Consider the following 288,358-nt stretch of genomic DNA (forward strand, 5'->3'; position numbering starts at 1 on the left):
ATCTGGGATGCAAAACAGAATGAGGCACTCTGTGCTTTGGAAACACAGGCCCCTCAGAAAGTTAGATGTATATCTCAGGAAGACTTTTAATGAACCCAGATTCTTACATTTTCCCATACATAGAAAAGTACTAAAATCATTATCTGTGTCTTGTGACTAACAGTAACCTTTTACTGAGATGTATGTTTCACTACACATATTTCTTAGCCCCAAACCATATATGTACTGGCTTCTCCCCTACCTCCGCAGAGCAGTTCCCTCGACCTACTTGAGAGGCTGTTTCCTAGACTACAGTCCTCATTAAATTCCCTGAGTAAAACTGAAAGTCACAACTCTTACAATGTGCATTTTTCTTTTAGTTGACTAGATGATTCTTGAGCTGAGAACACAATGATAGGAAAAAGTCGATCCAAACTGGCGGCAAGATATCCATGCAAAATGAATGTCAAGCACAAAAACCCTGCAATGGGGAAGTGTTTGCCATGCTAAAGGAACAGAAAGAGAGCCCAATATGGTAGCAACATGGTAACCAAGCAGGAAGCATAATTAGATGAAGATCCAATCAGGTGAGCTCTTGGAGACCATGGCAAGGAGTTTAGACTTCATTTGAGGGCAATGGAAATCTAATGGAGGTTGTTAAACCAATGAAAGATACTATGTTTTTAACAGTGCTCTCTCGCTCTCTGTTTCTCTCTCCCTCTTTCTGGCTGTTGTGTGTGCAAAGTAGATTATATGGAAAACAAGAATGGAAACCGAGAAACCAGTTAGGAGGTGAGAGGCTATCGTCTGTCACCTAGGCTGTTGGTCTCCATAAGAAATGAGAGTAACTAGGACAAGGGTGGTGTAGTGGAGATGAAGAGAACTGGACACATTAATGATCCATTTCAGAGGTAGAAATGACAGAACCAGGTGATGGATTGAGGAATGAAGGAATGGGAAGAATCAAAGATAACTGAGCAAGTGATTTCAGGACAGGGTCCTTTCCTGAGATGGGAGAGACGGGTAGGAGCTGGGGTGGAGTCATAAAGGACAGGGAGAGCCTTGAGCCATGGTAAGGAATCTTTCAAGCACAAGGATGACATTTTATTTACTTTTAAGAAAGAGCACTCTGATGGCTGTGTGGCAAGGGAGAGGGTAAGGAGGGATTCACATCAAAATTAACCTTCCTTCAACCTAAATGTCCATTGACAGATGAATAGATAAAGAAGATATGATACATGTATACAATGGAACATTACTCAGCCATAAAAAAGAATGAAATAATGCCATTTACAGCAACATGGATGGACCTATTATATTAAGTGAAGTCAGAGAAAGACAAATATCATATGATACTGCTTATAGGTAGAATCTAAAAAAAATAATACAAATGAACTCATATACAAAACAGAAATATGCCCACAGACATAGAAAACAAATTTATGGTTACCAAAGGGAAAAGGGTGGGGAGGAATAAATTAGGAGTTTGGGATTAACATATGCACACTACTATATATAAAATAGATAACCAACAAGGACCTATCATATAGCACAGGGAACTATACTCAGTATTTTTTAATAACTTGTAAGGGAGAAGAATCTGAAAAGGAATACATATATGCATGTATAACTGAATCACTTTGCTAAACACCTGAAACTACTGCAACACTGTAAATCAACCATACTTCAATAAAAAAATAAACAAATTAATTTTTTAAAAATTTTAAAACACTAAGCTTTCTTGATTGTGAAATATGAACTGTGAAAACTAAAAAAAAGAAAACTGATAATCATTCAGTCATCAAAATATTTACTGACTTCTGCTGTATGTCAGATACAGCAGTATGTCTCAATAATGTAAAAAATGGTGACCAAAGCAGATAAAAAAAGCCCAGTACTCACAGAATTTGCATGCCAGAACACTTGCCAAACACATGATCTAACTGAATACCCTAAACAATTCTATAGAATAACAATAATCTTCATTGACAGATGAGGAAACAGGACCAAAGAGGATCAAAATTTGCCCAAGGTCTCACAACAGAGGTGAAGTTAGGATTCAAAGCAAGGAATTCCAGGGCCTTAATCCTTCCATTGCACCATACTGCCTACCACACCTTATAAAATCACAGGAAACTGAACACAGGCATGTATATCAAAGTTGCATCAAATTAGTGTTTTCATTTTCTTTGGATAAATATCCAGGAGAGAAATGGTAGATCATATGACAGTTCTATTTTTCATTTTTTGAGGAATTTCCATACCATTTTCCATTTTCCATAGTGGCTGCACCAATTTACATCCCCACCAACAGTACACAAGGGTTCCCTTTTCTCCACATCCTCATCAACACCTGTTATTTGTTCTCTTTTTGATAGCCATTCTGACAAGTATGAGGCGGTATCTAACTGTGGTTTTGATTTGCATTTCCCTGATGATTAGTGATGCTAAGCATTTTTCATGTGCCTTTTGGCCATCTGTATGTCTTCCTCGGAAAAATGCCTAAACAGGTCCTCTGTCCATGTTCTAAATGGATTGTTTTTTAGATATTGAGTTGTGTGAGTTATTAACATATTTTGGATATTAACCCCTTAGCAGATATATCATTTCAAATATCTTCTTCCATTCCATAGGCTGCCTTTCCATTTTGTTGATGGTTTCCTTTGCTGTGCAAAAATTTTTTAGTTTGATGTGGTCCCATTTGTTTATTTTTGCTTTTGTTTTCCCTGCTTGAGGAGACAGATCCAAAAAAATATTGCTAAAACCAGTGTCAAAGGGCACACTATGCTTTTTTTCTGGAATTTTTATAGTTTCAGGTCTTACATTTAAGTTTTTTTGTTTTTTTTTTTTTGTGGTACACGGGCCTCTCACTGCTGTGGCCCCTCCCGTTGCGGAGCACAGGCTCCGGACGCGCAGGCTCAGTGGCCATGGCTCACGGGCCCAGCCGCTCCGCGGCATGTGGGATCTTCCCAGACCCGGGCACGAGCCCATGTCCCCTGCATCGGCAGGCAGACTCTCAACCACTGCGCCACCAGGGAAGCCCACATTTAAGTTTTTAATCCATTGTGAGTTTTTCTTTGAATATAGTGTAAAAAAGTGGGCCAGTATCACTCTTCAGCATGTAGCTGTCCAATTTTCCCAACACCATTTATTGAATAGACTGTCTGTTCCCCATTGTGTATTCTTGGCTCCTCTGCCGTAAATTAATTAACCATATAAATGAGGGTTGGATCCTTTCTTTCTTTCCATTGATCTGTGTTAGTTTTTGTGCCAGTACCATACAATTTTGACTACTATAGCTTTGTAGTATAGTTTGAAATCAGAGAGCATACAACTTCCAACTTTTTCTTTCTTTCTTAATACTGCTTTGGCTATCCATGGTCTTTTGTGGTTCCATTTATGTGAAAAATGCCACTGGTATTTTGATAGGCATTGCACTGAATCTATAGTTTGCTTTGGGTAGTATGAACATTTTAACAATATAAATTCTTATCCATGAAAATGATATACCCTTCCATTTATTTGTATCATTTTCATTTTCTTTCATCAGTGTCTTATAGTTCTCAGCACACAAGTCTTTTGCCTCCTTGGTTAAATTTATTCCTCAGTATGTATTTTAATCTTTTTGATATAACTGTAAATAAAATTTTCTTAAATTCTCTTTCTGAGAGATCAGTATTAGTGTATAAAAATACCACAGATTTATGTATATTAATTTTGTATCCTGCAACTTTACTGAATTCATTTATTAATTCTAATAGTTTTTTGGTGGAATCATTAGGGTTTTCTATATATAATATCATGTCATCAGCAAGGAGTGACAGTTTTACTTCTTTTCCAGTCTGGATGCCTTTAATTTTATGTGTCCAATTTCTGTGGCTAGAACTTTCAATATTATGTTGAATAAAAGTGGTAAGAGTGGGCATCCTTGACTTGTTCCTGCTTAGAGGAAATGCTTTCAGCTTTTCACTGTTGAGTATAACGTTAGCTGTGGGATTGTCAAATATGACCTTTATTATGTGAAGTTAAGTTCTCTCTATACACACTTTGTTGAGAGTTTTTATCATAAATGGATGTTGAATTTTGTCAAATGGTTTTTCTGCATCTACTGAGATGATCATACAATTTTTATCCTTCATTTTGTTATTGTGATGTATCACATTGATTAATTTGTGGATGTTGAACCACCGTGCATCACTGGGATATAGACCCACTTAATTATGGTGTATGATCTTTTTAATGTATTGTTCAATTCAGTTCGCTAATATTCTGTTGAGGATTTTTGCATCTCTGTTCATCAGTGACAATGGCCTGTAATTTTCTTTTCTTGTAGTGTCTTTATCTGATTTTGGTATCTGGGTAACGCTGGCCTCCTAAAATGAGTTCGGAAGTATTCCTTCATCTCCAGTTTTTTTGGAATAGTTTGAAAAAAGTAGGTGCTAACTTTTCTTTAAGTGTTTGGTAGAATTCACCGTGAAGCAGTCTGGTTCAGGACTTTTGTTTTTGGGAGTTTTCTTATTACTGACTCAGTTTCATTACTCATAATCAGTCTGTTCATATTTTCTATTTCTTCCTGATTTGGTCTTGGAAGATTGTGTGTTTCTAGAAATTTATCTATTTCTTCTAGGTCATTCAATTTGTTGATATATATAGTTGTTCATATTAATCTCTTATGATCCTCTATTTCTGTGTGGTTGATTGTAACTCTCCTCTTTCTTTGACTTCTGATTTTATTTATTTGGCCCTCTCTCTTTTTTTTCTTGATGAATGTAACTAAAGGTTTATCAAGTTCCTTTATCTTTTCACTGAACCAGTTCTTAGTATCACTGACCTTTTCTATTGTTTTTTTGGTCTCTATTTCACTTATTTCTGCTCTGATCTTCTACTAATTTTGGGTTTTGTTCTTCTTTTTCTAGCTCCTTTAGGTATAAAGTTAGATTGTTTGAGATTTTTCTTGTTTCCTGATGTAGGCCTGTACTGCTATAAACATTCCTCTTAAAACTGCTTTTACTGAATCCCATAGATTTTGCAATGTTGTATTTCCATTTTCATTTGTCTCCAAGTATTTTTAACTTTCCTCTTTGATTTTTTCATTGACCCACTGGTTGTTTAGTAGCATGTTACTTAACCTCCAGGTGTTTGTGTTTTCTCCAGTTTTCATCTTGTAACTGGCTTCTAGTTGTGTACTACTATGGTCAGAAAAGATGCTTGATGTGATCTGGATCTTCTTAAATTTATTGACACTTGCCTTGTGGCCTAACATGTGATCTATCCTGGCGAATGCTCCTGTGTGAAAAGAATGTGTATTCTGTTCTTTTGGAGTAAAATGTTCTATATAGACTTATCTATTAAGTCCATCTGGTCTAATGTGTACTTAAACGTCAATGTTCCCTTACTGATTTTCCATCTGGATGATCTGTTCATTGACCTAAGTGGGGTGTTAAAGTCCCCTACTATTATTGTATGACTATCAATATCTCCCTCTATGTCTGTTAATATTTACGTATTTAGGTGCTCCTATATTGGCTGCATAGGTATTTACAAATGTTATATCATCTTCTTGGAATGATCCCTTGATCAATATGTAATGTCTTTAATTGCTCCATTACAGTCTTTGTTTTAAAGTCTATTCTGTTTGATATAAGCATTGCTACTCCAGATTTCTTTTCATTTTATTTGCATGGAGTATCTTTATGCATCTCCTTACTTTCAGTCTGTGTGTGTCTTTAGATCTGAAGTGAGTCTCTTGAGGGCAGTATATACTTGGATCTTGTTTTTTTTTTTAACCATTCAGCCACCCTTTGTCTTTTGATTGGAGCATTTAGCACATTCATATTTAAATTAATTATTGATAGAAATATACTTATTACCATTTTTTAAATTGTTTTATGGCTGCTTTTGTAAATTATTTTTGGTTTCTTTCTTATCTTGTTCTCTTCCCTTGTGATTTGATGAATTTATTTAGTGTTATGTTTGTATTGCTTTCTTTTCATTTTATGTGTATCTGTTACAGATTTTCAGTTTGTGGTTAGCACAATGTTCACACATAACAACTTATGCATATAACAGTCTATTTTAACAGGCTGAATGGATATAAAAACAAGACCCATATATATGCCTTCTACAAGAGACCCACTTAAGATCTAGGTACACATACAGACTGAAAGTGAGGGATGGAAAAAGCTATTCCATGCAAATGGAAATCAAAAGAAAGCTAGAGTAGCAATTCTCATATCAGACAAAATAAACTTGAAAATAAAGACTATTACAAGAGACAAAGAAAGACACTACAAAATGATCAAGGGATCAAACCAAGAAGAAGATATAACATTTGTAAATATTTATGCACCCAACATAGGAGCACCTCAATACATAAGGCAAATGCTAACAGCCATTGAAGGGGAAATCGACAGTTAACACACAATAGTAGGGGACTTTTTTTTTTTTGCGGTATGCGGGCCTCTCACTGTTGGCCTCTCCCATTGTTGAGCACAGGCTCCGGACGCGCAGGCTCAGCAGCCATGGCCCACGGGCCTAGCTGCTCCGCGGCATGTGGGATCTTCCCAGACCGGGGCACGAACCCGTGTCCCCTGCATCGGCAGGCAGATTCTCAACCACTGCGCCACCAGGGAAGCCCGTAGGGGACTTTTTAACACCCCACTTTTACCAATGGACAGATATCCAAAATTAAAATAAATAAGGAAACACAAGCTTTAAATGACACATTAAACAAGATGGACTTAATTGATATTTATAGGACATTCCAACCAAAAACAACAGAATACACTTTCTTCTCAAGTGCTCATGGAACATTCTCCAGGATAGATCATACCTTGGGTCACAAATCAAGCCTTGGTAAATTTAAGAAAACTGAAATTGTATCAAGTATCTTTTCCAACCTCAATGCTATGAGACTAGATATCACTTACAGGAAAAAAATCTGTAAAAAAATACAAACACATGGAGGCTAAATAATACACCACTAAATAACCAAGAGATCATTGACGAAATCAAAGAGGAAATCAAAAAATACCTAGAAACAAATGACAATGAAAACATGACAAACCAAAACCTATGGGATGCAGCAAAAGCAGTTCTAAGAGGGAAGTTTATAGCAATACAATCCTACCTCAAGAAACAAGAAACATCTCAAATACACAACCTAACCTTACACCTAACACAATTAGAGAAAGAAGAACAAACAAAAATCAAAGTTAGCAGAAGGAAAGAAATCATAAATATCAGATCAGAAATAAATGAAAAAGAAATGAAGGAAACGATAGCAGAGATCAATAAAACTAAAAGCTGGTACTTTAAGATAAACAAAATTGATAAACCATTAGCCAGACTCATCAAGAAAAAAAGGGAGAAGACTCAAATCAAGAGAATTAGAGATGAAAAAGGAGAAGTAACAACTGACACTGCAGAAATACAAAGGATCATGAGAGATTACTACAAGCAACTCTATGCCAATAAAATGGACAACCTGGAAGAAAAGGACAAATTCTTAGAAAAGCACAACCTTCTGAGACTGAACCAGGAAGAAATATAAAGTGTATCAACAGACCAATCACAAGCACTGAAAGTGAAACTGATTAAAAATCTTCTAACAAACAAAAGCCCAGGACCAGATGGATTCACAGGTGAATTCTATCAAACATTTAGAGAAGAGCTAACAGCTATCCTTCTCAAATTCTTCCAAAATATAGCAGAGGGAAGAACACTCCCAAAGTGTTCTGTTCTCCCAGCCCACCATCACCCTGATACCAAAACCAGACAAAGCTGTCATAAAAACAGAAAACTACAGGTCAATACCACTGATGAACAGAGATGCAAAAATCCTCAGCAAAATACTAGCAACCAGAATCCAACAGCACATTAAAAGGATCATACACCATGATCAAGTGGGATTTATCCCAGGAATGCAAGGATTCTTCAATATATGCAAATCAATCAATGTGATACACCATATTAACAAATTGAAGGAGAAAAACCATATGATCATCTCAATAGATGCAGAAAAAGCTTTCAACAAAATTCAACACCCATTTATGACTAAAACCCTCCAGAAAGTAGGCATAGAGGGAAATTACCTCAACAGAATAAAGGCCATACATGACAAACCCACAGCCAACATGGTTCTTAATGGTGAAAAACTGAAACCATTTCCACTAAGATCAGGAATGAGACAAGGTTGCTCCCTCTCACCACTATTAATCAACACAGTTTTGGAACTTTTAGCCACAGCAATCAGAGACGAAAAAGAAATCCAAATCAGAAAAGAAAAAGTAAAACTGTCACTGTTTGCAGATGACATGACACTATACATAGAGAATCCTAAAGATGCTACCAGAACACTACTAGGGCTAATCAATGAATTAGGTAAAGTACCAGGATACAAAATTTAATGCACAGAAATGGCTTGCATTCCTATGCACTAATGACAAAAAATCTGAAAGCGAAATTAAGGAAATACTCCCATTTACCATGGCAACAAAAAGAATAAAATACCTAGGAATAAACCTACCTAAGGAGACAAAAGACCTGTATGCAGAAAAGTATAAGACACTGATGAAAGAAATTAAAGATGATACAAACAGATGAAGAGATATACCATGTTCCTGGATTGGAAGAATCAACATTGTGAAAATGACTATACTACCCAAAGCAATCGATAGATACAACGCAATCCCTATCAAACTACCACTGGCATTTTTCACAGAACTAGAACAAAAAAATTCACAATTTGTATGGAAACACAAAGACCCCGAATAGCCAAAGCAATCTTGAGAAAGAAAAATGGAGCTGGAGGAATCAGGCTCCCTGACTTCAGACTATATTACAAAGCAACAGTAATCAAGACAGTTTGGTACTGGCACAAAAACAGAAATACAGATCAATGGAACAGGACAGAAAGCCCAGAGATAAACCCACGCACATATAGTCACCTTATCTTTGATAAAGGAGGCAAGAATATACAATGGAGAAAAGACAGCCTCTTCAATAAATGGTGCTGGGAAAACTGGACAGCTACATGTAAAAGAATGCAATTAGAACTCTAACACCATACACAAAAATAAACTCAAAATGGATTAAAGACCTAAATGTAAGGCCAGACACTATAAAACTCTTGGAGGAAAACATAGGCAGAACACTCTATGACATACATTACAGCAAGATCCTTTTTGACCCACCTCCTAGAGAAATGGAAATAAAAACAAAAATAAACAAACAAACGGGACCTAATGAAACTTAAAAGCTTTTGCACAGCAAAGGAAACCATAAACCTTTCTCCCTCAGAATGGGAGAAAATATTTGCAAATGAAGCAACTGACAAAGGATTAATCTCCAAAATTTACAAGCAGCTCATGCAGCTCAATATCAAGAAAACAAACAACCTAATCCAAAAACGGGTGGAAGACCTACATAAGGTCTTAAAAAACAAAAAAAAAGTCTTAAAAAAAAAAGTCTATTTTAAGTTGATGGTTACTTAAGTTTAGAGCACCCTAAAAGCACATTTTATTACTTTCCCCAACAAGCACTTTACACTTTTAACATAATTTTTTACGTTTTTATTTTGTTTATTGCTTGACTAAGTATTTAGATATATTTTACTTCTTTTGTCATTAAACCTTCATAGTAGCTTTTACAGGTGGTTGATACACTACCTTTACTACACGTTTGCCTTTACCAGTGGAATTTTTTTTCATAATATTCTTGTGTCTAGTTATGGCCTTTTATGTTTAAAGAACTCCATTTAACAGTTCTTGTAAGGCTGCTTTAGTAGTGATGAATTTCTTTAGGTTTTGCTTGTCTGGGATAGTTTTTATCTCTCCTTAAATTCTGATTTATAACCTTGCTGAGTAAAGCATTCATGGTTGTAAGTTTTTTCCTTTAGCACTCTGAATGTATCATGCCAGTCCCTTTTGGCCTGTAAAGTTTCTGCTAAAAAAATTCAGTTCAGAAGAGGGCTCCCTTGTATGTAACTACTGTTTTCCTCTTGCTGCTTTTACATTTCTCTCTTTAACTTTTGACATTTTAATTATAATGTGTCTTAGTGTGGACCTCTTTGGGTTCATCTTGTTTCAGTCTGTGCTTCCTGGACTTGGATGTGTTTCCTTTACCATGTTAAAATTTTTTTCAGCCATTATTTCTTCAAATAGGTGTACTAGAACTTTCTCTCTTTCTCCTATTGGGACCCCTTAAAATGTAAATATTGGTATGCTTCGTGTTATCCCAGAGGTTCCTTAAACTATCCTCATTTTTAAAAATTCTTTTTATGTTCTGATTGGGTGATTTCCACTACCCTGTCTTCCAGGTGCTGATCCATTCTTCTGTATCCTCTAATGTGCTGTTGATTCCCTCTAACATCTTTATTGGAGTATAATTGCTTTACAATGGTGTGTTAGTTTCTGCTTTATAACAAAGTGAATCAGCTATACATATACATATATCCCCATATCTCCTTCCTCTTGCATCTCCCTCCCACCCTCCCTATCCCCCACCTCTAGGTGGTCACAAAGCACCGAGCTGATCTTGATCTCCCTGTGCTATGCGGCTGCTTCCCACTAGCTATCTATTTTGCATTTGGTAGTATATATAAGTCCATGCCACTCTCTCACTTTGTCCCATCTTACCCTTCCCCCTTCCCATGTCCTCACGTCCATTCTCTAGTAGGTCTGCATCTTTATTCCCATCTTGCCCCTAGGTTCTTCATGACCATTTTTTTTTTTTTTTAGATTCCATATATATGTTAGCATATGGTAGTTTTTTCTCTTTCTGACTCACTTCACTCTGTAGGACAGACTCTAGGTCCATCCACCTCACTACAAATAACTCAATTTCGTTTCTTTTTATGACTGAGTAATATTCCATTGTATATATGTGCCACATCTTTTTTATCCATTCATCTGTTGCTGGACACTTAGGTTGCTTCCATCTCCGGGCTATTATAAATAGAGCTGCAATGAACATTGTGGTACATGACTCTTTCTGAATTATGGTTTTCTCAGGGTATATGTTCAGTAGTGGGATTGCTGGGTTGTATGGTAGTTCTATTTTTAGTTTTTTCAGGAACCTCCATACTGTTCTCCATAGTGGCTGTATCAATTTACATTCCCACCAACACTGCAAGAGGGTTCCCTTTTCTCCACACCCTCTCCAGCATTCATTGTTTGTAGATTTTTTGATGATGGCCATTCTGACTGGTATGAGGTGATACCTCATGGTAGTTTTGATTTGCATCTCTCTAATGATTAGTGATGTTGAGCATTCCCCTCTAGGGTATTTTAAATTTCAGTTATTGCATTCTTCAGTTCTGCCTAGTTCTTTTTTATATTTTCTATTTTTTTGTTCAAGTTATCACTGTATTCATCTATTCTTCTCCTTAGTTCAGTAAGCATCTTTATGACTATTATGTTCAACACTTTACTTGGTAAATTGTTCATCTCCATTTCATTCTATTCTTTTTCTGAAGTTGTGTCTTGTTCTTTTGTTTGGAAGCTTTTTCATTGTCTCCTAATTTTTCCTAACTCTCTGTGTTTGTTTCTATGTATAAGTTATATCAGCTAATCTCCCAGTCTTGAAAGAGTGGCTTTATTTAGAAGGTGTCCTGTGATGCCCAGTGATGCCATCCTCCTTGGTCACCAGAGCAAGGTGCCCCAGGATTATCTCCCATGTGAGCTCTGTGTGCCCTCCTTTGGTGGTTGGGCCGTGCTTGCTGCAGGCCCACTGATGGGTGGGACTGGCCCCAGCATGACCAGCTGTGAGGCCCAGCTGTGACTGTTGCAGGTATACTGGTATGCAGAACTGCCCCCCCCCCCAGAGTGGGAGCTGCTTTGGAGGGGCACTGGGCCAGCCAAGGCCACCTGCTGGGTGGGGTGGGTTAGGAGCTACTTTGGAAAATCTAGCCAGGGTGGGTGGCTGGGCAGGACTGGCCTTCGGGGAATACTGGGGCAGGCACATGGTGTTGACTAGGCTGATTGAGAGTGATAGGTAGGTGGAAGGAGAGTTAAAAAATAAATTGCACCCGCCAGCCCTTCCATTCCCAAAGAAAGCTCCACCAGATCCCTGCCCCTCCAGCACATACCCTAACACTAGTCAATGAATCTTCTTGTCTTATGACTTAGCTGCTTTTCAAGCTGCTTCCTCTGCACTGGGACTCAAGAGTCAGCGAGTTTGTGTGTGAGCCCTTCTAGAGCAGAGTCTCCACATCCCATGGCCCTCTGGCTCTCCCATACATAGCCCTGCTGGTTTTCAAAGCCACACTTTATGGGGCTCTTCTACTCAGTGCAGGTCCCTCAGGCTGGGAAGCCCAACATGGGGCGCGGACCTCTCACTCCTCAGGGTGGACCTCTGTGGTTGTGACAGCCCTCCCACTTGTGGGTCACCACACTGGGGGTGTGGGTTCTGACTAGACTGCACCTCTGCCCCTCCTACCTGTCTCACTGTGGCCTATTCTTTATATCCTTGGTTGTAGAAAATGTGTTCTGCTAGTCTGTAGGCCATTCTCCGAGACAGTTATTCTATACGTAGTTGTAGCTTTTGTGTGTCTATGGGAGGAGGTGAGCTCAGGATCTTCCTACTCCACCATCTGGATCTAGACTCTCTATAATCTCCCTATTTTAAAACCTGCGAATTAGCAAACTTAATTCCATCTGCTTCCCCTTTGCCATGTAATACAATGTATTTCAGGTTCTGTGAGTTAGGCTACGGATCTCTGGAAGGCCATTATTCTGCCCACTATATCCCTCTTTGTCTTTAGTACCAGATACCTTAAATAAGTGTGGATTCTTTTTATAGCTATCATATAGTGCCTAATATCTTGTTTCTCCTATGAACTGTCATTGTTAAGAAGTTCATACTCAAATATAAAACCCAGATGTACTAATTAGTTCATTTCAAATGTCTGGTAATTTTACTGCTCTGGTTCCTTTTAGGCTGTATTGATTCTATAAATAATTAAACTTTATATTGTTTTTCATTTACAGGAAACACCTTTTGTTATATCTGCTCAAATTCTAATGACTCTATAACCCCCATCACCCACAGACCCACGGCCACCACTTTTACACTACAAGCACAGTTGACTGAAACTGGACTGGGTGTCTACAATATGGAATAATCACAGTCTCTTCCTTGGGAATTTAGGGAGCATATCTGTCTTTCTCTGTGGTTCATAATGCACCATGTGTGCTTAGAAGTTGTACATGGCATTTTTCCACTCACCACATGGATTGCTTAACAGAGAAAGCTGGTCATCAGGAAAAATAAATAAACAAACTACGGCTGATGAGCAGAAAGAAGTAGACAGTAAGAAAACAATGCATGGGGCCTCAGTAGCCTTAAACATCTGATTCCAGTTCTCCCCAACACCTTGTTATATTCTTTGCCTTGGTGTCCATGACGCACTCTTTCATTAATAAATTTTTATTTCTTAAACTATTTCAGGTTGTTTTCTGTTATTTACAACTAAAATTACCATCTCCTACCACTATGAAAGTATAGAAAACTTGTTTGCCCACGTAGAATACAAAGCAATAGTGCTATCTCCAGAAGCTTACTCTCTCTGCAAGCCACACAATGCAGGATGCAGGGTGTGTATAATATGTCCTCACGTGATGCCAGGTCACATTATTAACAGCAAAAGCAACAAAAACGTACGCATTTACCTCACAGACACAGTTGAAAAGCAGCCTCTCTGTACATCTTTCTCTCCTACCCTCTGGGCTGCAAGTCTCCACTCTCAACTAAATCTGTAGAATGGAGTTGAAAGGGAGCCTGTGACACATCACCTGTCTTTAACTTCTGGAATCTTCGTTGTGGCCAGTGCTGTCACAGAAGCACTATCTTCCAGCACCAGCATTTCTTTATGCACGTTTTTGTACTACATAAGCACGTGTCTCTCTCCATTGAAAACCCGAACTCATTTAAAGTCAAGTACCAGCTTTTACTCAAATTTGAAAACCTCCCATGACAACTTTGTACTTTTAAAGCAACAAATAGAAAATTTACTTTGGAGGAAAACCTTATAGGAAAGGAGTGGTACCATAATTTCTTAAACTGTTAAGAAATGTAAAATGAAGGACAAAAAGGAGAGAAATAAAGGCCTCAATAAACATCAAGGTTGCATGATACCAACTTTACCTGAAACCTTTCAAAGCCTCCTTGTGGGAGTTTCCAAGACAAATATATTGTGTGTTCTTCCTGCCCCAGAATCAGCAAATCTGATGGTGGGTCTGGATCTAGGGCAAGGAAATAAGACACGGAAATGAAAGCTTTGAAAAAAAAAATTTTCTATCATCATGTTATCTGTACTGGACTGATAAACTTGAGTGTCACACTATGGAAGACAGACATGATACGCAGGTTTTTCTAGTCAGTTTAGCACTATGTGATCTTGCGCAGGCTGTTTACCTTGAGTCTCAAGTCTCCTCATCTCCACAAAGCAACAGGAAAACAAATTTTCTAGAAAGCCTTTTTCCACAATAAAATTATATAAAGTATGGATTTTCATATTTATTTTTGTCATAGCAGAATTCAGTATGAAGTTATTACAAGTGAGATTTTTAACTTAGAATTTTATGCACTGCCTAAGTTAAGAGATATATCTAGCCCCCTTCCTTAAGTTTCCAAACTCCTTTTCCCTTTAAACATTTTATCTGAGAAGGTTCTAGAAACTTATTTTTTCAATTCAGTAGCATGTCTCTATTTCTAATTTATAGAAATTTCAAATGAAATGTAGCATTTCTTTCCTTAACTGGAAGAAATGCCACATTAAAAGTTTATTGGAATAATCTCACATCTAATATTCAAATTCTGTGTGAGATTTTTTTTGTACTTACTTACTTATTGATTTAAGTCTATTAGAATTCAATCCAGTGGTAGATTTAAACCTGCGTCACTGATTCACAATCCTTTTTATTCTATTTTTCTTTGATGTATATTCCCTTTCAACTGGAATTAACTTACTATTTCCCCAGAGTCCCTAATATTTTAGCTTTTTTTTTTACATTTATTAATATTCCATCTACTTCCAAATGGATTTGAGGTAGCTTGCAAAAAAAGAGAGGTACAAAAAAGACCAAAAATTATTAATATACAATAGAAGACAAAAGTCAAATTGTAAAGTGGGAAGGGTTGTGGGGGGGAAGTTGCCAGGTTTGTTTGGGAAAACACAGCCAAAGCAACAACCTCTTAAAATACAGAATGTATGGACTTCTCTGGTGGCGCAGTGGTTAAGAATCTGCCTGCCAATGCAGGGGACACGGGTTCGAGCCCTGGCCCGGGAAGATCTCACGTGCCACAGAGCAACTAAGTCCGCATGCCACAACTACTGAAGCCTGCACACCTAGAGCCCGTGCTCCACAACAAGAGAAGCCACCACAATGAGAAGCCCACGCGCTGCAACGAAGAGTAGCCCCCATTCACCACAACTAGAGAAAGCCCGTGCACAGCAACGAAGACCCAATGCAACCAAAAATAAAATAAATTTTTTTAAAAAAATACAGAATGCACTGTTAAATCTAGGGTAGAAATGAAGAGCTTGAGGTCCAAATAGAATAATGATTTGCACAAAGCCACAGAGCTAAGAATGGGTAGTGTCAGTCCTACCTATAGCATAGTAGTGGCCTTTCCACTAAAGCAGAGTGGTTATAAGGACAGAATTTGATGTCAGGGAAATATGGGTTGAAATCTGTCATCCTATATAAGCTACTGAAATTCTCTAAGCCTCAGTTTCCTCATTCGTATAAAAACATGCATCTCATCATTATTAGAATGAATATCATGATTGAGAATTCAGTGACATAAAGCACAGAAAATGCCAGCAAAGTGCCTGACAAAGAACAAGCACTCAACGTGATGATGACGACAACGGTGATGATGCCAATGGTGATGATGATGCTGACAATGATAATAACACAACCAAATCTAAGCAGCAATCTAAGACGCTTTCACTGATATAAAACAGGAACTACCATTTTTCCAAAAAGGTTTTTCTCATCTATTGCGGATGGTTCTTAGGATGGTCTTTGTGAGAGGCAGCAGAGTGTCGTATCAGTTTGAGAGTTAGATACCTGGGTTAAATCTCACCGTCAGTAATGAGTTATTAACGCCTATGAGCCTTAACTTACATTTTAGATAACTCCAGGAGATTCAACACAGTAACTTAAGCACATAGTACCATTGCTGCTATATAATAAGTGCTCAAATTTTTTAGTTTATTTTCCAGGAATTGATTTGACTGTTGCTGCATTTTCCAGTGCTTTCCCATCCTCCACACTGCAAATCCTGAGAGGAAGCCTCCTCTCACACTGATAAGGCATGGGTACTTAAGCACACATTCGACTGTGACCCACAAGTGACAGGGCTCTTTGGAACATCTGTATATGTTCAGGGCAGGCATACGTGTAAGTGATGCTAATAAGGTCAGAAGAGGCAAACTGAACCCAAGAAATGCAACTGAAAAGACAGTGCTGGACTTCCATGGTGGCGCAGTGGTTAAGAATCCACCCACCAACGCAGGGAACACGGGTTCGAGCCTTGGTCCGGGAAGATCCCACATGCCGCGGAGCAGCTAAGCCCGTGCCCCATGACTACTGAGCCTGCGCTCTAGAGCCCTCAGGCCACAACTACTGAAGCCCCTGTGCTCCACAACAAGAGAAGCCACCGCAATGAGAAGCCCGCGCACCGCAACAAAGAGTAGCCCCCGCTCTCAGTAACTAGAGAAAACCCACATGTTAACAGATATAGTCAAAATATTAGAAAAATATTGAGTATTTCAAGATGACAGTACCTTAGGGTTTCAGAGTACTTTGCTCTTTTCACAAAGAGCTTTGCATTTGATTTTAGTAACAAGATTTTATACCTAGGCAGGAATAATTATTCTCACCGTTTAAGTAAGAACCTCATAGTTTTGCCCAAGGTCACATAGTCTTGCCCAAGGTCACAATAAATGATAGAGAAAGGAATATAATGCAGGCATTCTCCATGTAAATGAAGTACTCCTTCTCTTCAAGCCATAATGTCATAAACCACTTCTATATTGATTGTTAACTAGATATTGGCTTTAAACACAACTATTTTCCCTTAACCCATGAAAAGTTAATTAAATATAAAATGAACTTACAAGTGCTAACCATGAGGACAGTAGGATGGCTTCTCTTTAGTCCCTTGGTAGCTATAATGCTAATTAAAAAGTCAGTCCCTGGAGAAAGGCTGTTAAATGAGAATGTCCTACGCATTAAAGAAAAATCAAACATTAAGATATTTAGCTCAGAAACATTTGGAAAACTCCATCTTCTCACACTATTTGCAGAAAGAATTTTATATATAAGCTTTGGTTTTTTATTGTCTATTATGGAAACAATTTGCTACGCTTACACACAAGCAGTTACTGAGAAAGCATAGCTTCTTACGTGGAGAAATTTAAGTCAAAAAGTGTGTATGTCATACATACAAGCATGATGAAATCATGAATTAATTCATTACTATCTATTAGCATAAATAATTTGGTACTGTAGATCAGATTTAGTTATTCCTATCACACTATAGTCCAAAAAGTTCTCTTGAAAAGTTTTCTAATTTCTATTTATACTAAACCACTAACATAGCTTTCTAACAACACATATAAAATGTTCATCTTGTGTTCCATGTAACTTGATATAATTTCTTTTCAATATTTTCATACCTTTTTGTGGAAGGCAGGATTTCTTCTTTCATTAAGCTTTCACTGGATATTGAAATAATGTATCCATCCAGAAGACTTCTAGCTGAAGGCCAGCTAACGGTTACTGCATTTGAATTCCTACTGTGATTCAGAAATTCAACCGCACTTGGGGCTATATCATTTAAAACATACACATAAAATAACATTTTTTATCGTACAAAGCACCTATTTTATAACCACCCTGAAATACTCTCGGGATTTGTTTGACTCTTTGCAAACTCTGAGGGTAACCAAGACATTCCTTTTATTCCTCCTGGTAGATATGAGAAGTTAAAAGAGTGGGGCGGAAAAAACAAACAAACAAGAATCATTGTAAACTTTGAAACAGAGCCGATATGTACCCCAGCAGTGTTGTACTCAATATTTCCCCTGCTTCTATAATGTAGGAAGAGGCGATATCTTGGTCTTGTGTAATCACCAACCTCAGAAATAGTTAATGATTTTTAGGACTCATTCTAATTAAATACCAAACAGTGACAAGGTTAATCAGCAGGGAAAGTTAACTGCAATCTAAATATGAAACGCTTCCTTTATTTTCTGAAAAAAAATGTTAAAATAGTGTATAATATATATTTTGTTGCCCCTTTAAAATTCTCCCATGTATAAGAAACGAACAAAATTGCCACGATATTCTCTCTCAATTCCATTCTATGTTATTACAGTAAAAGAATACCAGACATGACCAGTTTCTAAATACATCAATCAATGTTCCCATACCATCCATGTCAAGAATATCTAAAATAGTTATATTAGTAGAACAGTTGACAATTTTACTTCACCTACATTTGAAAACGTACACATTTTGCATACACCCTTCCCAATCATCCTTTATTTCATATGACTACCATGGAATAAATCACCATCTGCCACTGGGAGTAAGTTGCTAATGCTGGGGAAATGGCACTTCACTGTCTGTTTAACTGAACAATGGAAAAATTAAATCACAAATGGAGACTCTGGCCAGAACCCAGACAGTTAGCAACTCTATTGTCTGGAAACAGACACACAAAAGAGACTGTGCTAATTCATACAACGGGAAATAGAAAAAGAGATAAGAGGAAATACTGCCTGCCCATTAAGAAAATTTGAGAAGAATGAACTATTTATTAAATCTTCCCTATAAGAACCAAATGAATATTTGAACATTGAAACTTATATGTCAATGGTACCTCAATCAATAAATAAATGAATTTTTTAAAAAGAAAGAAAATAACACATAAAACCAAAGCATTTTTATGGAATCCTTCTGATTATCTTAATAAAATATTTTAGAAAACTGGAAATTAAAAAAAATATTTGAACACTGAATAATAACTAAAGTGCTTACATAGGCTGTACCTGTCTGTATTTCTTTTATGTAGGGAGAACTGTCTTTAAAACCTTCTTTTTCAGTGCGAATTGAAAAGGTGTACACTGTGGCAGGATCCAGGTTAGAGAATGTTGCTGCTTCTTGAAATACTTTCTGGACCTATTGATCCAAAAGAATAACTTACCAAGTGTTCATTTAAGAAATGCTCCACCATCAAACACAAGCAAAAAAAATGTTGGGGGTTATTTAGTTTCACTACTACCTAATATAAGAATGCAGCAATACTGGCTTCAGAATAAAAGTTATTCCTCTGAGAACACCTTTTAACGTACCATGAAAGCAGCAGCACAGTTTATGCATGTGATTTCATAATGCTGAAAATTCCCATCAGCTCGATTCCAGAGAATTTCAATGGAAGAGTTTGTAACTTTGCCCTCATGGATATTTGATGGTGCTTCCAGACCTACCCAAAATACACGAAACACTTAAAATTCCTCCTGCATGTTTTCTAACCGGGTTTTTTTTATTATTATTATTTACCCCTTTAAAGGGAATAAAAAGCACAGTGTAAAAAAGGACAATAGTTTAATAATTAATTACCTATCCTAATTAAAAATAGCTGTTTACACATGACAGCTTATAAAATATGATAATCTATTGCAATACTCAGAATCACTGTAAATACCATTACATGCAGCTAACTTTGATGTTGCAGTAAAAACTACATAACAGCAAATTCACAGGAGTAAATGTACAATATTCAAAGGAGGAAAAAAGAATTAAAGCTTTCTGAAACTATTAGCATAAGCTGAAAAGACAACAGAGAGAGAAATATGAAGTATACACAAAGAAGAATCCCTTTGTATCAAATACTGGATGAAGTTAAAAACAAATTTTATCTGATGAGTTTTAGTGTTTAGTTTTCCCAGTTTAAAGATCTCATCTAGCATAAAGGAAAACAATTATTTTAGAAAACCTGAAAAATGTCAGCTTTAGACAATTATCTCATATATTGGTATTTCTGCTGATTGATATAATGACATTGATATAGATGATCAAGTATAAATTATTTTCAAAGAAAAGAACTGTCAAATAGAATGCTGCCCACAATGATTCATAATATAAGAGAGACAGAGAATACAGATACAAAAAGTTACAAAAATTACAAGCAGAAGTAAAATAAACATATACTGAGCTGATTATGAACATGTTAAAATGCTATTGGAATAACGTGATTTGTGACATCAATTCGAGATTATTTTGTGGAAAAAATTGAGTTTAAAGAGTAAGGGAAGGATTACAATTTGGGGGAAGAAGACTCGTAGTGGTATAATTACATATGTGAAGATTTATAGTCAGGAAGAGCAAATCATTAAGAATCTGGACATTTATTTATATTTATATTCAGAAATATGTTTTTAGGACACCACATGATTTTTATATGGCATTTATTACTCTTTGCCATTTATTTCTACATCAAGTAGATGGATATCTTAGAAAATTTCAAGTATCCCAAAATTTCGAAATTAATATCTGTAGAATTTTTGAGTGACTTAAAGATAAATCAAAATCAACATGAATCTGAAAACGTAAGTATTGGTATGAACAAATATTAAACATATTAATTCAAAATATTCAAAGAGGTAAAGAAAATACAAGCTAGTTCTTTCTAGACAAATGGCAGCATGGGATGAGCAAACACACACTTAGATTATATGCTTTGAGAGACACTATCAGGGCCCCTACACTCAAAAAATATGATCTAGATTTCATAATCTGCCTAAATATTACTCACATTCCTCACTCGGATTAAGTCATTGAAAATTCTGATTAATATGCAAGTATTTTTTTTCTGTTAATACGTAAGAAAAAAATTCATGGCTTACTAATTTTAACAAGGTTAGCTCTATCTGCATACTTGGGCAATTAAAGATCAGGCTCAGTAATGAGGTTTTTGCAAATGTTTTAAAGGATCTTTGAAAACAACTGTGTTAAAGTGAATGTAGACTACTAATTTGAAATGACACACAAAATCAAAATCAAGAAGCAACTTTGGTGCTCTCTTCGGCAGCACATATACTAATATTGGAACAACACTGAGAAGATTACCATGGCCCCTGCACAAGGATAACACGCAAATTAATGAAGCATTCCATATTTTTAAGAAAATGGTACTAGGAACATACATGTCGATAATTACCTTAAATGTAAATGGATTAAATGCTCCAACCAAAAGACATAGACTGGCTGAATGGATACAAAAACAAGACCCATATATATGCTGTCTATAAGGGACCCACTTCAGACCTAGGGACACACACAGACTGAAAGTGAGGGGATGGAAAAAGATATTCCATGCAAATGGAAATCAAAAGAAAGCTAGAGTAGCCATTCTCATATCACACAAATAGACTTTAAAACAAAGACTACTACAAGAGACAAAGAAGGACACTATACAATGATCAAGGGATCAATCCAAGAAGATGTAACAATTGTAAATATTTCTGCACCCAACATAGGAGCACTTCAATACATAAGACAAATACTAACAGCCATAAAAGAGGAAATCGACAGTAACACAATCATAGTAGGGGATGTTAACACCCCACTTTCACCAATGGACAGATCATCTAAAATGAAAATAAATAAGGAAACACAAGCTTTAAATGAGACATTAAACAAGATGGACTTAATTGATATTTATAGAACATTCCATCCAAAAACAACAGAATACACTTTGTTCTCAAGTGCTTATGGAACATCATCCAAAATAGATCATACATCGGATAACAAATCAAGCCTTAGTAAATTTAAAAAAACTGAAATCATATCAAGTATCTTTTCCCACCACAATGCTATGAGACTAGATACCAAGAAAAAAATCTGTAAAAAATATAAACACATGGAGGCTAAACAATACACTACTTAATAACCAAGAGATCACTGAAGAAATCAAAGAGGAAATCAAAAAAAACCTAGAGGGCTTCCCTGGTGGTGTAGTGGTTGAGAATCTGCCTGCCAATGCAGGGGACACGGGTTCGAGCCCTGGTCTGGGAAGATCCCACATGCCGCGGAGCAACTATGCCCGTGAGCCACAACTACTGAGCCTGTGCGTCTGGAGCCTGTGCTCCGCAACAAGAGAGACCACAACAGTGAGAGGCCCGCGCACCGCGATGAAGTGTAGCCCCCGCTCGCCGCAACTAGAGAAAGCCCACGCCCAAAATCGAAGACCCAACACAGCCAAAAATAAATAAATAAAATTAAAAAAAAAAAAAGTACCTAGAAAGAAATGACAATGAAAACACGATGATGCAAAACCTATGAGATGCAGCCAAAGCAGTTCGAAGAGGGAAGTTTATAGCAATACAATCCTACATTGGGAAACAAGAAACATCTCAAATGAAAAACCTAACCTTAAACCTAAAGCAATCAGAGAAAGAAGAACAAAAAAACCCCAAAGTTAGCAGAAGGAAAGAAATCATAAAGATCAGATCAGAAATAAATGAAAAAGAAATGAAGGGGCTTCCCTGGTGGCACAGTGGTTGAGAGTTCGCCTGCCGATGCAGGGGACACGGGTTCGTGCCCCAGTCCAGGAAGATCCCACATGCCGCGGAGCGGCTGGGCCCATGAGCCATGGCCGCTGATCCTGCGTGTCTGGAGCCTGTGCTCTGCAACGGGAGTGGCCACAACAGTGAGAGGCACGCGTACCGCAAAAAAAAAAAAAAAAAAAAAGAAATGAAGGAAATAACAGCAAAGATCAATAAAACTAAAAGCTGGTTATTTGAGAAGATAAACAAATTGATAAACCATTAGCCAAACTTATAAAGAAAAAAAGAGAGAACACTAAGATCAATAGAATTAGAAATGAAAAAGGAGAAGTAACAACTGACACTGCAGAAATACAAAGGATCATGAGAGATTACTACAAGCAACTCTATGCCAATAAAATGGACAACCTGGAAGAAATGGACAAATTCTTCGAAAAGCATAACCTCTTGAGACTGAACCAGGAAGAAATGGAAAACATAAAGAGACCAATCACAAGCACTGAAATTGAAACTGATTAAAAATCTTCCAACAAACAAAAGCCCAGGACCAGATGGATTCACAGGTGAATTCTATCAAACATTTAGAGAAGAGCTAACAGCTATCCTTCTCAAATTCTTCCAAAATATAGCAGAGGGAAGAACACTCCCAAACTCATTCTATGAGGCCACCATCACCCTGATACCAAAACCAGACAAAGGTGTCATGAAAAAAGAAAACTACAGGCCAATATCTCTGATGAACATAGATGCAAAAATCCTCAACAAAATACTAGCAAACAGAATCCAACAGCACATTAAAAGGATCATACACCATGATCAAGTGGGGTTTATCCCAGTAATGCAAGGATACTTCAATATATGCAAATCAATCAATGTGATACACCAAATTAACAAACTGAAGAATAAAAACCATATGATCATCTCAATAGATGCAGAAAAAGCTTTTGAAAAAATTCAACACCCATTTATGACAAAAACCCTCCAAAAAGTAGGCGTAGAGGGAACTTACCTCAACATAATAAAGGGCATATATGACAAACCCACATCCAACATCGTCCTCAATGGTGAAAAACTGAAACCATATCCACTAAGATCAGGAACAAGACAAGGTTGCCCACTCTCACCATTATTAGGCAACACAGTTTTGGAAGTTTTAGCCACAGCAATCAGAGACGAAAAAGATATAAAAGAAATTCAAATTAGAAAAGAAGAAGTAAAACTGTCACTGTTTGCAGGTGACATGATGCTATACATAGAGAATCCTAAAGATGCTACCAGAAAACTACTAGAGCTAATCAATTAATTTGGTAAAGTAGCAGGATACAAAATTAATGCACAGAAATCTCTTGCATTCCTAAACAATAATCATGAAAAATCAGAAAGAGAAATTAAAGAAACACTCCCTTTTACCATGGCAAAAAAAAAAGAATAAAGTACCTAGGAATAAACCTACCTAAGGAGACAAAAGACCTGCAGAAAACTATAACACACTGATGAAAGAAATTAAAGATGATACAAACAGATGGAGAGATATACCATGTTCTTGGATTGGAAGAATAAACATTGTGAAAATGACTATATTACTCAAAGCAATCTACAGATTCAATACAATCCCTATCAAACTACCACTGGCATTTTTCACAGAACTAGAACAAACATTTCACAATTTGTATAGAAACACAAAAGACCCCGAAGAGTCAAAGCAATCTTGAGAAAGAAAAACGGAGCTGGAGGAATCAGGCTCCCTGACTTCGGACTATACTACAAAGCTACAGTAATCAAGACAGTATGGTACTGGCACAAAAACAGAAATACAGATCAATGGAACAAGACAGAAAGCCCAGAAATAAACTCACACACATATGCTCACCTTTTTTTTGGTAAAGGAGGCAAGAATATACAATGGAGAAAAGACAGCCTCTTCAATAAGTGGTGCTGGGAAAACTGGACCGCTACATGTAAAAGAATGCAATTAAAACTCTCTCTAACACTACACACAAAAATAAACTCAAAATGGATTAAGGACCTAAATGTAAGGCCAGACACTATCAAACTCTTAGAGGAAAACATAGGTAGAACACTCTATGACATACATTACAGCAAGATCCTTTTTGACCCACCTCCTAGAGAAATGGAAATAAAAACAAAAATAAACAAATGGGACCTAATGAAACTTCAAAGCTTTTGCACAGCAAAGGAAACCATAAACAAGACGAAAAGACAACCCTCAGAATGGGAGAAAATATTTACAAATGAAGCAACTGACAAAGGATTAATCTCCAAAATTTACAAGCAGCTCACGCAGCTCAATATCAAAAAAAACAAACAACCCAATCCAAAAATGGGCAGAAGACTAAATAGACATTTCTCCAAAGAAGATATACAGATTGCCAACGAACACATGAAAGAATGCTCAACATCATTAATCATTAGAGAAATGCAAATCAAAACTACAATGAGATATCATCTCACACCCGTCAGAATGGCCATCATCAAAAAGTCTACAAATAATAGATGCTGAAGATGATGTAGAGAAAAGGGAACCCTCCTGCACTGTTGGTGGGAATGTAAATTGGTACAGCCACTATGGAGAACAGTACGGAGGTTCCTTAAAAAACTAAAAATACAACTACCATACGACCCAGCAATCCCAGTACTGGGCATATACCCTGAGAAAACCATAATTCAAAAACAGTCATGTACCACAATATTCATTGCAGCTCTATTTACAATAGCCAGGACATGGAAGCAACCTAAGTGTCCATCGACAGATGAGTGGATAAAGAAGATGTGGCACATATTTACAATGGAATATTAGCCATAAAAAGAAACGAAACTGAGTTATTTGTAGTGAGGTGGATGGACCTAGAGTCTGTCCTACAGAATGATGTGAGTCAGAAAGAGAAGAACAAATACCATATGCTAACACATATATATGGAATCTAAAAATATATATACATATATTGTCATGAAGAACCTAGGGGCAGGACAGGAATAAAGATGCAGACCTACTAGAGAATGGACCTGAGGACATGGGAAGGGGGAAGGGTAAGCTAGGACAAAGTGAGAGAGTGGCATGGACTTATATACACTTCCAAATGTAAAACCGATAGCTAGTGGGAAGCAGCAGCGTAGCACGGGGAGATCAGCTCAGTGCTTTGTGACCACCTAGAGGGGTGGGATAGGGACGGTGGTAGGGAGGGAGATGCAAGAGGGAAGAGATATGGGGATATATGTACAGCTGATTCATTTTGTTATAAAGCAGAAACTAACACACCATTGTAAAGTAATCATACTCCAATAAAGATGTTAAAAAATAAATAAATTAAAATTTTTAAAATTTTGAAAAAAAGAAGCATCTTAGACAAGTCCTAAAATACTTACATGTTTTTACTGCTGGCACATAATACATATTACTTAATTTAGTCCCACTGATCGTAGAAACAAAGAAATTATATTCTGTGCCTGGGGTTAAATTGTCAACAGTTATTTTATTGTCCTGTTTCAAAAACCTGGTTACATTTGGCCCTCTGTCACTTGCAATATGTATGCCATCAAACACTCCAATATCAGGCATCTGAACATATAAGATTACAGAGGTACTATGACTTTCATAAGGGATAACAATTTGAACTGGTTTCGGCTCTGAAAGATAAAGAGAGATATTTATAATTAGTATTTTCTTAAAACTTTCATATTTCTCTATATTATGTCTAGCATGTTGTAGAATTTGTGAAAAAATTAAATGCCTATATATGAAACTTGTGTTTACTAGGTCACCACTGGACAGAGGAATAAGGTGTACATTCTGAAAGACTGTATGTACCTATATATTGAAAGGACCTAATTAACTTTCATTTTTTGATTCTCATTAACAGTCTGAAAAAAACATAAAAATCTGAGATTTTCCCATTTTTTTCCTTTTTATCTATTTATTAAGAAAATACTTTTGAAAACCTATATACTAGGAGGAGTGCTCAAATAAAGTAAATAAGGCCAGATTCCTGCTTTCAAAGAGTTTCCAATCTCAGAAAAGACATGCATAGATCACTAACTATAGAGTCCCAAATGGTTAGAGTGACATGAACAAAAGGCTGTTGAGAATAGAGGAAGAAATCAACAATTCTAGCAGAGATAATTGGGGAAGGCTTTCCAGAGTCGATGATGATGTTTTATCTGAGTCTTATAGGATAGTACAAGTCTACCGGAAAGAGTGTGCGTGGTGGGAAGAGGTAGTCAGGAGGGAATCCCAGACCAAGAGAAAAGCATTAGCAAGGCCTGGAAACCAAAATGGGCATCATCGTGTATTCAGGGAATACCAAGTTCTTCTCACTCTTTACTAGCAGGGCAAGTTACTAGTCACTAGTCCTTGGCAACTAGTTTCCAACTTCTAGTCTTTGGTAAGTTACTTAGTCACTCTGTGCCTTGGCTTTTTCATCCCTATAATGAGAAGGACATCTATTTTGCAGGGTTCCTGTGACAATTAACTGAGAGACTGCATTTATGCATAAAGTGCTCAGAGCAGTTCCAGGCACAGGGCAGGCACTCAGGGTGGTTCAAGCACAGGGTGTGTGTGAGGAACAGGGACCGGGCATGAACGGGCCACCTCTGAGGCTGGCCGCTGTGAGAGGTTTTGCATGCCATGCTCTCGAGATCAGACTTTATCCTGTCTGCACAGTGACTGTGAGCAGACGTTTCATTTCATTTTTAGGAACATGGTTCTGGCAACAGTTTGGTGGAAGGATTCATTTACATTTCATACTCTCCCTAACCTCTATTAAAGAGCTTTATTGTACCACAACCCTCTATTCTGCTATTTAGAGCAGATTTGAAATTTTAGGTGACTTCTAGTCACATTATTTTTCCTCAGGTCAATTTTAATTTCAATTCTATTTTTAGATTATTGGGACACCATCTAGTATATCCTTAAGTCTGTCTTCTTCCAAATAGATATCTTCTATCTTCTTCTAAAATATACATTCTGAAAAAGTTTTTTTTCCTTCCAGAAAATGACACGGCCTTTCCTTTTTTTTTTTTTTGGTGACATCTGGTTTGATGCAATGGAACTTGTTCTAAGTCACTGTTAGAACAGCGACAATGTGATCTGACAATGTGATTCTGTCAATTTACCCAGAGCCAGTACTGTCTAAAAAGATTTAAACACACATCTATAATTAGAAATATAGAACACAAAATCTGTGCAATCTCTCCCCCAATTCATTCAGCTGTAATATATAACTTTCGTTTTATGTTCTTGGTGGTTATGAGGAAACATTCAATATACTAACCATAGCACATTCTATATGGTATATTACTGGGTTTCAAGGCACTTTCACCCTGTTTTTCTTTTTCCAGTTCTGATTACTTTTCTTTTTCTGTCATCACTAACATTTTTGGTGGGTTTCCTCTTTAAATTCCTTACAGCTTTCTTCGGCTACAAAGCTCTCACAGTAAGCATGGTTTTGCAAGACATTCCCCAAGTATCCAATCCATCTGAATCTGTGGGCAATGATCTATGAAAGCTTCTAAATGTACTTTGAGCAACAATTAAAGACCTGCAGATTGGAAATGAGTAACGGTGCCCTCGTGGAGAAAATTCACTTGCATGCTCTTGGGTGCTGAAAACATTTTCTAGGGAGAGACAAGCCTTTAAATAGGCATAGTTTACTCTAGGTTCTAAAAGTATACAGAGTCAGCAACATTCCCTCCAGGGGGTAAATATAAGGTTTTACATCAACTCCACTTGTCCAAGGAGATATAGTCAACAGTATTAACACATGACATGTTAAAGCAGAGGGACACCAAGGCTGGACAGGTGTAGAACAGGATAAAGTTATTCCTTCTCTTCAAAACTATACCCTGAACTTCTGAAAACTCAACTGGGAGAAGATTTTGCCATTTCTGGTGGATTCCAGTGGGTCTCCACCTCTGTGACCATGACCTCCATCATTACCTATTTTCCTGCAAAAGCTTTTTCAGAAGAAGTGGCAGCCCTGAGGGCTGTATGAGTTTTTTTCAATATGAGATAAACTGAACTAGGCCAAATTCAAAGGTTTTTATTATAGGTAAGTTAGAATGAGGCCTCAGAGATGCCCAGTCTATCTTAAAATTTATTCTTCTAAAAACGAGAGGAAAAAAAGAAAACTCAAACACCAGCTCTCCTACAGATTTCCTTCCCTCAATAAAACTTGGATGTAGCTAACTCCTTAGACAAAGAAAGACCACATAAATAGCTAAAACAGCTTTACTAAGAAATAAAAATTATAACAACCTCAAAGACTCTCAGAGTGCTTGCTTGGTATCTGAGCCCTTACATTATATTAACTTCATAAAGTAGATAAGATTATTATAATTCCCATTTTAGGGAGAAGAAAACTGAGGACCAAAAAGGTTGAATGACTTTCCAAAAGACATAAACTGATCATCGTGGAGCTGGAACTGTAACCCAGGTAATCTGGTTCCAAGGTCTGTTGTCATAAGCACCGATTTCTCTCAAAGTGCACACTTTATAGTTCAGGCGCACAGTAATAACTGGTGATCAAGTTTTGTTTGGTTGCTTTCAGGATAACTGAGAAAGAGACAAAGAGAGAAGGTTCAAAGGGGAAAGGAAAATACAAATAGGATTATAAGAAATAATGGAATACTTGAAGGAACTAGAGAAAATTCACCAGAAGGAAAGAAAATATAGACACCACAAGCACCTAATGGGTGTTTCCAAACATATGATGGACTTTTACGTGAATCAGGGAGTAGATTTGCTTTGTGATACTCTGGAGAACAGACATGGCTCCAAACTAGAGGAAAATTACAGGGATGCATTACAAAATGATCAGAGGAATTACGTATCTTATGAGAAAATCTCTGTTCTAACTTCAAACCCTAAAATTCTATTATTCTTCCTAGGATTTATAAATATTAATCCATGTTTCAGCATCCATTTGGATAGTGACTTTATAAATAAGTACTTGAATTAACCAGAGTCGAGAACTATGCATACACCTGAAGATAGACAGCCTAATAAGATTTCAAAAGAGCTCACTGTATAGAAAGGATGGCAAAATTTGGTTTTAGATGGTAGATGGGCTGAAATATGCTAAGCTCCCTACAGTCAAAGAAGAATAAGACTTTAGAGATGAAAACCAATTTAAAAATATACTCAGTGGGGACTCCCCTCGTGGCACAGTGGTTAAGAATCTGCCTGCCAATGCAGGGGACATGGGTTCAATCCCTGGTCTGGGAAGATCCCACATGCCAGAGCAGCTAAGCCTGTGCGCCTCAACTACTGAGCCTGTGCTCCAGAGCCTGCGAGCCACAACTACTGAGCCCACGCACTGTAACTACTGAAGCCCGTGCGCCACAGCTACTGAGCCTGTGTGCTGAAACTACTGAAGCCCACGCGCCTAGAGCCCATGCTCCACAACAAAAGAAACCACCGCAGTAAGAAGCCCGGGCACCACAACAAAGACTAGCCCCCGCTTGCCACAACTAGAGAAAGCCCACATGCAGCAACAAAGACCCAGTATATATACATATATACATATATATATATATATACCCAGTATATATATATATATACACAAGTATATATATATATACACACAACGAATATATATACAACGAAGACCCAGTATATATATATATATATATACACACAAGTATATATATATATATACACACAAGTATATATATATATATACACACAAGTATATATATATATACACAAGTATATATATATACACAAGTATATATATATATACAAGTATATATATATACACAAGTATATATATACAAGTATATATATATACACAAGTATATATATATATATATACACACACACACACACACACACACACACTCAGTGATTTAAATCTTGTGGAGCAAAAACCTAGGCCCTGAGACAATATGGGGAAAATCTAACCTCATACTGGTAATAACTGGTAATGATTGGTGGCTCTAAGACTACAGTTCATTTTCCACTTATGCATTTTAATTTTAGTACTTCTGTTCTGACTATAAATTTGCATTGGGTCGTTTAATAGACATGAATTTTTTTTTTTTTTTTTTTTAGCAATATCTCTTTCTTAGTTGTCTCCTTTTTCACAACGGTTTCCTATTATATTTATCTTTAGGTAGGTTTTCACAAAAATTTAAGCTTGAAAGTTATGGAACTAAATTTAGATTTAGTCTTTGGAAGTTAAAACAGGAGGATCTGATGCTGGTTGAGTGCAGACCCTGCTAAGACACAATTTTTTGAACCAATTCACTTTTTCCATCAGGCTGCCCTTTTTGTTAGCCAAAAGGCCTGTGAGCGCCAATGAGCTTTCCTTCCTCACAGTCACCACTATCCACCCAAATTAGTCAACTAAAAACCCCAGTTTCTCCCTTACTTATCACAAGCACTCCAGTGTGAAAGCTCAGACTTCTTACTTCCATAATATAAAATATGTCTTCTATTTTCCATCTGCACTTCCCCATCGTGTCCACCATAATCTTTTGCCTATATTCTACAACACCCTCTTACCCAGTTTCCCTACTTCCACTCCCACTCCTATAGAAATCATTCTTTGCACATATCAGGAGAGACATTTTTGTAACATAGGCCGCCTTCTCACTCTCCTGCATAAACCCCTCAATGGCTTCCCATTGCCCTCAGAACAAACTCAAAAGCATGGCCTACAAGCTCTATGTGCTCTGACCACTGACTACCTCCCCAATACCATTTCCTACTACCCTTCTCCCTCTTCCTTAGACAACACTTATCCTGGCCTTTTTCTTCTCAGACACACCAAGCTTTCTCCTGTTTTACAGCCTTCATGCCAGCTGTTCATGCCTAAAGTACCCTTCCTCCACCTTGTTCTGCTCCGGCGCCTTCTCACGGTTTAAGCCTCCATTCAAATGAAACTCCTTCTGTTACAGCCCATCTCCAGTAGAACCCTCCATCCCACTTCAATTACTCTTGTAAAACAAGGAATGTCACTTGCCATACTGTTACACCAGGATTAAGTCATCAGCCACTGCAGTCGCTGACCTACGATACACCCTGAAAGGAATTCAGGATAAAGAATGGGAGGAAGCACTCTGTGCTTTGGGAAAACAGGCCCTTAAGCAGTTAGATATATTTCAGGAAAAATTTTTATGAACCCATATTCTTACATCGTCCCATGCTCAGAAAAGCACTAAAATCATTAACTGAGATATCTGTTCCTCATGACTAGCAGTAACCTTCTACCAAGACGTATGCTTAATTGCATGTACCTCTTAGCCAAAAATCACATATGCTATACTGGCCTCTCCCCCTACCTCTTTGGAGCAGTTCCTCAAAGCTCTCTGAGAGGCTGTCTCCCAGGCTACAGTCCTCAGTAAGATCCCCAAATGAAACTGAAACTCACTGTTCTTATGCTTTATGTTTTTATTTCAGTGGACACTCTCTGACATCACTTTTCTCTTTTCCTTCTTAACACTGACCATAATTTATAAATATCTATAAACATTATTTCATGTATTTACTTTTCATTTTTTCCTTTTCTTTTTTCCTCCTTATTAATTTTTCAATAATTACTTATTGAGTATATTAATTTTATTTGAGAAAAAAATGGAAAATTTTTGTTAGTCCTAAACCTTTTATACACTGTCAATATTTCCGTCCAATGTGCTGCAGCATGCCTTTGTGGATGCAATAAAAATTATAAAGACGTCCAGCTGTATGTCAGGCACTGTTCTAAGTCCTTACATTTATTAGATCAGTTATTGTCAGGACAACCTATGAAACACACACTATTATTTTCTCCCGCTTTACAAATGTGGAAACTGAGTCATAAACAGGTTGAATACATTGCCCAGGGTTACTCAAATAGCTGAACCCAGATTCAATCCTAGGTAGTGTGGCTTTAGGATCAGGTTCTTAATCATAAACAATGCTGCCTTTATACAAGCACAGGACATTTTCAGGATACAAGAGATGCTCCAGATCCTGAAGCACACTAACAATCTATTTATTGTAAAAAGATAAAACCTGCTACCAGAGGGCTCTTTCAGAAACTATTTTACAATACCCCCAAATCAGCAAGTATCTGTTAAGAATGAAAAGTACTTGATTCTCACTTAGAGTTTGTTGAATAGTGACCAGCTCGCTCAAGTTCCCATTCATTACTGTTGCCATTCCAATGTCATATGTCATTCCAGGGATTAAGTGATCAACCTTGACTCTATTAGCATCCTTTACAAAAAGCTTCCTGACTTCTCTTCTATCTGATATGGATGTGATTTGAATGTAGACCTCGTGGCCGTCTGGTGGGGATCCCCACTGAAGAATTATACTGTCTTCTCCCACATCTTCAAGTTTAGCATAAACTTCCTGAGGTGGATTAATACCTTCGAGAAATAGATAAATGGATACATACATTTTAGTTTATTGTCAGCGTTATTCATGCTGAGTAAAAATATCTCAGTTCAATACTAATTCATGTTTAAAATGTAACAAATCCTCAGGTCACCATGTCTTGAAAAGGACTAAATTTTAGAGAAAAAAATGTCTTTGTGATTACTATACAAGTATTGGAGAATTTTCTTGATACTGTTTTGTAATAACCAAAGAAAATACTTTGGCTTATCTCCTTACACAATTTATTTGAATATCAGGCTTGGGGATTTTCAATACTATACAATTCTCTGGAAATTGTAATGTCTTCCTTTTAGTCTCATTGTCTTGTGTTACACGCCTCCCCTAAATTTTTGATAGTTCTCAGGTACAATGATCAATCATTAGTTCATGTCTATAAGGATAATTATGCAATTTTAAACTGTTCAACAGTTTACTTTAAATAATCTTTAAAGAATTCTCTATGATATTCAAAATTACTTTGTTTTCAGAAACTATAAAGTGATTTTTAATCTGTTTTGAAGTTCACCTCCTTAGAAACACAATTAAACACCACATTTTAATTTCTTAGGAAAATATTCTGGGTCAGACCCATCGTCTATTCATTCCATACCTTCAATTCACAAAATTGGAGCCAGCCTGACTTTAGGTGTTGAAATTGATTATGTACGTAAAATTATCAGAAAATGCCAGAATAGTCCAATTAGAAAACTGTTCACAAGATTCCATGGTGAAACAGCTTCAGATATTTTTTTCTTACATACCTACAAAACTTATGAGTCTGTTATAGTCCTATAATTACTCAAAGAATTTTCTATCCATGCCTGTGCATTTTTATGGGAGAAAAGTCCATTATTTTTTCCACATTCTCAAAGGCTCCATTAACCCAGAAGAGTTAGATTTTATTGAATAAAAATATATTCTCTATATCAAGGCCCTTCATGTTGTGTGCCTAGCTTACATTTTCTAAATTCTCACTACATTTCCCCTGTCCTCTAGCCATGCCAATCTACTCCCCATTTCCTACTGGTTCAGTTGTCAGTCTCATCAAAAAGCCTTCTCTGGTGGCGCAGTGGTTGAGAGTCCGCCTGCCGAGGCAGGGGACACGGGTTCGTGTCCCAGTCCGAGAGGATCCCACGTGCAGTGGAGCGGCTGGGCCCGTGAGCCATGGCCGCTGAGCCTGCGCGTCCGGAGCCTGTGCTCCACAAGGGGAGAGGCCACAACAGTGAGTCCCGCGTACCGCAAAAAAAAAAAAAAAAAAAAAAAAAAGCCTTCTCTGACTTTCCCAGTTATGGTTAGATAGATGCCTCTTCTTTGGTCTTCACCATCTGTGCACATGCTGTTTGCCCTACTCACAACATCCCTCTGCCTCCCCATTGCCACCTGGTTCACTCTTACTCTTCCTTCGTGACTCAGTGCATCACTCCTCCAGGAAGATTTTCATGGCCATCCCTGTACCCCAAGTCTGGGTTAATTGACCCCTCTCTATGCTCCCACAGTACCAAGAGCATAAGCCATATAATAGCAATTATAATACAGCATCATCCTTTTTTAAAAATTTGTCTCACTCCATTAATATGTAAGCTCTCTGAAGGTAGATACTAGTCTTATTCACCTTTGCATTTCTAGTACCCATTGCAATTCCTGACACTGAAACATAATCTACTGAGTGAATAACAAATGAAAAAAATGCATATTGCTTCAACCTCAGGAAAGTAAAAGAGCACTGGATTACTAAATCCTAGACATGCACAGCTGTGTCAGCTTAGAGTCAACACACATAGCAAATGACATAATTAAACGTGCAGACTCACATGTACCTTTCTCCTGTCCCTATTAAACAAATAGGGACATACCATGGAAGCTTTTTTTTTTAAAGCTTTATTGTGACTTAATTCAGGTACCCAAAACACCATTTCAAAGAATATAATTAAGTCATTTTTAATATACTGACAAGGTTTTGAAAGCATCACTATTATCGAATTCCAGAACATTTTCATCACCCCCAAAATAAACCCTATACCCATGAGCTGTCACCCACCACTCCCTTCTTTCTCTTCTCCCATTCTTGGCAACCACCGATCTAATTACTGTCGCTATGGATGTGCCTATAGATTTCATATAAATTGAATCATACTACATGTGGTCTTACGTAACCAATTTCCTTAATATCGTTTCAAGGTTCATCTATGTTGTAGCATGTATCAGTACTTCACTCTTTTTAACTGCTGAATAATGCTCCACTGTAGAGATACACCATGTTGTGTTTATCTATTCATCAACTGATAGACATTAGGGTTGTTTCCATGTTTTGCTTATAGGCTATGAACATCCATATAAAGTTTCCTTTGTGAACAACTGTTTCCAATTCTCTTGGATATATAACTAGGAGAGGAATATCTGAGTCACATAATAACACTATGTTTAAATTTTTGAGAAACTGCCAAACTGCTTCACAAAATAACTGTACCATTGTACATTCCCACCATTAGTACAGGAAGATGTCAATTGCTCTACATCTACCATGGAAGATTTTAATGTGACTTCAAAATTAATGAGTCTGTGAGAAATCCTCCTAGTCTGCCTGTCAGTTAAAAATGAAAGCATCTCCCTAAAGTGTAAGGGAGTCAATCAAGCATTTACCAATTGACAGATGCTTTGGGCTCAGGGAAGAGAAAACATCTGCTCTCGTATCCAATTGGAAAAATACTTTTGATTAGGATTTGCAACAGTGAACGCATGTATCTTAAGCATTTGCATTCAGTAATCATGAAATAATATATTTTATTACTTACTTTACAATTTATTATTGTTATTCAAAGAAGCCCAAGTATTCCCAGCAAATATGAGAAGGTTAATTAATCTACGTCTGTGCACGTGCACGTTTTCCTTTCCTCCTCCCTCAGTTCTAGTGCATTTAAATTTTAGCTCGTGCAATTTCAAAGAACTTTGCATATAGACATGTAAAATACACATGCACAGACAATACACGTGTTATACACACACAGGGATATGCCAAAATGTGCTTAGTTATGTACTTTCATAAATAGTGTTTTCGCTTTTCAAAAAAGATTGACACATACTTAATGGGGTAAACAGAATGCTTAATTAAAAGATAGAGTACTTTAATGATTATATTCTAGACAATGATTCAAAAACTGCCGTGTGGTGAGTGGAGATTAGAAATGCATTTGCCAAAAGTCCTGGGATGACACTTCCCCCTAGAGGTCAACTCTCAACACTGCATGAGGAAAGAAAGAAGGACCAGGTAAAACTGATTAAATGTGCAGATCTACTTGCTGGATCTAGTGCTGTTAAAGAGAACTGGGTGAACTAATCTTCATCTCTTAGGATAATTTATTTTCCAGCAAAGGCTATGATACGAAACATGTCTTCCAGGAACTCTGGGAGGAACAACACAGATGTTTACGGGGTTCATATAAATCTAAATGAATTTAGTCTTTAAAATCCATGCTTAGCATTGTGTTTCAACATCCAAACAAATGTTCAACCCGACTATTTGTACCCATGAAAGGATCGACACTATTAAATTTTGGCAAAATAGTATTTTTAAATATGCAGTTTGTATCTTTGATCAAAAGGCAAAACGTGCCCACACTTACCTGTAATGGCTGAAACAGGTTTCTCAAAGCAGCTTAAAGTTCCTCTTTCTGCCACACTGAATAGATAGATCAGATAATGATGGAAAGATCTTAGATTTCCAATTGTTGTTGATGTGTTGGATTTTTCAACAAACACCTCTTCTGATTTATTGTTTACAACATCCAAAATAGCCACAAAATAATGGTGAAAAGATACAGGATCTGGACCATCCCAGTGTAAAAATATTTCTGTTGGGGTCACATGAGTAACTGTGACATTTTGGGCTGATAACGGACCTAGTAGATGGATGAAAAGAAACCAGAAAAATACATTATACTAGTGATCTTGAGCCTCGGAGTTTTTTGTTTTGTTTTTACTATAAAATGGGAATTATAGGAGTAATTATGAAGATTGAATGAGATAAGGAGGGTAAACCACTTGTGTTTGACACACACTACTGTTCAATCAATTTTATTACAAGCACCATCACAATGGTATTTCTGGCATTCAGTGATCATACATTATATATGTCTTTTACTTCTGTCTTGTCAGACCAGAGGGCAGGGACTTCATATTATTTATTCTTCATTCCCAACATCACCAGAACTCAGGCATTCATCCTCTTACAGAAATGTTTCCCAACTCCAAATTGTTTCATCCAGTGCCAGGGATTTTCCTAGTTAATCCCTCCAGATTAATTTTCTTAAAACAGCACCTTGCACGTATCAGTCTCAAACCTGTATCTGTTCCCTACCCTCCCAACTCACAGATATGCACGCACATTCTTTTTGATTCTTTCTTTAGAAGCAATAACTGGAGAGTTAAAACGAGACCATCTGGGTTCCTGGACTCCTGTGTGGCTTAACAAAGCATGTTAGTCTAGTCAGTTTACTTAACCTTTCTGAAGCTCAGTTTTTTCATTTCTATATAGCTACTCCAAAGGTTGAGATAAAGACTGTGAAATAATGCATTAAAACTGTTTGTAAAAGGCAAAAGGGGAAAGAATGCATTAAAAGTGTTTGTAAAAGGTAAAACAAGTCTTAGAAACTATAGTCTTCATGGATTTCCTTTGTTTCTAAGGTCAAGCCCAACCATCTAAGACAGAGACCCCTGGCAGCCCAAACCTGACACCACCTACCAGTCAAACTGATTTCACCCTGAGGATCTCCAGTCAATCCACACTGTTCTTTTCCTACAAATTCCTACCTCCACACTTTTGCTTAAAACGTGCTTTTCTTCCTTCAAGTGTGAATCTAAGCCTCTCCTTTCCACGAGTCTTCCCCGTCACCCACCTTCTGAATTCTAGAAAGCATTTATCAAATGTACCACTGGATGGGAATTTAGGTAATTTTTCTATACAGTTTTATTTGCATTTAATTTATTAATATTTATTAATTTATTAATATTTATTAATTAATTAATATTTAATTTTCTATACAGTTCTATTTGCATTTAATTTTATTCCTTACTAATTCTCTCCATTGTAAGTCCCTTTAAGTCTGGGATGCATGTCTGTTTATCTCCTGCTATTGGCACATATCGAAAATTCAGCTTCCCCCAAATTTACTGATTATCTACTATGAACTGGACACCAGTCTAGCTGGTATATAAAACAAATAAGATACAGTTCCTGTCCTCCTGGGTGTTTAATTTAATAGGAAAGCCAAACACGTAAACAGATTCATTGTAACCTACAATGGTTAAAGGGAGAGATTTCCCAGAATGTTATGAGAAAACAGCAGACCCTCAGGAATTATGTGCTAATGATGATATTAAATATTTGAAAAATTATACTTTCAGATGTCTTGTAACTTACATGTTTCAACAATGAATACTGGACTTAAAGTAGTCTTTGCCTCCCATTCACTTATTGCAGAGAATAAAAATCTGTAAACACGGCCAGGAGACAGTTGGGTAATTGCTTTTTCTGTAGTATTTGGGGGCACGCTTTCAAAATGTTGTTCTTCTGTATAATCTAAATAATATTTAATGATAATTTTATACCCCAGTTTCAGCCACTTATTCAAATTATTCCAACCACTCAAATCATTCCAACTAAATACAACCTCAGTTGTTCCAACATCCTTTACATAAAATAAAAGGTTTTCCTGTGGAGAAGGTGCTGAAAAATATAAAGGAAAATTATTTTTATTAGAAATTATAATTCTGTCTTTAAAGTAGTAAAAGAGTAAGATGCATGAATATAAGAATACTAATAAAATAATTACATTCATATTCACAAACATATGGCAAGGGAACATAACAGAAAAATCTTGTAAAGAAATAGTTTGATCCAGTTGCATTTTGCTGTAAAATGTAGCAATCTGTTTCATTCTTGGGTAGTAGTGGAAAAGAAAAAATTTCATTTTTCTTAAGACCAAAAGATGATCCATCTGTCCATGTGAGATGACCTTCTTTCTGTAATAAAATGTACAAATTAAGCCAATTTAAAGGAAAAGTATCATGTCTTCAAATATGTGTATAAGATTTTTATTAGACACATCTATATTATAAAATTTTCTAAGACTGTTAAATCATCAACCAGTTTCACATTTTTGTGTGGATTTCCTTCATGACAAAGATTCTGAGCTGGAGACAGTTCATTTTCATTCACTCATTAGCCATGTCTTCAGGAGAATTGCTAAATTTCACATTAAACCTCTATTTTCTCAGCTGTAAAATGGGTATACTACATCTAAGTTGTTGTGAGGATCACAGGCAGTGCAGCATGCAAAGGGCTCAACACAATGCCAGGCACAGATCCATTATTCCTTAGATGTTAGTGATTTTGTTTCAAGTCAACAAATAAGTCTTAAGCATCAGAAGAGGCTGTTGTTACCTTTTTGCTAAGGATGCCACTGGTGAATATCATCAACCTCAACTCTCACAGGTAATGAATCTATCTTTAGATAGTCACGTGGCTACTCTCCTTGAGTAGGAAAAAGAGAAGCCTCAACAAAGATATATGTGGATTCTAATCAGTATTTCTGTCACTTACTATCTACTCCCAGATAACTGCTAGCCTCTTAGAAATGAAATGTTTTCACCTATGCAATGGGACTAATCATGACTACTCTGCAGGGTTTAGAGAAGACCTCTCTCAACAGGTTTAGAAAATATGTATGTAAAATGCCAGGCACATAACAGCACCTCACAAACAAATATAATTCTTATAATGAGCTTGGTAAAACAGAGACTATGTCCGTATTGTGATTTTCCTTATCTATAAAATGAGAATAATGATACTGCCTATCTCATTAGGTTGTTGTGAGAACTCAGTGAGTTTACCCATGTAACCCTCCCAAAGTAGAATAAAGAAACTATTAACCTTTCATTCGTTAAGTTCCTACTGAGTGGCAAGGTCCCAACTGGAAGCTGGGAATGCAATGATGAATAAGACAGTCTTTATCCTTGACATCCAAAAACAAATTCACACTTACTCAGCATGGGTTTACTTAAAGGGGTGAGTACTTTCTTAATCTACCACAAGGATTAAGACCTAGCAGCTAACTCTGATGTCAACCTCAAGAGACCAGCTTCATGCAGAGGTCGTAGAGTACAGTGGTTAAGATCAGACTCTGATGCCTGTCCACATGTGCCCCAATTTCCTCTTACGTCATACAAGTAAATCACATAGAATTGCACTTAGCACTTAGGAGACACTATAGGACTCAGTTATTACTACAAAGGAAGTTTTCTTTTTTAATAGTTACTTTGATGGTTCACTTGCTTCCCAAATTATTTTTAAGTATATTGAAGCAGAGTCCGTATCTTAGACACCTTAGAAAAATTCATAGCAACCACGAGGATGCCTTGAGAGCCTCACTTTAGCTATCATGACCATGTGACCTAACTTTATAACAGAAACCAGGAACCGTAACTATTGGAAGAGAACATTGTAATTTAAACAGTTTATAACCACCATAACTAACAGCAGGAAACAACTATATATACACTAACTGGCCTACTTGGAAAGACACTGGCACTCTGGGAGGGGGACTTCTGAGATGAACTGTGGTTTGAGGAATCTTTATTAGAATTTCATTCACTTCCTATTAAAAGATAAAGGAAGTTCATTAAGAGGATGATGAAAATGCAATTAAAGATTGCCAATAGTTTCTCCCAAGCTTATGCAAAGTTCCAAAGAAAAATTGGTTTCAAACTGAGTGAATTTGCCTTGGGTCACTAGAGATCAGCATATCTCATGGAGAATAGAATTTATTTTTGAATGGCAGGAAATAAAAGTAAACGGATCATCAAGAAGAAAACACAGACTAGACAGATAATTGTGTTAGGTCTCAAGTTTTCCTACAAAACGTGAACCAAAATGAGATTTCATTAGCTCTTCCATGGTATTAGGAATTTTTGGAGAAAAATGTCACACATTCCTTATTTCACTGGTATTGACTAAAATCTTCAGATCTTTCTGTATCTCTCTTAGTGAAACTGAACTTCATAAACCTGGATGTCTACAGTGAAAGAAATAAAATGAAGACCGCCATGTTTTGGGGTTCATATTATGGTATTGTTCACAGAGGTGAGAAATAGAGGAAGTGGAGCAGGTTTGATGGGAAGGAGGTAACAAGTCAGTTTTAGCAATGTTGAAGTGTCTGTGGAAAATTCCAAAAGGGATAAGTAGAGGAAAATTAGATGGGTGTCTGGTAGTCATAAGAGGAAAGTGGACTAGATAAACATTTGAGACTAACTGGTTTAGGTGGTAAACTAAGTGAAGAAATAGATAAGATCAATCAAACGAATTTAAGAGGGGTCTGGGAAAGACCAAAATGAAAGAGAAATTAGGTAAAGAAATAAATGCCTACAAAAGAGATTGAAGGAGGTGGGGAAGGAATGAACAGACACGGTACAGAGGACTCTTAGGGCAGTGAAAATATTCTGTACCATACCAAAATGATGGATATGTATTATTTTATATTTGTCCAAACCCACAGAATGAACACCACCAAGCGTGCAGCATCATGTAAACCTTAGACTTTGGGCTATAATGACGCACCAGTGTAGGTCCCGGGGTTCTAACAAGTTACTACTCTGGTGGGGGAGGTCACTAATGGGGGGCTGTGCATGCCTGGGGGCAGGCGGTATATGGGAAACCTCTGTACCTTCCCCTCAATTTTTCTGTGAACCGATGACTACTCTAAAAAAGAGAGAGATTGGAAAAATAAAAAGAGAAATAGTGTCTGGCTTATAAGAAGTACTCAAAAATGGGACTTCCCTGTTGGTCCAGGGGGTGTGGGTTTGATCCCTGGTCGGGGAGCTAAGACTCCACATGCCTCGTGGCCAAAAAACCAAAACATAAAACAGAAGCAATGTTGTGACAAATTCAATAAAGACTTTAAAAAATGGTCCACATCAAAACAGTTTTATCACAACATACATATTTCTTTATATCTACTGACCTTCAAATCGTTAAGACCAGTCCATATTATTATTTGATTCTTTGACCTGAGATGTGAAAACATAAATTTTTTTTCCTCTTCATTTTTTATATCCACAAGGTGTGCAGAAATTAAAGATAACTTACAATGTTGCTGGGCTATATTCCATGGCTTATTATCTTTGCTAATTCTATAACAGTTATTTTTTAATGCTACCCATCCTTGCGAACATGAACCTACCAAAAGAAAAATGCTTTGTTAAAGATGGATTCAGCAATGTAGCATTTCACAATTACATTTCTTAACATCTACATAAGTTAACTGTGAAAACCTCATAGTATTAACTGTGCACTTTCCCTATGTTTCTCCCAAACCAATAAAAGTGCTAAAGCTGTCATTATTCAAGTAGTAAATGAATTACCACCAACTGAAACAGTTTTAAGTAGCTGTAGGAATTAATTATGCAGAATTATCATCCAATTATAACTTAACACAAAACAACAGATGTTTTTCTTTCTAAATTACTTTGTTACCTTTCCTTTCCCTTACTCTTGTACTGGTAGAGAACTTTTAAAGTATATTTCAGGCTTCTTTTTAATTTAGAGAACTAGACAACATGCTTGCTTAGAATTCTGCTCTCTGTCACTTGACTTCAAATGGGTTCACCTTCCAGAAAAAACTGAATGGCCAGCCACTTAGCCTTTTTCTCCAAGATTACACATCACAGAAAGACAGGAAAATATCAGCCTGTTCAGAGTAGAAACTGTACTTCAGCTCATGCTTATGCTTCATCAGTGCCCAACCCAACATGTTAGGAAGATGTAAGAAGGATCTTTTGAACTGCTGTCTTTTTTTTCATAGGGGAAAAAAAAGAATGGGGAGAGGGAATGCTTAAATACCTTATTGTCTTTTTACTACCAAAATATTATAAAAAATATTGCAGTTCATTGATTATTCCTATAGAAGGTATTAAAATGGGATTCTTAGCCCATCACAGAAAGTGCACTGCCCCCACTAGCCATCTATGACTCTGTCTTCTTCTCATATCTTTTCCTACCATACGAGGGAAGGAACAGGAAATAGGAAAACACCAGAATATTGAACACATTCACCTCCCCCTTGCAGTATTCCAAATTTGGGTCAGGTCTGATCAGGGATGAGTAATGGAGAAACTTTAAATAGGATGAAGGATTTATATATATATATTTTTTTTCCTTCAGTAAAGAGAGATTTATTTGACTCAGTTTCTTAAAACAAGTTTCTTTTTGGAGATACAGTCCATTGACATACCATAAACCAACGACTCTGGACTAGAATATCTCTAAATTCCACAGCATACAATTTGATGCTATGTTTCTAAAAAATAACTTGAGACCAAAGGAGTTAGCTCTCTAAGTCTGCTGAGCTACACTTTTCACCTCTTATTATATATGAGGGTCCATTGCATTCTGGGTATGCTGATGAAAGATCTTTATTTTTATACTAGATTTTAATGATCTTTTAATATCTGAAAATGAGAAAGTTCATTGATATACTGAAGTCACCTAAAAAGCCATGGAATCTATATGAACCATTGACAGAGTTAAAGAAAAGAGAACCCACTTGGTTCAGTTTAAAAGAAGAGGTGGAAGAAAAAGTTGGTTCTTACCTTTAGCCTGCTAAATCAAGCTTGTTCAGTAAATCATTCAAATATCAGAATAATATAGTTAGAAAAAGAGGACTATATTAATTCATTTACAAGCAGTTTACAGTGGTTAATACTTGGCTGAATCGTATTTTAAAAGTTGCCAAGTTATCTACAAAATATATAATATATAAGTTAATAAGAAATATCTACATACCTGTTTCAATTTGAACATCCAGTCTCTGAAATATATTTATAAAATCCAAATGCAATTGTTTAAATTCAAATGTAAAAACATATAAGGTGGCAGGTTTCAAATCATCCCACTCATAAAACATGACATTATTTTGCATAATTTGTGAAGAATTATTAAGTGATATTGACACTAAAGTGTCATTGGAAGATAGAACACTCCAGTTAAAAGAAACACTCGTACTTGTTGCTATTGTTTTAATATTTCTAGTTGATATTCCACCTAAAAGATCAGGGAGAATAATTAGTATGGTTTCAAATAAAACTGAATGAAACACAAAGGATATTGAATTACAAAAGATTCACCATGATGGGAAAATACTATCTTACTATAAAACCTTTTCTAGACTATATGGGAGTTTCTCGCACTCTGCTTAGAATGAATGAATTAGATTACAATCCATGTTATAGGATTTTTAAGAATAATCTGGATTACATGTAATACCTCCACTATACCTATCTATTCATATTAGCACACATTAAATGTCAAAACTGAAAATCATATTCTTACCTTAGTTTACAATTTCCTTTAAATTTTGAAATTTAAATTATAATCAAAAAACAAAATACTATTGGGATGTGATTTTTAATTACCATTGCATATCTATTAATCACTGTAAAATTCAAATGATCTGGTAATAAAAAATTTTCCCTTTTATAATTAGGTAAGATAGCTGAACAACACATACATATTACTTACGGGTTTGAAATGACTTTTCACTTAAAATTTGTCCATATTTTATGGACTGGATACTGATGTGACAGTCTTCACTTTCTTCTAGTGTTATTATTGATTTTGGAAGCCTTTGTGGGTCTGCGGGAATCCTTTTCACATTCTGTAAATAATGAGATTCATCTGCTTAAGAAATGTTTATTAACTCAAGGTAAGATGCATTATAATTAGAGGTTTGACTTCTCTACTCTTCATAAGAAGCAGTTTTTCCAATATGAAATGCAAACATACATAAACTATTTATTTTTACATAAAATATTAAGTTTTAAATAGTTGCTCTCTGTGTAGTACATAAATTCTAAAAAGGAAAATACATAACCATTCTGATGATGAAACAATCAAATATTATTTTGATCAACTAGTTATTGAAGATATTTCATAAAATGCTAGCATTTTATATATTAGTAAAATTAAAGTAAGATATTGCAATGACTATTAAATTCCTGTTTATGATGTGGCATTCAGTTACAACAAGTTTACACTATGCTCACTTTTATCAGAGCCAAAAAATAAAACATGCCTTACTTTTTGAGCAAAATTATTAACAAGTTGGTATTTTAAAAAATAAAATTCAGGATTTCCTCCCTTAGGAAATTCATCCCATTCAACAAAAATTGTTGTTGTTTGTTTATTCTTTGGTATAAAATGGAAACTTTTTGAGATCTGAAATGGGAAAGAAAAGTAACAGTAAATAAAAATGCCTTCTTTGTTATTTTTTATAAGCAAATTTACAAAAAATGAAACCTAAAATATACCAAATTATGATTGAAAAATATTTCAGTAACATCAATTTCTACACATAAATTAAATAACATCCATTGGATACTGTATTTATAAGCATAGTTCAGGAAATAACTTAAGAAAAGCAAGTAAACATAAAAAAGAATGAAATAATGCCATTTGCAGCAACATGGATGGACCTAAATATTATCATACTAAGTGAAGTATCAAGTATCATATGATATCGCTTATATGTGGAATCCAAAAAAACGATACAAATGAACTTATTTACAAAACAGAAATAGAGTCACAGATGTAGAAAACAAATTTATGGTTACTAGGGAGGAAAGGTGGGGAAGGAATAAATTGGGAGATTGGAACTGACTTGTACACACTCCCACATATAAAATAGATAACTAATAAGGACCTACTGTATAGCACAGGGAACTCTACTCAATGCTGTGTAATGACCTATATGGGAAAAGAATCTAAAGAAGAGTGGATACATGTATGTGTACAACCAATTTACTTTGCTGTACAGCAGAAACTAACACAACACTGTAAATCAACTATACTCCAATATAAATTTTTAAAAAAAGAAAGGCAAGTAAACTAAGAGCAGGCAAATTTTAGATGCGTATCTCTCAAACGAGGAATCACCAGGATCCTGGGGTCAGGGAGAAGGAAGAAACAAAGTCACAGCACACCCGCTTAGCATGTCAAACTGTGTACCCTGATGATAATGGATTCTTTTTTTTTTTTGCAGCTCTATTTATTTTTTAACATCTTTATTGGAGTATAATTGCTTTACAATGGTGTGTTAGTTTCTGCTTTATAACAAAATGAACCAGTTATACATATACATATGTTCCCACATCTCTTCCCTCTTGCGTCTCCCTCCCTCCCACCCTCCCTATCCCACCTCTCTAGGTGGTCACAAAGCACCAAGCTGATCTCCCTGTGCTATGCGGCTGCTTTCCACTACCTATTTTACGTTTGGTAGTGTATATATGTCCATGCCACTCTCTCACTTTGTCACAGCTTACCCTTCCCCGCCCCATATCCTCAAGTCCATTCTCTAGTAGGTCTGTGTCTTTATTCCCGTCTTACCCCTAGGTTCTTCATGACTTTTTTTTCTTTTCCTTAGATTTCATATATATGTTAGCATACAGTATTTGTTTTTCTCTTTCTGACTTACTTCCTCTGTATGACAGACTCAAGGTCCATCCACCTCACTACAAATAACTCAATTTCGTTTCTTTTTATGGCTGAGTAATATTCCATTGTATATATGTGCCACATCTTCTTTATCCATTCATCTGTTGATGGACACTTAGGTTGCTTCCATGTCCTGGCTATTGTAAATAGAGCTGCAATGAACATTTTGGTACATGACTGTTTTTGAATTATGGTTTTCTCAGGGTATATGCAGGATAGAAAGCCCAAAGATAAACCCACGCACATATGGTCACCTTATCTTTGATAAAGGAGGCAAGAATATACAGTGGAGAAAAGACCACCTCTTCAATAAGTGGTGCTGGGAAAACTGGACAGGTACATGTAAAAGTATGCAATTAGAACACTCCCTAACACCATACCCAAAAATATGCTCAAAATGTATTAAAGACCTAAATGTAAGGCCAAACACTATCACACTCTTAGAGGAAAACATAGGCAGAACACTCTATGACATAAATCACAGCAAGATCCTTTCTGACCCACCTCCTAGAGAAATGGAAATTAAAAAAAAAAAAAAATGGGACCTAATGAAACTTAAAAGCTTTTGCACAGCAAAGGAAACCATAAACAAGACCAGAAGACAACCCTCAGAATGGGAGAAAATATTTGCAAATGAAGCAACTAACAAAGGATTAATCTCCAAAATTTACAAAAAGCTCAATAACAAAAAAAACAACCCAATTCAAAAATGGGCAGAAGACCTAAATAGACATTTCTCCAAAGAAGATACACAGATTGCCAACAAACACATGAAAGAATGCTCAACATCATTAATCATTAGAGAAATGCAAATCAAAACTACAATGAGATATCATCTCACACCCGTCAGAATGGCCATCATCAAAAAATCTAGAAACAATAAATGCTGGAGAGGGTGTGGAGAAAAGGGAATGCTCTCGCACTGTTGGTGGGAATGTAAATTGATACAGCCACTATGGAGAACAGTATGGAGGTTCCTTAAAAAACTACAAATAGAACTACCATACAATAATGGATTCTTGGCAAAGCACTTAGAATGAAAATAAGTTTGAGTGCAAAATGTTTGACTCTGAATTATTTTAAAACCTTGGTTCGTTTGTAGGTAAAGAAAATGTTAGCAACTGAGGCAAAATAGCCAGACCACATTATCAGAGACCCTTTACGTTCCCTAGATGACAAAAAAATAATTCAACTCCCAAGAGGATGATACATTCATCAAAATTCCTACCAAAAACAACTTGAAAATGCCTCACTATACCTTGACTTCTACCAAATTCTGATCTCTCTCCCTCTGCACGGATCATCCCCCAAAACAATTTACAAGCAGTGAAAACAGCTGCCACCAATATGCATATATTTGTGCAGCACCTACCAAAGAAAACTTTTCTTAGGTACTAAATCTCATATTTAGTGTTACTTGTCTTCAACATACGCTTTCTATTCCAAAATGGATAGACTCAATGCAATAGCATCTTGCCCATTAATTCCAAAAAGAGTACATTCAAAAACGTCTTACCTTAAAAACATATTGTATCCAGAGCAGTAGAATAATTGATTTCTCCATCTGGAAAATAAAGTATATTCAGCTCAATTAAACATGTATATTTTTAGTTTCAAAATTAAACTATTGGAAATTCTTTAGGTTGTGTGTGTATATATATCACTTTAATGTCAGGTCTTTTCAATTTAGACTGCCCATCGAACCGAATGTTAAGGCATTAATAAGTAGGTGCTTCATAATATTATCCACCCAATAAAACTGGAAACATCAGTACTTTTCAACTAATAACAAATAGCAAAACAATTTGCTTCTAGAAGCTGCTATAATTAAATATAAAGGAGATGTTAGCAATAAAATGAATTATCAGGCAATTACACAAAATTACATTGCATTGTGTGAAACTACTTAAGCTTAATGGATGAAAATCTAAAACACCTACACACTGCTACTTTGTTGGCAGTAATTCCTCACATTTTTAAATTATACCATCATTATGAAAAATATTTCAAATACAGTGGATGCAATTGAAACTTAAATGGAAAAAACATTCAACATTCGTTCCAACTGAATTTATTTTTAAAATGCATTGATCCAAAAAGCTTGTATAATTTTTCCCAGGAACCTTGAGTCCCTGGGGACTTAGGAACTGTCACGTTCAACTTAAGGTATAAAGGAAAAAATAAAACACCTCTGTATTTTTTTTTAAATACATATTTCTGAACCTGAAAAATATCATTTTAATAGTAAACAGGTCCCCAGGATCAATTTTAAAGCTCTCTAAAGCCCAATCTAAAGCAGGTTTCTTCCTACAAAATCTTCTGTGGGTCTCCTTAAGCAGGTGTTCACCTCGGATAAAATGCAACCCAGTTAAAAAGAAACACCTAATCATTCAATCCACAGACTCCTCCACAAAACTGCAAAGCTTTAACCCTGTTCTTTATTCTCAGCAACCTGTTATAAGCGTTCCAACCGCGGGGTTGGGGTATTAATTTTTTCCCCCAAATCTAAGCTGTCAGGTAGAATTTCGAAGGTTTGGGTGCTGCATAATAAGACGCCGCTGCTTGTTGAAGTCCAAATCCCCGTTCAAATATAGCTCAGTCAGGGTTTGCTCCCAAAGTGTAAAAAGAGAGCAACTGGCCCCGGCCGCGCGGTTCTAGAAATAGTTCCAAACTTTTGACCAATGGAGAAAAGAACAGCGTTTAAAGAAAAGGGCGGCGGTTTTAAGAATGGTTAGACTGGTGGGGAAAGGAAAAAGACCAGGGACCTGGAAGCCGACTGGTGCTCAGTGGAGGAAGCCTGTTGGGTGCCGGGTGCCCCGCGCAGCCCGCCCTGACACTGCCAGACCTTGACCCCAGCCGCGCAGCCAGCACTTTGCAAGTTTCGTGCGCCGCGTGTTGCGCCGTGGTGACGGGGTCGGGGGTTGCGGGGGAAAGGAGCTCGCCATCGCCCCCACCTCGCGGCTGCTCCGCGCTTCTCCTCCAGGCCCCGCTCAGCAAGCCTCAGCTCCGCTCCAGCTCTTCCTGCCGCTGTTCTGGTGGATTTCGCTCCCGCCAGCAACGCCCTCTCTCTCCGCGGGGTTAATTAAGTGAAGGTCTCCATGGAAACGGCAAGCTGCGGGAAGGGAGAGGCGTGGGAGGCAAGTCCCCACACACTGATGTGGAGAACTACAGTACATGCAAGAAGGGAGGAAAGGGTAGGGCGGTGAAGGAGGACTCAAATTGGCCTCAGGAAAAACAGAAGTCGACCGCCGTGGCTGCGAAGAATCCTGGCTGAGCCCAGTTTTAAGTTCATCCAATGTGGCTGTGTATGAAGCCGCTTTCTTTCATTGGTAACAGTTGTGTGGTCTGCTCACTTGTTTTTTGTAGTGTTTAACAGAATTGACTGAACCTTACTTCCATCCTGAGATTTCAGTTAGCTTCCCTGACATCACCCTCACATGGTTCTTCTGTCTTCTTAAGTCCACATCATCCTTGACATTTGCAACTTAAAAACTGACTTGACCCATGGTGCCTTTTTTACCACTAGGGTCTTTGGACTCTATGTTTGTTACAGGCCAGGGTTCTTGGACTCCTTCATCAATAGAATTTGATGAGAGGCCAGATAAGAAATTCAGGCAAGGCTTTATTGTTTCAGCAGGAAGGAGCGAAATCAAGTAACAGGTGTCCTTGCTCGCTCCCTTGGGGGGTGGGGTGCGTGAGCTGATTCCTCATATAGGGTGAGGGTCTAGGGGTCAGGATGCAGGGATGACTTGGGTGGTCTGCCCACCCCCTTGGTGCTGTGTGCGGGCTGCATGCCCATTACCCTGCTTTTGCTCCTGACTCCTCAGAAGGGGCAGTTGGGTTTTTGGTCTTTGTGTATGTTGTTCTTAATTTTCCCCAACTGCGCATGCGGAAAGTTATTTTTAGTCCCTTATAGTTTCTTTGTATTTTGTTGCGGAAGGAGACCTTTGTCCAGGTGCAAGCACTACAGCAAAGGGTCCCAGATCCCAGGTTTCAGGCCCCAGGCTGTCTCATGATCAACAGAAATTGGTAGGAGGCCAGACGAAGAATTCAGGTAAGGCTTTATTGGGCTTTATTGGGACTCCTGCTACAGCTGGAGGGAGTGAGTACAAGAAACAGGTGCACTTGCCCATCCCTGCAGGAAGGGGGCTGTTTCCTTAAATGGCGGTGAGGGAGGATTGGTGGGTCTGGCACAGGGGTAGCTTAGGTGGTCTGCCCACCCTCCGGGTGGTTCTGTGTGCAGGGCTCATGCACAGTTCCCTGCTTTTGCTCTTGGCACCTCAGAAATGGCAGTTGATTTGTGGCCTTTTTGTATCTTATTGTTAATATTAGCCCCATCTGTGCATTCAAGCAATTATTTTTAGTCCCTTACAGTTTCCATGTATTTTGTTGCTCTTGAAGACATTGGTCTAGGTGCATGTGCAAGCACTCCCAGGTCCCATCCAACCCTTCATGAGTCGGGGTTATTTCATTCACTTTTATGTTTTTCAGTCATATTCAGACTCCCAGTCATATGCCATCTTGGATCTCATTTCTTTCCAGGGCTTCAGAGCAGTATCTACAGGTCTGCATTGGCCATTTCCACATGGATGTCCCCCACAGGCAACTCAAAAGCATCCTTCCAAAACCAAATTCATGATCTTCCCTCTCCCAGACTTTCCTGAGCAGAGGGTCAGCCAACCAAACAAAAAAATCACCAACTCTACATCCTCAGATCTTTTCCCTCACTACTCAAAGCCAAGTTGTCCTCAAAAATCCCTTTGGTTCTCCTTCTAAAATATTTTTTAGGTTGATTACTTGCTCTCTATTCCCACAGTCATGGGCTTAACTGAAAACCGAATTACCTTTCTCTCTGGAAAGTATGTGCCATGTTTAAGAGTTGGAAACTCAGTTCAGATCCTATGGCTCCATTTACTAGCTGATCATCTCTCTGAAAAGTTGACTGTGGCCAAAAGTAAGCTTAAACAGTGCTTAGTAAAGTGTAAACACTGAATAGAGTGACAATTAATATTGGTTCACTGTATTAATGCAAATAAACTCATACTTGGACTGTCTCTTCATCTGATATCCCCAGTCTCTCCTATACACCGTTAGCTAATGTGATCTTTCTGAAATATACACATGAGCATACTTAAAAACTTACTTTGGGACTTCCCTGGTGGCCCAGTGGGTAAGACTCCGTGCTCCCAGTGCAGGGGGCCTGGGTTTGATCCCTGGTACTAGATGCAAGCTGCAACTAAGAGGCTGCATACTGCAACTAAGAGTCCGGCATGCCGCAACTAAGACCCAGAGCAGCCTAAGTAAGTAAATAAGAATGGTTTGAAAAACAAAACAAAACAAAGCTTACTTTTTAGGTGCTTACTTAAAAGTCTCTTCTGACTCTTGGTTGCTTACGATGTACCTCTGGCCAAATTCACTTTTCCAACTTCACCTCTCTCCTCTTCCTTCGCACCCTAATTTATACCTTCAGTGAAGTAACAGGCCATAAACCTTTGCACTTCTGTTTTCCTATAGAACTTTGTTTACATTGTAACACAAAAATTTACTTTTTATTTATATATATTCTCAGCCAGATTAGGAACTTCATGATGTCACAGACCATGTCTCAATTCAAGCAGTTATACATGTGAACTATATTTATGTTGTTTTAATTCCTGAGGGCCCTACATATCTTTAGTCTTTAAAAGTGGAAAGTGTCAAGGCATTATATCACAAACGATTTCATTGCCAATGAATTACTTTTAGTCTGTGAGAAATATGATCAAATTAAAAATCTATCAAGGATGTTAACTAAACTTATTGTGGTAATCACCTCACAATATATACATATATCAAATCATTTTGCTGTACACCTTAAACTTATACAGTGTTATAAAACTTGGGATAGAAAAATCAGGAAACTGGTCTGAAAAATAAATAAAATTAAAATCCATCAAGTGAATTAAATAAAAAAGAAAGTGTATATATTTCAACATGGCTTTTTTGTCATACATTTGCTGTGCAAACAATTGCATTTTAAATAAGCAGCTGTCAAAAACACTATCACCTTCTGTAGTTTACATCAGTCTCTCCCCTAGGTCGATAAACTTGGTAGCAAGTTAATCAAGGAGCTTTCCTAAAAAGCTCTCCTTCCTGAAGGGTTATCCCATCAAATAACAAGTATGGCCTTGTTCCTGCCTTACCCTTTTTTTGACCTAGGAACTTAGTTATAGAGAAATGAAGTGAAAGATTCAAGAAAATCATGGATCTTTTCTTTTGAGAAAACGGAAAGTGTAGATTTAGTACAATTTCAGGGCATTTATTCTCAAGGAAAATAATTTATTTTTCAGATGGAGAAACACAAACGAAAGTCATTTAAGCGATAATGGAGATCACTAACATCTTACAAGGTGAATTCCCTATTAGGAAATGTGTTGTTTGGGGTCTTATTTATGTATCTGTTATGAAAGGTAACCGCTGTCTTCACCAGAAGTTGGGTGGACATAGCTGCATTAACCACATCCCTGGTGGAAACATGGCAAATATACAAGTAAACACAATACCCACCCCTTCCTCACATTTAAATTCCAGTCATTTATTCAGTCAGAAATATTGAGTGCATATTATGTGCAAGCACAGTGCTAAGCACTGAGGGCTAGCAACAGGTGCAATTAGTCCTCCCCTGCATGGAGCTTCACTTCTAGTGAAGGAGCTGCTGAGTGTTGTATACTCTGACTCTGTGCATAAACTTACTCCTCTTGGCTCCTGCTGTTACTACCTCAATCTGGGCCCTCTTTCCCTGTCATCTAATCTTTCGGGTTCCTGAATCTAATTCCAACATGTGAGGTGTGTGTGTGTGTGTTAAGGGGGGCACACCTCTGTAACACCAGGCAAAGCTTGGGACACCACCTGGGTGTCCTACAGTTCGGTTCAATCTGACACTATCTACTCAGAGATAGCGTCAGATTCCACAGGTTAAGGGTTCAGTCCTACAAGACTGACCCCTGACCCCAGATGCCAGTTGCAAGCCCAGGTTGTTAACCGTGCTTCTGACCAACCAGCTGCAGATTGGAGGTTGCCACAAACCCTTCCTTGGGTTCGATTTATTTGCTAGAACGACTCACAGAACTCAGGAAACCTGTTTATTAGATTACCAGTTTATTATAAGAGGATATAATTTAGGAACAGCTGGATTGAAGAGATGAATAAGGTAAGGTATGTGGGAATGGGTGTGGAGTTAACATACACTCTTGGAGCAAGCCATTCTCCCCAAATCTCCAAGTGTTCACCAACCCAGAAGCTCTTCAAACCCTGTCCTTTTTGGGTTTTATGGAGGCTTCATTACATGGGCATGACTGATTAAATCATTGGCCACTGGTGATTGATTCAACCTCCAGCCTCCACCCCACTCCAGAGGCTGAGGGCCAGCTTGAAAGATCAAACCATCTAATCACATGATTGGTTCTCCTGGCAACCAGTTCCCATCCTTAGGCCCCCAAAATTACCTTAACATAACAAGAGACGCTTTTATGGCTCTCACCACTTAGGAAATTCCAAAGGTTTTAGGAGCTCTGTGCCAGAAATGAGGACTAAGACCAAATATATATTTCCTAATATAAATCACAATATCACATCTAGATATTTGACCTCCCTTCATCTCTTTTTATTAGATTGATCTAAAACAGGCCTCTCTAGCTCTAGTTTTTCCGCTACTTCAATCCATTTTCAACTGTCCTCAGATTAATCTTCCTAAAGTAGTCAGTTCTGATAATGTTAATTTCCTACTCACAGTGTCTTCGGTGGCTCCTCAGCCTTCCTAATTCCTTACTCTGCCCGTTGAAGTCTTCCAGAAACGTTTTCAGTTCACTTCATACATTTTTGGTTTTGTCCTTAAAAGTTCCCTTCTATTTTACCTTTTTCATGAAGCTTTGCCTGGGTCCTCCTCACAAGAGTCATATCCCCCTCCTCTGTGCTTCTGTGGTACTTAATGCCTCTAATGGATGCTTCACTGAATTCTATTTTTTATATAGATATCTGTGTACATCTTAGTACCTCTACCAGACTATAATCTGCCCGAAGGTAAAATTTATGTCCCATTGATCATATTACCTGTGGAGCCAATCATGATACCTTATATAGTAGGCACTCTACAAATATTTTTTGAATAAATACTTGTTGACGGAATATTATAAAACTCTCTTTTCTAGGTGGCACTTGGGACTTACCACAATGTAACGGTTAAAAATGTTTTTGGAGGGCTTCCCTGGTGGCGCAGTGGTTGAGAGTTCGCCTGCCGATGCAGGGGACACGGGTTCGTGCCCCGGTCTGGGAAGATCCCACATGCTGCGGAGCGGCTGGGCCCGTGAGCCATGGCCGCTGAGCCTGCGCGTCCAGAGCCTGTGCTCTGCAACGGGAGAGGCCACAACAGTGAGAGGCCCGCGTACCGCAAAAAAAAAAAAAAAAAAAAATGTTTTTGGAAATATTGAATAGAAATTTTAACATGAATCATGCCACTCTGGAAAAACCCATGCGTGATTTATAATATTACTGTAAACTTCTGCCTTTGCCATGAACTCTTAAGAGTCTTTTTCAGAGTCCTTTGCAATATTCATGAGAAACTTTCTTAATGTTGTTAAAAACAAGACAACAGGCCCCAAATGGAGTCACTTATGCTAAGCCTTACATCACCAAACTGAGACTTAATTACAGTTTCAGCTCTCCCAGATTGACCGGAATCTTACACCAGTCAATCAGGAATCTCCTGATTAGCACTAGTTAGGTAATCTGCCTGATAGACTCCTGCCATTCCCTAAAGGAAAGTGACCTTGTCATAACCAACTGCTCTTTTTCATCTAGTATAACTTCCTTGTTCCTGATCCCTTCTGCCTGTAAAAATCTTTCATTTTATACAGCTCCTTGGAGCTCCTTTCTGTCTGCTAGATTGGATGCTGCCCCTTTCATGCATCCTTGAATAAGCCAATTAGATCTGTAAAATTTGCTCAGTTGTATTTTGTTTTTTAAACTATGTGTTAACCTTTAGAGTGGCCAAGATCTGTCACATTCCAGAGTGTAGAAGAGTGTACTGTTTTAAGATTTAAATGGAACCATACTTAAAAATTAAAGACCAACATAAAAACATTCTTCCTTAAATCTTCTGAATTGGAAAACTAGTGGCACTATTTTTTGTCTTTCCTTGTCTCATGTTTCCTGTTCTTACAGATCTTTTTAAATTTCCTCTTTCAAAGAAGATATTTTACTCAAACTTTTCTCACAAAAATAACACTTTTACAAGCTGATATGTAATCAAAGTGAGCCATATTTCTATCACTATTTAATGGGAAGCTATTGTTGCTATAGAATTCCTAAGCTTTATTTTGCTGGCGTGAGTTAAAAGAGAAAGCAAATAAAAGATGGATCAGCAGCATTTTTTCATCTGTATTTGATTTCTTAAATGTGGTGCCAAAAAGATTGGCTTTTTGGTTCTATAAGTAGGATTGGCCTTTTCTACAATGTAAAACTTCCTTAAAATGGGTGGTAGTCTCTTTTAGCATATTCATTTATACAATATGAAAAGCAGTTATTTTGATCTTTTATGAAAATATTTAATTATCCAAAATAATCCAAATTAATTTACTTTGAGTGAAAATGTTATGTTTAATCAAGTGTTATTGGCTGTGCATCAGAATCCAAGATTAGAAATTGGTTTTATCTATATCCATTGGTGTCATGTTGAGAATCAGGACTATACAAAAAGGATCTTCATCTCCAGAATAGGGGTGGTTGTGAAGTAATTCAGAGGTCTGGTCCATTAAGTTTATGGCTTTCCTGCTAGATTTGTTAACAAGTATGCCAGGATGGGTGGGAATTTTTTTCTAAATGAGATTATCAACACATTTAACATGTAATGAATTCAGTTCAGTAAACTTTTACTGGGAAACTTTGATGCAGAAAGTATCTTAGGTAGAGGGAAAGAAAAGGAGAGGCAGAAGTGAAATCCTGACTTACTGCAAGGGCTTTATATCCAGAGGGGAAGGTCCATTATCCTTACACCTTGAAAAATTAGAGAAAAAGATTAAAGACCAACATAAAATTATCCTTCCTTAAATCTGCTAAGCTGGATAAATTAGTGGTACTGTTTTTGTCTCCCTTCATAGGAGAGTAGAGGATGACGGAGCTCTGTGAGCTCATACGGATGGCCAGTGATACTGGCTGGTCCAAGCATAATACTCTAACCCTTACTGTAGGCAGAATTCTAGGATGACACCCAATATTCTCACCCCAGGTAGTCACACCCTGTACCATCCCCCTCCTCTGAGGGTTGGTGGGACCTGTAAAAATAACAGTCACTTCCATGACTGTGTTACATTATATAAGACCTCACTGTAGCAGAACAAAAGAGGGATTCTCCTGCCGGCCTTTAAGAAGTAAGCAGCCGGGCTTCCCTGGTGGCGCAGTGGTTGAGCGTCCGCCTGCCGATGCAGGGACACGGGTTCGTGCCCCGGTCCAGGAAGATCCCACATGCCGTGGAGCAGCTGGGCCCGTGAGCCATGGCCGCTGAGCCTGCGCGTCTGGAGCCTGTGCTCCACAACGGGAGAGGCCACAACAGTGAGAGGCCCGCGTACCACAAAAAAAAACCCAAAACAAAACAAAGAAGTAAGCAGCCATGGTGTGAGAAGGCCAAGTGGTTAGAATACAAGCATAACCTCCAGTAGCTAAGGGTGTGCCCCAGCCCACAGCCAGCACGAAAACAGGCCTCAGTTTTCTGCGATCACAAGGAACTTAATTTCTGCCAACAACCTGAATGAGCCTGGAAGAAGAGGACCCAGAACCTCAGATGATGGATCACAGTCCCACCTAACAACTTAATTTCAGCCTGGTGAGATCCTGAGCGCCCAGCTAAACTCTGACCAGACTCCTGACCCACAGAAACTGTCAGATAATAAACATTTTTCTTCAAGCCACAAAATTTGTGGTAATTTGTTTCATGGCAATAGAAAGCTAATACACACCCAACAGTCAATGTGATTGATCAGGTGATAAGCAAGCCTGACCAATCATTGCACAGGATTTCCCAACAAGAGCTCAGAGACAGATGCCCCTTCCTCTTTGTTGACAAACATAATAAAGATGATTCCACCAAAGCTGCGTGGCCGTGGCTGTATGCAAGGTTGCAGTTATCAAAGCTGCACATGCGACAACTTGGGATGCAGTGGGAAAGATGAAGCTAGCAGAGTAAGGGAAGCAGAGGTTGATGCATTCAAGTCCCAGCATTTCATTCTCTCTTGCCCATCTCAAAGTCCGGTTGTCTCAAATTCTCAAATTCTTTGAAGGAATCCATCGGACTGGCACTCATGCTACAGCTCCTCTCCCAGAGTAGTAAGTAACATCACTGGGATTTGAACCCAGACACTCTAGCGCCAGAGTCTGTTCTCCTAACCATTAATTACATAAAGAGCTATAGAATCTCCTTGCTCATTGACTAAATAATTTTGTCTTATTTGATATAATTTAGAGCTCAGGCTAGATCAAGGAAATGAATATAACTTAAAAAGTACAGGTATTTAGGTACTACTTTTAGCAAAAGGTCTAATATATTTATAACCTATGTACTTTATTTCTGAAGTTAAATCATTTTCTAAATGTTGATTTTATTGCACTGTTCTCATCACTGAATAATTCTCATATATTTGGTATTTATTATCCTAATATTATGGTCAGTTTATTTCCTTAAGACTTCTTTGCAAAATTTTATAGACATTTTATTTAAAGTTGATATTTGATCTCAGAGTTTGTACTATTCTAAAATAAAATCAGTGATAAGATTTGGGTGCTAAAAGTATACTATATGTATTACAAAATATATAATTTTTATCCAGGAAAGAAAAGGGCACAAAAAATAAGTGTTCCACAGATGACAAGAAAATGTAGTGCTTTATTTCAACTATGTGTGCCACATAAACACGTAGTATATGCATGTTATTTTAGCCAAAATCAAGCTGCCGAAGATGGTCATTTTTTGACAATGATAGATATAAGCAGTGTTCCTTTTCAATATCTTCTAATTCTTGGGGTTTTTTTTGTTGTTGTTTGTTTGTTTGTTGCGGTACGCGGGCCTCTCACTGTTGTGGCCTCTCCCATTGCGGAGCACAGGCTCCGGACACGCAGGCTCAGTGGCCATGGCTCACGGGCCCAGCCGCTCCGCGGCATGTGGGATCTTCCCAGACCGGGGCACGAACCCGTGTCCCCTGCATCGGCAGGCGGACTCTCAACCACTGCGCCACCAGGGAAACCCAATATCTCTAATTCTTAAGTGAAGAGAAACAATTACCACTGTAGTAAATTTTAAAAGGCTGGTGAGCGTTTCTCTTTTAATACAAACAAACATCATTCTTAAAATATGGGCCACAAATTCCACATGAATCACAATATAGACTCCTTTACTTAAGCTAACGAGTTTTCTATTTTTCTCTTCTATTAAGTGTTAAAATGTTTGTTTGAGGTTGATACTATTCAAAATGGCTAATTCTAAAGAAAAAATGCAAAAATGAGTAGAATTGTTTATGCATTACTTAAATAATAAAATTTATACTTCGGGGTAATTTTGATTTTAGTTCCATCTACCACAATTGTTTCTCTAAGGACTTCACTTTCTCCTTAAAAAGAAAAAAGAAAAAAAATCTGTTTTTTCAAATCCCCAAAGAAACACTTGCTTTTTAAAGAGATGTATACATTTTGTATACATTTTTGGTACACAGGTGTATACAAAAGATGTATACATCTTTGTATACATGGAAAATGTACCATAATTTACCATAAATTTACCCATAATCCCATCAGCCCAAGATAGCAAGTGTTGAACATATTCATCTGTTTCTTCCCGATATTGTTTGTGCAATGCATATATATATTTTTTGGCAAGATTGAAATTATTTACTTTTATATTTTGCTTTTTTTCACAAAACATGTTGCTTCAGTAAAGAATCTTTGAAAATATAATTTTGAATTGTGCATAATAATCCAAGTTATGAATATCATATAATTTATATAACAATAACTGAACTGTAGAACTGTAGATTATTTAAGTTGTTTCCAAATTTGGGGCACCATAAAAAAAATGTTTAAATGGATCTTCAAGTTTATAATGGTGTATCACCAGCACTTTAGTGTAACCCTGGCTAATGTATCTCTAAACAGTGAAGAAACAGAAAAATATAAAAACAAAAAATTTCATAAACTAAAATTGCTTAACAGAACAAAACTGATTTTGGAAGAAATTCTGTTATTTATAATAGATCAAAGTCTACCAGGAAAAGGGAAAGGAAATAATTTACAGCTCTCCCATTTCCAATTCCTTAACTTGGAGTTTTGAGATCTGTAAATACCAGAAACTGGTCAGAAACTGTATTATTACAAAAGTGCATCTTTCAAAAGTACCTGAAGTTTCTTTCATTCCAACTGTCTCCCTGGTCTTTCTACATCTATTCAGACATAGTAGCTGCCAGGAAACAACAGGTTTTAACAGCATCCCACTATATTTTATGAGTGGCCATCACAACACAAACATTAGAGATGAAGAAAGATGGCTAACAACAAAAACAGTAGCTGTGAAAGAAGGAAATTGTAGTTTTTCATGAATTTTGACAATTTGGGTGATCAGAGGAGCATGAAAGGATGTAAGGAGGAGCAAACTATCACCTCAGATTTTTATACTCAGCTAATATATATCAAGTCCTTTTTACATGTTAAACACTATAGTAAGTGCTTTACAAGCATTAAGTCCATTAGCGTTACACTAATCCAATGAGAAATTTGAAAAATATGAAGTGCAAAATCGTTAAATTTAGAGTCACACAGCAAAAGAAGGTATCAGGAGTTGAATTTGTACCTACTTGGTCTGAGAGCCTGAAATCTTAGCTGTCATGATACACTGTGATTAAAAATTTAGAAAATATACACTCCATGTACTTTTCTAGAGAAAAATTACTTGGAGATTTAAATCAAGCAACCAAGAAATAAATCAAACATAAGAAGTAAATAATGGAGCCATTGACACTGATGGTAAGGATTATAGTTTACTCACATATAGAACTATTAATTTGGGTCACAAAACTAGAAGTTATTTATATGTGTCATATATAGCTTTTAATAGAAAATATAGACATAATTTAAGATAATTTTGACACAAAATAAATATGATTGAGAAAGCAGAAAACTTAAATTCCATACTCTTTAGTAAGTATAATTTATTTTTTTATCAATCTCAAGGTTTGCTAATCTCTGTATTTTCTGATAATAGATAATCTAATAATAGAACTTTTATGTTAGCTAGAACTTAAAGCTTTCTAGTTAGCAGTTGTTGAAGAAAAACTCTGAAAGTTAAGGGGTTTTTCCCCAGAGATGCAGTCTAGAGGCAAGATTTCAAGCACTATAGTCATTTTTAAGACTTTATTAGAAAGAAATGAAGGCTGGGAACAGACAGTTGCTGACCTTTGTGCAAATTAGGAAAAGGTGCCTACTCATGACAGGTGTATTAGGAAAAGGCACAATGTCTGATGGATGAATTAGAAAATGCCTCCCCTTTCTTACCTCAGGAGTTATTAGAAACAGGCTCCTCCCTCTGGGAAGATGCAGTCCCAAAGACGGGTGTTTGGCTTGGCAAGAGGCCAGTGCCTCTGTGCAAAGAAAAGGGAATTTCATCCTCTGGGTAGAAACAGTCTCTTGTCTCGGTTCACGACCTGGCTTGAGGAACCTGAGTCAGATTTCAGCACAGCCTCGCCCCTCAGATGAGCACTTTAATACTGGGACCAAAATGTACAATCATTCACAGCGACCCTGTCTGGGAATATTAGCACAAACATGAATCCTAATCCACTTGGGCTACATACAGGCCCTCTGATCAGAGTCATACTTATTCTGTATCTTGAAATCTTCTGAATCTATATATTGTAGCCACACATGTTCTCAATAGATTAATTTTAAGAAATTATTGAGATATCTGGATTTCAATAGTGTTATTTTCTGTGTAATGTGAACATTAATCTTGAAACATTGCATGGTAATTAATTTCATATAAAAAGCTCAGAAAGCTATATTTCCTGTGCTGTACAATATATCCTTGTAGCTTATTTATCTTATACAGAGTAGTTTGTACCTCTTAATCCCCTACCACTATCTTGCCCCTCCCCCTTCCCCCATTGGTAACCACTAGTTTGATCTCTATATCCATGAGTCTCTGTTTTGTTCATTTATTTTTTTAGATTCCACCTATAAGTGATAACATACAGTACTTGTCTTTCTCTGTCTGACTTATTTCAATAAGCAAAATACCCTCCAGGTCCATCTATGTTGTTGCAAATAGCAGAATTTCATTCTTTTTTATGGCTGAGTTATATTCCATTGTATGTATATACCACATTTTCTTTTTCTTTTTTTTTTTTTTTGCGGTACGCGGGCCTCTCACTGTTGTGGAGCACAGGCTCCGGACGCGCAGGCTCAGTGGCCATGGCTCACGGGCCCAGACGCTCTGCAGCATGTGGGATCTTCCCGGACCGGGGCACGAACCCGTGTCCCCTGCATTGGCAGGCGGACTCTCAACCACTGCGCCACCTGAGAAGCCCCGCATTTTCTTTATCTATTCATCTGTTGATGGAAACTTAGGTTGTTCCCATATCTTAGCTATTGTAAATAATACTGCTGTGAACATTGGGATGCATGTATCTTTTCAAATTCATGTTTTCATTTTCTTTGGCTATATAGCCAATAGTGGAATTGCTAAGTCATATGGTAGTTCTGTTTTTAGTTTTTTGAGGAATCTCCATATTGTTTTCCATAGTGATTGCACCAATTTACATTCCCACCAACAGTGTACTAGGGTTCCTTTTCTTCACATCTTTGCCAACATTTCTCATTTATAGACTTTTCGATGATAGCCATTCTGACATGTGTGAGGTAATATCTCATTGTGGTTTTGATTTGCATTTCCCTGATGATCAGTGATGTTGAGCATTTTTTCATGTGCTTGTTAGCCATCTGTATGTCTTCTTTGGAAAAAAGTGTCTATTTGGGTCTTCTGCCCATTTTTAAATTGGGTTGTTCATTTTTTTGATATTGAATAGTATGAGCTGTCTATATATTTTGGATATCAACCCCTTATAGGTCATAATATTTGCAAATATTTTCTCCCCTTCAATAGGTTGTGTTTTTATTTGTTGATGGTTTCCTTTGCTGTGCAAAAGCTTTTAAGTTTAATTAAGTCCTGTTTGTTTATTTTTGCTTTTGTTTCCTTTGCCTTAGGAGACAGATTCAAAAATATTGCTATGATTTATGTCAAAGGGTGTTCTGCCTATGTTTTCTTCTAGGACTTTTATGGTTTCTGATCTTACATTTAGGTCTTTAATCCATTTTGTTTACTTTTGTATATGCTGTGAGAAAATGTTCTAATTTTATTCTTTTACATATAGCTGTCCAGTTTTCCCAGTACCACTTACTGAAGAGACTGTCTTTTCTACATTGTATGTTATTGGCTCCTTTGTCATAGATTAATTGACCATAGGTGTGTGGGTTTATTTCTGGGCTCTCTATTCTGGTACATTGATTTATGTGTCTGCTTTTGTGCCAATACCATGCTATTTTGATTACTGTAACTTTGTAGTAGAGTCTGAAGTAAGGCAGCATGATAACTCCAGCTTTGCTCTTTTTTCTCAAGACTGCTTTCACTAAAAATTCTTAAAGAAATTAAAAATTATGTTCAATTTAATCCCAGATCAGGAGGGGCAGGGAGAAAAACAAAAATAAACAAAATGACAATAGAAATTATTTATGTGTATGTTTTGTATTATTTTTCTCCTACAAACAATACAAGAGAGTTTGTTTTTACTCTTCTCCCTTCCAAAATGACTCAATAAAGAGTGTTAGCTGTTTAAAAAATCTAAGCTAAAAATCACATCTTGTAGTTTTAATGCAACACACACACACACTAAATTTGACAGTTGTCATTTACTGAGGTGAAGAAGACTCTTCAAGGAACTGATTTAAGGAAAGTGAGGCAGGAGAGGGACAAAAACTAATACAAGTCAGATTGTTAGAGAGCAGGCCACTGCTTACACCAAACAGATATATCTGGAAAGGCCAAATGGAACCACTGCATCTTGGAATAGTCATTGAGGATGAGGGGTGACAGTGAGCAATTTACCTGCTGGCTCCTGGACCTGTCCATTGTTCAGAGTTTACTTCACAGGGTATTAATTCCTCCTTTTTTCCAGGCTGCATTACTCAGTTCTTCATGGTAATCAGGGGGCATGATGCTTCTTCCAGGCTCAGAAGTGGTAGGAGAAACCAGAGCCCCTAAGGCAGACATGGGGGAGGGATGCAGTCCTTCCTCCCCAGAAGACTGAGACAGTGGTCAGAGTAAGGCAAGGAGGTCAATGGCTTAGTCTGGGCCTGCTGCACATGTGCTGTGCTGTTCCTGCCTAGTTGCCTCAGGCTGCCTGGGAGGGGAAACTGTCATGAAGATGGGAGCAGGCGGCACCAGCTGCAGAAACATAAGCATGTGTTTGAGTGAATCTGGGCATGAGTACATCAGGAGCAGTGCACATATTGAGTCCAATTTATCATCTACTTATCACCTTTCAACTCATTTTCAATGGGCTGAATGGCCATGTCCCCTCAAAATTCATATGTTGAAGTCCTAACCTTCCATATGATGGTATTAGGAGGTGGACCCTTTGGGCAGTGAGTAGAACATGAGGGTGGAGCCCCCACGAATGGGATTAGTGCCTTTTTAGAAGAGACTCCAGAAAGTTCCTTTACCCCTTCTGTCATGGAAAGGATACAGCAAGAAGACTGCTGTCTTTGAGCCAGGAAGCAGACCCTCACAGACACCAAATCTGCTGGCACCTTGATCTTGAACTTCCCAGTCTCTAGAACTGTAAGAAATAAATGTCTGATGTTTTTAAGTTGCCCAGTTTGTGCTGTTTTGTTATAGCAGCCCAAACTGACTAATACACCACTTCATTATGGCTTTTGTTCATAATAAGAAACACCAGTGAACTCTTATTTCTATAAATCAAATGACTTTTCATCACCATTTGACAGAATAACTCCAATTCCTGGCTTCTATGACCCCCATTAAGGCTCCAGGCTTTACTCCAAACTCTATAACTATTCTTTCTCAGCCTCCTTTCCTGACTGTTCTTTTCTAAGATCCCTTATACTTATTTTATAACTAATTTAAGTGTGAGGAATATGTGATACAAACATAATTCAGAAATCAAAAAATATATTGTTCTACATTGAGAAGTTCATATCCCAGACTCCACATACCCTGATCTAACATCTCTTTACTCAGTTTACTATCCAGTTGTCCCAACACCATTTATGGAAAGTCCATTTGTACCCCTCTGCTGATTTGATGGCCACCTTGAACTACATTCCAAAGAATTTTGGGTTTTCCTTCTGGACTTTCCCCGCAGGTGTGTTTATTTATGCAATACCTACTTTCTCACTAGATTCTAAGTTGCATGAGGGTGAGCCCTGTGTCTATTTTGTATTGCCCATGTTCTCAAGAGCTTAGAACAGTGCCTGACACATAGCAAGTGCTCAATATAGATTTATTGTATTTGAGAATGTTTATGAATTTCTAGGAAAATGTTTCCCTTTTTCCCCACAAATAGGTTTAAAGACAATTCAATATTTTTAATATAATAAATATTTAACAGAGCATGAAAATAAAGAAATGAGTGGTAGACAATATACAATATTATGTACCTCATTTGAGGTAAATACAGTTTCTCTTAAGCAAAATGTTAGTATATTTTAACCAAATAGATTTGATTCAATCTATATGTTAACAGGAATCAAAGAATATTGAAATGTTAATGTCTAGACAGAACACTTATAAGTGTTATTAAGTGCAAATAAGATAAAATCAATTTTTATATACAGTAGATACTGGGGCTTTGCAGATGCAATGTTCATTTGATTCTTTCATCCATTTCTAAGTAACCCTGGGGGGTCCCAAAATATCTAATCTGTTGTAATTTTTCTGGGTAGCATGATTTTGAAATAGAAACAAATCACCTAGCTCAGCCTAGTCATCAGGCTCCCACATCCACTTTTCAATGCAGTTTTACTCTTTTCTCATTGATGTTCAACTTCATTTGATCCTCACAACAATCATACCAAGTGGGGCATTCTCTCCTTTTTACAGATGAGGAGAATCAGATAATTATATACTATAAGTGGCAAACAATTGGGGGGTTTGCAAAGATCTTAGAATATATTCCTTGCAAATGTCAATAATCTACTGTCTTTAAAAAGTGCGGCATTCCACTGTAGAACTACTAATACATTCAAATCATTTTATTTCATCCTTCATTGGCAAAACAGCAGCATGAACAGAAAAATAGCATGCAACTTCAATAGTTAGGCAAATACATCTCAAATATCAGACGTCTATGAGACAGTAAATAGCTAACTAAATGTTAAATAATAACAACATATTTGAAAACAGTTTTAATGGTACAAAAAATAAAAGCCCGAGATCTCCCTCCTCTATTTAGCAAATGATGCTACATTTCCCCGTTCCTTATTATTCAGGTAACTATTACATGTATGTATATACATATGTATGTGTGGCATTTTTTCCTTGTTTTTAAAGGAATTGAGTTTAAAATTCTTAATTCTAGGCAAAGCAAACTCCTTAAGAATAAAAGGTTCTGTGATACACACCTTACCATACTGTTCAAAAGGAAAGAACATATTGCTGGAATGTCAAAGATGTAGACTTAAATCAGCTGTTAACATGAATTCACTATATCATTACACTGGATGAATTTGTACAAGTCACATAGCTTCTCTGGTTATCTGATAAATTTGCAAAATAAGGGAAATTTGCAATAACATTCCTAATATCCACTCAGACTTCAAATAATCTAAAATCCTATTGTTCTATGATCAGTCTCTAAGCGTACCACTCTTTATGACTATCCAGATGCCACTATTAACTGATTACATTTACCAGAATAAATAGTAGCAATGAAGAGTATCTTATTTCGAATAGCTATGGCAGACTTTTCAAATTAAAAAGAAAAAACTATTGAGTGAAACTGAAAGAATCCTACAAAACAACCTTCTAATAGATGAGAATATAATTGCATGCTGCAATTATATACATAACAGCATTTCAGCTGAACACCTTAAAATCATTTGATTCTCTAAAATAGACTAAGTCAATAAATGAAGTTTTTCCTGGAAATTTTATTTATTTTGTAGCAAGTGTTAAATTGCCATATCCCATAGTCTGAAAAATACATTATTAAACAGTATAAATCTGCCCAGTGCCTTAAAAAGAGCGATAAAAATTAACTCCATTTGACCTTATGATGTTGCATAGAGTTCTTGGAATCCAAGAATTTAATTCCACTGGCATGTGCAGTCTATAGGTTCCTGGAGAGTGTGCAGGACTTCAGTGCCATTGCCTGAGCAATACAGTGGCACAGTAAAGTTGCGTACCCCATTTTCACGACAACACTTACAGAATCTTAGATGGCTCTCAATATTGATGTTAAATATGGTAGCTGATGGGCATCTTCCATCGCAAGATGCAACATTTATCTGTAAGAAGAGATGAGAAAATTGTTTAAAAAATTTTAAAACAGTGATATTGATTCCACTAAGGTAGCACATTGTTTGTCCAAGATGGCAATCTGACATAACTCAAAGTATGAAATGTGCACACATAACTAGACAGATCTGTGGAATACAGTAATCACAATCTAATGATTCTATTGTAACCTGTATTGTATCACAATTAAGTAGACTACAGAATCAGACAGGTCTTATTAAAGTGGGAAAAGTTAGAACTAAGACTATTTTTGCTGATTAAAATTACACACTTAAGACAATATGTGGTTAAATATATTTAGGTTTAAATTTCCATCTCTCTGTATTGCAATTAACATTCAGAACTGTTGATTATTTATGCCAAGAATAATTCATACTTCTTCACAAACAGAATATTTTAATATTAGAATGTAGGAATAATCTCCAAAAGTTAAATATTTTAAATGTTGGCATTTTGTTGGCTTACAAACTTACCAGTGCTGTGACACATATACTTCTGGAAAGACACATACGCTTTATGTAACAAATGATATTTTTCCACTTACAGAGGTTTGACTTATACAGTCCTGTTTCCTTATGATTGATCTAATAATCACTTTCTGGCATATTCTTTCATCTCGTTTGCCTGATAAAATACAGAATGTATTTATTCATCAAAAGTCCGTATCAAATTGTTTCTTAATTCAATTAAACATATGAATATATTTATAATTGAAAACTGATATATTTATATAAAACATATTTCTATAATAAGAGATAGTGAGAATTTTACTCTTACATAGTGTATGTTAATATTTATTTTCAACTTCTTTTCTCATATATTTTCTAGCTTTATATTTATCTCTTTATCTTATTGTCTCAGAATAATTATCATAATCATAAATCAAACATATTCCACACATGGAGTAATGCTAACATCAACCCGTGTCAGGTGTATATTTATTATTATATTTAATGTAATATTTAAGCATTATATTTTAATGTAATACATATTTACATGTACAGGTAAATATACATGTACATAATTAAGGCATACATACATACATATATATAAATCAATTTTAAAATATAAACTGATAGATTTAAAATCACATTATCTTAATGGATATTAATGTAAAATTCAAGAATGTAACTGAATTATTATCAACCATGTTGAAATGTATGGATGACTCATACTTGATTTTATGGCTCTGAAATGATGTCACAATTTCTAATGAAAACACTTTGTATTAATTAATCTATTAATATGCTTCTGTGTGCATGATGTATTATCACTTGATAATACACCCAATAATATATAGTTAATGCTGTATGACAGAGAATGTAATCCCTGAATCAGGATACAAAACAACCAAGGTTCTCATCTCACTCTGTTACTAATTTGCTCTGTCATTTTAGGAAAGAGACTAAATCATTCTGAGTTTCCTTGTTTGCAAAAGACTGGAATTAGAGCTCCAATCTTCAAATGAGTTTAGTCGCAAAATCTTTATTTAAAATAAATGCTTGAGGGCTTCCCTGGTGGCGCAGTGGTTGAGAGTCTGTCTGCCGATGCAGTGGACACGGGTTCGTGCCCCAGTCCGGGAAGATCCCACATGCCACGGAGCGGCTAGGCCCGTGAGCCATGGCCGCTGAGCCTGCGCGTCCGGAGCCTGTGCTCCGCAATGGGAGAGGCCACAACAGTGAGAGGCCCGTGTACCGCAAAATAAAAAAATAAAATAAAATAAAATAAATGCTTGTATGAAATCCCAACATGTGAAGTATATAAAAGTTAAGCCACTCTGGTTGAAGCAGAGATGGGTAGCAAAGACTGCCTGAAATTAAACTGTTCTTTTCAAGGTCATCTATGACTTTCAATTACTATTGTCAAAGATCACATCTCAGTTCTCATCCTACTTGACTTCTCAGCAGTGTTTGACTCAGTCCATCACTCTCTCCTCCTGGATACACTTTCTGCACTTGGCTTCCAGAGCGTACTCTTTGCTCTGCCTCCCATCTCTTTGTGGCTCCTTCTCAATCTCCTATGCTTGTTCTTTCTCCTTTCCCCGACCTCCCAAATACGGTGTGGACTGAGGCTCAGTGTTGGTGGCAGAGGGCAGGCTGTTTTGTTCCTTATGATGCTTTCACCCAGTGGTTACTTCATTAGCCCTTCTATTCTCATAAGTTTTAAAACAAAGAATAGTCAAGAAGGAAACCATCTTTGACATGACCTATAAGATCCTTATCTTCTTCTATCACTTTCATCCCTGTGCTGTGACTGTACTTTGCCATTTCCTCCACCTTGAACACTCTTCACTCTACCTGGCTGGCTCCCAAGGACATTCAGTCCCTATTCAAATGACACCTCATCACAGAGGCATTCTCTAATCACGCACTTAAATGAACAACCCAATTTCCCTCCCTCTCCATCACTTTTATTCTGCGCTATTGTTCTTTACACCATTCATCACTACCTGACATAATAGTGTATATTTACCTCTTATTGTTTCTTCCCCTTCTTGATAACGTACACTATGCATGCAGATATTGTTTCATCCTCTATCATGGTCCCAGTGCCCTTTTAAAAGGGTGTCTGGTACGTGAGAGGCACTCAGTAAAAATCTGTTTGTGTTAACTCATTCAATGAATGAAACTGGGACAGCATAAATGTATTGTTAGTTGGCTGGATTTGTTCGTGCCAAGAGCCATTTCCTATTTATTCCTCAGAGACTTTATTGTAACACATTTTGCTTAGCATAGCACCTGCAACAATACGCAATATCCACAGTCTCTCTGATAAAGCCTCGTCACCCAAAAGCGAAGACTACAGACGGGGGTTCTCTAATGCCAAAGCAGAAACTACTTCACAAGGCCTTATACATCAGATGAGAGAAAATGAGGGGGCTTGTTATTATTCTGTACTTCAAAGAGCTTGGCAAAATTGAAATATCCTGAGGCCAGGCACTGGAGAGGCCTAAATCTATTGAGTATTATTGATTAGCGTGATACACTTTTCTGAACCTTCATTTCCTCACCTGTAGGGAAACCATACCTACCTCCCCACCTACCTTCCAGAACTGTGGTGAAGATTCGTTGCAGTACTGTCTGCTATGGGTTTAATAGAGTGTTGATGCGTGACGGACAATCAAGAGTAGCAATACGGTCAAGTCAAACAGATCTTCCCCTGTCTGCCCTCAGATAACATAAATACACTCACTTCTCTAATAGTTAAAATGGGGTTACAGAATTCAAGGTGTTTACATTGCAATGTGATTCTATTCCTATATCTCATACCTGTGGAAGAGTCTAGAATCTAAAGAAGCAGAAGGAAAAAGACATGAGAGCATAAAAATATAAACTTCCTTAGATTCTGGAGCCTAAATTTCACTCATTGAGTTCTTGATACAATGACTATTTGATACACATTAGTTTACATTTGATTCAGAGAAAACAATGAAAAACTGCTCATTTCTAATGAGCAAAAATTTCCATTAGTATGTGTCTAAGAGCCCCAGTAATTAAAAAGCATTAAGTGGTACTCTATTACCCACTAAAATCCTGGCAATATAGCTGTTATGGGTTGAATTCTGTCTTCCAAATACTCCTATGTGCCTCAGAATGTGACCTTATTTGGAGAGAGGGTTTTTTTCGGAGGTAATCAAGTGAAAAAGAGGTCATTAGGGTGGGCCCTAATTCATATGACTGGTGTCCTTATGACTGGAAATTTGGAAACAGATCCACTTACAAGGAGAACATGAACATGAACATGAAGATGGCCGTCTAACAAGCCAAGAAGAGAGGCCTGGAGGAGACCCTTCCCTCACAGCCCTCAGAGGGTATCAACCCTGCTGACACCTTTGTTTTAGACTTCTAACCTCCAGAACTTTGAGACAATCAATTTCTGCTAAGTCACCCAGTTTCTGGTATTTTGTTAACAGCAGCCCCAGCAAATGAATACAAGAACAAATTGGACATCCGAATGTTTGTTGTGGGTGGGTATGAATGTGTTGGATTTTACTTTTCACACCTCATGTAAATAGACTCTGTCGTTCCAGCCCTGCACTGATGAGCAGATATCATCAGTCAGCCTCTGCCCTCTCCTAAAACTTATACTGATGATGTTCCAGAATATCACTAGTGGTTAAGAAGCAGGCTGTGAGATCAGGCCTGGAGGGAAATCCCACAAGAGGTATGACTTAGATGAGTTACCTAAACTCTCTAAACTGAAAATCAGGATAAATGCAGAACCCATCATTGGAATTTTGTGAGAAATAAATTGTCAGTAGAAAACAGGTGAGTTTCTGATTTATAAGCTGTTATTATGTTCAATAATATATATTTTACTTATGTTTCATCAAAATTTTAATTTATTTTATTTTTTTAAAGATAATTATTTTATTTTATTTTTAATTAATTAATTAATTAATTTTTCACTGCGTTGGGTCTTCGTTGCTGCGCGCTGGCTTTCTCTAGTTGCAGTGAGCGGGGGCTACTCTTCGTTGAGGTGCACGGGCTTCTCATTGCGGTGGCTTCTCTTGTTGTGGAGCACAGGCTCTAGGCGCGCGGGCTTCAGTAGTTGTGCCTCGTGGACTCTAGAGCGCAGGCTCTGTAGTTATGGCACACAGGCTTAGTTACTCCGCGGCATGTGGGATCTTCCCGGACGAGGGATCAAACCCGTGTCCCCTGCATTGGCAGGCAGATTCTTAACCACTGTGCCACCAGGTAAGTCCCTAATACATTTTAATATTGTTTTCAATATGACTAACACCTCTAAATAGACAAGACTATTCTTACATATTTATGGGACTTACCTGGTGGTAAGAAGTTCAGAAATCTCCCTTGAGAGGCATGATAATTTGTGTCTAAAAATCCAACCCTACACAGTGGCATTATTAACCTGAATTGTGTTGTAGACTTTTTTCCCAAAAGCTTCTCTAAACAATGTTAAAATTACTATTTATGCCAAGTTTCCTAAAACGTTTTTCTTTTTTTTTGTTTTAGTATTTTCATTGGATTTTAATAACTTTATTATATGTGAGATTGAACATTTTTTTCTATTATTAAAGTGAAATTTGCATTAAAATAAAACTAACCATTTTTAAATACACAATTTAGTAGCATTTAATACATGCAAAATGTTGTACATCCACCACCTTATCCAATATCAGAACATTTTCATCACCCCAGAAAGAAACCCCATACCCATGAAGCAGCACTCCTCCACTCCCCTCTAAAACGTTTTTCTTGACATAAATTCATGAACACAAAAAATAAAATCATAAACACATAAATAAAAATGGTTGCATGAACACCCCTCTATTCTATTTCAGTCCTTAAAATCATTAAAACGCACTATGAAATAAACCTTATAATTCAAATAAATATATTGCATGCATATAATTTTGTCAAAATAATTATGGGAAGTTTTATATATATGATTTAAATATAATTGACTAAATTGGTATTTCTCAAATATATTATACAGAACCATAGATATGTTCAAATAGGTTTGGAAAATATCACACTTTCTATATCCTTATTGACGTCTCATCATAACCTCCTTTGTGTAGTTCAGCCTGTTCAAAGCACATTTGACCATAGGGCACTTTCAAACTTAAAACCTACTGAAATCCTGTGCAATACCTTTTGAAAAATGCAACAATAAATTTCTAATATTTAAATTAAAATTCATCTCAATTAAAAACTTATGCTCCAGAAGATAAAGATTAAATTACAAAATAATCAACCGCATGACAAAAACATTTAAATAATAAACATTATAAAATTTGTTTCCCTCATTGCAACATAGGAACTGAATTTTATGTGAAAAAATAATAATCATGAGCAATTAAAACTAATCAAATTAATGTATGTAATTTGTCTTCACTTACAGATCTTGCAACAGCCTTCATTATAAAGCTTTACAATCCCTTCATTCTAGGAAGAAAAAAGGAATAATGTTAAAATTCAGTGTTTTGTCATTTCATCCTAAACTAGAAATAAAAAAACAACTTTCTCAATATTTTTACTAAATATCACAAAGACTTTATAGAAAGATGATTGAAATTTAACAATTTCTAATAAGAATTTTTGTTTGTAAAATTAGGAGCAGATATTTTGTTTAAAATTTGTTATTTCTTCATTAGTAATATGAAAAAGTGCAAAAGGATTAACTTACTTAAAAGAACCCATTTTAAATACCACAAAAGATTTTCTTACCAAATCAAAGTACTAATAAGGACTCTAAATAGAGGCCATTATATCTTTTAAACTCCTCAAAACAATCTGAACTACTTTTTGAGACTAGACTGAGTTCCTGAATATAACTGAATGTTAAAATGATGTCTCTTTTTCTTTAATATTTTATTATTCAAAAAAAATTCCCCACTTCAGGATGTCTCTTGACAAAGGCTAAATTAAGAAAATTTCATCTATTTTGGAATTCTTACAGTAAGTTGCTAATTGCTTTTAGTAACTTGCTAATTGTAATTCAAATAAAAGAATTTATTCTATAAAAATGAATCTGTGAAATAAGATGATGCCTAAGATTCCTTCAAGAGCTGAAATTCTATTACTTTAGTACATATTGTATCTCACTAGCCAACCAACTAGCTAACCATCATCACTAAAACGGCACATCATGAAAAAAAAGTGAATGTGCTATTTCTCCACACTTAAAGAAAAATATTGCCTCGCACAACAGAATAAAGCTTACTTTTCATTAGGGATTATTATCTCCTAAATAATTAAGGCTACAAAGAATCTTTTTTTAAAAATTGTGTGACTTTCGAAAATCTACTCTCCCAATAGGCTCTTCTACGAGAGAAAAGGGAATTGGAAGAGCAAAACTAAAGAATCAGCAGTGCTCTGGCATGTGCTGAGTTTCACAGTGGCCCATGCTCAGAGAAACTACGGCAAATTTCACTTAGGCTAGTATGCTTTAAACAGCAAATGACAGCATAAATCTGCTGTGTGTTTAAGAAAGAGAAATTTGACCAAGTTCTGATTGATTAGTTTATTAATCCATATGGAAAGAAGAGGCTAAGTTGGCTGATCAAAGGATTTTTCAATAATCCTTTGGTCTACATATTAAAAACCCAGACATAGCATCATGTCCATTCAGGGAGACTCAAAATTATTTGGAATGCCATATATAACTCAAAGTGTCAAACTGAGAAAATATAACAGAGCTTTTATGTATACATGAAAATAAAACATTTAGCAAAATAAATAAGCCATAATGTATGTATGTATGACCTTGGAAAACATATTAATGTGTATTTTCTAAATTATATTTAATGCCAAATTTTCTTAGCTATAACAAGGTACAAACCATTTTGCATTCAGTCTCATTAAAAGGGGGACAGACCATACTGTACTTCAGAATCATCGTCCCTTCGTCAGTCTTAACACATTCAAATGTGGTACAATTATAGTTCCAGGTACTCCCCTCCTAAAAATAAAAGAGAAAGTTACTGTTTGCTTATTAAAATCTGCTATATTTCTTAAGTAGAATGTTTCCTATCCTACTGAATCAAAAGTCAAGATTCAGAGAGCTTCTTGTAACATAAAATGTCCATCTGGCAATGTCCCCAAACTTATCTAAAATAATTAAAAATACATATATGTGGTATGTGTGTGTGGGGGTGTTTTGGTTTCATACTAGAACCAAGATGTAAATGTGAAACAAAGCAACAGAGAGGAAAGAAGCAAATAGGTATCCTTTTCTACTACAAAATTAATTATCTAACGTGGCCAAGTGTCAAGGGTCTTGCTCTAATATTCCCTTACTAATTATAAAACAACAAGTCATAATACTTAGTACACCTCCTCTCTTGAGGTTTGTTTATTTTTCCTTCTACTCCCTTATCACCAAAAAATTTAAAAATCTTTGGATGATAGTGATTATTCACCTGTGGTTCTAGTTTTCTATACCTTCTGGTTATTTTTAAACATATCCCTATTCTTTTAATAACTTTTTCAACATATTAAGTGTTTACTTCATTCTTTTTTAAAAAATTTATTTATTTATTTTTGGCTGCATTGGGTCTTTTTTACTGTGCATGGGCTTTCTCTAGTTGTGGCGAGCAGGGCTACTCTTTGTTGTGGTGCGCGGGCTTCTCATTGTGGTGGCTTGTCTTGTTGCGGAGCACAGGCTCTAGGTGCATGGGCTTCAGTAGTTGTGCCACTCAGGCTCAGTAGTTGTGGCACAAGAGCTTAGTTGCTCCGTGGTATGTGGGGTCTTCCTGGACCAGGGCTCGAACCCAAGTCCCCTGCATTGGCAGGCGGATTCCTAACCACTGTGCCACCAGGGGAGTCCCTAAGTGTTTATTTCATTCTTGATTTCAGAATTCCTCTTTAGAAATAAAATCAGCTGAAAATAACTATTATATAATTATTAGGCTGTAATTGTTGATATATTTTTTAATTTTATAACCTGCATTTAAAAATGCTAGTCAGACTCTGACTTGAAGATTCCTTGTGAACCAGCAAAGAATTCTGACAAACTTTATTTTCTGTAGATTCTATTTTAATGTATAAATATCATCAGGTCTTCTATGAATCTCAACTGGAAAAGATCTGCAAGTCCAGGTATAAAAGAAGATAAAACATTCAAATATGAATATTAATTCTAATATTCAATTCAAATAGTACTATCTAATTTATCTGAAATCAAAAATTACTTGTTCCATAAGAATTAGATTTCTAGATAACTAAAGCTTATCTTTGAAAGAGCCAAGAGTTAACAATCTTCATATATGTTTACCTATATTACATTACTTGTTGTGTTCTCAAAAAATATTCTAAACATAATTTAATCTTTCATTTAAATTTCAGGGCTATCACAGGATTACTGACATCTATAGAGTTTATGTTGCTCTTTCACTAAATCCCCACATGACAGTATATTTTCAAGTAGTCTCTGATTCCTTTTCTCTCACACCTATGTCTCCTCATTTTATAAGCTTCCTTTTTCAAGTCTCCCTCTTTAAAATGATATAATATGAAACAAATATTGCTATGATTAAACAAATAAACAATATCAACATTATTTAAATCAATACACTATTTTTCACATAATTATAAAACAATAGACTATGAAACAATAAGATAATTGTTCACTTTTCTTATTTAATAAAATGCACAGGATTGGAGAAATCTCTTTTTCTTTTGGGTCTATGAGTAATCCCTTGTACTTAAGAACAACATAAATAAGACCTCCATATAATTAAACTATTAATGGAAAAAATTTAAGGATAGCAATAATAAATTGGAACTACCTTCAGGTAATGTAAATTATAAACAGAATTTGTGAGCCTCCTAAATCTGATGACATCACTAACAACTGTACTAATCATGGTTCCATTCTTCTATTCTAAAAAAGGAAAGGAGTAGGTCAGTCTTCAAACCTCCATAGAGTTATTATGAGATAACAGAAGAATTCTGAATAATAATTTTATTGGTTTGGGCAGAAAGATGTGGTATAGCATTCATTACTCTTGGGATCTTCTTTTTAAAAATTTTTTCAAATATTCTTAATCTTTTGTCATATTTACCCACTGAAATCTTTGATACCTGAAATAATAAAGTGCTAACAACTTGAGTTTCAGATTTCTATCAAAATGTTTCATTTCAAATGAGTGAATAAAATAACATTGTTCTTTTCCTTTGTTCTAATTATTAGAAATCAACATTTCTCAAAGTCCATTCCTAACATCTGGGGAAAAAAGTAAGGATCTATGATAAAATAAGTTTGAGAAACCATTTTAACATGCTCCTTTACAACAGAAATCAGATACTTTAAAATGTAACTATGTCTTGTGTGTTGTAAGCATGCTGTATATGGGTGTGTTTGTTGTATGTGGAACACTATGTGTGTGTGTGAGTGATATTTTTCAAATTTATGGAACAGCTTCTTTAGAAAATAGCACAGACAGCTACCCATGGAGCACATTTTAGGAACGAAGAAATTCATACCTCATATATAACTGATGTTCCATTTTCCATTTGAAATTTGCAGGATACATTTTTGCAGGTACCACAACAATCATAATCACTTGGCGATGGAGTGTATACCTGGTGCTGTGCATAATAATAATAATTTGAATTAGCCAATAACAATACTGATATTTTTAATGAATTCATTCTGAAAGTGCTTCCCAATACAACCTATGCTGTCTCAGAGCACCTGTAAAGCATTTCTGAGGTTGAATTTGAAGCACTTCAAATAATAACTGACTTTATATAGCTGTATTAGAAGTGAAGTAGATGTTAACCTTTACATCTAGCAACCAAGATTCATCAAGTAGATTTAACAAGCTCAGGTCAAACAAGCTGTATAGGTAATAAGATTCCTGAAGCTCAAGGTTATACACAGGAAAAGGAAACTGCATTATATAGATAAGTTACAAATTAAAAGATTATTAAAGAACTATTCAAGTGTATATTTTTAACTTATGGAGTATTCACTCATTCAAATTCTACAGCTGCCATTTAAAGATTAATTAACTCTCACCAGAATGACTTACAAAGAATACTTACAACATCACATTCTTTTGAACAATTCAACATTGTAAAATTCAAAGTGTGGAAGCCTGTAAGGTTATCTTTCTCTTCTAGACACTCTACCATGTAACAAAAGTCCCCTTCCAAATACTTTATCATAGATTGGCCAGGATTCAATACTGATACTTCTTGAAACACACACACATCATCCTTTTCTAAGAAAACAAAAAAAGTCAACAAAAAGTAGTATATTAAGTTTTTTATTAACTGATCATTGGAACTTTTATTTAAGTTTATGTTTTTATTGTGATATGCAATTTTTTCAAAACCAGTAAAGATCTTTACCTTTATATATTGTTAACAGCTCAAGAGTTCACTTAATAATGAATGTAGCATTTATTCCTTAACACAGAGTAAGAAATTGATTCCTAAACTCAACTGCTATACACTGTTTGAACTGCCTCTAAAAACTATACTTTATAGCAGATTCCAGAATTTTAGCCCAAAGTGATCATCAAGCTACTTGCTGTTCCCTCTTCTGGAAACATAACATGACAATTTTGGGGAGTGGATATAAATGGAGGCAAAATCTAAATCAATAACAGTAGGTCTCTTCATGAAGGGATTGTGTAACATTTCATGTTTTTTGTTATTTTGAGAGAAATTTTTCAATTTTTTGTGTTGCAAAATAAAGTCATATAAATCATACTTTATGATGAAGGTAGGTGATATAATGTGCTATCACATCATTAAAAGTGGCTCATAGTAGGCTAGAATAGTGATGAAGAATGCAGCTCAGAAGCTCTTTGTGCCTTGTGAACATAGGATTTAACTCTTCCCTCATATAAAAATACAAAAGTTTTAAGCTATTAAACAAAAGTTTATTTTCTATTAACCTACTAATACTTAATATGAAGATTTGTTATTTCATAGAAAAATCAACCTTATGCTTTGCAGTGTTAACATCAACAATAATAAAACAGTGAGCAAAAATCTCTTTTAGATGTTGTCTACTTTTAAATTAAATTATATACACTAAAAAGAACCCTGGCATCAACTTTAAATTCTGTGAAGCCTCTGAAAATGAATCATTTTTATGTCCTGTTACCAAGTTTCTCAGAACATTTAGGAATATTACAAAAGAGGAAATTGAAAAATAAAAAGTATACTTTTTATACTTAAAAACTGGCTAATGGCTTAAAATGTGTAGTACATCTCAAAACTTATTTTTAATTTATTCACAGTAAACAACAGATATCAATAATATTCATTATCATTTAAAAGTTTCAAAAAACATAGTTACCACAGAGATACTGTACACATCCACAGTCACTCTGAAAGTTGAGGTCTATTGCATGAAATTCTCCCTATTAGAAAGATATTATTATATGACTTATCAATATGGCTTATTATATTACCATTGTAAAAAAAATGCACAATATAACATCTAATAAGTTTCCTACCCCACAGCCACATAGCAAGTTCATAAAAATATTTGACAGTGAACAAGCTTTGATTAACCCAGTGGTCATTTAATTAGTAGCCTATAGAAAATACAATAAAAATGTGATCATAGACCACTCAATCTCTCTAAACTTAAATTTCCTTATCTATTAAATGAGTGAAGGTGGATAAGATGATCTTTATGATTTGTCCTAACTTTAAAATTATATTGTTAGATTCTGAGCTTCTAGTGGGCAATTAGAGATAAAAGAATGCTTGCTAACCCTAGAAAATTCTCTTGATGAAAATGTTCTTGATCTGCTCTGTAGAGGTGGTCCAGAACTCTGATGTCTGCATCAGAGCAAGGCTTCTTTAGCATATAAAACAAGAGCAGAAGAGTGTAGTACAATGATTAGTAGCACAGGCACAGGAACAAGACTGCCCTTGTGCCAATCATGCTCTGCTACTTAATAGCTTTGTCATCTAGGGCAGATTACTTAGCCAGTCTGCTCCTCACCTTCCTCATCTGTAAAATGGGGATAATAATACCGTCTGCCTCAGAATTGTTGAAAGAAATAAATGGATCAACATATGTAAAGAGCTTAAAACAAGCTGATGTACAGAAAGTGCTATAACCTTTAGCTGTTAGTAATTTGCTGTTATGACCAATGCTTAAACTTTTCCCTACTAGGGAAATGGTATAGGTTCTTCTCAAGTGTAGGACTCAGGCTTAAAGTTTCAAGGATTGTATTTTAAACATCAACTTTTCCTGGGTGTGTTTAATTTTCATATGACATCAGTAATAAAAACTAATTTGATTCTTGACACAAAAAATAACTCAAATTCATAGTAATATATAAAAGGCACTTTTCTCCATAAGTTAATAATATCTCACTTTTTATAGTGCTTTACGAGATGTAAAGTAGTTTCATAGACATTAACGCCTTTGATGTTTTATGACTTTTAGTCATTATACAATTCTAATGGGATTGGAAATAAAATACTGGAATACAGAGTTAAAAATAATAATAAATCAAACTCCCCCACTGCATAAATTACTCCAAAAGATTAGATAGTGCTTTTTTAAAATATATCACCTTAGGGACTTCCCTGGTGGCGCAGTGGTTGGGAATCTGCCTGCCAATGCAGGGGACACGGGTTCGATCCCTGGCCCGGGAGGATCCCACATGCCGCGGAACAGCTAAGCCCGTGCGCCACAACTACTGAGCCTGTGCTCTAGAGCCCGCGAGCCACAACTGCTGGGGCCCGAGCGCCTAGAGCCTGTGCTCCGCAGCGAGAGGCCACCGCAATGAGAAGCCTGCATACCGCGGCGAGGAGTGGCCCCTGCTCTCTGCAACTAGAGAGGGCCCACACAGCAACAAAGACCCAATGCAGCCAAAAATAAATAAATAAATAATAAATTTAAAATATATATATATATATCATCTTAGACACTGAAACAAATATTTAGCAATTTCAGGAACAATGGGTCAGGTCAATACCTTTGTAGAACAAGGAATGTTAAAAATAAATTGCCTTGCATGAGCGTTTAGACACAACCCTTGGTCTAATTCCTGAAGATCTCAGTCTATCATTTACTCTCTCTAGACCTCAGTTTTCTTACTTATAAAATGAGCTAAATATATCTACTTTGTAAAGAGTCAATGAAATAATATACAAAACTTGTTATGTAAACTGTGAAGAACTTGAGAAAAATACAATATCAGAATTCCACTCTTTTCTGTAGGTTATATATATAGTGTATACACAAAATAATCCAAGAGAATTTTTATGAAAGTTACTTGTAAAGCTTAAACATTGTATGCAAATCACAGATGGTAACTCATCATTAGAGTAAATGTTAGATTAATGCTTTGTTTTTGTTTTTTTTTTGCGGTACGCGGGCCTCTCACTGTTGTGGCCTCTCCTGTTGCGGAGCACAGGCTCCGGACACGCAGGCCCAACGGCCATGGCTCACTGGCCCAACTGCTCTGCGGCATGTGGGATCCTCCCAGACCGGGGCACGAACCCGTGTCCCCTGCATCAGCAGGCGGACTCTCAACCACTGCGCCACCAGGGAAGCCCAATGCTTTTTTAAAATACAATTTAATTAATTTATTTGACATACAAAAAGCTGTACGTAATTGATGTATACAACTTGACATATTTGGAGATAAGTATACATCATGAAATATCACCATGCCATAGACCTATCCATTAACTCCAAAAGTTTCCTCCCACTCTCTTATTTATTATTATTATTATATTGTGAAGAACACTTAGCAAATTTTAAAGTCTACAATACAGTGCTGTTAACTATAGTCACTATGCTGTACAACAGTTCTCCCAGCACTTATTCATTTCGCATAACTGAAACTTTGCACCCTGCTTTTTAAATGAAACAGTGGCATCCTAAGAAGGGTTCTGTTACTTTAAAAACTGCCTCATTTATTCCCCTGAATATAGCCTTGGCCTGAAAAGTCTGAATGAGTTTTTAATGATATACATTGTTTGAGAAGGAAAAGAAAAAGAAAATCTTTGTGAAAGAAAACATGTCTTCTTTGATAAATAAGGCCAGGAATATATTATCTTTCTCAAGTCTTAGAGGCATACCATGGAGGTAAATATTTAAAGAAAAAAAAAAAAAGACTTGTAAAGCACCATAACCTCCATCTAATGGTTAAATAAGTGATACCAGAGTCATAATTATTATTTCTAAAAATTAAATTTTTGGAATTTCTGTAAGGTTTGCATGTTCATACATAACCCCTAACAAGGTACAGACAGTTACATGTCTATACCCCCTCCTCCTCTGAAACAGATGCATTGTTAGTGCACTTTCTTAAAGAATCATTGGAAAACCTTTCATTATTGAGGTAATATATTTTCAATACTGTGCTTATTTTAAGACCGGTGAACTTACGTAGATATAAGGCTGGTAGATTCAGTCACCAGTGGAAAAAAAAATAACATATTGATTGTACTTTCCTGTCTCAAGTATAATTTAAAATGTTGACTGCTCCCTAATATCAGAGAAGATTTAATCTACTTCAGTACAACCTAAAGAGAATAATTCCATTAACTCTGAAAAGAAATCAGAAATGAAAGCAATAAAGGAAGAATAAACTGATTTAAATTATATTAAAATTCAATAAAAATATGTGTTCTTACCACTTCACAAGTTGGCACAACAAGACTTTCACAGCTACATTCTAAAAGGCAAAAAACAACATATTTATATTGATCGTATATATTAATACATTCTAGTAAAACTTTAAAATATGAAAATTAGTTACCACAGTGCCATATTGGACAACATTGACCAGATACATTTTCTTTCACAAGTTTCATATCTTGTGCACAGTCGAGTAGTGGCGTAGGACAGAGATTTGGCTCACACACTAAATAGAAAAATAACATGAGTAAAGATTAACGTCACGTAGTTGCTGGTTTTCACTAGCTACCATTTAGTTCACTGCCATTACTGATGTGATACATGGACTTGGATCTCCCCAGAGCTGCCTCTCCCATCACCCAATTGCAGTGTGTTGGTAAGGACCGAACAAATACAAGCACATACAACAACAGTAGTAGAACTAGGACACACTCATCAGGTTAAGAGCCCTGAGAAATGGCAGGGGGGCAAGAAGAGAAAGGAGGTGAAGAGGGTATGGAATCACGTGTATATCTAGAAAGTCTAGGATGATGAGAAAAGTCATAGCTAATCTATTTTGGGGAGGTAACAATACTGTCCAAGAAGCACTCTTAGATGTATGAAAACATTACATGTATTTAATATGCTAGAACTCAACTAAGGTCTCATATAACAGTACAATTAACATGCATTGGCCTTCTTAAATATTGAACATATCTAGATATTTTTAATTAGTTAAAATATACTTACCACAGTAATACTGAGGACAACAGAATTGTGTAGTATTAAGATCCACAGTGAGAAATTCTCCGTCAGTACATAGTGGAATAGGTTCAGTGCAGGATTTGCAAACTAAAGGTGAAACAAAAAGGCAAAGTCGCAGCTGAGCTAAAAACAAACTAGTTATCAGTTCAGATTACTGTACACATATAAAATCAAAATAAAAATACATTATGTAAAACAAAATAGGAAGCAAGGAAAATAAGGATTTAATAAACGGATCTCCTTATTTGGTCATAAAAACAATAATACTATCTGAGTGTATTGCTTTATACTTTCCCAAGCACAGTGACACAGAAGAACCATCTTACCAGAAATATAAGATTTCAGGAGTAATTTGTTCTTACTAGGATCAAAATACCATTGATATACTTATTTTTCTTAATTCACTACTCTGGATCACTCCCATGAATGAACAATGTAGTAGGCACCTGTTCTTCTGAGCTCTTAGCATCCCTCTTCCAACTTTGATAACAACTCTCTTAATGCACTTGAGGAAATGCCTCACCTACGCAGCCTTGGAGTGACTCTTAATAAAGGTGCCTCACTCTTACCAGGCCCATGTGTAGGAAAAACCCACTTTAGATGAATGAGAATGTCTTTCTATAGCATTTGAGTCATAAATAGAGGCACATCGAGACGAGAAACGGATGTTGCTGACTCAATCATTAGTGACTGACACCTAGAGAAGCTGGTTTCCCTTCTTCCCAGGGCTTGGCTGAATGCTCCATCTTGATTCTACAAAATCTTGATTCCCCAATTCTCCCAATAATTGGTTGTGCTTAAGCTAGCCAGAATCAATCAGTTGTTGCCACTGCAGTCAAAGAACCTTAAATGATACAAAAAGAAGTGTTTTGATCTACAGAGGTTTATCTGAAACCTACATTAATCAACAGCCTTTGATATGATAATTCCTCAGTGAAATGGTAAAGAGAATTCTTTATTTTTCAAAGTCTAGTTCGTCAGAATATTTAGCTCAAATTCAGTTATTTCCCAGACACCTTTCATTTATTTCTACCATTCTCTTTTCGAGATCATCTGCTTACACAGGATATACAGGAGATGAAGTTTTAAAAAGGTGAGCTGCTTAGCAGAGTTGTTTATTTCGTTGGTTATTCAGGAAAGCCAGGGCTAAATTTTTCTCTAAAAAGAACTAGGTGTTAGCCTTATTTTTTGTTTTTGATTATATTACCTTGATCATGTTTTCAGTGATATACATAGTCTTTGTCGATAGGGAAAAGTAGTACTAATTGAAATAATTGTCAAGAATCATTTAAAATGTTGTACTTTCTTTTCTGCTATTCTTGTTCAGTTGAATTTTAAGAGTATATCAGCAGAATATTGGTTACCATTGAGTCCCATGAAATTCATATGAAATGAGAGATTTTCCCTAGACCCTCCCTCTTCTTCGAGGAAATGACCTCACAGAATGCTTACCACAGGCAGGAGGAAAGCAGCAAGTCTCTTCCTCTTGAACCTGAAGCATGAACTGGTCTTCTCTGCATTCTGGCACTGCAATTTCGGGGCATTTGAGTGGGTCACATTCTGCAGAAACAGTCCAGAGATATTTGGAAATGTGTATAGAGTGAGACAATAAATAAATGAAATAGTGTGGCTCAGTTCTCTTTGAGTTTAGTGATAATTAGCTCATTAAAACAATCTTAATCTTAGCGGAAATATATAGGAAATAGCAGGTTATTTATATATAAAATAAATACTTTTACATATAAAATATATGTAAATAAACATTTAAAATATATATATAACATTCTATTAATCATATATATGATTAATCATCTGTATGTATGTATGTATGTGTGTGTGTGTGTGTATATATATATATATATATATATATATATATATATCTCCTGCCATAAAATCTTAGCAGAAATATATAGGAAATGGCAAATTATTTACAGTTAAAATATACAAATATATACATTCAAAATACATATTTCCACTGAAATTAAGGTTTTTAAAATGAGTTAATTATATATATATAATAAATAGATTTAAAGTTCATATATATACATATTTATAAAGAAATTGCAGGTTTTTAAAAAGCTACCTTTAGCAAGACAGCTCTGCAAACAATCTTTTATAATAAATTTCCTTGTAGACACAAAAATGAGAATTTAATCCACTACTCTGAATAGTGAACCTCATTCTTACTTTTCCTAATTAATTACTCACCACATTGGTACTGTGGACAGCAAGAAAGAGGGCTATAGCCAACGATCAATTTTTGACTATCTGTACATGTTGGAATGGCAGTTTCACACAAAGTCATGTCACAGCCTGGAAATAAACAGAAGTATTAAATAATCTGTGAACACAACTAAAATCCTGTGTTTCTAACTCAAAGCAGGGAAATGATTCTCACTATGCATGTTTTTACACTACAATTAAACCATTCAGCTCATAGAATGGTCATATGTGAAAAGGCAGCAGAGTTAAGGTCACCTATTGTTGTCTTTGACCCCTGATTGTCATAAGTCAAAGATTCCCAGATCTTTTATCTTCACGTATTTCTGAATATTATTATTTGATAATAGCCAGAGTTTTGCATGTCTATTTGCAAAATCAACAAAACTATAATGAAGTAAAACTTGCTTTGAGAAAGTGTAGGTGACATTTATAGCAATACTTTCATTGCTACTTTAACCCCATACATTTTTTTTTGCGGTATGTGGGCCTCTCACTGTTGTGGCCTCTCCCGTTGCGGAGCACAGGCTCCGGACGCGCAGGCTCCGGACGCGCAGGCTCAGCGGCCATGGCTCACGGACCCAGCTGCTCCGCGGCATGTGGGATCTTCCCGGACCGGGGCACGAACCCGTGTGCCCTTCATTGGCAGGCGGACTCTCAACCACTGCGCCACCAGGGAAGCCCCAAACCCCATACATTTTTTTTAACACCAAGCATCATGCCTGCCCTGCTTTTTCACAAAGAATATCAACATATTTTGTGGCATTAACAGACTGTAAGGCTTCAGCCTGCATACATACCGCAAACTTCCTTTGAACAGCAGGTCCACTTATCAATGAAGCCCAGGACGACTTCAGCTTCTCGTTCACAAATTGGCGAGGGCTCTTCATCACAATCAGGTTCTATGGGAATAATGCTTCCATTCTCCAAACATTTGTACAGGGCACATTCGTCAATGCCCCCATTCCAAACTTCCCCAGCAGTTCGAGGCTGGTCTTCACTATCAGTGCACGCTTAAAAAGATGGTCAATGTTATATCACTTAGAACCTGGGCACGAAAATAAACCAAGCTGTGATGTTTTGATTTCAGACTGTGACTTGGCCCAGTGACACAGGTAACATGTCACATTATCTACCCTTTCTCAGCTTCTTCTTTTTGTTCACCAGCTACTAGCTTTCATTTTTCTTTAATGAAATTTTTATATTCCACAGAAAATATTTTTCCCTTCTACAACTATCTGTAAATTTGCATGTCCTCTTCTATAAATAAGATGATTTGTTAATTTTTTTAATTCATTTTAAGTCTTGTTAATACAATTTATTTCGCTTGAACAAACTTGGTAACATAAATTTTAATTGGTTTTAAAATATCAACTATTAAAACTGGTATTAGAAAACAAGGTAGTCTCTACCTCACATTAACATGTTTGTCATATCAAAATTCAAAACATTTCAGCTTTAAAATCTAAATGTAGAAAGTAGGTAGTCAAGCAAAATATTATTTAGTGACTCTATTACTTTTATTATGAATGTTTTACATAATGATAAATATGGCCCTCTAGTAGTTCTTTTAAGGAATAATAAAGATAAATGAAGTGACCACCATATTCCCAGCCTCCAGTGAATTTCTCTTACTTTATTTACTACCAAACCAATCTCACAGGTCCCTAAAAACAAATATAACCATGTATATTCTCAAATTCTTCCACAAATACCTTCTTCAGTGGCAAACACAAACTTTTTTCTGAAACAATATATGCATTTCACTTCTACTTGCCTTTCCCTTGGATTAGTAGCGTTACTTCTGACCATAACAATGAGCCCTATGATAGATAAAGTACTGCACTGCAGTTTTCTCAGTTGGGCCCTTTTTTATCCACAACCACCACGGAGACAATGTGTCAGGATAAAATGGTTTGAAAATGAAAGTAGAAATACTCAATGTTTTCTCCCAGATAACAACACTTTCTGAAATTTCTTGAGTGTTTATTTTTCTCTAGGCATTGTTACAAAACTCTTTCTATTATTTTATGTATCCCCACACTAACCTTGTGGGATAAGTCCTATTATTTTCCCCATTTTGCAGATGCATAACCTCAGGCTCATAGAGGTAAAGCTGAATCATTAATACGTGAAATAATTGAACTTTCAATTCAGTCCACACACTATTCTCTTCATTCTTAATTTGCCATATTCTTTTCCAGTTATTATAAGCATAAGTAGAGATTAAAACATACCACCACCAAAGTCCCTAATTCTGGTAACTTCAACTGAAATCATATTAAAATCAAATTACATACTCTCTTCCTTTCCAACACTTAAGGTGACCTTTAATCAGTCTTTCTCAGAACATCTCTCCAAGTTCTAAAAAAGTATTATTTATTTGCTGGGTCCCTAAGATGTCATTTTGTACTTCTCTGCTTACCACATTCTTCCTCTGGAATGCACTGAGTTGACTCTGGCCTGTGAAGAATGGTTTCATTTTTGCACACACAGTCTTCTCTTAAATCCAGACATGAAGAGTGTCCATAGAACCATCTGTTCAGACATGTTCTTGCTTCACAAGGTCGCACGCAGGGTTGATATTCCTTCCCCTCTGGGCAACTCAAAGCTATAAATAATAGAGGATTTGTGGAATTTGCTAATGATAAAAGTGACCTACTTGAATTCTAGTAAAAGGAAGAAATGTTAGTTTTCTTTCTGAAAATAAATTTTGCACATTTTCAGTCTCCTCAAAGTCCACTTTTCATGTATTACTTAACTATAAATTAGAAACAAAACAATCAATGAGTATTTTTGGCCATCTTCCAGGTGTCCAGCTAGTATTATGTTATAGCAGGAAAAATTCATCTGATTTATATCAAATAAATACGACCAAAACGCAGCCCAAATTTGGCTGGCATAAATATAGAGTCAACTATTATGAAGTTACTGCTCTGTGCAGTAGGAGGAGATACAACAGTCCACACAGAATAAGCACAGAAACATGTTTTAAATATGCAACTCAACCAAGTCATAGAAAAGGAAAATCCCGCGTATTTAGGCTTAATCCTTCACTGTCAAAAGAAACTACCATTGCTGAGCAGTTTCTAAATTATGTTTCAGAAAATTCTTGTTGATTTTCAGTGATCTTAAAAAGTCATACTGTTAAAAAATGAACATGCAGCTGGTGGAGGTGTAAATTGGTAACATCTTAGTAGAGAACGATTGTAATAGTAAAACTGAAGATGTCGTATGTTCCCAGTGAATCAAGTAACCCCACTCTTGAATAGTGAGTACCTCTGGGAGAGTAGGGAGAGGAAAGGGACAAGAGAGGGTACACCATGAGCTGCTTTATTTCTGAAGTGGAGTCATGTAACTGGTGTCTGTGATATATTATTCTTTATCTGTGCATTTTATTCTTTTGGGGGGGATGAAAACCTTTTATTTTGAGCATTTTAGTAACATTCATTTTGAAAACCTTTTACCATTGAATGGCTATAATTAAATTAACAATATTTTCTGTAAAATGTGCCCAAGATTGTTGAAAAGTTTAATAAAAAATTTGTATGAAGTTATAACTTGATGAGAAAGCTTGAGCCCTATGTATAAAAATGGGCAAAGGATAAATATAAAAGAAAAAGGAAATACAAACATGTATCTGGAAAAATATTGAACCTAGATATTAATCAAAGAAAGCCAGAAAGACTGGTTTCTAGGAAGTAGATATTATGTTAGGAAGAAGGAAAAGGGGGAAGAAAAATCTCCAACCTCTCCACATACAACATGTAAGGACAAGCATGGGAAAGAGAGGCAGGTTGAATGAGGACCAGCAAAGTGTGCTGTAGGACATAAGATTAAAATCCCCTTCAAACCTCTGTGATTTCTTCAATATTTCAATCTATTTTGCTAACTAACATTTGTGGACTAGGTTTCCTTTTGGGAGAATTGAGGCCTACTTTAAATCCATTCATTCATTTATTCGAATTGAAATATGGTTGACGTACAATATTACGTTAGTTTCAGGTATACTGCATAGTGATGTGACACTTGCATACATTATGAAATAATCACCACAATAAGTCTAGCAACCATCTGTCCACATACAAAGTTATTACGATGTCATTGACCATATTCCTTATGCTGTATATTAAATCGCCTAGGCTTATTCACTTTATAACTGGAGGTTTGTATCTCTTAATCCCTATCACCTATTTCACCCCTCCCCACTGGCAACCACCCATTTGTTCTCTATTATCTAAGAATCTATTTTTGTTTTGTTTTTTGTTTTGTTTTGCTTTTTAGATTCCATATTGAGATCATACAGTATTTGTCTTTCTTTGTCTGACATATTTCACTTAGCGTAATTCCTTCTAGAGCCACCCATGTTGTCGCAAATGGCCATATTTCATTTTTTATGGCTGTGTAGTATTTCATTGTGTATATACCACATCTTCTTTATCCATTCATCTATAGATGGGCACTTAGGTTGTTTCCATTTCATGGCTATTGTAAATAATGCTGCAATGAACATAGGGGTGCATATTTCTTTTTGAGTTAGTATTTCTGTTTTCTTCAGGTAAATACTCAAAACTGAAATTTCAGGACCATATGCTATTTCTAGTTTTTTGAGGAAACTCCATACTATTTTCAATAGTGGCTGTACCAGTTTACAAACCCACAAACAGTGCAGGAGGGTTGCCTTTTCTCCACACCCTAACCAACACTTGTTATTTTTGTCTTTTTGATGACAGCCTTTCTGACAGGTGTGAGGTGGTATGTCATTGTGGTTTTGATTTATATTCCTCTGATGGTTAGTGATATTGAGCACCTTTTCATGTGTCTGTTGGTCACCTGTATGCCTTCTTTGGAAAAAATGTCTATTTAGATATGCTACACGTTTTTTAATTGGGTTGTTTGTTTTCTGATGTTGAACTATATGAGTATTTTGGATATTTTGGTTATTAACCCCTTAGCAGACATGTATTTTGCAAACATCTTCTCCCATTCACTAAGATGCTTTTCCATTTTGTTGATAGTTTCCTTTGCTGTGCAAAAGCTTTTTAGTTTCATTTAGTCCCATTTGTTTATTTTTGCTTTTATTTCCCTTGCCTGAGGAGACATATTCAAAAAAATATTGCTAAGACTGATGATGTCAAAAAAGCATACTGCCTATATCTTTGTCTAATTTTATGGTTTCACAGCTTACATTTAAGTCTTTAGTTGTTTTGAGTTTATTTTTGTATATGGTTTGAGAAAGTAGTCCAGTTTGATTCTTTTGCATGCCACTGTCCAGTTTTACCAACACCATTTAGTGAAGAGGCTTTCTTTCCCCAAATACATCTTGCTTCCTGTCATAGGTTAATTGACCATATAAGTGTGGTTTTATTTCTGGGCTCTTTATTCTGTTCTGTTGATCTATGTGTCTGTTTTTGTGCCAGTAGCATACTATTCTGATTACTACAGCTTGTAGTATAGTTTGAAATCAGGGAAGGTGATATGTTCAGCTTTTTCTTTCTCAAGATTACTTTGGCTATTTGAGGTCTTTTGTGTTTCCATACAATTTTAGAATTATTTGTTCTAGTCCTGTAAAAAATTTCTTTGGTACTTTGATAGGGTTAGCATTGAATCTCTAGATTATTTTGGGTAAATGATAATTTTAACAATATTAATTCTTCCAATCCATGAGCATGGCATGTTTCCATTTGTTTTTGTCATCTTCAATTTCTCTTATCAATGTCTTATAGTTTTCCAAGTACAAGTCTTTTACTTCTTTGGTTAGATTTATTCCTAGGTATTTTGTTATTTTTGATACAGTTGTAAATGGGATTGTTAATTTCTCTTTCTAGTAGTTTGTTATTAGTGTACAGAAACACAACAGATTGATGTATATTAATTTTGTACCCTGAAACTTTACTGAATTCATTTATTAGTTCTAATAGATTTTGGTGGTGTCTTTAGGATTTCTATGTATAGTATTATGTCACCTGCAAACAGTGACAGTTTTACTTGTTCCTTTCCAATTTGGACACCTTTATCTCTTTTTCTTGTCTGACTGCTGTGCCTAGGACTTCTGATACTATGCTGAATAAAAGTGGTGAGAGTGGGTGTCCTTGTTTTTTTCCTGATCTTAGAGGAAATCTTTTAGCTTTTCACTATTGAGTATGATGTTGGCTGTAGTTTTCTCATATGTGGTCTTTATTATATTGAGGTATGCTCCCTCTGTACGCACTTTATTGAGAGATTTTTATCATAAGTGGATGCTGAATTTTGTCAGAAACTGTTTTTGCACCTATTGAGATGACTTCTATTCTTCAATTGGTAATGTGGTTTATCACACTGACCGACTGGCAGATACTGAACCATCATTGGCATCCCTGGGATAAATCGCACTTCATCATGACATATGATCCTTTTAATGTGTTGCTGAATTCAGTTTACTAATGTTTTGTTGAGGCCTTTTGTTATCTATGTTCCTCAGTGGTACTGGCCTGTAGTTTTCTTTTCTTTGGTGTCTTGCTCTGGTTTTTGTTATGAGGGCACACTCCTCTCTAGCCACCAGAGCTGCATGCTCTAGGAGTGCCCCCTATGTAGGCTGTGTGCACGCTTCTGTTGTGGCAGTGCCAACTAGTGTGGGTGCGCTGGTAGGCAGGGCTGGCCCCTGGCCTGGTTGGCTGCAATGCCGCAGTGACTAGGGGCCCCTGGAGGGTGGAGCAGGCTTTCTGCATGGCTGTCTGCACAGCCTGGAGGGCTTGCAGCTGGTGCTGACCCACTGGAGGGCAGAGAATCCCCTGGAACTAATAGGCTAGTGGGAGGATCCCAAAACAGTCTTTTGTCAGCGCCAGTGTTATTGCAGTAGAATAAGCTCCCAAAAATGGATGCTTCCAGCATCTCCATCCCCAGGGCGAGTCTCAGTTGCCTCCTGCCTCTCCAGTGCGCTCTCCAAGATCAGCAAGTGGTTCTGACACAGTGACCTTTCAAACTACTTCCTCTGCCCTGGGACTTGAAGCATGGGAGAATTTGTGCACGCCCTTTAAGAGCAGAGTCTGTTTCCTATAGCCCTCCAGTTCTCCCAAACATAAGCCCTACTGGTTTTCAAAGCCAGAAGTTCTGAGGACTCATCTTCCTGGTGCAGGACTTTTAGGCTGGGGAGGACAATGTGGGGCTTGGACCCCTCACTTCTTAGGAAGGACTTCTACAATTGTGATATACCTCCTGTTTATAGGTCACTGACCAAAGGGTGTGGGTCCTGACTATACCACATCTCTGCCCTTCCTACCCATCTTGGTGTTGTTCCTTCTTTATGACTTTTGCTGTGGAATATCTTTTCTGCTAGTGTTCAGGTCATTCTCATAGATGGTTTCCCTGTAAGTAACTGTAATTTTGGTACGTCTGTTGGAGGAGGCGAGTTCAAGGTCTTCCTACTCCACCTTCTTGACCCCACCCTTGCTTTAAATTTAGACCAGGATAAAAACAGAAGCTGCTTAAGTGGGAGACCTAACTATAGGTTACACTTACATTCGTTTTATTCTCACAAAATTATTTTGCGGACTTCCCTGGTGGCGCAGTGGTTAAGAATCTGCCTGCCAATGCAGGGGACACAGGTTCGATCCCTGGTCCGGGAAGATCCCACATGCCGTGGAGCAACTAAGCCCGTGTGCCACAACTACTGAGCCTGCGCTCTAGAGCCCATGAGCCACAACTACTGAGCCCACGTGCCACAACTACTGAAGCCCACATGCCTAGAGCCCATGCTCCGCAACAAGAGAAGCCACTGCAATGAGAAGCCCACGCACCGCCACGAAGAGTAGCCCCCGCTCGCCGCAACTAGAGAAAAGCACGTGCGCAGCAATGAAGTCCCAACACAGCCAAAAATAAATAAATAAATGAATTTTAAAAAATTATTTTGTGCTGAAAAGGAAAAGAAAGAAGTGAATGCAAAAAACTGGACTGTTATTTGAGTGTTGGAAAATATTGTTTGAAGTGTACTACTTACAGCAGTAATCAGGTGTTCTCCATGGAATGCAAATGTCAAACTTGTTACATAGAGCCACATATGCAGAAAGGGCATCACATTCATAGTTCCAAAAATAGGTATAATTGATCCACATCTTTTCACAAAAGTCTTGTGGTGAAACCTAGAGACACATTGTGCCTTGGGATAAGTTATGTTGTTTTATTTCTCTGAAGGCCCTAGCTAAACTATTTGGAGAATCAAAAGGTAGCAAGTTAATATTCATTATAGTTCCTCTTTGACCTTAGATTTTCAAAGCTTCGTAATATTAGATGTCACTTCTGAATTTATAATTTTTTAAACACACAGTTTTAGATAAGATTAATATTGTCTGTACTAATGTACATAAATCTATCTTATAAAGATGGAAAAGAAACAGAGTATGTGGATCTAGCAAAAACCTATTTCTGATATTACATTTTGGGTTACAATCATGTTTTCTATATACTGAATAAGACTTTGATCTATCACAGATAAAACTGGAAACTCCTTAAGCTTTCTGTAATGATACATGGCACTGCCCATTAAATGAGGTTATAAATGCTTCTCAAAAAATAGTGTACTAATATTGAACATTAGTCAAATAATTTATATAATTTGTCATGCCTCAACTTAATTAGAAACTCATTTTTTCTACAGATTATGTTTCATTTTGATCTAGAGATACCTGAAATCTAAATAATTTAACTTGTAACAACATTCACTCCAATTTTTCTCTGCTCATTTATTCAGCAAACATACTAAGCAACTACATTCAGATGTTAAATTTGGACACAGGTCAAAGTGTCAGATAAAAATACTTAATATTTTTCATATCCTATCATTTTTTCTTCAAGGTCCATATCTATAAAAACTAAGATATTACTTCCTTTTTAGTCTCCTCTGTTGAATCTCCTCAGTTTCCAACCATTTCACTTTTCATGGAATACTTGCTATGATCATCAAGAGCCCCCTACTTGTCAAATCCAGGGAACACCCTGATATTCTAAACCCTCGCCAACCTCTCAGAGGCGTATAATGCCATGCACGGCCCCTGTGTCTTAAAAGCCTCTCCCTTGACTTTGAGAGCACCACACTCTGGTGCCTTTCCATCTGTTCATTGCTGTCTCCTCTTCCTGATTCATTCTGAGTATTTGTCTAGACCCCTTCCTTGATCGCCCTGTCTACTCACTACAAACGCTCTTCCTGGGCTCACCCATTCCCACAGTTTCTACCGCCATCTTGGGCATTTACGTCTTCACCTTGGTTTCTTCATAAGTTAAATAGAGTTAATAATAAACCTACTACTACTTAAGATTGCTGTGAGCTAATATATGGAAAGTATAGAGAGCAGACTCTGGCACATCATACATGAGTTACTGTTATTTTTAAAAACTCCATATACTAATAACTCCCCAAACTTGACCTCTGGCTTCAACTGGTCTCCTCTGAGATCTAGAATAGCTTCAAATTTTTTCTGGGTATTTTTGCCTTGAAGTCCCACATGACTTAATTTTTCCAATATAAAAAAAATTGTAACCCTTCTCTACTGAACCCACAAAAGCTGATTCTCCTGTATCCTCCATTCACTTATGCATCCTTTCACAGTTTATTGAGCACCTAACTACTTATCAGGCACCGTACTATTCATGAGGAATATAAAGGTGACTAAAACAGACCTGTTCTCTGCCTTGTGGATCTCATAGTTAAAGCCTACGTGTTGAATCAAGAGGAGTCACCATGCTAAAATAGATCAGAGGAGGGAAGTATTCTAGCTTAGGACACTCCAAGCATAAAAGCCCATTTGCAATAGTGCAACAGTTGAAAGGAGACTGGAATGCCTGGAGCTTAGCCAGTAAGAAAAGTGTAGCACAAGAGGAAGCTGGAAAAGTAGGCAGGCCAAAGCATAGAGGAAATTATAAGCCCTGATAAATTTAGAGCGTATTCTAAGGGTAAGTGAAAGACACTGAAGGATTTTAGGTAGAGAAATAATCCAACTGTGTTTCCATTTTCAAAAGAACATCTGCCTGCTATGTGGAGATTTGCAAATGAGGATGAAGATTAGAAGCGGAAAAACGAAATGTCAAGCATTCCTTTCTTTTGCCATCAAATTCACTGGGAGGAACCTAAGGGAAAGCTGGAGCTATCATAGACTAAATGGTACCCTATGTTGCCTCACTATGCCTTGAATAGTCAAGTTGAAAAGTTTCCTGATGTAATCAACCTTCTAAGTTCCCAGTTAAAAATGCAATTTTTGAAAGTCCTTATGCTTTAAAAAGACAGATTACAATGACACTGAAATGAGTTAAAAAGTATTTGCTATTTTTTTCATTTTTATATGCATGCATTTTAAAATGTAAACATTTAAAACTTACTTTGTTGCAAATCTCTGAGCAAAACTGAAGCTCCAGAAAGATACACCATTTTTATCCCATGACTTCATATCCTTTGTCTTTTCCCTCAGAGAACTCATAGAGGGCAGGCTGAGAACTATGGCGTCTACGCTTGATGGTCGAACACAGAAATCCTAGAGTGAACTCCTTCTGCTTTGACAATTCACTCACTCTCCTTCCCAGACTTCGCCCCTCCGTAAGTCTTGCACTAAGCTATTTCAGTGTTTTCCTAACATGGCCTTTTCCAGCAACCCTGCTCTTGTCATACTGTTTTCTTGGCCTAGGTCTCCCTTCCTCCCTCTTCTCTCCTGGCAAACTCATCCTTCTAAATAATTAAGATGTCTGAAACCCTGGGAAGTCTTCTCCCGACTTGGGTGCCTATGCATCTCCATACTGTATATGTTGATTAATCTGTTCACAGACTTGCCTTCCTTCTAGACTCTTCGAGAGCAAGGAGAGGGTCTTACTCATCTTTGTATCATAGGAGTTTAACACAGTGCCTAGTAGGTACTTGATCTCACTAACTTTTCATTTAACGATACACGAAATGCTGTATTTGTCTGTCTTTTGTCTCTAACAACAGATCTTTTTTTAACGATGCAGATTATTTAAAATATCTACTAGCCACCTAAAGTCAGAAAGTTAGAGACTAATAAAGAACAATTAAATTGTTCTCCTAAGTTAGAGACTAATAAAGAACAATTAAATTGTTCTCCTAAGAGGCCAGGAATTGATTAAAGCCTCACTGTCTTGGTTTCGATACTGGGTTATCAAATGGCATTCATCTCTTTCTCCTAGAGGCATTTATTCATAGGACAAAATTTCACTTTTCTTGAAAGCTGTAGATATAGTTCAGAAAAAAAAAACATGGGGGGAAAAAGATAATTACCCTTCCTGTTCTATAAGTCAATAAACAGTAAATGATTTTGAATTCCAAAGCGTACTGAGAGGAGGTTTGGGGATAAACTATTCTCAGTAGAAGAACATCATGGCAAGAACAAGAATTTATTGGCTTTTCCTCTCAACATGTCTAACATGACAGTTCTGATTTATGGTTGCTTTCAACTTACTTCATTATGGCATGGGATGAAAACTCTTCTATTTAATAACTCGATGCAGTGACTGCAGTCGTGCTCAGTACAATTTCTAAAAGGTCTCCTCGTTGTTACTTCAAATGATTTCTCAATTTCCCAGCTCTCAATAAATAATTCTATGTCTTCTATATTCGTAATGATTGTGCCATTTTGCATCCTTAGATCATCATCTGGATCTTCATTGCAAGTTCCTAAAAAGATGTGTGACATTTAGAAGGAAAATTTTTTTCCCTTAAACCAAATATAGGCAGCAGAAGTAAATCATCTCAATAACTGATTTAAAATGAATAAATTATTTACTGAATCAGGCACCAAATTTATGTCCTTTGACTTTAACGTTGATTGATTTTTTTAAATTATGTGTCTGATTCTTTGATAAAATAGTGTAGAACTGTCTTAACCAGATAAGAAAGAAATTATAATCCTAGAAGTCAAGATATGTTGAAAGATCATAGAAGAAGAAAGAGGAGATTGATTCTGTCCCTACACTCTTCCACTATTACCACTATCTCATAATTTAAGAACTAGTTCTTAAATCTGACAGGGTATTCCCCAGAATAGTAGACATTTTGTGATTGCCTCCTAAGCATCTATTCCCCCAGGAAAACCCTGCCTGAAAACATTAAATTTTTCTCTTCAGGAACTATCTCTGCTCCATTACCTAGCACATGACGCCACTCCAGCAGACGGCCCTGGTGAGCATAAAGGTAAGCCTTACTCCCTTTCATTAACAACTGTTACAGGTAATCCAGGCATAAACCAGTCAGCTTGTGGCAGTCACTTAGACACACAGATTTGTTCAACATTAGAACAACCATTGTTAAGCTCAGGATTTGACCTGGGGAATTCTAGGACATAGACAATCTCTCTTCCTTGCAATGACATGGCCGATTGATGGCTGTGATGCTGTGACCTGCTATAGCCTCTAGCTTCCTTCAGGGAAGCCAAACTGAGGACAGAGCTTACTTTTAATCTAGTGAAGTGAAAAACCAAGGGAAGTACAGAGAAATGGGCCTAGGACCCTGATCATACCTTACCTGAATCCCACCCTACTTTAAGACATAATTTTTTCTTAATTCCCAAGGCTCCTAGCTATAAAAGATACGAGTTAAACATTTTTTTCAAATATCAAATCTTAATCCTCAAGCAGTTATAACAAGATCAATAAAGGTTTCTGCTGCCATAGTTGCCCCACACTTGTAAATATACAGGAGACTGAGTACAGTGCAAATAAATAAATTAAAAAAACTCAAGCTAAGTGAACTATACTGTAAAGCAGCTATGTTTAAAGTCTAAACTCTTCTGGGAAGAGGTATTGGTAGTAAAAATATGTTTTCATTGCAACTCTAGCCATCACTCCTGCAGACTTCACAGTGCTATGTAGAACAAGTTGTCAATATAGACCTCCCATTCTGGTGTCCATACTCAGTTTGGGTCACACTCTTGTCCACTACAACTCAATCAGCCAGCACCCTGATTTCCTTTTAACAAACCACCGCTCTCCCATTGTGGAGGGCAGGAAGTTTAGGGGGTGACCCTTGTTAGCAAAAAGGTGACCCTAGCCCCTTCTCTATAGTGACTAGTTAAGAATCCAGTTAGCAGACTGTCTCCATAAAAGCATGAGCTGACAGTAGAGGAAAAGAACCAAACAAACATGAAAATCAAGCAGAAGTTATAGCACACAGAAGTGATAAATCAGAAAAGAAAATATGCATTCCCCAAATCCCTGAGTTATTACTCAATAATATCTATTGGGTTATTATGTATACCCAATACCATGTATATACAATAACTATTTCCACAATGATAACCTAAGTCACCACAGAAGTCTGTGCTGTGTTTAGCATGCTCTAAACAGGCAAGGAAATTGTAAACCATTTTAGCCAAACTTTCCACTAAATCCTTTACGTTTTTGAAGAAGAAATTTGGGTATCTCATATAATTTGTTGAGAGCAAGGACCTGGTCTATTTGTTTTGAGTTGTCAGCACCAAGCATAATGCCAGACACTCAGAAGCTGATCCATTAACTTTTACTCAATTAATATTTAGTGAGTTTAAAATAGATGTATTTGTACTAAGCTAATATTTATTGACTGTATTAAGCAATGTGTTAAGTGTTTTACGTTAACTTTCACATTCAATTCTAACAACAATTTTGAAGGTAGATTTTACTATTCCCATTTTAAAGATAAGGAAACTGATGTTCACTTAAACATCTGTAAACGGGATAGCTCTGGCAGACACCAGAGCCAGAATTGTTCTTTTTATTTTGTTATGTACCTAGAGATATTTCTAATTTGTTTCCTTTGGCTTATCACTATGTATCTATGTAACATATTGTGATAAGGAAGTGTAAGATGTACCTTTACACTTAGGTTACACTTATGGAACCTAAGTGTAAAGGTACATCTAGGCTTTACACTTCATAAGAAAACTGGGACTAATATTCAGAACACTGTGTTCCCTGTATATAACTTTCAAGATGACTTAACTAAATTTTCTTTGATTTCAAACTTAAAAAAATAAGAAACAAAGTTATTTAAGTCTTTAATCATTCTATACCTCATTTTTATCACTTATAAATTAACACTAGTGCCTACTTATTGAGGCTACTGTTAGAATTAAATGAGTTAAAGTATGTAAAATAATGCCTGACACTTCATTAATGCGTAATAAAGATGAGCTAGTAGGAATACAAACAGTATTGTAGAAACAGTGGTAAGCATATATTTCCATAAAATACCCAAGTTGAACTGTTATTTCTTGCTTCTAAGTCCATTTATGGAAAGACATTGCTTCCTTCACTACTCACATGGGGAATTGAAAGTTAACATCACTTCTCCAACCCAAAAAATGGGGCAAGAGGGGTCAAGACGGTGTAATGTGAACAGAAAAAAAAAAGAAGAAATAGAGATTTGAAAAGCAGTGCTTACCACAAAGTCCTTCTGTGTAGGATGACAAGTTAAATTGAGAGCCAAAATGAATGTCTATGATCCCTGTAAGATGAGCCCACTTTATGATTAGTCCAGCTGGAGTAGTAATCACATACACTGAACCAGAATCCTCTATGGACAGATCTTCATTTGAAAAAGGCAAGGGTACAGCAATAGAATCCACTTCTACCTAAAATTACATAATGCATTTACACCTATTAGAACAATGTTTATGTTTTAATATACACTCATAAAAATTAGGAAAATTCAGATTATTCCATTTCTTCTGATTTAACGTAAACTATTTTTAAATGCTTAAAAATCTATTTGCTGCTGCCACAGTTTCTCACAACTCCCAAGTTCTTTTATTGTTCTTTTGCTGTCTTGCTATAGTCAATATCTGTTCTAACCTCATTGCCCTTTATTTTCTTCAAAACCTAACTTTCTTCTAAGTTATATATGCTTTTTTATGTTTCCCCCAATATATGTTGATTATACCATTATCTCCTAATATAAATTAAAGATAATAAAGTTTTTTTCAGGATGTTTTCTTTAATCTGGGTCCTCTATTTGATCTTCTAAATCAGTGTTTGTTTAATTATAATGTTCATAATAACCATCTGTGAAGCTTGGTAAAGATTAAGATTACCAGAAATTCTACTTCCAAGGTTTGGATTGGATCCTAGATCTTATATTTTTAACACGTTTTCTTGGTAATACTAATATAAGGAATCCAAGAATTTTTACTTTGAAAACAGTGCTTTAAATAACAATGATGACATGGAACCATGAGCTGTAACTAGCAGTAAATTTCTCAGAGTTCTATCTGACTAACCATCCAATTTCTCATCTTTATATCTTCTTCCTCTTGCCACCCTCAAGCTGAAACAGCCTTCTTTGCCTGGTTAATTTCTACTCATTCTTTAAGATTTATCTTAGGTGTCACCTCCTCCAAAAATATCCACTTGACCCTCCTATAAACTGCATTTTTCAATGACCTGTATCTCTGTTTCCATGATATCTTGGTCATCACTCTATCACTATAGCTCCTACTGCCTTTTAATTGGCAGATAATGACATTTATGCACCCCACACACAACTGCAAGTTACTTGAGATCAGGACCTGTGTCATTTTATCACATAAACTCACTAAATGATTTTTTAAGTTAACAAGTTTTCAACTGAATACATGACCAGCCATCAGTTCAGCTGAGGCCAAAAATAAGCCCTTCCAACCAAATGTTCACAACAACAGCACGGACCAGGTTTGAGTTTAATTTCCCACCCACTTCCTGTTAATATACCAACCTCATTAAAATCAAAGGTATATATAGAAATTCTCATGTCCAAAAAAGTAACACATTCATATATTTTAAGTTTGACTTAAAATTAAACTTTCTGATATCTTACCGCATTTTAGGCTTGCTTTAACACTGTTTCCAGTCTAGAATGTATGGCCTGTGCTAACAGAATTATTTCCAGAAAGCATATAACATCTCAGCCATTTTGAGCAAAATCTTTATAAATTATTTTTTTATGTTTTTGAGAGACCATGTAGACCTGAGTGAAGCATCCAGCTTATAACTCACTCCTATTTGGTAAATATAATTCCTTTGGATAAAGGTTTTTCCTGTAAAATCAAATGGCTCCTTTCCAACTTTTTAATGGTGCATTACTCTTCTTCAGTTCATTTCAACAAATTTAAATATTCCTTCATTTTTTTAAGCTATCAATTAATGGTGTCAACATTTCAAAACTACTCTTTCCCTCTGTTTTTCTCTCAGTAGTCTTCCTTCGGGTGTTCTTGGCTGCTACCCTTTGCAACCTTATGATCCTCTCTTTCACATCATTTCCACTTTGTCTAATCTGAAACACTAAACATTAACTCTGACACTAAGAAGCTTGGCCACTCATATGATCCAAGAGAGCTTTAGCATGTTTAACATGGCTGTTTCAGTTAACCTCAAAAGGGGAGAAACATTTGCAACAGTTGGCATGTTATGGCAGGAGACATATAATAGTATGAAACACATTTTCAACTGTCCATGAAAAGAATGATTAGACATCATAGCAATGAAATTCCACTGATGTGTTTAATTTCCCCTCTTTTTGGAAATAACTCTGCTTATGTAATTTCTCAATTTCATCCATTATGAGGATATGCTTTACTTTGTGTTCCTACCTTTCTTGCTGCCCGATTGACAAGTACTTTATGTACAGGTGTGGTCAAATTTAACTTCTTAAAACAAAGTGCAGAGATTCTTCCAGAGGAAGCCTTAATTTGAAAGAAAATTGAAACTTTATGTAGTTAAACATAATTTTAGCAATAAACATAAGTAATTCACTAGACATTTTGCAGATACTCACTAGCTTTTTAAATGAGTTTCCATTCTGAAAGAAAAAACATTTAAAAAAAATACATTACTTGATTTTTTAAAACCTTATTTGGATTAATACTATATGCCTCTAAATATATTCACATGAAACACGTTCTGTTTTAAGTACCAGAAGATAAATCTCAGTGAGTTGTTGAGTTCTTTCTTACTCTGGGAATACCTAATGTTGCAACATACTTCTGCTACTAGATTTATGAAGAAATGACAAAAGAATAGATTATGACTTACCTGATTCATGGAACATTTTTCAATATGAGCAACTATAACTTCTCCAGGAATTCTTACTAAGATATAAGAAGCCATACTATACAATGCTGCATTATTTCCATCAAATGTAATAATGCTGAGTTCTGACAACATGGAACACCGACCTAAAAAGTGGTAGAGAGTAGATTTAGTCTATTAACTAATTATTTGTATTACAGTAATAACTGCTCCTTTTAAAACATCTTTTAAATTAGTCTCCTTATGTTTGACAAAAAGCAACTCTAAAAGTTACTGGGAATCAAAATCATAAATCAAATGAAGAAAGTTCAACAATAACTTTGTCTTGATGAGGTGATTGCTTCAAAAAAAATAATAATCTCCCCCGATTAAAAATTCATTGCCATGTAAGGAACGCAGACTTACACGGACATTCCCACTCAGGGCAGCAAATATCTCTGTTCACTTGAACAGCTCTTCCCCGGAAACCACAGTCAGGCATTTCTATGTCCTTTGGGCAATTAAGAGACCAGTTGTACAACTTCCATTCCTTATCAAGGCATATATATTGGGTACAATTATAAACAGGATCAAATTCTTGAGGCTGTTAATAAAAAAGAAAATTAATGCATATTTTTCCATTTTCAACTAATGTTTTAATTTTTAAATTTCCCATTCACATTGCTTATAGTGTACATTTCCTAAATACAAAAGCTTTTGAAAGATGAACAATTAAAATTTCACTACAGCTTTTTGTTGAAGTATCCTCTCTGAAATATTCAGTATGAACTTCATTTAAACTTTACCTTAATATTGATTTGACTATCAGAATTGCCCAGATACCCAACTTCTGAGTAAACTGAAGTCTTGTCCTAAATTGTCTAGATTAGTGCTTTGCAAGCAGACTTATACAGTGGCAGTCAACCTTTCATATTATGTTGTATAAAGCTAGTATATGATTAAGACTTCTGTTGAGGTCAGTTTAAAAAAAATTACAACTTAATATTATCCATATATTCCATTAAAACTCAAATGTGATATCAGTTTGACAGCACCTGGATAGAATCATAAATTACTTTTTATATATAGCTCACAGACTTCTAGATAAATAAATAAAAAAATAAATAAGTGGTAGATTTTTTTATAAATTACATTCTATATAAATTATAGTAATAACTATAGCAATGATAAATAATATAACACTTATTACACTCCAGACATTGTTCTAATTAGTCTATTTTATTCCCACAAAAACACCCTCTGAGGTAGAAGCTAATATTTTTCCCTATTTCTCAGATAGAAAATCAGGTTTAAGGTCAAATTAACTTGCCCTGAGTTTCATAGCTAGTAGAGTCAGAACTTAAATTCAGGCATTGTTGCTCTGAAGACCAGTGCTCTTAACCACTACTCTATACTGCATCTCAGGGGATGGAGGAAGAAAAATTAACATCTATTTAGCACCTATTATATATCATGCACTAATAAAGTAGCTTTTTTCATTTAATTCTCCCTAAATTTTGTGGGGCAGTTTCTATCATTCCAGTGTTATACATGATAAAAAATAAGAATAAGAGAGGGTAAAGAGTTTTCTAAATAGTGAGACTATTAAGAGAGGACTTCTCAATTTAAAAGCCAAAAGTAGGCAAATAGTCAAGTTCAGTCTTGCAAAATTTTCTGTGTATAAGTTGTATCAATTCCCAGAAAATGAAAGGAGATAGAAGAAAACTGAAACGCCTAAACAACACCTAAACCACCTAAAGAATCTATACCTTCCACTCTACTGAAAGAATCTTTAACAAGGTCACCAATGAACTCCACATTGCTAAATTCAATGATCAATTCTCAGACCCCATCTAGTTGACCTGTTAACATATTTAGTATAGCTTATTACTCCATCTTCCTTAATATTTTCTTTTCTTGGCTTCTAGATCACCTACAATCTCCTCCGTTTTCTCCTAGTTCAGTGGTTAATATCCTTTGCATGTTTGTCATTGTTTCTCAATCTGTTGAAGTTGTAGTGGCCCTTCTCTCTTCCCTGTCTTCACTCAATCCCTTTGTGATCTCATCTAATCCCACAATTTTAAATACCCTTTATCCACTGAGAATTACAAAAATTTCATCTTAACTTGATCTCTACCCTAAACTCCACTTGTGTTCACCAGATCTGTGTACCCATAGCTTTTTGATGTCTAAGAGGAATCTTAATCTTTACATGGCAAAACTGAACTCCTGACTCTACCCACCCCAGACCTTCACTTCCCACAATTTCCCCATCCTGATTAACGCCCACTTTATCCTTCAGTTGTTCAAGGCAAAACTCTTAGAATCCTTAATGCCTCTTTTTCATTCACACCTCACATCTAATTCTTCAGTAATTTCTGTAGCCTCTACCTTCAGAATAGATCCAGAACCCAGACATTTCTCACCATCTCCAATGCTATCACCTGGTCCAGATCACCATCAATCTCTTGCCTAAATTCCTGCAATAGCCTCCTAACTGGTTCTATTGTCTCTTTACACCGTACTCTCAACACAGCAGCTAAAATGATCCTGAAACAGATCAGATGATATAATTCCTCTGCTCAGAAATCTCCCTTTTCTCTTCCTGTGTCATTTAGAATGAAAGCCACAGTCTTCACAATCATCCACAAGGCCTTACATAATCTAGTTTATTTCCTACTATTATTACATAATCTAATTTACTTCCTACTATTTTACTCCATACTATTTTACTCCTTGATATTCTTTTATTGTTTTAAGATGTTAGGTACATTCTCAGCTCAGGGCCTTGCACTTGGCTGGCCCCTCTGCCTGGAATGCTGTTGCCCTGGTTCTTTGCGTGGTTCACTCTTTCACTTCTTCAGATTTTCTGCTCTAAAGTAACAGTCACTTTCTCAGTGAGGTTCAGTGAGGATCATTTCATTGAAAATAGTTTTATTTTTCTCCTGAGCAGCAATCTCTAGCGTTTTACATAACCTGGTAATTTATTTTGCTTATTGGCTGTTTCAGAATCCAATAAAATGTAAACTCCATAAAAGCAGGAATTTTTGCCTGCTTTTATATTGCTTTACTTATGGTATCTGAACAGTTCCTAGCCAGAAATAGTGCTAAATAAAAATTGGTTGAATAAATCATTGGTTTATCAGAACAAGTAGCATATTTGGAGTAAGGAGATAATTTCTCAAGTTTCAGCCAAGACAATTACTAGCTCTGGGATTCAATGACCTTATCTTTTTTTGCTTACTGGTATATATTTGACATCTTGCACAGTGCCCGGCATATAGCAGCTGCTTAATAAATATTTTTGAATGCCCGAAGAGAAGCCCACAATATGCTCTTTATTATTATAAAGAATTATTATCATTAAAGAATTATTAAAGAAACATAATTATTATTAAGTTAATAAATTATCCAATTAATAAATCAATAAATAAAAGTATTAAGTTATCATATGTAATTATTATTACAACTATCACACAATTACTACTATTAAGGAATCATCCTTAAGACTTCATTTGCATTTTATTTGTTTTTCTTAGTGTGACCAGAGTCTAATTACTAAGAAATATCTGACAGTTAAGGAAATAAAATTGTTAAAATGTAATGCTTATTTAATTTAGCAAAGAAAGACTAGAGAGCATACCAAAAGAAGTTTAATAGCATCTGGATAGTGATACAGAAACATGAATAGACACAATAAGGAAATGACAAATAGCTGAAGAGATTACTCAGTCATACCTCACATTCCAAACCTGGCGTAGGTGTTAGCTTGTCAATCGCAGTGAAGTCTGATGGAGTAATCATTTCTGAAGGAAATGAAGAGGTCCCCTGCATTAGTGGAGTGGTATTGATCATATATAAAATTCATTTGTGATAGAGACCATGCTAAGAAATTTTATATAGATTATTTCATTTAATTCTAACAATAACCCTGTGAAGTAGATAATAATATTATTGTCATTTTACAGATAAGGAGACTAAGGTTGTAGAGAGGTAAGCTGGTAAGTGTCAGAGGCAGAATTCGAACTTGGCAATTTTGATTCCAGAGCACTGGCTTTTAAGCACCATCCTAGAAACATCTTCAGTGCCTTGTTGGTGTCAACACAATTGTTTGAACAGGTAGAAATATCAATAGTATCACTAAAGATTGCTCAGGAGTTACAAATTTTGTTGCATTTCTAACATGCGTAGTGAGGTTGATTCATTTCCCTGGTGAATCTCTAAAATGTTTCCCTTGCAAGCAGAATAGTTGCTGCTGTGGATCGTTGGAGACCCCAGTTGGGTGTGGCGAATGAGTTACCCATGGAAAGGGAAAACACAACTGGTAAACACATTTGTAAGAGTTCTTCCAAAGCTTTTTGTTAGTACTAAAGGTATCTCTAAAATATTCAAAATCTGAAGGACTGTAGAAGAGTGAAAATGAATGGCTGAAATTTTGTCTAGCTGTAACTGCAGTGTCCATTGTTGATACCATCTAAAAATGACTATATTAGTTTCCTATAACTGCTGTAAACAAATTATTACAAATTTAGTGTTTTGAAACATCACCAAATTATTATCTTGTGGTTCTGGAAGTCCGAAGTCCTAAAATCAAGATATCAGCAAGGGCTGTACTCCTTCTGGAGCCCCTATGGAAGAATCTGTTTCCTTGCCTTTTCCAACTATGGATTGCCTGAATACTTTGATTCATGGTCCCTTCTTCCAACTTCAAAGCCACAGAATAATATCTTCAAATCTCAATTTCTCTCTCTCTCTCTTTCTCTCCCTCCCTCCCCTTCTCCTTCCCTGCTGATTCTGACATCTGACATGTGACACCTTCTCTGACTCTGACCCTCCTCCTTCTCTTTTATAAGGACCCTTATGATTACATTGGGCTCACATGGATAATCCAGGATAACTTCCCCATCTCAAAATTGTTAACTTTATCGCATCTGCAAAGTCCCTTTAGCATGTAAGGTCCCATATTTATAAATTCTGGGCATTAAGACATGGACATCTTTGGAGGGCCATTATTCAGCCTACCACAATGACATTAGACAAAACTTTTATTTTTTTGTTAAATAAATTCCATAAATAACCTTAATTTTGTACTTATTTTATGGCTTCTAACTTACAAAATAAATGAAGTAGAATAAAAATTCCCATTGCTTGGTCCTATAAACAGTGTTCATGGTATATTAGATGTTGTATCTTCTAGAGAATATGAAATTTTTACAGACTTAAATATCTTCATTTCCATCATCATAAATGTTTGAGCAAAGTAATAGGAGACAAAGTTCCAGCCCAGAGCAAGCACAGAGTCATGAAAAATTCTGATAACTGGGGGTCTGAGTGGTCTCAGCAATAAATTAGTCCATTGTTTTCTAAAATCATCAATGGGTTATAAGCACTGTCTTGGGGTAGAATTATAATAATCAAGCTTGTCGTAATAACCATAGCTTTATAGTAAGTTTTAAATTGCAAAGTATGAGTCCTACAACTTTGTCCTTTTTCAAGATTATTTTGGCTATTCTAGGTTCCCTCCATTTCCATATGAATGTAGGGTCACTTTGTCAATTTCTGCAAAGAAGTAACTGGGATTTTGATAGGTATTGCATTAAATCTGTAAATAAAATTTGGGAGCATTGTCATTTTAGCAATATTAAGTCTCCCAGGAACATGAGATGGCTTTCCATTTATTTTGATCTTCCTAATTCCTTCAATAACATTTTGTAGTTTTCATTGTACAAGTCATATACTTCTTTTGCCAAATGTATTCCTACATATTTTATGCTACTGTAAATAGAATTGCTTTCTTCATTTCATTTTTAGATTGTTCATTGCTAGTACATAGAAACACAATGATTTTAGTCACTGGTCTTTTTCTTCTGTAAGCTTGTTGATGTATTACTATTTGCCCATTAATTAGTGCTAACAGGTTTTAGTGGATACTTTAGAATAATCTGTATACAGGATCATATCATCTACAAATAAAAATAATTTTACAGGGTAGTTTTCTTACTTCTGAGGGTCATGGAGTAAAATCTATCTCCCCAATATAGTGACCACGGTACTTTAAATTGTTTTAGATGTTTAAAATATACAATGACTATTGATTTGGGGGGATATTACAGAATGCAAAATAGACAGCAGTACTTAGAGGAATTAACAGTGTATGTCCCAGGTTTAGTACATGCAGTGTTATTCTAAACTTATTCACTCCGTAGATTATACAACACAGGGAAAGTACTACCAGCCCCTCTCAAAATATGCTTTAAACTATACTAAATTCACTGATGTCTAAAATTTTACAGCAGTAGAGTAATTCCTCATCTCTACAGTGCTAATAATAAGACCTCTCTCTTAGCTTTCTCATAAAGATTAAATACATGCAAAGTTCGTACTCCAATGCCTGACACATAGTAAGTACTCAGTAAATGGTAGCTATTAAGAATAGGAGTAATGAGTTGGGGAGGAACCAGACGGCAGAGTAGAAGTACGTGCTCTCACTCCCTCTTGCGAGAACACCAGAATCACAACTAACTGCCGGACAATCATCGATAGGAAGACACTGGAACTCACCAAAAAAGATACCCCACATCCAAAGACAAAGGAGAAGCCACAATGAGACAGTAGGAGGGGTGCAATCACAGTAAAATCAAATCCCATAACTGGTGGGTGGGTGACTCACAGACTGGAGAACACTTATACCACAGAAGTCCACCCACTGGAGTGAAGGTTCTGAGCCCCATGTCAGGCTTCCCAATCTGGGGGTCCAGCAACGGGAGGAGGAATTCCTAGAGAATCAGACTTTGAAGCCTAGTGGGAATTGATTGCAGGACTTCGACAGGACTGGGAAAAACAGAGACTCCACTCCTGGAGGGCACACACAAAGTAGTGTGCACATCGGGACCCAGGGGAAGGAGCTGGGACCCTGGGGTGACTGAACCACACCTACCTCCTAGTGTTGGAAGGTCTCCTGCAGAGGCGGGGGGTGGCTCTGGTTCAATGTGGGGACAAGGACACTGGCAGCAGAAGTTCTGGGAAGTACTCCTTGGCGTGAGCCCTCTCAGAGTCCCCCATTAGCCCCAACAAAGAGCCCAGGTAGGTTCCAGTGTTGGGTTGCCTCAGGCCAAACAACCAACAGGGAGGGAACCCAGCCCCACCCATCAGCAGACAAGCGGATTAAAGTTTTACTGAGCTCTGCCCACCACAGCAACAGTCAGCTCTACCCACCACCAGTCCCTCCCATCAAGCCTCTTAGATAGCCTCATCCACAAGAGGGCAGATAGCAGAAACAAGAATTACAATCCTGCAGCCTGGCATGATATACAGTGGCATGATATACTCTACCCGGAAAGGATCTCATTCAGATTCGATGGAGAAATCAAAAGCTTTACAGACAAGCAAAAGCTAAGAGAATTCAGCACCACCAAACCAGCTCTACAACAAATGCTAAAGGAATTTCTCTAAGTGGGAAACACAAGAGAAGAAAAGGACGTACAAAAACAAACCCCCCAAAATTAAGAAAATGGGATTAGGAACATACATATTGATAATTACCTTAAATGTGAATGGATTAAATGCTCCAACTAAAAGACACAGTCTTGCTGAATGGATACAAAAACAAGATCCATATATATATGCTGTCTACAAGAGACCCACTTCAGACCTAGGGACACATACAGACTGAAAGTGAGGGGATGGAAAAAGAAATGCCATGCAAATGGAAATCAAAAGAAAGCTGGAGTAGTTATACTCATATCAGATAAAATAGACTTTAAAATAAAGAATGTTACAAGAGATAAGGAAGGACACTACAAAATGATCAAGGGATCAATCCAAGGAGAAGATATAACAATTATAAATATATATGCACCCAACATAGGAGCACCTCAATACATAAGGCAACTGCTAACAGCTATAAAAGAGGAAATCGACAGTAACACAATACTAGTGGGGGACTTTAACACCTCACTTACACCAATGGACAGATCATCCAGAAAGAAAATTAACAAAGAAACACAAGCTTTAAATGACACAATAGGTCAGATAGATTTAATTCATATTTATAGGACATTCCATCCAAAAACAGCAGATTACACTTTCTTCTCAAGTGTGCATGGAACATCCTCCAGGACAGATCACATCTTGGGTCACAAATCAAGCCTCAGTAAATTTAAGAAAATTGAAATCATATCAAGCATCTTTTCTGACCACAACGCTATGAGATTAGAAATGAATTACAGGGAAAAAACCGTAAAAAACAAAAACACGTGGAGGCTAAACAATACGTTACTAAATAACCAAGAGATCATTGAAGAAATCAAAGAGGAAATCAAAAAATACCTAGAGACAAATGACAATGAAAACACGACGATCCAAAACCTATGGGATGCAACAAAAGCAGTTCTAAGAGGGAAGTTTATAGCTATAAAAGCCTACCTCAAGAAACAAGAAAAATCTCAAGTAAACAATCTAACCTTACACCTAAAGGAACTAGAGAAAGAAGAACAAAAAAACCCAAAGTTAGCAGAAGGAAAGAAATCATAAAGATCAGAGCAGAAATAAATGAAATAAAACAAAGAAAACAAGAGCAAAGATCAATAAAACTAAAAGCTGGTTCTTTGAGAAGGTAAACAAAATTGATAAACCATTAGCCAGACTCATCAAGAAAAACAGGGAGAGGACTCAAATCAATAAAATTAGAAACGAAAAAGGAGAAGTTAAAACAGACACCGCAGAAATACAAAGCATCCTAAGAGACTACTACAAGCAACTCTATGCCAATAAAATGGACAACCTGGAAGAAATGGACAAATTCTTAGAAAGGTATAACCTTCCCAGACTGAATCACGAAGAAATAGAAACTATGAACAGCCCAATCACAAGTAATGAAATTGAAACTGTGATTAAAAATCTTCCAACAAACAAAAGTCCAGGACCAGATGGCTTCACAGGTGAATTCTATCAAACATTTAGAGAAGAGCTAACACCCATCCTTCTCAAACTCTTCCAAAAAATTGCAGAGGAAGGAACACCCCCAAACTCATTCTATGAGGCCACCATCACCCTGATACCAAAACCAGACAAAGATACTACAAAAAAAGAAAATTACAGACCAATATCACTGATGAATATAGATGCAAAAATCCTCAACAAAATACTAGCAAACAGAATCCAACAGCACATTAAAAGGATCATACACCACGATCAAGTGGGATTTATCCCAGGGATGCAAGGATTCTTCAATATACACAAATCAATCAATGCGATGCACTATTTTAACAAATTGAAGAATAAAAACCATATGATCGGGCTTCCCTGGTGGCGCAGTGGTTGAGAGTCCACTGCCGTTGCAGGGGACATGGTTTCGTGCCCCAATCTGGGAAGATTCCACATGCTGCGGAGCGGCTAGGCCCGTGAGCCATGGCCGCTGAGCCTGTGCGTCCGAAGCCTGTGCTCCACAACGGGAGAGGCCACAACAGTGAGAGGCCCGTGTACCGCAAAAAAAAAAAACATATGATCATCTCAGTAGATGCAGAAAAAGCTTTTGACAAAATTCAATACCCATTTATGATAAAAACTCTCCAGAAAGTGGGCATAGAGGGAACCTACCTCAACATAATAAAGGCCATTTACGACAAACCCACAGCAAACATCATTCTCAATGGTGAAAACCTGAAAGCATTTCCTCTAAGATCAGGAACGAGACAAGGATGTCCACTCTCACCACTATTATTCAACATAGTTTTGGAAGTCCTAGCCATGGCAATCAGAGACAAAAAGAAATAAAAGGAATACAAATTGGAAAAGAAGAAGTAAAACTGTCACTGTTTGCAGATGACATGATACTATACATAGAGAATCCTAAAAATGCCACCAGAAAACTACTAGAGCTAATCAATGAATTTGGTAAAGTTGCAGGATACAAAATTAATGCACAGAAATCTCTTGCATTCCTATACACTAATGATGAAAAATCTGAAAGAGAAATTATGGAAACACTCCCATTTACCACTGCAACAAAAAGAATAAAATACCTAGGAATAAACCTACCTAGGGAGACAAAAGACCTGTATGCAGAAAACTATAAGACACTGATGAAAGATATTAAAGATGATACCAACAGATGGAGAGATATACTATGTTCTTGGATTGGAAGAATCAATATTGTGAAAATGACTATAGTACCCAAAGCAATCTACAGATTCAATGCAATCCCTATCAAATTACCAATGGCATTTTTTACAGAACTAGAACAAATCAGCTTAAAATTTGTATGGAGACACAAAAGACCCCAAATAGCCAAAGCAATCTTGAGGGAAAAAAACAGAGCTGGCGGAATCAGACTCCCTGACTTCAAACTCTACTACAAAGCTACAGTAATCAAGACAATATGGTACTGTCACAAAAACAGAAACATAGACAATGGAACAAGATAGAAATCCCAGAGATAAACCCACGCACCTATGGTCAACTAATCTATGACAAAGGAGGCAAGGATATACAATGGAGAAAAGACAGTCTCTTCAATAAGTGGTGTTGGGAACACTGGACAACTACATGTAAAAGAATGACATTAGAGTGGCTTCCCTGGTGGCGCAGTGGTTAAGAATCTGCCTGCTGGTGCAGGAGACACAGGTTTGAGCCCTGGTCCAGGAAGATCCCACATGCCATGGAGCAGCTGGGCCCGTGTGCCACGACTGCTGAGCCCATGTGCCACAACTACTGAAGCCCGTGAGCCTGGAGCCCGTGATCCACAACAAGAGAAGCCACCACAATAAGCATGCACACTGCAACTAAGAGTAGCCCACACTCTCCACAACTAGAGAAGGCCCGCACACACCAACGAAGACCCAACACAGCCAAAAATAAATAAAATAAATAAATTTTTTTTTTAAAAAAGGAATGAAATTAGAACACTCCCTAACACCATACACAGAAATAAACTCAAAATGGATTTGAGACCTAAGTGTAAGACCAGACACAATAAAACACTTAGAGGAAAACAAAGGAAGAACACTGAAATAAATCACAGCAAGATCTTTTTTGACCCACCTCCTAGAGTAATGGAAATAAAAATAAACAAATGGGACCTAATGAAACTTTAAAGCTTTGGCACAGCAAAGGAAACCATAAACAAGATGAAAAGACAACCCTCAGAATGGGAGAAAATATTTGCAATGAATCAATGGACAAAGAAGTAATCTCCAAAATATATAAACAGCTCATGCAGCTCAATATTAAAGAAACAAACAACCCAATCAAAAAATGGGCAGAAGATCTAAATAGACATTTCTCCAAAGAAGACATACAGATGGCCAAGAAGCACATGAAAAGCTGCTCAACATCACTAATTATTAGAGAAATGCAAATCAAAACTACAATGAGGTATCACCTCACACCAGTTAGAATGGGCATCATCAGAAAATCTACAAACAACAAATGCTGGAGATGGTGTGGAGAAAAGGGAACCCTCTTGCACTGTTGGTGGGAATGTAAACTGATACAGCCACTATGGAGAACAGTATGGAGGTTCCTGAAAAAACTAAAAATAGAATTACCATATGATCCAGCAATCCCACTACTGGGCATATACCCAGCGAAAACCATAATTCAAAAAGACACATGCAGGGCTTCCCTGGTGGCGCAGTGGTTGAGAGTCCGCCCGCCGATGCAGGGGACACGGGTTCATGCCCCGGTCCGGGAAGATCCCACATGCCACGGAGCGGCTGGGCCCGTGAGCCATGGCTGCTGAGCCTGCGCGTCCGGAGCCTGTGCTCCACAACGGGGGAGGCCACAACAGTGAGAGGCCCGTGTGCCACAAAAAAAAAAGATTGATGACTAATAAGAACCTGCTGTATAAAAAAACAAACAAACAAAAAGAAAAACAACTAATACTAAACTTTCGTTGGGTTATTTGTATGGAAATATGTTAATATAAATGTTTCAGACATTACATGAAATTTCTAAAAACCTTATATGTTCTGGTATAATGTTATGTCATAATTCTAGTTATTACTTTAAAATGTATATCTCAGAAATAACTAAATTTCCTTGTCAATTGCATTATTATGAACTTTCATCAAATCTTTAACCGTGGTAATTTTTAAGTCTTTTGTCATTTACAGACAGTTCTGGGTGTACTCTGATGCTTTTGCAAAAATGTTCCTATAAAAGGGTTTCATCTTCAAAGAATTCATGGAAAAGACTCTGACAAGTACAGGTTTCTGGTAACTGACTATACTGATGAACTGAATGAATAAGCATTTTCAGAACTCTAATGGAAAACTGATGAATTCATAAAAGTGCTAACAAAAGATCAAGATGAAAAAAAAATTAATTACATGGGACTGAGTGAACTGGTGAGGATGATTATAATCTTTGTGACTTTCTGTTTGAATAAAAAAAAAAAATCCCACAAGGACTCAGAGACAAAAACTATACAAATCAATTTTCACTGCAAAGTAAAGGAGCTGTTACAGTGGAGGATTACTGGACTGAATGTCAATATTATGACATAGTATGAGTGTGTTTCGTGTTTGGTAATTGCAATCATTATTGCTTTTGTTGTGGTCATGCATTTACAATGCTTGGTGTCAGTTTATTTATCTCTTGTAAAAATAAAATACAGTGTGTGTGTGTGAAAAAAATAAAAATAAAATAATAAATATCATAATTAAAAAAAAAAGAATAGTAGTAATAGCGATGATTGTAGCGAGACTATTATTTGGAAGATGTCACAGGACTTATTAAAATCCTCCAGTGATTCGCCATGGCCTTCAGAAAAAAACACAAACCCAACAACTTTCCTCATGGGCCGTTTGTGATCTGGCCTCTAAACATCTCTTCCAGACCATCTCTTGGCACAATTCCCCCACACCACACTCTCAAGGTGCGATGACCTGCTTGAAGCCCCTCTGTGTGACGGGTTCCCTCTCGGCTGCAGGCCTTTGCACGTGCACACACTTCCTCCTTCTAGCTATCCACCTCTGACCTTCTGTTAGCCAACTGAGACTACACGTCCAGAATAAGACCCCTCCTGCTTACCGCTTGGACTTACTCCTACCGTAATATCACAACAGCCTATGGACTATTCGCTGTTTTAGGGTTGGAGCTGTGACTTGTTCACCTTTCTCCCTTCCTCCCCCCTCCCCACCCCCAGTGTCAGGACAGTACCTGGCAGTGTTGACACTCAATGAAAGCTTGTCAAACATATTTAAAGAATAAATATCTGAATTTTTCTAAATTATAACCCCAGGAGATATAATACATTAGGTTTGTCAAGCCTCACTGTGAGTGGATTTATTCAATCCTTTCCTGAGGCAAGCTTCACAGTGAGGGAGCTAAGTGAGGGTTTGAGCCCAGAATGCCTCCTCCAGAGGCTGTGAGAGAACACAGGAATGAGAATAAAAGTGCTTAAAGGATGACTTCATTTGCCTTAAAGTCTCTTCAGCGTCAACTTAGTCACTGTGAAAATTTAATCAGGATTTAGCAAAAGCTAAATTCTAGGCAAAAAACGTGAGGGAAGTTCTTATTATCTATACTAACTGAAATGGGACAGAGGTGGACCAAATGTAGAAGCCATTCTGAAAATGTGGCTTGTTGATCCAGTGAACAGCTACTTAGTGAGACCAAAGTGACTGTTGGGTTCTCTCATGGATGGGATAGTACTAACACCAGTAGCTGTTTAGGAGTGCCAAGATTTAAATTACATGATGCTAAGTTTAGTGTCTAAAGTTGTAACGATACCTGTAAACATGGGTAGAGATGGCTTACCTGGAGAAATTAATGCTGGTTCTGTGGGAATCAGAGGTATGCCTACAAAGAAGCAAAGATACTCTTCTTTAATCTGTTTTGCTTAAAGTGAAGCCCACATAGTTCATATAAGGATGTTTAGCTTTAAGGAAAATATTTTGGGAGAGAGCTTGCAGAAGGAATGTGAGAACAAAGACTTACATGGTTTAGAAAGTAATTCAGAATCCAAAAACTTTGAAAAGGACAATGAATAAGAATCTCATGAAGGTTTATTGTCTGTCTAAAACTTCTGTTTATAGTCACTTGCCATCACATAAAAAATATTCAAGTATTTTACTTTTCAGAATAAGTGAAGTAAGGTTCACACTTACAGTCTTCTGGGTAAACACATTTGAGAGTGACTTCATCAAGGATCATAGTTTTAGGGCAGTAGGGCAAGCATCCTTCAACCCTTTAGATGAAAAAAAAATTAAAGTAAGAAAAAAATTTTAATATAAAAATATATTACATTTAATAGAGGAAACTAAGATACAGTTTTCCTAAAATTCTTCTATTCTCCTTGTCAAGCACTAAGCAGTGCTCTGCTTGCTGTTATTCCATCATACCTCATTGTACGAAATCACAAGCTAGTGGATGATAAAGAAGTATTCATGATTGAGGCAGAATCTGAACACAGAATTTTCAAAACATACACTTATGTTTGGGACACACTAAGGCCATGTTCTATAATTGTGATTTTACTCTATGTTCATCATATCGTTACTTTCCTATGCTCCCCAACATATAAGCAGAGAGACACACTCTTTGAATATCCATAAGGATGTTGGTAGAACAAAAAGAGAATGTTCAGGGGCTCTGCCTGCTTATTATTAAGCCCTGAAGTCATTGAAAAGTAGTTAGAAATCTCTGGGTGGCAGAGATGGAGGTGGGACATGGCTGCTCTTCTCTGAGAACAGGGAAGGGGGATGGCAGAGGCTGCAGTTCTCAAGAGCCTCAGGGCCTGTGCCCAAAATAGTGGCCGTGCTCTGGGAGGAGGTGATTGTATATGAGCCTAAGGAGACTGAATTTCAAGCCCCAAAACATCTGGTCTTATGTGTGGCACATGAAATCAGGAGGCCCACATTTCAAGAAGCATGGGCTTGGGAATCGGGGACCAAAAACAGGCAGGACCATCCTGAATGCTTATCCTCTAAGGGAATGAAGCCAAGATAATGACTGAGGAAAAGTCTTCCTTCTTGTTCAGTTGGGGCTCAGAGTCCAATTTATTCTGATGCAAAAGAAATATATCCTTCATGTACAACCAATTATTAGATTCATACCTACTAGAGAGAATTACTGTACATATAGTTTAAAAAAGGCTTGCTTATCTGCCTCTCAAATACACCAGCAGGCTATGATACTATTTTTAATATTTTAAAACATTTCCATTTGCCTTATCTATAAAGTAAAAGATTTGGACCAAAAATACAGCCCCTTTCCAATTCACTTGACACTAGGGGCACGTGTTGCCACCAGAGGGCACTCTTTCATGGAAGGAAATCCAAAACCAAGAAAAGCTAATTTCTCTTTTTAACAGAGACCTTTTGGCCATCTCTTGGATACTTCCTTCACAAATTTTTTTAAAAAACATTAACAGCTCAGCTTATAAGACCAATTATTTATTTCATAAAGTGAACTTAAATAATAAAATTTTAACCAGTATATGATATTCCTATCCTACTCTGAACTCTGTCAAGCAAAAAAGAAAAAGTTACTAGATTACTGAAAATACTAGGGCCGGTTGATTATCCTCACATTAAATAAACATCATTTTTTATGCAACTCAATTATTCTGCAGTTGCTTTATGCAAGTCAAAACCACAGCTATTGTTTTAAAATCATCTTCCAAAACCCAGTGACTTGTTCCTTTAAAATGTCACCATGGTTGCACACAGCAGGGTCCTCTTTATTTTGTCATACCACTGGTAATCTAGTCAACTTCTGACTGAAAAATATGCCTCAGATGTAGAACAGTTCTTATAATAGGTATATTATGTAATAGGGATAGCTCTGCTTACATATGGGCTCTGTGGTATGCTAGTTGGCATCTTTTCTCATAAAAGTTCTCATTTCCACTAGATATTTTTATTTTCAACACTTGCTATGTGCCAGAAACTGAAATCATCTAGAACAAGCAGGGTGGTTCTGCTGGGGACTTGAAGGAGGCGTGCAGGGCTATGTTGACACGCCAGCTCAGTACTTGAGTCTCCCCTCAGGACGGCAAGTACCAGGGGGAGCCATAATGAGGTGCCTCAGCCCAGGGAACCGGAAGAAGTAGAAAGAAGTAGTGGTGAAGACAGAGATGAGAAACAGTTTGGCAGGGGGGAAGTTTCATGCCGAGTCTCTTCTCTGCGTTCTAACTATACCAAAAAAGAAACTTCGGGGGAGCTACAGACCAAACAATGGAAGCACTGAGGATCTGGGTTCAACCACCCTGGAGACTGGGTATGCCACAAGAAATAAACTAGCCAAATGCCACTTCAAAATATAGCTCCATTTCCTCCCCAGTGCCAGGGCTGGCCTTGCCCCTCTCTTTTTCTTCCTTCCTCCCCCACGTGCTCTCCTTCCTATGGGGCCCCTGTTATTTCCCCTCCTCCCGATGGCTCCCAGAAGAGACAGGAAATAGGTTTGTGAATGTGGGAGGTCCAAGTGAATGGTGAAGACTTCTTTTCAGAAAGAACTGGTTGTTTTTATTTTTAAGAAAATAAACAGAAATATCATTTCCTTCTCTCTGTTCCCATAGCACCTGTTACCCAACAGGATGTAGTTGTTCAAACTCTGGCTCTGCTGCCTGCAAACTGTGTGGTCTGAGGCAAGTTGCTTAACTTCTCTGTGCCTCGGTTTGTTTTCTCTTCTGAAAATGGGAATAATGAGATTACCAATTGTACAGCACTTAGCACAGCATGTGTCATGCTGTAAATACTTCAATGTGCTAGTTGTTGTGGTGGTTATTCCTCTAGCCCTCTTTCCCCTGTATTGTCAATTATTTGCTATTGTTCCTGTCTTCTTCCTAAAGACTGTGAGCTCCTTGAAATAAGGGCTACAACTCATTTACTCATATGTCAGAACCTTTTCTAGTGCCAGTGTTTGTTGTAGAGCAGAAGCTCATAAATGACTAATAGAAAATGATTCTTTTAAAAATATTCCCTCCTACTACTGTTGCATTTCTCTGTTCTCCTTTACGACAAAATTCCTTAAAAAAAAAAAAAAAAAAGCTGTTACATTGCTTATCTCCATTTTGCCTCTTCCTATTCTCCAGATCACCAAATCCAACAAACAATTTTCAGTTTGAAATTTAAAATCCTCAGAACCAAATTCCTGGCTTTTCCTCCAAACTGCTCCTCCTAACATCTTCCTTATCTTAGTAAATGGCAACTCAGCCCTTCCGTTAAATTGAAATCATTCAAGTTGATATTTGACCAGTTTTGACCACAAAAATGGCGATTTCATATGATTCTGAAACATACAAAATGCTGAGACCTGAACTGGAGTCCTTAACTCCTCTTTCTCTCATAACTGACCTTGACTCTATCAGCATCCCTTATGGCCCTAAGTTCAAAATATATCCAGAATCTGTTCACTTCCCACATAACCTCCAGGGCTACCAACCTAGTCAAATCCCCTTCATGTCTGTATTACTGCCCTGTTCTGCCCTGGTTCTTCCCCTCACCAAAAGTCAGTGTAATAGCCAGTGTAAACATTTTAAAAGATCCTGTCACTCCTCTGCCCAAAATACACCAGGACGTTACTCAGAGAAAAAGAGTCCTCAGGGCTTCCCTGGTGGTGCAGTGGTGAGAGTCTGTCTGCCGATTCAGGGGACACGAGTTCATGCCCTGGTCTGGGAAGATCCTACATGCCGCTGAGCGGCTGGGCCCGTGAGCCATGGCCGCTGAGCCTGCGCGTCCGGAGCCTGTGCTCCGTGACGAGAGAGGCCACAACAGTGAGAGGCCCGCGTACCGCAAAAAAAAAAAAAGAGTCCTCACAACAGGCTACAAGGCCCTGTATGATTCACCCACCACTACGATTCTCTGCTCTCTTCTCCTACCTCTCAATTTTGTTCACTTTGCTCCAATTAACTGGCCTCCTTGCTCATCCTCAAGCACACCAAACACATTCCCATCTCAGGACCTTTACATGTTTCTCAGATTGAGAGGCTCTTTCCCCAGATATCCACATGGCTAGTTCCCTCACTTCCTTCACATCTCTTACTAGATGTCACCTTGTCAGCCTATTCTTCCCTGACCACCCTACATTAATGAGCAAACACACACACACCTGCCTTATGCTCCCTTACCTTCCTTTATTTTTCTCCAGAATACATAAGTCTATCCTACAATATATTGCATTATATATTTACATTTTTATTTTTTATTCTCTGCCTCAATGCAACAAAATGTTTAAGCTGCGGACAGGTAAATACTTTGTTCAATACTGTATCCCTAACAGCTAGAAGAACTGCTGGCATACAGCAGACCCTCAATAACTACTGCTTGAATAAAACAAAATAAATTCGTGAATGAGTATCTAGAACAAATTATTGTTAAGAATTTTTTTAATCTAAGAAAAAAAAATCACTGACAGCAGAATCTACTAATGCTAGAATCTGTTCATGAATGGTTAAACATGACTTACGGTGGAAGAAATTTACATGCTAGAGCTGCAGGGTCACTACACGTTTTAAAACAGGGAGTGGCACAAGGTTCATATCTCCATTCACACATCCTCCTGTAAGGCACTGCTGCCTGGATTTCTGGGGAAAAATGAAATTTAGATTGTGTACAAAAATGGACAGCTTGAAAAATAATGATTTATGATAGTAAACCTTTAGAGTTTGACCTTTCTTTGATTATAATGCTGTGGAAAAGACAGGGCTATGGGGAATAAAAAGCATTGTAACTGCTTGCTGATCAAAGCATTTCATACTCAGGTTGAATATCAAAATGTTAGTTTATCTTCCAAACATTTAAAAAAGCAAGAGGTGCAGGAGGCCAAGGAAAATTCTAAATCTTCTTCCTTTCTTTATGTTTAGTGGGTGTTCATTGATCTATGTATCATGATAATAGCATACACTTGTTTGGAATTTTATTTTTTGCAAAATAAATTTTTGTCCATAATTTTATTTTATCCTTGCAACAATCCTGTTGAGTGGGTATCACCTCCATTTTATAAATGAAGGAATTGAGGCTAAGAGGAGCCAAGTGACTTGCCAAATTCAAACAACTGGAAAAATGACAAGACCAAAGACATATTTATTGCCTGACATCAGACGTAAGGAAAACACTCCATCTTTGTTCTTCTCATAGAATTTAGCTCATTGCCTTGTACACGGTAAGTATTATCTAATGACAAAAATGAATGAATAGGTTTTAATAATACATGCTTGTAGTTAGAAAAACCTTCCTTGACTGAAGATCTTTCTCCTGCACACTCTGCTAATATTTTCCCCTTCCCACATCATAGACCAGTCCTTCTGCAGCAGTCCAGAACTATCTCTGAAGGAGAGAGCTCCATAAGGGAGAAAGTTCAGGAAGCAGGTTATGTTTCTTGGACTTCAGATATGGAATTCAATTCCAAGGTATGAGAAGGAAAATAAGGCTTTCTGGAAGGCATCTATGCATCTAAATATTAAAATACTCATTAGACCTGGGTTAGTAGGATCATGGGGCATGAGAGAGGGTTGGTTCCAAGACTAGAATAAACCCCTAGTGTATCCTAGGTTTGGGAAGCCCACAAAGATGAGTTTCTGAGATTTTGATGATGCCATTGGCTGCAGTTGTCCAAAGCTCAGGTAAGGCCACTGAGTCTGGTTCTAATGCAGCAGATTTGTGTATTGGAGAGGAAATAAAGGCATGCAAAATTCAACTTTTAAGTAAATTCAAGTAAAAATATCACACTCACTCTATAGAATGTTGTATAGCCATGTCAGTGACTCTTTTTCTCATGAGTCCAGGAGCCCCATTCAATAGGCAAAAATTTGAAGCTTAGTTTGAATTTTCTAAAATCCAAAGAGATTTATAGAAATGTATCCACAACAAAAAAAGGCAAATGATTAGCTCTCTTAGACTGACTTAGAATCTGAGTCTGTTAGAATGAAAAAAATTTGTTTGGGAGACTCAAGGCAGATATCGAGCTCTTAGGTTTTGAAAATAAAGCATGACTTTTAAACACTGGATAAGGCAGTGAGGATTCCTCTTTGAAATTTAGAAAATTCAATAGCTATAGAACAGCAAGGATCTCTAGAAATAAGACCAGGATTCTGCTGAACCAGAAAAATCTTCTAGAGGTCAGTGGAACCAGACTCCATAGTATTCAAAGAACAGAGATAAACACATTGTCTTTATCATTAAGAATCAAACTATATGAGAAGTTGCCTTCTAATGAAGGAAAAGGTAGATAGAAAACTAGACAACAAGGAGACATGGGTAAGTTCTGTTTCCAAAGCCCAGACAGCACTGAAAGTAATCATTGAGGCAATCATAAAAATAACATCATTTAAGGCTATTCTAAACAATTTACCACATTAACTTATGGGATACTATAACCCTATGAAGTAGGTATTATTATTTCTCCCATTTTACAGATGCATAAACTGAGAGGCAGAGAGGTTAAGAAACTTACTAAGGTCATAAAAGGTCATGCAACTAATTAAAAATGATTTTTAAATTAAAACCTAATAAATATTCTGTCATTATTTAAGTTACCTACTTAATCTGTATTTGAAGATCTCAGGAAACATACCTTCTATGCTGAAGCTACTTAAATGTTTAAATTCTTCAGAATCATCATATTTTGATGCTTTGGCACTAGAATCTGTCAATATGATGAAAAAGCCTTTCTTGCTGCATAACTCAAAAGCACTGTAACCAGGAATCCAGAGGTCCTGATGGTGAAAAAATGTGGCTCTCCGACGAAAGGCTGAATTCACCTCCCACAGTTTCAGAATAAGAGTGTCATCATCATGGACATAGAGAAAGTAGTTTGGCCTTTCAGCAGATTCCAAGGAAACAAGTGCCAATGCTGTAAAACAGAGCAGTGTTTGACAACTCCCTGGGTTCTCTGGAGAAGGCAGATCATCAGCACTGGCATCATAAAATTCATTTATAAAGCTGACAAAAACAGAACTGCACAATTGTCATACATAGTTAATGCCAATCTCAAAGATTTCAGAAATGATTTATAAGATCTCTAAAGGAAAAAATAGTATTTTAATGCAATGCATAAAGTGACAGCTCCAAAAATAATCAGTCTTTGATAAGTTCCAATTTTTAAATAATTGATCATGTCTTTGGGCGAAAAAAAGAAGTTATCAACTTAGGACCCCAGAATGTACAATTCCATACAAATAGTTGAACAGTTAATTGGACACACATTTGTACTTGCAAGCTTTAACATTTTCAAATGTACAAAATCTACAAATGGCTAAATTGGATGATAGAAAAGAAAACGAGAATAGAGAAACAGATCAATTTAAACATGGTGCTGCATTTCAATATCACTGGATTCTTAATAAGCAAATGTTCTTGCAAGTGATTTTACTGCATTAAGAAAAGACTATTTGCTCAACATTATTGTCTATTTCCCCAGAGATGATGAGAAAGCTAACGAACAACTACAAAGCATTTGAGAAGTGCCATGCTTTTTTGTTATGCACTTTAAAAGTTTCCCTTATATTTATAAAACCCATGGCATAAGTTTCTTCATTGAGATTTTAGATTTAATTCCTTAAACCTTAATTTCTTTAGGTCTTAATTCCTTAATTTAAATGTACTAGGATTTTTCTATTAAAAAAATTAATTTTTGTACATCATACAATGAAGAGCTCTCTCAAATCCAATAAACGATTCCAAAGGCATTTATTGTGGCCTAAAACTTACAAACCCCTCTGCTGAGCACTGGAAGATGCGAAGAAAAATAAAAGATATTTTTATAAGAGAAAAAATATATAACTAATATATAAATTAGAACTTTAGACTGTGATAGGTGTTTTCACAGATTAAAAAGAATTAAAGGAGCTCTTTTTACAAGAATGGAGCAATTTATTTTAACTGGAAAATCAGGAGATTTCTCTGAATTAAGTGAAACTTAAGTCGGATTCATTCATTCAATAAATATTTCCTAAGTTTATAGAACACAACATGCATGGTTCTAAGCAGGGTAAGAATAGTAACAATGTAGCCTGAACATCATGGATCAGAAGGGGACACTAACCACCAGGCAGAACAAGTGCCAAGTGGATACGACCAGTATAGATGTACAGGGGCAAACCAGTAAGTGTGGGGCCAGGTACCACGACAGACAAGGCCACGTAAGAAAAACAGACCATCTCAATGACTATCTAGACTTTGATTTATGGTCTTAACTTAACTTGCTTGATATTAAATCACAACTTTTTTTCTTTAACTTTAATCTGGCATTAAAATCTTTCACATGTTAATTATCAGAAGACTATTTTTCAAAAATTTCAAATTAAGTTCTGTGATTAATGCTATGAAAACTGAAGCTGTGCTTTATTTGGGACCAAAAACTCAACCAAACAATTGCAATTCTAATTGCATCTATATATGCCAACAGATAAACAAAGAAATGATTTTATATACAAAAGAGAGAGCTAGTTCATACACCAGTGTCTTATGTTATTTCAAATCCTTTAGAGCACCTAGAAAAATGTCATAAACATATTAGATTCCCCAATTAATATTTACTGCATGAATAAATGAAAAAAGGTCAATGGAAAACTAAATTCTTACTTTCAGTTGGAAATTATACTTACACGATGCCTTATCTTTGAAAAGGCCTGGAGTGATCATAAAAGTAAAAAATAAATTGCCATGAATACTACTTCTTGGCAGAGAGAAAATGTTTCTACTGGTCATATTGATCCCCAGAATAAGGCCAGTCTGCCCATAACTTGCCAGCATATATGGTCCTTCTCCAAGCCCTAGTTAAATGCAAATGAGAGAATTATAAGTTGGCATAGGATTTTTACATTTCAAGCTGCCATTTCAATGGAATAAATTCTAATACCAAAAACTACTCCAAAAATTATTGAGCATTTAAACATTCATCAGTAACAAAATAACAACTCTTTTCAAAAAGAATATATTATATTGATTTGGAATATATACATATTTAGAATATGCAGTTTAGAATATATATATACATGACTGCGTATGTGTACATGTATATGTACATGTATACCTAGTGGTGATGGATAAAAGGTTGACTTAAGCTTTCTAGACCTCAAATTTTCTCACCTATTTGAAGATGTTTGTCTAGGTAACCTTTCACTCTAATATTCCAAGACTCTAATCTACTCTCAATAAACTTAAGCTTAGTTCTATCAATGGTAAGGTATTTTGATAGTCTTCTAAAAATCATCTCTCCTTAATAGGTTGCATTACATTAACACAGAATTCACAGACATGATATACAATATTTTACTATTTTGGGGATTACTGAATTACCTCACATCAGTGAGGTATGTCTATAAAGAAGAAAATAAGATGATGCTGAACAGAGAAGCCAAATGTCATGTTACTTATGCTGTCCTTTCCATACACTTCAATGGTTTCATATAAAGTGAAAAATATATACTATAGTTAAAAAAAACTACTTAGTGTAGAACCAAACCTGAAACTCAGTCAAAGTAGTATTCCTACAAACTTCATCTTATAAAGAAAACTATATAAATTAATTTTAAAATTCACTAATATTAAAAATAAACTGATGCGTTAAGTTTTATGACAACGTCAGTTTACCTTCAATCCAATCTCTATGACGTTTAATGTTTTAAAATAAGTGAGGTACTATAAAACTTTGAGGTTTCTTCTGAATTATCTAAATTACATAATTATCAGCTGTGTACTTTTACAGATATATGTAGATATTTACGTGGTAGTTATGTAAAATGCTAATATAGGTGCAAGAGGTGGTTTCAGAAAAGAACAATCTGGTTGCTCTCAGTAAATTTCACTTTTCCTCTTTTCTCCAATTTTTATCTCAAGGACAGTTTTCCTTTCCCAGACTACTCTTAAGATGGATGGAAAAAAATTCAAAGAAACCCACAACCTGGGTTTTTCCCCTTTCAGGATGAAAACGAAGCCTAAGAGAAGGGGAGAAGATAATTGGATTAGAGGGTTACAAAGTCTCCCAAACAGGAAGGAGAGCAAGAACCAAAATTTCCATCATGAGGAACAGGAGAAGGTAGGGATTATAGGATGAATCTTCAAGTGCTGTCCCATCCACTGAGTCATCAGCTGAGACACTTCACCACTGAGCAGCTAGGGTCACCTCTAAGCCATGGGGAAGGAGCTTTAGGAGGGACTCAGACACCCTGAGTGCACATGGAGCTTTGAAAACCTCTGCCCCCCACACCAAGATGGAACTGAGCAGATGCAGGAAGAATTTCGCTATGAGCCTGGCAACAATGGACTCCTCACCACTGTTACAAATATATACCCTGCACAGTTTCTCTATGAGCCAAAGTCTACAACACCCAAGAAAACTATATCATTAGTCTCCACCACCTACTAGCTCATTTTCTAGGGAAGACAAGAGCAACATAAACTTCCAAGATGAAAATATACACCAATTTAGATTTGTGTGAATATGTAAATAATGTACAAATAGGTATATAAACATGTAAATCATGAGATTCAATTCAAAATGAAGACGACATATACAACTACAGCTTGTGGGCTTCAAGCACCCTCACAGATGTCCAAGAGAAGAACAGGAGAAAGGAGATAGACCACTAAACAAAATATTCTCTCCCCTACTGCACAAGTACCTTCCTACAGCAACCTGAAGAGACAACTGTCATCTGAGAAATCCATTTGTATAAAAATCGAAAGCTCCTGAATTGATTCCCAGTCGATGGATATCTTGTGTCTGAATTGTTTTCCTGCATTTTCACTAGCAATTGAGGGACAAAAGTCACTGACTTTATCATTAATTTTCTGCAGGGAGAATTATAATTTCACTGTCTACTAAAAGCAATCATTTCCTGTAGTTATTATTTAAGCACAGTATTAAGAATATCTGATCTAATAAAATCACTCTGAACTTAAAACTTGCACAACAATTTTTAGCAGGATCTTGAAGTCTTAACTCCCTACAGCAATAGAACATTTATATTTTTAGCAAATGCCATAAAAATGAAGATACTAGAAACAGTCATTGTGTGAAGGATTATTGAACTTATCTCAGTAGTAACCTCTGAATTTTCCTACTTTAAAAATTTTTTTCCTCCTACAGAATCACAATCATTTATCTCTGCATTTGCTTTGAATAATTTAAGTATTTTAATAACATAGTGTCCAGAGAAAAATGCCAGCTATGAATGTCCAAAGAAGACTAGGTAAGTTTACAATAGTTGTGAAATTATTTGAGATGAAACAAATGAAGAATGCTCATTTAAAACTTTTTTCTTTTTATTACTATCAACAACTTTCACAATTCTTTATTCCCGTTCAATTATCTACCTTGATCACATTACTTTCACAACTCTTCCTCTCCTTGGCAGGTTGACTCTGTTCCCTATTACTTTGATCATAGGAAACAGAATCTCTGTCTCTCGTGGGTCTCATGAAGGCCGAACGCCCCGTGTTCACCCTCTGAATACTACCAATACAGTATTACAAATGAAACTAGAAGAACTGGTTTGAAGAATCTTGTAACACATTAGGAAAAAAAACCATCAGTAGAAGTGCAGCAGACTTATTGACAAAAAGCAAAATGTACCAAGCAGTAAGAGGCAGAAATTCAATATTCATAGAAAATTCTGCTTCTGTTTCCAAGGGCCTGCTGAAGGAACGCCAGAAAGTACAAAGGCACAGATGGAGATTTTCACAGCAGAACTGTGTGAGGAAGGAATTCTTAAGCGAGGAAGTTATTGGAGCGTTTTCTCAACTTGCTGTCTGTGTACGTTGTGTACAGCATATGATAACGACGTGCGGTGATCATTCCTAGACTAGGATGTGCTAACCATAACTAGGCAGTGTAGCATGGAGATCAAGCTCATGGGTTCTGAACTTAGATTGTTTATAAATCCATTTACCACATTTTGGCTAAACGACTTTGACTAAGTTATTTAATTCACCTATGCCTCAATTTCCTCCTTTGTAAGTGTTAATAATGATAATAATAATGTTATGTCTTTCAGGCATATTTTGAAGCTTAAATTATATGATATAGGTATAGTTAACACAACAAAAGCCATTTTTATTATTAGGTACTTAATATTAGGCAATCAGTCTCATCTTAAGCATGGAATCCAAAGGACTGATGTGGAGTGGGTGTGGTGCGGGAAATATGTTTAGTTTAGATTTTCTTTAACAAACACAGAATTTTTTAAATGTGGGATTTTTTTCCTCTTCAAACTTCCAAAGATATAACAGAAACAACCAAAGACTAAAATGTCCATTTTCTTTTTAATTCATCATCTCTATTTTACTAAAATTTTCTGGCTTTCTTTGTACTTTTACAGCTGACAGATTTCTTCCTGGCTCAATAAGTCATGGAAAATACTTTGCATTGGTTGTTTGGTTTTTTTCTTTAATAGATCAGCTTTCCTATAACTGTTACTCTAACCTACTCATCATGGGTTTTTGTCCAGTTACCGTCAAAGTGGACACTTCCCTGGATCATTTTATTTGTCTGAATTAGGTTTAAGTGGCTACGCCTTCCTCATTAAATAGGTTTGACAAAAAGCAGGCTTCAATTCTGCTAATGTCTGGCATTTTCAATGAGGATATAATTCTCTGTCTCTTACATCTATGCCTTAGTTTTAGGCAGCACCTCCTCTTAGACTTCCCATTGCAAATCTGAATGCTTGGGAGACTAGATTTTCATTATTACTAAATCAGTAAGTTCTCATTCTGATAAGATATAAATAATTATTTTGCCTAAAATGATGGCTAAATAAATTCCTATATTATAGTTTGTTTCTTTGATTTCCACAACATAATAAAAGTTTGAATAATGTCCATATTTATTCATAATGGTAAAAGGTATACATTTGGTATATATCTTTCATCCTTTTAACCTAAAAAATTAGCTAGCTTTACTCATTCATTCATTCATGTTATTCAAAAACTACTGAGAGCCTCCTAGGTGCTGAGAACTTAGTTACAACACTTTTATTTTAAAGGGAATAAATTTTAGCACAAATACTTAGAAATTTAGATACATTTTAGAAGGCAATGGCTTTCATTGAGTCATACAGTTGGCACTTAAACAACATGGGTTTGAACTGTGCAAGTCCACTTATACGCAGATTTGTTTCAAGAGTAAATACTACAGTAGTACACAATCCATGGTTGGTTGAATCTGAAGATGCAGAATTGCAGATAACACAGGGTGACTATAAACCATACATGGATTTTCATTTTTTTTTTTTTTAGTTATAACAGCACCATTTAATAAGGCTTTATTTTGTTCCAGCAGTATAGGTGACATACAGTGTCTCATCTAAGCTCACAACAAACATAGAAATAAACAAAATAATTAAACTTAAATGACTTAACCAGGTTCACAATGTTCATACGTGACAGAGAGTGGACTCTAATCCAGATCTGACTTCAGCTGCAGTTAATGACAACCACACTATAGCTTTTGGTTCCCAGCAGAGGTAGTGCGTTATTAGAAGACCACTAAATCTCCATTCAGAAAGTCCTGGAAACTGTCCTGTGACTCAGCCCAGGGGACTCAGCTCTACCTCAGTTTCCTTCTTACGTCTCTAATCCTTCCTGGCTCACTTGCCATTCCCTAAATGTATACGTTCCCAACTTCCTACCTTCAGACTGTATCTTCTTCTCCTGAAAATCATCTTTTCCTCTCTACACAGCCATACATGGATTTTCAATTGCACAGAGGGTTGGCGCCCCTAGCCCCCTCCTTGTTCAAGGGTTAACTGTATGCCAAATTATGAACACTTCATACCTTGTTCCCAGCAAACTTGTTCAAGAATTTTGAATCTGAAGATATATTTAATAGAATACTATAGTGATATTCTTTAAATGTCACATACCTTCATTGTAATAGTCACAATCGAGTGCTAAAAGGAAAAAAGAAGAAATGTTAAACTAAATAAGGATCTCACCACTTATCTCAATATATGCAAGATATGGTTTATCAATGACAAAGTGAAAGAACTCAGAACGACATCATTATTTGCGAGTTTTCTCTGAGCAAAGAGGATTCTTTAAGAGTGCTCTGTAATAATTCATTAAATTTCCTAAGCTTATTTTATAGGTAGGCAAATATATCTGCCAATTTATAGATGTCCACTGAAAGTGTTAAAATCATAAGCTGTTCATCAGATGACTTACTATCTACACAAGTAAATGAAAAGTTTAGAGTCAAATCTGAACGCAAATTCAAAATGATGTTTTTAAAACTATGTCTCTTATCATTAGAACAGTGGAATTTCATAGCCATAAGAGAAATAGTCATAAACAGTATCTCTGAAAATGGTATGTAAATAATTTGTAGTTCAAATGTTACAGTCATAACAGTCTAACACAGAACAGAAAAACTTACTTCAAAGTTTCTTTTATAAATCCTTTAGCTATACTACAATTTATCTGCATTGTCAAAAGAATATAAAATTTACTCATCTTAAAGAAATTCTATTTCCATGAGTCCATGGTATCGCTTCTAAGATAAGACAATATGAATCTCTTCATAAGGTTCCCACCTAATGATGATGCCCTGAGAGGATACTCACAACAAATAGTAGATGATCTCCAGTGAACAGAAACCCCTTCCTGACAACACTTGTACGCATACGCTGCTACACTTGTGCATAAACATTCACAATCCCCACCAAGGTTACAGTTACACGTGTCTTCATGACAATTTTTGGCAAAAGAAGTAACATCAATCTGAAAATGAAGTGAAAGATAAATTAATTTCAAAAACTACTAACTATAACTGATTAAAATTCAACCTTCTAAAAGAAAACTAACTGGTAGATTTTCAAAATTTGCTATTATCAGCTTAACACTGCCACCTAGAGAGTTCTCAATATCTCAAACTTCTATTCATCCAAAGGAATTTATTAGGCAAATGTAAGATCAAAGAACTAGCAACACAGGTAACGGGACTAACAAATATAACTTCAACATCTGCAATACAACAGATTAATATCTGTAGAAGCTCACTGTTTCTTTATTGGCATATTCGCATGGCATTAAAAGAATGTTCTGCTTACAAATGTACTTTTGCTTAGTTTTTAATAATATCTTAAACTATTTTTACAACTTCTATTGGAACCTAAAATTATTATGTTGGAAAGACATTTTAAAAGTTAAATTTCTAAATAAATTACATTCAATCTTGGGATGTGCTTCTAAAACCATTTTAAATGTGTCACTAATAATACTTTTAAACTATACTTTGGGTTAAGGAGAAGAATGCCCATTTGGTAGTGTCATCTGAAGAAAAATAAGCATTTATGGCTTTGATCAGTCATTTATGGCTTTGATTATGGACGTAAAAATGTTTCATAAACTGAAATAGATCATTAACAAGCATTATATATGCTGTTAAATAAGATGGAGTCAGGAAGAATGTAAATCAACTAAATGTGTCAGTGCCACAGAAAAACAAACTCCCAAATTTGTCTTCCTAACAAGGGTTAGGTAGTATACCTGAAAAGCCAATGGGTAGCTAAATTATTTGTCCTGTTCATCTCAATATTATAAATACAGCAGTACTTGTTTAAATTGGAAAGTTTAGTAAAGCATTCATTTACCACATTGCGACAAGGAGCAAAAACATCACTGTACAAAATGGAGCATTCTTTCTTGGCATAAGGAAATTTGTTTTGATGTGCCTCACAGGGTTTAAATAATTCAGTTGGGGTTTCACACTGCGGAAAAAGAGAAAAGAATGTTTTTAAGGGGTGATTTCTGAAGCTGAAACCAGAGTAACCTAATCTGACTTCATCCACCACAATCATACCTAATATATTCACATTCTTCTGGACAGACTTTACCTAAAGCACCTGTGCTCGGCCAGCTCAGTGTTAATAGTATATATTATCTTTGAAAGCAACTAAATTTACTATTAAAATCATGAAAATATTAGAGAGTGAAGGTAAATCTTTTTTAAACTGTCAAGTGCAGCATTACATGACTAAAAAAATTGCCTAAGCAAATTATTCTCTTTCCTTTAATTTTCACGTCCTTCATTTCTGTCACAAGCCATCCTCTGAGGAGTTGCATACACTCAAGTGTCTACAGGCTCACCTCCCACATACTAAACAATTCGGTCTCTGCCTCTTCTAATCCACCTCCCTGAAACTGGCCTGGAGAAGGCCATCATTGATATCGTTACTAAAAATAAAGGCAACTTTTCCATCTTCACCTCACTTGCCCTTTCGCTGTCTTTGATTCTGTTTCATACTTTACCCTTCTTACATGTCTCTCATGTGTTTCCGGTGGCACCACTAGGGTTTCCTCCTAGTTCATTTGCTGCCACTCTTCATCCTCCTTCCACCTCCCTTCTCTGCAAGACTTGACCTTCAAATCTCTATTTTTTTCATTCTATACACTTCTCATGCCTTCAGCAACCTGAATATGATAGTAACTACCAAATCCATATTTCCAGCCCATATCTCTTTTCTGAGATCTCAAAAATTGGGACATTTCCACATAAATATCTGTCACTTCTCTCTCAACACATTCTAAAATGTACTTATCTTACACCATTGTCCTGTCCCCACTGTCCCCTACCACCCACCTTCCTCTGTGCCCTGTCTCCTGGAAGAGCACTAGTGTCTATGCAATAAGCCAGGAAGATGGGAGGCATTCCTGAATTCTCCAAATTCATCTTTCCTTATGCAGTCCTTTCAAAAGATGCTGATGTTTCAGATGTCTCTCAGACTTAGATAGTTTTCTAAATCTTCACTGATTTAACATTTCTTAGCTGGATTATAAGAGCCTAACTAATTTAGGGCCTTCGAGTCTAGATCCTAGCACACATATTTTGCAGCTTCATATTTTGCATTCCAGCCATTCCCTACTTCAAACCTTCCACCACAGCCATATTGAACTTCTTAAAATTCCTGTTAGGCACCATACTCACTCCAGTCTTCCTGACACGTTCTAAAGGGATGCTCCCTCCTTTGCTGCTGCACTCTTTCCCATCATCTTCACTTGTATAGCTCTTATGAGTCTTGTAGGAGTCAGCTCAATGGCACCTTCTTGGGGAACCTTCCTTTGACCATCACGAACTCCATGCTGTATACACCTCTATCCAAGCACCTGTCTCATATTTCCATTGTTAAGTTTTTCTACCTCGTCTGCTAGACTAGACTCTAAATTCCTAAGGGCAGTGGCTATGTTTTAATAATATTATGTGTTCATATATCCTGGAAAACATTAAGTGCTAAATAGAACTTACTGAATGAATTTTTTTTATTTTCAGCTTTGTCCATTAGGTATTAATGAGTCTAAAATTCTTTGATGAGTCCAAATATTTAAGTATTATTATAAATTAGATATTCCTTAATTCATTTTATATTTTAAAAAATAAAATCTTTATACTTTCCGATGTAGACCACTATGAAATATACTGCTTAAATTTTACTAAATTGGATGAATATTTAACCCCAATCCCCTTTTATTTTTATAAAAAGATTTAGATATATTAGTAAATTAGGCAAAATAGTAAGGCAACTAACCAAACAGTAACCAACCAGGAAATTGTAGTTGCAGACACTACTTTCAGTTAGAAAAAAAATAGGTTAAAAAAAAAAGTAGAAGAAAAGAGTAGAACAAATTTCCAGTTTGACTGTTTTCTGAGTTCAGCATTTCTCAGATTGTGTCCCATAGAAAACTATTTCCTTGATAACTAATACACAAAAATGTAAGTTCTGTGTCAGTAAGTTCGGGAATCCCTTCAAACACATCCCTCCCTTAGAGGAATATAATGCCTCAAGAAATCCTTCAAAAAAGAAATATGCCTGACTTAATTTATTCTAACTGCTCCCCAAGGTAAGTTGGCCACAAATCCACTCCCTACCCCTCCCCATCCCACATCCAGCCATGTCTGGAGAGCAAATGTTAAGAAATACTGCCTTCATTTATTCATTACCTTGAGTTGACAAAAGATACATCATTAGAAATACAAATAAAGAGAATTTTGCAGTGAAAGGAAAAGCATGAGATTAGAAGATGTGAATTCGAAAGTCACTCCTGCGGCTTTCTGGATATATAATATTAGACAAGTCATTTAACCTTCCTGAGTCTCAATTTCTTCATCTATAATATGGAGTCAACACCCTTTACATTATAAGACTGTCACAGGATTACATGAGAAATTAAATGTGAAAGTAGTTTGAGTTTGTCAACTATGAATTACTGCACAAATATTACATAAAATAGTATTACCTAAATAAATTTTTCTGCAAGGATAAAATGTTTTAGTGGATAAATACAACAAAAAATATTTGTTTAGTTCTAAAATACATATATTCCACTTACCTGTCCTAATGCCCAACTATCTCCAAATACCTGGGCATTTCTCACTTCTAAGTTATTGGATGTGGTCATATCATTTGAAGTACATTTGTCAAAGTTTCCACATAATCCTGATAATTTGCCCTAAAGTAAAAGAAAATTATCATGAAATATTCTATATTCATTTTAACATTTAAGAACTAATATTCACTGAAATTTTCAAGAGATTTAAAATAGACATTTTAAGAATTTCCACAATAATCATTTTAAAAATGTTTCAAGAAGGTGGAATTTCATGTCTATTTAATTATATTTAACAGTTATTTTAGATTCTCAAAAATGTTTTTCCATACCCCAAAGTTTATCTATTCACACTTACCATTGTATTAGTATTGATATAACTAATAATATAAGTAACTTGGAAAAGTATAATACAAACACTACAGTATTTGTACAAGTATAATACAAACATTACAGTATATGTCTGAGTGTGTATATACAAATATGTGTATATATATACATATTCTGTGTATATTTACATATTTACATTTTAATGATGAAAGATCCACTTCCTATTATGTTTAAGGTTTTCTAAGACTATAAATGTTGAAACCATAGAAATAATTTATCTTTCTTTAGGTCGTACTTTGAAAAGCCAAAACACTCAAAGCATAACTTTTAAAGAAAACGTTAACTCTATATTCATATACCATGCCACCATGAGACACAATAAATGAAATCCACATCTTACCTAATTTTTATAAAGTTTGTTATGGGTTATGCAGTGGTTACTGCAAGTGCCATATGGATTATCCACATCAACAATGTCCACTGCATTTTCTCAAATAATGTGAAAAACTTTTCTCTTGGGGAGGGAGGTGGATTAAGAGTACAGGGAAGAACGAGATTCCAAAATCAATGAAAATCCTCCTTAAGCTTTGAAATTAAACAAACTGACCTCTCCCCTCATGTACTGAAGAATGGAACGCAGCCCTTTGTTAATGGTAAAGTTGGCTGCCCATGCCTCCAGCAAAGCTGACAATAACCTTGGGATTGCAACTGCCAAGGCCACTGCTTACCATGGTGCCTCTGCTCTCAGAAGCCGCAATACCTATTCAAAGACAGTGGCCTCTTCTGCTACTGCTCACCCCAAAATTTAAGGCAGCAGTAAAAGTAAGGGAAGATGTAGAAGAATAAATGGTTAATTTGTTTTCAAAAAAGTAAGGAAGGGAGGATACATGGTAGACAATGGCAGAAAACATAGCTGAAGAAGTATGGCAATGACTAAACTACTTCATCTTCATCAAAGAAATGCAAGATGCCAGCAAACACCTAGGAATAGATTTGGGGGCTTTATTTTGCTTAGGGCTGAAAGAAAATGACTTCAATATACAATCATATCTTAAGTTTATAACATTTTAAAATATTTTAAAATATGTATATTTTCTAGTTTTATAAGAATTTGTTATTACTATCCCCATTTTTCCCTAACTTGCCACAGATTATATCCATGAGTTTCAATTTCAATTTCAGATAAAGTGGATTTTTAAAACTATATCAACGTTTCAAAAACAACCCTAACATATAAATTTTAAATGTTTAATAAAATTTTAAATATCTAAAATAATAAAAATATTTAATAATATCTAGTACAATATTTAACAGTAAACAATAGTTAAAACAATGTAAAATATAAATTGACAAAAATTGTAAACAACCCAGATTGAATCTTCAACCATTAATGGATAATACAAACTAATACATCCATACAACAGAGTACCACTTAGCAGTGTATAGGAACAAACAATTAATTCATTCAACAATATGGATGAATCTTGAATGTATTTTGCCAAGTCAAAGAAGCCAGACCCAAAAGGCTATAGATTGCATGATTTCATTTCTACTGTATCCAGAAAAGGCAGAACTATGCAGATGGAAAATAGATCAATGGTTGCCAAGGGTGAGGGGTTGGAAGTAGGAGTTGACAACAAAGAGGCAACATGTGAGAAATCTGGGAATTGATGGATCTGTTCTATCTAGAACTGTGGTGGTGGATACACAACTCCATGCATTTGTTAAAATCCATAGAACTGCAGACCACAAAAGTAAATTATTTTACATTTTTTTTAGAATTTTACTGTATGTAAACTTAAAAAAAATATCCAGAATATGGAGGAAAAGATGGAATGCAAACTGTAATAAATGAATCTAACTCTACTACAAACATATCAAATAACCATGCTGCAGGGAATGGGAAAAAAAGAACCTGACCTAAGTAACTTTGAAAAACTGGATACTGTAAAGTTGAAGTAAAAAAGAACTGTATACAGCACTTGGTAAAGTTGTTCTTCTCTGGGGTCTGAGTTAGTAATTCTGAAAATATAACTTATTTCTTAAAGGAAAACATCAATCATTTTATTTCTGTAAAACATCAAAAGGTAAATGTAATTTCATTTTTTGCATCTCATTTGGATTGACCTACCAAATAGGCTGACTTACCCTCCACTGTGGTCCAACTTTGATATGGATGGTTGTCTTTTTATCCCAAAGAATAGTGATGTCTTTCTCTGGAAAGTATACTACTATGTAGTACCCTGCCTTCCAAAGCTGGTATGTTGGCTTACTTTCCAGAAAAAAACCTGATCGTTTCTTAAAAAAAAAAAAAAAAAGAAAAGAAAAAGCATAATAAAGAAAAAAATGAATTTCTTGTTTTCTCACCAAAATGTAAACATTAATTATATCCATCAATAATTATCTACGTACTAGTGTTTCTGCTTAGCCCTGTCTTTCCTGAATTTTGTAGTGAAAGACAGAACAAGTGCCTAAAATAGGAAAATCATAAAATTGGTAACAAGATACACACTGGTAGATAGGCTCAACATGGATAAATGAGCAAAGGGAAAAAGGTATTTCAGTTATAGAGAAGAGCACAAACAAGGCGTGGACATAGAGTACATTAGGGGGATATACCTGCTGACCCAGAAATTCTATATTGATGGTGAATAAATATGATTGAGTACTAAAAATGTATGACTTTACCTGAATAATTGAAAAACAAAAGCACAAAGTGTGTGTGTGTGTGTGTGTGTGTGTGTGTGTGTGTGTGTCTATAGAGAGAAAGAGGTGTTAAGGAGGACAGGGAGATGAATTTCCATAAAAGGAACTTAGGAAGGCTCTTTGCAAGAGGTGGAACATATATACTGATATGTAAGAAGCCATGATAGGAAGATATAAAGGGCTGGAAAAGAGAATGAGGAAGAAATCATCCCAAGAGAAGGGAATCAGTTTGAACAAAGGCTTAGGGGCAGGAAGTTTAAGATTGTTCAGTGCTAAGGAGAGCACCAGAGAGCTACAGCATGGATTCCATGACAAGCATAGTCTGAGACCCTTTGCCATCAAGTTACCCATCACAATCAATGGCTGTTATTCCATGTGCAAAATGTCCTCAATAAAGGCTTTTGAATAGTAAAATGACAGACCATGTTTGTATATTAAAAGAAAATAATGTGTGTGCTAGAAAGTATAACAGGGAGAAACTAGAGACGAAACCCACTGGGAAAATTTAGAGTACCTTTAACCTAAAGTGAGAATATGCAATGTTCTTTATGGGCAAGGGCTATACCCTATAAAAGATTATGCTGAATCTGACATTGAAATTAAGTCACATAAAAACTTTAAAAATACATGGTTAAATCAAAGTAAATAAAACAAATTTAACCAGAAGCAAAATAAAAATTGTGAAGGAGATATGAATTCCTTTGATTATTTTTCTCCCCCAAGTAAGAACAAAAGCATAGCTTGGAAACACTGTACTATAGTGTACCATTTTATAAATATTTCATAGGGCAAATTAAATAAACTCAGTCACATCCATAAGGAGTTTTCAGTCTCCTAGATCAAGGTCATACTTATAAGCGCTCGGTATATTGTATAGGACAGTATGAATTGTTAATGGACTCTACCTAACTTCATTTCCTTCTACTTCCAAGCGCCAAGTTGGAGTTATAGGGCAATGCCCTCAGTACCTGTGAGGGTCTGCACTCAACCTGGAAGTACCCTGTGTCTAAGTGAGCAAGGCATTAAATGATAAAGAAAAAACACCATGGCAGGTAAAGAAAGACTAAAAAACAAAGGAAAAAAATGTTCCCTGTTTGATCAAGGGCTCTACATTTTCATTTTTCACTAGGTCCATAATATGTGTAGCCTGCCAGGCCCCCATATCACCCTCTGCCATAGAACCTATTTTTACCATTTTGATTACACTTTTCAGGACCTTTCTATTATCTGATTTGTCTTTGGCATTATTATCTGTCTTCCCCCCTACATGAACGTTAGCTCCCAGAAGGATGCACTTTGTCAAGTTCATGGCAGTATCTGCAGCTTCTAGATCAAGGATAACATATATTTTTAACGCCTTCCTGCACTGGCCTGTTCTTAGTTCTCAGCTTCCAGCCTGAACAGCAATAATCAAAGTAAGTAAGTGAAATGTTTGTAGCTTATAGCTCCTTTTCAATCCATGAAATACCTTCTTCATGTATTTTCCTATTAAACTTCCCTCAGACTGGTTGACATATCACTGGAACATAAAATAAATTTTTGGATACGATTATTGGACTTCCTTCTGGTTGGTTTTGTATTAGTTATCCTGATGTAAAAGCACATCCTCTCTATTTGCCTGTAGAGCTAAATCCTTCATTTTTATTAGACAAGGCAGTTTGTTACAAGAGAACAATGGTCAAAAGGAGATGGTGTACTCCTTACTTTTCAGATTAGGAAGTAAAGACGTTTCTCCTTATAAGGTTGAGGTATTATGAATTGGACCTCCACTTCAGGGGAGAATTACTGCACTTTAAATAAACTCTAGTGATGTTAGAAAAGTAAGTTATAAAAAGCAGAGAATTAAAACTTTTAAAATACAGCTTCAACTCATAAAATGTTTATATGCTACATATTTGATAAAATTAGAGTGGTACATTTATTGAAAAAAAATAACAGGTTTTTTTCCTTCCCCTGAATGAGCAATCCATCTGCCATAAAACAAATGGTACTTATTTTCAATTTTGATGCTCAAGAAAAAATATTAGCCAGAGATTTGTTAGGGTCAAACTATCTTCATGATTTTTCTTCATCTTACTTTATACTTCACAACATATATGAAGGAGATTCATCAGCACCTGCATTCAGGTGAAAATTGGAAGATGAACATTACACAGAACTGCAATTATCACTTCAAAAATGTGTCAAACAGTCTTTATAAAAGTATTTACTATTTTCAGTTTTTCTTTTTTTAACACATCCTTTCTCTTAGAGAGAACCTTCACCTATAAATGAATATCCAGCTGATGGCTACACCAAACTGCAGTAATTACTTCAAAAAGATGTTAGCACGACTTGTACAAATTCTGTTTTGCTCAAATCTTGATTGCTGCCTGGTTGGTCTCAACATTTCTTACTGAGACATGAGCTAAGGTCTAGGGCACCGATTCTCAAACTTTAGTGTGCAGAATTTGGGGAAACCATTGAAATATTGATTGTCATCAACTTCAGCCATTCTAATTCCTGAGGTGGAATCCAGGAACCAGCTCTTATAATAAATATTCTAGATGATTCTAATGCAGAAGTTTTGCAAACCAAACTGAGAAACGCTAGTCTAAAAACTCAAAAATAGGCCACTTTATAAAGTCCATATGTCACATCATGTCACTTAATTCCAAAATTTCTTCCTTGTAGAGTAAGTTCAAATATTATATTACACAGCCTCCTTGTCTACTGCCCTTGTCCCCAGGCTTCCTGCATGAAAGTCAATCTGGACGCTTCTCCCTGAATCTCTTTGCCTCACCCTCCCTCCACTATCCCCATCCACATCAACCAAACTAAACTGCTTGCAGCCTCCAAACGTGCCATTTTATCTTTGAACTCTGCTCCTTTCAACGTGACTGTTCCTCTGTACTGACTGCCTTTCTACTCTCTCTCTTCACCTGCCTAATACCTACTCATCCCTTAAGACTCAGTTCAAATCATTTCCCCCAAAGCATGTCTTCTGAGCCTTCAAAAATAAGGAGGGTGAAGGAGAGAAGGAGAGCCATTTCCCGAAATTCATTCTTTCATTTAATCCTCATGTGAATTTAGGAAGTAGATTCCATAATCATCCCAAATTTACAAATGGGAAAGCTGCAGCTTGGAGGGGTTAAATAAAGTTGCCCAAAGTGACACAGTTAGCAGGTGACAGAACAGAGGTTCTAAGTGAGTACTAACTGACACCAGTCTATGCTCTTCACAACTACCCTGAACATCCCAGGTTGGTTTAGGTCTTCTTCTTAGGGATTCTCCTGATTTCCTAAACACACTCCTACCATAGCACACCACACTGCACAGCCTCATTTACTTGAAACGTGTCCCTCACCTCAGTATAAGTTCCTTAAAAGCAAGCACAGTGAGTGTCTTTTCACTGTTGTAGTCCCAATAATTAATACATAACTTTGTACAAAGTAGATATTATGAATAAATGATTGAATGAATGAATTTTATTCATTCTTTCAAACTGCACAGGCTCCAAGTTTACAAGAATGAACAAATAAGACAGCGGTCTCAATTCTCACAGAACTCACAGACAAATAGAAAAGACACAGACCACCACACAGGGGTCCCCAACCCCCGGGCTTTGGACTGGTACCGGTCTGTGGTCTCTTAGGAACCAGGCCACACAGCAGGAGGTGAGCAGTGGGCGAGAGAGAGAAGCTTCATCTGTATTTACAGCCGCTCTCCATCACTTGCATTATCACCTGAGCTCCGCCTCCTGTCAGATCAGCGGCAGCATTAGATTCTCAGAAGCGTGAGCCCTACTATGAACTGCGCATGTGAGAGATCTAGGTTGCCTGCTCCTTATGAGAATCTAATGCCTGATGATCTGAGGTGGAGCTGAGGCAGTGATGCTAGCGCTGGGGAGTGGCTGCAAATACAGATTATCATTAGCAGAGAGGTTTGACTGTGCAGAGACCATAATAAATCAATTGCTTGCAGACTCATATCAAAACCCTATCAGTGAGTGGCAAATGAAAACAAGCTCAGGACTCCCAGTGATTCTGTATTATGGTGAGTTGTATAATTATTTCATTATATATTACAATGTAATAATAATAGAAATAAAGTGCACAATAAATGTAATGCACTTGAATCATCCCTAAACCATCACCCAACCCCCCGGTCCGTGGAAAAATTGTCCAGTCCCTGGTGCCAAAACCAGTGCCTGGTGCCAAAAAGGTTGGGAACCACTACCACCACACAAGTAATTTCACTAAAGTGTGATGCATGTCCTGACAGGGAGCTTGAGGGCAAGAGGAGGAACTCCTTGAAGGAGATAAGATGAGACTTATCACATAAGAATAAGTTAAATGGAAAGGCTGATCCAGGTAGGAGCAATGACATTCATGAAGAACCAGAGGTGAGAGAAAGAATATAGAGCATTTGAAGAACTGATAAAAGCTCCAACTTCTGGAACATGAGCTTGAAGCAGAAAGCGATGAGAGGTATAGCAGGAGAGGCAGCAATGGCCAGATTGGTGAGGCCATGTAAGGGCAATGGGAGGTCACTTGAAAGCTTTGAAGCACTAAGGTGTCAGGAGATTACATTTCCATTTTAGGAAAACCACTCTGGCTGCACTGTGGCAGGATGGATCAGAGGGGAAAAACTAAGACAGGAGGCCAGGTGTCTAGCTTGGAGAATGTTGAAGTACTCCAGGCAACAGGTGACAAGGAAAGAATCAGTAAATGGAGAAGTGGAGTATAAACAAAAGAGACAAATCAAGTATGATTTACTGAAGCTACATAAAATGACAAAGAAAAAAATTCAAACCTAGTAACCACTCATAAAGAAAAGTACCCCCACAAAGTTTCTATTTTATTTTCAGTATCCTCAGGACAAGTTAAAATGATTTACAAGAAATAATTCACTAACCTGTTTGTAAGGAGTATCATGCAGGTAAATGTCAGTGTCCCCAACTGAAATCAAAACACTTTTAGAACAAACAATATCGTTGTCAAAGCATTTCTTGTTCTGGCTAATGACAGATATATCTGAATCATCTGTACTCTGAAATGTCAAAAATATTATATTAATACAAATGTATATTATATATAACTTTTACTTATTTTTCATTAACAAATCTTAAAGAAGTCCAAGATTTACAATGAATTGTATTGAAATTGAAATACAACTTACCTCTAAAATAAAAATCATTTTGATCTAATAATGTGAAGAATTTAATAAAAGTATACCAAGATAGCTCAATCTTTAAACATTTATCTATAATAGCTCCTGTTAAAATGTTTTTCCAACAAGGATTTTTTTCCATTTTATTATTACAGCTCAAATTTATCAACCAGTTTCTTCTTATCAAATACCCAACAAGACATGTCATGTAGGGGAATTTTAAAAGAAATATTTTCATTTTAGACAACATCTTTTGTTTTATTTTAAGCCAGTTTTCTGGCTAAATAATTATTTGCCTACAAGATAAAATTGCAATAAATATAAAACTTTGACACTGTATTAGTAAATAAAATGATGCATATCATTTGAGGGCTTCCTTCCAACTTTACATGCATTGTCTCATTTAATTCTTATGATAATTCTTGAATTATGTATTATCTCCATTTTACAGATCAAGAAACAGAGGTTAAGAAGGATTAAATGAATGTCCAAAGTCACTTAGTTAAATAAGGGCAGAGACAGAGTTCAAAACCCTCTTTTTTAATGCCACTTGCAGAGCAATTAGGAAGAGTTTAGTAACGGTTGAGGAGAAAATTCAGTTGTAGGTTATAGGAAATCCTTAGTTCCAGAGACTATTATTTAGTCCCACACACTCTCAATCTAACCTTTTCACCAGTTACCTCACCCTCACCTTCCTTCAGCCACTCCTCTCTCTATCCACTGAGAACTCTCTGTCTGGAAACAGGGTTTTTAACTTTTATTCCAGTTTAATAGATGGGCTTCAATAGTTCTACAGACTCTGGAATTTCATTGTAAAATGCTGTTTTTGAGTATCTGTATTTTTCTAGGAAGAAAGTCTATGATTTTCATCAAATTTTTGAAGTGGTCCTTTTCACCCCAAAAGTTAAAGCCACACTGCCCTGAGTCCTTCCACTACCTAGTGGAAGGTGGGAATTTCATCAAAAGGAAAGGGACAATTCTCTTTGAACTCAAATTCCAATTTTCAAAGGCTCACATACATTTCCTGAATCCTTTTCATTTTTAGATATATGGGGCAGTGCTTATTTTCAAAGTGAGAAGAGTCCTTAAATGTTTGGAAATCATATAGGTCTTGATGTAAATTCTCCATACTTAGTTTTTTATACCACCAACAATATGAACACTAGCTCAATATAATTCTTGGTTTGGCCAAATTCTTCCTGTCTTATTAGTAATCACTATAACACAGTGCCTAGAGGATAGGTTTTCAATGAATATTGTTGACAGAGTAATTAATTTGTTCCTCTGTGACCCAATTTTCCTTACTTCATAGGAACCGAGAGCTTTTTCTTCTTCGTAAACAATTGTTTTCCAAAGCATTGCCTAAACTTTGAAAAGGAGAATAATAAGGGTCATCAAGATGATTACGGCATTGTATTACTCAAAAAATAATGCCACACTTTTCTGCCTTTATGAACAATTTTCAAAGAAGAAATATATATATAATTCAGAGTTTTGTTTTCGTCTTCCTCTTGGAAACAGTTATTTAGATTAAGGGATGTGAAAAGCTGGCTGAAAGGATTCCTATTGCCATTACATTTCTATTACTATTAATTAAAGTGCCTCAATGTTAGCTTTAGTCTTTATATTAATTCAGAAATGCCAAGAAATATTCTATATTGTATAGTCTGCCTGGTAATGTCATGTTCAGAAATGCCAAGAAATATTCTATATTGTATCGTCTGCCTGGTAATATCATGTTATGCTGACAGTAACTTGAAACTATCAAGTCCTAAGAGTCACATTTCCCCAATTTCCGTTTCTAATATATATTTCAAGTTAATATTAGGTTTGGAGATAATGCTACAGAGTTGCTAAGCAACACAGTAAGTAACACAAAGCTAGAGGAAAAAGGTCAACAGCAATGTGCCACATAGATTCCTCAAACCCTTTATGCTCAGGTACTGAAAACACTGATAGAGAATATTCTCCCAAGTGATTCCAAAACATAAAATGTCAGCACCTCTCAAGGTAGTATATTATTTTACTTGCTATGTCAGTCTAAGACCTGTCATAGTCCCAGCCCCTTTTAACAGTAACTATCCCACAGAAAGTCCCTGCTGATACAGTAGCCTCAGGCAGCCATGGTTTATGTTCCACAGCTGACTGGCCCCAAAGCAGCACATTCTTTGATGGGCCAAGGGACTTTTTAATGCAGGTAAAAAAAAAAAAAAAAAAAGACAACTCTAGACAATTAGATTATCTCCCACATTTGAACCAAAAGGAATGGAATGTAAACAAAAGATGGTATACTTATCATTTTTTAAAAGAAATGCTTATTATCTCAACTCTATAATGTATCTTGGGCTTTAATTTGTTCCTTAATTTTACCATTTCCTTTTTCACTTACTTTTATTCCCTTAACATACATTTAAATTCTTATTAGTTAATTCCATCATCTCTTTCATAACTTCTGGAAGGCAGAAAATATTTTTATTTTATGGGGAGTAAATTTTATTCAGAGTGAAATCTTCATCTAATTTTTACATGTTACTTCTTTCTTTCCTTCTTTCTTCTCTATCTCTCTTTCTTTTTTTCCTGAAGTGCCACATCATTGTATAATTACTATGCCATTAATTTGCATTTTACTCTTATTTGACAGAGAAAGCTCTATCTGGCTCTATCTAGATCTTTACATTTGCCTAAATAGGGTGTAATGATTTCCTTTGACTTCTTTTCCTCTCTGTTTTCACTTCCTGTGGATGGATGGATGGATAAATACATAGCTACGTACATACATAAATGCATACAGGGTTTATCCTTCAAGATATTATGAGATTACAAGCAACTAAGAGTTTTATAGAGGAGATAGGCATGAAAATATGGAACTTGTGAGTCCCAGTGTTCTAAGAAACTCCTGGAGAAAGAAGCCACCAGAGGAGACTGAGGAGTGGTCAAAGACCAGCAGAAGCAGTAGAATTACCTCAGAGAAGACAAAGCAAGAACCACTTCAAAAAAGGAAGATAAAAATTTAAAAGATTTAATTGGATTTTGCATAGGTCATCATTAACTTTTACAATGGCAATTTTATATGAATTTTGTGATTTGGTGATTAATAACTCTCCACCACCAGCCTAAGTTTCAAAGGACCCTAAACTGATATCTATGTTTGCACATTCTGTACCTCCACTTCTCAGTATAGGGCCTGACACATAGAAATCACACAAGAAATATTGACATGAAAAATGATGATATGATACAAGGTATAAAAATTTGAGAGCGATGAAATTAGAAGGGTTTTCAGAGACTTAAGGAGAGCACCAAACATTTGAGCTATCAACTGAACAGAATGTTGAAAAACCTAATCTAGAACAAGTTACAGGAAGAAACCTAGCAGTGACAGGGGCCTGTCATAGATAATGGAGGTAGAGTTTGGCTCTGAAATCCAGGAGTTGGAATATTAAATTTCCCACTTTTGCTGAAAACATCCAGTGTCCTCTCTTTCTTTGAGCTTATAGCAAGTCAAGTTGCTGTTTGGTTTCTCAACTCTTTTTACTCTTAAAAAAGTCTTACCTCAGGAAATACAATTATGAACTTTATCCTAGATTTGCTTCAACACACTTAAAAAATAATGTGCTATATTCCTTGTGCTATTTAAAGTATAGCATAAACAGCCTCCAAAATGAATAAAATATCAGAGAACTTGAATTTTTAAAGTTCTTTTTTTTTTTTTTTTTTTGCGGTACGCGTGCCTCTCACTGCTGGGGCCTCTCCCGTTGCGGAGCACAGGCGCCGGACGCGCAGGCCCAGCGGCCATGGCACACGGGCCCAGCCGCTCCGCGGCATGTGGGATTCTCCCGGACCGGGGCACGAACCCGCGTCCCCTGCAGCGGCAGTTGGACTCTCAACAAATGCGCCACCAGGGAAGCTCGAATTTTTAAAGTTTGATAAACATCAACAAAGATAGGGTAAGTATTCACTGGAATCAGATTAAATTTAAAACTCCACAACCCAGGGACTTCCCCTGGTGGTCCAGTGGTTAAGATTTTGCCTTTCAATGCAGAGGGTGCAGGTTTGATCCCTAGTCAGGGAGCTAAGACCACACATGCCTTGTGGACAAAAAAAAACATAAAACAGAAGTGATATTGTAACAAATTCAGTGAAGACTTTAAAAATGGTCCACATTAAAAAACAAAAAAGCTCCACAATCCAGAGATTAAAAAGAAAAAAAAAAACTTTACAATTACTTCAATATGTCAGAGTCTAGTGACATTATACTTTCAAGATAAAGCTGAGTATTAATTTTTTAAAGTCCCATTGGCAAATAAAAGGAAAATTTTTATGAATTTGTTTACTAGATCCTTCACAGGGCCCAAAAAAATAAATGATAAGTTTTACCAGATAAAAATGCGTTACAAATGACAAAGTCTGGAATTTGTAATCAAGACAGGGAGGAAAGAGAGCTGCTTGACAAGGAAGAAGGAATTAAATATGATATTCACAGAAGTGATTCTTGTCTATGAAAAAGCAGCAAGTAAATGAATGGTGCTGGCAGCCATTCTATCCTTCTCAAAGGAAATGCTGATTCTTAAAAAATAAATTAATTAATTAAAATTGCAGCAGAAAATCTCCAAGTGTTGAGAAATTTACTATCTGGAATGATAATATTTCAAAACCATGACTATTAGGTTTCATTGGTTAATCACTAATTTGTCTTTGGTATGAAATAATTACTCCATGGTCAAATAAAATATTTCTTGGCTTATCAAGTATATGTTGGTCATGCTGGAGAGGGTGTGGAGAAAAGGGAACCCTCTTGCACTGTTGGTGGGGATGTAAATTGATACAGCCACTATAGAGAACAGTATGGAGTTTCCTTAAAAAACTAAAAATAGAACTACCATACAACCCAGCAATCCCACTACTGGGCATATACCCTGAGAAAACCATAATTCAAAAAGAGTCATGTACCACAACGTTCATTGCAGCTCTATTTATAATAGCAAGGACATGGAAGCAAACTAAGTGTCCATCAACAGAGGAATGGATAAAGAAGATGTGGCACATATATATACAATGGAATATTACTCATCCATAAAAAAGAAATGAAATTGAGTTATCTGTAGTGAGGTGGATGGACCTAGAGTCTGTCATACAGAGTGAAGTAAGTCAGAAAGAGAAAAACAAATACCGTATGCTAACACATATATATGGAATCTAAAAAAAAAAAAAATATGGTTCTGAAGAACCTAGGGGCAGGACAGGAATAAAGATGCAGACATAGAGAATGGACTTGAGGACACGGGGAGGGGGAAGGGTAAGCTGGGACAAAGTGAGAGAGTGGCATGGACTTATATACACTACCAAATGTAAAATAGATAGCTAGTGGGAAGCAGCTGCATAGCACAGGGAGATCAGCTCCGTGCTTCGTGACCACCTAGCAGGGTGGGATAGGGAGGGTGGGAGGGAGATGAAAGAGGGAGGAGATATGGGGATATATGTATATGTATAGCTGATTCACTTTGTTATACAGCAGAAACTAATACACCATTGTAAAGCAATTTTACTCCAATAAAGGTGTTAAAAAAAAAAGGCGTATACAATTCTAAAACTTGAAGCTTTAGACTTTTAATATTCTTTATATCTTATTTTTACCACATGAACCCTAATGACAGATCTTAACCCAGATATTTAATTAGGTACTCAACTGTTGGAATAACATTTCCTATAACATGTCTTCTCATATACAGGTTTGCATGTCTCATTAAAATCTGAGACTGAACATTATGTATGCATTTTTACAGAAGGATATAGTAGAAAATTAAAGTGATGATAGGAAATCAGGTTTATAAAATCTAAACGCCAAACCTTAATGGCTCTTGCCTGCTAAATAAAATGGCACTGTTATATTGCAGCACCAATAAAAAAAGACTGCTACCATCATTCAGGATCAAACAGAAGAAGATACTTTCATTTTGTCAGGAATCAGAGTTGAGACAAATATTCTACTTTCTGCACAATCACTTTTCTGTACACTTGAAGCTAACACAACATTGTAAATTAACTATGCTTCAATTAAAAAAAAACAATAATTGTTTGAAAATTCAGTGGTAAATACTATGATTTCTCTACTGCAAAGACAAATGAGGAGTTAAGGAAAAGCCAGGTAGATCAAATAAGCAGTTGTTAAAGAGTTCACCAAATGCCCACCATTTTGCAAAATGACTGGGGGGAGGAAAACAGAAATGTAGGTCCTGATCCTTGTTTCAAAACTTCAGAATTTTCTTGCAAAATTCTATCTTAATAAATAGAGAAGGCGTGTTTTTGTTAACACAGTTTACACTTAATAGGCCCTAAAAATTGTTTATTAAATGAATGAAATGATAATGCATGAGCAAAGACCATTGTCACACATTGGAAAATGTTTGCAAAGATGGTGATACATGAACAAGGTTTAAAATGTTTTTAGTAAATACTTGTAAATAATTTTTTCCCTAAACAAAATGAAAACAAAGTTTGGCAGAATTTTTGTTTTGCTACTTAAAATGAAAGCATAAAAAGCATCATTAATTAAACTCAATGACATATCCAATGGGAACATGTCATGTTTGATACAATATTGTCAATGATACTTTGTTTTTTCTAGATGTGACAAAGTTTACTATTCAGAAGAAGAGAATTTCAAAAATAGTTAAAATTCATTTTTTAAAGAAGAAAATGCTTTACATCCTTGCTATTCAAAGAGTGGACTATGGACATGAAACATCAGGGTAGTTTATTAAAAATTGCGGAATCCAAGATACTGCTCCAAACACATAAAATCAGAATCTATATTGTAACAAGATTTCCAGGTGATGTGCATACATACTAAAGTTTAAGAAGCACTGTTCTACATACTTCATGTTAAAGGCATGTATATGAGTTTATAACAAAGATTACTAATTAAGTGTAAGCTTGTGATTTCTACCCTCTAAAAAAATGGTTAAAAAACTGAGCAAGTAATTTTTCAGCTCTTATAGTACAACCATAATTGTGTTAGCCCTTATGAGGAACCCAAAAGCAGTATAACGTAGAGCTCTGATATAAAATGATACACAATCTAATTGAGCACACATAAAATAATCAGAATATAATGGGCTGCTTACTTTTGACATGATGACTATTAAATACAATAGGATGTGGAAGAACAGAACAGATAAATGTGAACTAGAAAAGTTATTTTGAGGGAGTAGAGGCAATCAGGTACAGGAAAATACCCTGAGAAAAGACATAAAGGAGGGGTGGAGCTAACTGAGACCCTTGAAAGATTATCAAAGGCTCTCAAGGGAAGTTTGATTTTATGGAAGCTGGTAATTGGGAGTCAACCGTAGTTCTTAGAAAGCAATGACATGATAGCAATGTGAGTCTTAGAAAGATTAACAGAATGAAAAAAGTGTATTATTATAGGGATGAACTTGAGTCAGAAGAGCCTAGAAGTTGAAGGTCAGAGCTGTCCATGTCAATTTGGAACTCATCAGCTTGTAGATGAGGTTGAGATGGTAGAGAGGGGTGATCATACCAAGCATTAGGAGAAAAGGGCAGAGAACCAAGAACAGACATCCAGTTCAGTCAATATTCAGTGGACAACTATGTTCCCAGCACAATGCTCTACACTGGTAAAACAATGGTGACTAAGGTTTGGTCCTTGCCCTGAAGAAGCCAACTCAGTCACCTATGGTCTGGGACTTATGCTAAAAGAAAAGGCAACAAAGAGACAATGGAGAAACCAGAAGAGACACTGAAGGGTTCCAACAGCATAATATCTAGAAAGTCAAAGGAAGAGGGATCTTAAGGAATGTCAGAGACACCTAAATATCAAGAGAAGTAAGGATTTGGTATAAAATCAGTCTGATGCATTTTGAGAAAAAAAGTATCTGTTTATGTATTCAAATCTCTAAATTGTTATTTACTTTTCCAAGCTTCTCAATTTACAACCTAAACTTCAGGGAACAAGAAAATTCTCATGTAAAATTGTTTGCTAAATAAGCCTTGTTCTAAGAGGACAAATACTCATAGAATGTATATGTAACACTGTGCTTTTCCTATGCTCCAAATAGTATCAAAACCACACACACACACACACACACACACACACACACACACACACAAACACACACACTATAGGCAACCCCTATAGGCAACTTGTCATCTTCTATAATTATCTCACTGCCAAATCCATTCCCAGGGATTTATTCTTTAAGAAACTTAAAATTGTTCATAAAGAAGGCTAAAAATAGCACTGAAAGGGAAACTCAGTGGTTTCCATTGAGGCTATAGATTTTACTGTTTGTTTTTTATTTAATATAACTAATACAAAATGGGAATATGTCTACTTTCTTGACATATGCTTAAAGAACAGGATCATACATGAAGCTCTAAAAACATAAAAGCCTTACCCAGAAAAAAACACAAATTCAAGATAATCACGTTACCTTGCTGGAGAAAAAGATGTTATTTTGCTTATTTTTGTGCAACTTCTTCCTAAAGCTTACATTTTTCATTTAGAAATTTAATTCTGGGATCAATGATATCTAAATAAAATTTAGGGTTACAGAAAATCTGAATGCATTAAAGATATGAGAAATTTTAAGGATTTTATCAGACATACAGAGCCCAGGGTTTACCAAAGCATACCATCAAAATAGCATGTCTAGAATTGAGAACCATGTCGTTTTGATTGCTACAACTATAAACAATATGTGGTCCAAAACATGATTTAATGTCTGATATTTGTATTCACCAAACTAAACCAATAAAAATAAAAATGGCTGACATTTATTAAGCAGTTACTAAATAGCAAGCACTCTCTGAGAGTTTTACATATATTTATTTCATTCAATCCTAAGAACTACCCCAGGAGATAGGTACAATTATTATCCTCATTTTACAAATGAGAAAACAGAGGCATAGAAAGTTTACGAATTAGCCCATTACTTATACATAATAAAACTTTACAGTGAGTCAAGGAAATTAATTTTAAATTGCTATAACTTTTATAGGTTTTACTAATGATACATGGATTTGATATGCCATGGTCCACCATACTTGTTTTTTACACTGTATTTACATAATTGTAAGTAAAAGGAAGTAATTGTGACATACCTTTATCAAAAATACCTGGCAATCACTGATATAATCATATTCCAGTCCATCAAAAGAATGATAATGACGGTCCCCATATATTGTGCACACTGCTGGGCATGGATAATATGTGCAGTTGAACATTCCTCGTCGACAAACACTATTAGAAAATAATACAAACACTGTTACCTTTCTAAGAAACCTGGCTCTAATTAGTATTTTTCAAGCAGCATAAATATTGGAAGGTTTGTATTCAAAAGCATTCACTGAGCCAATAGCCCTTATAAATATGGCCAATTCGTTCTGATAACATTTTATTACAATGATAGATAAGGCATATATTTACCACTTTGTCTAAATAAATTATCAGACATCACAGCCAATCCTGGAAATTGTGCCTGGGTCACACAGAAAACAGGTGATGGAATGAAAAATTAAACATACGCCTGCTGGTGGCTAAAAGACCACAATGCCATCTCATCTACTGGAGTCCATTTAAATACCTTAGACAGGACTTGTTCATGAACTTAGAATTTTTATCCACATTTCAAGGAAACTGTATTTCAATTTTATTTTATGGCTTATTTCCAAACAGAAAACTTTCCATCAAATGTGACCTTCTCTTTGCAACACTTACCACTTTCTTATAAACTTGAGATATGTTTTTCCTATTAAATTTTCAAATTGTCATAGTTCATTTTTTTCTCCTGGGTTGAACAAATAGGAGTAAAAATAATGATCTCCCTGAAGGTAGTAGCTCCCAACCAACTCCTGAAAGCCTTTAAAATCTTATTTACTCAGACTTGGTTTGCTTTTTTGCTGAAATCAGTCACATTAAGTAAATACAAGATGACTGAAACTAATACAATTTCTTAGGAAAATTGTGAAATAAACAGATCTCATTACCAGGTATAACATGGTGTAGCAATCACTTCTCCTGAGAGGTACTCCCAATCTTTCCAGATACACGGACAGCTTTCAGGAACGTAACACTTTCCTTTGTGCTCTGCCATTCTTTCAAGTGAAGAAGTAAATGCTATTTAATATAAACTACTAATTTCAGTTTTTTAAAAAATCAGCAATCTTGTCATATTCAAAACCACCTATATTTGTTACAGCTGTCGTAAGAATGTTCTATCTGACCTATGGAGGGATCGAATCCAGTCTTTCTCCCCTATTTTACACACAGTACCTTTCACATCACAGAAATAAATAAATGCCAGGCAAATGACTGGATGCAAAATTTTAAACTTTCTGTTATCACTTAGTACAATAAAAGGGAGACAGAAGACTAAATTTCCGGGTAAAGTGAGATATTCTGAAAAAACAATTAAAGAGGAAGTAAGTCTCCCTTTCTTTAATATTTGCTACTTGATAGAAGAGTCTGTGAGTCTAAGAATTTTTTTATAAAATAGTGAAGTATGAGCTGGATAATATTTTCTATTACAGGATAGAGAGAGTAATCAAAAGCTTCTTTTGTTAGTGCTTAAAGTTAAAAGCCATGAGACTTTAGGTGTGTCTTGAATAAGAAACCATTATATCGAGTGTTTCACATTTTATTATTAACATATCAGGTTTGAATGTTGGTTTCTTCAAAGTGTAATTTCCTTCATGAAAGATTACCCCATAAGAAAGTATCTTAAAATACCTCTGAATACAAAAATTAAAACAAAATCATTATTCATAATCTCAAGGAAAAATCAATTTGGGTGTATTATCAAAATATTTTGATATGAAGATAAAATAAATACATATTATATATAATAAATATTTCAATGCCCTTAATATAAATATGTACATATATTTTTCAATATTCCTAAAATCTTTTCTCAAAAATAGCTTCCATAAATAATAATAAAATGCTAATAAATAATACATACAATAATTTAAATATATAATAGTATAACTATAATATAATAAAAGAAATTAAAATAATAAATAATGGATAATAAAATAGTAATAGCAACATTCAAATCTAGCTAGTAAAAATAGATAAAATACATAGTTCTTTTCTGAACTTGCTTTAAAATGTGAGAATTCCATGTTGTCAAAATTAACATAGAAGTCAGGATTCCTGACTTCTTGCCTCTTCTCTAAAATAGAAATAATCACATATGTTCCTTTAGTGCTCTGCTTCCTCGCTCATAGTTTATCTAATGTATATGTTATCCATTTGACTTTAAGTTTCACTCCGGAAGACCATGAATATCTTGTTAATGGTTGTGTTTCAATGCCTAGCACATAGCAGACACTCAATTAATTGTTGAGTAAAGGTGAAGAAATGAAACAATTTATATAAATGATGCATCAACTCATTCAGATTTCTTTCTTTCAGACAACAGTGCCCTAGAGTCCATAATTTCTCCCCTCAACCTTTCCAAACTTCTAGCCACTTTCCCTGAGCATTGCATCTCTCTTCTGCCTAGAAAACTAAAAGATTTTTTTCTCATCACTCAAGACTCAATTTAGTGCAATCTTTTCAGTGCGATCTTTTATGTACCACACTCCCTATATATAGCAATCTGTACAAACCTTTATTGGAGGATTTACCACAATGAACTGCAAGTAATTCATTAAATGCCTTACAGAGAAAATAAGAACAATAACAAAAACTAGTATTTTTGAGTGTTAACTATGGCCCAGCCACTGTCATTAACTCATCTAATCCTAGTGACAATTCCATAAGGTAGATTCTATTGTTATCTTATATATATTTATTTTAGCACCATCATCCCTGTGTCTTAACACAATGTCCCAGATATTAGGTGCTTCATTAACATTGGCTGCTGAATTGTTTAGATAATGGATGACTCACGGAAATGAACCACCATTCTGTTTTTTTCAATTCTCATTTCTTTTATTTTTTAAAATATTATTCATATATTTAATTTTTTAATTGAAGTATAGTTAATTTATAATATTATATTAGCTTCTGGTGTACAGCATAGTGATTCAGTATTTTTACAGATTATACTCCATTAAATGTTGTAAGCACAATTCTTAAATAACCAGCCAAATGAGTGGTTTTAAATGGTTACACTGATGACTGATGAGTTTTTCATAACTAATCAAAACTGGAAGAAGGAAGAGGAGAGCTGTAAATCACTGTGAATTGTCTGCTTTAAGCAGGTTTGGGAAGTGGAGTTAATAATAAAATAAACATTTACTGAGCACCTACCATATGACTAGTGTGCTGCATATACTCAACCATCTATGAAGTAGATAGTATTACACTCGTTTTAAAAAGATAAAGTTGAGACTCCCAAGTGGTTAAGATTTGTCCCGAGGTACTTTACCTAATAAGAAAGAGGGCCAACATTTTAACCCATTTCTATATGACTCTTTCCACTATATGACTTTCCATTTCTTTAATCCACAATGATTTCTGAGCTAAGGTATGTGGTCGATTTGTAGTCGATGAACTGCTGGCACTATAAGGAGCCCCAAGAAAACAAGTGACACCAGGCTTATTGTCCTAAAATAAGTCAGCCAAGGTCATGTGGAAGTCAGTACAAATCATACTACCAAAAACAACTTTATAATAGAAAGTTCCATGTAACAAAATTATTTCCAAACAGTGAGAGGCCTCTTAGTCAATTCCAACTATACTTATTTCAATAAAATAAGAGAAGGTGGGAGGAAATTACTTTAAGTTTTTGTAATAAAATTTGACCAGTAAATTAATAAATCACTGTTGAACTAAAAGTCAAAGGTGACAGCAAATAGATATTTTTTTAAATAATAGCATCAAGCACATGAAACAAAATTAGGATGTAGATTTATTCAATCAGCCATGCATCCCTGAGTCATAATCAAATCAAACAAATCAAGCAATGTTGTAGGGTTCAGTTATTTTACTATAATAAAGGTTTTATTTCCCTTGTCCTTTTTAACTAAAATGTCTTCCTTGCTCAGCTGCTGTATGACCTGATTTCTACCTGCATTTATTTTCCCAGGCAAGGCCTTGTTCTTTCACACTCCTTCTATGTCCTTTCTTTCTAAAGAGATTGATACAGTCCCATTACTTGGCTCTTCAGCCTATTCCAGATGGGGACCATTTAGACAAATGTGACTCTCCTGGGAAACAGACCACAAAACCTCTCTCTTCTTTGCTCCTGGTTTATATGAATAGAGCCCAGGAATCGCTTTGTGTGAGTACGTTCATCGAGAAAGAATGGGTGACCTCTTTGCCTTAGGTGGCCCTCCCTCTGTGCACTGCCTCTATTCACTACCAGAAGAAGGAAGGCCAGTGAGGCCACATTCCACGTGTGCCTGCAAGGAAGCAAATAGCCACCAGATTCTGTATTTACCTTCCATGTATACTAGGAATTTCTGCTACTAAAGAAAATTTACAAAGATAAGAGTAAATTATGCTGCCATAAAATAGTGGCCCATACTTATTGAGTGTATACACACACACACACACACACACACACACCCACATTTCACAATGCCTGAGAGTTCAAAGGAACTTGCAGAAAAATCACGCAGCTGATATCGGCAGGGCTGGGATTTGAAACAGGTGTGTCTGAAGCCAGAGCTCCCACTCTTAGCCACTGCCCTAAGTAGCCTCAACACACCATTTTCTGTAACATCCATTAGGTAGATCAGTTGGCATCAATAATATAATTTAAAATCAACAATAGTAACAGCACAACAGAATATACAAAAGATATGTACTTCAAGTGTTTTGAATACAGAGTGGCTCACTATCATTTTCCCAAAATTGCAGCTGAATCAGGAGGTAAATGCCAAGTCCATCCTGAAATGAGTTCTCCCCTCGATTCACTGCATTACTTTAATTATATTGTATACATAACATATTGTGACATTATTTAGTCATGTGTTACATGTGATATGCATCTCACACATAACATACGTGATATGTTCCATGAACACAGAAAAATAATTACAACAGTCTTCTAGTTACCAACTCAAAGTGAACCACTAGTCAGAACACAATTTTGGCTATTCCTATAAGTAATGTTTTTAAGTGCTCTTGTGTTTTCTATCAAATTCTAAACATTCAAGAAAAAGAGGCTTACCCTGGAGCACAAACACAGCCACTTATGCAGGGTGATGATGGGGCACAAGTGAAGTTCATAGCCAGGTTTGCACACGTAGTTTCACAATTTACACCACCAGCTGGTAATTCAGGGTCAGGAAACCTACAGTCGAAATACTGTTTTCCCTCGGGGCAGATGTGAACTTCAGGGACAAGGCACAGATAAAATACCCTTAACTTTGTATTTGCTCTATACATTTAATCTTATTGACATGCATTTGTCATCAAAACACAATTCGCCATAGAATACAGTGCATTTAACAGTAATAACTGATCTTACTCTGTGATGTTTGGTTCATGAGCTTACAAACATTCCCTAGACAGATTTCCTTTAATCACCTAAATTTCCAAAATCTATTTTGAGTTTGAAAACTTTAGCTGCCTTCCATAAAGCAGTAACTAAACAACTAGTATATACTTTTCTGAGATCAAGAACCAGGGTATTTTGATTAATCCAAACATACATTATCAATTTTTGAGGACTGACAGTACAGTATATTTAAACTTTACAAAGTTGTATGTTTACAACAAACACATGATACTTTTAGATCTTGCTTCACCTCTGAGTCATTATTTACATTAGTCCTCACTATAATGTAGAAGTGCAGAAAATGGACATAATTACAGGCAGGCTAGGGCTTACATATTGCTCCAGAAACTTTTGAGCTCAGAGGGATTAAATAACACCCCTTATCTAGGGCCAAAAGGCATCTTGGGGATTCCTCTGTGAGAAGTCTGGCCACCTGGGCATCCTTTTCTTCAATGCTGAGCCACCCTGACGCAAATGGCGCAAGGCAGGGAGGGCCTAGTAGCTATTGAATATGTGTGTGGTCCATGAACATACACTGTAAAGAAGCCCTAGACAGCCTGAATCCTCATAAATTGAATCCAGGGCATATAATTTAAAGTTAATTTATAAAATATATTACATAACTGTGCAAATAAATAACAAAGCAATAGCTCACAATTAGTTTTAGCAGCCTACACTCTTCCTGCCCATTAAAATCAACAAAAGGTAGTTTTGTTTAGTATTTGCCTAGAATTTCTCCACAGTGATCAAAAATTTGAGGCTTTTTGTGTGGTGAAAATAAGTAATATAAAGGGTCTCCTAATATGTAAGATCTTCAGGAATGATATGCAATCGTAAGATGATATCCTCAAGAGAGATGGCAGTCGATGTCATTTTACATGCCATTTCTAACTGATGGCTGCTAGTACTAAAGCTTTGCTACTTATAATGTAGCCCAGGACCCAGTAGCATTAGCGTCACTTCAGCCATCAACAGAAATGTTGCAGGCATCACCCCTGACCTACTGAATCAGAATCAGCATTTTAGCAAGATCCCCAGGTGACTGTGTGTACATTAGAATCTGCTGGTCTGGAGTAGGGTTTCCTAACTGCTGTTACACAAGTGAGTTCCGACAGGTGTCTGGATACATATCCCTAAAGCCTTTGGGGCACCTGGGGTGGTGCTGGGATAGGCAGCATCAAGGCAGCATCCCTGGGTTGATCAGCTCTGCCCCTAAGCAGCCTTATATGTCCACCCCACACTGTCCTACAAATATTATAATTCCGAATGTGAAAAAAGTTAGGAAGCGCCAGAGTACCATGTTGAGAAACATTCTAAGGCTATTCCTCCATGACGGATTAATAACTTCTGCCCTAAGAGTAGGAGCAGTACTAGAGGCACATTCTCTTTAAGGAAAAATCTAGATCTTACCAGCAGAGGGTGTTGCTAATTCATCACATTTCACAGTCCCATTTGAACACTGGCTGGTAGAAGTAAACAAGTAGTTAATTCATGAAACCAAACCTCAAGTTTTTTCTGTATTTCAAAAACAATATAACATGCAAGAATTGACAAATACGATTTTTCATTTTTACAAATAAGTTATTGGTGTAGGTCCAATTCGAAGAGAGCTATTTCAGTTCAACATATTTTTATCAAACACTCATATATGTGTGGGGCACTGTGACAGGCATGGGGAATTCAAACACCAAAATTCGTAGTCTTTAGCCAAGTGCCTACTATATTCTAGTAGGAGAGAAAGACATACAAATAAATAATTTAGCCAGTGTGACATGCAACATAGAAACGTTTAAGACATAGAAGTAAAGCACCAAAAAATGTTTAAAAATCTGTTAGCAATTGACATCAGGGCAGTCAAAGAAGATAAAGTCGGGAAAATTTTGAAGAAGGGATGAAGGTTACGATATAGATTAAAGTAGGAAGGCTGTCACACTGAGTGGAGATGTAGTACAAAGCCATGTAGGGGTAGGACAGCTTTCCATGCGACAGAGTACCATGTGGGAAGTGACAGGGGATGCAGATGGCAAAGAGTCAAAGGCCAGCTCCTATTAAGACACTAAGAATTTATCCGTGAAGTGAGTCACTAAAGACCTTAAACACAGATGTGATATGGTTGGTTTGAATTCTAGAAAAGTCATTCTGGCAGCAGTGTGGAAGATAGAGTGAAGTCCAATCTTGCAACCTGAGTTCGAAAGTCAGGGCATAAGGCAAAAACCAATTCAGGCAATGTGAATCTTGAAAATCCCTTAAGAAGGTATCATGATAAGGAAAAACACACCAGTTCTCAATAAGCCAGTGGATAAACCACAAAACTAAAACCCGTCAGTAACTTACAGTATTTGAACACTCATCTCATCCTTATCTTTTATTTGAGAATCAAACTGATCAAAGGCCTTCCATTTCACTATTTGAAACTTCAATTCATAGCTCTTTTCTACAGTTATGAGCACAAGACTTAGGCACTCCATGTTGAAATGTAATATATACATGTGGTTTTATATATATATATATATATATATATATTAGGGTTTAATATATATAAATGTAATATATATGATTTAAAAGTGTATATATTAAGGTTATCTGTATTTTTCAAATTTTAGGTGTCATATTTCAATTTATAGTTTTGGTTAAGAAGTTATATGATTACATGTTATTTGTCAAGAACAATCACCATCACTGAAATCTACCATAAGCCTGAGAGCGTTGGGATGAGCTCCCCAGGTTGGTAAATGCTGCCTCTGTAATGACACCGACAGTGAAATCTGCAAGGAAAAGAAAGGGTTAAATTAACAAAATAGGATATAAATTTAAAAAAAAACACTGAAATTCAAGCAGACCATATGCTCTGTACTGGTAATTTTAATGCACAGTCTAACAATGACATTATTCCATAAGATCCCATGCAATTCTGTTATACAAATGTGAAGCCTTGTGCAGCTTTAGATTTTGTTTTCTAAATTCAAGCTCTGTATTGTTTTAGTGACAGAACAGACTGTGTTGTTTTTGTCACCAAATAAAAAGTCCCTGAAGGCACTTCAGAGAAACACAACTGGTATATCATTTAGCCTTATGTAGACAACAAAAGTCTTAATGTCATATGAGATTTGAGAAATTTCTGAGCGCTGAGAGACATTAAAATCCTGCTACTAAAATCTGCCACATGACCGTGAAACATAAACCTTGCTATCATTATTGATATGGCAAAAGCAAGTGGGAATAAACTTCAGGATTAACCATCAGATTCCTTAGCTCTTTCTATAGAGCTTTTGTGAACACATACAGGGTTAACAAATAAATAAATAAAGGTAAAGACATTAAGAACTATTAAAGAAACAACTCACAAGCAGATCTTCGCAAATACGCACCCTTATTTCATGGAAAAAGTGACTGTTTAATAGTGGAAAAATTTATGGTGCTGAGTCAATTAGATAAAAAACAGAAAGAAAGGAAAGAGGCATGATAGCCCATTTATCCTGTAAGGGAGAAAAGAGATAAAAACTGGACGCTGTCAACCCACTCCTGTGACGTACATGGGCACACAAAAGCTAAGTGTGTCTTCATAGTATTTGCCTTCGGGACAGTTGCAGCCTTCAGCACAGTCATCAGGACACTGTTCTGGGGAAGAGAGAGAGATGCAGGAGCGGCGACAGAAGGTGGAGCAGTAATGGTACATCATGCCTTTCTGGCACACCACCCCTGAGGACGAAGAAGCATCAGTTGAGAAAGATCTCCACAGGGCCGAGAAGCATTTTATGCTGGGTTATAAGTCTATGATAGACATAAATCATGAAAAAAGAAGATATCTTACATCAATAAACCTAGAACATTACAGAATCCTATATCATAAATAAATAAATAAAATAATTCTTTGCCTCAGTGTAACAGAAGAACAAAATTTCTATGTGAAATATATTTAAGGGTGACATTCCATAACATTCTTTAACAGTCTGTGCTATAATTTTTTTAAATATTTTTAAGCCATTTTACCCGTCTAAATAAACTTCCCTTCCTCACATTTTAAATTTATTTACTGCTATACTAACACCACCTTCTTCTTTGACATTATTTAATCCTAAGTAAACTTTTAGTCCTCTACAATTAGCACAAAACTTGACTTTATCAATCTGTACTCACAGCTCCTGTTTTTTGCCTTTTTAATCATGTTTGCACTTTTTGCTAAACCCTCCAATTTCTTTTTAGAACAAACTGAACTGATTACAGTAGGCAAACTAAAATAATCGAAAAACACACTTATACAAACAAAAATGCTGGATAAAACACAACTGAAATAATGTTAAATGTATAATTGATATTGTGAGAAAAAGATGGCGGTGGAGGGTAACTTCTCCATACGCCAGAAGTAAAGAGAGAAATAAAATTCAGAACTTTAAGTAGAGGAAGGGAGGATGGGTCCCAGTAATCTTGGACCTGATATTTAACTCTTAAGGAAATGGAAAATGAAAGTTGGTCCTTTTCAGGGCGAGGAATTGGGAGACGCTTAACTTGGACCTCCAAAACAATCTCCATCGTCAGTTGAAAAGATGGACTACAGCAGAGGTCAGCAAACTTTTTTTGTAAAGAGCTAAATGGTAAATAGTTTCTACTTTTCTGGCCATACAGTCTCTGTCACAACTGCTCAACTCTACCCCTGTAGCTCAAAAGCAGTCATAGACAATATGCAAACATATGGGCAGTAAACTTTATTTTCAAAAACACGGGAAGCCCAAGGGTGTAATTTGCCAACTTCTGGACTAGAAGAAATCTGCTCATAGTACAGGGAGATGCCAGGAAAGCTTCTCTAACTCTGTGGGGTCTCTGATGAAATAAAGTATCCTCTGAGAAATCAAATTCCTGCACAGGTTTGGTATATGAATTTACATTACCTTTATATTTACATTATTTTTGTCTTAGAAAGCCCAAGCTGAGAAATTAACATCACAACTGGCCAGTGTTACTCCTGGAATAATAGGAAAAAGTTTTTTGAAACCACTGAGGGATGAAGAGATGGAGAGAATGAAGTTCCTGAAACCCAGGTCACAGAAGATTCTAATGGGGGTAAGGGGAATGGGCAGTCTTGATAAAGAAAGATTAAATCATAAAAGAAATTATAGAACAGTAAGGAAAGGAAACAATCTACTATGCATGATAACAACAGACATCATAACCAGGAAGATTCGAGCCCTAAGAACTTGAGATAATAATTGTCTGTTGCGTAATTTACCTATTTACCTACAAATCTGTGTCACTATACCACATAATGCTTTCCCATACTTTCCAATATTTAGAACATTTCTATAAGAATTTTTTCAAATGTTTCAAATTATTTCTGTTGCATATTTCAAACCATACAACTACACTCTAATTTTGCTTATGGTAAAAATAGTCAAAACCCATTGGTCTTATCCAACAGAGCTCCAATTTTAAGAAATAAAGTATTTCACTTTTTTCATGTTTACACATTATAATAAGTCAAATAACCTAAGCAAATATTGACTTTTTATTTTAAAAAATAGCGGTAATTACAAATACAAAAATCTCTAAAGTGTTATTTGATCATCTTTATCAGTGACAATGCCATCATACTCACCACAGAATGAAATCTGAGCTCTGAAATCGATGGGAACACCATGCTGGCCACAGAGGTAGGCATAGTGGGCAAGAGCATTGCATAGGCAGGCGCTTCCGCACTTGCATGCATCATGGCGGCATAGCTGATAGTACAGCCCAGGGCTAATATAGATGTGGCAAGGAGCAAAGAGCTCTTGGTGGATAACATCACAGTGTGCTGCATATCCAACTAACAGACAAAGAACCCCATTAGCACTTCATTTACTAGTCTAGCTAGTATCAAATACCCCTGAAGTATCAAATTCCAGCACTATCCAAGCATCTTGCTTTCCGAGAAATAACACTGTACTGCATATTATTTTCAATAAGAGCCAATATTTTCAGCTTATACTTCTTTTGGTAATATTGGTAACAGCACTTAATCCATATTTAATATTCTTCTAGCAAAAAAAAAAAAAAGAGTATTGTGTTATACCTGAATAAGTTGAGCAACAGAAGGGTTAACTGACAGAAGTGGCCTCAATTACCCCATCGCCTGAGGACCATCTTAGGAAATCACCCTAATTCTGCTATAAAGAACTGATGAATATTAGAAGGTTTACCTCCCAACATCCACACACAATAAAAGCAGTGCCAATTGTGGATGTTATGGCAATTCCCTGGGATACACAATTATCCAGGAAGGACTAGGAATCATCTCACTCCAATGGAGTCTCTGAGGTAAATGGTAATGAGGTAGATGCCACATAGTCGTTAAATGCAATATCTGCGCAAGGCATAGTGCACAATGTCTGGTAAATATTAGGAGATCAATAATGTTTGATAAATGAATCTATGACGAATACGTGAGTAAATGAATAATGAACAGAAATTAGTAATGGAACATATGCTAAAGGCTATGAGCTATCACTACCAAGCCATTTGAGGGGATGTGTATAGTAAGTTCTTGAAATGTGTTGACTTTTCCTTGAGAATGACTGCTCAGATATAATTCTTTATGGGAGTAACCAAGTTTGACAAAACAATCTGGATTTCATCTTTCTGAAAAAGCCTCGTCCTGTGATTTCTTGGTGCAATGGACCTTGATTGCATTGATTTCTTCACAGATAAAATTAATCAATCTTTGAGCTGTCATTGTCTTTGAGAGACAAGATGAGCTGCTAGAGATAGAATTTTTTCATTACTGAGGAATTATACTGAACTTTTTTTGCTGAGCATTTTAAATATATTTATTATTGGAAACATGGTAATTATCTAAGTAATTACCTGAGTATTATATATTTTTGCATTGTTATGCACATAATATATGAAAACAAATGACAGACTATAACAGCATACTATTAGCATATATACTCCTAATTCCCAGGATCTCCAAGCAATAGCTTTTATTGCATGCCCTAAAGATTTGTAGATCAAAAAACATTCCTACTGACATTAAGTGAAAGGGTGACTCAGAAAATCCTTGTTTAAAAATATCCTTCAGAATCCATATTAGAGTTGACTTTCATCTATTTATTTTCCTTTCTTTGGGGATCTTTTTGAATTTACCTATTTGAAATTAAAAAATAATAGTTCATGGCAAAGGTGAAGAAAAATAATATCTAAAATATATATGTCATAGAAGATATAAGATATGGGGACAAAAATATATATATAAAAAAATGGTAGGGAATAAAGGAGGTCATTAAAGAAACAACCAGAGAAAATTGGAGTAAAGTCCAATTGATAAATTAGAAGTTGGCCTAGATTAAAAAAAAAAAATCACTAAAAGCAAGATTATCTTGTTTTCTTTCCAGGACACTAAAACTATAAGTTAATAATAAGGACCACAGAACAATAAACAGAATCATTCCAAACAACCACTACAAAATCCAGAAACTCTGCTAACTTCTCATGGGTACTCAATCAATATTAATAATGAATTTTTAAAACTACATAAAAACAGTAAACCAACCAAAATAAAGGAACAAATTTAAATTATAAAAATATCTATTTAAGCATGCACATTAATTTTCTTTCACAAAGTGATTTTGAAAAAAAAAAATACGCCTTCTTTTATTGAACAGTAAAATAGCCTTTCACGTGGTCTGCTGTGGCTTTAGTAAAAAAAAAAAATACAGCCAAAAATTCTTGGCATGTGAGTTGCACTGTCATTGTAAATTGGAACTCTACGACAATCTCAAATTGTTACACACCTGACGGCACAAAGCTTCTCTGGATCACTGGCTTCCTGCTTATGAAGCCATAATATGTTCTGTGAGTAGGAACTCGTAGTGTGACATCAATAAACAGGAGAATTCACATGCACTGTCACACTGTGGAACCGAAGTTGAATATCCCAAGACTATACGAGCATTATTAGAATACTTCCAGAGATTTTTCTTTAGCATTTAAATAATCTGAAATACCCAAAATGCTAGCTCACATTTGGGAACAGTTGAGGGATTTCTGAACATCTAAAATAAGTAAATTTATGAATGCAGAGTAGTAAATAAAAGAGTCATTTTCTGGAGTTCTTTTTTAAAGTAACCTAGATTACATAAAGAGGCATATGTATTAAATAAAAATACATAAAGAATGGCATCGATTTTATCATAATGAAGAAAATCAGAATTTAAAATCACTATCTAATTTTACAAAATTACAGTAATAGAGAGAACTTTTTCTTAGGTTTACATGCAGAAAGACTTACTGTTTTGTTGATTAATGTTGCAGGGGTCCATCATAGGAACATGAACAGGTGCAAAACAAGTGGAGGAAACTCTCCATGCATTTGCATGAAGTTGTGGGGTACCTTCTATCATGCCTGATGGAGAACTAGAAAGCAAATATAATATTCTCTTAGCCTCTCCCATTCATTTCCTTCCTTCAGAGTCTTCAAATATTGAAAAAAGAGAATACTATTTTTTTAATTTACAAAGAAATCTTAAAGCTTGAAATGTTTTATTACATCTTTAAATATACACGGTGTTAGCTTCTTATTATTAAGTTTTACAATGTGTCAAATTGTGGACATACATGGTTTTATTTAATAATCATTTCAGCCTTGTGAAGGACACACCATTATCCCCATTTTAGAGAGAAGGCAAAGCAGAAGCTTAGAGAAATATTAATGTTCACTCAGCTGCTAAGTGTCAGAGGTGAGATTCAAACGTAATTCACACCACTTGGATGAAATATCACACAACCAAAGCATGAATGCGTGTGGTTTAGGGAGGTGGAGGTAGGGAGCTCACGTGATTCTTTTCAGGGTAAAGACAAATGTCCTAAAGAAGAAATAGTCTACACTGCTGGTTCAGTATTTCAATTTTCATTATGAGGCCTGACATACTGAGGTTCCACTGTGAGGTTGGGCAAACAAACCAAGTGAAAATTAAGAAGAAATGGTATGAGGCACTCTTCACCCACGTTTTCTCACTTCTTCAGTTCCCTCAGCAAACCAAAGTGGAAGAGAAATATCTATCCTTCAGGCTTATAAACCACAACGTTTAAGAGCCAGACACTAAAATGCCCCCTCCAGAAGTCATCAAGGTTTAGTAACTCATCAGCCAATAGTGAGTGGCAATCCCTGTTGTAGCTGTGCCAGACACTGTCAGAACTACTTAGAGAATCAGGTTGGACTAGGTTTCCTGTAGGAAGCTTTGACCAAGCAAAACTTCACTAATGCAAGCCATAACTGCATGAATTGCTACAACACGGCCAAATAACAGAGTAGCATTTATCTTCACTCTCTTAGTGTCCAAATAAACATAACTACTTTGCCTACCATTTATCTCAATCACCAATATGAAGCTATATGGAGCTTCTCACCACAAAGACAGGAGTAAAAGAGGGAGCCACACAAGCTACTCCACCATGCTCATCCCTTGTAGCCACCCTTTCCTTCTTTTTTCTATTCCTCAAAATGAAACTATTCTAGAAATGTATAGAATTATAACAGACACCCAATCCAAAATCTAATTTTGCTCCAATGAGAACACGAAGACTCACAGAAATTGCATGACTTGCACTAGCTCTTCTCATTCTTTCCCTCTCCATCCCTCTTTATCCCTACAAAGCACAATAAAATAGGTCAAGGTGATAGGTGTACTCAGGATTCCCAGGAGGAACTGACTCAGAGCTTGGCTCTCTTATTTCATTTAATTCACTTAAAACAATAAATACCAAAAAAAAAGCTGAAATGTAGACCCATTTATTTATTGCATTCATTTTATAAAATAGCCTTTCAGTTCACCGTAGTGAATTTACTAAAACAAGGCATACAAAATAAATTTTCAAGTAATTAATATTTTCCATTCATTATGTTTGCAGATTCACATTAACTTTGTGATGCAAGGAATTTTAACTGCTTATGCTGGAAAGCTAAACAATGTTTGAAAATTATCTCTGACTCTGAAATATTATCCTGCACTGTTATCAGGCCTGAATGTTTATACATGGAGGAGACTGGTGCCTTAGAAAGAGGCAGACAGATCTGCCATCTGTTAAACATTGACTACTAACCCATTCTGACAAACAGGAAGAGAAAAGGCTTAATGTCTCCTCTGCACATCTTAACCAAGTCACTTAATATAGTTTCTGTTTCACAAATTGATAAGAAATCAATATTCTGATCTACCAGTAAATGAAACAAACAAACAAACAAAACCCGTAAATGACCTAAAAGCAAATTAATTACACAGGAGAAAAGGTAAAAGAAACTCTCTTTTAAAATTACAAAACTGAAATGCCCTTTCTCCTTGCTGATCCAGATTCTCTTCTTGGTGCTACATCAAAAGTCCTACCTCCGTTCAGTTCAACTGTCTAGTGCATATAAGGTACTCTGCTAGTTCTTAAGAATATAAGGATTAAGGACACGGTCTTTATTCTCAAAGCCTTTGCAGTTGTTTTTTTTTTTTTTTTTTTTTTTGCGGTACGCAGGCCTCTCACTGTTGTGGCCTCTCCCGCTGCAGAGCACAGGCTCCGGACGCGCAGGCCCAGCGGCCATGGCTCACGGGCCCAGCCGCTCCGCGGCATGTGGGCTCTTCCCAGACCGGGGCACGAACCCGCGTCCCCTGCATCGGCAGGCAGACTCCCAATCGCTGCGCCACCAGGGAAGCCCGCCTTTGCAGTTTTAAGTGGAAACCAGACAGATAAACGACAGATTTTCATAGATAAAAGAGTCAAAATTAACTTTGGTGGGATACAAACTCACTTTTTGAAGCAAATAATGACCGAGTTGGTTTGAAAAATAAATAGGAGTTAATGGGGAAGATTAGGGAGCGGACAGAACCCAAAGCAGGAAGAATATGCAGAAGTGTTTTTTTAATGGCATTTGGAGAATGGCTTCTCCAGGAAACGCTCCCCGCCTACCCAGCCCACCCTGAGCTACTCAAAATTTTGCTGTGCTTCTAGCCACAACCACACAAGTTAACACTTAACTTTTTGAATTCACCTCAGTATTTTTATACATATTGTGATTAATACCTCGCCTAGAACAAATTATTTCTGAAAGACGGTTGTCCCTTCCCAATCCACAATATAAGCTCCTTGAGGATGGGAACAATGTCTTACTGCCTCTATTGTCCCACAGTGCTTAGCACAATAACAGGTGCTCAAAGCATTTACACTAAGTTATACACCATGTCTTATCACATGTAGGTGAAAGTGCTTTGTCAATACAAGGGGTATAAATGTACTTTATTGCTTTTTCTCCTAATGAAACACCAACTATCATAAAATCCAATTAACTTAGATGCCACAATGTTGCTTTAGAGATATCATTCATACCAAATGATATCAATATTATTAAAGTATAATTTACTATCATTCATACCAAATGATTCTAAGACTTTTTAAAGGCAGCAAAATTTTTTTTACATAAAATACCATTAAGCTTGATAGGATAGGCGGCAGAAAGAGAATAACGGGAAGTTATTCTGTGGGTAGCCTTCAGGCTCTTGAGTCTCACTACTTAAACCCAAAGTCCAGCTCCACTGTATTTGAGCTATGTGACTGAGCTATTTATTTGTCACTTTGGTGCCTCAGTTAGCTTCCTTATCTATAAAACAGAGATACTAATCAGGGGATTGCTACAAAATTTAAATACAGTAATCCATGTAAAGCTCTTGGAACAGTGAGTACTAAGCTATTATTAGTTAAGTAAACATTTTTAATGTAAGAATTTATATCCTCTAAATTACTAGTCATTAAATTATGTTAGCTATACAGAGATCATACTTACAGAAAATCATCCCTTATGTTCCCATTAAACGTGCCACACAGACCTAACGTTCTTCTTTTCCACGCACTAGTGAGCTGAATATAAACTCTTTCCCCATCTATAGCAAACAGAATCTTTAAACCAAACGTGGTTTTTAGAAGAATAAATAAGGATGACAGAGTCTGAATTTCAACAATTCCTGCAGAAAAAGAACATACATAAATCAGCTTTGAGACTCACAGGCAGTGTTCTGAAATGCTAATGTACAACATCGGGAGTCTTCTTCCAAAAGACTTCTTCCCAGTTCCTGCTCCTGTGCTCCGGGGCCAATTTTCACCACCTTGTGCCTGCTTTCTTTTCTTCCATTTCCCTCTGGGTCTTCAGCAGATATTTTTAATACATTGTCAGGTGCACATGTAATTTCAGTTGGCAAGCATCTCATGGTGGGGGTGGACAGTCCTTAGACATTTGAAATCTGATCTCTTTTCCTTAACGTGTGTGTGTGTGTGTGTGTGTGTGTGTGTGTGTGTGTGTGTGTTCCCACGAATTGGTCATGATTCAATAAGGAAGGGGCACTTTTTCAAAAACTCCCCATTCCTTTGAAACTGTCAGCAAAAAGGGGAGCACAGCACTAAAGAAGCACCATTTTATGAGACATCTTTAGAGAAGAGAAACTTGTGCTCAAGACTGAATTTGACTTTTGCAACCAGAAGAGTTGCTCCTGCATCTCTATCACAATTTCTGCCATCAGTCTGGTCACCAAACCGAGAAATCTGAGAATCATTCTTTGATCACTTCATCCCCCTTGTTGTCCTTCCCCAACCAACCCCAATCCAATCCATCACCGAGTTGACAGCACTTTTTTTCTAAATAAAATTTCAATCTGTTTTCCTCTCTCCATCTCTACTGTCACTGTCTTGGATCAGTTCCTCCTCATTCCTTGTATGCCCTCCTCTAATAATATCCTAACTATTATCTGTGCCTACTGTCTAACATTTCTCAAAGCCATTTCCATAGTGTTGTTATAGTAGTCTACCAAGAAAAAAAAGACAAAGTTAGTCTCCTCATTAAAACTCATTGCTTATTTGGTTGAAGCATATGAGATTGCCATCTTTGTACATAAAAATGGTCAAATAATAACAATTGCATATTCAATTTCATATCAAGTTCAATCAACATCCTGGCACGACATTGACTGTGACCATGTAATTTATAACACAATTCAAGACATTTCTGAAAGCAAAACAGACTGTTATTAGCAACTATACTGGAACACAGGCATGAACAGGGCCTCCCAGGAAAACCACAAAGTATGATGCCCTGTATATAAGGCATTCCCCATGGAATTAAGAGATACAAACTACTAAGTATAAAACAGATAAGCAAGAAGGATATATTGTACAGCACAGGAAATAACAATCATTGTTTTGAAATAACTTTAAATGAAGTACAATCTATAAAAATATTGAATCACTATGTTGTATAACTAAAACTAATATAATATTGTAAGTCAATTATACTTCAATTTAAAAAATAAGGTCTTTCCCATTCTCACCCCCATCTCTTTCCCTCTTCTCATCTCTGGACATTCTACACTTACCCTCTTCATGCTGCAGCAATGCCAAAGTAGTTATAGTTCCCCCTAAACATACTGCATAGTTCTCCTCTTTGCTATGCCTAGAACACTTCCCCCATCTCCTTCATCCGTAAGGATGTAGGAGCTGTAAATGCTCAATGAGATAGTCCCTTTCTTAAGAAAATTTTCTGACCATACCTGCAGGGTTGAGTGAGTTGTACCTAATCATTTAGACCCCCAAAGTCCCTATGCATATCTTTGGGTTTATCATATTTTTAAGTGGCTGTTTACTCGTATCTCTCCTCTTCCAAACTCTAGTCCACTTGAGATAAACACTAGATCCCATAAACATGGCAGTCTCAACTAAGTCTGGCTGAGGAGCTGGCAACACATAGTCACTCAATAAATGTTAGGTTAGTCGGCTAATGGGAAAAGACTCCATTGAAGTCGTGCTGCTGTTGTTGTTCATGTAAGAAAAGTACACCATCAGCATTGCTTCTTACCATTCAGACTGAATCCCTGGTTAGGACTGGTGAGGATCTGTCCTCCCCTACTAAGGGTCACTTGTTTGTTGGAATCATCCTCCAGAATTAGAGTTACAGACTGAAGGCAGACCAAGCCAAGGTTCTGCATAAAAATCAAATTATCAATTAAAGGAGTGAGAGAGAGAGAGAGAAAGACATAGAAAGGGACAGGACCCATGGGAGAAGGAAATGGGAGAGGATGAGGGAGAGAAAGGAGAAAAGAAAGGAGAGAGCACACATGGATAAAAATTTATGGTATATAGAAAACTTGAGAATAAGCAATATAATAGTTATTACATCTTATTGTGAATATAATGTAGCCCCATTACTAATAAAATATATCTTTATGTAGTACATTAAATATACCATATACATACATACCGTTTACACAGATTATTAAATAGAAATTTTTTCAATAAAGTGCCAATAATTATGTTTTCCATACTGCATAATTAAAGGATCTTTCCAAATTCATTTGTGGTATATTAAATATTTTAAAAATTCAATGTAGAAAAGAACAAGGAGAATTACTGTTCCATGCAGAAGGTTAACTGAGACCTGACATATTGCAAAAGAAAAAATAAAAATCAAACTAAAAAAAAGCTAACAAAGTAGACTGGAATTTTGTTGGAAACAACCATTTTATGTTCGAATGAAAATAGAAAAAAAGATTTTGGCAAAATTTTGACTACTTGATTTAGAGAGAGATGAATGAAAGATCTGGGTTTCTTTGTTTACAAATTATTGATGTGCTTATTTCAAGAAAATGTCTTTAAAATAAATATTCCAGAATGCTAAAAAATCCATCATATCTATTTAGAATGATGTGAAACTTGTTAAATTCTGTCAAAAATCACCTTTAAGATAGCAGTCTGTAAAAACAGAACTACCATATGACCCAGCAATCCCACTACTGGGCATATACCCTGAGAAAACCATAATTCAAAAAGAGTCATGTACCAGAATGTTCATTGCAGCTCTACTTACAATAGTCAGGACATGGAAGCAACCTAAGCGCCCATCGACAGATGAATGCATAAAGAAGATGTGGCACATATATACAACGGAATATTACTCAGCCATAAAAAGAAATGAAATTGAGTTATTTGTAGTGAGGTGTAGTGAGGTGGATGGACCTAGATAGAGTCTGTCATACAGAGTGAAGTAAGTCAGAAAGAGAAAAACAAATACCGTATGCTAACACATATATATGGAATCTTAAAACAAAATAAATGGTTCTGAAGAATCTAGGGCAGGACAGGAATAAAGATGGACAGGACAGGAATAAAGAAGAATCTAGGGGCAGGACAGGAATAAAGACGCAGACATAGAGAATGGACTTGAGGACACAGGGAAGGGGAAGGGGAAGCTGGGATGAAGTGAGAGAGTGGCATGGACATATATACAGTACCAAATGTAAAATAGATAGCTAGTGGGAAGCAGCCACATAGCACAGAGAGATCAGCTTGGTGCTTTGTGACCACCTAGAGGGGTGGGATAGGGAAAGTGGGAGGGAAATGCAAGAGGGAGGAGATATGGGGATATATGTATATGTATAGCTGATTTACTTTGTTATACAGCAGAAACTAACACACCATTGTAAAGCAATTAACATCCAATAAAGATGTTAAAAAAAAAAGAGAGAGCAGTTTTGAAGTAACAAAAAGCTTATTGTCTATTGTGCAGTCATGAAATGTTCCAAAAACCTATACATAAACAAATACCATTTTAAGAAAGAAAGTACAATAAATACGCACTATTTAATCTGATATATTTTTAATATATTTTAATATCTCTGAATTTATTTTAATATCCTATATTTTAATAGATATTTAGATTTTTAGATATTTAATATCTCTGAAATCAGGATACATGATATTAATAGTATAACAGATTAATCATCAACATGCTTTCTTTCTTTGTAGTATATAGAATAATGATGCATCTTAACAATCAGTGGTGTCCTATTTTTGAAGAAAATAACTATACCCATTCATGTTACCATTCTTAACCGAGATAAGAAGTTTGAGTCAAAAAAAATGAACATTCCTCTGGTCATTTTGAAATGTTCTTACCTGCTCACAGTGAGCTTTCTGTAAAGTAATTGTGAATTTATCTTTTCCAGTTCCTTTTACAAGGATGTATTGGCACATTCCAATGAAAGAATAATGTCGACCATCAAAAGTAGTAAAATGAGAATCACCTACAACAGAGCATTGAACTACCAAAAAAGAAAAAGAAGAAGAAGAAGGAGGAGGAGGAGGAGGTCGGGGTGGGGGAGAAGAGGAGAAGGAGGAGAAGGGGGAGAAGGGGGAGCAAAGGGGAGCAAAGCAGAGCAAGGAGAAGAGGAAGAAGAGGAAGGAGAGAAGGAGAAGGAGAAGTAGAAGAAGAAGAGGAAGAAGAAGTAGAGGAGGAAGAAGAGGAAGAGGAAGAAAAGAAGAAGAAGGAGGAGGAGGGGGAGGGGGAGGGGGAGGGGAGGGGAGGGGAGGGGGAGGGGAGGGGAGGGGGAGGGGAGGGGAGGGGAAGGGGGAGGAGGAGAAGAAGAAGAGGAAGGAGAAGGAGAAGAAGGGGAAGGAGAAGAAGAAGGAGAAAAGGAGAAGGAAGAAGAAATTATGTTTATTCTTAAAAAGAAGTAGGTCAACTTAGGATAAATGTTTAGGTATCAAAAAGAATAACTAAAGTGTTTGACAAACTTACTAAATTATGTTATTCAATTTAACTTAAAATTTATTAAATGATACCTGTCCCACATATTTTTTAGAATATTTCTACTATTTTAGTAAATTTTTCCCAAAGCTGTCTGCTCAGAGCTATCATTTATTCAATTTTCCACTATCCTCTTAATATCTGGATTTAGAAATCATTGCATTTATATGAGATGACCTTACAAAAATCAGTGCTAGCTTCCTCCTCAATTTCAAGAAAATCAAGACATTGTCTTTAAAAACATTTTAAAAGATTACCTGGGCAGTCATGCTCAGTGCAGTTCCAAATTCCACCAACACATACACTAAATGAAATGATAAAAATATTAATCTAATTGTATAGAGAAACTGTATGAATATTTGCAATAACGTATTGGTAAATGTAACCAAAATGTATCATGTTTTTTAGGTTCGGAATAATCTGACTTGAAAAATATCTCTCCAAAAGTTCAATTAACTGATACATTTGGACTGGCAAGCACCTAAATTATTATTTATTGCATTAGTCAAGAACAAAAACACTAAGCAGAGAACTTCTGTTTCTGTCCTTCCCTCATTGATTAAACCAAAAAAGGTCACACACAATAAAGTATTTACCCACATCATTAGAGAAATATATAGAGAGAGGTTAAGATTAATAAGTTAACTCATCTACTAAAAATTTTAAAAGTTGGCTTTGAGCATCATCAGACATTAAGGAGAGAGAAAAGATATTCCCTTTGTAAGATAAATTCTGCCTTCTACCATCAAACAGGTATGAATTTTGGAGGACAGAAGCAGTCTCAGAATGGCAGGAACTCAAATCAGTATCTAAGAGCAGGGTTAGTTTTCAATTGCATTTCAGTTATATACACAGACACCTAAGGGAAAATTGCCTAAAGACATTTACACCTCTGTTTCTTTTTAGATTGCCCTGAACGGATTTAATCTTTGGCTATAATAGTTTTAGTTAGCTAATTTAAGAAGAATTTCTAAAAGTCTCTAATCATGGCCAAAAACTGGATAGTCACTTTTTAAGGTACTCAATAGAGAAGGCCAAGAGAACCATCAAGTTCTAAAGGTAAAAGTTTGTGCAAATTGGTGATTATGAATAACAAGACAATTCAACAGTTCATCACATGGATATAAGATTTTATAGAACTACCAAGGGAAGTGAGGAGAATTACATCATAAAAGAAAATATAGATGTTCCCCCCACCACCCTGTCCCTGTAAGGCTTTAAATAAAAGGAAAACTGTGTCTTGGAATTTTTGGAAGAAAAATCAATAAAAAGTATATTTCTTTAAACATATGTCATGGTAAAATGGTCAACTAGTCAAGTATCCAGAAATAATTAGCTGTACATTAATCACATACCATTCAGTACATTCTTGTTCAATTTTTGAACCAACTGAATAAGCTAATCCATGAAAACTGCATGGGCAATTTTCCAAGGAGATGCAAGTCCCATTTTCCATTATGAGGCCTATTTAAGAAAAACATATCAAATTCACAAAATAAATAATAAAGGTTGTATTCTTTGAATATAATAATTCAACCAACTTTTATTGAACACTTGCTTACACTATGTGCTGGAAATAACAAGTTTCTTTACTTTCAAGGAGGTTACCGACAGCCTTGCTCTGTCTCAATCAGTAGCTACCTTATAAGGGTCTATTTCAGTGGTTTTCAACTTTCTTATCCCATGACTTGCCATCAGAAATTCAAGATTCACAGTACAAAATTAGGGCAACTAATGTCTCTTTGCTTTTGAGGGAAGAGGGGAGGAGAAGAGGGAGAAAGTATATTTTTGGTTTTATTTCTGTTTATGTCAAAGTGAGAGATTTACACTATCATCACACAGATAATAAAGAGCCAAGCAGTGCTTCTCAAAGGGTTAGTACAGTAGAACTGCATTTAGTACTTCTCTCTAATGAGGAAAGGTGGTCGAACCAGTGTTACTAAGCACACTGTTTGATTCAGCTGATCTGGTTTTCAGAGTAAGACTCTCTAGATGAAGGAAGCATTGACTTATATTTTGGTGCACGGATTTATATTCTGGTGCAAACTCCTTATCTCATCACTGGCTGGTAACAAACAGTTTAGGCCTGGCACGGGTCCAAAGCACTTAGAGTAGCACTGACAGAACAATGGACTGAGGTCAACAGATCTGATTCCAAGTAGTCCTCAGTCATATTAAGTGTATGACAGTGGGAAAATCACTTAACATCTCTGGGATTCTATTTTTTTTAATCTGTAAAAATAAAAGGGTTTGAGTAAATCCTCAATGTTCTTATAAATGTCTATCAGTATAGCAGATTTAAATCCCGTTTCTATCACTTACTATGTTACTTCTAATTTCAAATATTAAAACTACATCAGGACTAAAATCTTGTACTGCCAAAATGTGAAGGTTTTTTTTTTTCTGAACTTGATTTCATCTTTAAAAAATGAAAGTATATAAATTATTAAATATCTTTAAATACTCAAGAGAACAAAAGATCTGCCATGGGTAACTTCAAGACAAAGTTCCAAACTTCCAAGGAAATTTGCAAAGGAATAAGGCTTTTACTAAAGAAAAGCAGCCATTCCTTCTAGTCACTTCAAGGATCAAATCCTACAAGGATAGAAAATCACAACAGCCCTATCATCCTGAGAGATGACATTAAGATATGATTCTTGGATCACAGGGGTACTAGTTTCCAGGAGTGCAGACATGGTTTCTTTCATGAAGCACTTACCATCCGCGCAGTAACATCCGTCAAGACAATGGAGATTACTCCCAAGACATTGGTCCTCAAATGTGCAGGTTGGTGGGCAACAACTGATACAATCCCGATGGACAAAGCTGTCATCACATTTATCAACTAAAATGGGCAAACAGGCGAGCTGTAAATCAACTTTATTCAACACTCAAAAAGATTACAGTGGGGTTTTTGGGTTTTTTTTAATTTTTTATTGAAGTATAGTTGATTTACAATATTGTATACATTTCAGGTGTACAGCACAGTGATTCAGAGATATATATTATATATATATGTATATATATATATATACACATATACATATATATATACATATTCTTTTCCCTTATAGGTTATTACATAATATTGAGTATAGTTCCCTGTGCTATAGTTGATCCCTGTTGGTTATCTATTTTATACATAGTAGTGTATATATGTTAATCCCAGCCTCCTAATTTATCCCTCCCCCACCTCCATTTCCCCTTTGGTAACCATAAGTTTGTTTTCTGTGTCTGTGACTCTCTTTCTGTTTTGGAATAAGTTCATTTGTGTCTTTTTTTTTCTTTTAGATTCCACATATAAGCAACATCATATGATATTTGTCTTAAGGAGATGTGGTGTATACACACACACACACACACACACACACACACACACACACACAATGGAATATTACTCAGTCATAAAAAAGAATGAAATAATGCCATTTGCAGCAATATGGATTGACCTAGAGATTATCATACTAAGTGAAGTAAGGCAGACACAGAAAGACAGAGATTACAGTGTTTTAAAAGTATGCAAAAGTTTACCAACATTATTGCATCAATAACAAGTATTTGCAATTCATTAGTTTTGAGCACTAGGGTAAGTTTTGAGTACTAGGATAAGCCTAAAATTAATAGAGGTGCACAGGGCTGGAAAATAATGAAACATACTGCATGCTGGAAAGTCATCTCTCCAGTCTTGAATAGGGTAGCCAGCATGGGAACAGGCTCTAGCATACTCGGTGGCTGCTCGACAATAGGTCTCATCATCGTGAGTTCTGAAAAGTGAAAAGACAGATCCAATATCACACAGGAAATATTGACAGAAACCATACCTTTGAGCTCCTGATCTCAAGAAATGCTGAGTATGTGGTGAATATTCTAATATTAGCTGATGTCAGCTTGTATATAATACATTATAATATGTTACGTACAATAATGCAGAAAACAGATAAACATGGGATCCCAGCTAAAAAGGCCTAGGTAAATTGTTTCATCTTTCAATAATTTGGCCACTTTTCATTTGATTCAAGGGAGTACCTATACTGAAGAAGATTTCTATTTTAATTATGATGTTCTTTCCAGAATCCTTGTATTTTTTTGTTCCCACACAAAGCATCCTAGATCTTTCAGAATTTAACAAATCCTATTAGAACAGACAAAATTCTATCACAGCAAAAACAACCAATATGAAAATTATTTCTAAGATACCATGCTCTTGATAGTATACATGCTGGAATAAAACCAATACTAATAACCTGCAGAACTTTTGAAAGATTAAATAAATAGCATTTAATTTAAGATTTAAAAGAAGATTTTTAATTCTTTCAGGTTTAAATTACTAAAGCTAGTTACTTTTATAATGCTGCCAAGAGTGAATAACCTTTAAGTATTTTCTTATAATCACCTTAGAAACTCCTCCAAACAAATATAAGAGGTCTGCCAATTCCCAAAGCAGATTAACAAGGCATCTATAAAATAAACAGGGTTTATAAGGTAGTGGGCTTGTTTTTCAACCCAACTGAAACTCAAAATTAAATAGTTAAATATCTTTCAAGATAATGACCTTACGAATGTTGTATTTTGTGAGCCTTAGCATTTTCAGTATCTCTGTTGTAAAAGCCAAAGCCACCAGTCTCAAATTGCACTTATCCTGTGCTACTGTAATTGAGTCATGAAGCTTATCTAGTCCAATTAACTGAGCTTTAGAAGGAAAAAGAAGAACTGAGCATATAAACTTCAGAAACTCAGAAAATATTCTAAACCTCCGAATAAGAAAAGTCTCTGAAAAACAAGGTAAGTTAAAACTGTTGAATTCCTAGAAAGACATTAAAATCTATGATTTACTTTAAATATGTGCATTGTTTCCTACAATTAATGGAGGCTCTGAAAACTAACAAAGTAACTGAATATTGGCTTTCCAACCCAATGCAACTATTATTCAAATAGCTACTATTTACTGTGACTATGTTATGCTAGGAACTGTACTGGGCATATTACATTTGGCATTGCATAAAAACAACAATCGGGCAAGAAAGAAATTATTATTGCAATTTACTGAGGGGAAAATAAGCTTATTTTTCCATTTTGGATGTGAACTTTAATAGGGAAAATGAACATTAAACAATAGTTGTTTTTATCAATAAATCAATTGATTTGGGTGTGGCAAAATTAGAAGCATTTCCTTGCTGCTAAGTTTAGCATTCTTAGAAGCAGAAACACGACAAGTTCAAGAACTGGTAATGTATCATCCTTCAAATTCCAACTCAGCTGTCAGCTCCTCTAGGCACTACCTGATAAAGTTAGTAGTTCTCTCCTCCACATTCACTGCACTTTGCATTTTAAAGCATGTATAATTGCTGAAGGTTTGTTTCTCTGCCCCATTAGAATCTGAGTTCCTAGGACAGGGACTATTTCTAAATTGTTTTTTGTTTTGATGGCCAACAGACACATGAAAAGATGCTCACCATCACTAATCATCAGGGAAATGCAAATCAAAACCACAATGAGATTACCACTTCACACCTGTCAGAATGGCTGTTGTCAAAAAAATAACAAACGTTGGTGAAGATGTGGAGAAAAGGGAACTCTAGTAAACTGTTGGTGGGAATGTAAATTGGGGCAGTCACTATGCAAAAGAGAATGAAAGTTCCTCAAAAAACTGAAAATAGAACTACCCTATGACCCAGCAATTCCACTCCTGGGTATATATTTGAAGAAAACAAAAGCACTAATTCAAAAAGATATATGCACATCAATGTTCACAGCAGCATTGTTTTTTTTTCATCAGTAGAAGGCATTCATTTTTTTCAGCAACATTTATCAAGATCAGGGCCAGCTTTATGGGAATGTGACCTGTGTAGTCAGTCACACAAGGCCCTGCTCTTAAAAAGACCCTTCAGGGCTTCCCTGGTGGCGCAGTGGTTGGGAGTCCGCCTGCCGATGCAGGGGACACAGGTTCGTGCCCCGGTCCGGGAAGATCCCACGTGCCGCGGAGCGGCTGGGCCCGTGAGCCGTGGCCAGTGAGCCTGCGCGTCCGGAGCCTGTTGCTCCGCAACGGGAGAGGCCACAACAGTGAGAGGCCCGCGTACCGCAAAAAAATAAATAAATAAAAAACTAAAATAAATAAATAAATTAAAAAAAAAAAAAAAAAGACCCTTCACTTAGCTGGACCCTGTACTCGGTTTCACACTCTGCTGTCACTATCTTGAAATTCTCAACAATGTTTTTAACAGGGGGCCTTGCATTTTCATTTTGTACTACCCCCTCCCCCCAGATTTATTATATCCCAAATGAACTAACTGACATTCTGACATAATTCAGGCTAAAGCACAGTCAGCCTACCCAGAATAAGCAGAGTAGGGTAAGAGATAAGGCAAAGGGCAAATTCAGATCTGCTGAGAATAGTCAAGTTGTATGAAATAAGATCAAGCAAAGATTCATACTCCTTACTATGAGCCCTAAGACTCTAGGTAATCTAGGCTCTGCCTACTTCTCTAACTTCATCTCCTCTCTCTCTCCCATTCACCATGCCCAGCAACACTTTTTTTGTGTTCTGTAAACACCCCGAATTTGTTTTGCCATAGTAGCATTACTTACAATAGCCAAGATACGGAAGCAGCCTAAGTTTCCATCAAAGATGAATGAATAAAGAAGATATTATGGAATATTACAAATGGAACATTACACAGCCATAAAAAGGAATAAAATTTTGCCATTTGCAAAAACGTGGATGGACTTGAAGGGTGTTATGCTTAGTGAAATAAGACAGAAAAAGAAAATACTGTGTTTTCACTTATATGTGGAATCTAAAAAAATAAAAGAAATGAATGAGTATAACAAAACAGAAAGAGATTCACAGAGAACAAACTAGTGGCTACCACTGGGGAGAGGGATGAGGGGCGGGGCAAGATAGGAGAAGGGAATGAAGAGGTATAAACTACTAGGTATAAAATAAATAAGATATAAGGATGTAATGTACAGCATAGAGAATATAGTCAATATTTTATAATAATGCTAAATGGAGTATAATTTATAAACATATTGAATCACTATGCTGTACACCTGAAACTAATATAATATTGTAAATCAACTATACTTCAACAAAAAATTTAAAAATAAAATAAATTAAAAATCAACATAATAGGGCTTCCCTGGTGGCGCAGTGGTTGAGAGTCTGCCTGCTAGTGCAGGGGACACGGGTTCGAGCCCTGGTCTGGGAGGATCCCACATGCCACGGAGCAACTGGGCCCGTGAGCCACAACTACTGAGCCTGCGCGTCTGGAGCCTGTGCTCTGCAACAAGAGAGGCCACGATTGTGAGAGGCCCGCGTGCTGCGATGAAGAGTGGCCCCCGCTTGCCACAACTAGAGAAAGCCCTCGCACAGAAACGAAGACCCAACACAGACAAAAATAAATAAATAAACAAATGTGGGTTTAAAGAAAAAAAATTTAAAAATCAACATAATAAATTGTTTCTATTTCACCAAGATGTGGCACAATGCTCAACTCGGAAAAAACACTCAGAAAATGTGTTGAATTGAATTCAATACACTATCATAATCCAAGCAGGAAATTAATTTGTGTTCAGCAGATTCACAATTATATAATCATGGTATAGGATCCCTGTAGGCAGTCTTTTAACATAAGAAATGAAGAGACTCTCCTTTAGGGGAAAAAGAATGTAGGTAGGTATAGTCCTGGGTGAAATATTGAGGGGAGTGAAAGGCTAACCCTGGTACCTTCTCACTTCCATTTTATCAATGCCCACTTATTCCATTATAAAGCCCTTTCTTTGGTATTACCTGCCTGCTCTGCCCTGCCTCTTCACCTCAGATATGTATCTTAAGGTGTCAGCTGATTTCAACCAGTAAAAGGTGTTTCACCATCCTGCTGTTTTTATTTGCCCTAAAGAAAGCCATTAGGTTTTGAAATCCAAAGCCTAAATACATCAAAATTTCAAAAGACAAAAATGTTAACTTCTTAATGATGAAATTTCAGATGAAGTAGGTATGGTCAGCTACCTTTCATGCCCAGTTCCCTCTTCTTTTCAGTATTAGAACCTGCAAGTTTTTGCTGGGCATATGGCTGCCCAGCCAAGGACAACATTTCTCAGCTGTCCTTACTTCTAGGTATGGCCCATGTTTCTAAGTTCTGACCAAAGGGTTAAAAGTGAGAATGTGCATGAAACTTCCACATCACTTCCTTAAAAATGCTGACAGCCCTCTATTTCCTTTTCTCCCTTCCTAAGGGTTAAAATATGAGCATGGCAGTGGTGAGCCAGTTTTGACAATGAAATTGAAAATAATACCCTAGGCCCTGGGGGATGACATAGCAATAGTATCACTGAGTCAATGGAGAAATATAAGCATTCAATTGAATCGAAGCCACTGATGCTTTTGAAGCAACCAAACAATATCCCAACTAATAAATGGCGACTGACTTTTCTGGATCTGCCAAGTGATCCTTCACTTCAGCCTACGTGAGAAACGCGTGCTAAAGATGATAAGACAAGTGAGAAGACTGTTGGAGAATGGTCCCAGAATGAGTCATCATGGAATAAGAACAATTGTTAATTCCATATAGATGGCTAAATAAGGACAATGGACTACCTACAGAGTCCTCAAAAAAGAGCCTAAGTGATAGAACAGAGATAGAACAATATAGCACTTAAATGAAAAATAAAACCAAATAGAGGACAGAATGTTATAAAATATCAAGGTCAGTACTCAATATTTTAGGCAGAGGGAATGCTCTTTCAAAGCTCCTGCATTAGTTCAGAAATCCCTGAGACTATACATACAAATAAAGGTATAACTGTACTTTATTCAAAATTAAGAAGTTTCCCAAACAATCTCATTTTAATATCTGGAAAATATTATTACATTCATTATTTTTATAATAATCTTAATTTAATTAAAGCAGAGTGATTATAAATAACTTCACACTACCTCAACCTTTCCTCTCTGTTTTCACTTTTGATAAACTTAGACCTCTTAACAAGCTACCCAAGATATAATTTCAGTGGTTTTACTCAACCAAAAATTAGTTTGGTCCTTTACAGCAATGTTCCCATGTACCATTTAAACTTCTTGGGATACTTAAAAGATGCAAACATAAAAATTTCTTGAGATATTCTCAAACATTCAAGATAGCTAATCACATACACTTGGTAATTTTTTTTAATTGAAGTATAGTTGATTTACATGTTGTGTTAGTTTCTGGTGTACAGCAAAGTGATTCAGTTATACATATATATACATATTATTTTTCATATTCTTTTCCATTATGGTTTATTACAGGATATTAAATATAGTTCCCTGCTCTGTACAGGACCTTGTTGTTTATTTTATATACAGTATTTTGTATCTGCTAATCACAAACTCCTAATTTATCCCTCCCCACCCCCTTTCCCCTTTGGTAACCACAAGTTTGTTTTCTATGTCTTTGTTTCTGTTTTGTAAATAAGTTAACCTGTGTCATACTTTAGATTCCACAATAAGTGATACCATATAGTATTTGTCTTTCTCTTTCTGACTTACTTCACTTAGTCTGATAATCTCTAGATCCACCCATGTTGCTGCAAATGGCATTATTACATTCTTTTTATGGCTAGTATTCCATTGTATATAAATACCACATCTTCTTTATGCACTCATCTGTCGATGGACACTTAGGTTGCTTCCATGTCTTGGCGATTGTTAATAGTGCTGCTATGAATATCAGGGTACATGTATCTTTCACTTGGTAAACTTTTGAAAAACTAAAATAAAAAGGACTTCACCTCAGTAATGGGTAATTTATAAGTTCTACATTGATGAACACGTTATGATGAGTCTCACTGAATTTGTTCCCTAGACAACCACCTTAGTCTACGTGTTCTTAACCCGGGAGTGAAGGCAAGAGTCTGTGCCCTTGGATGTGAAAAATACTACATGTTTATTTTTGCTAATCTCCAGCTGATATTTAGCACTTCTTTCAGTTACACACATGGGCAACACATCACAATGTTCTTAGCAGAATCTGTAACTTTGTCATCAATGTAACTCATATCTCATTTTTCCATATTTTCATTTCTCATTTAATTGTTGCAGATATCTCAAAATATTGTTTATACTCATCACTATATCAAACTACATTAGTTATTAGACCTGAAATGCACATAAAAGAGCACATGGATCAGAAATTCATTTCATTTACTATTTCAGTAATTCTATTTCAATATAATTAGTTCCTTTGTAATCTTAAATGCTTTATTTTGTGCATTTCAAAACACTATTTTGAAAAGAGCCTATAGCCTCTCTAGATTCCCAAAAGGGATCAGTGGCACAAAAAGTGTATAAGAACTAATGTACTCTGTTCATGCTGTTAATATAAAACACTCAGACTGTACCTGTTATCCAGTAAGATTTTAATAGCTGTTAGTACAGTGTATGTTTTACATTTCCCATTACATTTTGTGAACTGCTGAGATGATGAAGTTACACAATTGTTTTTGCTCTTCTTTTTGGATAAAGAAAATTTTATTGCAAATAAAATCATTTCACTTACTTGCAAAGATCATTAACACAGCTGGCAATATATAAATATGGATCAATATATTCATGGCAGCTCAAAAAGGGAAACTGCAACAGTATCTGACACTTGAAGAAGATTGCCTATGCAGAAAAAGATGGCGGTCAGCAGAACATACTGAATGATATGCTTGTACTCTCATTTTTTTCTGCTGATCTGTTTGCAAGACACTCTGTTCTTACTAGGAAAGAGAAAGTATGTAGGCTTATAAATTTTAAACAACATTTTTCTAACTACATATTTTTATAATGAGTACTACTTTTATGAAACTCATTGTAGTCACCATTTTTGAAATAATCATTAAGTTATTCTTGTTGCATTACATTTCCTGATTTTAATAGTGTTTATGTAGTATTTACGCTAAGAATGCTTAGTGTTAAATATACAAATACAGTATATGGGTGGTGTATCCAACATGCCTAAATTTTTCACATCATATTTACCTCAAATGCTGGCATTCCACTGGAGCATGGATTTGGAAAATCTGAGGGTGTGGGTACACATTTGGGGTCATCTGGAGTTTGCACCAACCAACTATTTGCAAACATAGCAATGTCTTCTGTATAGTCCTCTATTTCACACAAACACATACAAAAAAATATGTATAATAGGATCACTTTCCACAAAGACACAGTTCACCAACATAAACTTCCTGGTCAAAAAGTTAAACTCAATAGCTTTATAATTACCAATGATATTAGACTATAACATTACTTCAGCATAATAAAAATAAATTGAACAAAGTTTAAGTACCAAATAAAAGTTAATACCATTGGAGAGAGAAAGCAAACTTCATTGAAGCAAAATGGGGAAGGGTTGAAAAGTGAGTGGTACAAAATGAATACCAGTTAAGCCTGCAGTTTATAATGCAGAGAGGAGAAAAAATATGCATAAAATTAAGAAACATAAGTCAAAGTTTGGTATGAAAATTTTCAGACAGCCCTCTCATTCTATTTGACATAAGTCAGAACCTTACTAAAACTGTAGCTCCATTTTTGGGGTACCTAGAGCCCTTGTGGAGATTTCAGAGGATGCTCATACAGACAATGAAAAAATGGAAAAGACACCTGGAGAAGAGGGTACTAAGAAGTGAATTCATTCCATTGGAATATGATGAATAGTGTTTCTAAAGATGCTCGGGACAGATTAGGAATCCTGATACCATCCCAGCATTATTCAGAGGCAAGATTCAGGAGCTACTATGCAGCAGCAACAAACAGGCAGTTGGTGGTGAGCACTCTGGGCCTTCTATCTGGCCTGAGGACAAGTTCAGGGTCTGACATGAAAATTAATCCTGCCCCACGTTCAGACAAGGGCTGAATCTGCAATCTCAAGGACTCCGCAGACCCAAACTAGATGACATCTCAAAGTTCCATCTGACAGCCTTCATGTTTGAGTGTTAGCATCTCTACCACTGAGATTTACACAGCCACAGGTCCACCAGCGATGACAAGCTACTGCACCACTAGAATCAAAAACTGCAAGCCAAATGGTTCACCATTCTATCTCGGCATCTTCAAGATAGGAAGATGTCTACTTACTATTACCAATTTTGGGGAAGACTGTTAAAGTTCATCTATAAGAACGCTTTGCTCTCTTAGTATAAAATCCCAAATTTTACAGGGGCCTGGAAGACTTTTTTGATCTGGCCTCTGCACTCCCCCAACTCCCCACCTGTTTCACCCACTCTACCCCACCCTATCCCTCCTACATCTTCCACTCCTATTTTTGCTCAGCCTACTCCAATCATACAAGCTTTATAATGTTCTTCACTCAAGCTCATTTCCACCCTGCTCCTGCTTTTGCTCTTGCATCTCCTCCTTCGAAATCACTCTTCCCCCACCCCAATCTTCCCTCTGCTGTCTCCCTTACTTCATGTGGACATCTATTTAATATGACCTCCTCAGAGAAGCCTTCTCCGGCACATGATCTAGACCCACCAAACATACACTGTTCTGTCACTTAGTCTCCTTTTCCCCCTTCTTTAATGGCTGCTATTGCTCACAAAAATTATATTTTAATTTGTCTATTTATTTTGCCTTCTACTACATGAAGGGAGAGAGCTTGTCTAAGCGGTCCTATTGCTGGATCCCTAGTTTACTATCTGGTATAGAGTAGGTGCCCAAAATATATTTGCTAAATAAGTGAACGAATAAATACAAGGGAGTTTTCCATATTTATTAACTAGATTATTAGAGTCCTAGATGTTTGGTCCACTTTATTATCTCTGATATTGTTGGAAATGCTATACCCTGAACCAAGCATGGGTCTGGTCTAATATACTTATTTTTATTTTTTTTTAATTTTTTTTTTTTGTTTTTGCATTACGCGGGCCTCTCACTGCTGTGGCCTCTCCTGTTGCGGAGCACAGGCTCCGGACGCGCAGGCTCAGCGGCCATGGCTCACGGGCCCAGCCGCTCCGCGGCATGTGGGATCTTCCCGGACCGGGGCACGAACCCGTGTCCCCTGCATCGGCAGGCGAACTCTCAACCACTGCACCACCAGGGAAGCCCTAATATACTTATTTTTATTTTATTTATTTATTTATTTATTTATTTATTTATTTATTTATTTATTTATTTATTTTGCGGTACCCGGGCCTCTCACTGTTGCGGCCTCACCCATTGCAGAGCACAGGCTCCGGACGCGCAGGCTCAGTGGCCATGGCTCACGGGCCCAGCCGCTCCGCGGCATGTGGGATCTTCCCGGACAGGGGCACGAACCCGTATCCCCTGCATCGGCAGGCGGACTCTCAACCACTGTGCCACCAGGAAAGCCAAATATACTTATTTTTAAAACGAAAAACTGATGTTCCTTTTAAGTAAATTTATAGTCACATTTCATTTCAAAGCATCATCATACTTTTAAAGGTCTGCAGAATCAAAAATATTTCCTAAAGGCCCACATATTTCCATATTTATGCACAAATTTTAATGTAACTAAACAACCTGGGCAATCCCTTAGAGTTCACTTTAATTCCAGCTTTTAACCACATATTTAGCTGTTTTCACTACATTGCATTAACAAAAAAGTCACAAATGTTAGTTACTATGAGACTTTAAATCCATATCAGTTGGTGGTCCGGGAGCCTGCAAAACTAAAATTAAAATGTTTCATATAAAATGTACTACAAACGGAGCAATTTACTGTCCATATTGGAACACTTCTAAGAGTGAAAGAGAGGCAGTAGTAATTATTATGCTGGGAAAAACAAGAGTAAATCAGGGCTTCTATGAGTAGCTAGCCATAGACATGAATTATGGAACCAGAATCTCAACTAGACAACAAATTTAAATATTTCTATATCTACAGAAATTCTGAAAAGGCTCATTTCTTTGTGAAGTCATGCCTGAAGAATGCATAGGAATGCAGAGAGAAATACAATTTTAATCACTTTTAAGAAATTATTAATTCAATGGGATTCAATCAAACTCCCTCTCTGCCTCTAAAGATTTATCTAATCAGCAAAGTACAGGCTGAGTTTCAAGAAAATACTAGGCATCTTTAAGCTAAAGGTAATACAGCTCACCTGTAGACGTATTCTTGCATTATTACGGTATGAGAGAAAATCGGAAAGCAGGTTCTAGTCACATCTTTATAAATTATCATAAGTTAGTTTTTTTATCATTCTGCTTTACTCTGTGCACTAAATAAAATTGTGAAAAAGCTGAAATCTCTCTTTAGGCTCCTTCCATATACTTTCCAGGGTCCTTCTTTCCTTCTGCCAGTTCAGCCGTAATTCAGTCAAATTGCCTCCTTCCGGTCTTCTCCCACAAATAATCTGCTAACACCCCTCTGCCTGCTGCCCAATTATCTCACTGTAAGCAACCATTTTATGTTCCAGGTTATCAAAGTCTGTCTGACTCTTAACACAAATCCTAATCTGAGTCTCTCTGCCTCTAACAAGAGCGGATGCTATTTTCTATCCCAACTTCTATACCATGTTCCCTAGATGTTCCCAGGGAAGTTGCCCATGGCAGTCTTTAACTCTAACATTGAGAATTGAATTGAGTATTATTTTTTTCATAAAGCTTTGATACAGAAGAAAAAGAAATCAATAGCTGCCATCTGATTGGTTCTGCCTACGTCCAAAACCCTACTTCCTAATATAGTCTCAAGATTCCAAGTTTGTGAACTCTCTCATTCTAAATACCCAACCGGATGCAAAACACCATTTCGTGATGAAATGTACAATACTGTACATTTGTACTGTGCTCACAGACTTTTAAACACTTTCACTTACATTTTCTCATTAGATTCTCAGAGGCTAGGAAGCTCTAAGGGTCATTATTATTATCTCCATTTTGCATGTAAGAAAATTAACTCCTTGAAGCCCTGCTCTTTAGCTACTAGTAAACTAATACTGATGAAGCATTATGCATCCTGGGAAAATGTTTGCATTTTGACAAGGGCCTCTTAAAGCAATGTCTTTAATCAAACATTTTCACGTTAGCTCCATTATAGGCTCATTGAGAACACTTGGAGATGATAATAAATTAGCTAAAATGTATTCAGTATTAACTATGTGCCAAGCGAGACACTGTACTAAGTATTTTACAGGGATTACCTCATTTAATCCTTGCAACTCTATGAAGTATACACTACTAGTATATCATTAAACTTAGAAAGTTTAACAAGTGGCAAAGCAGAATATGAATCCCACATTCTGACTCCAGAACCCAAACTCTAAGTAGGATTTTCATTCCCTTAAAACACAACATATGGGCAACTCTCCTCTATTAATTTTATAATATAAAACAAACAGTATTATATAGCGCTTTACAGATTAAAAGTCAGTTTCTCTCACATTTATCTAAGAATAGAATTGGGAGCCAGCTGGATCTGTTAACTCAACTCTGATAACACCATTTACAAGCTGTGTTACATTGGGCACATCACCTTGTGTCCTCATTGTAAAATTAAGAAAATACACCCACTTTACAGGATGTTGTAAGAGTTGGGCATAATATAGCTATGTACTCATATTAACTATTACTAAATGGTATCAAGCTATGCTATTATTATTAACAATGCTCTGTGTTCCAAATTATTTTAATCCCTATTTAACAGCTGAAGAAACTGAGTATCAGAGAGATTAACTGAGATGCCTCAAATTATAAAACTTGTAAGAGCTGAACAAGATTCAAAGCCAGGTAGGTCTTCTGGTACTAAGAACAGTATTCTTTTTTATTGCACATTTATATGTGGACCTAAATCATGATTGTGTCCTGTAATTCTCTTATTTTGTTGCCACTGCAAACTAGTACCCATATTGAAACAAAACCCATTTTTAACAGCTCACTGGGATCAGTTTCATGACTTAGAATAAATAGATGAATGAATGATATGTACATCATTATACATGATAAAAAACCATTCCAAGTTATTACTCAACTTTTATCAATTCTGCTCACATTTTATTGTATTTACAAAACTATTACATGGAAGTCATTTAATTTATTCCTATCAAGACTGGAAGCAAACTATCTGTTGCCCAAAAGTAGACAAGTTTGCCCCAAATGGGTCTGAATCACTAAAATGTTGATATAAGCCCCAAGAAGGGAGAAGCTTTTTTTTTTCCCACTGATATATCCCAAGCTCCTACAACAGTGCCAGACACAAAGTAAATGCTCAGTTAGTATTTGTTACATGAGTAAGACCTGACTTGTATTAATTTAGCAAATGTAAGCTAGCTCATGGCTTTCAAGAATGACACAAAAATATTTTCCTGTTCAAGCTTCACTTAAAATCACATAAGCAGGCAAGCGATAGCTACCATTTTTACCCAACCTAGGACAAGTTGTACCCTTCTGGGTATAAACAGAGTGATCAGTGAAGGAAGAAGAGCTCAGAAGTACCCACCCATTTCTTCTGCTCCACTTACCTTGCTGAATGATGAAATCATCAGATTGAATGTCATTGTAGTTTGCACATAGGCCACATGATTTCCCTTTATGCTCCTCAGACAGCTTCAGGTAAATTCCAGATATTCCATCCCAAGCCAATGAAAAACCAAAGGTTGTTTTCACCAGAATATAGTCAGCTAGTTTCTCAATGAAAACCTGTCCAATTGTCTGAGGCAATGTTAAACTTGAAAAATAGAACAAAGGCAATCTAAGAATTATGATGAAACATCAATTACAGATGATCTATTTCTTTCTTGAAGTGAATGAGAATTAAATAAAAGATAATTATTATTCAAAATTATTGAATAAACTATGCAGTTAGATTTTCAACATTTTTGAAATTTTAATGTTGAAATAAAAAGAGAGTAAAAATGATACCTATTTTTGCATACTGATTAAGATTTTATACTTATAATTGGATGCTTCTTTCAACCAACCAAAAGCACACTTCTGCTAAATGTCAGTGATTTTTAAAATCTGGAAAATAACCTTGTCTATTTAGAATAATGAGAGCTGAATGTATTTATATTTTTATCTAGAGAGTTTAAGATAATCTAAAAATGCTGCTCAACAATTTTGAAGTAAGAACAAACAATACTCAAAGTATGTAAACACATTTTTGAGTGATGATTTTGTTTAATTTTGTTTCAAACTTGGCTGTAAAGAAATAAGAGCTTCTATCCCCAAAATGTCACCTTGGTACAAGTCATTGTTTTCCAAAAGAAAAAGCCATGTTAATTATAATTTTTTATTTTTAATGCTGCAAAGTATATTATTAGGAATAAAAAATACTTTCCATACAGTATTTGTAAGGATTATATTCATAATTTTTAAGTTGCATACAATTTGGTCTATTTAAGCAAGGGTCACATTGAATATTTAAACTCCTGATCCAATGTCTATTCTTTCCATTTTTCACAAGCATGTACACATACAGAAGAAGTGAGAGACATAAGAGGACAGAAGAAAACTAGTCAGGCTAAGTGAATAATGTGAGGTGAGAGGTTAGTAGGTACATTCATACATTTCTCTCAAAAACTTCAAATTAGTGAGTTCCTTTCCAGTAAGAACATGGCTACATGAAATAAAAACTATAAAATTAAACATACTCATTAACATAGGGATAGTCCCTAAAGAAACAATTCAAAATATCTGTAATCATTTGCACAAGTATGTGTGCAGATAATTTTTTTAGTCATAAGATTTATAATAGGAAAATAACTAAAATTTACACCAGAGAATAAATGACTTTACTGTCATAATCTATTATTATTAAAAATTATAAACATAAGAAATTCATTTTCAATTCCTAGTAAAAGTTAGTACGAATAATATTGTTTAAGTTTGCAAGTTTATAAAAGCTATACTTGAAAAAAGTGAGTCATGTTTGATAAAGATATTCCATAGCAATGGGATGTTCACTGCGGCAAGGTATAGTTTTTCTTTTGCAGGTGTTCCTTGGTTTGGTCATTTGTCACTTGATCTCTTTCATAGTAAATTTGAATAAATACACAATTTTTGAAAACAAAACGTGCATAACTGTGATTATCCAAATGTCTATACATTAAAAGATGCTAGTAGAGATGGGTGATGATACTACAAGTTAGATAATCTCCCATAAATTTAAGAAAACCTCCATGCAACTTGAAACATTAACAATGCAAACTAAACTGAATGCACAGATTAATACTGAAAATTATTCACAGGTTCATATGTACCAAAACCCTGCATTTCACAGGGGAGAGAACTGAAGTCCAGAAAGGTAAAGTATGATGTGCAGAGCCAAACACATTTGACTTCATTTTGGTAAACATTTATCTAGCATCTGCTATGAGATAGGCCCTAGGCCCAGTATAGCATTATTATAAGCAATTTAGCTGAATAATACGAACCATCTTCTTTCTATTATACAAATGGAAATCTTCAAAGAAATATTTTTTCTGAGTTAAAATTTAAATATCATGTCCTATATTTAACAAAGGGTTAGTATTCTTGAAAATCTACTTAAATGGCGTTTTTGTTTTACAAAACAATAATTTTTAAGTGCCCACTATGTTACCCCAAATCCCATATAAAAATCCTAAACCACTGTTTAAATTAAGCTCCAAGGAACACATATGTAAGTACATTGCCTTCCCCTTCAAACTGATAATCTTTCTTTTATAAGAAAATGAAAAGTACAGAACCCAATTGATGAAGAAAATAAGCCCAAGAGAGGCAGAGGGGCTGCTTGGGGTTGCCTGACTATGAAAAAACCTGGGTCAGTGCCTGGCTCCCCTGGTGCTTCATCCAAAGCCCTTCCTGCTATCATCTGCTGCCTCTTGAGGAATCTAAACTGAAAAAAAAGTACATAGGTTGGTACAGCCATTGCCCTGGAAAAAATGCCCATGGTTCAAACACTTGCTGGCGAATTCTGCATGATGGATAGAATTGTGCTATCACACAATTTACTTTTCTCAGCATAAGTCAGCCAAAACACAAAAAATACCTGCCCTCATGAAATACATCCCATTAGAGGAAGACAGTTAATAAAATTTATGATGAAATGTAACTAAAATATGTACTATGCTAGATGACATGAAGGAGAAATATTAAGCAGAGAAAAGGGATAGAGAGTGTGTCAAGGATGGGGGGGGCAACTTAAAATTGAGTATTTCTATACTTATTTAGATTGGATGGTAGATTACTCCACAGTACTTCTAGTTTAAAATGTATGAAACCTTCCACCAAATAAATAAACATCCGCTTCCCCTAAAGTTTCAGTTCTACAAGTGGGCCCCTCTCTTAGCTATTCAAGAAGACCAGTTATTTATTGACTCTCAACTCTTCGTCAGAACACTAACAGAAAATCCTGACACCCAAACCTCATTCACACAAATTTGGAAAGGATTTTCAGAGGTTAAGTTTTATTTTGATTTACTGCTTTAAAAAAAAAGAAGAAGAAAAGATTTAAGAAAGGGGGCAAAAATAATTTGAGTTGAACTATGAGGATTTCTCCTGAATCTCTCTTACAAGTAGATGTAATAATCTTACCTCCACCTATATAAGTATATTTGTATCCTGCAAAAACATTAGGGAGGCTAAACTGTTAGATTCCTGGCCACCTGGTTGGCTTTGGAGCCTACTGAAATTTTTATGTCTGTATGCTATAACTTAAAGGTTACTGTTGAAGAAATCCTCTCCCTTCTCTCCACATTCACTTCCAGAGTGAGATGTTTAGAAATTCTGTTAATCCGTTGTATTACTTTCATTATATCATTTATCATCTTACCTGATTCCATTCTTTTTTATTTCATGCCCATAAATTTGAATTTCCTCTTGGTCTGAAAAGAACAAGCTGATCGACCGATAACAGTAATACACTGAACCAAGGCATTTAGGGCTGTTATGAACCTTAAAGGGAGAAAAAAAAGAGAAAGCATAGAAACCAACAATAACACACAAACTTGCCTTCATCTGAGTTAACTAAATCCACAATGCACGTCTACAGCTCTATAGCATCATTAGTCCCATGAAACTTCACAAAATTATAACTACAGTTAGGATTTTCAAGAGAAAAAAAGAAATTTATTTCAGAAATTGGACAACAGAAGTAACTTCATAAAGTACAAGTTAATTTAGCATATTTATTTAAATGATCTGAATCTTTACATACAGGATGTTAATATTCTAAAACTATGTGGCGTGATTGCCAGGACATGGAAGCAACCTAAGTGTCCATCGACAGACGAATGGATAAAGAAGATATGGCACATATATACAATGGAATATTACTCAGCCATGAAAAGAAACGAAATTGAGTTATTTGTAGTGAGGTGGATGGACCTAGAGTCTGTCATACAGAGTGAAGTAAGTCAGAAAGAGAAAAACAAATACCGTATGCTAACACATATATATGGAATCTAAAAAAAAAAAAAAGTCGTTATGATGAACCTAGGGGCAGGATGGGAATAAAGACGCAGACCTACTAGAGAATGGACTTGAGGACATGCGGAGGGGGAAGGGTAAGCTGGGACGAAGTGAGAGAGTGGCATGGACTTATATATACTACCAAATGTAAAATAGATAGCTAGTGGGAAGCAGCCACATAGCACAGGGAGAACAGCTCGGTGCTTTGTGACCACCTAGAGGGGTGGGATAGGGAGAGTGGGAGAGAGGGAGACACAAGAGGGAAGAGGTATGAGGATATATGTATATGTATAGCTGATTCACTTTGTTATAAAGCAGAAACTAACACACCATTGTAAAGCAATTATACTCCAATAAAGATGTTAAAAATATATATATTACACAAAGTAATATTTAAAGGTTGCAAAAGTAACTATAACTCTAAAAATAAAATTGTCCAAACACTTTAGGGAAGAGAGGTTATTTCTCAAAAAACTGATGGGAGTATTAGTTTACTAGTAAAAATAAAAAAGAAAGCAAGGAAGAAAAGAGAAAAGTAAGAAAGGAGAAGAGGAATGTTAGTTTCTCTTACCCTACCACCAAAATAAAGTTTAAAAAGTCCAAATAATGACAGCAGAAAATAGCTGAAAGAAAATATATATAACTATATAGATGGAAAAGAACTTTCAAAGCATAAAAGTGATAAGAAAAATCACCAATGATAAGATAGATTTTTAATACTGCAAGAATGTAATATATAATTTAGTGATTAATCAGCAAATTTTATTGATCACTTATTATGTACCAGGCACTGTTCTAGATTCTGGAGATGTAGAAGTCAACAAAATAGACAAAAATACCTGTCCTCACGAACCTTATATTCCATTAGAGAAAAACAGTTAATAAAAAATATATAACTACATGTAACTAAAATATGCACCATGCTACATGACATGAAGAAATATTAAGTGGAGAAAAGAGATAGACAGCATGTGTATCGAGGGTTGTTGGGGGGTTGGGGGCTGTTTTAGACTGAATGGCCAACAAAAGCCTCGCTGAGAAGGGGAAATTCTAGTAAAGATGAAGGAGGGATAAGAGCAAGCCATATGGATATTTAGACCATTCTAGGCAAAGGGAATAGCAAATGCAAAAAGCCTAAAGTAGGAGTATAACTAAAATGTTCTCAGTATCCAGGAATCCAGACATATGACCCCAGGCAGGATACTGGAGGAGGTTTCCTTGAAGAAACAAAATTGAAAAAGATGTACAGATACGAATATTGGAGGCTTATTTAATGAAACCAGAGACTCCCTGTTCAATCTCCCACTAGACAAGCACGCCCCCATCCATGTATTCAGATCTTCCAACCAGCTTTTAGAGCCTAATTCTCAAATGTGAATAAACATTCATGGATCATTTGATAAAAGCCTGCAATGTGAAAGGCAGGTGCCAAATAAACAAAAGAAAGGAGATCAAAGGAATCAAAAACAAGTCAGAAAAATAAACTTCCAAGAATCCACAATTGATATCTTCAGGGAGAACAGTGAGAAAAGGCCATTCATGAAACAAGAATAAAATGATGTTAAAAATGAAATTCAAGGAATAAAAATAGGTGATTGGATATTGACAGTACGATAGGAAAAACTTATAACTGAAATAGAACCCCTGGAAGATAAATATTTAAGGTTGGAAAGAAATCTCCCAAAATGTACAACAAAAAAGCAAAAAGATGGAAAAGAGAAATAAATCAGTGAGAAAATTAAGGAATCAGTCACTTAGTTCAGGCGCTCCAATATCTGAATTACAGAATTTCTGAAAGAGAGAAAGAGAGGAAATTAAGAAAGAAATACTATTCCAAAAGTGAAGGATTTGGATTGCTAGAAAGAGCCTATCAAGTACCTAGCACGATGGGAAAAAAAGAAAAAAAAAATTCACATAATGACATCTCAGAACATTGGGGATAAAAAGAACTAAAAATTTCTATAAAGAGAGGGGAGGGCTTCCCTGGTGGCGCAGTGGTTGAGAATCTGCCTGCCAATGTAGGGCACACGGGTTCAAGCCCTGGTCTGGGAAGATCCCACATGCTGCGGAGCAACGAGGCCCGTGAGCCACAACTACTGAGGCTGCGCGTCTGGAGCCTGTGCTCCGCAACAAGAGAGGCCGCGACAGTGAGAGGCCCGCGCACCGCGATGAAGAGTGGCCCCCACTTGCCGCAACTAGAGAAAGCCCTCGCACAGAAACGAAGACCCAACACAGCCAAAAATAAATAAATAAATTAAATTTAAAAAAAAAAAGAGAGGGGAAATTTTAAAAGACCATATGCAAAATGATCAGAAATCAGAATGAATTGAATTTCAACATTCTGAAAGTGATTTCCAAACTATAATCAAGATTTCAAATTTCTCCCTCCTATGCACTCTTGAAACATGGGTAATCATTAGTCAAATCTATTTCACCTGCCTTCACTAACCAAGGTCGTTTTAATTGTTGCTACCAAAGATTTGCATGTACTCCAAGCAACATGTAGCCTAAACAATAAGATGTTTGCCCGAGTTGTTTTCCAGGAACTTGGTGTCAGGGGTGTCTAGTTTGAGTTAGCTGGTTAAGACTGGAGAGGACCCCTTCCCCTCCAACTTGCTCCAATGTGCAAGTGTGGTGACTTTTTGACGTCAGAGGGCTGAAAACACCCTCAGATCATGCTAAGTGCCTCCATTCTGGAACAACGATTCCCCACACCTTTTTCCAGTCACCTTGCCCCAGGCTTCCATGCCTCAGGCCACCCTACTTTTTTATTCTTTATCCAATAAACACCCCAAGACCCTTGCCTTCAGGGAGATGGATCTGAGATTTGTTCTCCTGTATCCTCACTTGGCTGCCTAATAAACCCTCTCTTTGCTGCAAACCCCAGCACCTCAGCATTTTGGCTTGCTGCAAGATGGGCAAAATGAACCTAGTTCAGTAACACTCTTTCCAGGAAAATATCTTCCCTTTCCAGAAAGCACTATAAACAAGCACTGCCCACATGATCAGAGCATCCAATAAGCTTTTTAGAGCCTATCTCTCAAGTATGAACAAAATTCAAGGACTGCTAGACACTTCACGGGACCTAAGAAACAGGGAAACCAATACAGGAGAGAGAAGAATGAAATTCTCCAGGAAGGTGGTGAATAAAATCCTAAGTGCTAGGTGTACAGTAGGCTCAAAAACAACCACTCTCAGGTGGAACAGGAAAATGAAGAACTGAGGAAGGGACATCACATGGGAAGGAAAGAGAAACTGAGAGATTGTCTGATGTATCTGACCATATTGAGAACAGTTGTTTAGAGATACTTTGAAGGAAAAAATGATTGAAGTATAGAAAATGCAGCAAATGAAAAATGGGATAAATGTTAATTCTATAAAATTGTACAGAGAAATAAAATCACAATAACATATTAGGCTTGGCTCTCAACAATATTTATATAAATATTTTTCATATATGTACAATATGTAAACAATAGTATAAAAACCACATAGTTAACCAATAACGGTGATATAACTATTAGGAGGAGAAAAGGAAAGTGTGTGTGTTTGTGTGTGTGTGTGTGTGTGTGTGTGTGTGTTAGGGGCACGAAGGATAACGTAACAGATGACTTCCCATTTTCCATAGTAAGAAGTGAAGAAATAAGTCCTAACTTTGATAAATAAAGAAATAATAGCACATTTTGACATGTTAGGTAAAAGCCAGAAGAAACAGCTAAAAAAATTGAAGTAATTGCCTTTGGGGCATCAGACTTCAGCTGGGGTCAAGGAGTAAAGGAAAGAGGGGCTATTTTTTGGCTTCATATATCTTGAAGAAATCTTTTAAACTAAGTACATGTATTATTTTCATTAAAATAAAATTGAATTTAAAGAAGAAAAAGAAAAGAATCAAGAGCATAAAAAGATATATGCATAAAGATATTTATTAACACACATCTTTTAAAATACTGAAAATATTTTTTAAATCTAAATTTCTAAAAGAGGGTACAATTAAATAATTTCAGTGTTCCATAGTTGGAACAAATAACAGCTAACAAAATCTGTGTTTGTCAAGAACATTTCACGTGGAAAACAAGTTCTTGATATAATATTAGGTGAAAATGCGGGAAATAAAATTATGCATAGTAAAATTTCAAATTTATGTGTATAAAATCCGGAGGAAAAAAATTAGAAGGAAATATGTGAAGCCATTAGCACTGATAAGCCTTGACTGATCATTCTGATAGTACTTTTTAGACTTCTTTGAATTTTTTCAAATTTTCTACAAAAGAGGTGAACAACTTTTACAATCGGGGAAAGATGACATTTAAAGTAAATGGATTTGTTAATGTGAAAGCAAATTCCACCAACCAAACAGAGCCAAGTAAAAACAATTATCTATTAACTCTGGAAGCACAGTTGAACATTGTGTGTTAGGATCACACAATTATCTACTTGACACCTTAGTCCTCAAAAGGATCGGACACTGGACAAGAACATTTCAATGAGAGAGTCAGAAGATGTTTGAGTGATAAACCCAGCAACTCCTTCCTAGAGTGGATGAGTAAAGGACAATAGGGGACTGAGCCCTGTATGAACTAAAAACGCATGCCACTAACTTCCTTACCTAAAGAGACCTCCAATGTTTTAGCCTTATGTCCCATAAGTTAACTTTCAATAGACTTCATTTCCTTTTGAGGGCACAAGGATTTGTTGCTGTTGAAAAGTTTTAGGGCCTACTTTTGAATATTTGCCTCGTCTAAGAGAGGAGGAAAATTTAGGCAACTCCAACATAAGTCGGAGGGATTCAACAACAGAGATTCAAACAAATGATAGTTATGGAGGGTTTTAGCTTTAGAACAGGACAGCACTGCAGTTTTCTAGCTGTGTTTCGAGATACCAGAAAATTCAGAGGAAGACAACAGCAGGGAAAGAGGTCCCTACTTCCTTACTTCTACCAGAGCTACTCTGCAGCTCGCATTTTGAGATGTCTCCTATGAATTCTTTTGAAGAAAGAACTCTGCAGTTAAGAACTAACTCTCTATGCTCAATCATATAGTATCAGTCTACCTAGAAATTAGCTGCCTGTCTCCACATCCTTTAGCCTGTGTTTATATAATTCATACACTCCATTTAATAAATTCCAGCCCCCAGATTAGACCGAGGTATGTGATTTTAAAACATCCAGATGGCCATCACACTGGACATGTCAAGAAGGAAACATACACGAGTAATATGATTGATGCCTGAACCTACCCTCTCTTCAACATGATCAAATAAAACGTGAAGAATGAGTATGTCAACTGGAGTTGATATTATGTCATCCATGATATAGACATTTCTGTGTTGCCTACATGTCCCTACCATATGGATGCAAACCTTTCTTCTCCCAGTCCTAGGCTCCATCTTGATAGAAATATACTCAAAATAGCTACAAATTTGGCCCATCCCATTCAGAACCAGCCCCTCTCCTTCCCTAGTCAGGGCCCTAAGTATTCATGCTATGATTACTATATATTTTCCATGATTTGTCCAGTACTTTAAAAATACAGACTTGGCCAGAAATAATTTTTAAGTTAATTATGTCCTAGAATCACCTACCCATACAGTGTACCGAGGCTCCAAATTACCACAGTCCTTCGCAAAGATGTAAGAACAGTTTCCTGGGAAATAATAGTAGATGCCATCAAAAGTTTCAAAGTGGTACTGTCCCCAGCTTTTGCAAATCCCATCTCTGCCACTGCCCATGTTTGGCACTGAAAAGAAATAGGATAATATTTAGTAGAATAAAACAAATTATACCTGTTTCTGGCAAGGTTCAGTCATGCTAGGTAATTCTAATTTTCATTAAAATAAATGTTTTCTTCTTTGGTGGACAATATCACAGGGAAAAATACCTAACAAAATTACCAACTACTCTCAAAACTATCAAACTCTTCTGAAGAAAAACATGGTCTCCAAGTTGTTTTGAAGAAAGGATTTATGTTAGAAACTTCCTTAATTTTTGCTTCCAAACAAAGACTCTGGAAGAGAGGAAGAGAGGAGATAATGATAAAGTAAAAGAAGGTGATAGTGATAAAGCAAATATAATGGCTCAGAAAGAAAGAAATGTCACCACTAAGTGTTCTAAAAATTAACACTGACAGTGTTCTAGTCTCTGCAATTCTTTCAAAAATAATAGCATCCACAGAGAAAATTAACCACTGACCAAAAAGTCATGTTTAGAAGCCTGGGACCTGGGGATGGGGAGCATTAATCATCCAAAGTATGCTGGAATTTAGGAATTCATGACTTCAAACTGGTCACATTGTAAGCAGTGTTTGTCTTAAAGCATACAACTTTATCTCCTGTTGCCTTCATGCCTATCTCCCTTTATACCTTTGTGGGTCACCTTCCATTCCATTTTGATTTTGTAGACCCTTCCTTCTAGATTAATATGAAAATCAGTGACATTTACGGAGCACTCAAAACGTGTAATACATATTGGTTAAGACATTAAAATGTGTTAATATACTCTATAAAGAGCATAAAGATAAGGCACAATCATTTTATCTTTTCTTTTTGTAATTTACCTAAATGTATTAGGCTTGGCCAACTTTGGCCTTTTCAAGAAAAAACAGAGTTATTCATTATTCAGGCAGTCTTCTCTGATAGTATGCCTTACCTCTGTTGCATATTTTCATAAAATCTTGCACTTCCCTTTACAGAACGTCACAAGTGTAATTACTGTGTATCTGTTATGTGTTGGTCCCCCTCCTCTAGACTGTAACCTCCAAGAGGGCAGAAACATGTCTATATTACTCACTCTTCCCAGTGCCCAGCCTGGGATCGAGTAGATGCTTAATAAATACTCATTAAACAAATGAATGCTTTTTAGTCATTATTGATGTAGGGTCCTAACCTAGACACCATAGATAAAAATATTTTTAAGAACCTTCTGCCTTTGAAGAGCTCTCAACACTATTTCTCTTTTATGTACAGAATGTTCCATTAATTCAAAGTCAAAAAGAATGAGTGGCTCCAAATAACAAATCTAATTTATAAAGCAAAAGAGAGATGAATTGGAAGCCTGGTTTTAATGGGCCAGTACCATTTAAAATGGAAAAAACACTTGAATCGCATCAAAAACAAAATAAAATACTTAGGAATAAACCTGACCAAGGAGGTGAAAGACTCATACACTGAGAACTATAAAACATTGATAAAGGAAATTGAAGATGATTTAAAGAAATGGAAAAATATCCCATGCTCTTGGGTTGGAAGAATTCATAGTGTTAAAATGGCCATACTACCCAAAGCAATATACAGATTTAATGCGATTCCTATTAAATTACCCATGACATTTTCCACAGAACTAGAACAAATAATCCTAAAATTTTTATGGAACCATAAAAGACCCAGAATTGCCAAAGTAATCCTGAGGAAAAAGAACAAAGCAGGAGGCATAACCCTCCCAGACTTCAGTCAATACTACAAAGCTACAGTAATCAAAACAGCATGGTACTGGCACAAAACCAGACATATGGATCAATGGAACAGAATAGAGAGCACAGAAACAAACCCACACACCTACGGTCAATTGACTTTTGACAAAGGAGGCAAGAATACACAATGGATAAAAAGATAGTCTCTTCAGCAAGTGGTGTCAGGAAAGTTGGACAGCCACATGTAAATCAATGAAGTTAGAACGCAACCTCACAAAAATGGCTTAAAGACTTAAATATAAGATAGGACACCATGAAACTACTAGAAGAGAATAAAGGCAAAACAATCTCTGACATAAACCATACCAATGTTTTCTTAGGTCAGTCTACCAAGGCAATAGAAATAACACAAAAATAAACAAATGGGACCTAATAAAACATAAGTTTTTGCATAGCAAAGGAAATCATAAACAAAATGAAAAGACAACCTACGGACCGAGAGAAAATATTTGCAAATGATGCGACTAACAAGGCCTTAATTTCCAAAATATACAAACAGCTCATACAACTCAATAACAGAAGAAAAAAAAAAAAACAAAGAATGGACAGAAGACCTAAACAGACATTTCTCCAAAGACATACATATGGCCAACAGGCACATGAAAAGATGCTCAACATTGCTAATTATTAGAGAAATACAAATCAAAACTTCAATGAGGGGGCTTCCCTGGTGGTGCAGTGGTTAAGAGTCCGCCTGCCAATGCAGGGGACACAGGTTCCAGCCCTGGTCCAGGAAGATCCCACATGCTGTGGAGTAACTAAGCAACTAAGTGGTTGTGTGCCACAACTACTGAGCCTGCACTCTAGAGCCCATGAGCCACGACTACTGAGCCCATGTGCCACAACTACTAAAGCCCGTGTGCCTAGAGCCTATGCTCCACAACAAGAGAAGCCACAGCACTGAGAAGCCTGCGCACCGTAACGAAGAGTAGCCTCCGCTTGCCGCAACTAGAGAAAGTCCGCACGCAGCAACGAAGACCCAATGCAGCCAAAAATAAATAAATAAAATAGATACAACAGTAAAGAAATTTTTTAAAATGTTTAAAAAAAAAAAAAACTTCAATGAGGTAATACCTCATACCTGTCAGAATGGCCATCATTAAAAAAATCTACAAATAACAAATGCCAGAGAGGGTGTGGAGAAAAGGGAACCTTCCTACACTATTTGTGGGAATGTAAATTGGTGCGGCCACTATGGAAAACAGTATGGAGGTTCCTCAAAAAACTAAAAATAGTGTTTCCATAGGATCCAGCAGTCACACTCCTGGGCATATACCCAGACAAAAACTATGATTCGAAAAGATACATGCACCCCTATGTTCATAGCAGCATTATTCACAATAGCCAAGACGTGGAAACAACCTAAATGTCCATTGACAGATGAATGGATAAAAATGTGAAACACAAACACACACATACACAAACATACACACACACACAATGAAATATTAGTCAACCATAAAAAAAGAGAATGAAATAATGCCATTTGCAGGTACGTGGATGGACCTAGAAATTATCAAATTAAGTGAAGTAAGTTAGAAAGAGAAAGACAAATACCATATGATATCACTCATACGTGGAATCTAAAACATGACACAAATGAACCTATCTATGAAACAGAAACAGGCTCAGAGACATAGAAAACAGACGTGGTTGCCAAGGGGGAGGGGGGCAGGGGAGGGTAGGATTGGGAGTTTGGGACTAGCAGATGCAAACCATTGTATATAGAATGGATAAACAACAAGGTCCTATTGTATAGCACAGGGAACTATATTCAATATTCTGTAATAAACCATAATGGAAAAGAATATGAAAAAATAATAATATTGTAAATCAACTCTAATTTAAAAATTAAATAAAAATTTAAAAACAGAAAAGAAAAAACACTTGAGGAAATAGAGTTCAGTGAGAAGTTAAAGTGGGCATACTCATTTTCTTTCACATTGTTTCAAAATTACTGGAAATAAATTGTGGATACTCTAGTTAATACACAACATTATTGTACCAACTCCCAAAGAATGAACACTAATACAGCAAATTATGCCTTCATGTTCTCCACGGCATCTCATAATTCTCTCATAAGTATCCCTGAAACTTACCAATCTGGCACCGTGTCCCAAGTGCCTGAAATATTTGACAGTCACATGTACCAGCCTTAGAACAGAAAGCTCCGTTAAGGCATTCATGAGGACAAGAACCTGTAGGGCAAAAAAATAAGTTATCTTCTGGTGTGCATCAGTTTTTATAAACATAAATCTGTCAAGATTTACCTTGGACTAACAGTAACCTCTGTTAACTAAAACAGAACCCTGGGCCTATTGCCTTGATGAGCTAAAGACTTAAGCCCCTTAAGTCTCTATCTAGTTCATTTCATTATGTGTGCCGTGAAACAAGAAAGACAGGCTTTCACATCTCAAACTACCCTGAGAGCAAAGGTTAGCCTCCTTCAAGCAATTGAAAGGTCAAGTTCCCATGTAAGGAATCCCTGTCCCAGACGATGAGAACCAGAAATACACAAGCTGCAGATGATTCCCTTGACGGAATTTGGCACGTCTTATCAGCTACTTCTCCAGGAGCAAGTGTTGTATTAAAGAAAAACGTCCATCATTAGCTCAAGGGATCAGGCACAATATATAATAGAAATCACAAGGAAACTACTTTTTTAAGAGAATGATTAAACATTCCATTTGAAGTTTGTGTATTAATCCTCAGGCTTAATTACAAATGGATGCATTCTTTCTGACCCATAGTTAATTTTAACGGGGCAAAGGCCAACGTCACTGCTGGTTGTCACCAAAAATATTCTTTCTTTCATGGCAAGAAAAATCACCCCAAAGAATTATGTTGAAAAGAGGAAGAAAAACTATGACCTCCTTAGTGAGTTTTAAAACTGCAGATGAATCACAGTGAAAATTTGTCCTGTAATAAGGAGAACACAAGAGACAACTGGCAAAACTCAAGCAGAAAGGATTTAAGTAACACATCAATAGAATTAGAGAACATCTCTGAGTGACCGTAAAGTGTTTACTAAAGATTGGCCTTCTCCGGAATACGGTCAGGTCATGAAAGGCACTTATCTAATTGCGGTATTTTAACCACAGCTCTGCAGAAGGCAAGAATTTTAAAACTCTATTATCCTTTCACCTTAAAATTCATTGATCTAAAATGTCTCTACATTTAAAGACATACAACTCTCTAAGTATATCTTAACTGAGGAGAAATGAGCTGCTTTAACTTTAATCATAAATATAGATTAAAATGATGTTTTTCATAAATTTAAATGCAGTTTTCTTTTTCTAGGGCGGCATATATATCTTCAAATTTTATCTTAGGTTACAATCTTGTATTTTTCCAATCAATAAGTGTCAAAGTAATTATGTAAGCAAATGTATCTCCTTCAAAAATTTAGTTACAACCCTGTGTATCCTCCTGAAAACAGATATCAAAACAAAACTAGTCATAAATCCCTGCTATTCTAAATGCAACAAAAAATTCAAATTGAATTTCAAACTACCATTAGCATTCTGCTAAATGGAAATGGAAAATTGGTAAGCAAAAATAGCAGTGTCGGGATTCCCTGGTGGCACAGTGGTTGAGAGTCCGCCTGCCAAGGCAGGGGACACAGGTTCGTGCCCTGGTCCGGGAAGATCCCACATGGTGCGGAGCAGCTGGGCCTGTGAGCCATGGCCACTGAGCCTGCGTGTCCAGAGCCTGTGTTCCGCAACGGGAGAGGCCACAACAGTGAGAGGCCCTCATACCGAAAAAAAAAAAAAAAGCAATGTCAAAGAATCGAGGAGCCAGTAATTGATTCAGAAAAAAAGCTCCTGATACCCAGTGATATCTTTCCTGGTCATATAGTTATCAGCTTTGTCTAACTGCTTAACCTTGTGTATTTCCAAATATAATTCAAATTTCTATATGAAGTAAACAAACTATTACTAAGTACTATTACCACCCTGGCTCAGTTTCCTTCATGCATTATGTGGAAATCATTGAGAGTTGATTCACTATATCCCCCAAAAGGGTCTTTTGAGAAAGTAAATACAAAAACATAGATGTAGCACTAACCTTTTATTTTACTCTCACCCCAATTAATAGCTTCATGGAAGAAATATCTTGGAGAAGTTGCTTCAAACTTTAAAAGAAAGAAATAAGAATTCAAGAGAATTAAATTATTTAATTCAAGACAAACATGCAATTGGAAAATCTGGAAAACAGCTACAAACACAGAAATTATAGAGAGCTGACTCCATATTTCCTTGGGTTATTGAGGCAAAATCTTGGAGAGGCAGAAAGGGCTCCGCTAAGGTTGTACTTAGATCTGATTTCAAGGTTGATTTTGCTTCTTACCTGAATTTGACAAGTCCTTTATGCTCTCTGACCTCAGTTCTGCCTCCCTGCCCTCCTTGGAAAAGAGCCTGGTCAGAATCTAATCTTTGCATTAACTGACTGCTTTGCCTGCAGGAGTAGCAGTTTTTTAATACTTTCAAGTGCAGATGGGTCTGGAGAAAATGCATGGGACCAAAGGACCAACAGACAGTGATGTACCCACTTCCTGCAGCCCCATCTGTGCAGACACCATCCACAGAAGTCTCTGCTGCTGAAGTGTGAGTGTGACACCCTCAGTCTCCAAAGAGCTGACACTTTAAAGTTCGTAGAAATTTAAATGTATCTGTTTATAGAGCCCAAGGCACTTCAGGGTAATCATTAAGATCATGAATTATAGAATCAAACAGATCTGGATTAGAGTCCTGATTCTGCCATTACTAAGGCAAGTTTCTTAACTGCTTAGTGCCTCCTTTTACTTGTCTGTAAAATGAGAACAATGACACATATATACTTCACTGAGTAGTTCAAACAATAAATAAAATAATGTATATAAAGATTCCAGCATAATGCCTCACACATAAAAAATTAGCAAGAAAGAGATTTACATTAATCTAAGCAACCCAGATAAAACCCTAGGATTTCTAGAGGTTAATATGGAATAGTAGCAAATAGCTGTGGATTATTAAAACTAATCAGTTATGGATTTTTTACTCCAACTTAATGCCAATTTAGTGTATCATCTTGGGCAATGTCCTTTCCAACAGCATTTTTACATTCACCAGAATACACATTCCCAAAATTTGCCTCATAATTGTCAAATTGAGGACCAGATGATGTTAGAAAAACTGGAAAGAGTGAAGGATAAGAAAAAAGGGTGATAAATATTATTCAACATAGTTTTGGAAGTTTTAGCCACAGCAATCAGAGAAGAAAAAGAAATAAATGCAAATAAGAAAAGAAGAAGTAAAGCTGTTACTGTTTGCAGATGACATGATACTATACAGAGAATCCTAAAGATGCTACCAGAAAACTACTAGAGCTAATCAATGAATTTGGTAAAGTAGCAGGATACAAAATTAATGCACAGAAATCTCTTGCATTCCTATACACTAATGATGAAAAATCTGAAAGAGAAGTTAAGGAAACACTCCCATTTACCATGGCAACAAAAAGAATAAAATACCTAGGAATAAACCTACCTAGGGAGACAAAAGACCTGTATGCACAAAACTATAAGACACTGATGAAAGAAATGAAAGATGATACAAACAGATGGAGAGATATACCATGTTCTTGGACTGGAAGAATCAATATTGTGAAAATGACTATACTACCCAAAGCAATCTGCAGATTCAATGCAATCCCTATCAAACTACCAATGGCATTTTTCACAGAACTAGAACAAAACATTTCACAATTTGTATGGAAACACAAAAGACCCCGAATAGCCAAAGCAATCTTGAGAAAGAAAAACGGAGCTGGGGGAATCAGGCTCCCTGACTTCAGACTACACTACAAAGCGACAGTAATCAAGACAGTATGGTACTGGCACTAAAACAGAAATATAGATCAATGGAACAGGATAGAAAGCCCAGAGATAAACTCACGCACATATGGTCACTTTATCTTTGATAAAGGAGGCAAGAATATACAGTGGAGAAAAGACAGCCTTTCAATAAGTGGTGCTGGGAAAACTGGACAGCTACGTGTAAAAGAATGAAATTAGAACACTCCCTAACACCGTACACAAAAATAAACTCAAAACGGATTAAAGACCTAAATGTAAGGCCAGACACTATCAAACTCTCAGAGGAAAACATAGGCAGAACACTCTATGACATAAATCACAGCAAGATCCTTTTTGACCCACCTCCTAGAGAAATGGAAATAAAAACAAAAATAAACAAATGGGACCTAATGAAACTTAAAAGCTTTTGCACAGCAAAGGAAACCATAAAGAAGACCAAAAGACAACCCTCAGAATGGGAGAAAATATTTTCAAATGAAGCAACTGACAAAGGATTAATCTCCAAAATTTAGAAGCAGCTCATGCAGCTCAATATTAAAAAAACCAACAACCCAATCCAAAAATGGGCAAAAGACCTAAATAGACATTTCTCCAGAGAAGATATACAGATTGCCAACAAACACATGAAAGGATGCTCAACATCACTAATCACTAGAAAAATGCAAATCAAAACTACAATGAGTTATCACCTCACACCAGTCAGAACGGCCATCATCAAAAAATCTATGAACAATAAATGGTGGAGAGGGTGTGGAGAAAAGGAACTCTCTTGCACTGTTGGTGGGAATGTAAATTGATACAGCCACTATGGAGAACAGTATGGAGGTTCCTTAAAAAACTAAAAATAGAACTACCATATGACCGAGCGATCCCACTACTGGGCATATACCCTGAGAAAACCATAATTCAAAAAGAGTCATGTACCACAATGTTCATTGCAGCTCTATTTACAATAGCCAGGACATGGAAGCAAACTAAGTGCCCATTGACAGATGAATGCATAAAGAAGATGTGGCACATATATACAACGGAACATTACTTAGCCATAAAAAGAAACGAAATTGAGTTATTTGTAGTGAGGTGGATGGACCTAGAGTCTGTCATACAGAGTGAAGTAAGTCAGAAAGAGAAAAACAAATACCGTATGCTAACACATATATACGGAATCTTAAAAAAAAGGTTCTCAAGAACCTAGGGGCAGGACAGGAATAAAGACGCAGACATAGAGAATGGACTTGAGGACACAGGGAGGGGGAAGGGTAAGCTGGGACGAAGTGAGAGAATGGCATGGACATATATACACTACCAAACGTAAAATAGCTAGCTAGTGGGAAGCGGCCGCATAGCACAGGGAGATCAGCTCAGTGCTTTGTGACCACCTAGAGGGGTGGGATAGGGAGGGTGGGAGGGAGACGCAGGAGGGAGGAGATACAGGGATACATGTATATGTATAACTGATTCACTTTTTTATAAAGCAGAAACTAACACAGCATTGTAAATCAATTATACTCCAACAAAGATGTTAAAAAAAAAAAAGGGTGATAAAGAACGTGACTTCAGGTACAATCCTCTTTTCAACAGATTCCGGTCTCCTTCCTACATGGTAAAAGTTTTATCTTGGCAATTTGCACTGCAGTACTTTTTCTTTTAAAGGGCAAACCTGCCCCATGGCAGACAAAAGGATTCCCACACTCTCTCACCACTTCAAGGCTCTTTTCTAAAGTCCTTGGCCCACATCATGTCTCCAAGTTCATTGTCTCCTGCTTTCATTCCTCCAAGGTTTTGTCCTCACTGCTCAATCTCCTCTTTTTTCCCTTTCCTCCCTCTTCAAACTAAGTCAGACTCACAAAAGTCTATGACTTGGATTCCCTCAAGACAAGTCTTATTCTCTCTTTAGCTATATTGTCTGCAACTGCCTAAATCTAACACAACAACCAATATTACTGGGCACCAAATTCTTCTTACTTTGGTGCTAATGAATCATCACTGATGCTCACTAAAAGTGTATAGTGACTTCAACTCTGTCTCATACAGGCTTATAAACTAGAACAAATTAGTTAACCTGTTCAGCCTCAGTTTCCCAATCTGTAAAACAGAATAACAATAACTGCCTCACGGAATTGTGAGGATTAAATGAAATGGGATAAGTAAATCACCAAAAATAGTGCAAGGCACATAAGTGTTGTAAACATGTTACCTACTTTTATTATTAAGCAAAAACTGAATACACTTGACAACATTAGACCAAGGCAAAAACATATAATTTATTTTTCACTCCATATCCTCTTACCCAACTCAGGCTACACCTCCTCCATGACAATCACAATAAGTACTTAGCACACCAGCCCCCTGGTTACCACAGCATCCTAATCTCTGCAGCATTCCACTCATCATACTATAACATTTCATGTTAAGACATGACACACAGCTTTTATTTTTATAACAGATCTGAACTCAGAATGGCACATCTTACATTTATAATTGGGAGCTCTTTCATTTTTTTATATCATACAAATAATGGCAAAAATTGGTGGTGTCTTAGATTCGATGAACAAGTTACACAGAAATGACTTCTTTACAGCTCTACCTCCACTAGACACTGAATTTCTACAGAACAAACACTGCTGTTCATGGTTGTACCTCTAGTATGGTCCTTTGTGTGTTGTCAACAAATACCAACTGAACCAGAAATAGACATTATGCAAATGGGAATGATTTGCCTTCCAAAGCTGTTTAGAACCATGACTATAAAATGTTCTGTTGATGCCCCTCCACTTATCCTCTCATCTCACCTTGGATTTCACCTGCGTCTGGGTTTCTGTGCACACTGAGACCCTCAAGCACCGGCTTCTTTTTGTCTCTGCCTTAGGGTAGAGTCCAAGCAGGATAGACAAGAGAAATGACTTTCAGGGGATTTAAGTCCCCCCAGAAGCTGCCCTCAAGGAATGAGAGGCAGGTGCTGGTGGATAAGTATATCAGCTCCCCCATCCCTTGGAGAAACAATTCTAAAACACTGTACACAGTTCCTCAGAGGGATGCCAGCAAGACTGAGCCCCAGATGCCTAAAGCAGGAAGGCCCCTCATTAACAGAGCTGTGCTGGATTTTCTCCCTTCCTAGTCTCCCTTTCCCCTCTCCGTCACTCCTGCACATACAAACTGTATGCAACCTCTAATAAATAAATAATCTGCCCCTGCTTTCAGGAGAAGAATTTTGAAATGTGATGCAAATGCAAAAAAATTCCAAGCAGTGGGTGCATATATTCACATAACCGATGAAAGAGGACAACCCATTCTTCCTCCATGCTGATTACATCTCCACAGGAGGCTGAGAAGCACAGAGAAATACAGTCTTTAGATGAGAAATCACTGTAGCACACAATTACACCATTGACAGGAGTCTGTGTCTACCCTTTCTCTGGTCATTGTTATCTCATTGCCAACATATTCCTGAGTCCTTATGTGCACATTTATCTGTCCATCAGTGCTCCGTCTTCCTAGAGCAGGGGAGTGAATCTGTGGACAAGAATGGCCTCATAACAGATGAAATTTCAATCCTAAACAGTGAAACGCATGATTGCGACCTCACTGCCCTTCTTTAACATTTCTTCCCTTAAAATTTGTTCAGATGTTAAGTAATGTTGGTGCATGTTCTCTAGCTGCAGGAAAGAGAAGGGCAAGTGTCCAGCTATTCATTCTCTCTAAAAGGGAAATCAAGGCAAGTGTGTTCCTCACTTATTAACAAAAGGGAGGTATTAAGATAATTCTAGGGGGGTAAATTATACAAATTCTAAAAACATCCAAATGGTCAACAGTAGAAGCCCATCCACAGGCTGTTTCATGTGACACCTGTGGGGGTATATTTCACAGGTTCTTCATCTAGTGGGTTCTACCAGAATGCAGTTTTTCTCAAAATTGGATTTTCTGCTGAGTCATGTTGATATCTTTTTGTGGCTAATATGGTCTACTGGCCAACTTGACATTTCTCAGAGAAAAATCATTTTAACCACTTCACATGATACATAGGTACTTAAGTACACAAAATACTCTTTTTAAGAAAAAAAGTGTTTCCCTTCCATAGACAATCCTTTGCCCATTCTAGTGCAAAGAAAGAGCTCCACTCTTGATAAGAATAAATTAGTTCTGCCTTCTGAATCATCACAACAGCATATCAGATCTGCCCTCTATTTTTTTTCAATTCTCTTTAAGTTCACAAAATATTAAAAAAACCAGGCATCCATCATAAAATGCTAATAGAAATTGACTGCAATTCAGCATGTGACAAAGACCTTGAATATATAAGCTGTTTGCTACATAAATACTCAAATCATATTACTTTCCAAAGAAATGTCTTAATATTGAGTTAGGATTCTCTATCTTAAATGGAGAAATATTTTTCAAAATCCACCCATTTAAACATTCCAACCATAATTTGAAGATATTGCAATTATGTTATCCAATATCCTTTATATAGAGGGACCCAAGCAAAAAGGCCTCCTCAAATTCAGTGCTACCCCACCCCTCTAAAAAAAGAAAGGTCACCTCTTCATCAATGCCTGTAATTTAGATTTATTAGATAATATAAAACCCATTTGTCAGGACACTAAGACACCTCTGATGCCCTTTTGTGGTACTTTACTCAGATCACGTACACCTTTCTCTGCCCCTCTTTGCTTGTATTTGTCCTATTAACATTGTGCTTAATTTTTAAACCAATTAAAATGTTTTGGCAAATAGTGAGATTAAATCTCCCACAAATTCTGGGAGCCTATCAGTAGGGAACCAAGGTGAATAGCAAAAAGCATCTGACCACAAACAAGTAAATGAGAGCTAAGCCTGAGCTGGAGGGTCACAGAACAGCACTAGAGAAGTTACTTTGCCTCTTCCTCCTCTTTCCTGTCTTGTTTTTAGCATTTTATTCGCCTCCACAAAGGACTCATTGTTGAAGTGACAGCAGAGGCCCAAAGCAGGATGGATTGTTTCTCTGCCTCTCTCTCCTTCTGAGGCATAACCTACCTGGGCTGCTAAAAGAGCTCTTTTCTGTTGATTTTCATTAAACCCGTTTCTGGAAGAAAACAAAAAGAACTTGTATAGTCAAAGGCCCCTAGGCAACCTGAACAAGCCTTTCCCAAGAGAGAGCTGGTGTTTTCCTCCTGATTTCCATCACTTTATCAAAGAGGTCTTTCTTGCTTTAACATTGAAAAGGTCCCCCTCCCCGCTTTGGAGGGGTTAGATTTGGGTGGTGGCACTGTCTCATTTTACAAAATTTGGGAGTGTCCCCAGATCTCTCCAGTCTCTGATGTAAACTGCATTTTAGGAAGGAACTTTGAGATAGAGAAATAAACAAAATAGTGTAATAGTGTAGCACTAACATGCATGATAATTTCTCCACATGCCTTCATAAAACTGGTGAGATAAGTATTCGACAAGTGCAGGTTCACGTTTTTCAAACATAATACTCGATTCTCTCTCTTTCCATGTCTTAAAGGGCAGATTAACATTCATGAGCGTAAGCACATCAAACTGTGGGTTATCAAAATCAAACAGTAGAATTTTTGAGTAGAATTCCATTTTTCATTAAGATCAGTTTAGTCCAAAAAATGATTTTCATTATTTACTGCTAGAAACATTTTATTCTTTTATCATTAAAAATGTTTACTCTATGTTAAGAATACAGCACATTTCTAATCAACAATGTACATTAATAATAATATGAAATAGGAAATTACTGAATATAACTTCTTTTCAAATCTTTGAAGTGAAAATGTCCCCTTAGTATCTACAGTCATTGGACACCACCAAAAACTCCTCTTGTAATTAAAATGAAAGGAAATATTTTTGTTTCATAAATAAGGAACTGAATGCCTAGTAATTTTTAATTTGTGGAAATGTTTTAAAGAACTAAATCTCATGCCCTTATTTTGTAAAATATTTAATTTATTTTTCAAAAGCAGATACACTGACCTGCTGAGCTTTGCTCATTCCAATTATCTTTATGTTTTAGAGGACATAAAGAACAAGAAATACTCACTTTGATGTTCTCGTCAAGATGGATGAAGTACAAATATAACCTGCCAGAGATAAATATATATATATATATATATGAATGAAAAAAATTATCCAAATATCTTGATCACATGATCTGATTATAAAACAGATCATTTAAACCTAAATTCTGAAACTTAGACTGAGTTTTGCTATTAGTTATTTTACATTTTCTAGAGGATTTTGACCAGCAAATTCCCTGTGAGACATCAGGGTGACCAGTAATTCAGAAAGAATGGGCAGTGTACCTTGATTTATACAGAGACATGATACAGTGGAATAAGCACTAGTCTTGAAGTCAGAGATCCAAGTTTTAGTCCCAGTCCTACGACTTAGTAAATGCCAAACTTAAGCAAACACATCACAGAATAACAGTGGTAGCCAGGTTGATCTTCAAAGTCCCCTCCAGCTCTCGCTGCTCTAAGACATTTTCTCCTTGGAGTTTCAGTCACTACTAGGATTGGAAGATAGTGTCTGTGACCTCGCTGGTCTTCTACACTTCAGTAATTTCTCCCACTTCCTCTACAAGCCCCAAAATATACAGCCCTTTTCAGGGACTAAAAGTTAATAACTGAATGTAAATAAATGCTTTCTGCCATAAAAATATTTTATAAAAATTAATTTATAAATATTGCTATAATATAATTGAAAATCAATGCTTAGTCTCAAACATTAAAGTCCTTCTTAAAACATTCCTTTACCATTCTTTGGGTTGATGGCATCAAGAAAGTTTTAAGTATTCAATGTCTCCTTATCTTTTATAAAATTTCAAATGTTTAAATTACACAACTGTTTAAAATCATTATTTAGAAGAGAAAAAGTTAGAATCAGAGCTTCTTCCAGTACAGCTGCATATCATGATAAAATCATGATTTTAACATTTAAAAAAGAGACTCAGAAATGAAAACCAGAAGTTCCAAATTATCTATATTATTAAAAATTTTCCCAAAAAATGATCTGGGTGTCATTTAGTATATACCCATCCTAATGACTTGGAAATGTTTTACAGTATAAGAGGAAACAGTTTCTACAATTTACAAGGAAGACTAAATACAATAAAATAAGGTAAAAGTTTAACATGAGTTCTTACCTTGTAATGAAAACAGCAGTATATGAAGCAAGAATATACTCCACGGTATCATTAAATTGAGTTTTCTCACAATGTTCATTTCAGTATAGCCTTTCTCCCTGAAATGTAACCAAATTGTTGGTCTTTACTAAGATGGCATCTTAGAAGTATGAGTACTTGTAGAGTGCTCAAATTCTTATAAATATAGCTTTGTAATAAAGTAATTCAAAAAGCAATTCCAGGATTTCTAACCACATACAGCATCTGAAGCTTTAGAACTTGCAGGCAACCCTTTGGCTGAATCTCTCATTAGCAATGCATGGCAGCTTCTTACTGAGCCGGTATTAGTTACACCCTACCCGACTCCTGCACATCATACGCCTTTTTAGCCTATATTAGCCTTTTATGACTTCTAAAGTCAGTAGCATCAAACAAACAAACAAACAAAAAACCCTGTTATCTCCTGATGTCATAAGAGATAAGCATTATTCCTAATTAGTGATCTATTCCATGTTTTATTCATAAAATAATTACTGTCCTTTGAAATAAAATCCTATCAATCATTCCTAGAATGTCTAGATGTTTTCATAAACTTTTCTTTAAGAATTATAAGTAAACTAAAATTATGTGCATATATTTTCAACTCCAGTCCCATTACAGTGTAGTTTAAGTTGACATATTCATGTGCCCACAGATCTTTCTGTTAAACATTCTGCAATAGAAGCAGAAAATAACACAAAAAGATGATATTCTAATATTTGACTTTAAAAAGAAAATAAAGTAACTCACCTAATCCTGAAAACCTTCCTTCACACCCTGTTTTTCCATCCTCTGGGACAAGTACCCAATTAGACAACAAAAAAGAACTTCTTAATCCAACACTAAGTGCACTCTTCTCTGGTAGCAATTGACTACCTGGATTGACATTAGAGAACAGCTCTAATATTTCGTAATGAACTCCATAGAGATGATCTAAGCCCCATAAATGAGTGAAGGCCATGATTATATAATGGGTGCACGTTTCCTACAGCAGATCCCATCAGTTACCTGCAAAGTATCAGACTCACTTAACAGATGGGGGCACAGTGGTAAGGAATATCTAACTACACAGGAACTACCTTATGAGACAAAAACACACAGCAGTTCTTAATACCTTGTTGTACTCAGACAGTTTTTGTGCAGTGATTTCCTGGTCTTTTCTGTGAAAATATCCTTAACATCCTGATGTATTGCATGCCCAACATCTACTATATACACAGTTTATTTTCTGTGTCTCAAACTCAATAATCTTTTACTCTTGCTTTACATGATTTTAATGCCTTTCCATCCATTTCCACATAATTGCCAATTCTATGAGCCAAGAGAAGATGTTTGCCTATAAATTCATTTTTAAAGCAGGAAAACCATACCAATTCGCCCAAAGTATAAGTAGCTATATGCCTACACACACACACACACACACACACACACACACACACACACACACACGTACACTCAGTTTTAAATTTTGATGGATTAGATTAAATAATTTAAGCATAATATGTGTCTAATAAATATTTATTGAAAGGTTATTGGTCATTACTCAAAATAACTAGACAATAAATTAATATAAGTCTAAACAGATAGGCTTAGCTATTTATAGTTACATTCTAATTATTGGTCTAAAAATTATGTATCTACTCAACCACAATCAAAATTAAAATATTCTAGATACTTAAGAAGATGTGAATACAGAATAAATTTAAAAGTTAAGCTTGCCAGGGGCAGGACAGGAATAAAGACGCAGACGTAGAGAATGGACTTGAGGACACGGGGAGAGGGAAGGGTAAGCTGGGACGAAGTGAGAGAGTGGCATGGACTTATATACACTACCAAATGTAAAATAGATAGCTAGTGGGAAGCAGCCGCATGGCACAGGGAGATCAGCTCCGTGCTTTGTGACCACCTAGCGGCGTGGGATAGGGAGGGTGGGAGGGAGACGGAAGAGGGAGGAGATATGGGGATATATGTATACGTACAGCTGATTCACTTTGTTATACAGCAGAAACTAACACAACATTGTAAAGCAATTATACCCCAATAAAGATGTTAAAAAGAAAAAGCCTGAAATTTGTTTAGAGAGCAATAATTTTCCTCCAAAGAATTTTTTAAATTAAAGGCACCAAATTGATTTACATAGAATGCTCATTAACTCTTTCTGAAAAACATGGAAATGTACATAACAAATATACATTACTAAGTCCCCTCCTTAATTTACAACAGTTTCTCTTATCTTCATAATTTCCCATAAAAATCGACCTAAAATATGAAGATTCTATAAATCATATTTTAGGATTTTTTTTCCCCAATCTGGTAGCTGCTTGACTTAAAATTTGTCACAAGTGACATACCTATGGAAAATTCCCAAATGGAAAGAAACCAAAGTTAAATTTCATGGTTCAAAAAAGAAACATTTTGATAATGCTTATAGTTATTTCTAAATACTACCAGATCTTGGTGAAAAAGGATTAGTAAACAGCAATATAAAGCCTGTGAAAAGTACTTCTTTCTAATATAAACTTGGATATTTTACATTCTTAATTCAAATGTAATAACTCTCAACTTTTCATCTCAGATTTCATACAGTATCTTTAAACGTTTGATTCAAAAGCATCACAGCCATTTTCACTGGTTGAAGTTGAAAATTCCAAGGTTATATCACCTGGCATATTTATTACTGTTATTCTATTTTGAACTCTATGTATTTAAAACCTATACATTATTTTGTCTGGTAAAGAAAATAGAAGAAATTATAATGGGAATTCTCAGGGTGACCATTCTTTTATAGCTAGACGTTTAGCATATGCTGGCTTTCTATTCCTCCTCCATCCAGGTTTAGAGTAGGTCGCAGATTAGTAAAGGAGAATGAACAATGGCAGAGAAAACAATACCAGAAATTCTAAGTTCTTTTTCAACTAACTACATTATGAATTCATTACATTAAATGGTAGCCTGCATGAAAATAGGTAAAATAGACTTCCATGAATAGCTACAGTAGAATAGAGGGTTTAGATGAAAGATTAGACCCAGAACCACAAAAAAAGGAATTTATGACTGTTGCTACATGTAGTTATTACTGTCAAAATTTAGTTGACAGCTTTTATATTTCATTCTACCCTGATAAAGGAACTCTGGCAAAAAGTGAGTCAGTCACCAGCTTGTGAAGAGAGATTAAGTTCATAAGAAGTCTGAGGCAACTACATAATGCATGAGATAAACAGTTCCCTTTCTGATACAAGAACACGGCACATTTTCCCACATGGAATATGATCTTTAGAAAGTTGACACCTGACAGCCTATTGGCCTCAACACACCACATTAAAAACAACTGTCAGGAATGGGAAATTGCTGGGCTTATAGTTTATATGTCAATAATAAAGAAAGGGGTATTTTTAATGAAGTTCATCATCTTTAAGAAAAATTAATTTCTATGGTGATTTATATAACACTCATTCTTCATTCATTGAAATCAAATCTAAAATAGATAACATTTGATTCCCATCATATCACATTCTACTAGTGAAATGCAACTATTCCTCACTTGCCTTACTAAACCTATTTCAGGTTCAGTGATTTTATCTAGAATTTATGTTATCATTGAGCAGCAAAAAGAATCCTATATCTTTGACGTGATTTTAACCACTCTGAATTTAACTGCCTTATTATAAGATAGTTTTGCAGTATTCTATTTATGCTTTCAGGAGGTGTGCTGCTTAGCACTTTCTGGAATGCTTCATATAATTTAATTTGTAAATGACATCTATCTTAGCTTTTCTGAATACAGACTGTGTGTCATAAGTGGTATCTATGTTGGTCATGATTTCAATTTAAAGCTCACCCACAGAAGTTAATGTGTTGTGTTTTATAGGGACATTCATTTTTCAAGTTTCTATGGTGTCACTGATTTGCAATATCTTTCATCTTGAAAGAAGTAATGTTCCTACAACTAAAGTTTTGTCTTGTCAACACTTTAGCATCAAGTTCTTGATATAAAACCAATATTTCCTACAGTTCTCTTTATTTTCTAAACTACTGTAGCACTTACATACTATAGCACATTACATGTGCATTTATAATATATAGTGTAATATACAATGTACTACACATATAACAATATAAATTATGTTGGTTTCTCATGTTTTCAATTCCATTTTATATCTTCAGTCATTTTAGATTTACTTATTTTAGAGTTGCTGAGGGATAATATTACTTGAATTTCTCAGGAGGAGGAGGGTTCTAACCCTGTTGCTTGCTGTGTTGGCTTCTCACACTTAGGGTGGATTACCGCATAGGTTTTGTAATTTTGAATTTTGGTTTCCCATCTGGTAGAACATTTTCTGTGGTAATTCTTTACTGCCAGCGTTGAAGTTATGCCTCTCCAAAAAAGAGTTTGCATTTACTTCTGCCAATTGCTCCAAGGAATTTCATGTTAATTTCTCAATTTGAGGGTTCCCAGCATACTGAGTATAAATTCAAATCCCAAACTCAAAGTGAGGGAATGCCAAATCTAGTTTCTGCTTTGTCTTTGGCCTTTGGTGATATTCCTTACTTCTATTCAACCACTTAAATAGATGAATATTTTATTTTATTCAGCATGCCCAAGTATTTTATAGCTGACAAATTTTTAGATCATCTCATCTGTTGCATTGCCAAAAACAGAACCATCAACTATCAAAAATTATATGCTCTCATTTTCTAGGTTACTACTTTACGTATTTGCAACATACCTTCTCAACTGAATTACAAACTCGTGATATGGAGCCATCTATGATTCACAGGTAAGTACTTATTTAACTCTTCTAATAATTATATCCAAGTTATTCAAAGCAAACAACTATACATTTATAAAGAAGGCATATTAAAGCATCTCATACTTGGATCAAATTATTTAAAATATAAGAGAAAACCTGTCAGATCCCTAAGTGTGATGGTTCAGATGACTTCATATAACACCAAGATTCCAACTCAGACACCTGACAATGATTTATGACAATAGCCACTGCAACCTGCAGCCTGGAGTGTCAAACATCAGCTTATCATCTTCTACCTTTTCTAAGTTGGCAAGGTTAATACAGAAAAACTGCCTTTAGAGACGTGGCACCATTGTGGTTTTCAGCAGAGCACAAATCAGTATGAAAACATAACTCAGAAAAAACTAAGCCCTTCATTGTGATTTGAGAGTCACATGAAGGTCGGATCAGCCCTAAAAAGTGTTTCCCCCTTATCTTGACATGACCTCTTCCCTGGCTTCCAGCCTGAATTAGAGTGTTACTGAGTTACATGCAAAATTGTTATCATTATCTCCCAAAAGCTGCAGTGAAAACACACTAGTTCCTTTGGAAAGTTTTTTTCAGTCTTCTCTTCTAACAAGATAAGTTTATCAGCTTTACCTTAGAATACAGAGGTGGTTCTCAAACTTTGGTGTATGCAAGAATCACCTAGGGAGTATATTAGAAGCACAGATCCCCAACACCACCTCCATCACATCCAGTGTTTTCTGATCCATGAGTCTAAGGGGGTTAGGCATCTGTGTTGTAATACAGACTCTAGCTTCGGGAAAATTAAATACCAAACTAGTCTATTCTAGTACAAAAAAAGGAATGCAAGTGCATTACAAATATGGAGGAATTGATAGATCCCATTGGAGGAGAAAGCAGCAGAGGTCGGAAAAATTAAGTGGAGGTTGAGGGCCAGTCTCACTACCTACTAGTTAACAGTTCCTTGTTTGGGAAGATGAAGTGTATCTGTTATTTAATTTGCCTACTCTTTCCACACTTCTTATGCAGAGAAACTCCTCCCAGAGGCAACATAGCTTCTGCTCCATTGGCCTTACATCTTTACAACTCTTACTATGATAGGTGGAATAATCGCTCCCCAAAGACAACCACATCCTAATTCCCAGAACTTGTGAATTTTGCCTTACATGGCAGAAGAGATTTATGGATGTAATTAAGTTAACAACTCCTGTAACTTAATTCCTTGTGGGCCCAATAGAACCATAGAGTCCTTATCAGTGAAAGCAGGAGTCAGAAGGATTGGAGTGGAAGAGAGAGTCAAAGATGGAGGAAGCAGCCACCAGCCAAGGATTTCAGGGAGCTTCTAGAAGCAGGCAATGGAATGGATTCTCTCCTGAAGCCTCCAGAAGGAATGCAGTTCTGCCAACATCTTGATTCTAGCCCAGTGAAACTGATTTCAGATTTCTGATCTCCAGAACCATAAAATAATAAATTTTTTTTTAAGCCATGAAGTTTGTGGTAATTTGTTACAGCAGCAATAGGAAGTAAGGCACTTACATTCTCTGGCCACTAGGGATAGGCACTTGACGCTAAACGAAATAATATATGGTGGTCCTAGCAATGGATCCAATTCTCTTTCTCAGGCATTGAAACATAAACCATAGAGATGAAAGTCACATGTAGTCATAAGTCTGTGGGCCCTGGGGCTTTGTGGTCACACAGAATTAGGGATGGCAGCTATTTTCCAATCATGTACATGTTGTTAAATAGGAAAGAATTCTGCAAAAAGAAATAGAATGGAACAGATGTTCAGAAGGAAGCAAAGGAACAAGTGACGGAGAAGATGTTTCACCACATTTTGGTTTCTATCTATCCAATCACTTCCTTTTTACTTGAGTTAACTTGGTTAGAATTTTATTCCTTGACATGCAGTGATCCATGACTGAGACAGAAGAACTGAGAAAAAGGAGGATGACTGACTGTGATGGTTGATTTTATGTGTTAACTTGACAGGAGCACAGGGTGCCCAGACATTTGGTTAAACGGTATTTTGAATGTGTCTGTGAAGGTGTTTCTGGATGAGATTAACATGTGAACCGGTAGACTGAACAAAGCAGATTGCCCTCCGCAGTGTGGGTGGGCCTACTCCAATCCACTGGAGGACTGCATGGAACGAAAAGGCAAGTAAGCAAGGATTCGCTGCCTCTGCCTTACTGTCTTTGAGCTGGGACATTGGTCTTCTGCCCTCAGACTCAGACTTGGACAAGAACTATACCATCGGCTCTCCTGGGTCTCTAGCTTGCCAACTACTGATCTTGGAACAATGACCTTCTAGTAAGAGATACCATAAACTAGATGGGGTTTACTATTCCAAGATTCCCAAATCATCTGTTTAGACACAGGAAAAAACTGGAAAACTAGGATTTATATATACCCAAAGATGTTACATTTTCCCAGAAAAATCTTCTTGAAAGGTATAGAGGGGAGATGAAAGTTGTGAGTGAGAACCCCAAGAGAAACAGAAATGAGGCACTGTGAAATCGTCTCTTTATCACCAAGCACTGTGCTGAATACAGCTACTCTTCTGCTACCCGAGAGTCAGATCCAGGAGAACCTCTAGGTTAGACTTCTCTTACAGTACCCCACTGCTGGGAGTTGGGGCAACTTCAGTAACACAGGGAAGTTGTGACAAGACTGGGGGTTTGGAAGACATTTTTCAGCACTGAGTGGCTTGGAGATGAAGGCTTTCATCTAAGAATTATGTGGTAGTATGCAGACAACAGGCAGGAACACACTTGGATAGATTACTGTTTCCAGTTGTTCATTCATATTCTCCTTGTCATAGAATCACGTCTTCCCTTTTCTGTGTGCTTTTGCGATACCTCCCATTGGAGTAGTAGAAGTATACTTCACTTCCCCATTGATGTTTGAATTGGTCACATGACTCTTCTGGTCAATGTAATGTTAACAGACACAACTCCAGCAGGGGTTTACCTGTGTTTCAGAGTTTTGGATTGTTCTCTTGCACTTCTGCTATCCCTCGGAAGAATAATACGTCCTGGGTTGCCACTAGTCCAAGGGGAACGAGGAAACATGTGGAAAAGATTGCAGTGTAAAATAGCCTCAGAGTTGATTCACATGGTCCAGAAAAAAAATGTGTAGTATGCCATTAAGATTTGGGGTTGTTAGTTATATGCAACAATACTGTAGCATCAACCTTCCTTACTTAGAAGAATTAGTAAGGTCAGTGCTCCGGTAGAGCAGTTAGAGGTGGTGATACGGCCCTTCCCTGGCTGGCACTTGGGAGGGCTTTCTCTTCAGAGGGGTCTTCACTAGGTCTGAAAGAAAGCATCTAGTTCTACTTTTTTTCACAGGTTGTGCCTAAGAACTACCACTTCTGGTAAAACAGATAGGAAAATACACAGGATTAGACATAGGGGACTTAATATCCACTCTTTTCTGGTAAAGCAAAACTAGTTCTCGAACTTTTTTTGTTTTGGCCGCACCACACGGCTTGTGCGATCTTAGTTCCCTGACCAGGGATTGAACCTGGGCCCTCGGCAATGAGAGCACAGAGTCCTAGCCCCTGGACAGTCAGGGAATTCCCCAAGCTAATTCTTGCTCATTTTCTATATTAAATTGAAACATCACCCCTGCTGTGTAACCCTTCTCCAATAACAAGGTGCTCAGTCCTTTGTGTGATGTATCATCCATACCACTGTCATTGCTCTCAGAACAATGTATTATATATTTACTGGTCTGTCTCACGTACTGTGGGTTTTTGAGGGCATGGAACACATTTTAATCACTTCCTTTCCTCACTGTCTCAAAAATATTTGTTAATTGAATAAATTAATATATGCCTCTGCTATAAGACTCTTGGGGAAGTAGAGTTTTCAAAGCCTCTTTTTTTGGTATTTGAATGCATGGCCTCAACCAGTGGACCAGGTTAACTCCTCCATGTGAATGAATCCAAGCACTGCTCTCCACAGGCTAATAAATTTGAGTTTGTAAAGTTAGTAAGCCAAGGGCTCAAGGAGAGTTGGATGAGGGCCATCGGTCATTGACAAACATCTGTTCCTTTGTATCCTGAATTCAGATTGAATTACGATAGTTTTGAAGATAAGGAAGAAGGAAGACTACACAAAGCAGTGGATAAATCATAGGACTTACCTTCAAAGAGACAGGCAGAACATTAAATATCTCCTCCCTACCTTTCCTTGATTCCCAAAAGTCACATTGACTTGTGGAAACACAAACCTAAAGCAGAGCACTAGCGGCATCTCAGGAAATTGCTCTTCTGCTCTCAACCACTCTTTGGCACTTGCTATTTAACTATCTTTTATGAGTATATCTGTCACTTCGACTAGATTAATAGGTGATTGAGAGCTGTGATCCTGAGTTAAACATCTTTGTATGTCCCCACGGGCCCTCACGCAGTGTTTGGTGTAAACTAATTCTTAATAAACATTGTTAGTGGTGATGGTAATAATGATGATCATCTCCCTTTCCTGACACGTGGGCTTGGTGGGCAGGATTGGAGGGCGGGGTGGAGTGAGATGGGAAATGAAGCTAGAAGGAGGCGAAGTCCAGACCGTGGAAAGCCTTATGTTCCATGCTAAATATAATGGACTTGGAGGCATTCTGGAGGCAACTGTGATCCATTAGAAGTTCCAGTGGCATTTTTTTAAAAGGTCTCTGATAGCAAACTGCTACACGAAGCTGAATTCAACATTTCAGAATCTAACACCTGGCTTACTTCTTGGTTTGAGTTTGATTGCTTTGATCTTCACAGAAATATCTCAGAAAGAACTCTCCTTTTCCTACAGATGAGGAGACAGAAGGAGGCGGGGGGGGGGGGAAATAGAGAAAATAAAAATTATAACTATTTATTGGTATAAGTTCTAGGACATTTACTATGGGTGAAACACTATGTTAAGTAGTATGACGATAAAACACATAAAGATAAAACATTCAAATCATCTCAAACTAACCAAATGGGTACTATAATTATAGGCAAAAAAAAATCAAGAAATGAATATGATAGCCTCTTTCCTCAGTGAGGTAAACAACATTAAAATAATTATGAAGTTAATTATTTAATTGCAATTGTGATATGTGCCCTTAAAGAAAGTACAAGATGCCTTCAGAGAGTCTTGCAGGAAAGGGGAGGGTCAGAAGGGACTTCCAAGAGAAGGTTACTTTTAAACTGAGAACTGGAGTTAACCAGAGAGAACCAAGGTTTTACCAGGCAGAGAAAACAGCTTATGTAGATGCCTTAAGAAGGAGAGAGCACAGTAGGTTTGAAGAAATAAAAGCTGGTGCAGCTGGAGCAGAGTGAGCCGGGAGAGAACGGTGCCAAGGCTGGGATGTGGGAACAGCAAAGGAAGGTCATTCAAGTGCTTTGGGCCATTGTAAGAATTTTGGACTTTACCCTCAGAAGAACAGAAACTAGTGGAGAGTTTGAAGCAAAGGAGTAACATAAACAGGATTTTATATGTGTATGTGTGTGTGTGTGTGTATACATACACGTATGCATGTATGTATACACACACACATACATACATTATATGTATATAGGCACATATATTAATATATGCACATAAATATACACACATGCATATGGTAAATTATATATCAATATATTTTTTATCATATAAGGTATCTATTTTTTATCATTATCCTCATTTTATTTTATTTTGTTTAATTTTTTTTAACATCTTTATTGGAGTATAATTGCTTTACAATGTTGTGTTAGTTTCTGCTGTATAACAAAGTGAATCATCTATACGTATACCTATATGCCCATATCCCCTCCCTCTTGCATCTCCCTCCCACCTTCCCTATCCCACCCCTCTAGGTGGTCACAAAGCACTGAGCTTATCTCCCTGTGCTATTTTACATTTGGTAGTGTATATATGTCCATGCCACTCTCTCACTTTGTCCCAGCTTACCCTTCCCCCTCCCCGTGTCCTCAAGTCCATTCTCTACATCTGCATCTTTATTCCTGTCCTGCCCCTAGGTTCTTCAGAGACATTTTTTTGTTTTTTAGATTCCATATATATGTGTTAGCATACTGTATTTGTTTTTCTCTTTCTGACTTACTTCACTCTGTATGACAGACTCTAGGTCCATCCACCTCACTACAAATAACTCAATTTCATTTCTTTTTATGGCTGAGTAATATTCCATTGTATATATGTGCCACATCTTCTTTATCCATTCATCTGTCGATGGACATTTAGGTTGCTTCCATGTCCTGGCTATTGTAAATAGTGCTGCAATGAACATTGTGGTACATGACTCTTTTTGAATTATGGTTTTCTCAGGGTATATGCTCAGTAGTGGGATTGCTGGGTCAGATGGTAGCTCTATTTTTAGTTTTTTAAGGAACCTCCATACTGTTTTCCATAGTGGCTGTATCAATTTACATTCCCACCAATGGTGCAAGAGGGTTGCCTTTTCTCCACACCCTCTCCGCCATTTATTGTTTGTAGATTTTTTGATGATGGTCATTCTGACCGGGTGTGAGGTGATACTTCATTGTAGTTTTGATTTGCATTTCTCTAATGATTAGTGATGTTGAGCACCCTTTCATGTGTTTGTTGGCAGTCTGTATGTCTTCTTTGGAGAAATGCCTATTTAGGTCTTCTGCCTATTTTTGGATTGGGTTGTTTGTTTCTTTGATATTGAGCTGCATGAGTTGCTTATATATTTTGGAGATTAATCCTATGTCAGTTGCTTTGTTTGCAAATTCAAAGAGAGAGAACAGGTCTTGAACAGCAGGAGAGCCTTCTATCATGGAGTGTATAATCCAGAGGGTGAGCAAAGTTACATGTATGTAATGGGGATAATTAATATATTTTTTCTCTTTTGCAATTTTATGTGTATGATCTTCTCCAAGTTAGAATGAGGCGCATATCTGCATTTAGGATTTCATATTATTCAGAGGAAAAAAGGAAAATATGATATTCAGCTTCAAAACTACAAAATAGGATATTTTGCCTACAAAAAGATAATAAATTTAAAAGCCAAGCTTTTCCAACGGTATTTCCAAAATCTCCAAAGAAGGAGATTTTCTATACTACTTCTCTCCCCCTCATATATATATATTTTTTCCCCCTCATATATTAAGAGGCAGGACTTAGGAATTAGGTCTTAGAGTTTTCTATGGAGTTCTCAATGAGGTAAGGAGGAAGAAGGAGTTAAAGGTCATCACACACAGCCAGAAAGACTGTGGGGAGGAGAAAGAATCAAAGGTAGGGAAGAAGGTGGCTCCACAAAGGACATGTGGAAGGTAGAAGCAAAGTATGGATTAAGCAAAGGGAGGACCTGAGTGCAGCTCTCCTGGCAGCCCTCAGATGCCACTTGACAGATGAGACCATGCTTCCATAGGAATGCTATGGAAGGCTGTTGAGAGTCTGACTTCAGAGCTCACCAGAGGGCAGCTATCTGAAGAAAGAAGCACCTCCGACACAGAAGTCTGGTGGTTGGATGCATGGCCAAGGATTCACAGACTTCAAAGGGTTCCACAAAGCCAGTGAGAGCTGAAGGAGAGCCCCAAATCATCAGAAAATAACCAGAATAACAAAGCAAGAGTTACAGCAGCTTCCATCAGCAGTTGCAAACATCAGCAAAACACGAGGGATACGAACAACTGTAGAGCAAAGGTCACCAACCCACGGAGAAGTCCAGACCAGCCACTCCCAGCGGAGACCAGCACTAGTTCAGAGAACACTGTACAGACCTCAGAGCCAGTGTTCCAAAGACAGTCAAGGACAGTGGCACCTCCACACGCAGATGCCACCCGGGGAAGGGGCTGGAATTGTGAAGGACATTTACCGAAGCCAACCAAATAGAGCTGTGGATGGTGATCATAATAAGGTCAGCTACAGAAAAAAATAAAGAACCTAATTTTTCATTGCACATCTGCATGTGGTGTTCATAAATCTGAGGCCCCACCACATTTATAAATAACAATATTATTACATCAACAATGACAGATGCCATGTGAGGTGTGAAGCTGAAAGGACATAGCATTTTAGAAGGCACAGCTGAGACACAGGTTAACCTTGCCTGAGACAATCTCAATTACTATAACCTGTGAAAGACCAGAGGGGAGAAAATAAACAATAGGTACAGAGAGAGGGGCTGCAGCCCACTGCTCACAGACACATCAAGGCCTGCGCTCACTGCCTCATCCACACACGTTCCCCTGCACACCAAACCCCAAGGGCGACTCCAGAGCCCACCTCCAGATCCCACCTACTTGTTGGTGAAGAAAGAGCCAGAATGAGCTCCCAATATCTAAGACACTGGAACCAAACCTTCGAGAATGACTTTTTGTGCACTCAGCCAGCCTGGACAGAGGCAGGCATGAAAATGGTGTGAGATGGCACAATTCTTAAGAAAATCCCCTTTTTGTTATATCCAGAGATGTGCTGGTAAATGTTTAACAACCAGCTCAGGGGAAAGGGGAGTGCCCAGATTCAGAGTGTCTGCAGATTTCCCACCATGGCCAATTTTGAGCTACAAATGTGATTCCAACTGACTCATTAAATTCTGCAAATTTAATAACAGGCTTTCACGAGCCAGTACGAGCTGGCTCCAGCCCCAGTGCACGGCAACCCAGTTAAAGCCACAGTAGGGCACCACCTACATCAAAATCTAATATGAGTGGACCCCACAGTCTGGTGAGGTTTTACCTGCACTTCTACCTGATTAACACACATTGTGACCTTCAAAAGGATGTTACATTAAAAAGACAAATTTTAGGTTGAATTAAATCATATAAATTTCAATCTACTAACCAGCTTTTCTTTTTATTTAATAAGGTAGCTCATATCTAGGAAACTGATTTCCTTTTAATATGAGTTTATATTTCATAAGGTAATTTTTCTTCAGTTGTGCTATGAATATGCCATTAACAAGGCACATGTAGCAAGCCCAGGAAAGCCCTCTGCTGGCTTGCTTTTGAAAGCCAACGTGCCTGCTCTCAGGCTTCGGAGCATTCTTTTCCCCTGCTTTGCAAGCTGAGCCAAAATGCAAATTTTGCCTTAAAATGTCATTAAGATAAGAGTGGTCTAACTGTTTCCAGTAGATTTCATTGTTAAAACACGAGACCTGTCAGCTTATAAATCATATCCTACTGCGTTATTCCAAAGATTAGTTATAATAGCCTAAGAAACTTTTATAAACATCAAATTCCTTTTTAAAAATTATATTTTGAGATACCGTGGGTGGGAGTGAGTGATTACTTGCTGGGTATATTAAAAGAAATTACATTAAAAAGAAAAAGGAGGTTTTTGTACACATTTTCTACATAGCAGGGTTAAGCTAAATGCTTTTGAGAAAGAATTTGAATGAGGAAAGAAATTTCAACAGTCATAGTATTTCATTGTTATTTTAGTCTGACTCACATAATTCTATAGCTTATTGTTTGTACTACTTTACCAGTTTGGAGAATTTTTTCCTCATTTCTAATAGGAAAAGAAGCAACAGTTTATTCATTTTATATAACTTTTAGATTTAGGAAAAAATCTGAGCAAAATAAATCAGTATTACTTTTATCATCAGAAAAGATTGTAAATGCTATCTTAAATATAATTTTAGAGTGTTCTCTAGCATAATATTATATAACAGAAAACTTTTCTTATTGAGGCAACAAATGTTTATTACAATAGCATTGTCAGGTTAATCTGACTAGAATTCAAAATTTGGAATTGTTCAAAAGATCTAGAACATAGTATTCTGATTATATTTCTGGTCAGGGCAATTAGAAGAGTGTTTTTATTTTTCCTGTATGAATCAGTCTTAAATTACTCTTGGTGACCTAAGGCAGCTCTGCTGGGTGATTTAAATTTGTAATAAGAAGGTCTTGCTTCATTGTTGGGTGGATGGTAGTTGCTGGAATCACAAGGTTCTTTAGTTGCAAGTATCAGAAACTAACTCTGGCCAACCTAAGCAAAAGGGGAATTATCAGGTTATTGGACATCTCATAGAACTAATAGGAAGGTGGAAGAATCATGCTTGGAATTTGCAATGAATACATATATCAAAACATTACGTCGTACACCTTAAACTTACACAATACTATAAGTCAATTATATCTCAGTAAAGTTGGGGGGGAAAAAAGAATCATGTTTAGTCAAATGAATATTAGGTTATAAGATTACCTAAGATAAATGAATTCCAACTCTTTCCTATCTTCTTACAAAAACTCTGCTCAAGATTTAAAGTCCCTGGAAAACTGATTGGGTCACATACCTAACCCTTGGCTATACAGAAGGAATTTCATGGGACACGTCAGATTCCACTGTAAGATTCCATACACTTTGGGGAATATAATTCCCAAAAGAAAATCAGTGTTTTTAGGAAGAGGGACTGGATGCTAGACATCTAAAACCACAAAGCTTCACCATACTACTTGTCAATTTTGTCTGTGACATCACTAACTGCATCAGCATAAAAGAAAGACATCTACTTCTCTGATTCTCTTTTTATTCTTTTGCAAAATGAGAAGAATGCATTAGATGACTTCAAACTTCCTTTCTGTATTTCACATTCATGATTACTTCTTCGGTAGACACTGAAGCTACCTTTGGAGAATGCTTCCATCTAGCAAAGGGACTTTTCCTAAACTTTGTGGTTCTTAGCCTCCACCATCCCTCCCTCTCACTCATACTCAAGTCTTTAGAGAACATCTGCAGCTTTTCTGGCTCTTGCACATGCCACAGCAAGTCTCCAGGACCCAGTGAATCTCACTTGGATAATTAAAAATCAAACACATTTTACTCCAGCACATGCAAGGATAAGTTGTCTGAAATATAACATTTCCGTCATCAAATAGTACATGTTCCGGGTAATACATGCCAAAGTTAAGAACAGGTTCTTTATTTTCTGTTTAAAATGAAGTTCTGAAGTGCCTTTCACAAAATTAAGACTTATTTATCTTAACAAAGAGAAGTCCTGGTGCTCCATCTAGAGGACATTTTGTATTTTCCAGATAAGGGGGTTAGAGGGTCCATTACAGATATCCAATTCTCTCAACCTTGCTGTGATAACTCTACCAATAATTTTCTAAAGCTCAACAGATATGTTTTAAAAAAACATTTTGAATAAGCCCATACTGTGTAACAGTGAAGAGGACATTTTCTCCAATTTCAACTGATTGTCTAAGTAATAACTTTCTTTTTCTTCATGAAATATTTGGATACATACTATGGACTCACTGTGCTTACTTTTAGGAGTTTCATGGTTAACAATTTTTAAATATAATTTCTAACAACCACTTACTAGGTTTTAATTATTTTCATCAGAAGCTTTTAATTTGACAGCTATTTCCCCTCATTTAAAATGTAATAATACATTGGACAAAAATATACATGTCCTTTTTCACTTAGAATTACACAGCATTTTCCTTCAAAAAGACCTGTCTGTTAAGAGAACATGATATTTTTATTTTTAGTGACAAAAGAGTTTCAGTCGGATAATGCTTCACAGAATCTTGGAGAAACTTCCTTTTTATGTAAAATCCAGGACCTTATTTCAGAGAAAGCAACATTTCCTGCATGGAAATTCACTTTTAACCAACACACAGTCTCTATTTTCCCATAAAATTCTGTGAGAAAGTAAGGTCTTATGGTGAAGCAAAGAAGGAGGGACTAGGAATAAGGATCTGAGAAAGAATTCTGGTTGGTGGGGGGGAGGTGACTGGCTGATCTTGGACTGAGTCCATCTCAGTCAGGGCAATGCAGCAACCATGACGGGACAAGCAGGCTGGGGCCCTCACATTACTGCACTAGTTTTGCTGGAGGTACGAAACTAGCCTCATAGCAACTTCTGTGAGAACAGAGACATTCGCCAAGCAGAAAGTTTTGCTCTGGGCTCTGACTTGTCACACTAGTTTCATCAAAAAGTCTACCATATGTGCTGAGGGTATCTAAGAGAGACAAACTAATGTATCAGAACTTCCAAGATACACAGGCCAGGGAAACAGATTTTTCCCATAGAAGGAAAGAGCAAATGGGGGGCCGGGGGTGGCGGGGGTCCATCTTGATGTCTCTTACACAAATAATTTGCTATATATTCTTGAGTATAAACTGGTTCTTCTAAGGGATGATTAAAGTAATAATTTACACACAGAGATGAATTTCTTGAAAGCAAATCTGTATAAACTTTCATTTTAGAATTTCTTCATTGAAATGTAAATAGTGTTTAAGTGCACCATAGTATTTAAAGCTGGTGTAGCAGTCCCTCTGCCCTCTCTCCCCCTGTGAACAGAGATCAAGATAATTTGCTCTATGTCACAGAGCTAGTGAGTAGTGAAGCCGGCACCAGAACTCACTCACACTAGCTGGCCCTGAGCATTACTCTTTTACGTCACTTTGTTACAACAGAATCATTATAAACTATTTTAACACCAAAGCCTTTAAAGAACCAATTGTCAAAAAAATTTTAATGTCCCATCTAAGTAAGTGGTTAACTGTTTGGATGTGGCATTCTCATTTTGAAAGAGAAATAACAAACAGAACAAAACTCTATAAATCGATACCATATTTGGTTCTCTTGAGAAAAATTTACATTAAGAAACACATTAAGTGTTCTTTTTAAAAAAATTCACTTAGCCCTTCCTGCCTTGTTCTAAAATAGTAGGTATCTGGCAATATCCAATATTTTTAAAGCCACGATATAAAAATAAACTTAAAGTATGTCTTATGGCCAGAACAGATCTATCCTAGAAAGTAAAGAGATAGTGACCTCATGCCTACAGATGAAACTACACTCATCTCCTCCCAGCACACTCCCTTATGCTAACAGAAAGCCTTCTGACCAGAGAACTGGTGTGCCTTAGGTGGAGAGCTGTCCTTTCCCTGTTTGCTGCAGCCTTACCAGGCTCTTCCGAACCAGCCTGGGAAAAGCACGAACTACGAACTAAAAGAAGAACTATTTTTAAAGAGGAACCAGTAAGGATACTAACACTAAACAAAACTTGGATTAATTCTCATAACGAGCTACAAGGATTCACTTTGCCCATGGTTTTGGCATAAGATAAACTCATGAATAGATTCTTCCCAAACTGCGAACATTGACTTGATATCCGTGATACCTTGTTGTCCCGAAGAAAAAGTAGACATCAGCTTTAACTATTTTTTAAACTTCTTTGAATTTCTTTTTATTACTTCTAAGCATTGAGATATTTAAAAATTGTACTAGTTGAAGTATGCATTTACTGGACTGGGGAGGCTCATGGTCACTTAAGATGCAGGGTACATCCTGTTCCCAAATAGCTCAGTAAATATCAGTGTGTGCATAGAGCAGCCTACTAAGTCACATCCAAATACAATTTCAGTGAAGATACTTGCTATTAATACCTTTATGTGCCAAAATAAATCATAACAACAACAGCATTGTTATACATCCAAATTAAAGAGGCAGAGTCTATATAGTATTTCAACCTGCTATAAAAATGGTGCCAGAGGAACTGTGGCCAGCTCCGGCGGGAGCCATGGTCAGGAAACCCTGTCAATCTATGTTCCATACTTCCAACCACCTAAGCTTTACTGGAGAATTAGTCAAATCTCAGGAAAAAGTAGAAACCAGTTTTTAGTGAGTCTTTCCACTACATTCAGCTGTTTTCCATCCCTCCTGAGCCTCCTTCCATATTGCTACCTGATTTCTTAGCTTCACTTAAAATGATTCCTAAGAAGACCACCCTAGCAGAAAGACTGGAATCCATAAGCTCATTGCCCCTGTGGAATAAGGTGCATCAACTAGTAGTTCTCAAACCCGGCCTGCACGTTTAGAATTATGTTAGAGATCCCCGCCCTGACCAAAGAAATTCTACTTTCTGGGTGTGGGACCCAGGCATTAGTATTTCATTTTTAAGCTCCCCAGGTGATTCTAATACAGCTTTGTGTATAGAGACACTCTCTAGCCAGCATTTAACGGTAACAGTTTCGGGACTTCCCTGGTGGCGCAGTGCTTAAGAATCTGCCTGCCGATGCAGGGGACATGGGTTCCAGCCCAGTCTGGGAAGATACCACATGCTGCGGAGCAGCTAAGCCCCTGCGGCACAACTACTGAGCCTGTGTTCCAGAGCCCGCTAAGGCACAACTACTGAGCCCATGTGCCACAACTACTGAAGCCCTGTGCTCCACAACAAGAGAAGCCACCACAATGAGAAGTCCACGCACTGCAACGAAGAGTTGCCCCTGCTCGCCGCAACTAGAGAAAGCCCGTGCGCAGCAATGAAGACCCAGCACAGTCAAAAATTAATTAATTAATTAATTAATTTTTAAAATGATAAGACTTTTGTGATCAATCCCTTTTAGTCTTCTAGACAACATATTCTAGTTTCAGAAGCCTCCTAGAAATTCATTTCTTCCATGAAATGAAATAACACTAAACAATTTCTGCTAAAGAGGGCAGGAGAGGTTAAAGAAAAGAGAAAAGCAGAAAGAAGCTAATTTCACTTTTATGAGGCAACCAATTTCCCAGCTGGTGGGTCTTGTTTGGTCAATTGGTCAAAGATTGGATTCTCTTTGTTTTACTAAGAAACATGATTGCTATCCATCCTTCAAAGAAAATAAACATCAAGTTGAAGACAGTGTTGAGTAAAAAGATTATTCAACTGGGATTCACAAAATCTGGATCATGTTTAGCCGTTAATAGTTGTGGTACGTGGGACCTTGAACTTATCACTCTATGTCTCATTTTCCCATCAGAAAAATGGAACAATATACTTCCGTCTTCCAAACTCTCTCTTAATCTGAGCATCTATTTGTGATCCATTCAGCAAAATACCTTAAAGGATGCATTTTTTCTTCACATTGCCCAAAGTGGTGGGGTAGACTTTTTCCTTACATACCCACAAAAAAACATTAGATTAGAGAGACCAAATTATAAAATCCTTAGATTAAAAACATAAAATAATTAAAGCAGTGCTGTGGGAAAGCTTTACTCAAACTAACATACTGCAAGTTCTGGGGAGGATCGATTGTTTATGATCCTGTTCTCTAGAGACTGAAATTCTTGGGATACAACAGATGGTTTTATTTATGTAGCAAAAGTTCAGCTCTAGTGAGGTGCAGCTGGCAAATTCACACAGAAATAACAGAAACTGTGTTTATGGCTATGTACATATCCTTGCTCACAAGAGGGATCTTCCATTGTTTCTCACGGGACATTTGAACTAAGTTTAAATTTACCGTGTTAACGAGAAGGCCCACCACATTGGAAAGGAACAGCAGCCTCCCAAGACAGGAAGGTAATCCACAACCTAAAATTTAACATGGAAAAGTGGCAGACCTTTGTGGATCTCCTCTATCCAAATGCAAGACAAATCTCATTTAATTTACTCTTTGATGTTCATATCCAATCTTATCTCTTCAAATAGCATTACTGAAAGTGAAAAAGAACCCAACCCTCTCTCCATCTGAATATTTCAAGCTGCATCCTGTGTCTACTCCTGGCACTGAGTCAGCCTTGTCAGCCCAATTTACAACACATGGCAGTGATCCAGCTCATTGTGGCTGTTTGTGGTCCCCAGCTCAGGTTTCAAAAAAGAAGGGGCAGCAATCCAGTGACCTTCTCAAGATAGTAAAGAACAACTCTGGTCATGACTGACACCTGATCTTTCTGCTAACATTAGCTCCTAATCAAAGATGGTGCCAAGATTGCATCAGGCACCAGCCCACAACATTTCTGTCCTCCTCCACGAGGTGCGGAGCATCCTGTCAACCGCTGAGTTTCAGTTTTAAAATGCCTTTCCCTTTCAGATCCAAGGAAGTTTGGTTTTATTGACATCTGAGATAAAGCTCAAGGCCTGTCTTAATTGAGATTTCCTGTTCTTTATAGTGCATGCTTATCTACTATTCATTGTCTTTATACCTAGAGAGGTTCAATGTGATTCATAACAAAGACATGGTTATAAAGCTCTAAAATTCACAGCCTTGGACGTTCATATTATAATCAAGAGACCTCATGCACTTGGGATGTTTCTCCTGTGCATCTATCATCCTGTCATCCCTTCTTAAAAATGTGGCCATCATCCTTACTGGACTGAGTCATCCTTCCTCTCTACTTCTGCTGGGTCTTCGAGACTGGCTCAGGTGGAGTCACAAACTGGGAACCCAGCAAGGTCCTACAGAAGTACTCTTTATCTATAAGGGCTTACTGTATAGCACAAGGAATTCTATTAAATACACTGTAATGACCTATATGGGAATAGAATCTAAAAAAGAGTGGATATATATATAACTGACTTTGCTGTACAGCAGAAACTAACACAACATTGTAAACCAACTATACTCCGATAAAAAAAAATTAATTAAAATAAAAAAGGAAGAAGTACTCTTTATCTTCTAGGTCAGGTACATTATTTCTTACTTGACCAAATGCCAAGTATCAGTGTGAAAAACCACCTTGCTACTTGCCTCAGTATCCCTTTAATCTGGAGGCTGCCCTTTAACCTTACAAAGTCTTTAGGAAATATATGTCCTTGGATCATCCCCTAGCTTTTACATAAAAGTCTATGTTAAAGCCTGAATATTCTTAGGGTTCTGGAAATGTTCAAAGTACTATTGGCTTTACTCCAGCTCTGAGTTTACATATATGATTTGTATCAGTAGAGATCCAAGTTTTCTATACAGAATTCTATCTTCTATCTCCCTAAACAATCTTTGAAGCTAGATAAAATGAAAAAAGAGTATGGAATTATTTCACCCTGCCTTATTTGTTTCCATGAGGGTTCGAACCAAAAGGAAAAGATGAGTCATTCAGCATCATTCCCTATTTGGTGGTTTGGACTCTAGGCTACTGTAAACAAAAGGGGGCAGCACTCCATGGGTTTTCAATTCACAAAAAGGAAAACTAGTTTTTACTTGAACTCTCCACCTTAAGCAAGGCACTCCACTCTGTGTTTCATGGAACACAGAGACGATTAATACACTGCTCTAAACATGCAGGAACAAGGAAAGAAGAAAGCACTGGGGTAGCAGTTAGAACACAGCTATGTGTTGGAACATGGTAAAAGATTAATCTGGAAATAAAAAGTGGGATTAGATTATGAGGATTCCTTGTACCTCAGGTGTTTATCCTTTATTTGGAATGCATTAGGGAGCCACTCAAAGTTTTCCAGCGAGTGGGTAATAGGATTATACCTCTGTTTGGAGCAGCTACTGATACATCTGATAAAGATGTATTAGAGGGACTGAAATAGGGTGAGATCAAACGGCAGAGGGAAAAACAGATAGGAAAATAATATAAAGGACATCCAAGAAGTGATGAAGATCTAAACCAAACGGATGACGGTGAGAATGGAAAGGTGAGATCTGATGGGACAGGCACTGCAAAGGAGGAAAACATGTCCTTAATGGAGTCGATATAGGGAGAAAGGGACCAAGATATGCCCAAAGTTTTACTTCTGAGAGTTGGGCATATGGTAGAACACTTAACCAAAATTGGGAAGACAGGAGAAAAGAACTTTTTGAAAACATTTTCTCTTCAGGGAGAGTGAAACACTACTCCGTTGCCAAGATGCAAGGAGTGCAGGGTGGAAATGCACGAATGGCATGAACCCAGAAACTATCTTGGAAAGAGGAATTAGCCAAAATGTATACTCCACCTTTTAAAATTTGTTCAGCTGAATATATGACCACTTGCAAATATTGTGTTGTACTTTATGGCATGTGTTGCTGTGTCCTCTTGGCTTTATATGACTCAACTTATTTGTCCTTTTATTCTAATCTCTTTATATTTGTATCTAATGATAGTGCCACATCAAAGCCCTTTGTGAATAAATTAGAATAAGCATCAATTAATCAATTATAGTTACAACACTTTTCTATACATACTGTAAAGACACACACATCGACAGCAAGCACATAGATTCCTTATGCAAAATGCACATCACTAGCATTTGCTAAAAACAAATGCGGTAGGTACTAAATTAAAAGTTTTATACATATCACTTCATTTAATCCTATGATTAATAAAACAACTCTGTGAGGTCATTCCATCATTATCCCATTTTACAGATGAGGAAATTGACCCAATAAGGAGAATCAATGTGTTAATATAGCAAGTAAGAGGCAGAGCTTGCATTATAACCCAGGCAATCTGATCTCAAAGTCCCTAATCGCTTCACTCTCTGCCTCTCTGTCCAGATTGCCCTTATTATTGTGTTATCCCCATTTTGCTGGTTCTTCTCTATACGTGCCATGTTCCACTTTGGGATGTCACTTTCTCACGTTGAAGGAACACTGGCCTCCAGAGCCATTGTATTCAATCAGGAAGCTTTGTTGCCTCTATATATAGAATATGAACTAGCAGATTCAAGAAAAGGCACATTGCTTCATTTCTCTAAAACTGAATTAAATCTGTCTCTGAGTCCCCACACATCAGGGTAGAAGGATGACAATCCAATACCAGTTGTTTGGGAGACTCAATTTCTCCCTGTATGAAATCATACAAGAACCCTCTCACAATATTAGAAAAAATGGGAGGAAGAGACAAGGAGCCATGCTTACTTTTGGTTCTTTCAGCCATCCAATTTCCTGTAATTAAGCATGACATATTCCCATATCTTTTATGACTGCCAATATGTTGGTGACTATCAAGTCTGTGACTTCAATCTACTTTTTTGTCTTGAGCTACAGATTAGTATATCTAATTTCCTACAGGTAAGTCCAAAAATACTACAAATTTAGTATGTCTAAAGCTAAACCAAACTATCATTTCCTAATATACCCTCCAACCACCACCCTGTTTCTCTTTTTATTGCCCATTTTTTGGATGACATAATTATCCACCCATTTCCCAAGGGACAGGGCAGGATTGGAGATTTCTTAAGAGTCCTACCACTTTTTCAAATTTTACATCTGGAATTTCGAGTCTGAGTAACCATAGATCACCAAGCCCTTGGATTATATCAACTTAAATTGCTGCTATTGGCCTTGACAGATGATAGATATGCATGTTTGTATAGTCTGTGCTCTGCCCACTCACCACGCTTAAGATTGCTGAAGGTACCATTTACTTTATGGGCATTACAGATTTATATGTTTTTTATAAAAGTTTCTCACTTCACAATAAAACATCCATTATAATCAGTGATATGAATATTTTCCAATAAATAAAGTACCTTAAGAAAGGATACCATTATCTAATTTGCATAAAAGTTCCACATGAGCTAACTGTAGCCTTGGGCCTCCTGGCTTCCAGATATTTCCTCTAAGTCATTCATGTACTGCTGCAATACTGACCTTTCCAAATGCAAACCTTATCATGATTTTCTTTCAGTGGAGCACAAAGGTCTCCACTATCTGCTTTAGCCTAACTGCTGATGTGAACGTTCTGCTTCAACCATCCTGAGCTTCTTACAATTATTTAAATGTACTATTGCACATCTTTGCATGTGTAATTCTTTCAGCTTATAATACCAAACCAACCCATCCCCACTGCAGCAGTTTTCCACCTGGAAAACTTCTAATCTTCCTTCCAGACCAGCTCAAGTGTTCCCTTCTCTTTAAATCCTTCTCTACCCTAGAAAAGATGATTACACTTTCTTTTGTGCCTTCATCCTACCTCTCTGTCTACCAATCACAACTTTTTTTTTAACTGATATACTAAATCAGGAGCTCCTTGGTTTAGTATAACCATGTACTATTTAACTTTTCTTTTCCAATGGTGATGCAAATTGGTATAAAGGGAATGTACTGGATCAAACAACTGGCTAACTGGCTCTACTGCTTGTTGTCTAGCACATTCTTTGAGCTATGCTGCTGCCTGCTGGCAAGCTTGCACTTTGAGCTGTGCTGCTTTATGCTGCATTTGCTGAGTCCTACTGAGCCTCTGTCATAGATTTAACTGACCTAATTAGAAAGTTTTGAAAACTAACATTTAGGACAGGAGTATAAGATTGGGGTCCTACTTAAAAAGTGACCCTGGGGGCTTCCCTGGTGGCGCAGTGGTTGAGAGTCCGCCTGCCGATGCAGGGGACACGGATTCGTGCCCTGGTCCGGGAAGATCCCACATGCTGCAGAGCGGCTGGGCCTGTGCTCCGCAACGGGAGAGGCCGCAACGGGAGAGGCCGCAACAGTGAGAGGCCTGCATACCGCAAAAAAAAAAAAAAAAAGTGACCCTGGGTCATGTGCCGTGGGATAGGACCAGACCTATCTGTGTATCTCAGATTGAATCATGAGTTTGATTCCAGCATAAGCTGTGACTAACTCTAAGCTCTTACCCTGTGACCACTGGTTATATGACTCAACCAGGCATTGGCCCTAATTCTAGATAGAGCTCAGGAGAAAGGCTGATACACTGTGGAATATACAGGCCCACTCATGTTGTACACAGACTACTTATGGTCGGTCACTTATGTGAGGAAGACTAGTCACTGTGGTACATGCTGCTGTCACATTCCTAAAAGCAACTCTATCCCGCCACTGTCAAGAAACAGCTATCAACTCTCTAAGCAACCACTGAACTAAAACAAGCTCAACATCTTTTAGGCCTAGTTAGGTTCTGATGGCAACATATTCCTCATTTAAATTTTTCTTAATCCCATTTATGTTGTTTTTCACAAGTTGACCCACCTTGAATGAGACTCCCCACAACAAAGGGCTCTAGAATCTGTCTGAATTACAATACTATAGCACTCTCCTTAGTGTTCCCCCAGAGTCTCCTCCATGTTGAGGCTTTAACAACTCCCTCTAATGCCTGTTGAAGTCTACGGACCCTCCATGATGGCCACAAGTTGCCCATGGACTTCTGAGGTAAAAAACTGCCCTCCTCAGCCACATTAGATTGCCCCATTAAAGCGACAATCACTGACTGTACACTGGGTCATCCTGGAAGCAAAAAGCTCTCACAGGCCTTGACCATGCTCCTCCATACCCATTATGCCTTGGGTTATGAAAGCAGCACCCTGCAAGCTCAGCAAGGCCCCCAAGGCCTCTTTGCTAAAATAGAAATGGTACCCACAGGAAAGAGACAAACCTCGCCTTTCTGGCATATCTTACTTACAGGAGGGGGTGGTCTCCCCTTCGGTACCTTGCCAAATGCCTTATTTCTGGAGGAAGTCAGCCCTCTCAAAGACCCCTTGGCTATCTGAGAAGCCCCTTGGGAACAGCTGAGTGAATAGCAATGGGAGGATTTTTTTTTTTGTATTTTATGTATTTAATGAAAAGCATTATGAACTGTACTTTATGAACACCAACATGTGATGGATGCTCACTCAAGAGCTGCTGCTTTAACTAGGATATCCCAAACCACGGATGGGATCCAAGGGCCAACACAATCCAAAACTTCATGCACTGGATGCCCTGGCCAAATTTGGGCACCATTTGCACATTTTTAAAAACTGTTAAGCCACTGTTATTTGTCCATCTAGTCCAGCAAGAACAATTTCTTCCTCAAGGTTCTTTTCTCTTTTTTTTTTGCAGTACGCGGGCCTCTCACTGTTGCGGCCTCTCCCGTTGCAGAGCACAGGCTTTGGACGCATAGGCTCAGTCGCCATGGCTCACGGGCCCAGCCGCTCCGCGGCATGTGGGATCTTCCCAGACCAGGGCACGAACCCGTGTCCCCTGCATCGGCAGGCTTACTCTCAACCACTGCGCCACCAGGGAAGCCCTATGTTCTTTATTTAGAGTAAAGAGATCCGGAAATCTCTTGCCTCATATATACCCAAAATATAAACCAAGATCTCACATGTTTCTGTACATACTTAAAGCCACAATACAAGGCCTCACTCCCTATCCCCTTCAGAGTTCTAAACATGACTGAAAGTGATCAAGATGCTCATTTCACTTCTCAAAATACACAATGTTGGGCTCTTGCAAAAGGCTTGCAAAATGAAGCTTTCACCTCCCTTACTGACCTCAGGCTATAAGACCTATATAGAGCCATAAGGACTTACTTAAACAAGGTCAAATTCAATTAAATGAAACATGACCCATTTCAGTCATCAGTCAAATATCAGGGTGAGTTGTAAATTATGAGTCTGACTCCATTTTTGATGTTTGACTGTTGACAGCTTTCAAGTCTCACCACTCCCACTTCTTCTTCTGTCCCACATGTGGGCAAGCTGATAAGAGAGCTCTCCTCTGGCTCCAGCACAAGTTCAAACCATATAAGCCTGCTCCAGCGAGCAGCCCCACCCCCCGGTCACAATAAAAGCCAAGCCAGTCTCCTTTTCCCTGCTCTCTCAAGCCATTTTCAGACCTACTTGGGCGCCTGCTTTGCTTTCCTTAGAAAGCCTCATCGTGTGAGTAATAAGCCTTCAAATGCACAACATTTTCTATATTATATCTCAGTTCTCTGCTGGGATTCAAGTCTTACCTGAAACTTCCACCTCAAAAGCAGTAGTTAAAACTAAAAACTCATAATTTACATACTAGGTACAGAGAAATAACTTTCAAAATAAAAGTGTACAATGCAAAAAGATAAGGGTAGAAAGAAGATTTTAAAAGTAGTATTACTTCTGTTTCTGGCAAAACTGGAGTAACAGAGACCAGGTATAACTTCCCAACTGAAACAACTAAACACCTGTACAAAATATATGAAACAATGGTTTTCAGATGCTGGATGTCAGGCAACATTGGACAGTGATCACTGAGAGAAACAGTGTGGTGAGCACTTCAATTGCCCCAGTCTAGTGTCTGAGTAGAAATGGGGATCCCAGGCATAGACTGGTAATCTCTGAGTTGAGGAGACAAGCTGAGAGATGCAGCAGGCCAAGAAAGCCAGAGTTTGCAAGGCAGAGTTCTGAAGAATGGAGACATTCCTGAGATCTGCAGAAAGCCCCCCTTAAATATGCAGTTGAGTATTGGTTAGTACACGTATGCAAGTAGAAACTATCTGCTGCTGGCAAAAACAACAACAACAAATAAAACCCACCTAGGGCTAGGACTAGTTCATGTTCCCATGAGACTCAGTGGAAAACCTTGTAATCCACAGGGTATCGGGTAAAGTATTCAGAAGAGTATTACTTTGGTAGTGAAGCAAATTAACCTAGGCTAAAGATTGCTCTAACAAAGCTTAAGAGCAACCTCAAAGAACAAATATAATATGTGTAAGACCCGTACACTAAACACTAAACCCGTACACTAAACACCCGTACACTAAACACTTCAAAACACTGCAAAAATTTAAAAAGACCTAAGTAAATGGAGACATATACCATATTCATGGATCAGAAGACTCAATATTGTTCAGATGTCATTTTTCCCCAAATTGATCTATAGATTAAATGCAATCCCAAACAAAATCTCAACAGGCTTTTCTGTAAAAATTCAAAGTACAGAGAATCACAGAAACGACTTTGATAAAGAATGTAGTTGAGGGATCTATACTTTTGATTTCAAGGTCTATTATAAAGTTACAATAAATAATACAATGTAGTATTATCAAAAACATAGACAATTAGCTCAGTAAAATGAAATAGAGAATCCAGAAATAGACCAGTACACATATGATCAATTCGTTTTCTACAAATGTGCTAAGGCAATTCAATGGGGAGATGAGAATCTTCTTAACAAATGGTGCTGGAACAACTGGATAACCACATGGTTAGGGAACGTATACAAAATTAACTTGAAATAGGTCATGGACCTTAAATTAAGATCTAAAATTTCCAGCAGAAAACTTAGGAGATCTTCATTACCTTGTTTTTGCAAAGATTTCTTAATATAATACAAAAGACACAAATATAAAATCATCACATTTATTTCATTAAATTAAAAAACGTTTACTCTTCTAAAACTATCGGGAGAAAATATTTGAAAAACATTTTTCTGAAAAAGGACATTGATCCAGAATGAACATATATATATACACACACACATATATTTCTTATAATTCAATAAGACAAACAACCCAATTTTTAAAAATGGACTAAACAACTGAACAGACACTTCACCAAGGAAGATAAAGGAAGATATATGGATGGCAAATAAGCACATCAAAAGATGCTCAACATCATTAGTCTCTAGGGAAAGAGATTAACATTAAAATGACTGATCATATCATTTCTTGGCAATGATGGAGAACAACTAGAATTTTCATACACTGCTACTAGAAATGTAAAATGGTACAATCACTTTGGAAAACAGTTTGACGATTTCTTAAAAAGGTAAATATATACCTACTACATGACCCAACAGTTCTATTCCCAGCTTTTACCAAAGAGATATAAAAGTATCAATCCACACATAAACTTATACAAGGATGTCTATGGAATTTAGACTTATTTGTAATAGCCAAAAACTAAAAACAACCCAAATGTCTACCAATAGGTGACTGGATCAACAAATTGAGGTATATCCATACAATGGATTACTACTCAGCAACAAAAGGAAAAATAATTGATACATGCCAAGTACATGGATAGATCTCAAAAAAGTATGCTGAATGAAAGAAGCATACTTCTTTCAAAGTACCAAAAAGAAAATACTCTGATATTCCATTTTTGTAAAAGTCTGGAAAATACAAACTAATACATAATGACAGAAAGCAGATAAGTTGTTGCCTAGGCAGGAGGAAGAGGGTTCTGAAGAGAATGGGACAGATTATAAAAAGGCACAAGAAAACATTCGGAGATGATTGAAATATTCATTATTTTTGTTTGTGGTGATGGCATGATAGGTTTATACATATGTTAAAATTTATCAAATTGTATACTTTAAATATACGTAGTTTAATAAATGTCAATTATATCTCAATAAAATTGTTTTAAAAAATGATACCAGAGATTGGCAAAAGGTATTATATATATATAATGGTGCTTCAGCAAATGCAGCAAACTCTGAAAATTTCCAAAACTAAGACTGAATATTTCTATTAGAAGATGAACAACAGTTGCTCAATTTTGGGCAAAAATTACAGCAGAGTAAAAAACTGGGACTGCTCCTTGTTTTCTAGCCACCCATGGCTAAAATGTTTTTCTCTCCTCTAATGAAGAGTGATTACTGAGTATACATATTGTAATTGATCACTTACAAGCCTACATTTACTATTTTAAAACTTACCTTTAAATTACTGATAGCTTTGTGTCTTCAGAATCAACCTCAATTATTCCAAAGTCTTATTTTAAAGAACTTCATTTGGCCATTGTTAAAATAGATACATATGTCTGGGTTGTTGAAATGAAACTTCAGTCTTCGTCTTGGTATAGAAAAGAGCTAACTGAGCAAGCCAGGATAACAGTCACCCTGGCTTGCTGGTAGGTTCCATCACTACCCCAAGACAAGGACCACACCCGAAGTAGAGTTGCCAAGATACCCAGTCTGACACAGGATATGAAAGAAGAGCTCAATGTGAAAAAAAACTTAGAGGCAGAACCTAAGGGTGCATGAAAAGAAGGATTTGCTTTCCTAGATAAAGGAATACAAGTTCCCCTGATTAAAAATGTGAATCATGCTTATTCCTTTCAGCTCTATAATCTCTCTGAAGAATCTTAATCTGAGAGGCTTCTAATAGAGTAAGGCAATGCTCAAGGTAACTTCAATTAAGTCTTCTTGAACCAACACTGATTCACTTTTAGAAATACAGTTCAGCACATTTTCCTGAATAAGAAGCTTTTCTTTTATATAATATAATTTTCTGAGACATTTTAGTATGCCAATACAATTTTCAACTTGTATTCATCTGAGAGCTTCACACCTAAAAATGAGATATTTGTATCTAACACTTTGATGATAGATGCGTTTTGAAAGACTTAATTTTCATAAATAGAAATTAAGCACTGCATATCACCTAATTCTACCACATAGATCATAAGATCATAGATATACCACATAAGTCACATGAGTGACTTAGATATTTCCTTGTTTTTTATTTCCATTGAGAATGTATTTGGAGAATAGAAAATAGGCTTGCCAACTTTGTAGAAGACTGTATTGTTCTTCTTTCATGTGTTCTATGCATTTGGAGCTAAATTTGCATTTCTTGTTTTTTAATTGTTTTTATACAGTGGGTTCTTATTAGTTATCTATTTTATACATATTAGTGTATATATGTCAATCCCAATTTCCCAACTCATCCCACCACCACCACGCCTCCACTTTCCCCCCTTGATGTCCATATGTTTGTTCTCTACATCTATGTACCTATTCCTGCCTTGCAAACTGGTTCATCTGTACCATTTTTCTAGATTCCACATATATGCATTAATATACGATATTTGTTTTTCTCTTTCTGACTTACTTCACTCTGTATAACAGACTCTAGGTCCATCTACAAATGACCCAATTTTGTTCCTTTTTATGGCTGAGTAATATTCCACTGTATATATGTACCACATCATCTTTATCCATTCGTCTGTTGATGGGCATTTAGGTTGCTTCCATGACCTGGCTATTGTAAATAGTGCTGCAATGAACATCAGGATGCATGTGCCTTTTTGAATTATGGTTTTCTCTGGGTATATGCCCAGTAGTGGGATTGCTGGATCATATGGTAATTCTATTTTTAGTTTTTTCAGGAACCTCCATACTGTTCTCCATAGTGGCTGTATCAATTTACAGTGCAAGAGGGTTCTCTTTTCTCCACACCCTCTCCAGCATTTGGTGTTTGTAGATTTTCTGATGATGCCCATTTTAACTGGTGTGAGGTGATACCTCATTGTAGTTTTGATTTGCATTTCTCTAATAATTAGTGATGTTGAACAGCTTTTCACGTGCTTCTTGGCCATCTGTATGTCTTCTTTGGAGAAATGTCTATTTAGGTCTTCTGCCCATTTTTTGATTGGGTTTGTTTTTTTAATACTGAGCTGCATGAGCAGTTCATATATTTTGGAGATTAATCCTTTGTCCATTGATTCGTTTGCAAATAGTTTCTCCCATTCTGAGGGTTGTCTTTTCATCTTGTTTATAGTTTCCTTTGCTGTGCAAAAGCTTTTAAGTTTCATTAGGTCCCACTTGTTTTTGTTTTTATTTTCATTACTCTAGAAGGTGGGTCAAAAAAGATCTTGCTGTGATTTATGTCAGAGTGTTCTTCCTAGGTTTTCCTCTAAGAGTTTTACAGTGTCCGTTCTTACATTTAGGTCTTCAATGCATTTTGAGTTTATTTTTGTGTGTCGTGTTAGGGAGTGTTCTAATATCATTCTTTTACATGTAGCTGTACAGTTTTCCCAGCACCACTTATTGGAGAGACTGTCTTTTCTCCATTGTATATCCTTGCCTCCTTTGTCATAGGTTAGTTGACCAAAGGAGTGTGGGTTTATCTCTGAGCTTTCTATCCTGTTCCACTGATCTATATTTCTGTTTTTTGGCCAGTACCATATTGTCTTGATTAGTGTAGCTTTGCAGCATATTCTGAAGTCAGGAAGTCTGAGTCCTCCAGCTCCATTTTTTTCCCTCAAGATTGCTTTGGCTATTCAGGGTCTTTTGTGTCTCCATGCAAATTTTAAGATTTTTTGTTCTAGTGCTGTAAAAAAAAGTCACTAGTAATTTGATAGGGATTGCCTTGAATATGTAGATTGCTTTGGGTACTATAGACATTTTCACAATGTTGATTCTTCCAATCCCAGAACATAGTATATCTCTACATCTGTTTGTGTCATCTTTGACTTCTTTTATCAGTGTCTCATAGTTTTCTGAGTACAGGTCTTTTACCTCCTTAGGTAGGTTTATTCCTATGTATTTTATTCTTTCTGTTGCAGTGGTGAATGGGATTGTTTCCTTAATTTCTCTTTCTGATTTTTCATTGTTGGTGTATAGGAATGCAAGAGACTTCTGTGCATTTATTTTGTATCCTGCAACTTCACTAAATTCATTGATTAGCTCTAGTAGTTTTCTGGTGGCATCTTTAGGATTATCTATGTATAGTATCATGTCATATGCAAATAGTGACAGTTTTACTTCTTTTTTTCCAGTTTGAATTCCTTTTTCTTCTCTGATTGCCGTGGTTAGGACTTCCAGAAGTATGTTGAATAACAGTGGCGAGAGTGGACATCCTTGTCTTGTTCCTGATCTTAGAGGAAATAGTTTCAGTTTTTCACCATTGAGAATGATGTTTGCTGTGGGTTTGTCGTATATGGCCTTTATTATGTTGCGGTAGGTTCCCTCTGTGCCTACTTTCTGGAGAGTTTTTATCATAAATGGGTGTTGAATTTTGACAAAACCCTTTTCTGCATCTATTGAGATGATCATATGTTTTTTATTCTTCAGTTTGTTAATATGGTTAATATTACATTGATTTATTTGTGTATATTGAAGAATCCTTGCATCCCTGGGATAAATCCCACTTGATCATGGTATGTGATCCTTTTAATGTGTTGTTGGATTCTGTTTGCTAGTATCTTGTTGAGGATTTTTGCATCTATATTAATCAGTGATATTGGTCTGTAATTTTCTTTTTTGGTAGTATCTTTGTCTGGTTTTGGTATCAGGGTGATGGTGGCCTCATAGAATGAGTTTGGGAGTGTCCTTCCTCTGCAATATTTTGGAAGAGATTCAGAAGGATTGGTGTTAGCTCTTCTCTAAACGTTTGATAGAATTCACCTGTGAAGCCATCTGGTCCTGGACTTTTGTTTGTTGGAAGATTTTTAATCACAGCTTCAATTTCATTACTTGTGATTGTCTGTTCATATTTTCTATTTCTTCCTGGTTCAGTCTTGGAAGGTTTTACCTTTCTAATAATTTGTCCATTTCTTCTAGGTTGTCCATTTTATTGGCATAGAGTTGCTTGTAGTAGTCTCATATGATGCTTTGTATTTCTGCAGTGTCCATTGTAACTTCTCCGTTTTCATTTCTAATTTTATTGATTTGAGTCCTCTCCCTTGTTTTCTTGATGAGCCTGGCTAAAGGTTTATCAATTTTGTTTATCTTCTCAAAGAACCAGCTTTTAGTTTTATTGATCTTTGCCATTGTTTTCTTTGTTTCTATTTCATTTATTTCTGGTCTGATCTTTATGATTTCTTTCCTTCTACTAACTTTGGGGTTTTTTTTGTCCTTCTTTCTCTAGTTCCTTTACGTGTAAGGTTAGATTGTTTATTTGAGATTTTTCTTGTTTCTTGAGGTAGAATTGTATTGCTATAAACTACCCTCTTAGAACTGCTTTTGCTGCATCCCATAGGTTTTGGATCGTCGTGTTTTCATTGTCATTTGTCCCTAGGTATTTTTTGATTTCCTCTTTTATTTCTTCAGTGATCTCTTGGTTATTTAGTAAAGTATTGTTGAGCCTCCATGTGTTTGTGTTTTTCACGTTGTTTTCCCTGTAATTGATTTCTAATCTCATAGCATTCTGGTTGGAAAAGATGTGTGATATGATTTCAATTTTCTTAAATTTACTGAGGCTTGATTTGTGACCCAAGATGTGATCTATCCTGGAGGATGTTCCATGTGCACTTAAGAAGGAAGTGTAATCTGCTGTTTTCGGATGGAATGTCCTATAAATATGAATTAAATCTATCTGATCTATTGTGTCATTTAAAACTTGTGTTTCTTTGTTAATTTTCTTTCTGGATGATCTGTCCATTGGTGAAAGTGAGGTGTGAAAGTCCCCCACTAGTATTGTGTTACTGTCGATTTCCTCTTTTATAGCTGTTAGCAGTTGCCTTATGTATTGAGGTGCTCCTAGGTTGGGTGCATATATATTTATAATTGTTATATCTTCTTCTTGGATTGATCCCTTGATCATTATGTAGTGTCCTTCCTTGTCTCTTGTAACATTCTTTATTTTAAAGTCTATTTTATCTGATATGAGTATTGCTACTCCAGCTTTCTTTTGATTTCCATTTGCATGGAATATCTTTTTCCATCCCCTCACTTTCAGTCTGTATGTGTCTCTAGGTCTGAAGTGGGTCTCTTGTAGACAGCATATATATGGGTCTTGTTTTTGTATCCATTCAGCCAGTGTGTGTCTTTGGTTGGAGCATTTAATCCATTCACATTTAAGGTAATTATCGATATGTATGTTCCTATGACCATTTTCTTAATTGTTTTGGGTTTGTTTTTGTAGGTCCTTTTCTTCTCTTGTGTTTCCCACTTAGAGAAGTTCCTTTAGCATTTGCTATAGAGCTGGTTTGGTGGTGCTGAATTCTGTTAGCTTTTGCTTCTCTGTAAAGCTCTTGATTTCTCCGTTGAATCTGAATGAGATCCTTGCCAGTTACAGTAATCTTGGTTGTAGGTTCTTCCCTTTCATCACTTTAAATATATCATGTCACTCCCTTCTGGCTTGTAGAGTTTCTGCTGAGAAATCAGCTGTTAACCTTAGGGGAGTTCCCTTGTATATTATTTGTCATTTTCCCCTTGTTGCTTTTAATAATTTTTCTTTGTCTTTAATTTTTGTCAATTTGATTACTCTGTGTCTCGGCCTGTTTCTCCTTGGGTTTATCCTGCCTGGGACTCTCTGTGCTTCCTGGACTTGGGTGGCTAGTTCCTTTCCCATGTTAGGGAAGTTTTTGACTATAATCTCTTCAAATATTTTATTGGGTCCTCTCTCTCTCTCTTCTCCTTCTGGGACCCCTATAATGCGAATGTTGGTGCGTTTAATGTTGTCCCAGAGGTGTCTTAGACTGTTTTCACTTCTTTTCATTCTTTTTTCTTTATTCTGTTCTGCGGCAGTGACTTCCACCATTCTGCCTTCCAAGTAACTTATCTGTTCTTCTGCCTCAGTTATTCTGCTATTGATTCCTTCTAGTGTATTTTTCATTTCAATTATTGTATTGTTCATCTCTGTTTGTTCTTTAATTCTTCTAGGTGTTTGTTCTTCTAGGTCTTTGTTAAACATTTCTTGTATCTTCTTGATCTCTGCCTCCCTTCTTTTTCCAAGGTCCTGGATCACCTTCACTATTGTTATTCTGAATTCATTTTCTGGAAGGTTGTCTATCTCCACTTCATTTAGTTGTTTTTCTGGGATTTTTATCTTGATCCTTCATCTGGTACATAGTCCTCTCCCTTTTCATTTTGTCTGTCTTTCTGTGAATGTGGTTTTCCTTCCACAGGCTGCAGGGTTGTAGTTCTTCTTGCTTCTGCTGTCTGCCCTCTGGTGGATGAGGCTGTCTACGAGGCTTGTGCAAGCTTCCTGATGGGAGGGACTGGTGGTGGGTAGAGCTGGGTGTTGCTCTGGTGGGCAGAGCTCAGTAAAACTTTAATCCGCTTGTCTGTTCCCTCCCTGTTGGTTGTTTGGCCTGAGGCAACTCAGCACTGAAGGCTACAGGTTCTTTGGTGGGGCTAATGGAGGACTCCAGGAGGGTTCATGCCAAGGAGTACTTCCCAGAGCTTCTGCTGCCAGTGTCCTTGTCCCCACAGTGAGCCACAGTCGCCCCCCGCCTCTGCAGGAGACCCTCCAACACTAGCAGGTAGGTCTGGTTCAGTCTCCCCTGGGGTCACTGCTCTTTCCCCCTGGGTCCCAATGTGCACACTACTTTTTGTGTGCCCTCCAAGAATGGAGTCTCTGTTTCCCCCAGTCCTGTCAAAGTCCTGTAATCAAATCTCACTAGCCTTCAAAGTCTGATTCTCTAGGAATTCCTCCTCCCATTGCCAGGCCCCCAGGTTGGGAAGCCTGATGTGGGGCTCAGAACCTTCACTCCAGTGGGTGGACTTCTGTGGTATAAGTGTTCTCCAGTTTGTGAGTCACCCACCCAGCAGTTATGGGATTTGATTTTATTGTGATTGTGCTCCTCTTACCATCTCATTGTGGCTTCTCCTTTGTCTTTGGATGCAGGGTATCTTTTTTGGTGAGTTCCAGTGTCTTCCTGTCAATGATGGCTCAGAAGTTAGTTGTGAATCTGGTGCTCTCACAAGAGGAAGTCCAAATCTGTATTCCTAATAAGACATCCTTCTGCATTCTTTGCCTCAACAGGTTGGCAAATCTGATTAGATTTCTTCATTTTGAAACTTTTCCAGGTATTCTGTTTTTTTTGGTTGTTGTTACCATGTCTTAATAGTATTCATTCATTTTCAATTTTATTCGTTAACTGAGGATGAATTAAATATCCAGCACCATGGTAATTAATGATAAGTGGGAAACACATGAATAAAAAAGACTAATTAATCTACACTCTCAAGAAATATTCTAATTTAGTGGATATATGTATACAAACAATATTATATGTTATGAAGTGCCTTTCCTTCTGCTCACCGTAATCAATGCGGAAGAGAAAAGAATCACAGAAATTTGGAAAAGGTAATTAGACATGGTATCCTCCAAGATTAAACTAATAGAGTTGGGAGATACATAAAAGAGAGCATATGATCTTATAAGGTACCTATTGATAAGAACTCAACATGAATGATGTAAGATCACTGCCTTTTTAAAATACTCAGGAAATGCGGAAAAAATAACACAGAAGGAAAAGAACAAGTCAGTGTAGGAGGCAATCCAATGCCCTTCCCCACCTCTTAAGCCAACATCTACCTCTCCAGGGACCGCCCTGAGAAGAACAATGACTCACATTGCCAAATCTTCATCCATATGATTTGGGATTTTTTTCCAGCTTTATTTATTTTTTTATTAAAGTATAGTTGATTTACAATGTTGTGTTAGTTTCAGGTGTACAGCAAAGTGTTTCAGTTATACATACATATATATCTATTTTTTTCAGATTCTTTTCCCTTACAGGTTATTACAAAATATTGAGTAAAGTTCCCTGTGCTGCACAGTAGGTCTTTGTTGGTTATCTATTTTATATACAGTAGTGTATGATTTGAAAGATGTAAGATAAGGCAAGGGCCTTGTTAACTGCTGGGAGAAGGGCTGTAATTTGGAACAGGAGGGAAGGTAGAGACTTGGAGCCAGAGAAAAGAAGGAATAAAAAGGACAAAAGCAGAGTGTGTTGGAGGGAAGGGCAGTGGTAGAGGAACAAAGAGAAGACTTGAAGAAAGAAAATGGATTCTTATTTGGTACACGGGGATGAGTCAGACTACAGGTGCAACACATAATTTTTCACAAACATGCCCAATGTGTACATTCTAGATTTTCATCACTGGAAGCATTGAGCAAAGAACTGTTTAACCATTCTTCAGCATTCTGGGTGTAAGTTTAGCTGGCAAAGAAGAATTATTAGTTGCTGCCTCTACCACCACCACCTATTTAGGTATATTGGCACCTGTAGGAGTAATCAAGTACATAATGAAACCATTCAGGGAAATACTGCAATCCAAAAATCTGGAAAACTGTTTCCTCTGACCATTGTTTGCCCTACCCAGAGTAAAGTTACCAATGCTCCTCTGCAGCCAAAGAAAATGGGTTATAGTAGGCAGTAACTATAAGGAAATAGCTATTAAATGACATTAGCAAAGTATAATATACTTTGGGAGCTCAAAGAAGGGATATCACTTCCCTGGGAAGTGATCAGGGAAAGCTTCATGGAGTATATGACATTTGAAGAGGATAAGTAAGACTGATAGATTGAACTAAGAAAAAGGAGTCACAGTAATAGAAACATCAGAAGCGAAGGAACAAAAGCATAAAATCAAATAAGTATGTCTACAACACAAGCTACATGAGGGAAGTCTTAGAAGATGAGGCTGCAAAGGGAGGTTGGATTAGAAAATATTTTGAACTAAATAAAAATGAAAATAAATAAAATATATCAAAGTTTGTGAGATGGTACCAAAGCATTTCTTAGGGAAAAGCTTACAGCATTAGATGCCTATCTTGGAAAAGAAGAAAGGTCTAATTTCCACCTTAAGAGACTGGAAGAGCAAACTAAGCCTAAAGCAAGCAGAAGAAAGGAAATGATAAAGAGCAGAAAGCAATGAAATTGAAAAGTGAAAAACAATGCAAGACATTTATAGAACAACAAGATGGTTCTTTGAAAAGATCAATAAAATTGATGAATTGACAAAGAATAAAAGAGAGAAACACAAACCATTAATATAAATAATGAAAGAGGGGTTGTTAGTACAGCCCTCACTGACCTTGAAAGGATAGTAAAGGAATACTGTGAACAAGTTTATGCCTTAAAATTGGATAACTTAGATAAAATGAGCCAATTTCTTAAAATAAGAAATCTACTGAAACTTACTCAAAAAGAAATAGCTAGCCTGGATAGTCATATATCTATTAAAGAAATCAAATTCAAAAACATTCCAACAAAGCAAATTCCAGGCCCAAGTGATTTCACTGCCAAATTCTACGAAACTTTTGAGGAATAAATAATACCAATTCTACACAATCTTTTCCAGAAAATAAAAGTAGAGATAAGACTTTCAAGCTAATTTTAGTGGGTCAGCATTATTCTTATACCAAACGAAGTATAAGAAAATAAAATTACAGATCTATAAACCTCATGAATGTAAAATAGATACAAAAATCCTCGAGAAAACATTAGGAAATTGAATCTTGGAATATTTCAAAAAGATCATGACTGAGTGGGGTTTATCCTGGGAATTCAATGCTGGATCAACATTCAAAAATCAATGTAATGCATCTTATTAACACACTAAAGAAGGACAACCACATGATCATATCAATAAATGCAGGAAAGGCTTCAACAAAATTCAAACTTTATTCATGATTTTAAAAAACTTTAAAGAGTAGAAATAGAAAGAAAGTTCCTTAATTTGATTAGGGAATCTGCAAAATACCAAGTAATATAATACTTAATGGTGAAAAACTGAATCTGAATGTTCCCTTTAAGATAAGGAACAATGCAAAGATGTCTGCTCTCACCATTCCTTTTCAATATTCCTGGAGATTCCAGCCATAGAAAAAAAGCAGCAGAATAAAAAGCAAAAGGTATTCACTTAGTTTGTAAAGGAAGAAATAAAACCACCTCTATTAGCAGTGGACATGATTTTCTATATAGAAAATTCCGAGGTATATTCCAAGAAAGCTCCTGGAACTAATGAGTGAGTTTAGCAGTGCACAGGATAAAATATCAATATAAAACTTCATCCCTGTTTCTATATACTATAAATGTACAAATAAAAACTAAAATTTTTAGAAGTACTATTTACAACAACTCCAAAGAGGATTAAATACTGAGGTGTAAATCTGACAGATACATGCATAATACATACGCTGAAAACTTCAAAACACAGATGAAAGAAACTGAAGAAGATCTGAAAAAAAATAAAGAGATATATTCATGTATTGGAAGACAGAATATTGTTAAGATGTCAATTCTCCCTTAATTGATCTGTAGATTTAATGAAATCCCAATCAAAAACCCAGAAGAAGCATGATTCTTCTTCCCAGAAAATATAAACAAGCTGATTCTACAACTTTTGACAAAGTAAAAGAATTACAATAACCAAAACAACTAGAAGCTCAATTAAAAGAAGATCAAAGTTGGAGGAATCACAGTATCTGAATTTTCACACTTACTATAAAGCTTCAATGATCAAAACGGTGATGTTAGTGAAAGAACAAAGGTCAGTGAAACAGAAAATAAACACAAATATAGTCAGTTGGTATTTGGCAATGTGCAAAAGAAATTCAATGGAGAAAAAAAAAAAAAGACCTTAACCTGTACTTCTCACTTTATACCAAAAAATACCTCAAAATGGATCATAGACCTAAATGTAAAATATAAAACTGTTAAAGTGTGAAAGAAAACAAGGAGGGGAGGGGAGGGAAGATGATGACAGAGCCTAACTAACGTCTGCTATGGATACATATTCAGTTTCTTAATTGCTTAAAGATGGTCTATTTACCAAACTAGAGAGGGGCTTCTCAACAACTCTTTCTCTGTCCACTGAAAGAAGAGATGATAACTTCCAAGATAACACACTTAGCATTGAGGTTCATGATGAAGATGCCCTATTAGGAACACTCCGAAAAATCTATTAAATTATATCCTCCAAGTCGGCCAGAAGTCACTGCCAAAATAAAGTTACCTATTACCTTCCAGAGTATTTCATATTTTTCTAGGACAAACTTACCTTAGCCTTTGCTCCATTCTTTTAACTTCATACTTTTATAGCTATGATTCTTGTTGATGTCATGGTGCAAACTGATCAAGAACATTAATTGCTGTCACTTATCATTTTCATATCTTAATTTCCCAGTATAGTTACTCTGAGACCCCTCTCAAAAAAATTAGTACAACTTAATAAAACATGACATACCCTGGTTGGCCTATATTTGAACTAGTTGTCTTCAAGGATGCTTACTTGATTAGGTAAATCAATGTTTACTCCTTACAGCCTATTTTTTTAACTCTCAGAGTCAAAGGCTGTTGCTAAGTCAACAAATGAGAAAACTACACTAGAGTAAGTTAACCACTCATGTGGTGGAGGAGCCTTCTCCTTTTTAGGGCTGAAAGAGTTTGTAAAGTATTATGAGAGGCAATTCTTGAGTGACTGGGAGATGACTTTCAATTGCTCAGGCTTTTTGCACTTATTTTGTACGTGTGTGTGCATGTGTGTGTATGTGCGTGTTTTTCACTAGGTGGTGACGTGCTAAACAAAATCAACTCGGAGGTTTCCTGCTGCTGATTTTTTTGAGAACATATAAAGCAATGTTCATCAGATAGGGCATTATGGGGTGAAGGTGTAACATTGCACTTCACCATCATTTTATACTTTAACTAGAGTGAAGTAAAATATTAAAAGGCGAAAAATAAGATGATTTTTCTTTTAAAAATCTTGGACAAATGAGCATACCTTGAAGAAAAAAATTAATTGTATAATTAGTAAGAGAAACTTTTAATTAAAAAATATAAGATCACATTACTTCCAATACCATATCTATCATTACTGCTTTTATTTAGACTTTCAATATTTATCTTGTTTGATGAAACCAACTGCTAATTTTTTGCCACATTCAAGTCTTGCCTCCTCCACTGAGTACTCTTTATAAAGAGATCTTCCAAAAATTAAATCTGATTTCACCACTTTTAATCTTTAAAAAAGACATCCAAAAACTCGTTTAAAAAATCAAAACCAAAATTCCTAGCCTGTTAGCCACTTCACAGTCCAGCACTGTAGCCATATCTTTGGACAGTCTCCACCTTCACTCTACAAAGCCTAAATTGTCATCTTTCACTGGAAAAGTATACCTTTTCCAACTCCATGACTGTTACAGGAAAAGGACCAGGGTGAGAAGAGCAAGGTAGTTGCTTCAAATACAGAGTTTAAAGGGGCACCAAAAAAAATTCAAAAATCAAGAAAATATTTTAAGTAATACTTTTAAAAATCTAAATCAATGTAAAAAATGTATAATAAACAAACTACCATCATTTTAAATTAAAAAAAGTTACCCCTGCCTGAATTTCATTCTGCTTAGGAAAGTCTTACTTATATTTAAAGACTAACTTAGGGACTTCCCTGGTGGTCCAGTGGCTAAGACTCTGCGCTCCCAATGCGGGGTTCCGGGTTTGATCCCTGGTCAGGGAACTAGATCCCACAATGCCACAACTAAAGATACCACATAAAGATCCCGCATGCCGCAATGAAGATCCCACATGCTGCAACAAAGATCCCGCGTGCCACAACTAAGACCCAGTGCAGCCAAATATATAAAAATAAATACATAAATTTTTTTTTAATAAAGACTAACTTAAATGTTAGCTCTCTGAGAGTATTTTCACATCTTCCCAGAGGATGGCACGTTTACTTTTCTCTGCCTCTAACTCTACTGCCATTAATTCTTCTCCAATTGGTGTTGTGCTTATCTCTCCACTTACACCCCATTTCCAGTGAACTGTGAGAATTTTTAAACAATCTCTGTATCCCGGTGATTGATACATATTAGGAGTTCCACAAATACGTGCTACACGAATAAACAGGTTATGGTAAGCAGAAAGTGAGACACAAAACTTAGAGTCAGAAACAGGAATTTTCAATTCCACCTGCACAGCTCATATATTTTTCAATTTTATGATGCTGAGCATATCTCTGAGCATCATTTTCCCTATCTTTGTAATGGGAATAACTTTACTTCCATAGGACTTTGGTAAGCTAGGTTCTTATTGAATTTTTTGAAAGAGAGGTCAAGTAAAGAGACTAGACATTTATTCACTCACTTGAAGTGAAGAAGGTGACAGGAGAGAAAGGGGAACATGGTTTACCCAGCTAAAAGAACTACACGTTTGAAAACAGAGGTAGGAAAAAGCATTAAATACACTGAGGAACTGCAGGTGGTTCAGCCTGGCCCCATGTTAACAGTGACTGAACATCAGAGGATGAGACAGGAAACAAAGTAGGCAGAATCCAGACCCTGGGGGAGGCTGTTGTCTGATACTCCATTCAGGAATATATGGCATAACTGTGTTAACCTTGAATTAACAAGAATGAGTTTCTGCCAAAATTGAACGTGGGGTTCATGAGCTAAGTTGAGTTTGGCCATGGAGAAAAAATTAAATCAAGCCATCATACACTCAGGTCTATTTCAAATGCCCCATAGAATAAGATTTTAAGAAGAATGTATAACAGAAATAGAAACAAAGAAATCAATTCTTGAGATACTGTAGAAGTAATATATATAAAATTTGGCAACAGACTGCAAGGGGGCAGGGAGGTTATTGAGAATGAGGTATTTAGTTGGAAGTATGTCATGAGAAAGTATAATGCATAAACAGAAACACCAGCATTTAAAATTTTCCTAATGTAAAATGGGGACCAAATTATCTGGTTTTAGTGCTATCCTCTTTCCTTAAAACACCAGCTCTATAGTTTTGTGCAAACATTGCTTAGATTTCAAATGTTGTCTCTCGTCTTCCTACAGAGAGCAAGTAAACAGAAAGAAGGAAAGAAAAGAAGGAAGGAAGGAAGAAGAAAAAGAGGGAGAGGGAGAGGGAGGGAGGGAGGGTGGAAGGAAGGAAGGAAAGGTAAAGGAAGGGAGGGAAAAGCCACTATACCACACAGTACATGCTGTCTTCAGTATCTCAGAGAAGACAAACAGCCCTGATGAAAGCATTTTCCAAGCAAAAAGGCAAATGTATGAAATATATATTTAAAAAATAGGGTATCACTAATCCAGCAAAGCTTCCTTTTGGAAAGAAAGCACATTAGCACCACCTGTCTCTCAATTCCCATATTGATCTTACAGTGGGAAGGTGTATCAGTGAGGGTCCTGAGGGAACACAGATGGCATAATCAGAAGAAGTGATTGAAGAAGGCTTAGTGAAGGGGTATCTACAAAGGTGTGGGTGGATTAAGGGAAACCACCAAGTATTGATGAAGCATCTAAGGACTAGTAACGCTGAAACGCTATTACCAGCTTAGGCTAAAGGGGTAAGAAGGAGCAGTTACCAGAACTCAGGGGAAGCTGGATCCGTAGCTCTAGGAAAGGGTACAGGAGCCATGACTTTTAGGAGTGTAGCCAATGCCAATTGTCAAGACTGCAGGGCAGGAACCAAACTCTCATCTCCCAGTCTGTAACCTCCTGCTGGTGGTTCACTGACTGAACTCCAATGGAAGCCAGAAGGCAACAGAGGACAGCCTGAGACACAGTGCAGGGAGCAAAGAATGGAGATTATTGGGGGTGGAGGCAAATGGAGAATATGCAGCTCCCTGATAGCAGAAACACTTTGCATACGTCTCTGTAAACACATCCCACCACCACTACTCCACCACCTCTACTCAGCGTCAGACACAGTGCCTTGCACAGAGCTGGCCATCAATAATGGCTTTATGAATAAAAAAAAAAAAAGCCACATCCATTCTTAGCAAGGATTAGAAAAAGCAGTGAGAAAAGATCAGAAGACAGGAGAGAAGCAAACCACATCTAAGTCCAGCCTCCTTGGGTCCTCTCTCCATTTTTACAAATCTCTAAAAAGTCCTGGGAGAGGAAAAGGGAGGGACCAGATGGAAGTGAGAGAAGAGATATTTTTCAAAATTTTTTAAGGACCCACGTGGGACAGGCCTCTTTCTCTAGTCTCCCACATGGGGGAAAACACTGTAATGAGACGATCTTCTAAATGTGTTCACTTTGACATCACCCCACATTTTGTTTTATCCCCCCTACCCTTGGAATACCCTCTCCAGTCCCCTCCATTAATCCTCATTGAATATCCTCTTCAGGCCAAGAAAATTTTCCCTTATTTTGTTCCTCTTCTACGTTAATGCACTAACATATATTAGTACATTATGTGTTTATTTGCTTTTTGCTTTATAATGGTCTTCTTGGTTTTTAGGGATGTACACCCTGAAATTTCTCTGAAAAAGAGGGAAGAGACTTAACATAAGTTCAAAATATACTGCATAACAAATGTTTTAGAAGTGCTCCCTCTTTATTGTTCACAATTATCCAGTAATACAGATATCGTTAATCCCTGCTCACAGATAAAGAAACTGAGGACAGCCAGATTTCTCAAAGCAATGCAGTAAAGTCAAGATCGCATGTACCTTATTCTTGGCAAAAAAAAGTCACAAACTCCCACCCTCTATCTCGCACTCCCCAACATTCATCACTTGCAGTAGTTTAAAGCTCCAATTCTTCATAATCTGCCCCTCCATATCCACGGCCTTCGCCATGTAACTTCACAGCTCCTTTCACTGAAGAGGGGGAATATACCCCACCACTTCACCTTGGGCTCAGCCCTTTGACTTCACCAATGGAATATCAGCAACATGACATAACCAAAAGCTTGAAAGAGCTTGCACAGTTGGGCTTGCTCTCTTGCTCCTCTGTCATTGCCATGAGAACATACCCAAGTTTCCCAGGAGAAAAATGAGAGACACAGTGAGCAAATTCAAATCAAAGTCAAGCACAGCCTAGCTCAGCTGATTTCCAGATATGTGAGCAGAGGCCAGACAATCTCAACAGAGCCACCAACCAAGTCCAGCTGAGAGCAGCCAATCCTCAGTTGACCTACAGATCTACAGAATTAATGATTACTGTTTAAAAAAACAGCAACAACAAAAACTCTGATTTCAGAATGCCTGCTCTTCCACTACACCACATTACTAACTTGGTCCTGTGGTCTCAGAAACATTGACATCTTTGACCCTCAATTCTCCATTGTAAAAGGAGGAACTAAACTTTTCTCTTACAAGGATCTTCAAAGTCTCTAAGTTATAATGTTCTATGATTTCATTTCAATTCTATTTACAGGGGATTCTATTATTCCATTTTTTAATTTCCTCCTCCTTATTCTTATCCCCAAATGATAATCCAATGTTATATAACAATGTCATTTGTTCATTAGTTTATTTATTCATTTGACAAACTTACTACATGTCAAACATAAGACAAAGCCCTGTCAGCAGAAACTTATAATTAAGTAAATAAATGTTATTTAAGACAAATACCTTAAATAAAATAAAAGTACCTCTCAAAAATTTTTTCATATCAAAGTTATTGCTTTTACTCATAGGCAGACAATTATGTTGTATCCAGGCTCTAAGTTTTTGGAGATAATATCTTCATTCTAAAAGTAAAGCGGACTCTGTGAGCAAATATTAGTCTTTCAATTATTATTAATTTTCCTCCTTGAAAGAGCTGTGACAGCTGACCAATCAGGAGATCCTTACATCTGCTTTGCTGCTAGCTAGCTTTCTACCTAGTTCTCAAGAAACTCCACAGTCTTTTTCTATATTAAAGTGGGACCTAGGGGCACTTGAGTCATAGGAACATACCTTACTTATGAGGAGGTGTTGCTATGGATTGAATTGTGTCCCCCCAAAAAGACATGCTGGACCCTTAACCCTCAGTACCTCAAAATGTGACCTTATTTGGAGATAGGGTCTTTAAGAGGTAATCAAATTAAAATGAGATCAAAAGAGTATGCTCTAGTCCAATATGACTGATGTCCTTATAAAAGGGGAAATTTGGACACAGACAGACATGCATTAGATAGCCATCTACAAGCCACGGAGAGAGGTCTGGAACAAATCCTTCCCTCACAGACCTCAAGTGGAACCAACCCTCCTTACACCTTGATTTGGACTTCTAGCCTCCAAAACTGTGAGACAATAAATTTCTATTGTTTAGGCCACTCCATCTGTGGTATTTTGCTATGGCAGCTCTAGCAAACTCATACAGGTGTCTTTGTGTACGCTTACCACAGTTAATACCACTCCAGCCACAAGGAGACCCACTTAATGAAAAGGAGCTAGTTGTAAATTTGAAGACTGCTTGCCTTTAAGCAAGGCACTTTCTCTATAATTAGAGAAGTGCCTCTGTTTCTATGACACTGCAGTTTCAGTGGTACTTGAGCAATGATGAAATATGATTGTGGTTTTGTAATGACATTTCACAAAAAAAGGAGATAAATGTCCACTTTGTAAACTATTTTTGAAGAACAAGAATTTTCATATCATCTTAAAATGGTAATTCCAAATTCACAAGAAGTAAAAACCATGAAAATCACTTTGGAATTTTTTCATAATTATGTGTTCATTGAATTTGTAATTCTGGAACTGTGGCATAGTTGCTGGGGAAATGAATAGCTAATATAAGAATAGAAATTTCTAGTTTTACTTAAAGTATATTTATTTAAATTCTTGCATTGGCAAGGCTTTTGTTTTGAAGAGCTTTACGAAAGCAAATCCATCAGTTCTGCAGCCAGATTTCTACATGTTAATTTCAAATGAAGAACATACTCGAAACTGCTTTTCTCAAAATCTCATGAATCCATAAATGAATCTAGCAAAACTGATATTTACTTTCCATCTTCATAAACATTCTATCATTTCCAGATGGCTTTAATATTTGAGTCTCTCAGTATGTCATGACTTAAACATACTGTCTTCCGCACAAACTTGCTCCTCCTCCTGCCTGGCGTACATCTGCTAATGGCAGCACTATTCTTTCAATTGCCCAGGCAAGAACTTAATTATTCTAGATACCCTTCTGTAGTAGTCAAGATTCTCCAGAGAAACAAAACCAATAGGATATATAAAGGTATAAAGAAAGAGATCAATTATAGAGACTGAGAAGTCCACAATCTGCCATCTGTAAACTGGAGAGCCAGGAAAGTCAGTGGTGTAGTCAATTCAAACCCAAAGGTCTGAGAACCAAGACAGCAGGTAAGTCCTAGCCCAAGTCTGAAGGCCTAAGGATCAGGAGCGCAAATGTCCAAGGGCAGGAGAAGATGGATGTTCTAGGTCAAGCAGAGAGCAGATTTGCCCTTCCTTTGTCTTTTTGTTCTAGCCGATCTTCAATGGATTGGTGAGGGCAATCTTCTATGCTCAATCTACTGATTCAAATACTAACCTCTTCTGGAAATATCCTCACAGAAATAATGTTTTACCAGCTATCTGGGCACCCCATAGCCCAGTCAAATTGACACATAAAAATAACCATCACACTTTTTCTTCCTCCATATCCAGTTAATTATCAAGTCCCGTAGATTCTATATTGGTACTTTGTTTGGCACGCCACTACCTCACTTCAATTGCATTTACTCATCCTATTAAAGTTGCCTGTTAAATGTATCTCCATTTCCAAAAGGTTTTTTCTTTATGCCAACCTACCTATTTTAATGCTCCTTTAAGCATAATGCTATTTAAGTTACTCTTCTGCTCAAAACTCTTCAAGGGTTCTCTATTTCTTAACAATAAAATCCAACATTTGAAGATTCTTTTTATAATTTGTATACTACTTATTCTCTTTTTTCCTCCTCCTACTTACTATTTTTCACATTCACCTCATTTTTCCTTTTTTTCCACTCTTTTCTTTATAACTGCCTTTTTACTCAGAATTCCCCATCTCCTCTCTCTCCCATTCTTCAAAGCCATTTCAACTTTTTCTTTTTCTGAAATCTGATACAGCCATACAATCCCCTGTTCCAAACCCTTGGGTCCAATGAATTTCTGAATTCAGAATTTTGGGGAGTTTATACAGAGAATATATGCACATACCATTTATTACATAACATTCCCCGTGGAGCCTGATCAGTCTTCTGAGATCAAGCACATCTATTTTATGCAATAAAACATAAATAAAATCACCCTAAGTGGGATAAATAAATAATTCATGTCAGTTCAAGTCAGAATTTGCAATCAAAGTTATTTGCCACAAACTTATTTTTGAAACACTCAAGTTTTCAGAGCTTTTATAGATTTTGGAATTACGGATAAGGAGGCTGTGGGTTTTTTCCTTATACTTAAAATGCTTACAGATTTACTAATTTCTACTTGGTTTATACTTGTTTATACCTACCATATAAGGAGAACATACTATTGCCCAGGCACTAGACTAAATATTTTATATACATGCCTCAATAAGGAACCTACCAGAAAAGCAGAAACAGTGTTAAGAATTTACAACAGAGAAATTAATTCAGGGAATTGGTTGTACAAGTGACTGGAGGAACTGAGACCCAAACAGGGAAGAGTGAGGTAAGCCAGAGAGCAGCAGCGGCGGGAAGCCACTGTAACCCACAGGATGGAGAGACAAAAAGAGGAGGGAGCCCAGAGGCTGGGGACACCTGAAGGAAGTAGGAAGCCAGGTGGGTCTGTCCAGCAGGAGCTGGTGCCATGAAGAAGATGTAGTTGTTGCCCAAGAATATCCCTGGAGTAGAGAGGGAGGGGGAAATGCCCTGACGTCTCCCTTTCTTCTGCCCCCTCAATTTTTCACCAGCCAGAAGTCTGTTGACACAGGAGCCTGGGGAAATGCAGCTCAGAGGAGTCAGCCCCTCTGTGACACAAAGTATTGCTGGGGAAGGGCAAGGAATGGATCTGAGCACAAACAATCCCGAAACTAGCCTGATATTGTACATTGTGTTCCTTAACTCTTACACCTCTGTAAGGAAGGCACTATTATTTTCTTTCACAGATAAAAAACTGAGATACAAAGAGATTAAGAACAGTGGAACCACAATGGCAACATAGTTCTATATCCAGAGCCTATCTTCCTAAACATCACCATGTCCCAGAACTTAATAGATGCTCAAGATGTTTGTTTATTGAGCACTTTTTAGGTAGAGTCTGGAGATACAAATGTGAATGAAAGCCTGTGTTAGAACACTATTCAACTCAACACTATTCAGCTCAACCAATATTTCAGAGAGCAGAAAAAAACAACTGTTGACCCTCCATAATTCTGACAGTAGTTCCAATGAAGAGCACATTCATAAACTCCATCTTCATGTTACATTTAGACATAACGGTGAATCCTTATTCCATGTGAGGAAAATTGCCAGATAAGTAGCAGAAATTTCTGAGGAGCATATTAATTTCTCACTCAAAGGCCAGCATTAATTTATGGGTAGCTATAAGAAAAACCTTATTTCCCATCTATAAAATACAAGTCTCTGAGAATGAATACGATTTAGGAAAGTCAAACAAGCCCTCCTCTAATCCCTTAAAGTCTAACTTCCTTCTCTTTACAATAAAAGGAAGAAGAAAGAATACCAATGAGAAAAAGAACTGAGAGAAAAATAGACAAACTCACTTCCTGAGCTAGGTCATATATATAACAAAAAAGACGAAATAGAATGGAGTCTTATTACTAAATGATCCACCATTACATGGAGTTTTCTAGGAAAGTACAATCACACTACGTGGTCCAAAGTTAAAAGATATACAAATATGTTGAAGACTCGTTATGACTATTATTATCCTAGTCCCAGCAACAGTCAGGGGGCTATAATTCAACTAATATTAAGAATACCCAAGTGCGACTCTTTCTTTTCTTCCCTCTTCACCCCCATAGGTCCTCTGTCTTCCCTTGACATTTAAGAGTCATGGAGGGCTTCCCTGGTGGCGCAGTGGTTGAGAGTCTGCCTGCCGTTGCAGGGTACACGGGTTCGTGCCCTGGTCCGGGAAGATCCCACCTGCCGCAGAGCGACTGGGCCCATGAGCCATGGCCGCTGAACCTGCGCGTCCAGAGCCTGTGCTCCGCAACGGGAGAGGCCACAACAGTGAGAGGCCTGCGTACCGCAAAAAAAAAAAAAAAAAAAGAGTCATGGAAAGATAGAGCAGGGAGCAGAAATCCAACTGTCTCTTACAAGGATTTAAGGAGAAAAAAAAAGTGCTATTTAAGGAGAAAAAAAGTTTGCAACTTCTATACTTGCAAAACTATATAGTCTTAATTGTTGCGTTTTTACAACCATCAGCTAAAGTACCTTTTCACCTACATACTGCTTTTCTTTGGGGGAACATCTCCCAAAGACTCTATCAAAATTCTTTCTCTGATTCTGATAGTTTTTCAGGTTGACTGAAAGGAGTGAAATAAAAGAACTTAAAAGTTTCAATTCAAAGCCATTCCATGCTTCTGTAAAAAATCTAGAGAACCATTTCTAGTTTGGCAGGACAGAAAAGAAATAAAAATACACTTTCCTGTAATCCTCATTCAAAAACTATCATTCCTATTTAGAATAAGTACATAAAACATCATCTCTTAAATTACCTGAAAGAAGAAACTAATTTTGTTCGTCAACTATGTTATGGGTTTTGGGTATTGGTCTGTGATTTTATTTTCTTAAACTAGTGGTGTTTAACTTATAATAGACTAAAGTCCTGAATAGGCAGGCTGCTAGGTTTATAAGGATTCTTGTGGAACCTCTGGGTATTGGTTGAGCTTTCTGGAAATCTAGTATAATCAACTTGAAAAGTCAAAAACATAATCATGTCTAACAGTAGATACTCAATGAACATTTGTGAATTGATTTTTTTTTTTTTTTTTTTTTTTTTTTTGCGGTACGCAGGCCTCTCACTGCTGTGGTCTCTCCCGTTGCGGAGCACAGGTTCCAGACGCGCAGGCTCAGCGGCCATGGCTCACGGGCCCAGCCGCTCCGCGGCATGTGGGATCTTCCCGGACCGGGGCACGAACCCATGTCCCCTGCATCGGCAGGCGGACTCTCAACCACTGCGCCACCAGGGAAGCCCTGTGAATTGATTTCTTAAAGTAGAAATAAAAACAAATCAGTGACAAAAGTTGAATTTTTTGTAACAGGGAACTGGATTTGTTACCTGTCCTCAAACTCTAGGAACACTCAAGGGTCACCTGTGACTATAAATTGTCTTAGACCCACAGACTATTTTACTCTTGAGTTCCTTCAGGACCCTTGGATGAGTGCCCTCCAGTTCCAGCTATTTATTTGCATCTACTTTGTCATTAGGTTTAGAACATACTGTGCCTTGGTCATTATCTGTTCTAGTACTTCTGACCTTTCAGCTTCAAACTGGAATTTGGGAGGGAAAATCTTCTTAGCATCTTCCTTAGCAAAGAATGAAGCACAAGGTTGATTGGGCCTCTGCTTTTTATTTTATTTTTCTCATTCCTAAAGACATCTTTCACTTCATTAGCAAACTGTGCTATGTTGGAGTAGGCTGAGAGAAATGAGAAGTAAGGATTCTATTTTCTATGTTCTTTGCTACCAAACTCCCAAACCCCAAGAGCCATTATTCTCTATCTACCATGCCCCACCATTCCATGCTCCTCTACAACAAGGAGCCTAGCACACTCATGTGACCCTGGTTCTTCCTGCCCTAGAAGAAATCAGTCTCATTTTACAAATTCTCACTGATAGTGATAACCAGACCAACACTTGTCAGTGCCAGGTGACTCTGACGTGGAATGTATTGTTCTCGATGGAGTCAAAAGGAAGCAAATCAGAAACTTGGATTGAAGCCCCAGATCTATCACAACTAGGATTTGGGGGCAAGTTATTTGACCACTCTGACCTTCATTTCCTCATCCAAAATATGAGAATGGTAATAATAATTACCATACATGGTTGTAAAGAGAATAAAATATGATAATAGCTATGAAAAGTACCCATAAAATGAATTTCAAGGCCCTAGAAAGTTAACATTTAGATAGTATTGTTGGACTCTATAAGGCACCGAATTCAAGATGCTCTTTAGTTAACAATAATTCTTTAATGTCTTTTAAGTTGGAGAGCCATTCACAGTGATATTACCAACTGGTTAACTGCTTCCCCTACCTCTCATCCCCATTATTCCCTCCACGCTGGAGCACTTACAATCCACAAAAAGCCCATCTAAAGGCGACAGTGAATATGTAAAGGTCCAAGTCCATGCTGCAGAATATTTAAAGGTCCAATAATAATAATTCAGGTATGAATAAGGTGGCTCTACTCCCACAGAGTCTTTTTGGATAGAACTCTTCATTTAATGTCTACAGATAAACTGACATTTTAGAACTTGGAAAAATCTCAAGATGGTTTGTCCTGTCAGGGTTTTGAAATTAATCTTATTGATTCCTACTATCTATTGTTTCAGCCACATACAATTCCAGAATTAAATAACTGAACATTACCTTTTCTTAGTAATTTCTTTAAGATACAGATACAAACAAAGCATTATTTTCCAGAAACAGATTTTAAAAGTTAAAAAAAAAAAAGAACATATATTTATACTTGCTTTCTATGCTTTTCCCTTTCTAGACTTACTCTGGGGTACAGACACAGGCTTCAGAGAATCCACACGCTTACACCTAAATTATATAAAGTTGTGTGTGCATGCATCTTTCTGGGGAAAGGGTCCTTACTCTTCTGTGATGATCATGACTCAACATAGGCCAATCATTACTGCTCTGTATGGTCTCTGACTGAAAACCAATCACAATGGATGTCTGTGAACTTAAGGCCTACTTTTGAGTTTTCTTTTATCAACCACAAGGCTTCAGGTCTTTTCTCCAGTAACTGTAATATTTGTTTGCTGCCTTAGAAACAGCAAAAGGCTAATGACTGACACATCACTCGCTGTCCAGATGAAAGATAAATGCAAATGGATGAGTCCTGAATGTTACCCTTTGATCTCCCAGCTTGCTGGGGTGTCTCTCTGGAGTTCCCTTTGCAGGGCAATTTGGAAGTTTCTTTTGAACAGCTTCATTTTTTCATTTTTATTGGATAAGAAATTACTCTGCATTCTGTTCAGCAAGGAACACATTATTCTGTCATAGCTGCATAGAAAGAGAAGCATTTTCAAAATGAATATTACATAGAGGAGAGATATAATTCTTGAAAGAAGTCTGGCTCAGTAAGATAAACAGAAAAAAATAATCTGGAGAGATTTGTGGGGAACAAAGACTTCTGGCCATGCAGGACTCTCTATCTGAGAGAGACCAAACTCCTTTCTATAGTTTGCATCAGACATTATATAAAGAAAGATACAAAATATCAGAACATTGTGGATGCCTCTGAATACACAGAAGAGATAAACACATCTCTCTGGCCATGTAAGTTATTCTCTGAGTATGTATGAGCCCCATCTAATCACTTACATGTGGAATCTAAAATATGACACAAATGAACTTATCTACGAAACAGAAACAGACTTGCAGACATAGAGAACAGACTTGTGGTTGCCAAGGGGCAGAGGGGGTGGGGGAGGAATGAATTTAGAGTATGGGATTAACAGATGCAAGCTATTATATATAGAATGGATAAACAATAAGGTCCTACTGTATAGCACAGGGAACTATATTCAAGATCCTGTGATAAAACATAATGGAAAAGAATATGAAAAAGAATGTATATATATATATATGTATATACACACACACACATATATATATAATTGAATCACTTTGCTGTACAGCAGAAATTAACAAAACACTGTAAATCAACTGTACTTCAATAAAGTTTTTTTAAAAACACATAAATCAGCCCCTTCTAGAGTACTGTTAACTCTCTTAGATGAAAGAATCTCTAGATTTAGATAGTATACCTGAATAGCATACCCCATGAGCTGTTACTCTTCCAATAGGATCAGAATCACTATGCTATATATAAAATAGTGACTGATGTGTAACGTCAAGCACATATTTACTGCCCATGTACTGCCTTCTACATGCTTTCAAGATCAAGCAACACACTCAGTTAAACATAACCAACGTGAGTCAATCTCCTCTTTTGCTCCAAAAAAAACCTCTGAGGTGAAGTTCTGATTAACAGCATCTCTTACTTTGAGACTTAAGAGTTTCTCCCAACTACCCAACAATCCTAGAATTTTATGTGGAGAACTATACACAACCCTATAGGACTTCAGGAGGTAGAGGACAAACAACAAGGAATGAAAGATATGAAGGCTGGTAAGGGAAAGAGAGAGAACATTTGCTGTCACCAGGGGAGAAGGGGTGTGTCTATCAGCAGAGAGCTGACAAGTCAAGCACTGACCTCTAGGCTGTGATGTGAAGTGTTTTAGGAAAGCTTTTCCCATTCCTCCTCTCTCCACCCACACCCTACCTCCAATCCAAATTCAGGTCCACAGTCCCTTACTGGAAACTCAAGATGCCAGCTGGAATTTGGAATTCTAAAATTTGGGGACTTCAATAGAGTGCATATATCTTATATTATGTCACACCCCATCGTGGGGTCTGAGGGAGCACCCCATTATTAAATATACTAATATTCCTGCTACAAAATGTATGAATAGTCACCCTAAATGTGAAAACAAATACTATGAATAATGTTATGTCAATTCATGCTAGGTTTGTACCCAAACCCAAAACTGTAGTATACTGTTGACCTGTACTGTAGTTAAGGTCAACAAATTATTTTCATAAGACAGAATATGTTATGTTATGTTATGTTATGTTATGTTATGTTATGTTGTGTTATGTTAATTCATCCTAGGTAGCCTTTCCCAGATCTCACGCCTACGCCTGCCCATAAAAATTACTAGTTTCTTGAATGGTCCCAAGTTCTCCAAATTTAATTTTAATACTTGAATAAAAATGAGTCAAGTTCCCATCCAATGCAGACTGGCAACCCCCTGCTCTGCCCTCCTGCCATATCTCCAAGCCTTCTCTGATTTGCCTTTTCTGTTGGGTTCTCATCTCACTCACATCTGTCTCCTGATGGCTATTTTATGTTCTCTGCTTTGTGTAACCCAAATGTGGAACACAGCCCCCATTCTTTTTACTGTACAGTGTAAACAAAGCAAAGTGGAGACAGAAAGGAGGAGAGGAATATAGGAGATGTTAAGGCTGTAGAATGAATGAGACTTGGCTTTATTAGGCTTCCGGAAATGAGGGAGACACATTTTGCCCCTGGCTTGGGTGAATACTTAATAGTATTCCTGCCAATACAGATAAAAATAAATTTCACAAAAAATATTCTATACACAATAATAGAATTTTACTGAAGATACAGGGATGATGGAGAGGGGGTTGCATCTTGGCATAACACAGAAAATGAATTAAAATTTTTAATTTAAGAACCCTCATCCAGGGTGTGGAGAAAAGGGAACACTCTTGCACTGTTGGTGGGAATGTAAATTGATACAGCCACTATGGAGAACAGTATGGACGTTCCTTAAAAAACTAAAAATAGAACTACCATACGACCCAACAATCCCACTACTGGGCATATACCCTGAGAAAACCATAATTCAAAGAGTCATGTACCCAAATGTTCATTGCAGCTCTATTTACAATAGCCAGGACATGGAAGCAACCTAAGTGTCCATCAGCAGATGAATGGATAAAGATGTGGCACATATATACAATGGAATACTACTCAGCTATAAAAAGGAATGAAACTGAGTTACTTGTAGTGAGGTGGATGGACCGAGAGACTTCCATACAGAGTGAAGTAAGTCAGAAAGAGAAAAACAAATACCGTATGCTAACACATATATATGGAATCTAAAAAAAAAAAAAAAAAAAAAAAAAGGTTCTTAAGAACCTAGGGGCAAGATGGGAATAAAGATGCAGACTTACTAGAGAATGGACTTGAGGATACGGGGAGGGGGAAGGGTAAGCTGGGACAATGTGAGAGAGTGGCATGGACATATATACACTACCAAACGTAAAATAGATAGCTAGTGGGAAGCAGCCGCATAGCACAGGGAGATGAGCTCGGTGGTTTGTGACCACCTAGAGGGGTGGGATAGGGAGGGTGGGAGGGAGGGAGACACAAGAGGGAAGAGATATGGGGACATATGTATATGTATAACTGATTCACTTTGTTATAAAGCAGAAACTAACACACCATTGTAAAGCAATTATACTCTAATAAAGATGTTATAAATAAATAAATAAATAAATGATCTGGGGAAAAAAAAAAAAGAACCCTCATCCATTCCCACTGCTCAGAACTTTAATGATGCTGGGGCTCTTGTCACTGTATTTGTGATGCCCAATACAGTAACCACTAGCCACATGTGGCCACTGAACTCTTGAAATCTTGCTAGTCCAAATTGGGACATGCTGTTAATGTAAAATATATTACTAAAATTAATTTCACCTGTTTCTTTTTCTTTCTAAACCTTGGTACTGGAAATTTTAAATTATATATCTGTATGACACATTATGTTTTATTGGACAGTGCTGATCTAAATCTTTCTCATATATTCCTTCCTCTTAAGAGTTTCTCTCCTTGTCTCTCTTGATCTTCTTTCAGAAACACAAAAGTTCTCCCATTCTATATGAAGCAAGCAATACTGTTCCCTCCTGATCTCAGTCAATCCTACCTTGGCCAAGCCCACATGAGAAAGAAGGAGGAGGGCGTAAGGAGGGAGTGTCAGGGACAGTTTCGCATATCCTTCTCAAAGTAGCTATTATGGTACATTCTTAAACAGAGCCTATCCTCACCCAAAAACGAATTCTGCTGCTGACGGTAAAATATAAAAATATTCTTTCTACTACAAATATACATATAGAAAAATATATTTATCAGTCATTAACTCTGAATATTCTATGTAGAATATGAGCAGCCTGAAATTGACCTTTACGTCCCTTTGTTGAACTGACATAAAAAATCTTGAATGGTGGCTGATCCTTTATTTGAGTCTCAGAGGTCATAGAAACAGGACTGGAGAAGGAAAGCAAAAGGAAGTTGACATCTTTCAGAAAGATTTCATCCACGGAATGGCAAGGGCTGATATAACAAGTCTGCCTGTTATTAGAGAACTTCACCTCTTTGTTCACTCAGTGAATCTGTACTGAGCAGCTGCAAGAGTGGAGCAGGGTGCTCAGAACCCCCAAGTTCTCTGTAGGCAGCATTCTTCTCCGCTGAACACCAAATGCCAGTAAAGAAATGCCTGATTTCCTATATATCCATACATGAACATTGTCACCTTCGGATGATATATCTTGATGCTCAAAAAATGAATCATTAATAGTCACCTTTCCATCAGAGGAGAAAAATAAAGATAAGATACTGTAGATGTTAATGTTCCACAAATTAGACTAAAGGAAAAAAAAAGAGAAAACTCATTCCACAGCCTAATTTTATTTCTATAGCTAATAAAAAATATCTTGCCTTTCTTCCCTTGAAATCACCACCCTACTTTATATAATTTAAAAACTCAGGAAATGTGACAGAGTATTAATTACCTACTTCTTCCTTTTAAAAAAGGGTATGAGAATAAAAAGATCATTAAGTTCCAATAAACATCTGCAAGAGCTACAGAAATATCACTGCTTCCTTATGACTCTTGTGGAGCGAACTACTTTATATTAACAATTATCTGGATAATTTAATCTATGTACACTGCTTTTTTAAGTGAACTCAAAAAAAGTTTTATTTTATGTACGTTTATTTCACAAACGTGGAGACAAATTACTCGATTACTAAAATCCCTTAAGTCCACATACATTCCCAGAAATACTAGTTGTTCTGTCCTAACTAGTCAGAATTTCATACCATTTAGATACTTTAAAAGCGCAAGGGACTTCCCTGGCGGTACAGTGGTTAAGAATCCACCTGCCAATGCAGGACACGGGTACGATCCCTGGCCCGGGAAGATCCCACATGCCACAGAGCAACTGAGCCCGTGCGCCACAACTACTGAGCCTGCGCTCTAGAGCCCGCGAGCAACAACTACTGAAGCCTGCACACCTAGAGCCCTTGCTCCGCAGCAAGAGAAGCCACCACAATGAGAAGCCTGCGCACCCCAACGAAGAGTAGACCTGCTCGCCGCAACTTGAGAAAGCCCGCGGGCAGCAACGAAGACCTAACACAGCCAAAAATTTAAAAATATATAATAAATTTATTTTTAAAAAAAGCTCATGTTGTGGCCTCTCCCGTTGCGGAGCACAGGCTCCAGACGCACAGGCTCAGCGGCCATGGCTCACGGGCCCAGCCGCTCCGCGACATGTGGGATCTTCCCGGACCGGGGCACGAACCCGTGTCCCCTGCATCGGCAGGCGGACTCCCAACCACTGCGCCTCCAGGGAAGCCCTCAAATTCACATTTAGTAAATAGGAAAGATAACAGCTGATGCCATATGTGTACTACAAGCGAGGCACCATTCTAAGTACTTTATGTATACTGACTATTCAGTCCTTACAACAACATTCAGAAGAAGATATTATCCACATTTTCCAAATGAGGAAACTGATGCACAGAGAGATTAAGGAACTGGCTGAAGGTCACCAGGCTGTTAGTGGCAGAGCCTGGGTGATCCCAACCCAGTTAGTCTGACTCCATGTCCTCACTTTTCAACACTGTACTCTGCTTCTTAACAAAATAATAACAATAATAATAATAGATGACACTTGATGTGATTTGTTTAGTTAATGATGGTAAGACTGTCTGAAAACTTACATCTTGTGGGCAAAACTGGGCACAAATAGTTAACAAAGCAGACCTCAAAATCAGCCTTACAACTGGACTCTAGGTACAGTCTCTCAAAATGATCCACATAAGCCAGTAATTTAACTCTGAACTTCACAGGTTGCGTTGACACTAAAGCTGAAATAAAGAAAATCGTGGTAAAGCTGAAAAATAACTCAAAAAATGTGATAGAGTTGCTCCATGAAGACCAGTCTGTGATGGGGAAGGAAAGGCAGGGTTAAGGGTATAAATGATGAATTCAGTTTGGGAAATGTTTGTCTTAGGTTGTGAGTAGAACATTCGGATGTAAGTATTCATTAAGTGCCTGCTATATCTAAGAAACTACGATAAGCACTGTGAAAATTCAAAAAGGCCTTGAAGCCTATTTTAATTTTATACATCCTCAAAAAACTTGCATTCAGAGTAAGAAGACTAACTCAAAACCAAGACAGAATATTACAAAAACCATAACACAAACACAAAACCTTCTAGTGGATCAAATAAAGTCCATTAGCTGGGGAGATCAGAAAATATTTACGAAAGGAAGTAGCATTTGACCAAGGCAAGATGAAAAAAGATGAGAAGGATGAAGTTGGGGCACTGGAGGTAGAAGGAACCACTAGTCAAGTCTTAGTTGCAGAGGACAGAATCCATATTGACTTCTTTAAATAGGAAGGGATTGCTATAAATCCCAGGTGTTCAAAGGTTCACAGAGTAAATGGGACTACTAAATGAATAAACTCTGGCAGAGTGCTCAGGAACAACTCCCAAGTTCCCAATGCAGGAATGGACTGCCAGGACAGCTGCTTCCCCCATCACAATCAAGGAGCACCCACTTTCAAGGCCAGCCCCAGTGCCATCCACCCCTACAACAATCTCAACCAGAAAAATGGATACTTCTTGCTCTTCTTTTCATGGCATAATTCAGGTCCAAATTCAAAGCTCACATGAGTTCACCTGACTGACAAGACCTAAATCATATCTGGTACCCTCACTATTAAAGAAGTCTGGGAGATAAGGTTTTTAGCTTTCCGATCTCTGCAATACAAAAGGACACACTAAAAGAAAGTTGGAAAAGATGTGGGTAAGACAATCTATATGTCTGCCACACTTGACATTTTCAGAGACTTGTGGTTAGGCTAGGAACCACCCACCCACCCATTTACTCATTCACCCAAAAAACATTTCTGTGTTAATGATGTGCCACTAATCAATATTAGTTTTACATTCCTACATTCACTCTAACTTCTATTCTCTGAGAACACATCAATTAACTATTCAACTACAGTCTGTTATTATACTCTTGCCATTTTTTTAATCTAAGTAAAAATGACTTAATATTTTCTTGACATTTGTTTTTATCACTTTAAAATGCTAATATAGCTGTTGGCTTTCCATGTTGGAGTCATTTGACTACTAAAGTAGTTGATGATGTTCTTATCTTGCATCTGGTAGCAAAAGCTCTCATAGCCAGTCTTTGAAATATAGCAGATAAAAAGTATTCCTCACTATCCCCATCGTACTCATCTGGAAAACATATGTTCTCATCTTCATTTAATAATCATCATCATTTAATAATGGTAATAATGAGAAGGAGGAAGATGAGAAGAATGACAACAGTAACAATATGTAGTACTTGTCATGTGCGAAGCACTGTGCCAAACACTCAACTTAATTTTATTTAATTCTTATAACAACTTTATTAGAGAGATTCTACAATGATCACTATTTAACAGATGAGAAAACTAAGAATATGAAAGAATAAGAAAATAATCTTATCAACCAGCTGGCAGTTTTAGCCAAGTATAATTATACTTCTAAGCCCCTCTTTCTAACACAAGAAAGGAGTCCTTGCCCAAGGACAAGATGCAGTAAGAATCCCCTATACCCCAGAAGGAACTCATGCATTTTGATTCACAACAAGCTACTCTACATATGTATAACTGAGTATGTGGTTGCCTAGAGAAGTGATACCTAACTTAACTCTACCTTCTTGGAGAAGGAAATTCTAGCTCTACTTACAAACCATAATACTCCATTGTACTAGCATCAGAACACATGGAGCTCTGTATTTCCATTAAGCCTTTTATCTGAGCCCCTCTATCTAAAAGGCTGGTAAACACCAAAATGATACTTCTTCCCGAAGAACAGAAATACACATTAGAGCTTCATTTTTTATCAACGTGAACCAAGTCTTGTTCCAGACCCTGAATTTTAACGGGGAAGTCTCCAGTCATCATGGCAGCACCCCCAGAAGATAAATTATGTTCCTTAGGCCTGGATTATCCTGGCATCAGATCATGACATTAATAAACTTAGAAACATGAGACAAAAATGCCTGACACAAAGTCCCAGTAGGCTGTTAATTTGTGAGGCAGCTTTAAATAAGCCATTTAACTTCTTCCCCATTTGCTCATCTGTAAAATCAGGATTAAAAATAAATTCTCAGAATTTGGTTGGCATTAATGTTTTGAAAGCATATTAAGGTATAAGCAGTGAGTAGAATAATGTTAAAACATCCAAAACAGTGTCCTGATGTGTCCTGGGTCAAATATCTAATTTGGCAAGAGATTTTGATCACTGCCATTTCTCACCAGTTCATCAAAGGACTGTCAAGGCAGGTTAAAGTGATCCGTGTGAAACACCACACCAATGTCTTTCACTGGATAAACACAAAAATAAGTATTCACAATTGATTGTGCCAGAAGCATAGCGAACCAGATGGTAATTGAATTTTCAGTAGATATCAATTCAGTGACATTTTTTTATTTGCTGCCTAGAAATTCCTTTCTAACATGAAATTATAGTAACCACTGGCATTTCATTATAAGTTGGACATCTACAATTGACTTAATAGGATTAAATTTGAGAGATTAAATATTTCTTGTTGGTTATATTTTAAGCAATCCTGTCTTGTTGCCCTAAAGGAAAATAGCCTTTTGCATTAATAAGATTTCAGTTCTGAAACTGACCAAAAATGTGCACTTTTTTCCTCTGGTTGGGAACATTAACCCAGCTAACAAATACCCGTTTAACATTACCATGTGCCACGCAATATTCCTGTTGTTGGGATTTGGATAGTAAAGAAAACACATCAAGATCCTTATCCTGTGAAGCTTACATTCTAATGGAATGGAGGAGAGACAGAAAAATAAGAAATAAACATCAATAAATAAAATACATAGTATGTCAGAGGCTAATAAATGCTATGTAAAAAACAAAGCAGGAGAAAAATTACAGGGAATGATGAGATATTGGGAAGGGTTAGAGTAGGGTGAAGACAGCAACTGTAAACAGGACGGTCAGAAAAAGCCTCCCTGATAGGGGACATTTAAACAAAGACCTATAGCTTCCCCTGTGGCTGTCTGGAGAAAATCTGGTACAGGTAGAGGGATGAGCAAGTCCGAAAGCCTGAAGCATTCCTGGAATGTTTGAAAACCAGCTAAGAACTAGCAACTGAGTAACAGAAGAGGTGAAAAATATATTACGTGGTATACCTCATGAGGTCAAAAAGGTATCTTATTACTCTCTATGTGGAGGCAGGGAGACCGGGTAGGAGGCAATTATACTAATCCTGGTAGGAGGCAGTTATACTAATCCTGGTAGGAGGGATACTGGCTGTGGCCAGAGTAATGGTGATGAAGGTGACTGGACTCAGTTAAATATATTTGAACTGTAAAACTAAAAGAATTTACCAAATGATTTGAAATAGAATTGAAAGGAAGAGAACAGAAGGATGGTGTTAAGATTTTTAGACTAAGCATCCAGGATAGAATTGCCATCAACAGAGACTGGAAAAACTTCAAGAAGAGCATATGCTCTGGGGAAAAGCAAGAGTTTATTTTCAGGCAGGTTTGATTTGAAAATGTTGGTAAATATCCAAATTGAGGCATAGAGAAGACACTGCATATACAAGATTGGAATTCAAGGGAGAAGTCCAGCGTAAAGAAACAAATTCAAGCCTCACCAACGTATACACAGAGAATGTTTAAAGCCATCAGGTTTTATAAGATTGCATGAGAGTGAAAATAGCAAGAAAGTAGACAAAATAATTCTTTTGCTAAAAAGTAAATGCTTACCTAATTATAAAAACATCCATAACTTCAGAAAAGCATCAAAGATTCAGACTGCAAATCATTTGAGTAATCCAGAAAAATCTCAAAGCTGACACTGAATTAAGGTGATACTAGATTGCTAGTGCCCTCAAGAACTTGGTAAAAACTATCAGTCTATATTGAGGAATATAATATATATGTAGGCCTCAAAGTATTTCTACAACCGACCTCAAATATAATATCTGATCTACAATCAAAGATAATAAAGTATACAAGGAGATATGGCAGAAACAGCAGACAATAGAGAGATCCACAGGGGCTCTAGATGTTGGAATTTCCATAATTAGACTTTAAGACAACCATGTTTACTTTATTCATGGAAAGTTGACAACTGAAAACTATAAAAAGAAATCACAGCAAATTTGAAAACAGCTAAAAATATAATTACTAAGATTAAGAAATCATGGAAGGATTTAAAAGAAAATTATATCAGGCTAAAAAGAAAAATAGGGAACTGGAAAAGGTCAGAAAAACGTAATCCAGAGAAGAAAAATCAAGGTATGTGGCAAGAGGGCTAGAGTGCACTGTGAAGTCTAACATATATAACTGGATTTACAAAAAGAAGGGGACAGAAGCAATACTTGAAGAGATGATAACCAATAATTTTCCAAACCTAATGAAATATATCAATCCATAGATTCTGGAAGATCAAAAGTTCTAAGTAGAATAAAGAAACAATAGAGTATTTTCACTGACTAAACGCTGGAGAACTTCAATATTTAGAAGTTGGAGATATAGACAGACGAATGAATAAAGGAGATGTGTGTGTATAATATATATTTATATACATTTATATATATATATACATACATATATATACATATTTCCTTCATGAGAAAAAAGGGAAATCCTGCCATTTTGACAACACAGATGGACCTTGAGGGCATTATGCTTGGTGAGATAAGCCAGACAGAGAAAGAAAAATGTTGTATAGGACCCATATGTGGAATCTAAAAAAGCCGAACTTGTAGAAACAGAAAGCAAAATGGTGGTTACCAGGGGTTGAGTCGTGGGAGAATTGGGGAGATGATAAAGTCCAAAGGAAAAATAAGAGCTCATCAACTGGGAGGAAGACAGCAGGTCTCTAAAGAAAGTGGCATTTGAGATGGACATTGAAGGGCAGACAGAATTTCAATAAATGGAGATAGACTACTTATCTGGACTTTATTTGAAGAATGGTTTAAAACAGGAAGATTAATCTGATGTGGTACATAAAATGAGTTGAGAGGAAAAGAAACTAAAGGTTGGAAGACTTTTCTCAGTGGTCTATAGCAATACTCCACGTGAATAATAAAAGAAAAAGGATGGTAGCGTTGAGAATGGAAGGGAAAGAAAGAAAGGAACTGATTTTATCAGTAGCTATTGCTGTAATAATGCTATTTAACAAACAACACTGAAATTCAGTGGCTCTAAAAAGCAATATTTTTTCTTGATCACACGTCTGTGCATTGTCTAGGGGTTGACTGATCTAGCCTGGGCTTGACTGGGTTTAGGTCCAAGCTGTAAGTTGGGTCCAGGCATGCTCCATGTGCCTCTCATCTTCCTTGGACTACTGGGATATGAAGAAATGACAGAAATGAAAAATATTTTTACCCTGGGTAACAAAAAATAAAGAAAAAATTACAAACCAATTAAAAATTGATTGAATGATTAGGCTGTGGAGAGACCAAGGACAGGTGATCACAGACTCTGTAAAAGCTACATTAATTTTCAGGTAAATTCCATGTGTAAGCATCTCCAATATGTATCATAAAGTGAAGAATTTAAAAATTCAGGAGAGATATAATGATATTTCATTGATTTCAAACATATACTTTCATTCATATATTGAATAAATATTGATTAAACACTTACTATACATCAGGTGCTAGTATAGGCAGTTACACCAAAAAAAGTAAGATAATGAGCATTTTTTGAAAAGTCCATAGTCTAGAAGAAAAAGTAGACATGTAAATAAATAATTATGATATAATATGACAATATAGATAAATGTAAAATGCTGCAGTAACACAGAAGATCAAATATTTAACTTTGACTTGGGTGGAGGGATGAGAGAAACATGGATTCTTAAAAGAGTGCTTTGTGTGGTTGAAGTATGTGTGAAGAGTTGAGGTTGGGTCGAAGAGAAAAGACATTTCTAGAAGAGGAATCACCACAAGCAAAGTTAAAAAAGAAAAGCAAAAGAGCATATGTTCCAAAATCAATAGCATGAGCAGGGGTGGGGGTGAGAGGGGGGAACTGGTTATAAAGTTGGTAAGGTAAGAAAGAGCTGCCTGGGCCTCCCTGGTGGTGCAGTAGTTGAGAGTCCACCTGCCGATGCAGGGGACACGGGTTCGTGCCCCGGTCCGGGAAGATCCCACATGCCACGGAGCGGCTGGGCCCGTGAGCCATGGCCGCTGAGCCTGCGCATCCGGAGCCTGTGCTCCGCAACGGGAGAGACCACAACAGTGAGAGGTCCTCATACCCCCCCAAAAAAAGAGCCATTTTGTAGAAGTCAGAGAGGTCTATGCTGGTATTTGATATTTTTACTAGAAATAATGAGGAACCATTAACAGGTTTTAAGTACAGGGGAGTAATGTCCATGTCGTGGCCGAGTTGAAACTTATCTGAGAGTCATCCTTGATTCTCCTTTCTCACTCACCCTCACTACTCAACAGCATATCCTAAAGATTTTAATTCCTTTGGGTTTCTTACGTCCATATATTTCTCTCCATCTCTATAGCTACCAGTCCAGTTTAGATTTTCTTTGTACTATTTTTGTAAACAGCCCTTCAGTTGCTGCATTAGTTATCTATTGCTACATAATATACTATCCCCCAAATTAGGAGCTTAAACTAACAATAAACAGAATTTCTTTAGTTCTGAAAACATCAATCTATTTCTTTCTTTTTTGTTGCCTTTGCTTAAGATTACCCCTGGGTTCAGAATGTCCTTTTCCTCTAGCACCCGTGCCCAGCCCGACCTTCATCTTCCTCCTAAATTATCTTCTTTCATCTTTCAAAATGCCTTTCAGGAATTATTTTGCCCAGAAAGTCTTTCCTAAACCTCTCTGCCCACTCACTGCCCAAGGCTCATACTTTTCCTTAGCATTTCCTTAATACTGTGCATATACTTTTATCCTTTTACCTATTACATTCTGTAATAATTGTCCAATTATACATCTGCCTCCTCTGCCAAATAGGAAACATTTTGAGGTTTTAACCCTGGTCATATTCACACAAGTATTCACAGCACAAAGCATCTGGAAAAACAGTAGACACGCAATAAATTTTTGCTGAATTAATCACCAACTAGGTTTGCATGTTGGAAAGATTATTTTGATAGTGATAAAAATATACGTGCACTAAAGACTGGAAAAAATGAGGTCACAGAGACAAGTTAAGAGTTCATTTAGATACTTAGGCTGAAAGATGAGTAAGTCAGTGATGATAGAGTGGTAAGGATAGATTTAAGGGAGGTTTATGAAGCTGAGTCAGTAGAACTAGGTGACACATTGTCTAGAGAATGAAAGTCCAGTAGAAAGATGATGGTTGAAACAGTGGGAGTAAGAAAGATTACCATGAATAAAATAGACTTAAAAAAGAATCTGAGAAGTGAGTACAGTTCCTGGGACAGAGTAAATGCTCAACAAATGTTTGTTGGCTTTTCCTTTCTTTTTTAGTAATCAAAGTGGAGCCAGAAGCTGTGGAAGGAGGTAGGGAGGATGGAAGAGGAGAGACAGAGGAAAAAGAAAGAAAATCTTTTTACTAAGCAAATTTTAAATACAGAAGCAAGATTCAAGTGATAAACATTAGGGTGTTTCCTTAAAGATACAAGAAAAAGAAATAACTAAAACCTAATCTAGGCAATTTAAACTAGTTTAGTCACTTTACTTGTATTTTAAACTCAAAGATCAGAATAAATGAATTGAATTAGACTCAAGTAAAGTGCACTTTTATTATAAATGTTAACAGGAGAGATGCATAAAGAAAAGGGAAAGTAATTATTCATTTTGCCATTTCTGACTCATTTCCCTGTTGAAAATGGGAGAGGGGCTTCCCTGGTGGCACAGTGGTTAAGAATCCGCCTAGCAATGCAGGGGACACGGGTTCGATCCCTGGTCTGGGAAGATCCCACATGCCTTGGAGCAACTAAGCCCATGTGCCACAACTACTGAGCCTGCACTCTAGAGCCCACGCGCCTAGAGCCCATGCTTCACAACAAGAGAAGCCACCGCAATGAGAAGCCTGCGCACCGCAGCGAAGAGTAGCCCCTGCTCGCTGCAACTATAGAAAGCCCACGTGGAGCAACAAAGACCCAACACAGCCAAAAATAAATAAATAAACAAATAAATAAATTTTAAAAAAGAAAGAAAATAGGAGAAAACATTCATAAATCCTAACATTATCTTTGAAACCACCTCCATAAGGTTCAATCGGCTTGATACAGGTGAGATGAACAGGGCAGGAAACTTTCATTCATTTGGAATAGATACCTGGTCCTCTGATGGCTAAAATGACCAGCAGACAATCATTATGTTTTAGAGAAGAGATGAACATTTAACTCAGGTATCATCCAATCTTGAGCATCTGGGCAGATTTCCAATGAATCGCAGGCAAGCTTGAGAGATGTAGAATCATAATTGGTATGTTGATATCCTTACTGATGCTCCAGCAAAAGGGAGAAGAGAAGGCAATGTAAAATCAATGACTAAAACATTTAGCTCCTCTGGCAAAGGGCAGGATGTGGCAGAGATAAACCTTGCCTGCATGGATTAAGTTCTGTTTCTCATTCTGCTTCCCTCCCAGTAGATACAAAATGTCCAGGACCCTGGGAAAGTAGACCTGAGGCTTATTCTGAAATACAGTAACTGGCATTCACATAAGTACACTGTACATATATTTTTGTATTTTTAATGTGAGACCTCATTCACCAAGAGCAGCCTCCAAGAATACACAGGATAAATTAAAAATAGGAATTGGAAAATATAAGAGAAAATTCAAATATAATTTAAATGATGGCATATAACAGAATACAATACATAGACAACAGGCGCTCAGCATGACTTATATAGGTGTAGAGCCACATAAAGACATAGACAGTGAGAGAGAAGACAGGTTAGCAGTTCTCAAGCCTTAACATATATCAGAATCATCCAGGTCTTTTTTGTTTAAAAGAGATTTGGGGGTCCCACTTCTAGAGTTTCTGACGTACTGAATGTACTTCAAGACCTATTGAATGTAGGTCTGTTGTGGGGCCAGAGAAACTGCATTTCAAACAAGTTCCCAAGTGATACTGAGAAACCAAAGTAGTTAATGAAGAAAGAGATGAAATGCTTATTGAAATTGTATGTTCATTCAAACTTTATTCTTGCAATTTAAGCAATGCAATATAGTAAAAGGACTTTGGAATCAGATTGAAAGACTTTCGAGTTCCAGCTCTACACTTACCTGCTGTGAAACTTTGGGAAAATTAAAACTTCTCTAACCAACAGTGTCATCATCTGTAAAATGGCCAAAACAATGAGACCTATCTCACATGGTCGTTATGAGGATTAAATGAAATAATGTATGTAAATCACTTCATTTCATGCATGGCACAATAAAGCTAAATAAAATACAGCTGTTATTGTTATCTTTATTATTACAAGAGAAAGTATTCTGCACAGTACCTAACACTCAGTAAGTGTGAGGTTAATGCCAGTTGCCCTCTCCTGGTTCGTCCCACATTAGACTAAATAAAACATGAGGCTGATTCTCATAGGACACCATCCACTGGTAATGAAACAGTTGATCAATATCACCCTTTAAAAAAATTATTTAGTACATGCTGTGTGCAGAGTCCTTTTTTGAGCGCTAGAATACAAAGATAAGGTTTCTGCCCGCAAGGTCTTCACATCTTCTTAAGAAAAACGATATATAGAAACGGAATTAACGGTTGAGGACTACACACCAAATGAGTGGCAGAGGGGAAAAAAAAAGCTTTAAGGAGCAGCAGCGGTCACTTTGAGCTGGGTTACGTAGGGACAATTAGTGGAGGAAGTTGATAGTGGGAATTTATCATTTGGGTGCTCTCCAGCAACTGACCCTCCTTTTCCTACCAATATTCACTCTTTTGAGGGGAAAAGCCCCCACTGTGTATGCTCTTGGTTGGAGCCACTATTCTCTGTACACTATGAAAACAGAGATCAAACTGGGCCAAACAAGTGGACATGTGACTTAGTCTGCGTCAACTGGATGCTCTATACCAGGTCTTGGAATTCTGAGGGGGATGCAATGATGAGGGATAGTTGGAGGTCAAGGTCATGGCAGCAGCAATGGCAGTGATAGAGTCCTTACCAGGCTATTCTTGCCGTGAGATGCTTGCTATGTCTCCTGCTTCTTGACCTTCCACAGTTTCCTTCGTTCCAGCTGTCCCAATCTTTATCATCTAGCCTTCTGTGGTTTCTTCTAGTAAATTCTAACTCCCCATCCATTTTGGGTGGGAGAAGAAGGGACAGCTTAAGTTAGCCATCGTTCACTTTCATTTCTTTGAAGAAAGAACTAACTGATAGCAGATAAAACACTCATGAATTTTAAAGGAGAGGTAGAATTCATGAAAGCAGAGAAGAAAGATCATGGCATGACAGGGAATATGGCAGAGATGTGAGAATGGGCTGGGGAACAATTATTACATTCATTTGGTTAAAACAATAGGTTCATGTAAAGGAATTCATGGAAGAATCACCCTCCAGCAAATCAGCCTAGGAAATCCTTAGTCTCTTTCTTTAGACTCTTCCTAAGGCCATTCAGCACAACTTTACTCCGTAAGCAAAAATCACAGTAGAAACTATAGAACTCAGTTTGACCACTCCCCCTTCATCTCTACATCATCTCTAGTAGTGTAAGAACCAAAATTTATTCAACCTAGTCCATTGATTGGCTATTTCCTTTGAACGCCTGCCATAACATCTACCCTCATCTGTCCTCAGACTGGCCTGTGCTTTCTGATTTAAAGCCCCTAATATTCTTCAACACATTTCTGCATAGACTACATTTCACCCTTTAAATTGGCTTTGATTGCACAGTCCTAACCTCTAACCTATGCAATCCAACTCGAAGCTTCAGACTAAATTGGCCTACCTCAGTTTCTACGTCCAAGACAACCACTGATGTGTTTTCCCTGCATCTTCACTGTTAGTATTTGTCTAGTTTTAAGGGAAACACATCATCAGAACAGATGCATTCCCAACTGGCTTGAATCCAGCCACTTCCAAGCACAGAGCATGATGCAGTGACTTGTCAAAAAAAAAGTGTTTGGGGGGAAAAAATCTAGCAGTAGCTTAGTAACAGTTGGAATGAGGAAAAACTGAATACAAAGAGGCCAGTTAAGAAGAACAAGCATGACACAGAACTTGGACAAGGGTGATAACAGTGGGATCTGGAGGGGAAAAAAGGAGATAGAACATTACAAAAGATAAACAGATAAGACAGTAGAAAAGAGATGGAGATGAGTACAAAATAACTTTATGGTTTTAAGCCATGACCAAACTAGAGAAATTGAGAATATCTGCTGGTTTTGAGAATCAGTTTTATATAACGTTACAGAAGTTAAGAGAACAAAGGAAGAGTTTAAGGCAGTGACGGCAATCAACAAGGCAAATGTTACAGAAAGGTCCAAAAAATGAGTCAGTTTTAAAAAGTCTTTACGTAGGTTTCCTAAAAGGTTACTGGTGACTATGAAGAAAATTTTAGGAGAGTAGTGGGGTTGAATTCAGACCACAAGGAAACAAAGAATGAATAGGAAGGAAATAGAAGTGACAAATATAAAATATTTTAAGGAAGTTTGGAAGTAAAAGAAAAGCAAAAAATGAGACAATGATTCAAGATATTAAAGCTGAGGAAGGGCCATACCACTCTCATTATAAAGCTATAAGGAAACTGTAAAATAGTCTTTTCTACTAGTATAATAAGTCAAGATTGTTAACCATAAAAGTCAATGCATCCTAAAAGCAACTGGCACAGTTTCTTGCTGTTAACACCTGTTGGCTTGGCAGGTTATGACATAAGAGTTCTGTATATATATTATATATACAGAAACATAGGAAAATATACTTAAAACACAAAAAGACTGAGGTACTGACAAGTCTTATTCACACCCTTCTACTCTCTAAATGAACTTGGTTTTGTTTGATGTGAAAGCAAGACACAGAGAAAAGGGTTTTTAATTCAAAGCTTACACTCTCTTCCAAGAGCATGTCTAAAACTAATTGCTTTTAAAGTCCAGAGTGCAAGCAGGGACTTGAGTTGCAGGGCAACTACATGGATTTCCACGTTTGGAAACTTGGTCTTTCCAAGTCATAGAAATGGAAACAAAGCATATATGAAAAATGACTGTCCTGCTCTTATTTGAGTGTTTGCATACTGTTTCCCGTAAAGGAGCAGAAACCCAATGTCAGCCTTGTACATACTCAGAAAGGTAAAGGATAACATCTCTGGAATGAGACAGGAGAAATGTGACGTCTCTTTTGTTCCTTGCCAAGCTTACCTTGACATTTACTTCTATAAACATAGTCAGCAAAGATTATGCAAAGAAATTATCTTCTGAATCTACATCTGGATTTTTTCTCCACTGCCACATCTTGACCAGCTAGGAAAGTTTTGCCCTCTTCCATTAAATAATCGTGCTAAAAATTACCAATGCAATGTACATTGTATTGTCCCTTACTTCCAAACTCCTCTTTGCCTGCTAGTCTCATTTTAGCTTTGCCATAGCCCTGTGAAATAAACAAGGACAATCATTTTTGCCCTCCATTGATTATCAAGGTATGTCATGATGGCCATGCAGAGGGAACACAGAGGCACTTAAGTGTTGGGTAACAGTGCATTTTTTCTCCTTTGTTGTGGGAATGTTATCTTAGAACTAAGTTCATAAGGTAGAAGTGTGTCTGTATATCAATCTTAAACATGATCTCAAGTACTTTTTTTTTTCTTTTTAGCTACCTACACAACTCAAAAGAATTGTTTTTGACAACTGTTTGTTTGTTTGAATCAATCTAAAATGACTTAAATAAGCTCATTTGAGTCTCAGATGAATTTCTGGCCTGAGTTATTTATATTAGCTGTATGATGATTTTGCAGTTATGTCTTTTTTACGTTTATAAAACCATGTTCTGAAACTAAGTACAAACTATAAGTGTGTGTCACCCCATATATTCTCTGTGCATTTCTTGCAGACTTACACCTCAGCAACTCAGGCACACCTCTAATTACTGGAACTCAATACTAATTGTTCCTGTTTAAGATTAGTGAGGGATAAAAGGATTGGTCACTAGTCCCACATAAACCCACAGAGAACCTCCCACTATGGATATATATCATACTATCATCCTTATAACGTCAGTTAAGTTCCCTTAGTCTAGATATCATAATATTAGATCATCTACGAGATACAAAGCAAAGAGTTTTCATGTCAATTATTCTATTTACTTGGTTTTGGTTTAGAAAACAAAACAAGATCATTCAAGCTGCTGCAATGATTCTTTTTTCTTACCTAAACGGGTTGAACTCACTCTGTGTTGTATAGATTCTTCCCTGTAGGAAGGGATGAGAGACTTCTATAAGATGGTTTCCAAGGATGAGGAGGCTGCTGCAGATATTTAACACCTATACTATGTTCAAGTCAAGAGCTTCTCTTCTAGAATATCTGATGCAAGTGCTTAAGGAGCAACAGTCTGGTTTAAAAGTAGGCCTAGGAGTCTCCACCATAAAGCTTCATACACGTAGAAATCATTCTGGTTTTGTTTAGATCAAGTGTCTACTTGGTGGTGGCTTTAAAGGTTGTCATGAGTTGGTTCCTAAGCCAAAGATTTACATACACGTGGTTTATTGTGGCAGTATTCTAAAGAACAACACTTGTAAGGGAGTAAGGGAAGCAGTATAGGGCAGAGGGAGAAGCTGAACTGCAATGCAGTTGCAACAGAGGCCTCAACCCATCCCACAGACTTCTCTGAAGTCAGAATGGCCCCTCACGTATGACCTGAATTGAAACAAGGAACTGGGCCTTTGTGCCCTTCCCACTCCCCACTCCCACTCACCCTGTCTATCCCCATCAACTAGTCATAGGAAATATATAGGCCCCAGGAATGGGAAGTAACCTTGGGCAGCCAAAATATTTTTTTAGGGAAGGAATCAGTTGTGACCCTCAACAGCCCACACTCCCGGCCCTTAAAGGAATGAGGGTCTTGGTGGTGAGGGCAGGATCTGGAGAATGAACAAAAGTATCCACTACAGGGCTTCCCTGGTGGCGCAGTGGTTGAGAGTCCGCCTGTTGATGCAGGGGACATGGGTTCGTGTCCCGGCCCAGGAAGACCCCACATGCCGCGGAGCGGCTGGGCCCGTGAGCCATGGCCGCTGAGCCTGCGCATCCGGAGCCTGTGCTCCGCAACGGGAGAGGCCACAACAGTGAGAGGCCCGCGTACCGCAAAAAAAAAAAAAAAAAGTATCCACTACAGGGGTGGATAACAAAGATTTGGGGGTTTTAAAGGCCATCTCCTTTCCTTAGCCTCAAATAATCCTTTGTTCTGCCACCACTGCCTAAGGACCGCAGAGTCTAAGAACAAATCTGTGAATTTGTTATTTTGGAAAATGCATTCATTCATTATTTTTTTTAATGTTTTTATTTATGTTACTGCCAGGTACTGTCTTGGTGAGCAAAATAGACAATCTCTATCATTTCAGTTAT

At 36.7% G+C, this 288,358-nt stretch overlaps 2 protein-coding genes and 1 non-coding gene across 3 annotated transcripts; 1 reads left to right on the forward strand and 2 right to left on the reverse strand.

Moving 5' to 3' along the window:
• Positions 1–17,616: 17,616 nt before the first annotated feature.
• LOC132598012 (receptor-type tyrosine-protein phosphatase H-like) lies at positions 17,617–49,531 on the reverse strand. The gene is made up of 13 exons (XM_060306954.1): positions 49,440–49,531; positions 48,002–48,049; positions 45,073–45,210; positions 44,515–44,650; positions 43,780–44,037; positions 41,938–42,174; positions 38,362–38,520; positions 36,566–36,841; positions 32,666–32,935; positions 25,949–26,209; positions 19,349–19,479; positions 19,046–19,175; positions 17,617–17,819 (listed from the first exon to the last, which is right to left on the reverse strand). Exons 2-13 carry the CDS (start codon positions 48,047–48,049, stop codon positions 17,617–17,619), a joined length of 2,247 nt encoding a protein of 748 aa, XP_060162937.1. The 5' UTR covers positions 49,440–49,531.
• On the forward strand, positions 21,072–21,178 carry LOC115858795 (U6 spliceosomal RNA). The gene has a single exon (XR_004041799.1). It is a non-coding gene; the product is annotated as a U6 spliceosomal RNA (small nuclear RNA).
• Positions 49,532–65,183: 15,652 nt separating the features above from the next.
• On the reverse strand, positions 65,184–214,554 carry OTOGL (otogelin like). Its single transcript, XM_060306649.1, is given in 59 exon segments — positions 65,184–67,077; positions 67,632–67,711; positions 72,954–72,999; positions 74,396–74,515; positions 77,041–77,145; positions 77,605–77,783; positions 78,872–78,935; positions 82,183–82,223; positions 82,308–82,412; positions 82,916–83,017; positions 84,383–84,490; positions 85,139–85,243; positions 85,951–86,163; positions 87,576–87,761; positions 93,126–93,267; positions 96,586–96,800; positions 99,543–99,732; positions 101,725–101,817; positions 101,910–101,933; positions 102,167–102,309; positions 102,569–102,746; positions 105,881–105,948; positions 115,006–115,011; positions 115,877–115,945; positions 116,254–116,333; positions 120,554–120,671; positions 122,660–122,938; positions 124,692–124,859; positions 129,951–129,977; positions 130,650–130,806; positions 131,679–131,795; positions 134,413–134,532; positions 136,888–137,037; positions 142,342–142,476; positions 151,717–151,855; positions 152,602–152,709; positions 156,741–156,903; positions 158,481–158,533; positions 159,761–159,835; positions 160,604–160,769; positions 162,661–162,870; positions 165,334–165,458; positions 168,865–169,042; positions 170,923–171,046; positions 173,019–173,164; positions 173,907–173,953; positions 175,005–175,113; positions 176,369–176,494; positions 177,307–177,413; positions 184,185–184,291; positions 184,652–184,779; positions 190,093–190,298; positions 193,386–193,507; positions 199,604–199,758; positions 203,586–203,684; positions 205,555–205,621; positions 212,357–212,405; positions 213,372–213,411; positions 214,476–214,554. Coding segments are annotated over 59 exon segments (7,062 nt in total). The 3' UTR covers positions 65,184–66,876.
• Positions 214,555–288,358: the final 73,804 nt, after the last annotated feature.

The sequence above is a fragment of the Globicephala melas genome, chromosome 10 (genome assembly GCF_963455315.2).
Source record: "Globicephala melas chromosome 10, mGloMel1.2, whole genome shotgun sequence".
Classification (NCBI taxonomy): domain Eukaryota; kingdom Metazoa; phylum Chordata; class Mammalia; order Artiodactyla; family Delphinidae; genus Globicephala; species Globicephala melas.

Excerpts from the sequence above, each read along its gene's own strand:
- LOC132598012 (XM_060306954.1), bottom strand. The coding sequence starts at position 48,049 with ATGGAGAAATCAATTATTCTACTGCTCTGGATACAATATGTTTTTAAG. Across the intron at positions 45,211-48,001 it reads GGATACAATATGTTTTTAAG|ATCTCAAAAAGTTTCCATTT; the intron begins GTAAGACGTTTT and ends TTCCCATTTCAG. Across the intron at positions 19,176-19,348 it reads ACTGTGCTGCTGCTTTCATG|GTCCAGAAAGTATTTCAAGA; the intron begins GTACGTTAAAAG and ends TTGGATCAATAG.